At 38.1% G+C, this 288,358-nt stretch overlaps 2 protein-coding genes and 1 pseudogene across 2 annotated transcripts; 2 read left to right on the forward strand and 1 right to left on the reverse strand.

The window, feature by feature from the left end:
- Nucleotides 1-9,244: 9,244 nt before the first annotated feature.
- On the forward strand, nt 9,245-231,928 carry TNKS (tankyrase). The gene is made up of 27 exons (XM_063076600.1): nt 9,245-9,942; nt 39,316-39,540; nt 79,494-79,589; nt 130,000-130,036; nt 130,799-130,874; nt 145,499-145,593; nt 147,055-147,121; nt 147,605-147,791; nt 151,768-151,889; nt 153,325-153,416; nt 153,513-153,591; nt 167,202-167,373; nt 172,519-172,598; nt 176,716-176,861; nt 178,668-178,833; nt 180,268-180,487; nt 181,097-181,206; nt 188,188-188,376; nt 191,325-191,562; nt 192,287-192,369; nt 206,362-206,482; nt 207,461-207,558; nt 209,074-209,148; nt 210,791-210,896; nt 211,514-211,700; nt 216,733-216,889; nt 226,259-231,928. The coding sequence occupies exons 1-27, from the start codon at nt 9,270-9,272 to the stop codon at nt 226,343-226,345; spliced, it is 3,984 nt and encodes a 1,327-aa protein (XP_062932670.1). The 5' UTR covers nt 9,245-9,269; the 3' UTR covers nt 226,346-231,928.
- A 4,838-nt stretch (nt 231,929-236,766) lies between these two features.
- LOC134362332 (U2 spliceosomal RNA) lies at nt 236,767-236,864 on the forward strand (annotated as a pseudogene).
- A 28,471-nt stretch (nt 236,865-265,335) lies between these two features.
- DUSP4 (dual specificity phosphatase 4) lies at nt 265,336-279,039 on the reverse strand. The gene is made up of 4 exons (XM_063077090.1): nt 278,164-279,039; nt 268,928-269,073; nt 267,702-267,921; nt 265,336-267,117 (listed from the first exon to the last, which is right to left on the reverse strand). Exons 1-4 carry the CDS (start codon nt 278,594-278,596, stop codon nt 266,732-266,734), a joined length of 1,185 nt encoding a protein of 394 aa, XP_062933160.1. The 5' UTR covers nt 278,597-279,039; the 3' UTR covers nt 265,336-266,731.
- Nucleotides 279,040-288,358: the final 9,319 nt, after the last annotated feature.

Below are 288,358 nucleotides of genomic sequence, written 5' to 3' on the forward strand. Positions count from 1 at the left end.
TTTTCTTGCCTAATTTCTCTGGCTAGGACTTCCAGTAATATGTTGAAAAGAGTGGAGAGAGTGGGTGTCCTTATCTTATTTAAGTTTTCAGAGAAAGAGCTTTCAGCTTTTCCCCACTCATTATGGTATCAGCTGTTGTTTTGTAATATATGGCCTTTACTGTGTTGAAATATGTTCCTTCTATGCCTAATTCGTTGAGAGTTTTTGTCATGAAGGGATGTTGAATTTTATCAAATGCTTTTTATGTGTCAGTTGAGATGATCACATGGTTTTTGTCATTCATTCTGTTGATGTGATGTATCACATTTATTGTTTTGCATATGTTGAACCAACCTTGCATCTCTGGGATAAACCCCCCTTGATCATGTGAATGATCTTTTTAATATGCTATTGGATTTGGCTTGCTAGTATTTTGTTGAGGATTTCTGCATCAATGTTCATCAGAGATATTGGCCTATAGTTGTTTTTGTTTCATGCTTGTCTGGTTTTGGTATCAGGGTAATGCTGTCCTCACAGAATGTCAAATCACTTCTTTCACTGGTTTCCAGACTAAATTCTACTAGTTTTACTCTTATTCCATTGGCTGTTCCTTCTCAGCAGTGGAACTGGAATACCTCAAGGTTCAGTTCTTGGACCTCTTATCTAGCTATCATCATTCATTTGGAGATTTCATCTAGTTTTATGATTTTAAAAACTGTCCCTACGCTGATGACTCCCCAATTTATATCTTTACTTTGAACTCACCCTGAACTCCAGACTCATATATTCAACTGCCTACACTTGGCAGTCTAACAGTAATTTTAAACTTAGCAAGTCCAAAAACAAACTCCTCATTTCCCCCAAACTATTCCCCATCTAATAAATTGAAACTCTATCCAGTTACTCAGGTAATCTCTTGGAGTCATTCTTGATTCTTCTCTTTTCTTGCCATGTTCATCTTTTACATTTTAATAGTCTTTTCCTCCCTAGAGTTCAAAATTATTCATTGACTCCCAACTCACTCACAGTAGAGCTCTAGTGTGACTTTAAGGCCCTGCACGATCTGATCTTTGATTCTATCTTTACTCACCCTCATTCACTCTGCTCCAACCACATGAACTTTCTTGGTGTCCTTTTAATATGTCAGTATCTCCTGCCCCAGGGTTTTGTATTTGTTGTTCTCTCTCCCTGGAGTTGGCGCTCTCTTCAACCAAATAGACCCATGCTTGCTCCTTAACCTCATCCAGATCCTCACTCAGATGTTACCTTCTCAGCAAAACCTTTCCTGAACACCACATTTAAAATTATAGCCCTCATCTACCTTGTCCTGCTTTTCCTAGTTCTTATTTTTTTTCCATAGCATTTATCATCACCTGACAAACCATAGGTTTTACCTATTTGTTTATTGTCTATTTCCCCTAGATGGATATGTAAGTTTCATAAGAGCAGGAATTTTAATTGGTTTTGTTCATTGCTGTATCTCCAGAATACAGAATTGTTCCTGGCACATGGAATGCCTCCAATAAATATTTGATGAATAACTGGATGGATGGATAGATTACACGAAAGTTTGATTACCATGCACAGTGACGTATAACCTGCTTTGTTGGTTGAACTTGGTGGCTACTAAAACTGACCTGACTTACCCTAAATGCCTCAATAAAAAGCAACTATTTAACTAGTGTTATAAGAGTCATGGGTGTGAATGGAATCCCCCAGGAATTACATGTACCACCATTTGTTAGAAGCCATTTCCAGTATAAACACTGGGGCTGAGGGGAGTTACTTCACCCATAAAAGAATTAGTATCTCTGTGGTGCAGGGACAAACTGAAGCTTCAGAAGAGAGCTGGGCCTCACTGTGAGCACAGGCATTGATTCTACTCCTGGTATTCCAGCAAAGGGACTTGAGTTATTATAGAAGGTAGTATAGAGTAGGTGTTAAAAACTCAGATACAAGAGCCAAAATACCTGGGCTCAAATTGTGGCTCCAAACTTACTAGACATGTGGCCTTGGGCAAGTTAGGAGATTATGATGAAGATTAAAGTTATTACAAAGTTATTATGAAGATTAAAATTCATTATTAATTCATAATATAGACAAGGCACTGAGGACAGTGTATGATATTCAGCAAGTACCGTGTAAGTTATAGCCACTATTTGAAGATAGGGTCCTATTGTTAGAAACATGGAGGCATTGCCTGCTTGAATGCTTCCCCAAGGCTGGGCTGCATATTACTTTGTGTTCCCAAAGAGTACTCTGTGTGTATGAGGTTACTTCAAAAGTTTGTATCCTCACACCACTCTTGGAGCACTGACAATTGTGTTGATGTTATCTGATTTTTAATCTATTCCCCCCACTAGACCATAAACACTCAAAATCTAGGAGCAGATATAATTCATTTTGGTAATCTCTATGCCTGGTATGCCACCTGGCACATGGAAAACACTCCGTTGACTATAGGGGACAGGCCCTGAACTAAATAAAGCCAGCAAGATATAAAGCGTTTTTTGTTTGTTCGTTTGTTTTTGGTGGCTTGCCTGTACAGGGGATCCAAACCCATGACCTTGGCGTTATAAGACTACATTCTAACCAACTGAGCTAACCAGCCAACCAGCCAGCCAGAATATAAATTAACAATAAGAACGGGGGAGAATAGCTACCCTCTGGCAATACCAAGTGGCAGCAACTATGCAACTTTATCCTATTGTCATGTGTAAAAATAGGCTGGTAGCTTCATTTCATGTTATTTTCCAAAGAAGTCCTGTATTAGTTCCCTATTGCTACTGTAACAAATTATCATGAACTTAGTAGCTTAAAACAACACAAATCTATTTTACAGTTCCACGATCATAAACCCTGCATAGGTCTCACTGGCTAAAATCAAGGTGGTATCACGGTTGAATTACATTCTGGAGGCTCTAGGGGAAAATCTGTTTCTTTTCTTTTTCTTGTTTCTAGAGGCAGCCCACATTTCTTGGCTTGTGGCCCCTTCCTTCATCGTCAGAGCCAACAACAGTGGGTTGAGTCCTCACATTGCTTCACTCCAATCTCCTTTTCTTTCTCCCTTTTGCACCTTTAAGGACTCTTGGGATTACATTAGGCCCACCCACATAATCCAGAAAAATTTCCCTATTTAAGTCAGCTGATTAGCAAACTTAATTCCACCTGCAGCCTGAATGCAACTTTGCAATGTAAGGTAACATATTCACAGATTCCAGGGATTAGTACACAGACATCTTCAAGGTGCCATTATTCTGCCCACCACAAGCCTTAAATATGCATATAAAAATAAATTTTGCACTGCTCTATTATCTGTAGTCTTTGATTTGCTGGGTGTGCTGTTTTTCTCTAACACTATTGGCCCTTCTCACATATTTAGTGATTCATGGTCATAAGTTCATCTTCTGTGGGAGATGTTTCTTTTGCAAACATCCCGGACTGCAGGGAGTTCAGAACTATGGCTGTGCTGTGCTGGTTTCTCTTGAGGTGGTTTGGGAAGCTGTGGTGGTTTCCCACACAATAGCAACAGCGGTTTCTCAGCACTGTGAGGCCCAATCTCTTGAGAGAAACCTGCATTCTTCCAGGCTGAGGTACCTTCATTTGTGGTCTCCACCTCCCCCACATCCTGACTACGGCTAGAAGGGACTATTTGCATTTCCCCAAATATAAGAGGCTCTTTCCATTTCCAAGTGTTTTAGACCTTCCTTTAAGACATTGTAAAGCAAAAGAAGCAGCATGTATAAGAGGCCAAATGGCAACATTATTGGGTAAAATGGAACCAGTTTATCGTCGAGCAGGCGAAATTAGTCGTCTCCCAGATAGTCTTTTTATGTACCATACCAGAGGCCTTCCCCAGCTCTTGATTATAACAGCTGACACCAAGACAGCACTTATTATATACCAGAAACTATTTTTGGTTTATGATTCTGGGACATTCGCATCTGGCAGGGGCCTCAGGCTGCTTCTACTCATGGTGGAAAGTGGCAGGCAGCCGGCAGGTACAAACAACACGTGGCTAGAGGAAGCAAGAGAAAGAGAAGGAGGGGAGGTGTGAAAGTCCTTTAAACAACCAGCTCTCATGGGGACTAATAGAGCAAGAACTTACTCACTACCCCCACACCCTAGAGAGGGCATTAATCCATTCATGAAGGATCTGCCTCCATGACCCAAACTGCTCCCAACACTGCCAAGTTGCAGATGAAATTTTGAAATCAGCTTTGGGGGGACAACACATCCAAACTCGATCATCAAGCAACAACTGCAAGCAAGCAAGAGAAGATAGTGGGTGGAAGGCACACACCACCTGTTTGGGGATTGACTACTGCCTCTCATTTCCTCAGCTGCCACTCATTCCCAGCTAGGATTTCTGATGGTCCCTGCTGGCAGAGGTCTTTGCCCCAGTCTTTACCAGGGGGTAGGAGTTGCCTCATGGTAAGCAAGTGGTAGTCGCAAACCCTCAATATTCATCATGTTTTGGCAGGTGGTCACATGTTTTGATTGGGGAGGCTGAACAGTATAAGTGCACCTCATAATCTATTGATTTGCAGTTGCGTCAGTCCTATTCTGGTTGGCTATACCCAAAGTTACCTAAGCCACGAGATCATTATATATGTATTGTTGGCTAGTTATGTATCATTCCTTGTCAATGCATTCCAGAACTTTTGGAACTTTTCTAAACATGTTTATGACTTTGGGGGATAGCAGGTGTTTATCTCTTTTGAATGAGGTAGACATATGCTAATTCTTAATGGGATAAATGTTACAATTTTAATTACTTTAGGGAAATAATGCTTCCAAGGAAAGGAACATTTTTGGTGGGAATACTTGTTTACCAGTTTTTAAGCACAATAAATAGGTATATATTAATTCCTGTTAAAATGTAAGATGTGGCATCCTTTAATCACATACAGCTAGTTAGTGACAAAGTGGGATTCATATCCAAGCAGTCTACATGCCGAATCCACACTCTTTACTATATTATACTGCCCCTCTGTCTGGAACTAACACTTCACATTGAACTGACTACTGCCAAGTGTACAGATCATAGCAGGAGAAAACCCAAGTTATCAGAGGGCAGGCTACAGATGTCTTGGGAACAGCATCCAGAGTACTCTGGTTTGTCAGAGATATCTTATAAAGCAACTGAAAACTTCAGTGGAGGGGTAGGTTGCTGGGAAACTGATATATATATACATAAAGGGGATCTTTAAATTACTGTCATTTTCTGCTTGTAACAAGTTGTTTTGCTTTTTTTTTTTTTAATAAAACTTTCTCTGTGACAATGTGGTTAGTATGATTGCAGCTCTTGGATTTGCTGCCCATCTGTGGCACTGTAAGAAAAGATTCACCTGGGTTTCTGCATGAAACTTCAGCTAAGAGAATTTAATGATTTTGTAAGGAAATCTGAGCCCTTGGTACCACAGGAATTCCTGAGGTGAAAATAACTTCTTTCTCTAAGGCCAAGGTGAGGAAATGACACTGCCTCAGCCAAACTATAGCTTGTCTTGTGCTCAGAGATTTGCAGAGGAGACATTGCATGGGGTCTTCAAAGAATAACTGGATTTAGCAGATATAAAATTCTACCAGTCAACTTATTTCTGGGGCAGATCGATGGGAAGTATGTGGATGGAATAACCACACTGGGTCTAATTGAAATATAGAAACTGTGCAAGTTTATGATTGCGTAACTTTCAGAGAGGTCCATGTGACTGACACCGTGGGGAAAAAGAGCCAAACATCAGAACACAGCCCAGAGAAGAGCACCCTTTGAGTTGGTGGCCTTTTCTTTTGTGTCAACAACATGGTCTAAGAGAATGCTATGTGCTTAAATTTTTATAGTACTTAGATATGATTTTTGTGAAAACATTTTTGAAAATGATAAGATGCTGTACAACTTGTGATCGCTAACAACAGTTCTTGAAGATAGGGCTTATAAAGAATCCCAAAATATCATATTAAGAAAAAATTAAACCCAATCTTTCTTTGATTTACTGTTATGTGCAAAATGGTGGATATTTATTCCCAGTCCCTATCTTGTCATAAAGGAAGTTGTGAGGGAAAAGCGATCAATAGCGGCTGTGAGTTTGTGTTAACACATTATGTATACCATATAAAAGAATAGAACTAACGCTCAAGGAATGCTTACAAAACACCTAGTGTATTAGTCTGTTTCTGTTGCCTATAACAAAATACCTGGAACTGGATGATTTGTAAGAAAATGAAATTTATTACTTACAGATTTGGAAGTAATTTATTTGAAAACTTATTACTTACATTTGTAAGAAATGTATTACTTATTATTTATTTAATTGGTTATATTAATTTATTATTTAATAAGAATTTATTACTTATTATTTGTAAGAAAAAAAATTTATTTCTTACAGATATGGAAGTAATTTATTCGAAGTAATTTAAATGAAATTTATTACTTACAGATTTGGGAAGTTCAAAGCCTAGGGAACATGTCTGGTGAGCATCTTCTTTGGTGGTGGCTTTATAGCAAAGCAGGGGTCTCACATGGCAGAAGATGGCAGAGACATCTTGTAAAGCCCTCAGAACCACAGCCATGACCGCCATTATTAATCCATTCATTAGGGCATGGTCCTTACAGTCTAATCGCCTCTGTGAGGCCCCACCTTTCAATGATCATAATAGGATTTCCCACCCTCAACCGTTACAGTGGGGATTAAGCTTCAGTGACTTTGGGGGGCATTTAATCCACTAAACCTAGTTCTATTAATCCTCAGGATAGTGCTGCAATAAAATCAAAATTTTAGACTGACAGAACTGAAGCATATCTACCAACATTAGCCAACTAGTAGTCAATTGTCAGAGATGTGCTTCAAGCATGGGTTTGTTTGATTCCAAGCTTTCCTCTGTCCACTACGGTATAGTGCATCCCTCATGGAATTGTATTTAGCTACAGAAGATTAGGTAATGGTATCTGCCCTTTCATGTTGAGGGCTCAACATTAGTCCATATAAAGCTAAAGTTTATAAATACTTAATGTTAAGTACTTTTACTGTTCTCCACTGGAAGAGGTAAAAAGCCATTTCCAATTGATTGAATGCATTCCCAGACATGGTTTTCTAGCTTCAGGCAATTTAGTTTTTTAAAATCTTTATCCTGCAGATATTTTCTTATTTACTTTGTACTAATAAACAGACACAATAGATACATTTTGAATTAGCCTGAACATTACTGTTTCTTTCTGTGGTGTATGAGTAACTGGCCACTGAGGGACCAGAGGAGATATTCTTTATGCGTACCGTTTAGGGACCAGGCCTTCTCAAGTGAACACAAGGTGAGTTATGAACATCTAACGCATCATGTTGATTTACCCCCACTCCTCAAGGCTTTTCTGTGCTGTACATTAAGAAGTTAAGATTCAAAACCAGGAGAATATGTGTGTGGACTGATTTTAGTCGCACTGATGGAGTTTTCCTACACAGATACACTTTTTGTCCTGTGCCTACTGTGAACAATGGCACAAATTTATAAGACAAATGGATAAAATGTTAAATGTATAATCTGTAACCCTAGATTAGATGAAAATAAATATAATAAACATAACATTATATTCCAGACTTTACTGTATTTAGTGGGTAGCCCCAGATAAACCTCATCTATTTATTTAAATGGAAATATTAACATCACATGAACTATATTTAATAAGAAACACATGTAACAATTTATCACCTGGTTTAATGTTTTGTTTGATCCATCCAAATATTGTTTTCTCTTAGGACATAGAAACTCCATCTGTGTCCACTCTATTAGAATAATGCTGTTTGTGTATACTTCCACAGTGGCTGCCTTACTATTGAATAGTAGATATGAAACGCAGACCTCACTAAGATTATCTCATTCATGGATACATCTCTTTTGATGGCAGAGAGAAAAAAGTAGATAGAGGCAGGGGAAAGAGAAAAAGCAGTTGCTGAAAAATGGCATCTGCAGGTGAGTGGTAAACAGCAGTCAGGTTTTCATCTTAGTTTGGGAAGGAAGAAAGAAGTAGGGTGAGAGGAATGGAGCGAAGACAGGCTAAGCTAAACAAAATTCAAAAGAGAGGAACATATTCACAATTAGTTAAGCTTAGGGTAAAAAACAAAGGTACAGAGATAATAGGATAGGAAAAATCATAATTTTAATAGTTAATATTTTTTAAAAATTATCTTTAAAATTTATTTTTAATTTACATGTTTATGAGGTACAGTGTGTTGTTTCAATATATGCATTTATTGTACTTTGATTCACTTTGGGTAGATAGCATAGACATCAACTAAACATTTATCTTTTCTTCGTGGTGATTATGTTCACGATCTTCTTTTCTAGCTATTTAGAAGTATCCAATATAATGTTAGCTACAGTCAGCCGAGAACACCAGAATTTATTCTTCTTATCTATACGTAACTGTACCCGTTAATCCACCTCTTCCTCTCCCCGGTTTCCCGTCCCAGCCTCTGGTAACCATTATTCTACTCTGTATTTCTATGAGAACCACATTTTTTTAAATAGTTAACATTTATCGAACTATTGTCATTTCAATTTTACGAAGGGGAAACTGAGACACGGAGTGGATACTAACTAGTTCAAATAACCACAATAAATGGCAGAGCTGGAATTCCAATCCTGGCGATCTAAACCACTGTCTAAAAATGGGGGATTAACAAAGTATATAGAGTGAGAAAATTTACAGCGATGGGACAAGAGACCAAGGGGATACCTGGGAAAAAAAGACTAAATTTAAAAAATGACCAGGGGGCTAATTATAGTAATGTATTACTGACAGAGCTAAGTGTTAGCTCTTTTAATACCGCTCACAATTCTGGGAGGTAGGTACTGTCAGTTTCATTTTTCAGACGAGGACATTTGATTGATAAACGACACATTCTCTGCTTGTACTGAGTTACAGCTCAGTAGCTGGCTCTGGAGCAAGAGAAAGAAGGACCGAAGGAGACGTGGCAACAGAGCGAAGCCGGGCAAGGTAAGCAGGCCGAAAGCGAGAGGTGCAGGAAAGGCTTCCCAGTTAAGCAGAGGCTGGTTCTGGCGTTCAAATCTCTCCAGCCCGCCCGCCAAGGCGTCACAAGACCCGCCCCTTAGTCCCGAAGCCACGCCCCCTCCCGTGGTGATCCTCGGAGCTCCCAATACTTCCCTCCTCCTCTCTCACTCCTCCCACCCCGCCTGGCATCATTTCCTGTGCGCTGGATGCTGATTGGCCCAGCGGGCGGAAGTGAGGGCGGGCGGTGGGGCCGTTGCCGCAGTGACAGTGCTGGGGGAGTGCGAAGATGGCGGCGTCGCGTCGCTCTCAGCATCATCACCACCATCATCAGCAACAACTCCAGCCCGCCCCAGGGGCTTCGGCGCCGCCGCCGCCGCCTCCCCCACCACTCAGCCCCGGCCTGGCCCCGGGGACCACCCCAGCCTCTCCCACGGCCGGTGGCCTGGCCCCCTTCGCCTCCCCGCGGCACGGCCTAGCGCTGCCGGAGGGGGATGGCAGTCGGGATCCGCCCGACAGGCCCCGATCCCCGGACCCAGTTGACAGTACCGGCTGTTGCAGTACCACTAGCACAATCTGTACCGTCGCCGCCGCTACCGTGGTCCCCGCGGTTTCTGCTTCATCTGCCGTTGGGGTCGCTCCCAACCCAGCTGGCGGTGGCAGTAACAATTCACCGACGTCCTCTTCTTCCCCGACTTCTTCCTCATCTTCCTCTCCATCCTCCCCTGGATCCAGCTTGGCGGAGAGCCCCGAGGCGGCCGGAGTTAGCACCACAGCGACATTGGGGCCTGGGGCAGCGGGACCTGGGATAGGGGTCCCAGCAGTGAGCGGGGCCCTACGGGAATTGCTGGAGGCCTGTCGCAATGGGGACGTGTCCCGGGTAAAGAGGCTGGTGGACGCGGCAAACGTAAATGCAAAGGACATGGCCGGCCGGAAGTCTTCTCCCCTGCACTTCGCTGCAGGTCAGAGACTTTTGAATTTTGTTTTTTAAGGGTTTGGGAGTTGGGGCGGGGGTCCGGCTAAGAGAAGAAAACAGGTTATTGTGATGGGACAAAATGGGGGGCGTGGTTGTGGTTGTTCACCTCACCAGAAGACAAGAGGTGCCTTTCTTTTAGTGCTTGGGCGACGGGGGCTTGATGGGGGGCTGGTGAGATGTGTGAATTCATTCTTTAGTGTTTGCACCGTGACACTTGTATTTATTCCAAAACTTTCAGTGGTGGCAGTCTCTGGATATGGATATACTTAAGCTTTTTTCAGTTCTGACTGTGTAGGAGTGAAGTTAGGTTTGGACAGCTTTAGAATAGCTTGTCGTTTACGTGCGAGTTCATTTTTTTTTAAAACAAGGGTATGTCCCTGAGGACAGTCTAGATGAAAAGAAGTTTCGTGTAATAGTCTTAAGTAACCCAAAGAAAGACAAATGAAGTTTTTGAAACTTTTCCCCTTTTTCAAGGAGTTTACAATCTGGTTGGGGAGATCAAAATATGCCTATATAAAACAACGTGGAGAAGAATATTGCATGTAGTATGTGATGAGGGAAGAAATACAGGCTTTAAAGTTATGGATACCGCTGATAGTTGTCTAACAGACAATTTATCTCAGTTACCTCTTTTTTCATGGGCAAAAATGGAATACTGAGGTTTTGTGAGGGTTTAGCGGGAAGTATCTGGCACGTAAGTTCTCCAAAAATAGTATGAATTCCTAAACTGGGCCCCACACTTTCTTGCCATTTTTTTTTTTTTTAAGCAAATAGTTGACTATTTTCTTTTCAAAACACCTCATATATTTTTATAAAATACAGAGAAATGTAAAGCAAAAACAAAAGACCATAGTCTCATTGCCCAGACACCTACTATTGGTACTTTTAAAAATAAAAGTAAAGGTGTTATATAGAAACATTACATTAGGAATGTATACATTACGTATACATTATAAAATTCAAATAGGACAGAAAGATACAAAATGAAAAAGCACCACACACACACACACAAACACAAACACACACAAACAAGTAATAAAGATAACACACCGAAGATACACTCTGTTAAGTTTCTTCGTATATTTCTAATATATATCACTCCTTCCATTTGTTCTGTTAATAGTACAACATATGTTAAGAACTTACCGTATGTATTATTTAATTTTTTACTGAAACTTGTAAGATATTGTAATCCTCATTTTACAGATGATAAAAGTGAGTGAAGATGTAGTAGAACCTGAATTTGAATTTAGGCAGTTTGATTTTAGAACTTGTGAAATCAAGTTTAAACTATCATAATCTATACCTGGGTTAAGGTCAGTTTTCATTTTTATGTAATTGCAGTGCAGAGTTTCTAATTTTTGCAGTGTTTGGGGGGAAGAAATAATTGGGGGCTTATATGCAAGGGTAGCTTTCACATATTCTTTATTGCAGCCTGTACTTCGAAATACTTTTTACATTGTCACACACATGCAACTGAATCAAAAGTTTCTGGAAACAATACTTTCCCTCACTACATGTTTTGTATTCTGATATTACATTTCATTTTTAGCAAATGCTGTTTGTGATTAATGGGTTTGGTATGAGAAACACTGGAAATCATTATTAGGTCACTGTATCCATTCTTGATGTATAGACACTACTGTTAGGAATGTAGTGAACCGAATCATAAACAGGCTTTCATCTAGCTAGATACTCAAGGGTCTTCCTTGTTTTAAATGAAATAACATTTCTTTTTCTTTAAGTTAAATGGAAGGTATAAGTCTGATTTTATAAATCAATTGAGGTTGTTTGCTTTTGCATACTTTATTCCAAATTTGACTATTTTAACACATTATTTCACAAATCTTGTCATTTCTTACCATACCTCTTTATAAGTAATGGCTAAGAAATGATAATTATATTTATTTGTGTATAAATGTGCTTATTTAGGATTAATCAGAGATAAAACCGTTCTTGTCTTCCAAATCACGTCTTCTATTTACCCTGATAAGCTAGAATACAAACAATAAAACCGTCGTGTAGTTATGAGTAGTTATGAGAACCTAACCTTTAACTGGTTTTTTTTTAGAAAAAATTTTTTAGCTCAGTTGAGGAAAGCAAATGAAGCAATAACAAGAAAATTCTCCATCATATAAACATAACATCTTGTAGTCAGTTTACCACACTCTCATGTTTGTATGCATAACATAAAGCTTTGTTAAATCTAGTCTTCATCATATATAAACTGAGTTATTAAATGTAATTCTTAGTTGACTATTAGTTGGTTGTTATGATAGTCATTGAATTGTCCTGGAATAGCTGTTTTAAAGATGGAAAATTGGAATAATCCCTTGGATGGAAATGTTTAAAAATTATAATTTATTCCACAAATATTTTATTACTTATACATCAGATGTTAAATGCTGGCACAATTTTGAAGTGTTAGACATTCCTTACCCTTTTGGAGTTTGCAGTCTAGTGGAGAAACCTAAACAACAACAACTAAAACCCACAAAGTGTGTGATTTAGAGCCATAGGAAAAGTACATTATATTGTCTTTCAAAATGTGTAGTAGTGGCTCTTATCCTGGTTTTAGAGCAGTTAAGGATGTCTTTTTAGATGAAGAGATTTTTTCAAAAAGCAGGAATTTAAAGGATAAGCCCAAGCTCACCAAGCAAATGTTGGAAGAAAGAATGTTAACTAATGTCTTTATTCCTCTTTAAAAATAAATTTACAGTTCTGGGGAATGAAATGCAACCATTTTTAAAGATCTCAGAAGTAGTATGAAAACATATTTAAATCCTTATGACTTTATTTATATTACAGTAACAGTAAACATATTCTTTCCAGAAGTAGAATTAAGAAAGAGATTACATTATATTATCAAGGAAATCATTCTACCTACAATTAGAACATAGTTTTCAGTTTCTATCGTTAATATAGGTTCTCAAAATACTAATGATTTCTTAAGATGGCCATATCAAAATGATCCAGTCTTTTATTGTTGATTAGTTTATATGAGTCTTTCTCTTCTATGATGAGATCCTTGAACCCTGGTTTTTATTGTTCAAAATACATCAAAGAGCCTTATAAGTAGTACCAATAGAGAGTGACATCATTTCCTTAGTTCAGTTCCTAGTAGTGACACATTTTTGTTAAAGGATCAGTATATTCAGATGAGGATTCTCTTTGTAGAAAAATTCAGGTGAGGTCTTTTTTAAAAAAAGATTTTAATAAAGCATTAAATTCTGAGATTTCATAGTATTTACTTTAAAATGAAGAAATTTTAGAATAGGTTTCTTGGTAGTTAATTATACCAGTCTTGGAGTTTTATATGTAAATGAGGTATTTTAGTATTAAAACCAGCAGAATATGGATTCCAGTTTTATGTTTTCTGTGGATTTGGGTAGTATCTACTACAACACACATTAAACGGTACAGAGGTTGTTGTTCAACTTATTCATGACTCTTCTGATTTTTCAAGATGACCAATGCTTGTCTTTTTTTCTCACCAGTACACATGTAGTACCTAGTTAAAAAAAAAAAAAAACATTGTGTCCTCTAAACTGTTACTCATCAATGGGTGAGAAAATGAGTCAGAATGCTTTAGTCCTGGTGTGGGAATCTTTTTGTACTTTTCATTATCTGGCAAGGTTCTTGATTATACTTTCACACAAATGCCCTGCTTCAGGGCTTAAGAAGGGTCCAAGTTGGTGTTGGAAGAAAGGGAACTAGTTTCATAAATATCTTCCCAGACTTAAAATTGTTGATTACAAACTGAATTATCTTTTACTTAATGTTTTCTTAAATCCTTACACTTTCCTTAAAGTACCTCTTTTTTAAAAGTTCACAAAGAACTTTCAGTTAGAAAGGTGTGTGAAGTTCTTTCTCTTTTGCCTTAATGATAATCATTCTTAATGCTATCACTCTCTATCAACTGTTGAACAATAGAGGAATGCTTACATGAATTATAATACTGTATGATTTCTATTACATGTCTATCTGCTTACATATTCCTCAGCCCATCAATTTTATCTTTTTTTAAATGCACGTCAATGTAAATTGAAGGCATCTGTGCACCTTCCTTAAATACACCAATATGCATATCATTATCTAGAGTTCAGTATTTGTTGAGAGGTTTGTCTTTTAATGTAAAATCTGTACAAATCTTAATGTCTACATTCACTGAGTTTTGATAAATGCAAATAGCTATGTAACTCAAACCCTTACAGAAAATCATCATAACCTCAGATGGGTTATCTTTTTATTAATGAGTTAAGAGTGTATTTTCTGCATACTAGTCTTTTGTCAGATAAACGTGCTAATATTTTCTCTTGGTATAGATTGCTGATTCATTTTCTCAGTAGGGAGAGGGGATCTTTGTGAAGTTTTTAATTTAATATATATGTGTATTTTGTGTTTATTGGTTTCTGTGACCTATCACCTAGATAAAAACTTTCACCTATCCCCAAGTCATAAAGATATTCTCTCTCATATGTTTCCTATTAAAAGCATTAATGGTTTTAGCTTTTACATTTAGATTTGTGATCAATCTTTTGTTCATTTTTGTGTTATCGGTAAGCTTGGGTTGTTTATTTTTTTTTTCTTTATGGATATTCAGTTATTCTAGCACCATTTGTTTGGAGGTTCTATCAGGGGAACGCAGCTACTTGTATACCATTGACCAAAGAAGGGTCCTTTCCTCTATCGGGAAGATCATCCTCTCCCACTGAGCGCACACAGTTTCAGGAGGGATGCACGTGGAGCGGTGAGTGAGGGAAGAGGACTCTGCCTAGCCAGCCAGATCACCCAGATCAACCCTGGTGATCAGTGGGGTGGCAGATGTCGCAGCCAGGTAGCCCTCACATCCTCTAGCACCGTTTGTTGAAAGGACCTTCCTTTCTCTATTGCATTGCTTTTTCGACATTGTCAAAAATTAAATGTTTGTATAAGTGGAGGTTTATATGTGGACTTTTTCATTCCGTCTTCTTAATCTATTTGTCTGTTTTTATGTTGGTATTACACTGGCCTGATTACTGTAGTTTTGTAGTTAGTCTTGATGTTGAGTAGTGTAAGTACTTCCAACTTGCTTCATCATTTTCAAGATTGCTTTGGATATTCTAGATCTGCTACATTTTCATTGAAATTTTAGAATTAGATTGTCAGTTTATCCAACAGCATGCTGGAATTATGATTGGGATTGTGTTGAGTTGATAGGTCAATTTGGGGAAAATTGACATTTTAACAATATTGAGTCTTGTAATCCATGAACATTATTTAGGCCTTTTTGTTCTCTCAGCAAGTTTTGTAATTTTTAGTGTGGAGGTCTTTAATGACATTTGTAAATTTTATTACTAAAATTTAAAAATGTGTATTGATGCTATTATAATGGGTTTTTTAATTTTTTTCAATTGTTGGCAGCTAATATAATCAGTTTGTATGTTAGTCTTATATCTTGTGATCTAGAACTAAGTTATTTCTCGTAGCTGTTTTGCAGATTCCTTAGAATTTTCATTAAAGAATCATGTTATCTACAAATAGAGACAGTTATGCCTTGTATTTCTTTTTCTTGATAATGTTGAATAACAGTGGTGAGAGTAGACATCTTTATCTTGTTCTAACTCTTAGGTAGAAAATGTTCAATATTTAACCATTAAGTGTGATGCTAGCCTTAAGTTCTGCAGAGATGCCCTTTATCAGATTGAGAAAGTTCTCTTTTATTCCTCGATTGCTGAATGTTTTTATTATGAAATGGTGTTGAATTTTATTAGATGCTTTTTTTTGCATGCATTGAGACGACTATATGGGCTTTCTCCCTTATTTTAACATGGTGAATTGATTTTCGGAATGTTAAATCATTCTTGCATTTGTGGGATAAACCCTACTTAGTCTTTTTTTTTTTTTTTTTTTTTAAGAATACAATTTATTTATTTATTTATTTGTCTTTTTCGTGACTGGTACTCAGCCAGTGAGTGCACCGGCCATTCCCATATAGGATCCGAACCCGCGGCGGGAGCGACGCTGCGCTCCCAAGCGCTGCACTCTCCCGAGTGCGCCACGGGCTCGGCCCAACCCTACTTAGTCTTGATGGGTATTAGCCTTTCTATATCTTGCAATATTTGATTTGCTAATATGAAAGATTTTTGAATCTAAGTTTATGAGAAATAGTGTTGTGTAATTTTCCTTTTTTCGTAGTATCTTTGTCAGGTTTTGGCTTGAGGGTTATGTTGCCTCCATGAAGTGTGTTTGGAAATGTTCATCTTTTAAATTTTTTGAACGAGTTTTTGGAGAATTGGCATTACATAGATGCTGAATCCACAGGTACGGAGGGCCGACTGTATATGGTAGACAGTCTCCAAAGGTGGCTTCCATATGTCCCTCCCCTCCATGCATATATTTGCTACAACGTTCATCAAGAGGTGGAATCCATTTCCCTCTGCTTATATTTGAGTTGGTCTTGAGACTTGCTGGGATGAATGGAATGTGGCAGAAGTTAGATTATATAACATCTGAGACTTCAGGGATCTGAGATTTTCACTTTCATGCTTGGGAACTCACCCTCTTTCTACCAACCCACCAGGCTTTGAGAAAGATCAAGTAGAGGAGAAGTAAGACTGGTCAACAGTCCTCAGTGAAGTTCTCAGCCAGTACTCAACCTGCCAGCTGAGTGAGTGAGCCACCTTGGATATTCCAACCTCACCCAGCCTTCAGTGACAGCTTAGTTAACACACAGTATCACTAGAAATAATAAGTGGTTGTTGTTATTTTAAGCCACTACATTTTGGAATAATTTGTTATACAGCAATAGATACCTGAAATCATTATTTACAGCTATGTTTCTTTACCTGTTTCCTGTTTTAAATGCTCACTGCTAGTTCTTATATTGAGGTCTCTCTAGTTATTTTGGTGGTCTGTCACTTGTTCTCTGGAGTTTACTCAGGAAGCTGTCCTGGAAAAAGTACTCCCTGAAAAATTTTTTATGTTACTCACAGTTGTTGCCTTATTCTTGGAAGTCAGTTTGGCTGGATGTATAATCTTTGATTCTCATTTTCTTTGCTGAGTACTTAAAATATTATTCTGTTTTCTTCTGGTAAAAACTGTTAATGGTGAAGGTCTGATGATGATAAGCTGATTTTCTTTCCTTTGATCTTTTTTCCCTGGACATCCAAAGTATGTTTTTCCCTCTTTTATTGAAGTCCAGGAATTCTGCTAGAGTATGTCTTGTTAGTCCCTCCAGGTGGATTTTCTCAGGTACATGGTATGCCTTTTCTTTATATAGTTTCAGATCTTTTATTTCAAGAAAATTTTCTTAAATTATACCTTTTAGTATTTATTTTTTGCCTTTTGTGTATATTGAAATTTTGCCTGTCTTCTAAATTTGTCACTTGCTCTATTTTGTGTGTGTGTAAAATACATGTTAACATAAAATTTACCATTTTAACCATTTTTAAGTGTACAATTAAGTGGCATTAAGTACATTCGCCATGTTGTACAACCATCACCACTGTCCATTTCCCAGAACTTTTTCGTCATCCTAAACAGAAACTCTGTGCTCATTAAACTGTAACTGCCCATTCTGCCCTCCCCCCAACCCCTTACAACTGTCACTTTTTTCTTGAATCCTTTTTTAAAAAATATATCTTCATTTCTTTTTGATTTAAAAAATTTTTTTCTTATTTTCTCTTCTTTCTCTTAAGGTTGGAGTTGGGAAACCTTCTGTAAATGGCCAGTTAGTATTTTAGGCTTTGTGTGCTGTTTGGCCTTTGTCACAGCTACTCAGCTCTGCTTTTGTGTTATGAAAGTATCCATCGACAATACATAAATGAATGGATGTGGTTGTGTTCCAATAAAACTTTAGTTACAAGAACAGGTGCTGGGCCAGATTTGGCATGTTGCTGACCCCTGGCACAAGGCATTACCTGTGGTATTTTTCACTTTTGTATTCTAGCTTTTTAGTATTTTCTTCTTGAAATGATTTTTTAAAAAAATTATTTCCTGAGTGTTTTGTCTTATTTGTAATTCAGATATATGCAATTATTTCATATCTTGCATCATTTTCATATTGTTTTAGCTAATGTTAAAATAATCATCATTTTGTTTGTTTTGTGGGCACTTCTGATATATATTAATTGCCTGTAGGGATGTTATTCTGCTCAAATTCTTCTTATAAGAAGTTTGCATGGGATTTAACCTCAATTTTTTCCATTGGTCATTTTTATGGAAATTAATTGCTAAATAATTTCAAGGATAAAAATAAGTCTGAAATGTCAAGGGTAACTCCCTTTATCCTTTTTTCTCATGTTGGACATGCAACTCAGGCCTAGATTAGATGAGTTCTCTCAGTAAGGTTGCAGATCCTCTTTTACTGTAGTAGCATTTAAATTATGAAACGTCACCATTTTATACCTCAGTTTATATAGCCTATGTGATGTTTTTAGGGAGCCTTGACCTGAGACATTCTGCTAAGGCCATTTTATAGATAAGGTCTCTTCCTCTTACATAGAAATCTTGTTGATTTACATAGAAATCTTTTTGATAAGGTTAGACCCGTCTCCTGCCTTCATTTCTCTCTTATGGGCATCCCTTTCCCCCTAAAGAATTGAATAGATCATAGGCCAGGTGTTCCTTCAGAACTGAAGCGATTCTTTGACATTTAAGAGGCCAAAGAAATATATCTGGAGTATAGAAGGCATATCATCAAGGTCCAAGTTGTGAGCATAAATATGTTTTAAAATGTGATCCTAAGCTTAGAGCCCAGAAGAAGAAAAGTAATCAAGGAATGTAAATGATTCTGAGAAAATGTATTTTATTGTAGTGTTGGGTTTTGGAGAGGAATGAACATCATCATGAGCCCTCAGATGAACTGAGGGGGAAAACACTATAATGGTTTAGTCTTAAATGTATTTAATAGCCTCTTTTGGCTTCATAGACAAAGAAATCTTTTGGGTACTTAACTATAAAATATGCATAGATAAAATGGAAGAGACAGGTGCCTCTAAAATTCTTATTTTTCCCCTATGTCAGACTTCTTGAGGTAAATCTGCCCTATGTTTATTCTTCTGACAGATAAGCTCAGGAAGTTGGGATGTTGTCCTGATCTTGGCAGGGACCTAATGTTACCGGACTCAGGTCCAGCTGCCCGCCCCCTTGAAAAGGAAAGAAAAAACCTCAGAAGTCAAATGGTTGGTGTTAGAAAAGCAGATGTATTCAGCTGAAGGAGGTGGTAGGCTGTCCCATCTCAAAGATTTACATTTACTGAGGGGTTTTTAAAGGAAGCGCTGAGGGAATGGAATGTGGGAGGTGAAAAGCAGAAGAGCAGGAGATGTGAGTTACGAGGAGTCCATTTCTATGGGTCAGGTACAAGGTCTTGCCAAAGCCTCATCTGGTTTCTGTTCTCATCTTTGCTGTTATCTCAGGACCCTGCACGATTTTGACTTGCGCCAGTGTACTTCACTGGTGCCCAAGGTCAGCTTCAGTCATTTGGCCTTGATCATTTCTCAGAACTTTACAAGTCTCAAAGAAAGAACTGTTTGCTTTGCAGAGTGCTAATTAGCTTCTCGGCCTTCTTTTCTTACTTAGCGAGTGAGATAAGAAAGTCGTCGGGAGATGGGAAGAAATGGTGGAGAGAAAAAAACTGTCCTTTTAAAAATCCTCCTCCGCTCTGCAGCCCAGGCAGCTTTAGGTCCCACCATGGCTTCAGTCCTGCTCACTCCAGCACTAATACCATCTGTCATTAATGAAAGACTCCCGCAGTGGGTAGTCAGTCAGTTCAGGGAGACCCTCCCAAGGAACAGCGAGACCACGGCTTCGGATGCAAAAACAAGAGGTTTATTGAACACACAGGTACCCGGGCGACTCAGTCTTTCGAAAGACTGGCGCGCCGAGTAGAGCTCCTGGGTCCTTTTTATAGCAAAAAGCGCGGGTACAGAAGCGAGAAGCAAGGTAATTGGTTAGTTTAAATCAAGCCAGGGGTGAACTTCGGTCAAGTGGGAGTCCTTGAAACAGCTGAGGGGCACTCTTGAAACTTTAACTGACTTGTCTATTTCTGGGAACTATCCGCCCTTTGCCTCGGGCCGGGGCCCAGGTGCATAACCACAGATATCCTGTTTGACTCTGTTCCCCTTGTTTCTTAACTTGACTTTTTGGCTGTATTTTCCCTATACCCTTGTAAAAAGCACTTCCTTCATTCCCCCATTTCTCTTGTGGATCGCTCTAATCTTAGAGCGGAATTAAAAGTTATCTTCGCCATTTAAGGTTTGGTATTTTTGCCTAAGGACCAGAATCTTAACTGCACTTACCCTATCATTGATGAATTGGACTAGTCTATTGATGACGTAGGGCCCAAGGGTGAACAACAGAAGGAGGAGTAATAGGGGCCCGGCGATGGTTGACAGTAGGGTGGTCAACCAAGGGGAGTTATTTGATCTGGTTATAAGCATTTTCATAGTTTGAGTCAGGAGGCCTGACTCTTTTAGAGGCCGGTGCATCAATTTCTGGAATATCCCAAGCCTCGAGACCCGCCGCCAGGGCACATATATCAGGGGTAAGGGAGGGCCACCAAGTCCAAAGGGGGTGGACTTCTGTCTTGAACCAGACAACCTTTCCGGTTTGGGACAGTACCTGCCAGGTGAGGGTGTTGGGCTGGTTAGGGTTATTACTTGGTAGGCTTGCTCCGCCGCCGCCGAATGCGCAACTTAAGAGGATTATCAGTCCTCTCCAGCTCCCAGGATTCATCTGGTACGGAGGGTGGCGCAGGCTTGAGGTGAGAAGCATGTACCCAGGCTGCAATGCCATCAACTTTTACTGCGGTCGGGGTGGTCAGCAATACCAGATACGGGCCTTTCCACCGAGGCTCAAGGTTGCTGGGTCGATGGCGTCTGACCAGCACTTGGTCTCCGACCTGGAACGGATGAGGGATGGCCACGGCACCTGGCTCGTATACCTCCTTGATCTGGTCCCAGATCTGGGTTTTTACAACTTCTAAAGCCTTTAAGTGAGTAAATAAGACAGGAAGAAAGTTATCATCGGGACCCAGTGTTCCTCCCAACTCAAGTATGGGGGGGGGTCCCCCGTGGAGGATTTCATAAGGGGTCAGACCAAGCTGGCCAGGGGTATTCCTGGCTCTGAACAGCGCTAAGGGAAGGAGGGCCACCCAGTCTTTTCCACCGGTCTCTAAGGCCAATTTAGTTAAGGTCTCTTTGATGGTTCTATTCATTCTCTCTACTTGACCTGAGCTCTGGGGCCTATACGCACAATGTAATTTCCAATTTATTCCCAGTTGTGTGGCCAGTCCCTGGCTTACCTGAGCAACAAAGGCTGGGCCATTATCTGACCCGATCACCTTAGGGATCCCGAAACGGGGCAGGATTTCTTCTAGTATCTTTTTACATACAGTCAGGGCCGTTTCAGTTTTGGTAGGGAAAGCTTCTACCCATCCAGAGAAAGTATCTACAAATACTAGCAGATACCTGTTCCCATACCGGCCAGGCTTTACCTCTGTAAAGTCTACTTCCCAGTATACGCCGGGTCGATCTCCCCGTTGTCTTTTTCCGGTCTCTCGGTAGGTGGTAGTCGCATTAGTCATGGCACAAGCCGGACACCGATTGGCGACTTCTTGAACGGTGGACCGGAGATTCGGGATGGAGAGGCTGGTGCGGCTCGTTAGTTGAAGGAGCTTTTCTGGTCCTAAGTGTGTTAGCTGATGTAACCGCTGAATGAATTCTTTTCCCTGGTCAGGAGTGAGCTCTCTTGGCTTGGTCCTAGCTTGAGCAGGCTCGATTGGCTCTTGAAGCTTTATAGTTTCTGCTAGCACCCTGACCGACAGGGCGGCTTGTTTTGCAGCCTCGTCGGCCCTCCGGTTCCCGGCCGCCACAGGGTTATTTCCTCTCTGGTGGCCCGGGCAGTGGATAATGGCGACCTGCTGTCCGTGTAGATGTTGATGTTTTTTCCTTCGGCTAGGCGTAATGCCTGCGTCAAGGCGATTAGCTCGGCCTTCTGGGCTGATGTCCCTTCTGGCAGGCTGCTTGCCCATACCGTCCGTTTGCCATCTACGATGGCGGCCCCTGCTCTCCGCTTACCTTCCACAATGAAGCTGCTACCGTCTGTATACCAGGCAGGCACTCCGGGCAATGGCTGGTCCTTCAGGTCCCGTCGAGTCCCAGCTTCTTCAGCAAGGATTTCTGAGCATTGGTGTACTGGGGTGGATTCTGACTCGACTGGTAGTAGGGTAGCTGGGTTCAGGACAGCAGGGGGCGCGAAAGATATCCTTTCGTTTAGCAGCAAACTCTGGTAATGAGTCATTCTGGCATTGGTCATCCACCGATTGGGGGGCTGCCGCACAATACTTTCGAGGCTGTGGGAAGCAATCACAGTCACATTTTGCCCCAAGGTTAACTTATCAGCGTCTTTGAGGAGGAGTGCCACTGCAGCAACCGCTTTTAGGCAGGTTGGCCACCCACTGGCCACTGGATCCAGTTTTTTTGATAGATAAGCTACTGGCCGTCGCCATGGTCCTAGGGTCTGAGTAAGCACTCCTCGGGCTACACCGGCTCTTTCATCTACGTATAGAGTAAATGGTTTGGTGAGGTCTGGGAGAGCCAAGGCGGGGGCAGACAGCAAGGCTTTTTTTATGTGGTCAAAAGCCTTTTGATGCTCCTCAGTCCAGGTAAAAGGAATGTTTTCCCTTGTCAGGGGGTACAAGGGTGCAGCCAGGGAAGCAAACCCAGGAATCCAGAGCCTGCAGAATCCGGCAGTACCCAGAAATTCGCGGACCTGCCTGGGGGTTGTGGGAGTAGGGATCTTCATAACTGTAGCTTTCCGGGCCGGGGTCAGCCATCTTTTTCCCTCCTTGAGCAGGTACCCCAAATAGGTGACCTCTTTCTGGCATAACTGGGCCTTTTTAGCTGATACCCGGTACCCCAACTTACTCAGTTCCTGCAAGAGCTTTTGTGTCCCTCTTTTGCAGCCTTCATATGTGGGAGCTGCCACTAGGAGGTCGTCCACATATTGGAGTAATATGACCTGGGGGTTGAGAGCCCTAAAAGGAGTTAAATCCCGGTGAAGGGCCTCGTCGAAGAGAGTGGGTGAGTTCTTGAACCCCTGTGGCAGCCGTGTCCAGGTCAGCTGACCAGCGTTACCTTTTTCTGGGTCTCTCCACTCGAACGCGAACAGTGGCTGGCTGTTGGGGTGTAGTTTGAGGCAAAAAAAGGCATCCTTGAGATCCAAGACTGAGTACCAAGTGTGACTAGGCGGAAGGGAACTCAGGAGGCTGTATGGGTTTGGGACTGAGGGATGAATGTCTTGTACCCTTTTGTTAATTTCTCTCAAGTCTTGGACTGGCCGATAGTCATTGGTCCCTGGCTTTTTTACTGGTAGCAGAGGGGTGTTCCAGGGCGACTGGCAGGGCACTAAGACCCCTAGGTCTAAGAACCTTTGGATGTGGGGTCTGATGCCTTTCCCATACCTGTCTTTTCTGCCCATACGGTGGGAAAAAGTTGGAGCCAGGATGGGTCGATGGAGGGAGAGGCCGGCTTTTCATACAGCCGGTATTCTTCTTCTAGGTTTAGGACCAGGCACATGGTAGAGTGATCTCCCCATGTTACTTGTGGGCCCTCTGTAGAAAACTGGATTTGAGCTTTTAGTTTGGTCAGAATGTCCCGGCCCAACAGAGGAGCAGGGCACTCAGGTATGACCAAAAAGGAATGGGTCACTTGTTTATGTCCAACCTTTAAAAGTCTTTGTGTGGTCCAGGGGTAGACTTTGCTGCCGGTTGCTCCTACTACGACTGTCCGCCTGGACCCTACCTTCCCCATGGGTTGGGTCAACACCGAATGTTCAGCCCCGGTATCGACCAGAAACTCGATGGGGGTCCCCTCCACAGTCAGTGTTACCCTAGGTTCGGGGAGGGGGTCCGAACCCCGACTCCCCTAGTCATCTAGGGATAGAACCTTGGCTTCTCTGATGTTCTTTTTCCGGGGACATTCTCTTGCCCAGTGACCCTTCTCTTTACAGTACGCGCATTGGTCTTTGTCTAGAGGGGGTCTTCCATCCCTAGGTGTTTTCTTTGCCCGGTTGCTCAGGTTCCCTGTCTGCCTATCTCTAGACCCTCTTTCACCTACCACTGCGGCCAAAATCCTAGTCAAGTTTTTTTCTTGGCGCCTATCGCGCCGTCTCTCTCTCTCTTCTGTCTCTCTTTTTTCTCTTTCTTGTTTTTCCTCTTCTGTCTCTCTCTTGTGGTACACCTTTTCTGCCTCTCTCACTAAATCTTGTAAGGAATAATCTTGGAGCCCCTCTAGCCTCTGCAACTTTTTCTTGATATCTGGGGCTGCCTGTCCGATGAAGGCCATTGCAACTGCCGCCTGCTGTCCCTCAGAAGAGGGGTCAAACGGAGTGTATCTCCTATATGCCTCCATCAGGCGTTCCAAGAAAACCGAGGGGGGTTCTACCGGTCCCTGCAAGACCTCTCTTACCTTAGCCAAATTGGTGGGGCGCCGGGCTGCCCCTTTGAGACCTGCCACTAGAGTCCGGCGGTAGACCAGAAGACGCTCCCTACCTTCGGCCGTGTTGTAATCCCATTGAGGTCGATTGAGGGGGAAGGCCTCATTAATGAGGTTCTCGAGTTGTGTAGGGGCCCCGTTGTCCCCGAGAACGTTCTTGCGGGCCTCCAGAAGAATCCTTTCTCGCTCTTCAGTGGTGAAGAGGATCTGGAGTAGCTGTTGGCAATCGTCCCAAGTGGGCTGGTGAGAGAACATAAGGGACTCAAGAAGTCCCGTGAGTCCTGCTGGTTTTTCAGAAAAAGACGGGTGGTTAGACTTCCAATTGTAAAGATCTGCTGAGGAAAAAGGCCAATACTGTAGAGGGACCAAGCCATTAGGCTCAGCTGGGGGCCCTATGGCTCGGAGGGGCAAAGCTACGGTGGAGTCAGGACCGGAGCCGTCTCTCGGACTGCGAGGTTGGCGGCTCCTAGTCCCCGCAGCCGGTCCCTCAGGGCTAGGATCACCGGGCGCTCGGCCTGGTGCCGATCTGTTTCCCTGAGGGGCCAGAGGGGGCAGCGGAGCCGCCGGGTAAGGTGGGGTTTCAGAGAGAGAAAATAGGTCATCTGGTGTCGGGAGGACGGGGGGTTGGGGAGGGGCGGAAGGCTTCCTTGTAGGTGGCCTTTGAGTATTTTCTGATCCCGAAACAACAGCGACTTTGCTGGAGGGTGGCACCCAGGGAGGGGGATTCTGGGCGAGGTCTTGCCATACCACGACACAGGCAACCTGGTCCGGGTGTCCTCCGGTCTCCTGAAAAACAATCTTTTTAACTGCAAAAATGACAGTAAGATCAAAGGTTCCCTCTGGCGGCCAACCTACGCCGAATGTGGGCCACTCAGACGAACAGAAAGTCTGCCATTTTCCTTTTTTGATCTCCATGGACAGATTGTGAGCCCTGGCTTTGACATCTTTCCAATGATCTAGAGTAAGGGAGAGGGGCGTAAGGGCACTTTGCCCCATCTCGAAAATTTCCAATAGGGGAACGACGACGCAAAGACCTATCACAACTAAGACAAAAAGAAACCAGAAACGGCGACGAGACCGAGTGCCGTAGAAATAGAAGAAAGAGTCCGATGGCAGAGCGCGCCTCCCGAGACGCGGTGAGACCAAAACACAATAATCCTCTGCCAAGGGGTCCACCAGGCGTCCCTGGTCCTCCCCTGATCCTGGGACGTCTCCCAGGATTGCCGGGTGGCGAGCCCCCGAACACGTCTGTTCGCTACCCGCACTTCGCTCCCAGAGCGACTAACCCGGAACAAACTGAAACCAAAATGCGCGCGCTCAGAAAAGACAGTCGAAATCACTGAGTCAGACACAGAGACGAGACACAGAAACGAGACACAGAACGACTGCTGGCCAGCTTACCTCCCGTTGGTGGGTCGGTGGTCCCTGGGTGGGGGTCTCCGATCCCGGACGAGCCCCCAAATGAAAGACTCCCGCAGTGGGTAGTCAGTCAGTTCAGGGAGACCCTCCCAAGGAACAGCGAGACCACGGCTTCGGATGCAAAAACAAGAGGTTTATTGAACACACAGGTACCCGGGCGACTCAGTCTTTCGAAAGACTGGCGCGCCGAGTAGAGCTCCTGGGTCCTTTTTATAGCAAAAAGCGCGGGTACAGAAGCGAGAAGCAAGGTAATTGGTTAGTTTAAATCAAGCCAGGGGTGAACTTCGGTCAAGTGGGAGTCCTTGAAACAGCTGAGGGGCACTCTTGAAACTTTAACTGACTTGTCTATTTCTGGGAACTATCCGCCCTTTGCCTCGGGCCGGGGCCCAGGTGCATAACCACAGATATCCTGTTTGACTCTGTTCCCCTTGTTTCTTAACTTGACTTTTTGGCTGTATTTTCCCTATACCCTTGTAAAAAGCACTTCCTTCAGGGGAAAACACTATAATGGTTTAGTCTTAAATGTATTTAATAGCCTCTTTTGGCTTCATAGACAAAGAAATCTTTTGGGTACTTAACTATAAAATATGCATAGATAAAATGGAAGAGACAGGTGCCTCTAAAATTCTTATTTTTCCCCTATGTCAGACTTCTTGAGGTAAATCTGCCCTATGTTTATTCTTCTGACAGATAAGCTCAGGAAGTTGGGATGTTGTCCTGATCTTGGCAGGGACCTAATGTTACCGGACTCAGGTCCAGCTGCCCGCCCCCTTGAAAAGGAAAGAAAAAACCTCAGAAGTCAAATGGTTGGTGTTAGAAAAGCAGATGTATTCAGCTGAAGGAGGTGGTAGGCTGTCCCATCTCAAAGATTTACATTTACTGAGGGGTTTTTAAAGGAAGCGCTGAGGGAATGGAATGTGGGAGGTGAAAAGCAGAAGAGCAGGAGATGTGAGTTACGAGGAGTCCATTTCTATGGGTCAGGTACAAGGTCTTGCCAAAGCCTCATCTGGTTTCTGTTCTCATCTTTGCTGTTATCTCAGGACCCTGCACGATTTTGACTTGCGCCAGTGTACTTCACTGGTGCCCAAGGTCAGCTTCAGTCATTTGGCCTTGATCATTTCTCAGAACTTTACAAGTCTCAAAGAAAGAACTGTTTGCTTTGCAGAGTGCTAATTAGCTTCTCGGCCTTCTTTTCTTACTTAGCGAGTGAGATAAGAAAGTCGTCGGGAGATGGGAAGAAATGGTGGAGAGAAAAAAACTGTCCTTTTAAAAATCCTCCTCCGCTCTGCAGCCCAGGCAGCTTTAGGTCCCACCATGGCTTCAGTCCTGCTCACTCCAGCACTAATACCATCTGTCATTAATGTGGATTTGTAATAAGAAATGAGTAGGATCAGTCAAGATGAAGATGGATCAGAGTCTGAGGACAAGGTGAAGCCTTTCTTTATAGGGCTTAATCAAACAAATAAAACATGCAGGAGGAAGAAACATTTAGAAATGAACTTTTAGTTTATTGGTGAATAAAAAGCATAGTAAAGAATTGACTAGGGTAGATTTCTTAAGGATTGCTACAGGAAAGCCAGATGACTTTGGGACTCACTTTTTAAAAATCGTTTTGATTTTGAATGATTGAGGCAAGTTCTGAGTGTTCTGTTTTTATGTGCTCACTGCTTTTTTCTTTTAATGCTGCATCAGATATTCAAGATTTCTTTTTTACCACAGCTGAGTTATTTTGTGGAAACTTGTTTTGCATGTTTGTTCAGGTTTCTGTTTATATATAGAATTAAAGCAGCTTGACTAATATTTAAGAATTATTATTTATAATTTAAGAAATTATAAAATTTTTTTGGAGTTTGTAAGTTCCCCATTCAACTGGACACGTGATTTTTTTTTTTTTTTTTTTTTTTTAGTTGTGGGAAAAGTGGAAATATGTCCTAAAATTTCTTTTCCCTTTTGCCTTTTCTGTGTAACAAAGTGAACTAATGGTTGGTAGCAGATGTTGTTTGATTCTTTGTTTGAATTTACAATTTCCTCCCAGTGGTGGTAGATTAAAAAAAAAAAAAAGTGAGAAGCATAGCTAGCAGATGATTTCTGTTAATTACTAGTCCAAACTCAAAAAAGATTGTTTGAATTTACTGATTGACCAAAAACCCTTAAAGCCATATTATCAGCTACAGTTTAAAAATAAACTAAATCTCTCAATGCTTAGTTAATAATAATGCTTTTGAAAAGCTAGGGTATGTATTTGTATAAGTAGACACTGAAAAGATCAGATGCCCTCATTTCTGATATATTTACCAATTTGCCATTCTCATCTGTCTTGTTAATGAGATGTGCAGCTCCCCTTTTCCAAAAGCTCGGGTTGTTCTCATATTGACTATGGAAATTTGGCTTTTTGGAAAGAAATGACATCAGATTACAGTTAATGAATACATTTTAAGCATTATTTTCTAATGTCTTGAAAAGAGATGCCAAGTTATGCTTTTCTTCCTTGCAGGAACATATTCTCATTTGGGGAAAAACAAAAACAAAAACTTTTTAATTTGAAAAACTTAGAGCAAGCTATCAAAAACTTGGTTGCCCCTTAGTTACCCACCAATACCCACAAAAATTTAACAATAAAGTCTAAATGTTACCGTATTGGAATTTTATGGAAGCACATACATTTGGAGTATATAGTAAGAGAACTTTAGTATTTAATTCAGTGAATTGCTCATAGTAGGTGCTCTATAAATATTTGAACAAGTGAACTTTTTAGGTTAACACTTGTGATTTCTGATTTTCTTAAATTATAAATAATTCTCATATATTAGTCCAGTCCTTGGTTATTATTTGTTATGAAAGTCCAAGGTCACATCAATGTTAAGTGATGGAGCCAGATTTAAACCTACATTTTGTTGACCTGTAACCATTTGACCTGTGCTACTCAACTGCAAGGTTGGTAACAATGAGAAATAAAGTCTGTATTTTGAGTCACTTTATAAATTGACAGTTTTATTGCTTTCCCACACCATTTTTCTGTTAATAAAAGCAATTATAGAAATTTTAGAAAACTCAGTAAAAAGCCCATCATCTTAATATCCTGAGGCTGCTAATACAGTAATTTTGGCGTATTTCCCTCCAGCCCTTTTCCTAGGTGTTTAAAGTAAAGCTTTTTAGTAAGTAGGGAATTGGAACATTTACAATTATTAGAATATTGGAGTGTTTGATCTTTTTGTTTGATTGCTTTATGAACATAAAAAGTGTAATTGGAAGTAATCTTTGAAGACACTCATAACTAAATGGAAGGAAGATATTTTAGCAGCTTCTTTCTTTAAAAAAATACTTAAAATTGTTAGGAAATCTTGACAATAAATTTTGCCATATATTTTGACTCACAGAAGCAGTAAAGTTAAAAAAAGTTTTTTGAACAGTAAATAAAACATACAGGGAGTCACAACAATATGAAAGTACATAATGCCACTGAACGTGTTACTGAACTGAATGGAGTTTGTTTGCTGGTGAGCAACCGAAAGCCAAACCCTGAAGCACTGGTCTTTGTATCAGAGAAAAAGGTTTATTTGCAAGGTGGCCAGATGAGAAGATGGGAGAAATATATCTCAAATCCACCTTGTCTGCCTTGGGAAAGAAGAGATCTTTATGGGGAAGTAGCTAGGGGTGCTTCTAGGCAAGGGGGCGTCGTGATTGGTTAAAAGGACTTGAGTGTGTTCTTCAGCTGTCTGGCAGGTATGCCTCTGTGTGTTCAGAAAATGGTGGTGTTAGTAGGATCTGGAGGTGGATGTTTCAGCCCTCTGATGTTAAAAGGTCACCCATCAGACATCGCAGGCTCAGTAGAGAAATCTGCAGGCTCAATCAGTTTAGCCTGGCTTGTGTTGGGCCAAGATAACTCCATTGGTCCTACAAAACAACTTAGGCACAGTTCTGACTCCTGCACCAGAAACGTTGTCTTGAAAGATGGATAGGAAGAAGAAGGAGAGGTTACTTATGGAAATTTACTGAAAGAACAAGCAATTTAAGTGAATGGTTACAAACTCTGTACTTAAAAATGGTTACAGTGGTAAATTTTATGGTAAGTATATTTTACAATAAAATGTAAAACAAGTAAGGGTATCATAGTGAACATTTTGGTCTATTGCCTACAGAAAACTCATTTCTTAATATTACCAACATGAAATACAGAAAATAGTGTATTCAAGAGAGTTAATCTCAGTGATTTTGCTGAGGATACTCTTTCATCTCTTCTGTTAATTCACATTTCTGAGTGACTGTAGGCCTTCTCTGGCAGTGTGAAACTCAGCATTAATGAAGTGTTTATGGAAGTCAAAAGAACTTCATGCAACTTGCTTAATTAACAGTCTTTGGGACAATTCCATACTGCATTTTTCCTCCTTGGTTTGTTTCTCAGGGATCTAGCATGGGTAAGATTTTGTAGTAGATGGTAACAGCTCAATAAATAAGATTGCTATAAGGAGCAGAGATAATGAGAATGGCATTATTTCCCGACTTTGAGGAAGCTTATGTTCAAAATGCAGTGGTTCTTAAACTTTTTGTCTCAGGACTCTTACACGCTTAAAAATAATTGAAAGAACTTTTGTTTATGTAGATTATGGTGACATATTAGAAATTAAAACTAATAAATTTAAAAAATAAAAATAATAAAATCGATTATATGTTTGGGTAAATAACACTTTTAATGAAAAGAGTTTTCCAAAACAAACATTAATGAGAAACATTAATTTGCATTTTGCAATTCCCTTTAATGTCTGACTTAAAAGAAAACATCTGAATTCTCATCTGCATCTGTCTGCCATTTGTTATCATATGTTGATTGCTTTGATTGAAGTATATGGAGTAAATCCTGCTTCAAATCCTGCTTCCAAGATATGGTTGGAAAAAAAGGAATATTTTAATAGCATTTTCAGATAATCTTGGTCATTTTTTCTTTATACTTCATCTAAACTTAATAAATAGTAGTTTCCTAAAGGTAAGTTGCAATGTGGGATCTGAAACCGTGGATTTTTTATACTTCTGCTATGTTAAAATCCGTTGGTCTATTTTGCACAAATGGATCTTATACCTGTGCATGTTTTAGTCGTTTGGAAAATATTGGTTCACTAAGCTATGCATATCTTCCAAATGTTACTTTTTGCTTTATAACAAAGTAGTAAGTACATTGGTTAATACTGTATCACCACCAATCTCATCAGAAAAGTATTTAAGAACTGGGAAACTGTTAAGCTTATGGTGGCAGATATAAGTGTTACAAAATTCTAGTTTTTGCTTGAAAGTTCAAATTTTATCATTGGGAACAAATACTGTCATTTGTTTTCTGTGAAGTGACAGACTCAATTTGTTCATTCTTGAGAAAATGTCTGCCAAATACACAGGTCAAATTGAGCTCAAACAATTGTGTGTTATTCCTCAAGACAACCATCATACTTTGATGTGCACTAGAAGTGCTTAATGTGCATTTCTCATTTTTTCACAGTAACATTACGAGACATGTACTCAAGGGTTGGAATTTAATAAAATTAATAACATTTACATTTTCATGAAAGGCATTCTTAAGTCAAGCTTGCTAATCTTTTCTTAAACTGTGAGGGCCTGTTGGTGAAGAATACAATGCCTCATATAGTTTGGTTCCACTGTCTTGGTTCATGCCAAGGTGTCAGCGACTTTACCTACTATTGTGTGTGTATTATCAAGAGCACCATGAGTATGTTTTCCAAATAATCAACACATGATGTTACAAAATCATGCATGGTCTGTACGGTAAAAAAGCAAAATCATCATAGTATTATTTATTTATTTTGGGGGCTGCTGGCCAGTAAGGGGATCTGAACCCTTGATCATCTTAGTATTATTTTGTACATAGTTTTGACTTCTCTGTTCCCCAGAAAGGGTCTCAGGGACAACCAGGCATCCACAGATTGTACTTGGAAAGCTGCTGAGCTAACACAAGTGGTTCTTAATTTTATTTAACACTCTTTTGAGAATCTGATGAAAGCTATGGACATTCTCCCCAGAAAGATATACTTAAATACCAAATTTTACATGTAATTTTCAGGGGGATTATAAATTTCCAGAAGCACTAGAACCACGGTTCTCAAATTTTGCATTGGAATCACCTGGAGAGTTTGTTAAAATACAGATTGCTGGGCCACACACCCCAGAATTTCTCTTGAAATTGGTCTGGAGTGGAACCTGAGAATTTGAATTTTTAACAAGTCCCAGGTGATGCTGATACTCGAGCAATGATTCTTAACCCTGGACCAATTAAGTCAAATTGCTGGAGTAGGGGTAGAACTTTGTTTTTTTTTTAAGTCTCCTCTGTCAGGGTTGAGAATCATTGCTTGAAGTCGAAATGGAACCCAAATTAAGCCTCCCAAGTCCAGTGAGATTAAGAACATCTAATATTTGTACTACCTTTTATGATTTAAAAAGTGTTTTGGCAATCATTACGAATTTACTGTTAATAAGCCTGTAAGGTAGTTGTTATCTTTGAAGAAAAACTGGCTTGGTGTTCCTGAAATTGTAGAGTTATAAGAGCTCTGGGTTCTGAGTCTATGAAATGAACTAAAAGTGTAATTGCTGAAAGTTCTTAAGATACTGCTGTACATTTAATCCTAAAGAGCTTTTGCAGGTAGATATGTTACTAACCTTGCTTTCCTAAAAGATTCTAATTTATATTTCTGCTACCCCTTTGACAACACCATTATTATAGTTTCTTTTTGAAATATAACACACAAGTGTGCACAAATGGTAAGTATATAGTGAGGTGAATTTTCACAAAGTGAATACACCTGGGTAATTAGCACCCAGCTCAAGAATCAGAACATTATCAGCAATCCATAAGCCCCTATCTTGTGTCTGTTGTGTAACCCTTTCACCAGCCATAGGTTAGTTTTGTTTGTTTTTGAATTTGTTATAAATGTTTTTTTGTTGTTGTTGTAGCTGGATAGATGAAAAATTTTTGGGTAATGAGATATAGGTAAAAGTATCTGAAGAGGCTGTTCCTTCCTTAATAATAAAAAGGCTGAGAGAAAGCCTTTTGCTTGCTTTATCTTCTCTCCATTCCTGTCTAGGAACCTGAATATCAGGCTTGGAGATGCAGCACTCTTTTGTGACCATGAGGTGACAAGAAGGGAAAGAAAGCTTACATATGCTGAGGATACCAGAGTGGAAAGATTCTTAAGTAGCTCCTAATACCACTGCTGCTGTGTGAGCCCAGATTGCCTATGTCTAGACAAATAGTGTGAGACAAGTGAATTTTATGCCTCCACTAGTTAGATATCCTTTTATTTGCAACTGAGTATGTTCCTACTTGATATAAAGGCCCTACATAATCTAGCCTTTGCCTGTCTTTCTGATCTATGTTACAATTCCTACCGTTTACTGTGTTCTAGCCATGTTAGCTATCAGACAGATTGAGCTATGTGACAAAACTCTGCTCAAATCTAAACTCCTTAGTATAATTCAGGGGCTCCAAGTGTTCTAGCTCTGCTGACCTCTCCTGATGTACCGCTGCCCACTCTATCTGAATCTGAATAGCAACAAAAACCTTAAAATGCCCAGTAAACCTTGACAAATATGTGCAAGATATTACTGGAGAAAAACACAAAATAGGCCATAGAAACCTGAATTGGTAGAGATTTATAACATGTACATGGATTAGAAAACTCAATATTGTAAATTTGTCAGCTTTCTAGAATTAATTCTAACCAATGAGGGATTTTTAGAAAAAAAAAGTTCTAGCAAGTTTTTTCTTGAAACTTGAAGATACTTATATTGGACATCAAAAAGCAAGAGCCACGATAATTTTTTTAGAGGAACAAGGAGGGTCGACTCTGACCTGCTACATATCTAGACTTAAAGTTATACTAACAGACAAACTGACCAATCAGAGAAAAGATAAGGAAAAAATAAATTAGATCTCTAACTCATACCATATTTACAGGTAGATTAAAGATCTGAATGGGAAAGCAGAATTATAAAGGTATTCTAGAAGAAAATGTCACAACAGTGTAGGAGTGGGAAGGGATTTCTTGATGAGATATAAAGCACAAACCATGTAGGAAAAGATTAATACAGTTTATTTTGTTAAAATTTAAAACTTGTCTGAGATTGAACACACTGTAAATAGAGTTTAAAAATAAGCCATAAACAGAGAAAATATTTATAATGCATTTAACCAACACAAGATTAGTGTTCAGAATATTCAAAACAATAAGTAAAAGACAAACAACCCAACGGAAAATTAAAGACAATGAACTGACAGCTGACAAGAGATGGAACTTGAATTGTTAGTAAATGTATGAGCAGATGATTTTATCAGTGTGCATGGGCTCATCTACTAGTATTTCAAAACTTCAACCAACAGTGACTTAAAGTCTAAGGACATTTATTTCTTGCTTGACAAGAAATGTAGAGGTAGGAAGTTCAAGAGTTGGTTCACTATTCTATTAACATAGTAGGGATTCTTTGGCAGTATTTTCATAATTCTTTTGAATTTTCTAAAAGTTGTGAGGAAAGGGGAAAGGAAAAAAGAGGACTTCTTCCCCCCACACCTCTTTGTAGGGAGAAAAGTATTTCCAAAAGCTTCTAGATTTTCCCTTTTATATTGTTGCCATTCATTGGCCGAAAGGAATGAAATCACCTGATTGGCTTAGAGTAATTAGGATTCATTCCTTGGATTGAGGAAGGGATTGCCATCTCTTAGCATATTATTTTTCTGCCCAATTCCTGAGCAAAATTGAGTTTCTGTTGGCAGGAAGAAAAGGGAATAATTGTGATAATTATCAACTTCTCACAAAGGTTGAACTGTATGATATTGACAATAGTAATACGGGTATGTATAATATATTCTAATAACATGGAATATGAAATATATATAATATGAAATAAATATATAAATGTGTAAACACAATATATTTAACAGATTAGTATGTAAATAAATATATGAAAATATTAAAATTATATGATACAACAGACATTGAATATATGTAATGGTATCTCTGGGGAAGAAAGGAGAGGACTAGGACTGAGAGTTCAACTGTATTTATATATTTAATTTTTGAAAGTAAAACATCTGAACAAAAAAATAAAAATTCATAGTTTTGCTTCATTGTAAGGCTTATTACGAATAAAGTACATAGAATGGGGTGTTCTCAAGCATTTTGGTTGGAATTGAAAATTAACGGAATGAATTAGAGGACAGTTTGGCAACATATGGAATTTCAAAGGTGTATCCTTTGACTTAGCACTTCTACTTTGAGGCATTTATCTTAAATGAAGAATTGGACAAATATACAAAGATATATGTATAAGGAAATTCATTTTAACTTTTTATTTGTAATGGCAAAAATCTTTTTATAGTGGTGAAACCAGTCACTAAATAAATTATGACATATACATGTAATGAAATGCTAAGGATCCGTAAAAAATGGTATATAAATTTAAAATTTTTATCTGAAAAAAACATCTGTGATGTTTGAATAGTGAAAAGGCAAGAAAAAACACATTTAGAAACACACAAACTCACACACTTGCAAGAAAAGAAACCTGGAAGTTTAAACATCAAAATGTTCATGGTGGTTATCTGTGGGTGGTGACATCACAGATAATTTTCCTTCATAAAAGTTTTGTTTTTCATTTAAATACTTAATATTTCTGATATTTTCATAGTTGGAAAGACCTTTACATTTGTTTTGTTTTTGTGGATTGAAAACATAAAATGAAAAGCTGCTTACTTACTATTGTGGTCCAGTTACCATGGAGCAAGTAAATATTAGGTAGGCACTATTCTAGGTGATGGAGATACATGAGGGAACCAGGGTACCTGTCTTCATGGAACATCCTGAATTGGGGGATATGTAATAAACAGGTAAACAAATAAATGAGTAAGGCATTTTCAGGTAGTGATTAAGTACAGGAGGAAAGTAAAACTGGATGATGTTGGCAGTGACGGGAGGGGGTGTGTGTGCACATGGGTGGCTTTAAATTGGGTAGTTAGTGAAGGTCTCCCTGAGTTGCTTATCTTTGGGCTAAGGATTGGATGACAGAAGGAGCTAGACCTGTGAAGATTTGCGGCTGAGATCTTCAGGCAGAGCATACTGCAAGTGCAAAGTCCCCTAGCCCGAAAAGAGTTTGTCATATTTAGGGAACAAATAGTGAAAGATGGGGTCAGTAAAACTCAGTGAGATTGGAGAAGTGAAAGAGCTAGCTCACATAAAGCCCGGTAGGTCATAAGGAGTTTGTACTCATGTTGCATTGCATGTGTTAGGGGACCCATTGCAGGACTTTAAGCAGGAAAGCAACCTGCTGATTTATGCCTTGAAAAGATCATCTTGCCTCTTGTGTTCAGGATGAATTGTAGGACAGCAGATGTGACAGCAGAGAAATCAGGAAGAAGTCTAGACAAGAGACTATGAGACTTGAATCCGAGCTGGTAGCAGTGGGACGTAGACAGATTTGAGATGTATATTTGGAAGTACAGTTTGTGAACATCAGAACTGAGGGAAAGAACTTCTCAGCAATAAAGTAAGGCTCAGGGTGTCTCACAGGGTGTTATGGTGAGGCACTGATGCGTATCGAGCATTTGGCATGCTTCTTGACACATAGAAGAGCTCAATGAATGATAGCTACTTACCGGTATTATTGTTATTTTATTGTCAAGAATAGGGCATGTACCTTGAACAAAAAGAACTTTCCTGTAAGAGTTAAATTACACCTCTTATATAACTCTAATTGGGAGTCTTTTACAGTGCACACTGTGTGTTGGTAAAAAGTAGAGTATTATACTGTCTTAATTATTAGTGATCAGAGAGAGAAAAGATACATTGGTTTTCCTTGAGTACTTCACAATACTAAGCCATAAATATATGTATAAGTAGCAACATTATTCCTTTAAAAATTGTTACAGATATCTTTTTAGATGTGCTAGTATGATGTAATGGGACATTGAAAATCTTATCTGCAGTAGTTTCTATAATGCTTTCTTTCACTTAGGGAATATTTCCCTAAAGGGTGACATTACTTTCAAATTCTATGTGGTTCTCAGTTCTTCAAACTGACCCTAATTATTACTTTTATTTTGGTTCTTTAGATTCAAATAAGCAAGTCAAACTCAAATAAGCGAATAATTCTGACTACAGACCTTGGTTATGAAGGCTTTCTGTGTATAACCTTCACAGATAATGACTTCTTCCTATTTATGAAAAAATAATACATAAGCATTTAACATTGATAGAATGGGAAGTGACCAATTATGATTATAGTCACAGATAGAGTATATGTTTTCAGTGAACTTTATAGTTTCCTTAATTTCAGTAAATAGGGGACTAATTTGATTTGTGTATAATAAAATCTCTAATAGTGTATTTTAATAATTAAATACAGAATCATATTAGAAGAGATGACCTCATAATTGTCACCTAAAATATTTCTTCACTGATTTTGACTGTTCATCTCCTTTTATGAACATATATGTGTATACACACACACATACGTATATACAAATATGTATTTTATACAAAATTGTGTTTTATATGATAATTAAGAAAACAGAGAAAAACAAAAAGAAAATAAAAACTCCATAATCATACTACTTACTGATTTAGTATTTTTTCTGTCCATTTATATTTTAAATATATATATTTCCTCCTCTATTTTGTTTTGTATATTTTTAATCTAAAAGACTGATTAATCTAAAAACACCTTTCCATTATTATTTTTTCTTATATATATTGTTTTGCTGTTTCAGTTACTAATATAAAATTGACCACTTTTTACCCCAAATTTTCAGCCTACTTTGAAGGATATTATCTATGGAAATCTAATTCTGACTTTATGATAACATATCTGTGGAAACATATCATTTATTCATATTTTGGAGACTTTCTTAGAACCTGCATTCCTTGAATGAAAGAATTTCTAAGATGGCATGGAAGACATATCTTAAAATATATCTCTGGTTTTTTCCTTGCTATTTTCCACACGGTTCTTATATATTTAATGTAGGCATAAAATGGAGGAAGATATGACTCTTTTACTGCCTTTTAGTTCTATTTAAGATGCCATTTTCTAACAATATCACACAGAAAGTAATAGCAATAGCCAATATGACCTAATAACATTTAAAGTGAAAAAGAATCAATAAAAATACTAACTTGTAAAGATAAAAATGCTAATATTTGCAGTTTCCTTTTTTAATCCATTGCAGTGTATCTTGTAATTTTATCCCTGTACTAAAATTACTTTAAAATGACCAGTGGCTATTTTTTCCTTTTTCCATTGATCTCACTAAATCCTCAACATGCTGGACTTTATATAGTCTGGTTGCTCCTTCACTTCCATGATGTTATACTTTTGTGGTATTTCTTATCTTTTTAAGTGTTTGTCTACTCCTTACACTGCTTCAGATCCTATCTGGCTCTTTTTTTTTAATCCCTTTTCTCTGTGAAAACTGATTTTTTTTTTTACCAAAGTTCTGGTTCTGTATTCCCAAATGTCTGTATTCCCACTTGTTTGCCATTTTGTTTCCTCAAACTTAATAAATCCAAGCTTGAATTGTTTCACTTAACCACCCATTTTATATAGTTTGGCCACCAGTCCCAAGAATAGATATTTTGGCATCATCTTTAGTTCTTCCTTTTAAAATTCTTATAACCAGACTGTCACCACTTATTTCTGGTATGCATACATTCCTCTTCAATTACCCTAATATAATGTCGAGTGTTGTGATTTGTCTTAGATTCAGTGGTCAGCAATATTTAATAACCTTTCTTATCTTCAAATATAAAAATGAATTTTGTGCATATAATTTTGTCTTGTGAAGCATGAGTAGAAAGTGAGTGCCTTGGACAGGAGTCTTGTCTCATTCATTTTGTATTTCTAGCACAGTTGCCTAGCATATAATAAGTGTTTAAGAAAAGAGTTTTTTTAAAAAATTTAATTATTATTTTTTTAATTGAAAGATAATTTATTATACATATTTGTGGGGTACAAAGTTGACTATCAGTAGTTATGTACAATGTAAGATGGTCAAGTCAGGATAGTTAGCTTATTCATCATTACAGTATGTAATCATTCTTTGTGTCTGTTAACCAATTTCTCATTAACCTCCCTTCCTCTCCCACTCTCTTCCCCCTTTCCACCTCTAGTAACCACAGTTCTATTATCTCCTACTAAAGGATCAACATATTAATTGTGACTGTTGTTTCTTTATAAGAAAGGTTTTTTGAATGAGTTGCCCAAAGACTAAAGGAAGAATGTTCTTAGTTCTGTGAAATGACAGTCAGTTTGAATGGAGCTAATATTATTATTTGTCTATTTTTTATTTTACCCTTTTTATTATAAGAGTACAATACTTCAGTTGTTCATATTTCTTGATATTGTTAGAGGTATTCTAATGGTTCTTTTTACAAAACAGATTTAATGTATATGACATTTTTTTCCTTTCTTTTCAGGTTTTGGAAGGAAGGATGTTGTAGAACACTTACTACAGATGGGTGCTAATGTCCATGCTCGTGATGATGGTGGTCTCATCCCACTTCATAATGCCTGTTCTTTTGGCCATGCTGAGGTTGTGAGTCTGTTACTATGCCAAGGAGCCGATCCAAATGCCAGGGATAACTGGAACTATACTCCTCTGCATGAAGCTGCCATTAAAGGGAAAATCGATGTATGTATTGGTAAGTATTGTTTGTTTTTGTTTTGTTTTTTTATTTCCCCCAAATGGTAATTTTTTAAAATTTATTTGTTTTTAAAATTTATTAATTATATATATATTTTTACATTCTAAGATGTTGTGGAGCATTTGGTGGTGAGGGGAAGAGGTGAAAGGGGAGGGGTATAGGGTGGATGGGAGAGGAAGGAGGGAGGGGGTTGCGGTCGAGGCCCATGGCACCCCCTTCATTCCAGCAGGGTAGCCCCCGGGACTTCTGGCGGCAGCTTGGTTGTGTCTGGGCTGGATGTAGACTTTGGGGGGATGTGGCTGAGGCCCTTGGCCCCCCACACCCTGGCTTGGGAGGCTAGGGGGCTTCTTGTTCTTCTAGGTTTTATAGATGTTCTTTGGTGGTGTTAGACCTTTACGACCTTTACTGGTTAGTATCAGAACTTTGTCTCTGATCTGTAAGGTTTTTTCTTTCAGTTCTGCGTTGGATTATTCGCTAATCGTACCACTTAAACTCTGCATTGGAACTAATTTATTGTCCTTGGCTTACTTCTAAAATGGGGGAACTTCCTGTGGAAACCAGCACTTGAGTCCTGTGGTTGACCTAAATTGCTGCTTTGCTGCTGATTCCGTGGGGAAGGCTTTCTATGCATCTCAGGTTTTAATTGTTGACCTTTTAAGCACTTCTGGGTCTTGTGAGGGTCAGTAAACCTGGGTTGTGTGGAAACTCTGGTCTGGACCTCAGTCTTTGCAGTAAACTGCACCCACTGCAGTTCTGTATTCGTGATCAGTCTCCACTGAATGGGCCTGTGCTGATTGGGGGGCAGATCAGCTGTTCATGCTGCGCCCCAGTGTTCCCCTGCTGGGCCAGTCTCCCCCAACTCCTGCACTCCAAATACTTCAGTGACTTACCAGCCTCTGAGTGGCTCCTTTATTCAGTTGTCTGTGGCCCCTTGCTCCTATGTTGGTCTTGTTTTTTATTGTGGTACAAGTACTGTTCCCTCAGAATAGGTAAGGGTTTATTGTTTCTTCTAGAAACAGTTCTTTTCCATCAAAAGGGAAGTAGAGAGATTATAATTGAAAATTGATTAAGAACAAGATTCATACATTACCTCTCCAAATGCAAGTCAAATGCCAAGTGGTATGGAACTAAATTTGGTTTTTTTGTTTTGTTGTTTTTTAAAAATTTTGATGGATTGCTATTGTCAAATTTAGTTAACTTAAACAGTTTCTTTAAAAGACTGCAGATTTTCCATCCTTGCATCAATGAGAGCCATTATAAAGTACAAGATCTTCCCGAATTGGATAACACTTGAATACTTCACATTGATTCAAGGAAGGTCATCTAGTATTAAGGCAGAGGCTTTTTCTTTATGTTGCTGAAATTGAACACCAGCCAGTTTATTGGTACTGGAAAGTTTTAACTGAGTGTTTCAAATACAGTAGTTCAAAGCTTAATATTTTCAGCTTAATATCTTCAGCTTAATATTTTCAGTATGTACTGTGATCTAAAAGAAAAGCAATTCCAAACAAAATTGAGCTTTTCAACCATTTTAAGTATCTAGATATATGAAAGTGCATTATGTCATCATTTCTTTCTCATATGTATTTAGGTTTTGCTTTATTGTATAGAATTTTGTGTTTTGAAATTTAAAGCAAGAAAGCTTCTAGAGGACAAGCATTGTTTCTTCTGAGTGTATCATCTATTTCTTGATACTCAAGGTGGTGATACTCATGTTTGTTTAGTCCATGGCAGGTTGATTTAATAATTTTAATAATTCTTCCACATTTCGGTATAATAAATTTGTCATTTCTAAAGGTAGAGTGGTGGTACCATTATTAAGATTTTCTCTTAATAATGATTAAGATTATTCCCTCTTCATAGCCATCTATTCAACCTCCAATATATTTTTTAGTATTTCTCAAATTATTGCAATGCCTGACATATTTCTTTATTACATTCTCTGTTATTATCCTCTGTCACTTTATCATTCATTGACATGACCCTTTGGATATATTGTCCTTTTAGTTCCTTGACATCTTCTACTTTCTATTGATTATCTCATTTTCTCCTGAGTCTCTCACTGACACAGCCATATCTTGGACCAAATCATTACTAACTTGAAAAGCATGAACATATAACTTCCTCTCTCTGACCACAAAACCTCTTAAATTACTTGTTTTTGTATGTGATAACTATTATTGAACTTTCAGCTTCCCTGCCGTCACCCCTTCTTGCTTCACCTTGTTTATATCCATTGGATTTTTCTCAGTCATTAGCCATAGAATTTTATACTGTTTTCACCTTCTTAAAACATTCTCCTTTCTAGGCTTCAGCTTTCTATTTTCCTGCCTCTACTTTTCTGAATTTTTCATTCTATCAGTACTTTGAAGATCTTATTGAAATTAATATTCCTTTCCTCTTCTTAATCCTCCTCCCCAAAGTACATAATGAAAGTGTTCCTTTTGTCTAGTTTTGGCGAAATAACGGACTAGATGTAGGGCTTAAATTTTTAAAGAATGGATCTCTGCAGGCCCCAGCTCTCACAGTCCTCAACAGGCTTTGGCACATACTGTCTTCCTTCTGCTTGTGTCATATAAAAGTTGAGGGAAGGGGAAGTGCACCTTTGAAACTATAATCAGAATATAAATGGGGATATATAAATGATGCCACTTACTTAACCTCCATGTTTCATTATATGTGAAATGGGAATACTATCCTTACTTCACAGGGTTCTTGAGAGGATTAGCAAATTCATTACTTAGAGTACCTGGGATGGTGCACATTCAATAAATATTGTTATTACTGTGTCATTATTGTTGTTGCTAAGATCTCAACTTGAATTATGCTACTATGTTATATAGATTTCCTAGTTTCTTCCATTTGTCCTTTATTGATATTTCTTAAAAATGTCAATTTAAAAGTGTTTAACCCATGTGTTTCTATCATAGATGCTATTTAGCTACCATTGAAAAGAAGAAAATGTAGATTGAAGTTATTTAAAAAATCAACTTTAAATGCTTGTGTAATTAAACCAACTACTTGAGACAGACAGAGGGCATGGAGTTTATTAGAGGAATGTTGATGACATAGTATTTATATTATATATAACAAATCTAGTTTACTTAAGAAATGAACACACTTTCTGCCCTTAGAACTTATTCATTTCTCCCTACTTTTTCCTACCCACAGAATACAAAGTCTTCAAAAAATTATAGTTTTACTTTCTGAATATAGGCATACCTCATTTTATTGTGCTTCCCAGATAATGCATTTTTTACAGATTGAAGTTTGTGACAACTGTGTCAAGCAAGCCTGTTGGTGCCATTTTTCCAACAGCATGTGCTCACTTTGTGTCTCTATCTCACATTGTGGTAATTCTCACAATATTTCAGACTTTTTCATTATTGTATCTGTTATGTTGATCTGTGATCAATGATCTTTGATGTTACTGTTGTAATTGTTTTGCGGTGACGTGAACTGTGCCCATGTAAGCCTTAATAAATATTGTGTGTGTTCTGACTGCTCCACCGACCAGCCATTCCCCTGTCTCTTTCCCTCTCCTTGAGCCTCCCTAATCCCTGAGACACAGCAATTAGGACAATGAATAACCCTACAGTGCCCTCTAAGTGGTCAAGTGAAAGGAAGATTTGCATGTCTCTCACGTTAAATCAAAAGCGAGAAATGATTACGCTTAGTGAGGAAGGCATTTTGAAAGCCAAGGTAGGCTGAAAGCTAGGCCTCTTGTGCCGGTTAGGCAGGTTGTAAATTCAAAGGAAAAACTCTTGAAAGAAATTAAAAGTGCTATTCCGGTGAACAACCGAATGACAAGGAAGTAAAACAGTCTTATTGCAGATCTAGAAAAAGTTTTAGTGGTCTGGATAGAAGCTCAAACCAGCCACAACATTTCCTTAAGCCAAAGCCTAATTCAGAGCAAGGCCCTAACTCTCTTTAATTCTGTGAAGGCTGAGAGAGGTGACAAAGCTGCAGAAGAAAACTTTGAAGCTAGCAGAGGTTGGTTCATGAAGTTTAGGGAAAGAAGCCATCTCCATAACATGAAAGTGCAAGGTGAAGCAGCAGGTGCTGATGTAGAAGCTGCAGCGAGTGATCCAGAGGATCTATGCAAGATAAGTGATGAGGGTGGTGACACAAAACAACATATTTTCAATGTAGATGAAACAACCTTATATTGGAAGAAGATGCCTTCCAGGACTTTCATAACTAGAAAGGCTTCAAAGCTTCCAAGGACAGGCTGACTCTTATTAGGAGTTAATGCAGTTGGTAACTTTAAGTTGAAGGCAGTGCTCATTTACCATTCCAAAAATCCTATATCCCTTAAGAATTATGCTAAATCTGTTCTGCTTGTGCTCCAAAAATGGAACAACAAGGCTTGAGTGACAGACAGCACAGCTGTTTACAGCATGGGTTACTAAGTATTTTAAGACCACTGTTGAGACCTGTTGCTCAGAATGAACATGGTCACCCAAGAGCTCTGGCAGAGATGTACAAGGAGATTAATGTTGGTTTCATGCCTGCTAATCTCACATTCATTCTGCAGCCCATGGATCAAGGAGTCATTTTGACTTTTAAGTCTTATGATTTAAGAAATATATTTCATAAGGCTATAGCTGTCATTGATAATGATTCCTCTGATAGATCTGGGCACATTAAATTGAGAACCTTCTAGAAAGGATTCACCATTCTAGATGCTATTAAGAACATTCATGATTCATGGGAGGAAGTGAAAATATCAAAATTAACAGGTGTTTGGAAGAAGGTGATTTCAACCCACATGGATAATTTTGAGTGGTTCACTACTTCAGAAGTGGTAGAAATAGCAAGAGAAGTAGAATCAGAAGTGGAGCCTGAATATGTGACTGAATTTCTGCAACCTCATGATAAAACTAACAGAAGAGGAGTTGCCGCATATGGATGAGCAAAGAATGTGGTTTCTTGAGAAGGAATGCTACTCCTGGTGAAGAAGCTGTGAGCATTGTTGAAATGACAGCAAAGGATTTAGAATATTACATAAACTTAGTTGGTAAAGCAGCAGCAGTGTTGGAGAGGATTGACTCAAATTTTGAAAGAAGTTCTACTGTGAGTAAAATGCTATCAAACAGCATCCCATGCTGCAGATGAGTCTTTTGTGAAAGGAAGACTCAGTTGGTGTGATAGACTTCACTGTTGTCTTATTTTCAGCAGCTGGCACCCGATCTTCAGCAACCACCTCCTTGATTAGTCAGCAGCCATCAACAATGAGGCAAGACCCTCCACCAGTAAGATTACTACTCACTGAAAGCTCAGATGATTGTTAGCATTTTTTAGCAATAAAGTATTTTTAAATTAAGGTGTGTACATTTTTTTAGACATAACGTTTAGACATAATGTTGCACACTTGTGTAAATATAACTTTTATATGCATTGGGAAACCAAAAAAATTTGTGTGACTTGCTTTATTGTGATAGTTGTTTTACTGTGGTGGTCTAGATCCAGACCTGCAACATCTCAAAGTATGCATGTATATGCAATATGAAATTCCATTTTAAAAAAAGCAGATTGTAAGCATACATTTTGTGGAGTCAGCTGATACAAGATCTGGGAGCCATAAAGGACATTTGTCATTTTTTTTTCTTCCAGATTTTATTTTATTTTGTCAATATACAATGTGGTTGATAATTGTGGCCCATTACCGAAACCTCCCTCCTTCCTCCCTCTCCCCACTCCCTCCCAACAATGTCCATTCTGTTTGCTTGTTGTATCAACTTCAAGGAATTGTAATTGTTATGTCTTCTTCCCTCCCCCCTACCCCGGTTTTTTGTGTATTTATTTATTATTAGCTCCCACAAATAAGTGAAAACATGTGATATTTCCCTTTCTGTGACTGACTTGTTTCATTTAATATAATTCTCTCTAGGTCCATCCATGTTGTTGCAAATGGCAGTACTTCATTCTTTTTTATAGCAGAGTAGTATTCCATTGTGTAGATATACCACATTTTCCATATCCACTCATCAGATGATGGACATCTGGGCTGGTTCCAACTCTTGGCTATTGTAAAGAGTGCTGTGATGAGCATTGGGGAACAGGTATACCTTCGACTTGATGATTTCCATTCCTCTGGGTATATTCCCAGCAGTGGGATAGCTGGGTTATATGGTAGATCTATCTGCATTTGTTCGAGGAACCTCCATACCATTTTCCATAGAGGCTGCACAATTTTGCAGTCCCACCAACAATGTATGAAAGTTCCTTTTTCTCTGTAACCTCGCCAGCATTTACCATTCACAATCTTTTGGCTATTAGCCATCCTAACTGGGGTGAGATGGTACCTCAGTGTGGTTTTGATTTACATTTCCCAAATGCTGAGTGATGTTGAGCATTTTTTCATGTGTCTGCTGGCCATTCGTATATCTTCCTTAGAGAAATGCCTGTTTAGCTCTTTTGCCCGTTTTGAATTGGCTTGCTTGTTTTTTTCTTGTAAAGTTGTTTGAGTTCCTTGTATATTCTGGACATTAATCCTTTGTCAGATGTATATTTTGCAAATATTTTCTCCCACTCTGTTGGTTGTCTTTTAACTCTGTTAATTGTTTCTTTTGCTGTGCAGAAGCTTTCTAGTTTGATATAATCCCATTTGTTTATTTTTCCTTTGGTTGTCCATGCTTTTGGGGTCGTATTCATGAAGTCTGTGCCCACTCCTACTTCCTGAAGTGTTTCTCCTATGTTTCCTTTCAGAAGTTTTTTGTTTGAGGGTGTATATTTAATTCTTTAATACATTTTGAATTGATTTTAGTATACAGTGAGAGGTATGGGTCTAGTTTCATTCTCCTGCATATGGATATCCAGTTATCCCAGCACCATTTGCTGAAGAGGCAGTCTCTTCCGCAGTGTATAGGCTTGGTGCCTTTGTCAAAGATCAGATGGCTGTAGGTGTGTGGGTTGATATCTGGATTCTCTATTCTATTCCATCGATCAGTGTGTCTGTTTTTATGCCAGTACCATGCCGTTTTGGTTATTATAGCTTTATAGTATAGTTTAAAATCAGATAGTGTTATGCCTCCGGCTTATTTTTCTTTTGCTGAGAATTGCTTTGGCTATGCGTGGTCTTTTGTTATTCCATATAAATGTCTGGATAGTTTTTTCCATTTCTGAGAAAAATGTCATTGGAATTTTGATGGGGATAACATTGAATTTGTATATCACTTTGGATAGAATGGACATTTTCACAATGTTGATTCTTCCAATCCAAGAGCATGGGATATCTTTCCATCTTCTTGTGTCCTCTTTGATTTCTTTCAGCAATGGTTTGTAGTTCTCATTATAGAGATTTTTCACATCCTTGGTTAACTCAATTCCTAAGTATTTTATTTTTTTGGTGACTATTGTAAATGGTGAAGCTTTCTTGATTTCTCTTTCTGGATGTTCACTATTGGAGAATAGAAATGCTACTGATTTTCGTGTGTTGATTTTGTATCCTGCTACTTTGCTGAAATCATTGATCAATTTCAAGAGTTTTTTTGTAGAGGTTTTAGGCTTTTCGATATATAGGATCATGTCATCTGCAAGCAAGGACAGTTTGACTTCATCTTTTCCAATCTGGATGCCCTTTTTTTCCATCTCTTCTCTGATCACTCTGGCTAGTACTTCCAACACTGTGTTGACTAGGAGTGGTGAGATTGGGCATCCCTGTCTAGTTCCTGTTCTTAAAGGAAAAGCTTTCAGCTTTTCCCCATTCAGGATGATATTGGCAGTGGGTTTATCATATATGGCTTCAATTATGTTGAGATACTTTCCATCTATACCTAACATGTACAGAGTCTTTATCATGAACGAGTGTTGAATTTTATCAAATGCTTTTTCAGCATCTATAGAGATGATCATATGGTCCTTGTTTTTGATTGTATTGATATGGTGTATCACATTTATTGATTTGCATATGTTGAACCAACCTTGCATCCGTGGGATAATCCCACTTGATCATGGTGTATAATTTTGTGTATGCGTTGCTGTATTCTGTTAGCTAATATTTTATTGAGGATTTTTGCATCTTTATTCATCAAGGATATTGGCATGTAGTGTTCTTTTTTAGTTGTATCTCTACCTGGTTTTGGTATCAGGGTGATGTTTTCTTCACAGAAAAGCTTTGGGAGAATTGCCTCTGTTTCAATCTTTTTGAATAGTTTGTACAGAATTGGTGTCAATTCCTCTTTGAATGTTTGGTAGAATTCTGTTGTGAATCCATCTGGTCCTGGGCTTTTCTTTGTTGGGAGGCTTCTGATAACAGCTTCAATCTCTTTTATTGTTACTGGTCTGTTCAGATTTTCTATATTGTCTTGGCTCAGTTTTGGTAGTTTTTGTGTGTGTCCAGAAATTTATCCATTTCCTCCAGATTTTCAAATTTGTTGGCTTATAGTAGTCTCGAATGATTCCTTGTATTTCAGAGGTATCAGTTGTAATAGTACCTTTTTCATTTCTAATTTTTGTTATTTGGATCTTCTCTCTTTTTTTTTTAGTTAGCTGTGCTAATGGTTTGTCAATTTTGTTTATCTTTTCAAAAAACCAACTTTATGATACGTTGATCTTTTGTATCTTTTTTGGGTTTAAGTTTCATTAAGTTCTGCTCTGATCTTAATGATTTCTTTCCGTCTGCTAACTTTGGGTTTGGATTGTTCTTCTTTTTCTAGTTCTTTAAGGTGAAGTATTAGGTTGTTTACTTGCCATCTTTCCAGTATCCCACAGGTTTTGGTATGATGTATCATTGTTTTCATTAGTTTCAATAATTTTTTTGATTTCCTGTTTAATTTCTTCTTGGACCCATATGTCATTAAGTAGAATGCTGTTTAATTTCCATGTATTTGTATAGTTTCCATAATTTAGTTTGTTATTGATTTCTAATTTTAATCCATTGTTGTCTGAAAAAATACATGGGATAATTCGTTTTTTTGAATTTATTGAGACTTGATTTGTGACCTAACATGTTATCTATCCTGGAGAATGATCCATGTGCTGATGAGAAGAATGAATATTCTGAGGTTGTTGGATGGAATGTTCTGTAGATATCTGCCAAGTCCAATTGGTCTAGAGTGTTGTTTAGATCTTGTGTTTCTCTGCTGATTCTTTGTCTAGATGATCTGTCCAGTATTGACAGTGGGGTGTGCAGGTCCTCTGCTATTTTGGTATTAGTGTCTATTTCCTTCTTAGGTCTAATAGAGTTTGCTTTATAAATCTGGCTGCTCCAACATTGGGTGCATGTATATTTATGATTGTTATGGCTTCTTGATGGATCAATTCTTTTATCATTATGTAGTGGCCCTCATTGTCTCTTTTTATGGTTTTTAGTTTAAAGTCTATTTTATCAGATATAAGAATAGCTGCTGAAGGAAGTGCTTTTTACAAGGGTATAGGGAAAATACAGCCAAAAAGTCAAGTTAAGAAACAAGGGGAACAGAGTCAAACAGGATATCTGTGGTTATGCACCTGGGCCCCGGCCCGAGGCAAAGGGCGGATAGTTCCCAGAAATAGACAAGTCAGTTAAAGTTTCAAGAGTGCCCCTCAGCTGTTTCAAGGACTCCCACTTGACCGAAGTTCACCCCTGGCTTGATTTAAACTAACCAATTACCTTGCTTCTCGCTTCTGTACCCGCGCTTTTTGCTATAAAAAGGACCCAGGAGCTCTACTCGGCGCGCCAGTCTTTCGAAAGACTGAGTCGCCCGGGTACCTGTGTGTTCAATAAACCTCTTGTTTTTGCATCCGAAGCCGTGGTCTCGCTGTTCCTTGGGAGGGTCTCCCTGAACTGACTGACTACCCACTGCGGGAGTCTTTCATTTGGGGGCTCGTCCGGGATCGGAGACCCCCACCCAGGGACCACCGACCCACCAACGGGAGGTAAGCTGGCCAGCAGTCGTTCTGTGTCTCGTTTCTGTGTCTCGTCTCTGTGTCTGACTCAGTGATTTCGACTGTCTTTTCTGAGCGCGCGCATTTTGGTTTCAGTTTGTTCCGGGTTAGTCGCTCTGGGAGCGAAGTGCGGGTAGCGAACAGACGTGTTCGGGGGCTCGCCACCCGGCAATCCTGGGAGACGTCCCAGGATCAGGGGAGGACCAGGGACGCCTGGTGGACCCCTTGGCAGAGGATTATTGTGTTTTGGTCTCACCGCGTCTCGGGAGGCGCGCTCTGCCATCGGACTCTTTCTTCTATTTCTACGGCACTCGGTCTCGTCGCCGTTTCTGGTTTCTTTTTGTCTTAGTTGTGATAGGTCTTTGCGTCGTCGTTCCCCTATTGGAAATTTTCGAGATGGGGCAAAGTGCCCTTACGCCCCTCTCCCTTACTCTAGATCATTGGAAAGATGTCAAAGCCAGGGCTCACAATCTGTCCATGGAGATCAAAAAAGGAAAATGGCAGACTTTCTGTTCGTCTGAGTGGCCCACATTCGGCGTAGGTTGGCCGCCAGAGGGAACCTTTGATCTTACTGTCATTTTTGCAGTTAAAAAGATTGTTTTTCAGGAGACCGGAGGACACCCGGACCAGGTTGCCTATGTCGTGGTATGGCAAGACCTCGCCCAGAATCCCCCTCCCTGGGTGCCACCCTCCAGCAAAGTCGCTGTTGTTTCGGGATCAGAAAATACTCAAAGGCCACCTACAAGGAAGCCTTCCGCCCCTCCCCAACCCCCCGTCCTCCCGACACCAGACGACTCGCTCCTTCTCTCTGAGCCCCCGCCCTACCCGGCGGCCCTGCCGCCTCCTCTGGCCCCTCAGGCGATCGGACCGGTGCCGGGCCAGGCGCCCGATAGTTCCGATCCTGAGGGACCAGCCGCTAGGACCAGGAGTCGCCGTGCCCGCAGTCCGGCAGACGACTCAGGTCCTGACTCCACTGTGATTTTACCCCTCCGAGCCATAGGACCCCCAGCCGAGCCCAACGGCCTAGTTCCTCTACAATATTGGCCTTTTTCCTCAGCAGATCTTTATAATTGGAAATCTAACCATCCTTCTTTTTCTGAAAAACCAGCAGGACTCACGGGACTTCTTGAGTCCCTTATGTTCTCTCACCAGCCCACTTGGGACGATTGCCAACAGCTACTCCAGATCCTCTTCACCACTGAAGAGCGAGAAAGGATTCTTCTGGAGGCCCGCAAGAACGTTCTCGGGGACAACGGGGCCCCTACACAACTCGAGAACCTCATTAATGAGGCCTTCCCCCTCAATCGACCTCAATGGGATTACAACACGGCCGAAGGTAGGGAGCGTCTTCTGGTCTACCGCCGGACTCTAGTGGCAGGTCTCAAAGGGGCAGCCCGGCGCCCCACCAATTTGGCTAAGGTAAGAGAGGTCTTGCAGGGACCGGTAGAACCCCCCTCGGTTTTCTTGGAACGCCTGATGGAGGCATATAGGAGATACACTCCGTTTGACCCCTCTTCTGAGGGACAGCAGGCGGCAGTTGCAATGGCCTTCATCGGACAGGCAGCCCCAGATATCAAGAAAAAGTTGCAGAGGCTAGAGGGGCTCCAAGATTATTCCTTACAAGATTTAGTGAGAGAGGCAGAAAAGGTGTACCACAAGAGAGAGACAGAAGAGGAAAAACAAGAAAGAGAAAAAAGAGAGACAGAAGAGAGAGAGAGACGGCGCGATAGGCGCCAAGAAAAAAACTTGACTAGGATTTTGGCCGCAGTGGTAGGTGAAAGAGGGTCTAGAGATAGGCAGACAGGGAACCTGAGCAACCGGGCAAAGAAAACACCTAGGGATGGAAGACCCCCTCTAGACAAAGACCAATGCGCGTACTGTAAAGAGAAGGGTCACTGGGCAAGAGAATGTCCCCGGAAAAAGAACATCAGAGAAGCCAAGGTTCTATCCCTAGACGACTAGGGGAGTCAAGGTTCGGACCCCCTCCCCGAACCTAGGGTAACATTGACAGTGGAGGGGACCCCCATCGAGTTTCTGGTCGATACCGGGGCTGAACATTCGGTGTTGACCCAACCCATGGGGAAGGTAGGGTCCAGGCGGACAGTCGTAGTAGGAGCAACCGGCAGCAAAGTCTACCCCTGGACCACACAAAGACTTTTAAAGGTTGGACATAAACAAGTGACCCATTCCTTTTTGGTCATACCTGAGTGCCCTGCTCCTCTGTTGGGCCGGGACATTCTGACCAAACTAAAGGCCCAAATCCAGTTTTCTACAGAGGGCCCACAAGTAACATGGGGAGATCACTCTACCATGTGCTTGGTCCTAAACCTAGAAGAAGAATACCGGCTGTATGAAAAGCCGGCCTCTCCCTCCATCGACCCATCCTGGCTCCAACTTTTTCCCACCGTATGGGCAGAAAAGACAGGTATGGGACTGGCCAATAACGTCCCACCAGTAGTAGTAGAGCTGAAATCGGGTGCCTCACCGGTGGCCGTCCGACAGTATCCAATGACTAAAGAAGCCCGGGAAGGCATCAGACCCCACATCCAAAGGTTCTTAGACCTAGGGGTCTTAGTGCCCTGCCAGTCGCCCTGGAACACCCCTCTGCTACCAGTAAAAAAGCCAGGGACCAATGACTATCGGCCAGTCCAAGACTTGAGAGAAATTAACAAAAGGGTGCAAGACATTCATCCCTCAGTCCCAAACCCATACAGCCTCCTGAGTTCCCTTCCGCCTAGTCACACTTGGTACTCAGTCTTGGATCTCAAGGATGCCTTTTTTTGCCTCAAACTACACCCCAACAGCCAGCCACTGTTCGCGTTCGAGTGGAGAGACCCAGAAAAAGGTAACGCTGGTCAGCTGACCTGGACACGGCTGCCACAGGGGTTCAAGAACTCACCCACTCTCTTCGACGAGGCCCTCCACCGGGATTTAACTCCTTTTAGGGCTCTCAACCCCCAGGTCATATTACTCCAATATGTGGACGACCTCCTAGTGGCAGCTCCCACATATGAAGGCTGCAAAAGAGGGACACAAAAGCTCTTGCAGGGACTGAGTAAGTTGGGGTACCGGGTATCAGCTAAAAAGGCCCAGTTATGCCAGAAAGAGGTCACCTATTTGGGGTACCTGCTCAAGGAGGGAAAAAGATGGCTGACCCCGGCCCGGAAAGCTACAGTTATGAAGATCCCTACTCCCACAACCCCCAGGCAGGTCCGCGAATTTCTGGGTACTGCCGGATTCTGCAGGCTCTGGATTCCTGGGTTTGCTTCCCTGGCTGCACCCTTGTACCCCCTGACAAGGGAAAACATTCCTTTTACCTGGACTGAGGAGCATCAAAAGGCTTTTGACCACATAAAAAAAGCCTTGCTGTCTGCCCCCGCCTTGGCTCTCCCAGACCTCACCAAACCATTTACTCTATACGTAGATGAAAGAGCCGGTGTAGCCCGAGGAGTGCTTACTCAGACCCTAGGACCATGGCGACGGCCAGTAGCTTATCTATCAAAAAAACTGGATCCAGTGGCCAGTGGGTGGCCAACCTGCCTAAAAGCGGTTGCTGCAGTGGCACTCCTCCTCAAAGACGCTGATAAGTTAACCTTGGGGCAAAATGTGACTGTGATTGCTTCCCACAGCCTCGAAAGTATTGTGCGGCAGCCCCCCAATCGGTGGATGACCAATGCCAGAATGACTCATTACCAGAGTTTGCTGTTAAACGAAAGGATATCTTTCGCGCCCCCTGCTGTCCTGAACCCAGCTACCCTACTACCAGTCGAGTCAGAATCCACCCCAGTACACCAATGCTCAGAAATCCTTGCTGAAGAAGCTGGGACTCGACGGGACCTGAAGGACCAGCCATTGCCCGGAGTGCCTGCCTGGTATACAGACGGTAGCAGCTTCATTGTGGAAGGTAAGCGGAGAGCAGGGGCCGCCATCGTAGATGGCAAACGGACGGTATGGGCAAGCAGCCTGCCAGAAGGGACATCAGCCCAGAAGGCCGAGCTAATCGCCTTGACGCAGGCATTACGCCTAGCCGAAGGAAAAAACATCAACATCTACACGGACAGCAGGTCGCCATTATCCACTGCCCGGGCCACCAGAGAGGAAATAACCCTGTGGCGGCCGGGAACCGGAGGGCCGACGAGGCTGCAAAACAAGCCGCCCTGTCGGTCAGGGTGCTAGCAGAAACTATAAAGCTTCAAGAGCCAATCGAGCCTGCTCAAGCTAGGACCAAGCCAAGAGAGCTCACTCCTGACCAGGGAAAAGAATTCATTCAGCGGTTACATCAGCTAACACACTTAGGACCAGAAAAGCTCCTTCAACTAACGAGCCGCACCAGCCTCTCCATCCCGAATCTCCGGTCCACCGTTCAAGAAGTCGCCAATCGGTGTCCGGCTTGTGCCATGACTAATGCGACTACCACCTACCGAGAGACCGGAAAAAGACAACGGGGAGATCGACCCGGCGTATACTGGGAAGTAGACTTTACAGAGGTAAAGCCTGGCCGGTATGGGAACAGGTATCTGCTAGTATTTGTAGATACTTTCTCTGGATGGGTAGAAGCTTTCCCTACCAAAACTGAAACGGCCCTGACTGTATGTAAAAAGATACTAGAAGAAATCCTGCCCCGTTTCGGGATCCCTAAGGTGATCGGGTCAGATAATGGCCCAGCCTTTGTTGCTCAGGTAAGCCAGGGACTGGCCACACAACTGGGGATAAATTGGAAGTTACATTGTGCGTATAGGCCCCAGAGCTCAGGTCAAGTAGAGAGAATGAATAGAACCATCAAAGAGACCTTAACTAAATTGGCCTTAGAGACCGGTGGAAAAGACTGGGTGGCCCTCCTTCCCTTAGCGCTGTTCAGAGCCAGGAATACCCCTGGCCAGCTTGGTCTGACCCCTTATGAAATCCTCCACGGGGGACCCCCCCCCATACTTGAGTTGGGAGGAACACTGGGTCCCGATGATAACTTTCTTCCTGTCTTATTTACTCACTTAAAGGCTTTAGAAGTTGTAAAAACCCAGATCTGGGACCAGATCAAGGAGGTATACGAGCCAGGTGCCGTGGCCATCCCTCATCCGTTCCAGGTCGGAGACCAAGTGCTTGTTAGGCGCCATCGGACCGGCAGCCTTGAGCCTCGGTGGAAAGGCCCGTACCTGGTGCTACTGACCACACCAACAGCGGTAAAAGTAGACGGCATTGCAGCCTGGGTACATGCTTCTCACCTCAAGCCTGCGCCACCCTCCGTACCAGATGAATCCTGGGAGCTGGAGAGGACTGATAATCCTCTTAAGTTGCGCATTCGGCGGCGGCGGAGCAAGCCTACCAAGTAATAACCCTAACCAGCCCAACACCCTCACCTGGCAGGTACTGTCCCAAACTGGAAAGGTTGTCTGGTTCAAGACAGAAGTCCACCCCCTTTGGACTTGGTGGCCCTCCCTTACCCCTGATATATGTGCCCTGGCGGCGGGTCTCGAGGCTTGGGATATTCCAGAAATTGATGCACCGGCCTCTAAAAGAGTCAGGCCTCCTGACTCAAACTATGAAAATGCTTATAACCAGATCAAATAACTCCCCTTGGTTGACCACCCTACTGTCAACCATCGCCGGGCCCCTATTACTCCTCCTTCTGTTGTTCACCCTTGGGCCCTACGTCATCAATAGACTAGTCCAATTCATCAATGATAGGGTAAGTGCAGTTAAGATTCTGGTCCTTAGGCAAAAATACCAAACCTTAAATGGCGAAGATAACTTTTAATTCCGCTCTAAGATTAGAGCGATCCACAAGAGAAATGGGGGAATGAAGGAAGTGCTTTTTACAAGGGTATAGGGAAAATACAGCCAAAAAGTCAAGTTAAGAAACAAGGGGAACAGAGTCAAACAGGATATCTGTGGTTATGCACCTGGGCCCCGGCCCGAGGCAAAGGGCGGATAGTTCCCAGAAATAGACAAGTCAGTTAAAGTTTCAAGAGTGCCCCTCAGCTGTTTCAAGGACTCCCACTTGACCGAAGTTCACCCCTGGCTTGATTTAAACTAACCAATTACCTTGCTTCTCGCTTCTGTACCCGCGCTTTTTGCTATAAAAAGGACCCAGGAGCTCTACTCGGCGCGCCAGTCTTTCGAAAGACTGAGTCGCCCGGGTACCTGTGTGTTCAATAAACCTCTTGTTTTTGCATCCGAAGCCGTGGTCTCGCTGTTCCTTGGGAGGGTCTCCCTGAACTGACTGACTACCCACTGCGGGAGTCTTTCACTGCTACAGCTTGTTTTTCATTTCTGTTTGCATGGTAAATCTTTTTCCATCTTTTCACTTTTAGTCTATGTGCGTCTTTATAGGTGAGGTGGGTCTCTTGAAGGCAGCATATAGTTGGGTCCTCCTTTTTAATCCAGTCAGCCAGTCTGTGTTTTTTGATTGGGCTATTTAATCCTTTTACATTAAAAGTTGTTACTGAAAAGTGTTGATTTACTCCTAGCATTTTATTGATTTTTGTTTGGATGTCTTAAGTGTCTTTTCTTTCTTTCTTTCTGATTTCCTGTTTGTCTTCTGTATTTGTTGGTTCCTTGGGGTGTAGATGAGCTTTTTTTTTTTCTCTTCCTTGTTGGCATTTTTATTTTACTAGGGGTTTTGATTTTTCTTGGGTTTTTATGGCTGTGGTAGTTATTTTTCAGGTACCATCCGCAGTACTCCCTTGAAAACTTCTTGTAAGCATGGTCATGTGGTAGTGAACTCCCGCAGTTCTTGTTTGTCTGAGAAATATACTATTTCCCCTTCATTTTGGAAGGATAGCCTTGCGGGGCAGAGTATTCTTCGCTGGCAATCTCTGTCTTTTAGTATTTTGAATATATCATCCCATTCCTTTCTGGCTTTTAGGGTTTGTGATGAAAAGTCTGATGTTAGTCTGATTGGGGCTCCCCTATAGGAGATTTGACGCTTCTCTCTTGCAGCTTTTAAGATTCTCTCTTTGTCCTTGAGTTTTGCCAGTTTGACTATCACATTTCTTGGAGAAGACCTTTTTGGGTTAAATACTGTTGGGGTTCTTTGAGCTTCCTGAATCTGAAGATCTGTGTCTTTTCCTATACCTGGGAAGTTTTCTGTCCCTATTTTGTTGAATATATTTTCAGTGCAATTTCCTTTTTCCTCCCCTTCTGGAATATCCATGACTCATATATTTGAGCTCTTATGGTTGTCTGATATTTCTCTTAGATTTCTTCAGATTTTTAATTCTTTTTTCTTTCTTTTTTTTTTTGTCTGCCTGTGTTATTTCAAACAGCCCATCTTCAAGGTCAGAAGTTGTCTTTTCTGCTTCTGCAAGCCTGCTGATAAAACTCTCTGTTGTGTTTTTTATTTCCTTGAATGAATTCTTCAGCTCAGCAAGCTGTGCTACATTCTTTTTCAGGACATTGATTCCCTTGTACATTTCTCCTTTCAGGTCTTATATACTTTTCTTCATTTCATCGTGTTGTGTAGCTGAGTTTTCTTGTATCGCATTTAGTTTTCTTAGCATTATTACTGGAAATTCCGTGTGAGACATTTCAAGGGCTTCTTGTTCTATAGGATCTAGAGCTTGAGAATTATTACTCTTAGGTGGTGTACTTTCTTGATTTTTCATATTTCTGGTATCTTTCCTTTGACGTTTTATCATTGTGGCAGGGGATTTCACGGTACACTGGTTTGACACTACTGTCTGGCTAGGATGCTGCTGGAGTTGCCAATTTGGCACTTCGGGTGCGTGGTTGGCCTTGGGTCTTCGTCCTCTCCAGGGAGGTGCCTCTGTGGTCAGCACGCACTCGGCCAGGCTGGGGATGGAGTCTGGTGGCATTAAGACCTACCTGTTCGGTCGCGCCTGTTCGGTCGCGCGCTGGCACCACCGGGTGCATCGTCTCCATGGATCTTGGGCCTCTCCGATGGGGCGCCTGTGTGGTCGGACTGTGCAAGCTGTTTTGAAGCAAAGATCATTGATTACAGTGGCTTATTGCAGGTCATGGCATTTGTTTGTTGGTTGTATTGACTGTTGCTAGGACAGTGGCTTAGTTGGAAAGTTCTCTTGGGAAAGCCCTTTGTGGCAGTGCCTGTTACAGGTATTACCTGCATGAGCCGAGTTCCATTTTGTTAGTGTTTGACATAAGTGACTTCATTTTGTTACAGCTTTCATAAGTCATACGTTTATTTATTTGTTTTCCATTCCCAACTCCGTGCTTGTATATAAATGGAAGAACCTCATCTGCCTTATTTTACACTGTATCCCCATCTAATACACTTCTGTGACTACTCAGAATAAAATGCCTACTATGTGCCAGAACCACAGTGTGGTTTTAAATTTGCATTTCCCTGATGAGTGATGATGTTCAGCATCTTTTCATGTGCTTCTTGGCTATTTGTATTTATTCTGTGGAGAAATGTCTGTTCATATCTTTGTCCATTTTTTAATTGGGTTGTATATTATTGAGTTCCAAGAGTTTATATATATATATATTCTAGATACCGGTTTTTTGTTACAAAATGAGTTACATATATTTTCTCCCATCTTGTGTGTTGTCTTTTCACTTTCTTGAGAATGTTCTTTGAAATATGAATGTTTTAAATTTTGATGATTTGATTAATGGTGAACATTAAAAAGTCTGTTTTTTCTTTTGTTGCTCGTGCTTTGCTGTCATATTTGAGAATCTATTGCCAAATTGGAGGTCATGAACATTTAACCCTGTTTTCTTCTGTGAGTTTGAGAGGTTACACTTAAGTCTTTTGACTCATTTGGAAGTAATATTTGTATATGATTTGAGGTAAAGGGCCCCACTTCATTTCTTTTCATGTTGCTATCCGGTTTTCTCATTTAGTTGCTCATAATATTCCTTTGTAATCCTTTTCATTTCTGTAAGCTTGGTAGTAATGTACCCCTTTCATGTATGACTCTAGTTATTTGTGTCTTTTTCCTTTTTTTCTGGGTCCATTTAGCTAAATGTTTGTCAGTTTATATTATGCATGTGCATTCTTAATTCTTTTGTTTTGGTTGTTGTATGGTATTCCATTGTATGGATGTAACACAATTGATGACTGTTTAGGTTGTTTCCAGTTTGTGGCTGCCGTAAAGAGAAATTCTAGAAACATTGGTATATGTGTCTTTGTGTGGACATATTTTTTCATTTCTCTTGGATGGATCCCTATAAATGGGATTGCTGGGTGGAGTGATAAAAGTATGTTGGACTGTAAAAGAAGCTGCATTTCCCTAATAGCTAAACACGTTGAGCATATTTTCATGTACTTAAAAGTCATTTGTGTATATTCCTTCGTAAAGTATCTGTTCAGATCTTTTAACTGTTTTTGTTTGTTTTTTGGTACTCTTTTTATTGAGTTGTGAGAGTTCTTTTCATGTTATGGCTTTGGGTCTTTGTTGGATGTGTGTATTGTGATACTTTTTCCCAATCTGTGCTTTGCCTTTCATTTTCTTAATGGTGTCTTTAGACAAGCAAAGTTTTTAATTTTGGTGAAGTCCAATTTATCAATTAAAATAGAAAAAGTATTTGGTGTTTCACCAGCACTGGAGTAATAACATAAGATTTCCATTTGACAATTATAATTAGGTTAAAAAGCAGTTTGTAGTGAAATAAAATTATAGTTTTAATTATATTGCAAAAATGCAAGAAAGAAGTTTTTGGTTTGAGGGTGTCTGCTTAAAGTGCTTTCTTTATAACAGTGTTTAGGATACATTTTTAAAAATCAAAATGCAAGAATAACTATTCCATATCAAAAATTGAATATATTATGTGACTCATTTTTAAGATGTCAGGTGGACCTTGTTTAATTAGAAAATAATTATCTAAAATTATCTTTTGTGAATAGAAGACTCATTAATTCCTAATACTTAAAAATTTTTTGGTTTGTGCTTTCCATTAATGTGTTCTGTTAGCATTGTAAACATGATCTGATTTTCCAGTATCAAAAGACACATAGATATTCTTTAAGCTATTTCTTCTTAGAAATAGCTTTTGGTAGAATTCTCATAGCTTTCCATATTCTCACAATATTAAGAGACAGGAAATATGAACAGATTAAAGTATCAAAGACTGGTCTTTATACTTCTGGTATAACTTTCAGTTCTCTTTGGCATCTAGAAGTAGAGTAGTCCTCCGTCCACGGAATATATTTACTTTCTAATGCAACTGTAGGGCCAATCTCTTAAACTCAATCAGGTAAAATGTGAACTTAAGAATATTCTAAATTGGTTAGTGCCTTCTTAAATACTCTTGTAGTATTCTGCTGAGATCTTACTTGGCTCTTTTTGCCTGGTAGATTATTAGTTCTCTGTGGTAGGGAACTAATTATAATTGTCTTCTTCACTCTCATATTCTTATTGACTATCACTGGTATCTAAGTATTTACTCAAGAAATGTGTATGGAATGACAAAGCAATTCAGAAGATGGCTTTGTTCTGTCTGACTTTTTTATATTAGTCTGCATTATATGGATAAGGAAGCTGAGTAATTTTCTACTTCTTGATTATATGATATTTTGTAGTTCCTTTATTTTAAAGTAATGTGAATTTGCAGTATGCCAGAAACTCCCATATGCGTGTAAAATATAAAACACGTTTTTTAGTAAGATATAAATTATGTTTAGATTATCTGCCATTTATCAAATAACTGCTTATTTTTCATTACGATGGGTAGTTAAATTTTGATTCTAATTATGCATTGACTTTTGGTTATAATGGGTTTTCTATAAAGAATGGGGAGTTAAACATTTTTTTCTTGTTATTTATAGATTAAATCCATGAGTTGCCCCTCTCAGGAGCTGAGGAGTTGAGGTAGGGGGGGCGAAGAAAGAACAGTGGTAAAATTTACTAAAGTTTACTAAATTTTACTAAAATTTTTTTTACTAAAATTTGCTAAAAATTGCATACATAATTACTGTAGTAAAGGATTTTCTCTTGAGACAGCTTAACGTATTTTGCCAAGTAATTTCACCCACATTTATATCCTATGCACAAGGCAGATGATTCAGATTGCCTACCATTTTGCCAGTGAAGGAAGGAGAAAGTTGTTACTTTGCCACAGTCTGTAGAACGGATATAAAGTTGTCATAATAGAAATGTTGTCTTGATTGAGAACCAAAGTTTCTCTGTGCTTAGTGAGAATTTTTTAAGAATATATTTTAAGCATAAAAAATTAATTTCATTCTGTAAGCCTGCCAAATTAATTCTTTTTTTACTTTAGCTTTTTAAACCATCTAACACTTAGCAAATTTAAAGTAGAAAATAATCTTTGCCTAGCTTTACCAAAAACAAAAAAACTTAATCTTTCTACGTAACTTAAACCAGGATTTTATATAACTCACTCCTAAAGTAATTTCCATCTCATAATTTCCTATAACTCCCTTTTAAATATCTGCTGTCTAGAAAGATATATTTACTTTCTCTGTATAAACCCTGTTGTAGTTTAAATTACCTGATTGCTTCTATAGTTACCTGTCCTTTGCTGAAGTTAATGCCCTGGAACTTGGTGTGGCATGGAATTGGGGATGGGGGAGAGGATGGTGGAATCAGTGGTGGGCTGCCTCTGGTACATTTTTATCTACTGTTATTTTAAATACAGTATTTTGAAGGTTAACAACTTTCTGGGTTTTGTCTTTTTTTTTTTTTTTTTTTTTTTTTTGTCTTTTTCATGACCGGCACTCAGCCAGTGAGTGCACCGGCCATTCCTATACAGGATCCGAACCCGCGGCGGGAGCGTCGCTGCGCTCCCAGCCCCGCACTCTCCCGAGTGCGCCACGGGCTCGGCCCCTGGGTTTTTTCTTAATGGTATTATTAGAAGCAATAGATGTTCATTAAAGAAAAATTAGAAGATGCGCTGATAACAAATGTCATACCTTGTTTTCTGTTCTCTTTAGACCTATGCTGTTCAATATGGTAGCCATTAAAATTAATTACAGTTTTAAAAGTTAAACATTCAGTTCCTTGGTTGCACTCACCACATTTCAAATACTAATAAGCATATCTTGCTGTTGGTTATTGTATTAGAGAGTGCAGATACAGAATTTCCATTATTGTAGAAATTCCATTAGTGCTGTTAGAGCCAGTGAACCTGTGTACACCATCTTACATAAAAATAGGATTATTCCATGCATACTGTTTTTTCTCATTTTTCTTTTTATGTTATGTGTTGTTAACATATTTTATTGTCAGTGAATTTTTTTATATAATCTCATTTTAAAATGAGATAATTGTGTCTTTCGATAATTGTGTAGAAAAAAACTTTTTTTCAGTCGGCGTCCTTTTTTAGGCCATTTAGGCTATTTCTGATTATTTTTTTTATAAACAGTACTATAGAGAATATCCTCTTCATTAAATATATATATATATATAAACCTTAATTACTTTAGAGTCAACTCCTGGAAAACCACAGCTTCTTAATAAAGACCAAAGAAATTTTTGCTACTGTAGAACTCTACTAGGGCTCTTAATTTAGTCTGGTGAATTATCTATTCATATATCATCCATAAATGAGCTAGGTTGAGAAGAGTCATTTCCCCCACCTTCCTCACTCTTTGCAAAAGCTAGTTGAAAATTCTTTGACCGCTTGGGAATTTAATTCTCTTGGTTTTGTTTCATTATTGCCTTCTTTTCCTTTTCCTGCCAGAATACCTCCCTTCTGCATTTTTAACACCAGTTTTCTATATAAAAATTGAATTGGGATCTTTTAAATAAGTCTCAATGTAGCATTTTATAAAAAAGCATAAAATTTTATAAAATATAAAATTGAGGCAAAGTTCCATACTTGTATCCTTAAAAAGAAGAGCCAAGAATGATAGTGATTTTTCCTTCTGTAACAATCCCCACTGACACTGAGCACTGTTATCTTGATGACTTGAGTACTTAAGTTCAAACTGCTTTCAAGAATGTTAGACTATTTATACATGTATTTATATTAGTACAAATGTGGTACTACTTTAGTAGGCATTCTGGATAATGTTCGTAAATATACACATAATATATATATATGTGTGTGTGTGTATATATATATATATATATATAATTTTATGTTTGTTTATTGTGTTTTATTAGAATTCCTGGAAAAGCACCCATATGAATGGCTTTACTCTCCTAAGGCCTTAAGAAATATGTCAAAGATGCTTAAATTAGGAGGAAAAAAGGCAAAAAAAACAGGAACAAAAAACGCATACTTTTTAAAAAAGTGATACAAGGCTTTATTAATACTTAAGTCCTTCTATTAGAAGAATTATACATTTGCAGTTGCATTTTGATGGTTCAAAGCAATCTGTGGATTTCAGTGAGATATGTGGCTTAAGTTTGGGGTTGTATGAAAGTGGTATTTGAGACAAATGGCTCATGTAACCAGGCAGTTCTCACTTTTCATGGTTCTCATGTTATCTGAAAATCACATATATTATAACTGTGTCCTCGCTTTATAGACAGTTCTGTGGTAACCAAGGTTTCAGACACAGGACCAGATTGGAGATAAAAATTTAGAGAATCCTTCTCACGCCTCATTTGCAGTTAACCAAACTAGAAAACTGTTAAGTATCATAATTGTATTTACAGGCTTAACACAAAATATTGCTCTTATTTTAGTTCTTGAATTATGTAAATCTGCTAATTGTCTTTTTTAAATAGGGTAGGTGTTAGACTTTTCTTCTGTAAACAAAATCCGGGATTAAGAATATAAACCTTACTGTGATTTGTTTCATAGCTCCAGATATGACACTGTAAATAAGACTTACTAAGAAATTACACAATGTGTTCAAATATATGTTTATTTTGTGTCAGGCCTGAACATTTATAAATTTCCTGTTGTACAGATAATGATGGTTGGACACATAAGGCACATATTTTGTTTTGCCTGTTTGGGGCACAGTTTTGAGTGTCCGTCTTTTGAAAAAATATGCTTGAGTGTGTGGATTGAGAGAACAAGGACAGGAAATTTTCTAGAGGGTCCCCTGAAGTGAAACTGTGGCTGTCATGGGTGTTTTTCAAAATCATTATTTCAAGTGCTCCCACAGGGGGCTTCTTTGATGGGATTGTTAGGAAGAGGACATTGATTATAAGAGTAGTAGATAAGGTATTTTAGGACAAATGTGTAGATGTGCCCTTTAGAATTCATGTAAGGAGAAGAAAACTTGAGTTATAGTTCTGGGATGTTCTTAGCTTGTATTTGTATAGAATGGTAAGGTAGAAATTAAGTGCTTGGCTTTAGAATTATATGTGAATTCCAGTTTACCACTTAAAAACTGTGATATTTCAGAAATAATTTGCTTTTAGCCTCAATTTCTCGTTTATAAAATAGGCATCATATCTACTATGTAAGGTTGTTATGGGAAGTTAATTGAAAGTTAATTGAAGTTAATCTAAAGCAGGTGGGGTCTCAATAAATTCTTGTTTTCTTCCACTCTCTTTCCCCTTGTGTGGCAACAGTAAGGTGTTTTCATAGATCATTTTTGTATTCTGACACAGAGCGGACACTCAGTAAAAGCTTAATGCTGACTGGCAGTTAATATGCTGCTCTTTGTTACGATCAGTGTGAGTTAGTATTATGTCCTTTGTTTCATATCCTTTGTAATTTTGTAAACTTGAATTTTGATTTGATAAGAAGTGGAGTAAAATTTTTTTTTTTTCCATTGTGATTTAGGTCTTTTAACCTGATCAGTGGAGAAATTGCAAATAGGACTATGGAAAATTGTTAATGTAACTTAAACATATTCTTCACAAACATTTCAATAGCTGGAACATGAAGTTCCATTGGTTTGCTGTGTCCAAATATAAAGTGTATAAAAGCTTGATAAAATTGAAGAAGTATGAACAGTGGCTTATATTTTTTTAAACAAATTGCAAACTGCCAGAGGATATCATAGTTGCTAATTCTTAAAATTGTTACCGACTAGGAATGAAAGAAGGAAAAGGGCAGAGTAGCTAGAAAAAGGCCCTCTTTTCCTCTTCAACATGGAGGAAAGGCACTGAGGTGGGATATGAAATATGTGATTCAATACTATTATTAAAAACAATTGATAATAGAATAATATATTGAATCCAATAAAAAAACAAAGCTAAGTTTATTTTTTTAATTATTTGGTTTTAACCACATAATTTAACTATTTCCCAAAGAATGAAAACTCCTTAAGTTTTATTCTAAGTTTCCTCAGATTAAACATGCAATGGTATATTCAGGTTTCAGTCTGTTGAATCAGTTCTCAGAGGCATAGGAAAATAGTGGTAGTGATATGATTTGTTAAGAAACTAAAGTTCAGAGCAGAATCAGAATGTTATGGTACAGGTTTAATCCTGTTTTCCTTGGGGAATTGTGTTTAAATATGTAAATTTAAACCTTGTAACTAGTAATATTAAAACTGTTTTTAATGGTCTTAATATTATACACACATAGGAAGTTTGTCTGGAATACTAGTAAGTCGTTGAGGCCTGGAGAGAAAGGAGGTTGGGTTCTCAGTTTAGAGAAGGAATCAGAAAGGCAGGTGGAGAAGTGTGTCTAGGGTTTGCCCTTTCTTCTCCCAGAAACAGATTGGGAAGGAGCTTTTACATGTGGTCATTGTCCCTTAGCTGAAAAAATTCTGTAATCCTATTGCAAACTTTCATGGTAAGAGTATAAAGATACTTGTTTTATTCCTTAATGGATATTTCATTTAGCTGAATCCAGTCAAGTTTTAAAAAATTAATCTTCTCCTAAATAAAAGGAAGCACGAAACAACAATTGGTGTGGCACAGATGATTTCATTGTTTCTAGGGCTTTTGCCAGTTTGCCTCTATTTTAATCCAACAGATATTTATTAGCACTGTATATGCATGATTCTATTTTTGAAAGGCAGATGAAAAGATCCTTATTGGGATGAGACAGGGTGAGTTGAGTTCCTATAGTGTGCCAGGAACCAAGCTAGTTTTGTATATATTACCACATTCAATCACAACAGCAATTCTCTGAGTGAGGTAGTGTTTTATGAAAGAGGGAATTGATATTGACAGTGTGAAGTAACCTGGCCAAGGTCAGACAGTTACTAAGTACATAGGAGTATTCTAAAACTCAAGTTTGTCTGATTCCTGGGACAGTGCTTTCTTTCAGGCTTTACTTTCTAGAATTTCCAGGTAGAAAGAAATATGCTATTATAGTCACTCTTATATTTATTCCAGTGCCTGCCTTATCTTGTAATAAATTTTGGTTTGTGTAAGCAGATAATGCTGATTTCACGAATGTGTTATGGCCTGGCTTAACTCTATTCATTGCAAAAAGTAGATAATTGATCTTGGATATAAAAATCTGCTTTATATACATACAGAATATCTATATGTAAATTACTGCAGATGTAATGTGCCTTTTAAAAAAAAATCTTGATTTTCTATATTTAAAAGAAAACGACAAAAGCAAAATTTAATTGGAAGATTCTTTGTATTATAATATTTCATGCCCAAGTTTGACCATAAAGGTTAAAGGAGATACAATTAACTCCTTAAATCACAAATAGAAGAACTCTCCCATGTAAATTTAATAAAATTTTTTTCACTTGGATTAATTATTTGAGAGGGTAATTTAGTGTTTTTTAATGTCTATTTAAGAAATTGTTACATACATATGCTTATGATATCCAGGGCATTGTTTTAAGAACTCCTAGAATGTCTGTTTGTTTTGTTCTCCTAACAACCCTGTGAGATAAATACTATTATTATCTCCTGCATTGCAGATGAGGAAATGGAAGGACAGAGAGGTGAAGTAGCTTTGTAGGATCCCAGAACTAGATGGTAGCAGAACTGGGATTCTAAACTATGCAGTCTGGCTCCAGAGTTCAGGCTCTTAACCACAGCTGTGTTCTTACCCTAGCTATGGTATGTGGCCATTAGTAAACGAAGCAGACTTAGTAGAGAACTTGATTTTGACTTTTTAGCCTTTTTTTTTTTTTTTTTTTTTTTTTTAAGAGAACCGCAGTCTTATTTTTCCCAGTAAGGTACATGGAAAAAAAGTTATAAATGGGTATCTATGTAATGAGGCACATAAAGGCATATGGTTCACTGGGGTGTAATTAAGTAATTTATCACAAGTATGCTAGTCCTAGATGGTGGCAGAATTATGAATTTTTGGTCACTTTTATATGAGAAGCAAAGACTAAAAAATGTGTGACTAAAACCTTGGAATTCTGCAAAATAGAAAATCACTTCTTACTGTTTTCCTTAAAACTTGCTTCCACAGTCTCAGCATTATCACAGAATCTAAAATAATATACTTATTTTACATTAGTCTTATTTATCTAATGGTATCACCATATTTAACGTTACTCACTTGGCAGGAAGAATTATTCAACTTTTATTTCTCCATTGGTTACAAATTAATTACTTTAAACCATAGCTTTTAAAAAAGCATTGTTTTGACAAGCATACTTTGGTAGCACGTGTAAAGATAAATTTTGTCTGAAGAGAAATATCTCTGTCATTTTTATCTCATGAAAATAATTCATATTTGTAATAAACATGAAAACAATGTAGAAATGTGTAAAATAGATATTGAGCCAAACTGGACCAAATTCTCTTTAATGAGAATTTGGAATTAAGATTCTGATTACACAGATGTATGTTTGTATCTGAGGGGAATGGCTGGGAGACAGGGATAGACAGTAACACGGTAAATTTTTGGACATGTTTCTGCCTTTGCTTTTGATGGGATACTCTATTCTATTTTTTAGTAAATTTTCCTGTTGTTAAAGTAGCTAAAGCGGTTTTTTATACCTTGTAATAAAAAAAAACTATATGATAAAGTCAGTATTCAAAGATATATTCATAAACCATGGCATTTTAAATTTAGAAGGATCCTTAGAGATTATTTTTACTACTATTATTTACGATTATCTTTATTTATTTAGTATTTACTATTTTACTTTACTGACTTGCTATTTACTTATTTCTTATGTTTTTAAACCACAGAAGTATTTTTTCAAATGAAATACAGTGCTGTTGTCCAATATATAAAAGTGTTCAGAGGATGGAGGGAGCATAGATCTTCATGTATTACGCCTTGCAAGTGTGTGTGAGGGAGTGGGAGGGATCTTGAGAACCTGAAGGGCAAGGAATGATTTTGCCCCTTTGGGGGATATCAAGAAATGCCTAAGGACATTTTTGGTTGTCGCAACTGAGGGGCAGGGGGATGATACTGGCATCCACAGGGTAGAGGTCAGGGGTGCTGTTAAACATCATAGAAGGCACAGAACCGACCACTCCCACAGTTAAGGACACACAGTGAGACAAGCCAACACAAAAGCCAAAGCCTGTCTATTTCAATTGGTAAAGATGCAACAAGCCACTTTTAGATTTAGGTAGTTTATTACTTGCATAGGTAATAAAAAGGGTAAGCCAAAGGGGCCAGCTCCCCATGGGTCTTGTACCACATACCAAAAAGGATGACATTGAAAGAAAAAGACCAAATGACTGCATTGAGAGTTGTGGGATACCCTGTTGTTGAAGATCCAGTAGAGGGGGAAAGGCAGAAAGCCCCATACCTCTTCAGAAGTGGGAATTGATGAAACACTGTCTCATGACAGCTTCCCATCCTGTCTTGTTCACAAAGGATCACAAGGCATTGAGCCAACACTCAAATTAACTGCAGTTCATGTCTTTATCTGTGTGCCCTATGAGGATACTTGCAGAGTCTCCAGGCCATCGTGGTAGAGCCATTACTCTACACCTGCAGCAAAGAATTATCTGGTCCATAATGTCAATAGTTCCAAAGTTGAGAAACTCTGTTCTAGAGTAGCACTGTTTAATAGAAATATAATGCCAAACGCATATGTAATTTAAAATTTTCTAGTAGCCACATTAAAAAGAAACAGTTTATATCAATTTAATAAAATATTTTATTTAACCCAATGTATCCAAAGTATTATTTCAACATGTAATGTGTAATAAAACATTACTTATAAGATTTTCTACATTTTTTTAACTAGATTTTTGAAATCTTGTGTATATTTTATACTTAAAGCACATGTTAATTCAAGTAAAATTTTCATGAGTAATACTTCATCTGTATTTGGATTTCATAAAATTTCCAACTGAAAAACTAGATTCACATACCTGAAGCATTCCAAACATTAAATATTTCTCAGTAACTGAATCAACAACTATTAATTTTTAAATTAATAAGAATTCAGATCAGTCTCTCTAGCCACATTTCAAGGATGCACTACTTTGGGAATTACTAATCATCTTATTTTATGGCTAAAGAGACTAAGCTAAGCCTACACAACCATTACATCAAAACTGTTTTCCTGAAACCCAGCTCCGTTCCCTGTTTATTACATTAGAATACCTGTTCTTAAGTCTTCATTTTGGAAAAGCTTTGTAAGTAGGTTACATTAGGCCATGAATTATATAACGAAGTTCTCAGAGGTTCCTCCAAAGGATATTAAGATGAAAAAAGCATACTTCACTCAGTGAATGTCACTGCTTACTCATTGCAAAAGACACTATTGAGCATCAAAGACAATATGTTCTTATGTTCTCAAGAGAAACTAACTTATTAGCGTGAGTATGTTGAGAGAACAGAATTGATCACTTCTTTTGTGTCCCAAATTTAATTTGGTATACACAGTATTTATTTCCTATGAATGTTATAATTCAAAGAGTTAAATGAATAATTTACCCAGAGGTCAAAACTCTGCTTTAAAACAAAGTAGATCTTAATAACGTATAGGATTCTAAAGAAAAATGCAAAGAGGAAGTAAAATAATGCACTATTTTGCAAATGAGAATAATTATTACATTTATACTAAAGAATTTTGTTTTTGTTTTTGGTTCAGCTGACTAGACCTATACCTTGTATATCTTGGTTGCAGGGTAGTATTGTAGAAAACCTTTCAATGTATCTGCTTTAGAAAAACTTTAGACAAAGTAGACACACTGAAGGGTTTTCTACAATACTATTGCCATTTATTTAATATATTTTTTAAAGTATGACATAATTGATACCACCTAAATTAAATCCATCTCATGAATAGAAATATGCTGTTTTTACAACTACAAAATAATTCTTTTTTGAAATTATATGTGGAAACAGATTGTACTTAAATCTCTGCTGAATATGTACTATATAACATTTATATTAAGGTAGGCTCCCAAAAATTTATCTTCAATGTAGTTTATATACTATTAATTCATTAACTTGCACATTTTCTTTTGAGTTGTCAGCTACTTTCTTAGAGTTGTTGTTCCTAATTTATATGTGAGAAATTCTTTTTTCTACATGATTAGTAAGTTTATCCTGTTTGACTTTCTTGAACCTGTAGATTGGTGTCTTCTATTAGTTTTAGGAAAACCTCAGGCATTATCTCTTCAAATATGTACATATTTTTTTCCTTTTCTTCTAAGACTGATCACAGCATGTTAGACCTTCTAATTTCATCCTTTGTCCTCTACTCTCTCCTTTTCCTCTCCATGCCGCATTCTTGGAACTACCTATTGACATAGTTTTCAGTTCAATAATTTTCCGTTCAGCTGTTTCTAATCTGCATTTAATCCTCTACTGAGCTTTATAGAAATCAACTTTATTTAGTTATAACAGAAAATCAACTTTATTGTTTGAGGTAATGAAATAAAATGAGTCCATTTCGATGAGTTTTGTTGAATGTGTGTACTCATGTAATCACCACCACAATCAAAGATAATAGGACATTTTCATTACTCCTAGAAGTTCTCTGGTGCCCATTTGCAGTCCATTGCCCTTATCCTCCACCATCCCGAGTCAATAGTTTATCTCTTTTCTGGAACTATAGATTAATATTCTAGTCTAGAAATGTATTTTTTGGTTTCTAGCTTCTTATGCTCAGCATGCTTTGGAGATTTCTTCCTTGTTGTATGAAAAAAATAATTCATCTCTTTTTATTGCTGAGTGGCATTCTGTTATATGTATTTTGCTTATCTTTTCACCTGTTGGTAGATATTCAGATAGTTTTCAATTTTTTACTATTAGAAATAAACATGAACATTCATGTGCAAGTCTTTTGTATGGACACATGGGTTTATTTATTTCCGTTTGGGTAACTACCTAAGAGTAGGTTTGTATGCTGGAACATATGGTAGTGTAAATTTAACCTTATAAGGAACTGCCAAACTGATTTCCAAAGTGGTTAAACCATTTCTTAGGCTCACCAACAATGTATGAGAGTTTCCATTTACTACCTCCTCATTAACACCTGGTATTGCCAGTCTTTTTAATTTGTATTTCTTTGTTGATTAATAATGTTGAGCATCTTTTCATGTGCTTATTAGTAATATATGTATCTACTTTTGTGAAGTGTCCTAGTCTTTTGCCCATTTTTCAAATTGTATTGTTTGTCTTTTAATGATTGATTTGTAGGGGTTCTTTATGTAATCTTGAAGAGTTCTTTATCATGTATGTATGTTGTGAGTATTTCTTCTAGTTTTTGTCTTGCCTTTTCATGTTCTTAATGGTAACTTTGGAAAAGCAGAAGTTCTTGATTTCGATGAAGTACAACTTACCGGTAATTTTTTTTTTTAAGGTTCAGGCTCTTTTTTTTTTCCTAAGAAATCTTTGTATATACCAAGTTCATAAAGATTTTTTGTTTTAGCCTTTACATTTAAGTATGTGGTCCTCTGTGAGTTAATTTGTTTGTATGATGTGAGGTAAGAGTTGTTTCATGTTTTTTGACCCTGTGTAGATAACCAGTTGTTCCATCATGATTTGTTGAGTAGACTATTTTTCCACCATTGAGTAATTGTGCCTCCTTTGTCAAAAAATCAATTGACTTTATATGTGTTGATCTATTTCTGAGCTCTCTTGTTTCATTGATATGCATATCTATTCTTATTCCAGTACTACACTGTCTTGATTACTACAGCTTTATGATAATAACTCTTGAAATTAGGTTAGTGTGAGTCCTTTAAGTTTTTAGTTTTGCAGTTTCCTACTTGGTTCTGAGTGTATCTGTCCACTTCTAAAGGCCATTTTTTTTCTTTAACTCTTTGAATATATTTTCTTTTTTCTTTGAACTTATTTATAATTGCTGCTTTGAAGTCTTTGCAAACTAAGCCTAACATCTGAGCCATCTTGGGTATGGTTTCTAGTAATTGCTTTTTTTTTTCCTTGACTGGATCATATTTTCCTTTTTCTTTATATGTCTAATAACTTTTGATTCAATAGGGGGCATTGTAATAACTCCTCAATGTTTATTTGCATTTGTTATCTTCCTCTGAAGAATTTTTATTCTTGTTTTAGCAGATAGTTCAATTGCTGGCTCAAAATCATCCTGAATTTGTGGAGGTTTGGTTTTAAGTTTTGTTAGTACAGATCTGTGAAAAGCCCAAGGTGTATTCTATGTTTCTTTAATGTATAAGGCTTTATCTCCAGACTCTCCTCTGCAGACCTTGTTGGGGCTTGATTTTAGGTTTTATAGTATGTGTCTAAACTAGGGCTTATTCTAGGGCAGAAGTTCTCAAACATTTAGTTTCTTAGAGTTCTTAAAAATCATTGAGCATACCAAAGAGCTTTCGTTTATGTGGGTCATATATACTACATTAAAAATCAAAACTAAGAACTTAAAAAAGTTATTAATTTATTTAGCAAATAAACTCACTACATGTTAGCATGAATAACATTTTATGAAAAATGACTATTTTTTTTAAAAAATCGTGGCAAGAATGGAATTGTTTTATATTTATGCAAATCTTAATGTGTGACAATGGAAGAGAGTTGGGTTTTCATATCTGCTTCTGTGAGCACTCTATTCTGATATGTTTTTTGGGGTTGAAATACATGAAGAACATCTAAATTTATAGTTGGAAAAGGTAAAAATATATTAATAACCTTTTCAAATAATTGTGGATATTGTTCTTTGATACCATATTCAAACTTGACAAATGGTAGGTTCATAATGGTTAATTGCAATGTAGAATCTGAAACCGTATTAGAAAACTTTGTATCATAATCCATTGGCTGTCTTGCACTTTGAAAAGATCTTATATTCATGTATGATTTTATAATAATTTCCATTTGTCATTTCAAAAATATTGGTTCACTGAGTTAGGCAGATCAACTAACACACTGACACATTTTATTATACTATATCAAAAAAATTACATTTGTTATTTTCATCCCAATGTCAGCAGAAAAGTCGGTGAATTTGGAAGTTCAAACTCAGATAGGCAGGTAAAAATGTTACAGAATTCTAATTTTTGCTTGAAAGCTTACATTTTATTGGCATTTTAAAACATGTCTGCCAAATGCCTGAGTCTGAATAACATAGTTTTGGGGGGCAGTTGTCTTTTTAATTAAAAATGATACTTTGTGACAAAAAGTGGCTAGTTCAGCTTGCAACTCCAATAATCACAGGAGTCCTTTTCCTTGAAACAACCATTGTTGTTTGATATGCAGAAGTCTTTTATGTGTACTTTCTAATTCTTCACAGACAATATTTTAAAAATATGTATCTAAAAATCAAGATTTAATAAAATTAATTTTTACTGCTTCATCAAGGACATTTTTTTTCCTGTTTTTAAGATGTAACCTCTTTTGTTAAATTTTATTTATTAAGAATTTTCATGAGATACAAAGCTAATTGTCACCTCTCATGCCCATGATGTGAGGGCCAGATTCATACTGGGGGCATATCCATTACCAGAAATTACTTTTGTACCCGCTGTTCCCACCCAATTATCCTCCAACCTCCTTTCCCCTCCCCCTCTTGTAGCCTTAGGCATGTTCCTTCCTCTGTAAGACCACCGCACTACTGTGGTCTTTCCTTCTTCATCAAGGACATTCTAATGTGAAACTTCCCTTTTTTTCTTTTACTGCAAATGCATGGTGGTGAAGAATGTAGTGATCACTAGTACTTTTTGGTGGCATCTCCTTGATTTGTGCTGTTACCCTCAGTTTCATCCTCCATTACTTTTGCACCATCAGTGCAAATATTAATACAGTGAAACAAGGAATTAATGTCTTAATGTTATTATGAAAACCATTTTGACCTTGTGGACCCCAGCTCTCCACTCTAGGAAATGATGTTTATTCATAACCAAGGTGGCCTTTCTGTTTTCTCAGCTCTGACCCAGGTATGCTAAAGAGATGTTTTAGGTTCTCTTTATTCTTTCAAGGCCAGAATTCTAATTTCTCCTCAGCATTGCTCTCTCCTAGCACTTCTCAAACTCTACTAACTGTGTTGTGCTCTCGACCCATAGAAGTTACTCCTTGGTAAGCTTCAGGTGGTCTTGTCCTGCACATGTATAGCTCAATCTACAGCTGTGTTATCACAGGGGACCCCTACAAAGACATCTAGGGCCTGCTCTCTGCAAAGATCCCTCTTCATTACTTCCCCACCCAGCAGATTCCGTACAATTCTCCCCTGAATTTGGTTCTCTGTCTTCTCAGCTCAGCATGACCACCATGTTCTGTTTTGACTCCAGTTGTGTGCATGTGGTTGGCAAATTGTCTCATGCAGAGAGTTGGGCCATTATGGTAGCGAACTTGTGAGTTTCCCTTCTTTCAAGGATTACAGTTTAGCACTGCTGTTGACTACTTTCTGCAGTTAGTTACTTCATCTATTTGTCCAGTTTTATAAATGTTTACTTCAGTGAGGAAGGGCTAATCTGGTACTCCAGTGTGGCTGGAAGTCAAAGTCCTCATTTTTAATTTTAGTTATTGTATATTTATTTCTATAAGTTCTGTTTGGTTCTTTTATAAATTTGCTTTATCACTTTTTATAGTTTCCTTTTCTTTAGATCTTTCAGCTTGTCTTTTATTTTATTAAACATAATAAGCATAGTTCTTTTTATAATCTGTGACTAATGATTCTGATATCTGAAGTTTTGATGGGTCTGTTTTTATGTTGTCTGTTTCTGCTCGTTGTTGCTTCTGTATTTTAGATTACTTATATGCCTGGTCATCTTGGCTATGTGCTGGACATTTTACTACATATTTATTTATAGGAGTTACTGATGATCTGGGACCACCTTAAATCAAATTCAAGGCTTGAGGTAGCCTGGACACACAAAGTTTCCAACCAGAGCTATAATTCTGTGCTAGGACTAGTTCACATCCACTTTATCTTAGTCCTGAGGGATAGCCCTTATTATGTAGGGAGAGTCTTTTTTATTACAATCCTTACTTTTGGGGGGCTCTGGGTTTCTATTGTTTTTCCCTTGCTCCATGAGATGTTGAAAGGACAGTGTATATTTTTCTGGATCAATAATTGCCTTCAGAACACTGGCAGCTTCCATACATGTTTACTCTCTGGATTTCTTTTGCTCTTCAGTTTGTAGCTCATAATTCTTTAACTGTCTCATTAGCTCTTACATGATTTTAGAAAGTTGTATTTTTGTTTTTTGTTTTAAATCTAGTTCTGTTCGTTGTTTATAACCTAAGGGATGGTCCTAATAAGCTAGTCTGCTATTACTGAAAACAGAAAATTGTGTCATTTAAGTTCTAATTGAAATTCATTAAGCCGTACTACTATATAGGATAGCACTGGTTACTTGAAGTTTTATGTTTACTGTTAGTGGTAAATCAAGTCTTGGTAATTAAAGAAAACAAACAAACATTAGCTTGACTACTTTTATGCCATAATAAGTAAAGTATATCTTGAATGAAAATATAAATGAGTTTTTTAAAAAAAATCTATAGTATATAAATATGTACAGTATTATAACGGAATAACTTATGATGTTATATAGTTATTAAACCATTATAATATTGTACATATTTCTATAGAAGAGACTGACTGAATATGTATTAACTCCAGGATATATCATATATTTCAGTTAAAAAAAGTAATCTCTCAAAGCTTCTGTGTGTTGGTGAGACTCCTGTACATTAAAGGTTATAGTTAATATTTGGTCCTTTGCTGTTTTGCCATAAAATTAAAAATTTTGTTTGCTTAAGACAGTGTAAGGAATTTGGTTCTTTGTGATTCAACTTTTGAAACTCAATCTAATAAATTAATATCTCTGTATTCTTGAAGATTAAGGTGCTTATCATTTCTTGGAAAACATTTTAACATAAACTTTTAAAAAAAATTTTTGAGTGTCTGTTCGTTATGATGAACAATTTTAGACTCTTATTGTAGCTCTAAGTTCACTTAACCAACAGAATTTGCAGTATTTCAGTAGTGTGATAATTTACTTTAAAAGGCTTGCTACATGTTTAGCTTCACAAATTCACAGTGGTTTTATTTCTTCCTTCTTATTAAATCAGTTAATAGTGTCTAGTTAAATACAATATATTATGATAGTACTTTGAGTTTTCTAGGAATTTGACAGAATGAGGCTTAGAAATATTTTCTTTTTATTTTCAAGAATTAAAATGATGCAAATAGCTTAATAGTTTTGAGGAATGAAATGAGACAACATGGCTAAGGTCATGCTTCTTGAATCCGGCCCACTATAGCTGAATGATTGCACCAGAAATGAGACAATCACATGTCTTTCTTGCCATAGCTCATTTGAAAATGTCTTGAATATTGTGATCCTACCCTAGTTTTAATGTTGTTATGCTAGCTGCTGTATTTTCTCCATCCCTCTTACCTCAAAAGGAGATAAATGGAGTTAATATACATCAGTAGAACAACTAGAAACAACCATGTCTTTGGGATTTGAGGTTTGATGATGTCCCAGTTGGTTAAAAATAGTATTAGGGCATTTTGAATGCCATAGTTCTCTTGAATTTATGTACTGAATATTGTTCAGATTTTATTTTCTTTGTTTTCCTTTCAAACCTTTCTTTGTATATCATTTATATGTTTTGAGAACTTTGCTTCAGACATCTGTGCTACTTTTTAAAAAATCTATTTTATAATAGTGTGCCAATGCACGATTTTGCAAGATGAATTTCCAATTGTATTATCTATTAATAGTCACATTTTAGTATTCCCTTTGGTGGCTTAGAACTTTGAAAACAAAGTTTGAAGCATCCAGAATTGCAAGTCTTAGATGCCACCACTTCAAGTAGAGTCTGGAATTCTTGAAAGCTCTTGTTACCTTTGCTTCCTGTATGTGCCATTCTTTGGCATTAGAAAATAGTCCCATGCAAATCTCTATAGAGAACAGTGTGAAACACCAGATTTGAAGGCACTTTAGAATGAAGGTTGATTTGAGGAATTGCCTGGGGAGTAGTTTGGGACATTTTAGTAGGTACCAACAATTTTCAGTGATTATGGTCTCAACTTTTAGTTTTTTTTGTTGTTGTTGTTAAAGTGTTAGGATATAAATGAAAACCTTTTTTCTTTTTCTTTTTTCTTTTCTATTTTGATTTGGAGGGTGGAGGAGGAAGAGATTGTATTTGAAGCAACTTTTTTTTTTTTTTTTTTTTTTTTAAGATTTTAGATCTTAATGCTTTAGGTCTTTGGTTGTAACTATAAAAGCATTATCAGAGATTGGAGTCCTCACCCTAGATACCTAGGGATCACCTGTCTAGTCCAGCTTTTTTACTTTATAGGCCTGGGAACTGAGGCCCAGAGAATTTTATGTGGGCTCTGGCTCAGTGCTTCTCAAATTGTCTCTGGTAGAGGACCAGGGTTCTCCCCCCCCCCCCCATGCATGACAGACCAATAAATTTATAAAATACAAATAAAATGAAGCACTGGAAAAAGTAATTTTAAAATGTCAAACATAGTTCTAAATGCTTACCCTCAATTTCTGTGCTTATCTCAGTGTAGATGGATTATAAAGTTTTGGGACTAGAGCATTCCTTAGACCACACTTTGTATAGCACTGCCTAAGGTCAGGGGTCAGCAAATTATGGCCCATAGGGCAAATAGGGCAAACCCAGGCTCACTCCTGTATTTACCTGGCCTACAAGCTAAGAATTTTTATATTTTTAAATGTTTTTTTAAAAATCCAAAGAAGAATAATATTTTTTTAACACATGAAAATTAATAGAAATACAAATTTCAGTGTTTTTAAGTACGATTTTATTGGAACAGAGCCTTGCTCATTCATTTCAGTAATAAGTTTAGACCCCTGCTCATCTAATTGCAGATACTTGTACTTCTCCTAAAATTTTTAACTCTACTGAATTTTATTTTTAACTTAAAAAAAAAATTTTAATCTGGTGAATTAAAAATGGTTAAATATTTTCTAACATGGATTTTGTTGTCAGCATCTGGTTTAGAAAATTCAGCTGCTTCTTTCCTGATGCTGCATTACTCTACAGTGGATGTGTCTGTGTGTTTAGGTTCCATGAAAGAGGTAGTTATGACCCCAAAATGTTTTGAAAACATATATTTTAAGTAAAAAAATCACTCTTTTTAAAGTCACCTAAAACAAAACAAAACTGTAACTAAACTGTAATGGCGAATTTCTATTGCAAAATAGGAAAAGCAATAGGTAAAATATTGGTTACAACAAGAAAGATTGAGGTTTTAGGTGACTTTTGGAGGAGTAGTCAGGCTTTCAATATTTTGCCTCTTCCACTCATTGAAAGTTACAAAATGAAAGCTCGCATCATGTAATTGTCAAACTCTGTTAAATAAAAACATTCCTTCTTGTTTAAGGCAGGCTCTGAAGTTTCTGAAGTACGCAGTAAAAAACTACTTTTCATGGTAGCTGTTAATTTTGTTTTCCTACCCTTTGCATGGGATCACTTAGTAACTACATATAGAGATAGTTATTAGCTTTCATTTGATTCTTGAGTCTGTTTTATGATAAAGACCCTTGACAAGCCAAATTTTCACACTAGAATTTCTTCGTGGAATAAAAAATATGGTGCTGTGAAAGCTCTCTTCATTATATTGAAAGAGTGACTATAGTTTGATATTGTGGTACTTTCTACTTTGTTCTCCTTACTCTTCAGTTTATAAATATCTGGGAAATAATTATGATCATTGCTTACATTCAAGAATGAAATAATACAGAAAGACTTTGCAAGATCTCACTGCATCTTCTCAGCCATGGCCAGTTTTTATTGTCTCAAGTCTGAAACTACTCTAGGTCTACTAATGGAAGAGATGTAAATGCTCATCTTCCTAGTAACTGTGTCCTAATTCTGCTAAAAGCTATTGTTTGTCCTCTTTAACAAAGCCATTGACTTGATGGCTTTTGCATTAAAGGGAGAGGAAGAGCTTTATAAACAGCTGGACTTATAGCTTAATAATATATGAGGATCTCCTTCCTAACATTCCAAAGGAATTTATGTATTTTAGCATTGAACTGTTAATGAGTAAAGATTTGAGGCTCATCGACAGTAGTGGCTCGTAATTTGTAATTGGGTTGTATTTATTTGGACAACTTTTTAATATATTTATTAGTTTGATCATTGGTTGGGTAGCATTATGGCAACAACTCCCTGTGCCCAACATACACATACTCACTAGATGTGGCTGAGAAATGTTTAGGATTAATAAAATATTATATCTGGATTTTACCTAAGTTGGTTCTGTCTTTTGTAGGAGCCTTCGTATCTACGAATTCTCTGTAGCTACTTTCTACCCAATATAGCATGTGTTCCATTCATTCCTTAGCATATATGATAGTGATTGAGTTTCTGTTTCTAAAAATTTTTGGAGGAAAGAATTAGAAGGCAGTTCTTTTTTTCATCTCGATGCAGATAACCAGAGTTGTATGCATTACTATGTCTGTTAAACTTCTTGGAAGCAAGCCAGTATGTTATGGTGAATTTCATGTGTAAGCAGTGAACCACTAAAAAGCTTGCACAGTATTACAACTGTTTTGAGGAGAGGAAGCATTTGGAAATTCAGCAGTAAAGCAGCAGCAGCAGCAAGCAGCCACAGTGGTAGTAAAGATAGGGCAGGTTCACAGCATATTTCACAGTGTGAGTCAGTGAGCACATAGCTTCCCATACTGCTGCCTGAAGGAGGCAAACCAAAACTGTCTGTTGCAAGATTTTCCTAGTTTCATGTTTATGATGTTAAGCCATGTGATAATACTGTACCATAAGTTGTCAACTTCACTTTACTCTAGAGAGGATCCTTTGCTGCAGTGCTTTTTTTCTTTTCTTTCTTTTTTTCTTCCCTGAAAGAGAAAAATATTGTGCAATGTATGTTTATGCCTACACCATGCCGAGAGGACACTTACCAGTAAATAATCTCTGTATCCCAGAGGTAAAATACTGTTTCTGCTTTCCCTGCACAGTACTGCTGCAGCACGGAGCTGATCCGAACATTCGGAACACTGATGGGAAATCAGCCCTGGACCTGGCAGATCCTTCAGCAAAAGCTGTCCTTACAGGTAAGAAAACAGAGGGCTACCAAATGATTTTATCTGTGCAACTACTAGCTTGATTTGATAAAATCTTTACGAGTTGAATTTTTTTTCCACCAATGAAGCTAAACAAATATATATGCTATTATCTAGTACTTTATTATTAATTTGATATCTGTCTCATTAATTGCTATGCTGTCATAAGCATAAGCAGTAAGATTGCTTACTCTATTTAGAATTATAGCATTAAATCATAACATATATTAATCACTCATGTTTCAGTCATTTTTATGGCTTATATTATAATTTTTCTGTATATCATCCTCTCGGGTGTTTCTTTTTAAGACCTTCACTGTTGAGCAAGCAAGGGCATTTGTATTACTGTAAAAGTAGTTTGGGTTGGAAAGACAACCTGCCGCTTTATTACTCAGATCGATAGTTAGATAAAATATGCCACTGCTTCTCCCTTGCCATCTGTTTATATTTTCATCATGTTTTCACTTTTACCATGATAACTAAGTTATTTTTAACCGAGGCAATATCTTATCTTTTTTACTTCAGATAATGCAAATTTTTGGCTTAGGTATTAGTTTTATTAAAGCAAATGCCAAGAACCAGCAGACAGGAAATGCTAGGATAGAAAGGATTGCTCATAACATTATAGAAAATAATACTATAAACGACAATGATCTTGAGCAAATGTTTTCATTGATCTTCACTCTCAAATGCTGCATTGGATCTATTTTTGTTTTTATTCTTGGCATCTGAGTCCTGCTCCCTTTGCCCTCTTTTATTTAACTGACCTTTATAATTTGCAGCCTCTTTGTCACTGCAGTGCTAACAGTATTGTTTTAGGTTGTGTGAAAGTAAATGACTTTTTAACTACCTTTTAAATTTGCCCATGTTTGAATAAAATAAATCTTCTGTTCTCATTTAAGTTTAGAGTCCATGCCGTGCATTTTGAACAAAGATTCTGAGGTGAATGGAAAACGTTTTTGTACAGAAACCTTTGAAAATATATGGAATTTCGGTTAATTACTCTGCATGGAAAGACAACTTCCCACTGTGCTAAAATTAATATAATCACTGCAAAATCAGAATAATATGATTTTTTTCCTTACTAATAAAAGGTTAGGTGATTCAGTTGCTGCATCAAGGTAACATACACTAGAGGAATAAAGCTATTTAAATCAGTGTAGATAAGAAATTGGAATATAAATATACAATTTTAAATAAGGAAATTAAAATACATAACCTCAGGCCTGCTTAACTTCTGCAGCCTGTATGTCTCTTCTTTTAACAAAGCCCTGGGCTACAGTTACAGGTCTGGAGTGGCCTCTGACCAAAGGAGCAATATAGTTCATAGTAACAGAGGTACATTATAAATGAGGAGCACAACTGTCTCCATATCTAAGTGTCATCCCTCTGACCTTTTCTTCTCTCCAATTCTCACCAACTGCCTTGCCCATTTGTTAGATTCCTTTAATGCAATGCTGCTTTTAGATCCACTTTTAGTTTTTTAAAAGGCAATGTTTAAATATAAGTTAATATTAACAAGAAGCTATCTTCTCATTTGTAATGAATTTCAGGGAAGATTATATTAGTTGCTGTTAGTTTGGGAAAGAACTTTGATATAATGACTCATGGAGACTGAAGACTCATGGAGGACTGATACTCTATTAAAACTTGTTTGAAAACCATGTAGCGCTGTATTTTGCTCAGATAGAAAGATACTAAATTCTTCTTGCTCATAATACTGGTTTCATTAACTGTTCTCAAAAATATCTGCTTTTTTTGGAAATGCTAGACAACTTTTCAAATATGATTTAAAAGAAGAACATAGTCTAGTAATAGTAGTTAATTTTGTTGAAAATATAAGCTACTTCTGTTTACACATTCATGTTATATAATGCAGTGAAATAACACTTAGGTGAAATGTATTCCAAAATGTTTTTCTGCCCATACAGCTTCTCTACTAAGCAATTCTTTCCAGTTGAATTATGGTGGAAGTATTATTTTCAAAGCTAAAAGATTAGGTGTTAATAAGAAAGGTTATCTGTTGAAAGGAATGCCTTAATGTAAAATTAGAGATTATTCTGAGTGAGGTGTCTTTCTTTATTTATGTGCCAGATGTAATGTAGTATCATTATTTACCTGAGAGTGAAGTTTTTGTTCTTAAATATTTTCTCTTTGAGAATTTACTTGCTGAAAATCTCTTTCCAACACCTCATTTTTTATGTTACTACCTTTGTGCATTAGCCAAAACTGTGTACAAGTATGTATGTATCTTTCTTAAAGGAAATTAACAAAGTGAAAATCTCTTTTTATAGAACATTTAGAAATATTGTATATGACTGACTAATGAACTCTTATTCATAAAGAATGCATGGTTTTTTACAAAGCTTTACAAAGCAACAGTATACCCTGAGTTTTACAGGGAAGGGACTCCAGCATATAACCATTTGCTTTGGTTAGTGCACTTAGGAATTTAAAAGAAAATACTTAATTGGAGAGATTCATCAGACTCTGCTGAATTATTGCGTAAGTGAATGATATGCTTAGAAGAACTCTTAGGTTTTTTTCCTTTTTGGATTTTTTTTTTTTTTTTTTTTTGCTAATGACGAAATTCTAGGCAGTCAGCTGAAAGACTTGGAGTTTTGTGAGCTTTTTGGTTTTTTTGAAGAAACAAGGATATGAAAGTCTAAAACAGCATATGTAAATTTCATTGAAGAGTTTTAGTGTATTATGAATATTGATTTTTTTAACGTAATATATTTTGGCCTTTTTTTCTGGTTATAAAATAATACATTTATTCGGAAACTGAGGAAAATAGGAAAAGCACAAGAAGGAAAAAAATGTATTCATAATTCTACTACCTAGAGGTAACATTTTGGTGTATTTTATAACTTCTTTTCTGTGAGTACATACACCCTATAGTCTTCTTTCTCTCTATCAAATCAGCTTCACATATTAGACACTGCTTAATTATATATGTGTATATTTTTAATTTAGTTATGTGAATGTTCCCAGAAGGCATTAATGTATTCTTCTGCAGCATCAGTTTATAGTGAGTTCATCATATCCTTTGATGGATATGTTTTAGTTTTTTGAGTGCACACTTAGGTAGGTTACTTTCTGCCTTTATTCTTCTTCGTGAATTTAGAGTCATTTTATCAATTCCATTGGAATTATGCTTCTTTACCATAATCAATCTTAGCATCCACAAACATGGTAGATATCTCTATTCTTGACTTTGAAAAATGTGAGATTGGAGAATTAGAAACTTCCCTTTTAAAGGGCTGCACTGCATGTGTTATATTATGGGAGAGCAATATTTAAGTTAAAGATGTTTGACAAAAGTGATGTTCATATTAGAGGGTGAAGGTGTAGGATTTTATTAACCATATAAAGGAGATTCTGTGGCACACAGCGGAAGAATCAGAAAGATCACACAGCATGGGAAGCTGAGTCAGAAAAAGAGGTGAGAGCAGATTGAGACTGAGAGTGTGGGAAAGAATAGATGACCAAAGGAATGTTTATCATTGGCAGGATGATGGTCACAAGGTTTAAGATGCCAAGATAATTGGTCCTAATAGTTGCCTAGTAGATTTAGGGGTAAGGGAGTGGGGAAGAGGATATATTTGCACTAAGGTGTCTCAACCTGGATTCATTGCACTTCTGAGGACGTCCTGACCTCTGATTAATGAGCAGCCTCCCAGTCTCTCCAGAAGTAATCAGCTGTGACTCAGGCTAACAGGCAATATTGAGGATTCTGGTATGTTCTTGCTGAGACTGGTGTGGTAAATCAGCAAAATATCTGAAATCCTACCTCTTTTTTTCCTACTCCACTGCTTCCTACTGCTTTTCAGATAATACCAAAATTTTTAGTATGATCAGTGAAGACTTAAATGACCTGAATTTTGCCTACCTAGGTTTGACTACTAGATTTTGCTCAGGCCAAAATTTAGGATTACTTTCTTTTCTTCAAACTTTGTATCCAACCTGTTAGTAATTCACGTCTACCATACTTTCAGTCTCCCAGTCCAACCATTTCTTACCATCTTCTCTGCGTTAGCTGTGGTCCACACCTTCGTCATCTCTGTTTTTCATGACAGCAGTAGCCTCATAATGGGTCTGTCTGCCTCTACTTTAACCTCACTCAGTTCTCCTCACTGTATCTGGAGTGGTCTTTCCAAAGCATTAATCAATCCCATGATCCAAAAAAGTTTTAATATGTTCTGATTACCTCTGAATAAAATCCAAATTCTTTAACCATGGCCTGTCCTGATCTGGCTCCAGAATTGCATATCTCTGATCTTGTCTTCTGCAATATTCTCCCTTGATCTCTTTGCTTCCTGGGCGCTTGCTGTCCTTCAAACAGATGATGCCCTTTTCTGTGTCTGGGCTAACACATACTATTTACTCAAATTGGAACACTGCCCCAGAACCTCACATGGTTCGTCAGTCAAATCTGTGCTCAAATGTCTGTTCCGTAGAGTAGCCTTCTTGTCCTCAATTTTATTAGCTTACTTTATTTTCTTCATGGGTTTATTGATATCTAAAACTACATTTTTTGTTATTGTTTGTTTGCCCCAGTACAATGAAAGCTTCACAAGGGTTTGGACTTTTGTCCTTCTCATTCACTTTTTTGTCCCCAGGAATTAGAAGAGGAGATAAACTGATTGAATAATCAAATACATTTAAGGTCTGATTACTGGTAACTGAGAGCAGCATATTTTCTAGGTCCTACAAATACGGATTAACCATTAGTTATTTGACATCTCATGCTATGTTATAATAGTCTCAATAAACCTTCTACTTCCTAAAAAATTGTTTTGGACTGGTTATAATCATATACACCTCTTAAAACATAAGTGCATTTAACAAATTGGATGGCTCCTTTAATCTGGAACATTTCAGTTCTGGAAAGATCAGACTGTCTGTAGCTGTCACATCAGACTTTCAGATGTCAAACCAGGGCCTAATTTTTACTCTCTTCTTTGGGTCATTGTTATGTTAATATGCTGTTTTGCCCATTAGCTATACTACAGTGTGGCATATTGCATATTAGGTGTAGTACAGTTTTACTATCAGCCTACATGATTGAAGACAGCTTCTCGTGCCATTAATCTAAATTTTAGAAATTATTTATATCACTTACTAGGAAGTCTAATTGTACAACGTGCATACTAGAGAATAAACCATAGGAGAAAATAAACCTTACTTTATGATTCAAGAAAAGCTGTATGTTTATACGCCTGAGTTTTATTAAAGGAAAATTATTATTAAGATGGATTCCTGATTTTTAAAAAAATTACCTTTAGTATTATAGCAAAGAAAGTTAAAATTTGTTATTGTTGAAATAAAACAAAGTACTTATTTTAGAGATATGTTTAAAATGTTAATCATTTAACCAATTTTTAAGAAAATTTTATGAATAGTTTAATCTGTTTATAATTTTGGACATGAGTAGAAAAATTTAAGGTTTTGTTATTAAAAGTGGTTGGAACACTTTTAAAACATTAAAATATGAAAACAGTTTAGGAGAGGAATAAAACTAGTAACGTTTTAAAAAGACTATATCTGACATAGGACACATTGATTCAACTTTTAAAGATTACTTACAACTTGAACAAACAGTTCAAAGGCTTACCTGAAGCTAGTTAATTTCTTTTTATCACCTTTTGTTTAGTAGTTTATATTGAATTATTTTTAGGTTACTTGCAGCAAACCACACTTTCTTCTAAGATGTTAAATAGCTTTATGTAAAATATAATAACAATAATGATAGCTAACACCTCCTGAATACTTCTATGAGTGAGGCGCTGTTCTAATGATATTGAATCCTCACATTGAAACTATGAGGTAGATATTATCATTGTGCTCATTTTTATAGACGGAGAGGGTAAGTTATTTTTACAGGCATAAAGAGTCGTTAAGGGGAATTATTGGGATTTGAACTCAAGCAGTTTGGCTCCAGAGTCAGTACTCTTATAAATGAAGAATCATATTTTTTACCTATTTATTCATGTGGAAGGATATGGTCTGGCCCAAAATAAAATCAAGTCATACTGGCCCATAAACTCAGGGCTTAAATCCAATCTGTTAATATAATGTTTCTCTACTTATTTAGATTAAAGATTCTTCCATTTTTTAAAAAAGAAAATTTTCTTAATATTACTTTCATGAGGCATCATCATATTATAATAAAATGAATTGATTTGGTAATAAATTGATTTATTGAACTTTATAAATGCTCTACGCTCTCTAGTCAGTGGGCTCGATTAACATTCATTTAATACTTTAAGAAAAACAATACAAGGGTACTTCAAAAAGTTCATGAAAAAATGGAATTAAAAGACAGTATGAATCCTTCCATAGAAAAAAATGTTGTTTTCAACGTGTTTGAGCTATTCATAGGTAAGAGGTAGCAGAAATAATGTAAATAAGCCTTATATGAGTTACTGGGCAATTACAAACATATATGGAGTGGAGGGAATAGGTATTGTCTAACTTTTTGTTTAGATAACCTGGAACTCTAGCACTTCAAGCTCTATCCATCAACCTTTTTGTGTGATTAAAGCCATTAGGCTTACATCATTAAAACCAGCATAATCTTTCAACTCATCAAAAATGACATATTTGTGAAGCATAATAATTTGTTAGTATATACTCTGAGAGTAGCCGTCATTTTCCTTAGTCAACTGTAGCAATCGTATAGCATTTTCATTGCAATTTGGATTAGAGCTTCAACTACAACCAAACTGCTGCTGTTCTAAATGGTTCTTTTAAGTTTTATTATAATAAAGTTATTATTGTTAATATTTGCTTCTTAAAATAGCATGCGACATTAGAATTCATTAACGCTTTTGTATTATAGCAGTTACTAGCTCTATTCTTTGAAATTTTTATCTTATTTTGACATAATTGCAGATTCACACCAAATTTGTATGTAGAGTTGTTTGTAGTTTTCCTTTCTCTATTAGGCATTTGATCTCCGCAGGGTTTGTAGTGATATGTTTTATTTCTGATTTTGGTAATTTTCATGTTCTCTTTTTCTTTGTCAATTTTATTGAGCTTTTCAAAGAACTGATTCTTTATTTCATTGTTTTTTTTTTTTCTCTCTTTTTTCAGTTTTATTGATTTCCATTTTTATATTTATTATTTACTTCCTTCTGCTTATTTTGGGCTTATTTTGCTCTTTTTCTGGGTTGTTGAGGTGGGAGCTTAGAAAATTGACTTGAGTTTTTTTCTTCTTTTCTAATATGTACATTTAATATTATAAATTTCCTGGTATTCATTGTTTTTGCTGTGTCCCACACATTTTGATATGCTGTATTTTCATGTTAACTCAATTTGGTATATTATTTATTATTTCTCTTGAGACCTCCTCTTTAACCTATGGACTACTTAGAAGTACGTTGTTTGGATTCTAAGTGGAGATTTTTCTGTTGCCTTTTTAATATTGCTTTCTAGTTTGAATTCATTGTGCTTGAACAACACTCTGTATGGTTTCAATTCTTTTCATTTATTAAACTTTTTGTTTTATGGCCCAGGATGTGGTCTATTTTGGTATATGTTCCATGGGGATGTGAAAAGAATGAGTTTTCTGATGTTGAATAGAATGTTGTATAATTGTCTATTAGATTCTGTTGATTGATGGTGTTACTGTGTTATTCTACATCCTTGCTGATTTTGTCTAGTAGTTCTATCAGTTGTTGAGAGAGGAGTAGTGAAATTTCCAACTATAATTGTAGATTTGTTTCTTTCTCCCCTAATGTCTTTGTAGTTTGGTGCATAAATATTTAGAACTGTTATATCTTCTTGTAGAATTGACCATTTTTTCATCATGTAAAGACTATTTCTGATAATTTTCTTTGCTCTAAATTCTACTTTATCTGATATTAACATAGCCATTCCTGCCTTTTTTTAAAATTGATTTTTACATGGTATATATTTTATATCCTTTTAATTTCAGTCTGCCTCTATCATTATGTTTGAACTAAGTTCCTTTTAGACAGCATATAGTTAAGTCATGTTTTCTCATTCATGATGCCAAATTCTGTTTATCATTTGGGATATTTAGGCTCTGTGAGATCTGTGGCAGAGTTCTGACCTCCAGAACTGTAAGATAATAAATTTATCTTGTTTTAACATACTAAGTTTATGATAATTTGTTACAGTAGCGATTGAAAATGAATATAGTATCTGTTGGTTGTCTTTTTATTCAGTTTGAAATGTTCCTGGTTCTTGGTGTTTTATTGAAACCTGGACATTTTGAGTATTATGTTATGAGACTCAGGATCTTATTTAAACCTGTTTTAGCTGGATTAATTTGACACTGCTCTGGTAGAAGAACTGCAGGGGTTGGGGGAGGACATTGCTTCCTTATAGTTAGTTGTGGGTTGAAGACTAGGTTTCCCACCTCATCAACTTTTGACACCCAAGAGGGAGTTTTTCATTACCACTGGGGGTGGATGGCATTCCTGTCTCCTCACTATGCCTCCACTGATACCTTCCTTGGTAGGAGAGGTAGTAGTGCCTCATTACTCTCACCCACATGGCTTACAATGATATTATGGGGAGGGAGTAGGAAGTGGCCTTGTTACCATTGAGTTGTAGTGGGAGTCTTGATTTTCTACTAGTCCTCCTGTGACATCACCTTATTGGGAAGATCTTGCGGCATGTTGCTGTTGCTAGGTGGGGGAAGTCCATGGTCCCCACGTGGTCTCCACTGACAATGCAGGATGGAGAGGGACTAATTTTTACCTGGCTGGGATGAAAGTCCTGGCTCCTGGTTTTTCATTAAAGCATGGTAAGAGTACAAACTTAAGCTCATCATTGGGTCTTTGCTGGCATGAGTGGGGGTGAGCCACAGATTGTGTGTGTGTGTGTGTGTGTGTGTGTGTGTGTGTGTGTGTGTGTGTGTGTGTGTGTGTGTGTGTGTGTGTGTGTGTGTGTGTGTGAGAGAGAGAGAGAGAGAGAGAGAGTGGATGTGGTATTTGGCTGGAGTAGACTGGTTATTGTGTAAAGGTTTTCTTTCTTGCTAGACTCTGCCTTTCTAGGTCCTTTGATTAGAGAGAGCAGGCTTTTTTTTTTTTTTTTAAGGTCTTTATTATCTGTGCCAGTTGGCATTTCTGGGTTACCAGCTTCTTAAGCTCGTAAGTCTGGAATATATGGGGCAAATGTACTTGGGGACTCACCACTATATTATTCCTTGGAAACTGAGATCCCTAGTTGGTCTGCCTTCTTTTCTCCACCTTTTAGAGTCTTCTTATGTTTGTTTTATATGTAATGTCTAGGTATTTTAGGTGTACTTAGTGCAAGGAATAGGGAAAAATACATCTACTTTATTTTCCCAGAAGTCTTGAAATTATTTTTAATCAGTCATTACTATATGGAATTAGTCATTACTCTTAAGGACACTCTGAAAATTTAGCATTGAGTAAAACTGCATGAACAGTAGAAATTTTTGTGACATACCTGTTTTTTAAAATCTACCTGCCAGTCGGAAACCAAGCAACTCTGAGATATAAGGGGATAGTATTGGATCCTGATTACAGTTCACATAGTACTACAGAGAACAACAATTGTTTAATGCCTTAGCTTTTAAAACTGAACAAAAGGCAAGGTTTTGATTTCAGTGTTTATAATTAAAATTAATAATTGTGACTAAAAATGAAAGTTATCAAGCCTGCTGCTTTATCAGTTGGTAACTGAGAAGCCCATGGTCCCCCTGTTCATTGTCTTCTTTCTGTACTATTCATTAGTTCCATTTATTCTTTGGCTCAGCCCTGGGATTAGAATAGCACAGTAGCAAGTATTTCCCTAGTTTGTCTAATTTAGAAGAACTGTTTTTTGAAACTTTAAAAAGTCACTGAACATATGGCATGAGTTTTTTATTATTAAAAAATAGGAGCTGTTATTGAGTGGTGGAATCAGGGAATAAGAATAATTTAGGATTAAGGAGGCACCCATATTACAGTTAACTACCTTAGTGTTGGGGAATTTACTAGTGGAATTTTTATAGAATACCATCTTTTCCTTGTGTATACTAGCTTTGCTGAAAATAGTGTCAGTATCCCTGTCTTAAATTATTCATCCACAAGGCTGAGAAAACTGGAGTGGGACATGATGCCAAAAGACATAAATTGACCTAAAAGCAAAAACCTTCTTCGAAAAGGTACCTACTTTTATGCTTGATATTTCAAAGCAGAACTGTCCTTACACCTGCATTTAATACCCTCCAGCATTCTATTTCAGCAAATGTCAGTGAGGAACATAGTTCCTAGTGCTAGCTGCTAGGACGAGGCTAACTAGATTATACCCATTTGCTTACGGAGCAATTCACTGAAGCTTTGAAATAGGAAGGAGGGTTGTTGGTGACCCTGGAGGACACAGTTCTCTTCTCAATCCTTCTTCTGTTATACAGAAGAAAAGACATTGCTAGCAGCAGGTTTATAGCTAAACAAGGTAGTGGTTAAATTGATAAAAGAGGCAGTAATTGAGTTTAAAGGGGCATGGGTGTGTGTGTGTGTGTGTGTGTGTGTGTGTGTGTGTGTGTGTGTGTGTGTGTGTGTGTGTTTGTGAGTATGTGTATGTATATATAGTACTTGCTATTTTTCAGTCACTGTACTAGTGACTTTTTTTAGAGGCCACGTGAAATCTAATTTAGTCTTACGAAATGCATAGGCTAGCAATTCTTAAGCATTTACTTTATGCTGGGCACTGTGCTATGTGCTTTCCTAGACTGCTAGAAATAATCTTTTTCTTAAAGGTTTCTGAGTTTTGTGTGTTGAGTTTAGAAAGTGCTTAGGGTGCACCATAACTTATATAAAATTACTCTTTCTAGTATTTTACATTTGACTTTCTTATCCCCCAGAAGAGTATTTCGGAAGAAAATTACATCCCTATACTTATACTTATTTTTCTCTAGTTGTTATCCATTTATTGAATTATCTTGTTAACACTTATTTAAAATGCCACATTTATTATTTACTAAACTTACATAGCCTTAGGCCTATTTTGATCCATTGATCTGTTAATACTGTACCAGATTCATATCATTTTAATAATTTTATTATGTTTCAATTCCAAAAAGGCAGTTTTCTCTATTTTTTTTTTCTTCATGGCTCTGGTGTCTTTATTTTTTCAGGACAACTTCAGACTCATCTGGCGCTATGATAAAAGAGAGGTTACGTGGAGCATGCATTAAATTTTTAGATTTATTTGGAGATATCAACATCCTTCTAATTTGAGCCTACCCATCCAAATACAGGGTGTGTGTCTCCATTTATTTGCTTCTTAGGCTTCTAAGAATAATTCTTTACATATTTTTATTACAGGTTCTTCATAATTCCAGTTAGGTTCATTTCTAGATATTTTACATTTTTTCTTTTGATTGTAAGTGAACCTTAAGTCCTGTTTGTAAAATATATATTTTATATGTAAAATAAATAGGAAAACTTTATTTTTGTATATTAATTTATAACTAGCAACATTGCTGAACTCTTAATAGTACTCAAAACTGTTTTAGTTTATTCTTTGGATTTTCTAAGTAGATAAAATTTATGGTTATTGGCAGTTGACATAATGTTTTCTTTTCAACATTTTATGTTATTTTGGTGTTTATTTTGATTATTTTGATCAGTAATTCCAGAACATTATTAAATGTTAGTAGTGAGTGAGCATTCTTATCTTTCTCCTGATTTTAATGGAGATTTCTAGTGTCTCACTATCCAGAATGAGGCTTGATTTTTACTAGAGAGAGGGGATTTTGTTTGTTTTTAAATAATATTAAAGAACAATTCTTTCAATCCTAGAATTTTTAGGATTTTTTTTTTAAATCAGGAATAGAAATTGTATTAATGTATTTTTAGAATCTATTAGATGCTTTATTATGGTTTTGAAATGCTTTAACCATAAATACTACTGAAACTACTAACATCAGCAAGAATACCCAGTTACCAAATCAGAATACCTTAATTTTTCTTCAAGCAAAATAATTAAATTGACTTTTTAGTATTTTCTATTTGGAGAAGTCATTTGAAAACTTTTTTGATATTCATGTGAATGACATTAGTCATTGAGCTTTTGAAGTAGGAAATTTAATTTTAAGGAGATTTTTCTGTGCAATAAAAACAGTAAAGATATTTATGGAAACATTCATGTAATAAATGTATGAATATCTGTTCATATTTAGTATGCATATCTTGATGTTTCTATTGCAAAACACTGAGTAATTTAGAATTCTGCTATTGGCCTGCTTTGAATTAGTAAATAAATCACCTGTGGCAGGTAGAAGATGAGTTTTCATTACATTTATTGTCATGGTATGTGGAATAAATGAAAAGTTAAAATAAAAATCAATACATTTTCTCCTGGCCTGTTTTTCTTATTGCATTTGACTGTTGATTGGTTAGAAGCTCCAAACAACTATTTACTTCCAACATTCTTATTCTTACGGAAAATGTAAATATCATTTACCAGCACATATTCTACACTGTGCCAAACATTATTTTTCTGGGGCAAGGGAAGCAGGGGAAGATAGATGAAGAAGGTGAGGGATTTTGCCCCACTTTTAGGAGTTTATTAATTTAGTGGAACAACAAGAGGTTGATATGTAAAAATTGGGGCTAAAAGAAGTTTAGATTGCCATGGACTATCTTGTATGGTATTGAAGAGAACATGAGCAGATTGTGGACTGCAAATAATCAGAGAAAATTTCAAAGATGAAAGCATTCTTGGTCTTAAAGCAAAAAGATTTGAATTGAAACATAAAATTTCCAGCTATTTTGAAATAGGGAGTATATTAGTCCATGTTCTGTCACTTAGAATACTCAGAACGGGTAATTTATAAAGAAATGAAATTTATTTTTTTACAGTTTTGGAGGCTGGGAAGTCCAAGGTTAATGGGGTACATCTGGTGAGGGCTGCCTTCTTGGTAGGGGCTCTCTAGAGAGTCCCCTGGTGATGGAGGGTATCACATAGTGAGGGCTGAGCAAGAGCACATTAATATGCTCACTTGCTCTCCTTGTAAAGCCATCAGTCCTTACCCATGATAACCCACTTATCCATTAACCCATTAATCAAGGAATGGATTCATTTATTCATGGTCTTAAAGGCTGGCCTTTCAAATGCCATATTGAGTATTAAGCTCCAACATGAGCTTGGGGAGACTTTCAAACCATAGCAAGGAGTAGAGACAGGTTTTCAAATTTTATTTTTGGGCCAAGTTTGGATACTTGTGATATAAGGTGTAACTTATGAAATAACAGTTTTTATAGCATTTATGGTTCTGAAGTCAATTTTATTTTTAAAATGAATTGTCAGATAATTTGTTCATAAAATTTTCTAATACCCAGAGATGTGAAGGCATTTAAAACAACTGAGAAAAATTAGGAGGGTAAAGTAGAATTCTTTTCCTCTAGAATTTGTTAATTTTTTGCTCCAGGTTTTTATATGTCTAATGTAGACTGACAGAGAAAAGAGGTTTATTCTGTTGTGAGGAACAGGAAATGTTTGATAGTAGGGACAGCCAAAGGTCCATATCAGATATCATTGATCAATCATTTGATGTCTAAGATGTCATCCGACATCTTAAGATGTCAAACTTAAGAGTTTGAATAGGTTAAGTGAGACCAGTGAAGGTCTTATGTTTATACTCAATGAAGAGCTATTTTTAGTTTCTAAAAGGGAAATTCACTTGTGGGAGTGTTTTATTTCAGGAAAATGAAGTAGACATACATGTGTTACATATTAGTATAAGAAAAGATGGGAAACAAGAAAACTGCTTGGGAGAACACTAGTAATTCCAGGTTGAGGTGATAGGGGTGAGGACCTGGATGACTAGATTGTAGAATGAAGAGAAAGAGTTGAATCCAAAATTCAAGAAGGATAAAAGCACTGATTTAACATAACAACAGTATTTGTGTATCTACCTCTTGAATTTATTTGGGGCATTTGAAATGGACTAACTGGTTATTCAAATGTCTGTGAGCCAGAAAATGGTATGTTTAGAAAGAGCTTTACGTTCAGGAACAAGAGATGCAAGAGGCAATCTTAATCTTGTCTGCGCCTTATTTCCTTTGTGGCCTTTAGTAAGTCATTTTCTTCCATTTTGTCCTCCATAAAGTAAGAGTGGGAGAAGATGATCTACTAGCTTTAAAAATTCCTTGAGTTCTGATTTATTATAAGTTATATGGTGACCCGTTAATCACAGTGGCATCAGAAAAAACTTGTATAAACATGACTTACCTATAGTGCTACTACATTTCTGGAAAATCTACATTTTTGTTTATGTAACTGATTAATAAATTGATTCTAGGACATTGTATATATTTAGAATATCTTGGTAAGGTCCTTTCAGGCTATTTAAAAGCAGATTCAGCTGAAGATCAGAGGTTCATGGTGGGAAGTAAGATTCTGCATCCTTATAGTAGGCTGAGGCTCAAGGTTCCTTGGAAACTAACCATCTAAAACCAGTTTTGATTATATGCTATTTTATGCTTATTGATTTTTGTCTTAAAAGAATTTCACTAGTGCTTTTGTCTTTTTTATCATCCCAAGCCTTTTCCAAGAGATAAAACAGAACAATTGTATTACTCTAGGTATTACTGGAGTGACTGATAAAAAAGGCAAACAGCCTATATGCTAACCCCTTTTATGGCCTTGAAATCCCTAAATAACAATTATTTCATTGCTTTTTTTTGGATCCCATTAATTACTAAAATTGAGACATTATTTTAGTAACATGATTATATTGTTTCAACTCCCACATGGGTGACTACTTAACACCCTCACTTTTCCCTTCTCTGAACTGCATATGTAGACTGATTTTTCTTTCATCTTACTTTACCCACTCACACTCGTCTTCACCTTGTCTTCTTAATAACCGTAATACATCCAAACTCTTGATTTTTAAGTATTCAAAAATAGGACCCTTATGTCTTATCCTTCCATCTCTCTATTATTCTGTAAATTCTTGAATTTCACTGAGACCTCCAGTCAATAGACTGCTATCCTCTTTTTTAATGCTTTACCCACTCATGTCGTCACCTTCTTATCCAGCTTAGATTCCATTATCCACCATTGTCTTCCCTCCGTAGCAAAAATTGTTAACCATTGACTGACTTTCTTGTCCCTGTACTTTCTTGGAAACACTAAGCCCAACTATCTGCCTGTTGTGTTCCTGTATTTAGGAAATGAATGTGGCTGGAAAAAAGAAATATATATATAGATATATATAATTAGTTGTCTAATTTCATCTTATAACCATAACCATAAATCTCAAGTGGGTTTTTAATCCTTGCCTCAATCATTTCTCTCTTCAAATCGTTAGCACCCCTTTAATCCCTTCCTCTCGGATTATTTCTTTTTTCATATTTAATCGAAAAAAATAGATGTCATCAAACAGGAACTTACTGCTGTCACCAATTCCACCAACCGAGATGCAGCTGTGCTTGTGTACTCCGCCTTCCCTCTGACTTAGGTGGAAGAGAAGCATTCTGCTTCTAAGGCCAGCTGCCTTTTCCTTTTACTCTAGATCTTATCCCATCCCACCTACTCAAGCACTTGGCTCTTGCAGTTATGCTCTGCCTATTGACTGATATTCATCTGCATATATATGAATTCTAGTAGCTCCCATTTTTTAAAGTAGAAAAAAACAAAAAAAAATTCTTGATTCCCACATCACTCTCTAGTCACCCATTTTTCTGCTTCCCTTCGGGGTGTAAGTTGTCTGTGGTACTCTCTACTTTGTCACTTCTTATTCTCAACTAAATTGACCTGGTACTGTTTTTGTCCCTAACCACTATACTGAAACATCTTGAACTGTTTTTTTTTCTTTTTCTCCCTGAGTTTTCAACAGACTCTCTCTTGTGTATCTAGTGGTCACTGCCTTGCGCAGTCTCTCAGCAGCATTCAACAAAATTTATTACAACTTACTTTTTGAAACAGTCTTCTAATGGCTTCTGGGATACCATACCCTCCTGCTTTTTTTTCTTGTTTCATTGATGGATCCTTCTCATGCTGATTTTTTTTTTTTTTTTTTTTCTTTTCTGTTCCACATCTAACTATAGGAAGGGCCCAGGTTTAGTGCTAGGATTTTTACTCCTCTCTATATAACTTTCCAGTGATCTCATCCAGTCTGTTTACTTTAAATAGCATCAATATGCTAAAAACTTCTTTCTCAAACCCCCTGCTTCCCAATTTATAGCCCTAGTGTTGTCCTCTCCTCTGAGCTCCAGAAGTATGACATGGCCAGGACAGAATTCTTCATCTCTCTCTCCAACCCCATTGCTATGCCCATCGAACTTGAACTCCATTCTTTTCCATCTCAAAAGTGGCACCACCAGTCACTCTTTACACCACCCTATCAGTCATTGTCTGCAGTGATTTCATTTACTTATTTTTTTTGCATGTTTATTGCCTGATTCCCACCCCTGACTTCTCACAGTACTGGCTTCTTGAGAAGCAGGATTTTCTCTTGTTCATTGTTATGATCCCAGCACTCAATAAATATTTGCTACATGAATGATCATTCAGTAGATAGGTGCTTCATAGACTAGAACTATTTTATTATAACAGTGTAAAATGGTAAAATCAAAATAGCATACCAACAGTATAAAATGTACAAGAAATGATATATCAAGCTGGAATTGAAAATAAGATTTGAAAAGGTACCTTTGATAAGTCATCTAATCTAGTGGTATGTTTGTTGTGGTCTGTTGATCCAGAATCTGCAAGTTCCACTTTCAGCTGCTATTAAACTAACAAACTTGCTCTTTAGTTAATTAAATCAATTTTTTAAAAAAACAAATTCCCATCACATTAATGAGGAGGAAGTATTATGTATAAATTCAGGCTGTGTAAAATTTCCTATCATAGAGTTTACAATGTCTGGCCCATACCAGGACCCCAATAACAGCCTTTATAGTTGAAGAAAAATTGCAGATAATCAGTTGTATACAGACTGTATTCAGAATTGTTGTCACTGGGCTTCTGTAGTCCAGACAGAATCATAGATAAATGAAATAATCTAACAAGAAAGAGACTCTGAAACTTTTCTGTTAAATTGATGTTTATTGATTGCCTAATCTCTATATATACCCTCAAAATTTTTAAAAAATATTTTATAATTTTATCCAGAAATTCTTTACTGTATCTAATATAAAGCCTTCTTTTTACTGTATTGTTTTTCTTCATGATAAAGCACTGTATACTTCCCCATGAGCTTTTCTCAAATTTTCATTTATTTATATAAGACCGTTATAAATTTGATCTTATTTTTAAACAAAACACAAGTTTTGATTCTGTTGATTCTCATGAGGCTATTGTTATAAGCTAGATGTTCTTGGCCAAGTATTAGAAGCCTAATATCTATAAATGTGTTAATGTCAAATATTTTATTGAACAGTTAGCTAGTTCTTAAAGCAGTTTTTATAACATTATTAACACCTCAAATTTATACATAATTAGAATCCTCTTGTGCATGTAAAGGGTGTTGAAAGAGAAGTTCCATGGAAGACTTTCCACCACCTCCAGCCACGATATTTTCTCAATAATGAGCCATTTAAGGGTTTTTTAGGCTAGGCAGGAGGTTGAGAATCATCCAAGACAGAACAGTAGCACTCCATTGAGATATGATTTTTGTGAATATACTTTCACTTATTTGCATAGAGGTAATAAAATGTACCGATGAGAAAAAAACCATTGCTAATTATCTTATAAAATAAGTTGTTATCTAGTAATAGTAAAAGAAAATTTACTAAAAACTAAACTAATTTGGGGTTCTATTTGGGTAAACAACCTTTTTCCTTTCGTTTTTTGGTAGACTTAATTAGATATCACAATGAAAAGATAAATGTGTTCTGTTTTAAGGTATAAGTGGATCATCTGTCATTCATTCCAGTCTACACAGTTTGAAGTTTTATATTTGTGAGTCTTTTCTTGTTTATTTATTTACTTATTTATCTTTTACCTCTTTCTCTGTTTGATTTTTCATCTTAGTTCTTCAGTCACAAAAGACTTCCAAAATAGTGCTAACACAAAATCTGACATGGTTGGTTGTATATTTTTTAAAGAAAAAGTGACAAGTTTTTAAGAATTTTTAACATGAATCCATCTGTAGAATGCAGATATAGTTATGAAATGGCAGTGATGCATACTTCAGTGGTTTACTCATTTACAAACATTATAAAGAAAGGGGAGATCCACATTGGCTTGTATCTTAAAAAGTAAGCAAATTCTACATTAAAAATCTTTGACAAATCATTAGTGGCAGTTTTATCTATTATTGTTTTTAATCCTGAGGAAACTTAATGATATTATAAGCTGAAACTTGTAATTAGACCTTTATTAATTAGGAAGGTGTCAGACTTCATGTATTAAAATACAGTGAAATTATTACAGATTATACTGTGTAATTCAAATTCAATTGCCATTTTGCCTTGAACTTGTACTTCAAATATTGCAGTTGAGCTATTTGAATTGTATGAGTCATATGTTGTTGCTAATATCAAGCTTCTGTACTGCTATTTCCCTAAATTTTTATCATTTCTATTTTGAAAAACTTCCAACTTAACAGAAAAGTAAAGAAAAAAAAAAAGTGAAACAAATACCTTTATACTCGTCGTATAGGTTTACCAATTATTAACATTTTTCAGGTTTGTTTTATATCTTTTTCTTTCTGCACTTATTTTTTCTTTTTCTTCTCTGAACCATTTGAGAGTTACTTGCAGACATTGCTATGCTTCATGCCTGAATATTTTAGCATGTATTTCTTAAGAACAAGGGTATTCACCTATTTAACCAGAATATAATTATCACACTAGTGAAAGTAAGTGTTAGTACATTATACTACTATCTGATGTACAATTCATTTGCTTACTGTTTTATGAAAATATTTTTTGACCCTTCCCATAAATATCAGGTAACTCCATTTCTTTCAACAGCTTTTGAGCCCCTTGAGCTCTTTCATGGACACTTAGAAATTGTTATAGCATTTCACCTCTACTTAATTGTCACCTCTTTTCTACAGATGCTCTTAGAATCCACTGAAACATTTGCCTTTTTTCTTTCACTTCTTTTACTTTTCGTTTAATGATGTTTCTACTATCTCTGTGTTGTTCCTTACAGAGATAATTGGATGCAGGTAGTAATTATGGAATACAGTATATTACCACTTACATTAGGTTCTTAGGAAATGCATGAAACTGTTTTAAAAGTCAAATTAAGACTTTTAGTCTCTCTTCCAAAATGTACTACTGACCTCATCAAAGGAGTTTAATGCATTGGTGATCCAGACTGGATTTTTTAACAATTTATGATTTTTAACAATAAAAATATATAAGCAATGAATTATTTATTGTTTATAATGGCAAAATATTGGATCCTATCTAAATGCCCAAATATAGGAGATTGGTTGAATAACTTGTGGTACATACTACACAATAGAGTGTTTTATATCTATAAAATGATGTTTTCTATGAACTACTGATGTTTGCCTGCTAAGATACATTGTTTAGTGAAACAAAGTACAGAAGAGTGCTTGAAATATGCCATTCTTCTGGTAAGAAACAATATGTGGTAACTAGCCTCCCAGAAGGTCTGACTCAGCCTGTCTTCTGGTATTCACACCTTTGTGGTTTTCTTCTTGGGCTCTGTCTTCCTCATTCTCTTGGATCACTTGTTCTGGAGGAAGCAAAATGCCAGGTTGTGAGGTGCCTATAGAGAAGCCCTTGTGGGAAGGTAATGAAGGGTATGGCCCACAGCTAGTGAAAAACTGAGGCCAGCCAGCAATCACATGAGAATGCCTAGAAGCAGATTTTTCACCTTTGGTTCAGTCTTGAGATAAGGTAGCCCCAGCCTGCAGCTTGGCTGTAAACTTGTGAAAGATGCCAAGTCAGAATCATCCATCCATCTAGCCAACCACTCCCTGAGTCCTGACCCTCAGAAACTACAGGAGATAATATTTATTCTTTAAAGCACCAGGTCTTCAGGTAATTTGTTAGGCAGAAATAGATTACTAACACACAGTGGAATTTTTTTTTTTTAAAGACTCATTTAACTGCCAACTTTTTTGCAAAGTGAAATATAAGAAGGATAAACCAGAAAACGTTGAAATTGGTTACGTACAAGGAGATGGGGACTCCAGAAAGGAAAGGGGGTGGGGAAGGTTTAACATGTCTTACAGTATACCATTTTGGTATAATTTTAATTTCTGGAAGCATGTTAATGTTCTACATATTAAAATAATAAAATTAAGGATGGGAAAACAACAAACCTAAAATTTGAATGCAAACAAACAAATGAACCTTTTGTATTTCATATAAATAAACACACTGAAGGAAGTAAATGAAGACCTAATCCACGTAACTTTTGAACATAGTACTTTGACTTTATACCCTCAGTGTAAGAAGAAGGAAGGGAATTTTAAACAAACCCTGAATTCTTTTTATTAGGGTTTTTTTTTTTTTTTTTTTTGCAGTGTGTGGTATAGTAATTCTGAAACTATTTTATGTATACCGTTGGACTGAGCAAATGAATAAATGTATCGGGAGCTAAGACTCTTGCAGTGGAAGAAGAAATATACAAATGTAGAATGGGGGAAGTCAGAGGAGAAACTTGTGGAATTGTATTGAAGTTGTAGGTACCAGAATCACTGGGTGATTTAAAAAATCCTAGTTCTGCGGAAAAGACCTCGAAGCAGCGAGCCTGCAGCAGCGATGGAGCACACCTACTTCCCAGATATTGGGTTCTACAGGCTGTTGCCTTACATGCTCTTAAGAGGCACCAGAACTCATTGGGGAAAAAAAAAAAATCACTGATTTCAGGGCTAGGATAGGGAAGGTATAAAATGAGCCTGGAACATCTTGTGCTAAACGTTAGAAAGTGTTCAAAACAATAATGGTGGCATGTCAAAAGAACACAGGAGCCATCTTGAAGGGGCTCCCACTGACCAAATCTGGGACAATTTGACCATCAAAATAAATATTGATAGTAATGAATTATATAACCCATTGGATAAAATAGGAATAGATGTGCTTATACAGTGATAGTAAATGAACATATGTATGAATGAATGGATGGATGAAAGAATGAATGAATGGAGGAGAGCTCTTTCTATTCATCCAGTAATCAATATGGAGATACTCTTGGAGTTGGAAAATCACCATTTGCAACCATCATAGTAAAGACTGGTTAGGACAAGAATCATTATTTGTTGCTAAATCTTAGGGGCTATGATTAATGAGCAGCAGTATATTTGCATGGTTCTTAGCACGTCCATAAATTGATTATTCCTTGGAAAAAACAACTATACAGTGGAGAAATCTGGCAATATCTTTATTGGGTAATCAAAATTAACATTACCAATGGCAGCCAAACAAACCTGTGTGTTTCCAGATGTGATACCTGAGAAGGACACAACATCTCTTATGTTGTGTTGTATTCTAGTCAGGGATGCATAACTAAATCTCATGAGGGAACATTAGACAAACACAAATTTAGGCATTCTACAAAGTAATTATCCTGTATTTTTTAAAAATGTCGATGTCTTACAAGACAAAGGCTGAGGAATTATTCCAAATTAAAGAGCTAAACAGATATGACAACTAAATGCAAAATACATGATCCTGGACTAGAGAGTTCACCCTGGTAAAGGGTATTATTGGAACAATTGACAAAATTGAAATATGTACTCTATATTAGATAAAAGTGTTGTACCAGTGTTACCTAAATGTAATTACTGTACTGTGGTTACATAAAAATAATCTTGTTTTTAGGAAATAGGCACTGGATTATTAAAGGCAAATTGAAATGATGTATAACAGCCTTCTCAAATGGTTCAGAAAAATTAATTGTTACATATACATAGGTACATACATACATAGAGCAGATATCAAGTACATGGGCAAAATATTAAAAGTTGGTGAATCTGGGCAATGGGTATACAAGAGCTCTCTGTACTAACTGCAAATTTCGTGTTTGAAATTACTTTAAATAAAAAGTTTTTTTTTTGTCTTTTTTGTGACCGGCACTAGGCCAGTGAGTGCACGGGGGCCATTCCTATATAGGATCCGAACCCGCAGTGGAAGAGTCGCCGCGCTCCCAGCGCAGCACTCTCCCTAGTGCGCCACGGGCTCGGCCCGCTAAATAAAAAGTTTTTAAAAGTTATCAATCTGGGCAAAAAAAGAGGGGGTGGGACGTGGTTTGGTTAGTTAATGATATGGTCACTTTATAATAGTTTTTCTGCTTTTCAACTTCAAATAGCCTCTTTTTTGAATTATTAGTGTTTAGGAAAAGCTCAGCCTTTTTTTCTTTTCTTTTCTTTCTTTTTTTTTTTTTTTTACATCTTACTTCTAACTGCATTAATGGTCTTTTCTATTTATTATTGTTCCAAAATTAAATGATTGGTTTTTTCCCCATTAATAAAGTTAAAAGTTCCCTCGTCTCATTTTAGATCAGAACATTTTATGAGTGTTGTTATTATTGTTAATTCTTCTTGTTTTCTATCTTGTTCTGAAGAAAACTCTTGGGCAATAAAGTTGTTTTGAAGCAAATGATATCTGTCCCCTTGTGTTTTGTCTTTTCCACAAGACCATAATAGACTCAATGTTCGTAATTGGGCAAGAATCCATTCACTTCATTCTTTGAGGTTACATTACCTTAGTTGGACGCTAGATGTGTTCTAACTAGTTTCCGGGAAGCTTTTTAACCAAATTAACCTTCATAGCTTTGTGCACTAACTGTGATATGTAGGTGAGCAATATTTTCTCTTTTCAGGCAAAGAATCAGGGCTACTTAGAATGTCAGTAATTTAGAGTATCTTAAAATAGTATATATTTGATCATCAGCCTCTGACAGTTTTATAACTGCTAGACTTTTTTTGATGTGGACATTGGAAGTCATCCAAATTGACCACCTGACTGGGCGTGGAGAGCAATACAGTGAATCCTATGCTCAAGTCTTTTTGAATAAAAGTAGAAAAATGTATAATTGTCTGAAAAGTCTATCATTTTATGTATGAGAATTTCTTTTAAGAGAAGTAATATTTAGAAAATTAATTAGACAGGAAATCAGTCCTAGGTAAGGAATACGTTACAAGTATAGACTGCCCATTGATTTGTGGATTGTCAGAACCTTGTCATCTCTTGTTGGTAATCTTATTGCTTTTCTTTCTGAAGAGAAGTAAAGTTCTGTATACCAGTTTTTGTCTATGTTCTTTCCCTCAGGTTTTTTCTTTGTGGGGAAAAATTTATTGCTCTTTATAATTCTGGTTGTATGTATTTGGCTTCAGTGTTTGGAAATGGGCCCCAGGTGAGTGAAAAAGAATCTTTTTTCTCTGTTGATGTTCTAATCTTTCCATATGTTGTTTTTCTATTATTCTGTTACTCTCCATTGTGCTGAGAGAAATGATGCATTGCTTATGGCAGCACATAAAAATGACTCTTGTTTTTAAGAAGTTATTAGAATACTAGCAGCAATAACAAACAAGGGAAAGTATTCTTTTCTACAGAACGGCAACACGTTTTGTGAATTTGTTTGCAAAATGTCTTCTTTTCATTTTAAACACCTAATAAGAGAGAATAAAATAATCACTTGTCTATACTCTTTGTAAAAGAAAAATAAAACATAACAAGTAGAAATATTAATGATGATTTATAGAAGAGAAAGCCAGCCAGGAATAGAGAAGGGAAAAGAAACTCAAGAATGGAAGCAATATTTAAACCACTTCATACTTAGTACCATTATAGCAGAAGTTTGTGATTTTTATTCATTCCTTTCTCTTAAGGCTATATCCTCAATATTTAAATTCTTAATTAGGGAACATTTAACAGCTTAAAGACTAGCGTTTTGTAGAAAGTTCTCAGATCCTTTTTTATTCCCCTGTGTTTACCTTAATCATGGCTCTCACGTTAATGTTATTTACTCTCTCAGTAACTTAAAGTACACATTTTATATTGAAATGTTGTAGGTGATCCTTTGAATTATGGCAGGTTTTGGACATATAGATCTTCTAATATCCTGGAGAAGAAAGCAGCCTTGATCATGCAGCCACATTATATATTCCTACATTTTACAAGATATCTTTTCTAAAGATAATGTTATTGAAAATAGTTTTGTGTTTCTCTTGAAACAAAAGAATGAAAAGGATTATTCTAAATATTTTTCACTTTAGATCCTTTGAGATACTTTTCAGAGAAAAATGGTTAGACAAAAGTTGAGATGATATTTTTAAACATGATTTCACCAAAGAGTGGAAGTAAAGATAGTTTCCCCTAAGAAATATTTGAATATGTGAAATAGAAAATTCTTTTAAATGTATTGAAAGCCATAAGAGCTGAAAGGAGATTGGCATATTATTAATAATGGAAAAAATAGGATGAGGATATACAGAAAGCTCTACAAGACAAATGAGTGTATGTACATTATAAAAATTGGTGCCCAAAGCACAGGGTGAAAGAGCACTTCAAAGAATGAATGGTTGGACGAACTTTCTATAAGCTTAATTAAAAAGAGATGGGAGTGAGGATGGGGGTGTTCTGAAAATTTACAAGAACAAGGTGAATGAGGTACATCCTTAGGAAGCTACATAGACTGCAAGAAGATTTAAATTTACAAAATGGCTGCCTTCCAGCAGAGTTTTTCCTCAAAACAAATTGTTGTATTAATTACTTCTATTATTAAATTAACTTTCTTCCTGTGAGCCTGAGTTGAAAAGTATTACTAGACTTTTATCATCATACTTTGCCAATAGATTTGCTATTGTCCAACAGTGTGATATTATTAAGTCTGAATGTTCTCCATGTTGTCATTTAGAGCAAATCAGAGTGCTACCTTATAGATTCTTTAAAGTTAAAAATTCAGGAAAACTAGTTTATTTTTAAAAATAGACCTGTCTTTAATTGGCATGAAAACCAGTTAAGCTTTCAAGGAACCTACATTTAGTAACTGTAAGTTGTTTAAATATAAGAACAACTTATGAGGAATTTTTGTTACTGCGATGTGAGAGTAGCTTTCTTTTATTTTACCAGTTATTTCTCTGTGGGCTAAAGTTTAAACTAATGTTTTTGATTGGAATGATGAAGTCCTGGTATATGGTCACTTTAAAATATATTACATAGTTGATTTTTTTTTCTTTTATTATTTTATCTTGTTTATCTAAGCCCCCACCCCCCACGTTTGGCTTTCTGATTTTTCCTAAGTGTTTTTTAGCCTTACATCTATTCATCATGTAGGAGACTATACATATATTTACCACATTTTATGTATTTGTTGCAGCTCAGTAATTTTTATATTTATCTCTAATTTAATTAAATGAAATTAATTAACCACTGAGGCTACTCCTCAGAAGCTATGATGAGTTTTTGGTGTCTTAGAGGATTTTGGTTTGTGTTATAAGTGTTTTGGGGTGAGGGGGGAGTTAAAGAGTACAGGGAAGCAAAAGGGCTTCTTTGAGTACTTACAGTCCCTGTACTTAGAGTCTTTCATTTATTTTTCCTTAAGACACGCATTTATACAATTATCTTACAGTAAATTGTGTAAAGTTTGATGTTTCAAAAGACCAATCAGTAAATTTCAAGAGCAATAAGGAGGTATGCTTTTTACTTACTCGACAAAGGACAGTTGTAGAAAAGCATCATGGACCTCTATAAATCTATCCCACTATATGTGAACTCTTAGCTGAAAAGTTCCTATACAGGGAATATATATCAGAGGTCTCTCTGCTAATTTTGATATTCTTATATCTTGATCATACCAAGGTTATGTGTATTCTTAAATAAGGTGTCCTAGTTTGTTTTCTGTTGCTATAACAGAATACCACAGACTGGATAATTTATAAAGAAAATAAATTTATTTCTCACAGTTCTGGGGCCTGGGAAGTCCAATATCAAGGTGCTAGGATTGGCGAGGGCCTTCTTGCTGTGTCCTCCTATGGCAGAAGGTGAGAGGAGAGAGAGAGAGAGAGAGTGAAGGAGAAAAGGAGAGGACAAATTCATTATTTTATAAGGAATTAAATTCCGTGATAACTAACCCACACCTGCAATAATGGCATTAATCCATTCATGGGGGCACAGCACTCATGACCTAGTCACAATTATCTTTAAAGGTCCCACCTCTCAACACTGTTGCTTTGGGGATTAAGTTTTCAACACATGCACTTTGGGGAACACATTCAAACCATAGCATAAGGTAAATCACAATCTGACTAGACTCACTGAATTCAAGAATCTGTCTTCAATTCTGTGGATGATAATGATTGACATAATAAGAGTGCTCTGAAGACAGTTTCACCATTTAATATTTAAATTTGTGTTCAGCTAATTGGTAGAAATAGTTTTCTTCCATTATCAATTAAATATTTCTTTTGAGAAAGAACATAGTACCTCATATATGGGAACTGGCCTGACACACCTAGGCCATGTTGTTTTCCTGTTGGACCTGTACAATTTCATAGAACACTGACAACAGACCAGGTCACTCAAGACCATGATTAAGTAACACAAAACAAGATCACTTCATAATTTTGTCTAAGCACAGACAAAAACAGGGTCACTGTGTAATCCACAACATGCCAAACATCCATCTCACCTGGCTACTATGAACTTTTTTACCCAAAGAATTGTTCCCATTTCGTAATACGGTTCGATCTGGAGAAACTTCTCCTTCCTTAGACTCTCTCCCCAAATCTCCCAACCAAAGCCTAAATGCTATAATAGAATCTCTCTAACATCCTCTTACTGAGATGCCTCACTATTCCCCATGGTGTGTGTTCTTCCTTACTGCAGTAAGTAATGAGCCCAATTTGTTCAGCTACAAGTGTGTTTCTATTGATTTTTGGCTGGAAGGCACTGACACTTTCCTTAAAGATATTTTTTAAATGCACATTATTTTCCCAACATTTAGGAGTTCAATGCTTCATTAACTTTTTATGTATATGTATATTTAATTCAGTGCTTGTTAACTCTTGAATGTCAGTCATTTTGATAGTTGTTAAGTATATGAAGATAAAAAAGGCACTGTCCCTTCCCTCTAGGAAATTTCAAACTGGGCAGTTGATATATTTTTATGTAATAATAAAAGTGAGTCTGATTTATTTCTAAATCCCTTTCCTTTATAAACTTGTACTCATTTTTACCATATTTTAACAAAAGACATAGAGAATGCTTGAAATTTTGTTAATTTGTGTAGGGTATGGAATTCTAGTTACCTTTGCCTAATACCTTGACTAGACCTAAGCTTTTGGAATTTATTCAAAAAAACTCAAATGCCACAGAGTTTTCCTATCATCATCATGATCCAGATCATCATCATCATCATCATCATTATTTTGGCTGGCCAGTACGCGGATCTGAACCATTAACCTTGGTGTTACAAGGCTGTGCTCTAACCAAATGAGCTAACCACCCAGCCCTTCCTAACATTATTAAAAAACAAAGTGAAACCCATTTCTGAGAATTCATTTTTTTGTGTGTATGTGTGACAGAGAAAGAGAGGCACAAGAGAGACATTTACTTTACAGTTCAGTCATATGATTTACACTGAACCACCTGATGGCCAGCTATGATGATATACTATGTGCTTTTCCTAAAAGAACTTCTGGAATTGTTGTTCCATCATCTGCCATATTATATACCTATCTCCACAAGTCGTTTTCTGTAAGATGTGAAAGATACTCAGTTCTGACTGTGTCATAAAAACTATAGCTCTAACACAGAGCAGAGAATGAATCTGAAGTGTTTCCTTGTTTTGCTTTTCAGCAAATAACCTTACCAAGCCTTATATTCTAAGGCACATCACTAGACTCCTGGGATTTAAAATTTTTATTTTCAAATAGTTACAGGTAATTCTTTACAAGCTTGAGATAGAAGTGTTTGACTTAAATCTTTTAAGGTTATCAAGATGGGAAAACATTAGGCTGTCAAGAATCCGAACACAGCCTGCTGAAATTTGATACCAACTGCAAACCTCTTAAATAGTCTTTGTTGCCATTCCTAGATAATTATTTGCAGAAGCCTTTATATAAATGGCTGATTCTGTAAGTTAAGCCACGTTTATATCTCTTTTGCTAGCATAGAATGAGATATTATGCAAAGAGAGAATAGTTTTTAGTATTTGAACAGTGCTAGTTTCCCTTAATTATAGCATTTTCTGAAATGTATGACTATTATTATATAATCAGAAATTAGATATGTGAATTTATTTGAGACAATTTTCTTTTGTCATACTAGAATTTCCACAAACACAATTTAAATTTTGTTTGTGTCTAAATTCTATGTGGATTGGGAGTAAATAATTTGAGATCTTATAAGATGAACCGGGATGATGTCATCCTTCATAAACATGATCAGCCATGAACTATCTAGCTATTTAATTTGTCAGACTGTTTTTCAAATGAGTAAAATAAATCTTTTAATGTTTTTCTTGTAATAAGATTTCAGTTTAATACGATTCAATTTAGAATATTGAACACCATTTTTTTCTTTCATTTTTTTAGCCCTAATTTCTCCTCATGTCTTTTCTGGAGATATTTTAATTCTCTACTTAAAATGAATAATAGTACCTTTAGTAATAATGTGTCACCTCTTTGTGGCATATAAACCTTGATTTCTATTGCAAATAAAATATTATTAAATAAATGTATATATTTTAGTATCTTATAAAAGTTCATGTAAACTCAAATCAAAACATAGAAAATTATTTTATCTCTGTTGGAGGACTGATATAACAACCTGAATAAAAGTATATAAGTACTATATTTCTTTATACCCTGTTGTCATGAGGTAGCTGATTATATGAGTTTCCTCCCATAATAGGAAGGAAAAATTAATATTTTATCTAACATTTATGTAAATTTTTTGAGTCAGAGCCGTGTTGTAACACCAAGGTGAATGAAGGCTTTGAATCCCCATACTGGCCCGCTGCCAAAACAAATAAATAAATTTTTTAAGTCAGTGAAAGGAAACTCTTTTCTTTGTATGGAGATGCCTCAAAAAATTAAAAATAGAATTCTGATATGATCCAACAGCTTCACTTTTGGGTATATACTTGAAAGAATTGAAAGCAGGGACTCGAAGAGATATTTGTGTATTCATGTTCATAGCAGCATTAATGGCAGTAGCCAAAAGGCTGAAGCAACACATGTGTCTGAGAGATGAATGGATAAACAAAATGTGGTATGAAATACAATGGAATATTAGTCAGCCTTAAAAAGGAAGGAATTCTGACACACATTATAGCATGGATGAACCTTGAGCACATTATGCTAAGTGAAATAAGGCAGTCACAAAAGGACAAATAATGTATAGTTCTACTTATGTGAGTTACTTAAAGTTGTCAAACTCATAGAGACAGAAAAAGAGACTGGTGGTTGCCAGGGAGAGGGGGGAATAGGGAGTTAATGTTTGATAGGTACAGAGTTTCCATTTTGCAAGATCAAAAGAGTTCTGTGGATGGATGATGGTGATGGTAGCACAACAGTGAGAGTATACTTAATGCCACTGTACACTTAAAATGATTAAGATGATAAATTTCATGTTATATGTATTTTAACACAATTAAAATTTAAGAAAAAATTTGGTGGTGCAGTATATGCCTGTATTAAAACAACACACTTTACCCCACAAAAATAAATATAAATAAAATCGAAAAAAAAATTGGAGTCAGGTTCTGGTAATGAGCTGAGGGGATGCCGTAATATATGAAATGAACATTTTTTTTTCATCCCTCTGGTTAAATTCTTTTATTCTGTTGGGTGAAGTAGTAATTCGCTCTTTCCAAGATAGCATTTGAATAGTTTAGTAATAGATTATAGTTATATCCATAGTAATAGAAATAGTTATGTCCATTTGATATTTGCATGTGCTGTTTGCTTGAACCCACATTGTTGGTACTTGATTGGTCAAATATCTGAAAGAAAAGTTTTAAATTCTCCCGTTATAACTCTTTCTTACCAAGTTCTTGTATTTCTCGGAGTTTTTACTGAATGTACTTGGCTTCTGTGTTATTTGGAACCTGTATTATCTTCCAGTGGGTGGCATAATTTCCAAAAACTGGGGGGGGGGGGGCATGTCTTTTTAGAGATCACCATTCAACCCACAACAGTACTTAAAAAGAAGCAGTTTTCTTCATGCATTGTTCCTTTTAACAAGTAATATGAAATTTTATATATATATATATATAAAAGCCTGAGTTTGAATCGTGGCCCTGCCAGTTACTAGTTTATATTGACAAGCTGCTTAAACTCTCTGTGCATCAGTTTCTGCATCTATAAAAAGGGGATAATAATAGTGCCTTCCATGTAGGACCGCTATAAGGATTAAAATAAGTTAATATTTGTAAAGCACTTAAAACAATGCTTTACCCTTAGTAAATACTATGTGAGAGTCTGCCAAATAATAATAATAGCCCTCATTATCTTATTTAATGTTTTTGGCTTTGATTTTATCTGATTAATATTGCCATGCTTTCTTTTTGTTTGCATTTGCGTAGTGTTTTTTCTCTCATACCCTCCACGTTTCAGACGCATTTTTGTAATCAGACATGGCAGCTGCATTTGTTTAAACCCATTTTTATAAAAGTCCTTTTTGGTTTTGACAGGGAAATTTAATCTGTTCATATTCCCCCTATTAGAACATTAGCTTTGCGAGGCAAGGGTTTTGTGTATTTTGTTTACTGCTATGTTCCCTGCACCTAGAATGATGCTTACTATGTTGTAGGTGCTTAGAATATATTTGAACTGTTTAATAAATAGTGATAAATTATGTACTTGATCTTATTCCTGTCATCTTATTTTAACTTTATTCTTTACTATTCTTGTTGTACTTTTTTTTAAAAGTTGCTTTGATGGCTTAAACAAGTTTCTAGACTTTCCTCTTCCTGAAAGTTTTTTTGAAAGTTCAGGTCTGTTTTACTCATAGTTATCTTCTTTTCTTTAACAGCCACATTTAAATCCACAGTTTTACATTGATTTTGCAAAATGTAGTAACCAAGTACTCAAGACATTTACTTGCTTATTCAATAACTCCCATATCCCTAACCTCAACCCCACCTTCCATGTTGCGCTTTCTCTTAATTTAGGATTTTAGTTCTAGATTAGTAGTCTCATCAATTTAGAAATTCCTGCTTATAACATAATTTTCTGCATCATTATTATTATCCACTTAGGCTTATTTATATATTGCAGAATTTATTAGTTACTTACTTTTTTTGTTTTTGATCTTCTCTTGCCTTGAGACTTTATTTTTATTTAATTTTTTTGGCTGTAGTATTTCTTAAGGTTTTGTTTTTGGTTTTTGGTTTTGGTTTTGGTTTTTTTCACATAGAATATATATGTGTTATTTTTTTCCCTGAGATTTTTTTACATGTCTTCCTTTGGCCTCTGTATGAATGATGTCTTACCTGCAATACATACTTTTTAAATTGGAGTCATTTTCCTCTTCTTTCAGAGAGAGGTCTAGAGATGTTATTCCTTGTTTTCTAATTTCTATTATTGCAAATAGAAATCTGTTTCTAATCATTTCTTTCTCCTTTATAGTTTGTTTTTTCTCTTTCTAAATTTTTGATAGTATCTCATTTCCATACAAAAGTGTCTGATTTTTATGAAGTAACATTGTATGGTTAGTGACTTCTCTAACCTCATAAAATGTTCCCTTTTAAATAGAATCAAAATGGTAAATGAAATGTATTGAGGTTTATTATCACAAACTCATGGGATCTTGGGGTTAAATGGGACCTTAAAGATTGTTTATTCCAAATAATCATCCTGTGCTTGGACATTGTAATCATTCCATTAACAAATAATTCTCAAGCTCATGCTTAAATAAGTTTCTTACTTTCATAGTCAATTTATTCTATCATTCCAGGTTTTGATACTTTGTAAGGTCTTCTTTTACTTTGAACTGAAATCCTGCATCTTGTAACTTTTTCATTAATCCTGATTTTATCTTTTGGAATCCTATGAGTAAACCTAATCCTTTTGTACTCTGGCAGTTATTCAAGTATTTGAGTAATTTTATTTACATTTATTTACTTATTTTACATTCTAAGATATTGTTGTCGAGCAGTTGGGGTTGGGGGAGAGAGGAAAAGGGAAAGGGATAGGGTGGGAAGACGAGGAAGTGGGGAGAGGGGCATGGTTGAGGCTTGTGGGACCCCCCCCTTATTCCAGTAGAGGAGCCCAAGGAGCTTCCAGCGGTGGCCTGGCTCGGTCATGGCTGGGCTAGATATGGATGTCAGGGGGATGTGGCTGAGGCCCTTTGCCCCCCCACCCCCCATTGTCTTAGCTTGGAAGCCCAGGGTGCTTCCAGCAGTGGCCTGGTGGTTACTGCTGGGCTGGATGCAGATGTCTGGGGGTGTCACTGAGGCCCTAAGCCCCCCACCTCCCCAGCTCAGGAGCCTAGGGCGCTTCCAGTGACAGACCGGTGGTTGTGGCTGGGCTGGATGCAGACGTTGAGGAGGGCGTGGCTGGGGCCCTTGACCCCCACACTGCCCTGGCTCGGGAATCCAGGGTTCTTCTAGCAACCGCCTGGTGGTTGTCACTGGGCTGGATGTGAATGTTGGGAGAGGGTGTGTGGCTGAGGCCCTTGGCCCCCTTTAATTTAATTTGAGTAATTTTAAAATACTTTTCCAGCTCTCCCCACAAAACAGAAAAATGAATATGTTTTTAGTGTTTATGCTATACAGGACAAAAACTGAGTTTTTGTCTTGTATTCTAGGTACTATACATATCCTTGTTGCTTAGGTTATTTCTGTTCATTATTACACATGTTATCCATATTTTTACCTTAATAAAGGTCAACAGATTTGGAGTTTTACAGAGATGCTTGTGTGGTGCAACATGGGCATAGGTTTCTTTTACCTCCCAGTTTTTTACTCTGGAATAGGAAAATAAAAGTATTTTTAACTTAGGAAAGAGGGACTGGTGTGTGTGAAATTGTATATATCCTCCAGTAGGTAATGGCAGGAAGATAGCAGAGCAAAGATGTTTAAACTACAGCATGAATCTGACTCAGAAAACTTAATTTCCTCAACTACCAAGCGGCAAGACAGTAATTAATATCTTAGGAAAATTTTAAATAGGGACACTTTTGGAACTCAAGTTAAACAAGTTACTTACTACCTGTTCCCATCTTCAGGAAAATGTTCCAATGTTATACAAGTTATAACTTCAAAAAACAATAATCAGCAAACCAGCATGCATATAAAGTCACACACACACACACACAGGCACATACACCTCTACCCTCATTCTAGACAGTAATTTCCTTTGTTCATGTTTCGCATAATGATTCTGATCACTTGCTGCCTCTTGATGGGCACAGAAGAGAGTGCTATTTGGTAGAATGATACTGTTGTTGCTGAGAACAAGCTAAAGGAGAGTTGTATTTCTTTTCCCTTTTGCTTAGTTTATCTGTTGCATTTATTTCATACTGAGCTGTTAGATGACCCAGAGTAACTGGAGAGTGAAATTGAATAAGATCATTTGGGTTTAGTCTAGGCCAAATTCTTTTGACACTATTGAGCAAATGTGTGGAAAAATAAAATATTCTAAACGGAAGAATACACAAAAATATTAGAAAATACTAAGCTTTATAAGGGGATAGAGAGTGACCCAGGTGCTGTAATTTAGCTCAAGTAATCTCTGCAAAGAGCCAATTGCTCCTTTCCCTGTGTTCCATAACACCCTAGACATTGTATAAAAAATCATTTGTGGGTCTGTCTTCTTGACTAAATTGAGCTCCTTGAAGTCAGGGACCATATCTTACATTCATTCTTGTATCTCCAGGAACACTCAGTGCATTTTATTAAATAAAGAGGAATACTTGTCTGTCACTTTCCCATCCTTGAAGTCACTTATGTTACCTAAGGGAAAATTCCATTGCAACAACAGGGGAGTCTATTGTATCTAGGCTTAGAACTAAGAAACTATCACAAGATTGCATAGGAAATTTCTGGGAAAAAACTATAGGATAGAATTAAGATATAGATTTAGAAAATAGTATCATAGATAAAACAGGATAAACACAGAATTTCATGTGGTGATTTGAAATTGCTGAACAAAAAATGTTATGCTTTTAATTCATTGAAAAAAAAATTATTATAACCATATACATGTAAATGTACTTTCCAGTACAAAGTCTGGCTTGCTATAACTTGTGAACTTGTTAAAACCTATCTCTTACCCCCGATAGTAAGGCAAATATTTTTCAGGACAGAGATATTTGTGTTACCTTGGGAGGAGCCGAGGGTGGCTCCCTCCTCCCGGAAGCAGGCAAAAGCACATCCAGGATCCTCGGCAGGAGCTGAAGACAGCATCCCCCAGCCTGGAAGCAGGCAAGGAGAATGCCAAAAATACCACTTCTCTGTGGGTAGCTCACCACAGCCACAGCTGCCACAAAAGCAGCTCGATGCCACAGCAGTAGCCACAGCCACCATGCAGGTGGTTCACCAGATACTTGACTGCATTGACACTAGGAGAGTCACCAGTGGTGACCAGAAAAAGGAGATGTCTCTCTCCTCAAAGCCAATTCCAGAGTAATAGAAGAAGCTACTGCTCTACCAGATGGCCAGACGTCAGCATAGAGATACTAGAAATACAAAAACCCCAAAATATATGACACCACTAAAAGAATACAGTAATTCTCAAATACCAGACTCTATAGAGCAGGAAACTCTTGAAATAACTGAAAAGGAATTCCAAGCAACAGTCTTAAGGAGACTCAGTGAGATAAGAGAAGACTCAGTTAGACAACATAATGAAATGAAATGGAAAAAAAAAAAAAAAATCCAGGTTTAAAAGGAGGAAATTTATAAAGAGATTAATACCTTAAAAAAGAATGTAGCGGAACTCATGTAACTGAAAGATTCAGTCAATGAAATAAACACAACTGAGAGCTTAAGCAGCAGACTAGAATAAGCAGAAGAATCTCTGATCTTGAAGATAGTCTTTTTGAAATAATCCAGGTGGACAAAAAAAAAAGGAAAAAAGAATTTTTAAAAAATGAAGAAAATCTAAGAGAGCTAGTGGATAACCGTAAGTGCATAAATGTTAGAATCATGGGTGTTCCAGAAGGGTACACCATTTGTGAATTTTCTAAATTTCCTTCTGTTATTATGTTCAGGGAATATATTTTCTATAATCTTAGTCTTTTTAAACATATCAAGACTTGTTTTATGGCCAAAAAATTTTTTTTTAATATATTAAAAAAAGAATTACCTTGTTTAGAAGAAAAAATTTTAATAGCAATCAATAAACTAGTCAAAATGAGGCCATTTATGTTATTCAGAGAACTTATTTTCATCTTCTGTTTTTCCAGAGAATACTGGACAAATTTTAAGTGGTGAATAAGATATAAAGTTGGGATTTTTTATGTTTTTAGAATTCATATAAAGATTATTTTATACACTTCACCAATAGAATAGAAAATAAGGTATACTGAAGAAATGAGTAATCAATAATTGTCTTTTATTTGGAGTAGTGCAGAATTTCAAATAAGAAAAATAAATGCAGGCAGGCCTCCATCCCATTTATTTATTTATTTATTTATTTTGGAGTAAAATATGATACAGAAGCCAAAGTTGAATGTTCACATATTTACCTAGTATGCAGACTTTTATTTTAATATAAGGATAGAAAATATAGCAAAGTGATTGTTGTGTGCATATTGGTATGCATATTTTTTGTTAAATATCATCAGTCAAAGACTACCAGGAATAAACCTGTAGTCAACAAAATTAGTATTTATTTTTCTTGTTGCCTGAAGGGGAGGACATGTGGCAGAAGAGCTTTGAAAATAATTTAGGGGAGTTAAGAAGGGCTTTTTATGCTTCTTGTACCAGATGTTCCCAAAAAGGGATCAGGGAAACTGAGATCAGCTCTGGATTGGACACTGTCAAGAGACAGGGCAATTCAGTTCAGAAGCGTTTGTTCAGGAGGAAGGAAAAATGAAGTCAGGCTGGTGATATCATTATTAAGAAAGCAAGTCACTCAGAAGAAAGGATTGTGGGTCGCTTTTCTAGTTGTGGTATGACCTCGCATAGATACATTGTTTTATGTGGCCTTGTTCATGTCCGGTTGGAAACAGTCATTATCAGCAGGGCAGATTTGCACTTCCTTAATATTTAACATAGTGCTAATCCTAGATTAATTTTATTTTTAATTTTTTCCCAAACTTCATGCTTTGAAATACTGATCAATGTGCATATTAATTTTCAGTCAAGTTTCATAAGGATTTTTACATTGCAGGGTTAGTGCATTTCTGTGGTAGATAAAAATATGGCAAAATTGATATGCATTTTATGAAATCATTATATGTATTTAAAAGTAAAAATAAAGTTTAAAATTAAAAATATGTATGTATGAAATATGGAAACAAATCTGTTTTCGTTATGGCTTATCATTACTGACACATGAATATACTTTCAGGTGTTCAAAATCAGTAGGTCACCAACTAGAATACTAAGAACCATTAGATATCTGTATGGCAAGAATTTATTACCAATACATACTTCTTTCTTTTGGAATAAGGTTTTCTCTCTAATGAGGAAGTAGACATTTACTCTTGGTAAGGTTCTGTCAATCTCAATAAAGTTCTATCTTGTTTTGATGTGGAGGAGAAGGGAAAGTTGGTCTGCATGGTTTTTCTAATTATCTTCCTCTGTATAACTTTTACCTTTTCTTGGAAATTATTTTAAACCTTCTATTTTTTTATTATTTTATTAATGTGGTATTTCAGTTTCTGTAGTTTTCTTCTATTGTGATTATAACTTTCTAATGACTCAGCAAAATTTTCAGGACAGTAAGAGAAATGCCTCTTCCCTTTTTCGTTTAAATAAAAGCCACTTTATTATAGAGAAAGGAAGTGGTGTATGGATAAATCTATTTTCTCAGATTCTTTAAATATTACTTATTTTAATCAAAAAATTTTCACTGGCATTGATGAAGAGGAGATCGTGTCTCCCCGGTGATTCACAGGGAGAAATAAGAAACAACTGTTAGTAAATCAAATGCTTTAAAATTTGAATCACATTGTCGTCATCATCATCATCATCATTATTATCATTATATTATCTTGGGTTGAGGGTTTTCTGAGTCAAGCACTATAGAGTGTTTTATTTGTATTATCCTTGACCTTCACAGCCACTCCATAAGATAAATATTATTTTTCTCTTTTTAAAAAGGAGAAACATGAAGCTCAGTGGAAGGTTAAAAGATTTGGTCAAACTCAGGTGGATAGATAATAGCAGATCCAGGATGCATTCAAAATGTCTGACCCTAAAAGAGATGCCCTTTGTTAAGAACTCACCAGTAATTCCCAAGCTACGCCCAGGTCATGCCCCCTCCAAGGGACATGAGGAAGAGGGTTTCATGCAGTTTCCATGGACATGTACACATACCACCCCCATCTTTATGAAGAAAGTCATAAAGTTAGGAGGAAAAAAAAAGATTGAAGACTGTGATAAGAGTGAGGTAGAAAGAAGTTAAAGGCAAGGGAACAAATTAAACATTCATGAATCAAATTACTGTTATTTATGCTGACAACATTTGTTGGTTAAGGGAGCTAACCACATAAAGGCAAAAGTAGTTTGACTTCAGAATTCAGGGTCTGGTGTCTCCAGGAACTCAAGATGTATTGTGCATCTGACTGTCATGTTGTTCATGTCATGCTCACCATCAATTGCCAGAGGTTCATCATGCTGTATCCTAAGCTCAGGTTCCTCAAGACCAGATTTTGTTTTTCTATTATCTAGATAGCCAGTTGTTCTTTTTTTTTTCTTTTCATATTTCCATTTCTTTTTTTTTTAGTTAGCAGGAAGGAAGAAATGATGAATTTACCAATTTCTTTAGTCCCTTGCCTAGGACTTCATAGTCACTAGGAATGGTCTGTACTCATATTTCTTTTGGTACAGTTGTTCATCTCTACAAGATGCATTAAAAAGTGATTACTTAATACCTGTGAATTCTCATCATTATTGCAGGCATCTTTAAAAGCCCTAGATTAACTACAAAGAAAAGCCTCATGTTTGCATTATTCTAGTCAGACCTCTTAGTCTCTAGCCTTCTCAGAGGCTGTCTACCTCAAGAACTTTTTTATTGGATTTTTTTCCTCTCTCTCACCTTATTTCTACCTCTTCTGATACTACTCTCCTTTTTCTCTCATCCTTCTCCCATCTTCTTCCTCTCTTACCTTTTTCTTCTCTCTCCTACTCATAACTTCACCCACACCAAATAAATGTCTTGAAGTCATGCTTTGAATCTCTAAAGTTCCTTATACCTGGGAGAGCTCTTATTATCTCAGAGCAAATTTGCTTCTACTACAGTAACAGATTTTACTGTTTACTGATTACAACTGTTTTACTATTGTAGTCTTCCAGCTCATGATAGTTTTAGATGTGCAGTGGCCACTAGTCACACCTGGTTATTGAACATGAGAAATGTGCCTAATGCCATGTGTTGAAATGGTAATATTTTGGATATAAAGGTTAAATAAAATGTTATTAAAATTAATTTCTCCTGTTTCTTTACTTTTTTTTTTTAACGTGACTACTAGAAAGTTTAAAATTACATATGTGGCTTCCATTATATTTCTAATGGACAGCATTTTTTAGACACTGTAAATTAAAAGGAAATATGTAAAGAGATGGATTTACACATAGGAAAGGAGAAAAGTAAATTATACATTAAATAATAAAATGCATAGCATTCTGGAGCTATTTTTGATAGATAGATCTCAGTAGACTGAGATGCAGTCTGGTTAAAGTTCATATAATTGGCCCTAAATTGTCAAGAAAAGTTAAATTACATTTGGAATGATCCATTTTTTAATGCCTAGAATTATATAATATATTTGAGAAAGAAATTCCATGAAGGACAGAGAAATTAAAATGGTAAAGTAGTAGTTAACTGAAAGCTTGGCTGTGTGGAATGATTTAGTCCTTGAGTGGTTCAAGAGAGTTAATTTTTATGGTAGCAGTTTTTCAGTAAGGCTAAGTGATCATTTTTTATTTGAGTGTAGCTGATAAATTCATGAGAGGAAAATAATAGAAATACCAAAATAGGAAAAGAATAGATGTACCAAAATACTCAAAAGTACTTTTTCTTCACAGATTTTAATACTTGCATTATTTTTATGTGAAGTATTGTATTTATATTAAAATAATTATTTCAAAAAGAATTCATTTTTGTTTAAACCAGAATGCAAATTTGATCTCTTCATTTAAGAAACTATCTTGTATGTACTACCTATAATCTCAGAGGTCTGAAGTTATATGAACGAAGCGTATTGTGATTTATAGGAACCATACAGTTATCTGTGAAAACAAAATTACTTTCCTGCAGTCCTTGCTCTTATCAGGATACTTGGCTCCTTGATCCGTCAGCCTACTGAGGGCCTAGAGTTTTGTGAACCATTTATTAGGGGATTGTCAGATCTCTGCTTTTTATAACAAGTAAAGTTCTAAGAATTTGCAGGCTAATGCAGAAGTATATGTGACAACTTTTTGAAGGATCTAAGAACTATTTGTCTTTGTTGTGATTATTATGTATGATTGCATTTTATTCTTTGTGTATTTTGTCCTTGATTTACAGAATGTCTCAAGAGATGTAATGACAATTTTGTAATTACAATTTTGGTTTTCATAAGAAGCATCAATTGTGATTGATATTTTCAGCTATACATGCTTTATTTATTTGTTTTTTCTTATGTTTTCCCCAGAATATCACCAGATCTCCTATTCAGGGTTAGGGGTAACTGGCTTTAGTGAAGTCTGATTGATGGTATAATCTTTCTCATTTAAGCCCTTATTGTTTTAATTCCATTCATTGATTAGTTCTTTTTTGAATTACCTCATTTATTTATTCATTTAACAAATATACATTCACTGGCTATAATATGCCAAGCAAAATAGAGCAGTAGTACCATAAATCTTGACTCAGTAGGAAAAAAGGTAATGGAATAAGAGCTAGCACTCCAAGAATGGTACCAAACCCACAGAGTATCTTATTTAGCAGGCTGCAGTGCAAAGCTGTTGCAGATAGAAATATATCACCCATGTCAACATCATCTGTCAGGTATATTGAGGAAAAATGCTTGAGAACTATTTTTAGGAGATAACAGAGTTAAGCATTATGTTCTTAAAGCTTTTAGGGATTTACCATTGTTGGGTGGGGGGCAGCTATGTGTGTCTGTATATGGCTGTGTAAATAAAAGATTTAGATCAGAGAAATGATAGTTCCTAACCTTTTTTGGATCATGGATGACTAAGAAGCAACAAAAGTATCTTTAGACCCATTCCCTAGGGAGAAGATACTTTGCATATTTGAACATATACTTAATTTTTGCTTACAGTTATAGAATGTTTACAGACTCATTGAATTTTATGAAATTACCAGAGGTTAAGAACTTCTGACTTAACACTCACTGGTTTTAAATATAGTCTTAGAACAGTCTTGCCAAGATAAACTAGTTTGATATCCTTATTTTATACATGATTGAGTTAAGACTCAGAACAGGCAAATAACTGGCCTAAAATTATAAAACTATGTAGTGGCAAAACCAGGACTGGAATCTATTCCCTTTGACAGTATTTTTGATGGGAATGATATGGAGTGATTTTATGAAGGAAGTCATTTATAAGCTTGGACATACATTTTGGGGCAGGATTTTAATAAGTGGGGATGGACTGGAAGTTAGATAATTATCAACATGAGCAAAGGAGTTCAGGGAAATTCAAGGTGTGTATTTGAGGAAATGTGAGAGATGTAGAGTTTATAATATGTGTTGGGAAGGTGAGGTGGAATGGGGAACATTAAATAATAAATTTTTAAAAATATTCCATCCATATTTTTAAAGGATTTTGAATGTCAGGCTGTGGAATTGGACATTATTTTGTAGGCATAGGAACGGGGAGTCATATATTTTATTCTATTCTGATTATTATTTCGAGCAGGGAGCAAGCTAATTAGAATAAAAATGAATGTGGTAACTCTGAATTAAGAGCTAGAGACATTAGGGTTTAGTTATGGGACTGTTGTAGGGGGATGATGAGAGGAAAATGTTCATAAATAAATGGTGACAGTAAGAATTCAAAGAATTCCAAGTAGAGAGAAGGCATTAATTGTATCACAGTGTAACAGTGCTTGTAATTTGATATGTTAGCTTAATGTGTGACTGGCGATATCATGTTACATAGCTATAAATTAATGGTAAAATTGAAAATATTACACTAATATTTAGCTTAATACTTTGTTCAACACTGCTCACTAACTTTATTTAGTTAAAATTGAACTGCCAGTTTTAACATCTTTTTACTTTGATCTACTTTCTATATGTTGTTTAGTTGAGAAAGATGTATTGAGGGTGTTTATTATGATTTCAGAAAAATATGGAGGAAAGATTTATAGGTTGATGAAATGAAGGGAGCATTTTTTTTTTTTTTGAAAAATTATTTTGTGAACAGTTTTGCTTTAGGAAATTGTTTAAAGTCTAAGTCAGGAGAACATTTTTATTTGAAGTAGCAAACAGGAGAAATGGAAGGAGGATGTGTTCAATTTCGGATAATCTTAAAATTATCTTATTGGGATGCATTTACCCATATAGAGAGCACAAAGCAACATATCAGTTGTACATTTTAATTTTCTTATCGGGAATATATTTAACCTCATCCATTAGTATCAATTTTATTGTGTAGTTCCTTTTTACTTTAAATACCTAGCAAAAAGGACAGCAACATTTTTATCTGAAACGTGTATAAGGCAATCTTATATTAATAATAAATTTTAGTCATCCCTCTTGTCTTTGTGTGTGCCGATATAAATTTATTTGCCTATTTACCACTTCTGAGAGTATAGAAATTAGATTTATGTAATTTTCAATGCTTGGTATTTTTGGTGGATGATAATTCAGAACTTCCTTATTCCTCTTATTTTTTAGAAAGCTGCTTATATTAACCTATGATATATATCACTTCATGCACTCACTCACTATCCCCTCCCCCAGGGAGAGCATTAATCCATTCATGAGGGATCTGCCCCCATGACTCAAACAGCTCTCAACACTGCCGTACTAGGGATCACATTTCCACACGAGTTCTGGGAGGGCACCACATCCAAACTCCATCAGAATATTTGTAGTATCTTTGTTCATAATCACCAAAAGCTAGAAACAACTCATATGTCTATCAACTGGTGAATGGATAAGCAAGTCGAGGTATATCCATATAATGGAATATTACTTAACAATAGAAAGGAACAAACTGCTGATATGTCCAGCAATGTGGATGAACCTCAAAAACATTTATAAATGTACTAAGTAAAAGAAGGTAGGCTCAAAATTTTATATATTCTATGATTCTATTTATGTAACATTCTACAAAATAAAACTATAGGGACAGAAATCAGATCAGTGGTCGCCATGGAATGGGTTTGGGGTAGGAGATTAATTTCAGAAGGGCCCTTGGAAACTTTTTGGGGTGATAGAAATGTTCTCTATCTTGAGGTAGTGGTCACACAATACACTTCTACACTGTATAATTTTGTCAAAATTCACAGAACCATACATCTAGAAAGGGTGAATTTAACTATATATAAATTATACCTCAATAAATAAAAGACAGTACATCTACCATATATAACAAAACATACTTAGTGGAGTCTGGGACTGTACTCTGTAGCATTAAGATTTTTGTAATGAAATATATAATAGCTATGTACACTGAGTGGGTCAAGTTTTGCAGCCAAATGACTTTTTAGAGCTTTTAGGATTTTGGATTTGCAAATAAGGGAGTGTGGATTGACGGTGATGAAAAAAGGACCACTGATGTAGAACAAAATATAAAACTATTGCTGAACTGTTTTGGGTCAAATAGGGAATTCACTTTTCCAAACCTTTTTTTTTTGGCAGCTGGCCTGTAGGGTATCTGAACCCAAGCCACTTTTTTGAAGCAAACATTGTGATAGTAAAAAATTTAATGTCCTGCTTTTCCCAGCTGCCATCCTCCATTAGCACAGGTAGTGCATGGCTTAAGTAACAGTGGGGGTTCTGAGCTCCCAGACTCGGTACATGGCACTGTAATCTGCCCTTCTTGTAATGAGTTCCCTTCTTCCTTCCTTCTTCCCTCCCTTCTTGTCTTCCTTTTAATGTATCGAAAGATTTTTTACTCTGCAGTGTGGTCTAAAAAGGTTGTTTTATTTTAAAGTACAGGCACACTTTGCAGAATGTCTCATTGCTTAACAACTTCCTAGAGAAACACCTCTCTTGGCTTTTAATATCCAACTTTAAAGAATGTATATTTCTAGTATAAAAACTTTTTTTGGCTGGTGTGTATTTATATTTATGTCCCAAATTTTGATACATTTTTAACAACAAAAATATTTTAGAGAAAAGTCTTGAGTTTCATTTCAAATATAATTGACAGCATGTCAGAAACAGGTATGAATGATTTGAAACCCTACTAAGTATCAGTAAATACTTTATTTATCTTAGATGTTGCTGGGACTAAGAGAGGTTATATTACTGCATATGAAGTAACTGGATGTTAACAACGATATTTATTGATTGCATTATAAGTTTTTGCAGAACCTTTATTATTTGTGAGCATTATTTTGTATTTTCGAAGTGTTTTAGGACATTGGTTAAGGTTTTTGTGTTGACATGTGTAATATTGTGAAAATACATATTTGGTCTTCATCCCTGTCTCCTGACATACGACTCCTGAAATCCTTAGAATCTCCAAAATGATGTGGTGAGTCTTTTTGTGTGCTAATGATGGCTGGCAGCCCCTGGGTAGCTTCAGGATGGATGCTGATCACAGGAAAGACCAAGACGGGACTAAACTTCCCCCAGCCTCCAGGGAGAGGACAGGGGATGAAAGTTAAGTTGGTCACCAGTGGCCAATGATTTAATCAGTCATGCCTATGTAATGAAACCTCCATAAAAACCCAAGAGCACAGGGTTTGGAGAGCTTCTGGATGGCTGGACATGTGGAGGTTCCTGGAGGGTGGTGCACCTGGAGAGGGCATGGGAGCTCCATGCCCCTTCCCCCATCCTCACCCTATGCATGTCTTCATAAGTATATGTTTCCCTGAGTTCTGTGGACTGCTTAAGCAAATTAATCGAACCCAAGGAGGGAACCCCAATTTATAGCCAGTAGGTCAGAAGTTCCAGAGGCCTGGACTTGGAAGTGACATCTAAAGTGGGGGGCAGTCTTGCAGACTGAGCCCTCAACCTGTGGGATCTGACATTATCTTCAGGTAGATTGTGTCTGAAATGAATTAGAGGACACCTAGCTGGTGTTTGCTGTAAAATTGCTTTCTTGCTTGCTGGTGGGGAGAAGTCCTCACACATTTGGTCACAGAAATCATAAGATGGTTTTCTGTGTCGTTGATTGTTGTGTTGAGCAAGAGTATAGGAAACACACTAAACTGTTTTTCCCACTCCTCACAACATATAATACATTACATTTTTTATGATTTAAGTATTTTGATACAGGATAAATATAGTTGTATTTGGGAGCCTTTTTTACTTTTGAAAATTTGTTCTCAGCTGTCCTGTAGTGGGTGGGGCATCTGCATTTTCCTAAAGAATTGGAGAACTCTTCTCAAATAATAATCCTCTCGGTTTATATCTAGTTACATACTTAAGTCAACTTTTTGTCTTTTTTTAAAAAAAAGATCTTACAATGAAATAGAAATGTGTATAATTAAAGATCAGAATTTTTAAAAAATTATTTTCTTCTGAAAGAGCTGGTTTTCATTTTAAAGCATTACCAAAAGTTTAGAATTGTTAATAGAGTTGACAGTGCAGGTTGGGTAAAATCTCTTTACTGTTTACTCAACAATTCCTAGGTACCACTTTTTATAGCAGGTTAGTAGGGAATTGTGTTTTTCCTTAAAGCCTGTTTAGAGCAACATTCACACCATCTTAGAAAAACTTCTAACCAATGTTGAGACTAATATTCAGGATAAGAATTTCAGAGCTGAACATTTAGAAATCATTTAACCCCCTCATTTTACAGATAATGATAAAATGAAAGTTCCCTGCAGGGGATTTAGCCAGGATCATATAAATAGATCAATAGTTGAGCTAGAACTTAGTCCAGATCTTTTATCATTCATTCAGTCCAGTATTTTTCCATGTACTTCATGGTGATGAAGTAGTTGTTTGGTATTCAGGAGGGGAAAGAAAAAAAGCTTGTCATAGAGTTTTGGCAATAACAATTTAAAGAATAAGAAGAATATAGAAAGTAGCTTATTAGGGTAAAATTAAATAGTCATTAAAAATACATTAAAAAGTTGCATGGTCCACTGAAAGTTTCAACTGTTTTAATGTTCTTTCTGTACCCTCCAGTATGGTAGGCACTAGCTACCTGTGCCTATTGAATGCCTGAAATATGACTAATGCTACTGAGGAACAGAATTTTTAATTTTGTTATTTTAATTTATTTAAATATAAGTAACCATGTGGGAGGTGGGTGGCTACTGTATTGGACAGCGTAGCTTAGAGATTACATTGGTTATAAGCACACTTGATGTCTAATGTTAGGTAGTTAACAAGGTCAAAATTGTAGGATACAATAGAAAGAAAGGATCTCTACCAGGAAAATACTCTATTCAAGTCTAGAATTGGAAGGTCCCAAATTACTGTGTGTTTAAAATGGAAGTGCGGTGTTTAGTTTGACCATGATTCTAGACTTAACTGTTGGAATAGACTTTGAAGCCAGTATCAGAATGATTGGAAAGATTTGAAAGGATTCAAAAGTAGGAGAAGGCATTGAGAGCTCTGATAACGTCATAATTTTTCTCATTTACCTGAAAATATTAATGAAAGGTCCTAGAGAGAAAAAAATAATTTAAGTATTCCTGGGGCCCATGTTTATATATTGTAGAATGTCAGCCTGTCTGAAAATTGCTTTTGGTGGAAGACCTAACTATAACTTCTTGAGATTAGACTATTTCTTGGTGTTTTAGCTAAATTCTTTACATAAACACATAATAGGATTTTCAAATCTATTAGTGAAACCACGATGGAATATGTCAGTTAAATTAATATTTTATTCCCTACGTAAGCTCAGGTTAGCTACAGCAATCAGTTTGTTTCTTATTTTGCTGATATCTTGATGAGAAAAATATATCAGAATTATCAATTCATGGTACTACTTAGCACTCAGGAACATGAGTCCCTACATTTACCTGATAATTGAGATTCTTGACTGAAGTTTTTACATAGTTCTTCCTTTGAAGAACTAATAAGATACCTAATAAGTTCAGGAATTGAAGTATGCATGCTAGGGGAAATGCAAAGTACATTGATCATTTGAATAGATCTGGAATGAATTTTCTTTCTGTTCCCTGAGCCCATAGAGCCATGTTTACAAGCTCATTTGAAAGTTCAGATTCTTTGAAAAGTAGTTTCAGTGGAAAATTTTGGCTTGTTATATTAATTATGTTTAACCTGTTTAAAGCTAGTAATTGTCATTGTTTTTAAAATTGTTTTATTGCTATTATTATTTTGTTTCTCTTCTCTTTTGCTTATATCACTTCTTCTGAAGTTCAGATCTGGCTAGTTTGTGCTCACATATTAGACTAGTTCAGGGCCTGACACACAGTGGATAATGCTCTCAGCGATACCTTAGACATTCCATTTAACTGCTTTAGCACCAGTTTTATTAACTATAAATGAATATGTTGCAGGCAGTCCCTTAGGAGAGCAATTCTGAAATTGGGGGTGAGGTGATGCAGAGAAGGGTTACTTTCAAATGACATCCTCCTCATTTTATTGATAGGTATATATTATGCATGGTTTGAAAGTAGAGAAAAGAGATAGCAGAGTTCTTTTTTAGTCCCTTATTGCTTTGTAATCTTTCCATCTCCACAAAACCAAATGACTCATTTTTACAAAACTAAGTCTACTTTTATCTTGTCAGTTGCTGAAAAAAGGGGCAAAAGCCCCATAAAATGTTGAAATTGAGATAAGTCAACAATCATGACTTCTATTTATTGATGTAAGTTTTTTAAATTTTTATTCAAAAAGTAATTTTGCCTTTAAGTGAAAGAGAAGTTGTTTCTGACTACCTCAGAGAAAGAGAAAGAGGAGTTTTATTTTTAACTTTTATTCTGATAATAAAGCTCTTTAACATACTAACTTTGTGTGTGTGCGTGTGCACATGTGTGCATGTGTATCTTTACATATATCATTATTAGTTATTTGACTAATAAAAACGGTTCAGATTTTGGAGAGTAAACTTTGTGGTTTGCTAATTTTTTTATTCCACTTACTTTATTCTAATAAAAAAAATATTTTAACCTGTCTGTTTTCTCCATCTCTGGCTGCTATTATCTTGACTATAATTGATTAGTTTCCTTTCTGGCTGATTTATTGCTACTTTTTATTTGGATACTATAAAAGAATATGAATGCTCCATTAGAGTACCACAGTCTCAGCCAGATTATTTTCAGATTCTCAGCTAAAGTGAAACAACTGGTGGTTTGGCTAAGTAGCTCAGATTTGTTGTCAGAGTGTGTGAGTGGCTCGAAATTCATTATGTTAGTTGTTCCTGGGAGGTAACATTTGAAAAATAGCTTCAACTGTTTATGGATTGTGGTCCTTGGGCACCAGATAGTGGATGCTGGAATGTATTGCAGAAAAGCTGATTAAACTACTAGAATCTCTAAAAGTAAGTGTAGAAAGTCATTTATAATATCCGTGTCTGACTCTGTTGGATGCACTTTATATCTCCCTTTGAAAGCTTTGGTTTATTATCAGCTTATCCAGGAAGGAATAACGTTTTTGCAAAAATGTGCCTTTTGGTGAAAGCATCAATAAGCTATGCTTGATGAGAAGTTTATATAGGTAGACTGAATTGAACTTTGAGGATCTCAAATACTTTGCAGTTTTATCACCTAGCTTATTGGAATCATGTTTCACTCTGACTTAAATTTCAGTAGTAGCTACTTTCGGTTCACAATTTTAATGGTCTTTACCATATGTAAGGGAATTTATACTTATTCTAAAATATAAGTTGAATTTATATTTTATATTTCAGAATTTAGTTTTTGTTTTTTCTTCTCTCTCTCTCTCTCTCTCTTCATTTTTGACCATTTTCTTTCCCAACAAAAGTTTACTAGAGTGTGGAAATTTTTTATGTAATCACAAAACTCAGAGATCTTTAAACATACTTTGCACTTTCCTTGTTAAAATATTTCAGTATTTTCTCATTGCTTTCAAAATAAAACTCAAACTTCTCAGCTTGGAAAGTCATTTGTGTTCTTTTATTTCTTCTCTGCCTTATCCTTACCCATTCTCCTGCGAGTGTCCTTTGTTTCGGGTTTATAGAGCTATCATTTCCCTTATCATTTCTTTTACTGTGGCTGCTTCCTTCTCTCCCACCTGTCTCCTCCTAGACTCACCTGTTCTTCTTTCAAAACTCTGCTCAAGTTTCCCCTCCTCCAAGAGGGCTTCTTTGAACCACAGCTATGCTGCCTTTTATTAATCCCATTTAGACTTGCCAGTAAGTAAGCTCATTATAGCATTTTATAAGATTTTTTTCCTACTTTACTGTAATCATTTGTTTACTTGTCTGTCTCCTTTAATAGAGTTGATATTCCTTGATGTCAGAATCTGGCATATAGGCCTTTCTAACAAACGTTTGGTGACTGACTGACTTAATAACTTTAATAAATATATTCCATAATTTGATTTACTTTGATCTTGGTTCTTCAGACATTTGAGGGTATGTATGGGTTATGCCGTTTTTCTCACAAGGAGCTTTTAAAATTGGCCCTCTAATTACCCTATTGCTACCTAAAATGTTTAATGAAGGTAAGCCATTGGCTTTGGGAAGACAAGAGCTTTATTGGCTAGACGATGTAATAATATGACTTTTACCCTGTCAATTAGTTAAAGAATCTTGAAGACAGATTATGGGAAATACCAACTCTGTGATCATGAAATTATGCATTCTAGCTTATTAATGTGTATTGTTGAACCTATGACTTTATTGGTGAACAGAATTTTCTTAGGAGAGAATAAATATTTAACAACTTTTTCTTTATTTGAAATATCTCGTTACAGTTTTTAGATTTTAACCTGATCTTAATTCAAAAGACAAGACAAAGTTAAAGCTAAAGAATGGGTTATAGAATTTAAATATGCTTGGTAGTCCTGAGGTGTCTTTATAATATTTATGTCAATATTCTGCTTTTGTAGCAAAATACTCATAGAAGCAAAATGTAAATAAGTCTGTATTTACAAATAAGATTTTTAAAAATAAATTTATTTTATAATAGAATTATAAGTTTCATTTAATCCAAAATTTTATTTCTTCTTATGTGTATACTTAATATTTGCTTTCATAATTAATTGCTAAGACACTTTGTATAATTATTTCTTTAGTGATATGCTAAATTGAATCAGTATATTACACTGAATCATAGTCTTGGCTGATCTTTTTATTTATTGAATGAACAAACGCTGTATTATTAAAATTCCTTTTCCTTTCATTGAGCTTCCAAGAGAAACTTGTTTGTTAGATCTCGAATATCCTAAGAAATTTATTATGGAAGGTTTTAAATTATATTTCTACTTCAGTCTTTGACAACATTAAAAAATCCATTGTGAAAAAATAGAATAGGGAAAATTTACCCATTTTGCTATATAGTTGGATAACTGCTCATTCTCAGAGACCCCCAACCTCCTTTAAAAATATATTTTTAAGATTTATTGTTTGTTAAAATTTGGTATTGAATTTGTGTAAAGTATAAACATTACAGCATATTAGAATATTATTGCCATTTAAGAATGCATTCACTGTTTTGGTTTTGGGAGCGCTGCCTCAAGAGGTTCATAGCATTTGGTACGTAGTTCACGTATTTCTAGTCTACAGACCTTCCCTATCAAGGCAAAGGCTTCGTGGTTCTGATATTTGCATTTTCTACTGCTATAAAGCTCTACAATGGTAATTAATGTTTTTAAAAAAACTTTCCATGTTATTACAAATAAAACTGAGCTTTTTGATGACTAGTAATTTGTACCTTTAAAGAGCCACATTATTTTGCTTTTGTTTCAGAATGTATTATGTGCTTCACAAGTATACTGTGACAGTCTGAATAGAAAAGGGGGGAGGGGACATTGTCTTCAGCTGGCATGCTTATCAGAGGGAATGTGTTTCTGGACACAAGATTTAGCATTCATTGGTTGTCTGAAGAAAGCTATTTCATCTGAGGATTGGACAAGAAGCTGCGTCAATTTGCTGCCCGTCTCCAAGGCACTGGCGATGCTGCCTTCACAGGCTGGCTAACGTCACGGCTCCATCACCCAGCGGGGTGTGGACTCTCTTTTTCTGTTCTTCTCTGTTTAATTCTCTATTTGCTGCCTACTGCATTTCTTAATCTGTGTTCTGCCAAATGCTAACAGCATGATATTTTGCAATCATCTAGGTGAATACAAGAAAGACGAACTCCTAGAAGCTGCTAGGTAAGTGATTTCATTCATTTAAGTGAGTATAATGCATTTAAGGGAGAAAGGGGGAGGCCAGGTGGAGGGCTATAAAAATTATAACATGTTATTGTCTTGTTTGGATTTTATGCAATAATGCAGATAAGACCTTATACTAAATCTTTGTATACTTTATTTTACATGGTTAATGCATATAATGATACAGTCTTTCAATATGGTGAGGATTATAAGGTTAATTTTATTTGGAACATTTCTTAAGGTGCCTGCAAACCTTAGTTACTCAGCTTTTCAAATGATGTTCTTGGAGAATTTAAATGCCTATATTTTAATTTTCTTCTAAAGATTTTTCTAGCAAAGCTTGAATAAGAGGCATAAAGTAAATGTTAAGATCCTATATCCTTTTTTGTTGTTTTTCTTGGTCATTTATAATTTAATCGATTAGCTCTTTACAGCATTTTGTGTGTATTTTTTAACTCCAGTGTGTTAGATTATTTATCACACTAAAGTTTGTTTGTAATTAAGAAGATGACTTTATGCAGATAAATAAAACAAAAATGTAGAAAGCTGCATTATCCAAATATACCACTCTTTAATGATTAACAAGACTTAATTAGAAATATATTAATTGAATTGAATATTACTAAAAAGATTTATTATGATCCATATTAAAGAAACAAAAGCAAACATATATTATTTTCCAGTCTCTTGTGAAAAAATATCTATAAATATTCATAAGAAGCTCTATAATTTTATTGGAATTGACTTACTACCTTTTTATAGGAGTGGTAATGAAGAAAAACTAATGGCTTTACTGACTCCTCTAAATGTGAATTGCCATGCAAGTGATGGGCGAAAGGTAAGTTATTTAAAATACAATCCCTTTCAATAATTTCTTTTTGCTTTTGCAACAAAATTTTTTCAAGTTGGCACATATATATGTGTGTGTGTGTATATGTATATATATATATCTCACATGTATATCCATACATATTTTTACTGGCATCTTTTCCCTGTAAAATGAAATGCTACTATATATCTGTTATTGGCAGTTGTGATATATTCATAGAGCTGGTGAAGCATGGTTCTTAAGTAAGGCTTTTCTCTTAAATGTCAGGCACTGAAAGTTGTTTGTTACATGGAACTGCAGCTTTGTCAGTGATTAAAATTATAACATTGTATATTATTTTCTGTGTATGATAATGGAAATTAGAAATATTTGTCCTATTTACCCATCTTTATTAGGACATTTGCATTTCTGATTTCTTATTTTGCAAAAGAAGATTTGTTTGCCAAGTACCAACGCTTTCTCCATTAAAGCTGAGAAAACGCTGTTAATGAGTTTTTTTAGTTCTGTGTAACAGCCCTACTAATTTATTATTATTTTTATTGGCTAAGTTTTAATTGTGGTATATTGAAAGGAAATACATTAAAACAGAAATATTCTGCTTTAATATACAGTTGTCATAAATTTAATATATAAAATGTATAATTAGCAGCTTCATTATCTGCTTTGTGTTCTTGCTGAATACAGATTGAAATGTAATCCTTTATAGCCTTTGGTAATTGACTGCAAAGTTTTGCAGTGATTTACCTAATGGACATTGAAAAATAAAGCACCGTCTACTGTAAAGTTTTTTTTTAAATGACACTTAATTTTTATGTTAAAGGATGGCTTTTATATTTTAAAAATCTAAAATATTTTCAAAGATACACCACAAATATTGAGGAAAATTATACTGTGCCTAATATTTAAAGAATGAATTCCTTTGAAATTATTTATAATGAAATGGCAGATATCAGGATGGATGGTACCTCTTAGCAATAAAAAAACTGTTTTTGCTTTTTAAAAAATCCCTTTGCTGCATATGATAATTTTATAGACCGAAATTACTCAGTTTTCCTTGAGTGCCTCCCATTTTTTCACCATTCTAATGAAATCTAATAATGCAAGGAATTGAATCTCTCAAAATATATGTTATTTGTTATTGTAGATGGCTCATATATTATGTCACATAGCCCAATGAATGTTCAGTTTCTCTGGATAATTTGGGTAGAGACTTTCATGGTAGGTTAAATTATGTATATCAAGCTATAAACTAGCAAAGATTTATTCAGTACTATTACTTACTTTTGGGGAATGTTTTTAAATGGCAACTGTTCATTTTTTCCTCAGTTATGAAGTTGCTTTGGGGATTTTAACATACTTATGTTTGCTTTGAGTTCCAGATTTTATTTGGATCCTCTCAGTAGGTAAAGTGACTTCTATCACTGTGTAGAAAAGAGGCTTCTTATCTGTCCTCAGAGTAGCTATGTTTTCAGACAGAGCTCGTTTTGAGCCCAGCCTCCTTCACTGTTCCATAGCCATTTTAATACTAAAGAATTGATGTGATATTACTATAGTAGGCATCAGTTTTCATCCCAGCCTCATTCTTTCATTCTTACCCTTATACCTTGACAGCCCCATTTCTAGTGCAGTAAATCTTAGTAGTTAAGGAGCATAATCACTTATACTCAACAAATTATCTCTTCTTTCCTTCTTCATCCCCACTCCAATGTATAGAACTCCTTTATTTTTCCTCCTCCCAAAAGGAGGTATTTATTTCCTTTCAGCTGGAACCAATATATTCCTCATCCAAATTCCTGTGGCTCCTTTTCTGTTTTACTCTATGACATTTACCCCATAGTTCCTTAAATTGTAGTTATTCATACATATCTTTTTCTTCTACTCCTCTGTTAGCTCTCTTTGTATTTTACACAGGACCAAGCCTGGCACTTTGCACGTAGCAAAAGCGTAGGATACAACTCTGTTGTTCCCTGATAAACGTAATTTTATCCTCTGAATGAGAAAATCATCTGCACTCTTTGCCATTTAGAAAATTAAATCAAAAGAATATAAACAGGAGATTTTATATTTTCTGTTATTATTATTATTATTACTATTATTGTTCTATTAATTTATTTTTGGATAATTATTACATGAAGGATAACTTTATATTTTAATATGTAGAACATTTTTAAGAACATACATCAAGTATTATTATGCCGAAGAATTTCTAACATATAAATAGTGCAATAATTTTCCAAAATGTGCTCTTACTTTTAGATTACCAGTTTTTTTCAAATTAAATTAAATAGAAAAAGAAAATTAGACTTAAGCATGTATTAGATTTTAGTGCTATGCATATAACATAGGAAATCGTTCACAATTGTCCATCTATATGCAAAATGCGAGTAATATTTTGTGATACAAATTGAATAATGTTTTATTTAGGAATTATCCTCATTTATGGCACAGGGTAATTCTTATAAATGTACCAGTTGCAGTAAAGCAACAAAACAGTAAATGTTCTGGGTGTTAGTGGAGATTGAGAAAACATCCCTTGATTATGACAAAATATCCCTTTTGTTTTCTTGCTGTTAGTATTAAGAAAATGTGTAAGCAAATCTAGCACCTATACTGTGTGTCTCTGTCTTACATACTTTTTTCCCGAGAACATTTGCAGGTGTTTATCTAGAACTGGAAGTCAGATTGTCTCTTAAGAAGAGGATAAGGTACTTTTTCATATACAGTGAGTTAGTCAGGTATATGAAGTTTTATTTCTTGAGTTCCATTTTAGAACACAGTGCAGAATCAAATCCTTTTTTAGAGGTTTCCTAAATGACTATATTAGTGTTTAACTGGGCTCTTTCCTGTCTTAGTTTTTACTGTGATTCTTGGTTTGTAAATTTTAAAAGCCTATGGAAATGTTAATTTTGTAATGTTTTTGGAAAAGAAATGTTTTTTATATGGTACTTAATAGGTAGAGAATTTGCCTAGAGATATGTGGAAGATTGAGGCTTTAGTATTTCTTTTTAATGTTTATGTGGAAATATACAATAATAGTGTAAATTTTAAATAGTCTCTTAATTCTGTACTACAACATGATGATTATCTAATTAGGTAATATGTGAGCGGTTAATATTTTTATTTCCCATAGACATTTGTTTTTCTGTAAAATTCTGAAAGTAGTGAAGTATCAGTAAGGTTTTACACAATTTATATTATGTTATGCTTTTATTTTATATGTAAATCAAAATGGCAGCTTGGCTACTATAGAAATTTTGATCTTTTTTTATTTCTTATTTTTTTCCTAAAAATCAAAGGCAGAAAATTTTTTGTAATATTTTTTCTAAAATACTACTTTGAAATAATTACATACATGTTCTAATGATAGCCATGTTAGAAACATGGGGGCATAAATATAATTACTCTTCTTCTATCTCCTACCCATTATGATTAGCCATAACGTTCCACAGTTCATTCTTGCAGTGAAGTGCAACCAGAACTTTAAAACAAATTATTCCCTTTTATAATTCTTTATTCCTTTGTTTTCAGACTTATATTTCTTGACCTTTAATCTCCCTTTACAATATTTTCTATCAGTATCACATGTTTCATTAGCAATTATCTAGGTGTTTGATATCTTAATTTAAGGAGATAGTATTCTCTTGTTTTTCAGTACTAATTTTAATGACACCTTTTTACAAGAAATGAAAACAAGTATTTGAATACATCTCAAATTATTGTAACACTCAACCCTCTTGAAAGTTCTTTTTGGTCCCTCTGTGCCATTTCTTTTTTCTGGCTGTCGTTATGCCCTTCCAAAACAAATGTCCTAAGTGTATCTACTTCTCAGAATAGGTTAGGGTTACTAATTACTGTATATATAAGAGTATTTCAGAAAGTTCATGTAAAGACACATATTATCTTTTAAGTCTATTTTTCCACAAACTTTTTGAAGTATCTTTATATTCCTAAATAGGAATAATATGTATCTTTGCATACATCTACTATGCCTACTATTGTTATGATTATACGTCACCAAATATTAAAAGTAACTAATATTTGGTTGAGCTTTTTAAATAAAGTATTCAGTGTCATTTCTGGTATTTCAAGTTTCTTTCTACTCCTTTTATTCATTCATTCAACCAACCAATGATCAGTTCCTACCATGTATAGGTCACTGGGCTAAGTGTCATAGAAGATGAACATATGGCTTATAGTACTTGTTCACGAGGAGCTCAAAAAATGATGGAATGATTAAGACATTATCCAGGACATTGGAGCTAACGAGCTAAAAAGATATAATACTCCTTTTACTGTGATACAGTTATAAAGTGTAGATTTAAGGTGAGATTTTTTTTTCCCCTGGCCCTTTTATTTTGGAAGAATTATTAGGATTTAAACACGTATGTTCTTCTGTAAGAAGCCACAAATTTAGATGAACAGACAATTGGAGGAGCATGATTTAAATTCAGGTAAATTACCCGAAGTGCTTCTTTAAATGTCAGATTTCTACTGTGTAAATGTTTGCTTCCATAAAATAGTTAATAATGAATAAAACTCTGGAAACAGAAAAAAGTGTTTAAAAACTATTTTCAAATGAGATCAATCAGAAATAATGTGGAATTTAAATACGAAGACACCATGAAAGAACTGTTATATACTTGAAAGAGCAAATAAGCTGTAAGATTAGAGAGATTCTTGGCTCTTCCACTTTCTAAGTGTGTGACTGTGGCTCTAGAGTTTTCAATTTATTCATTCATAAATGGGGATAATCATACCCATTTCACAAGGCATATGAGAGGATTAAGTGAAGTGATGCTGTCAGTGTGCCTCGTAGTTTGCAGCACATAGTAAAACCACAGTAAATTAGATCCCTACTCCTTCGATAAAAGTTTTGAAGCTTTTGAACATATTTAAAATAGACACATACATACTTTTGAGTACTCCGACATTCCCTACCTTCCCACTTAAAGTTGTCCTTATGATTCAAGCTCAATCCCGGGTGGCATTTTGATAGAATAAACTGTGTTTTACCACATAATCTACAAAGCATATAATTGAATTAAATCTTTTGAAGCTTGGTTTTCCTTTTCCTCATCCAACATCACATTTAACAAATAAATTTGTTTCGACTAGCAGCTTATAAATTCAGAAATGTGTTCCTGAGATATCATACCCATTTTAAAACACTTATTTATTAATTTCAAGCTGAAAATAAAACTACAGTATTTTTTTGAATTCTATAGAGCACATCCAGTGAAGCACACGGAAGAGAGAGGATTAGTGTAATTTTTTTGTTTCTGTAGTTAAGTTTTAGGGTTCTATACATACGTGATATTGTAGTGTAAGTAGAATTTCTCATTATTCTTGGTCAACAGTCCCCTCCCTTAAAATAATTCTTCTCCAAATATCATGTTTGACCAGGATTTTAGCAATCTTTATGTGGTAGATTGTTAATTTGAAGACTCTTCAATGAACTGTGCCTCTTATTATTCATGCCTTTGTCTAATTCCCTCCCACATTGATTCTAAGCTTAGCCTGGGACTGCTTTGATGATTAAAATAATGCAGAAGTTATGTTGTATCCATTCCAAGACGAGCCCTGAATTGGCCTGGCAGTTACTAGTTTCTTGCTTTTGGAATGCTCCTTCTTGGAACCCAGCTGTCATGCCATGAGGCAGCCAAGCAGCCATGTGGAGAGGTCCACAAGGCAAAGAACTGAGGCCTCTAGCCAGCAGACCTGCCTGAGCTCCCAGTTAAGCCTGTAAATGATTCTGTCTAGGCATCCCAGACATTCCAGCTCCACCTGAGTTCCCAGTCAAACCTCCAGGTGACAGCAGCCATTCTAGCACCCTAGTTCATACCACGTAGAACAGAAGAACTGCCCAGGTAACTCACCATTGTTGGGGTGGTTTGTTATGTAGTAATAAATAACTGAAATACCCAACTATAAGAAAATATAACTCAGTGCTTATTATCTATTGGGCAAGAAAGATTGCATCTTTTTTCAGATGGATTAATGAAAATGGTTCTTTGATAGTTACTTGGAAGAATAAGTGAGGATTTCTAAATATCCCCCCAAATATATTTACTCCTTTAGATATGCTCAGTTATTTTGAATTTGTTTCTTACAATTTTAGGGTTTTTTCCCACCTAGAATGAAAAAAATAATTTCATATGCATCTTTTGGGGTCATAGTATTATGGGAAAAAATAGGAACTTGAAGCTAGAAGACCAAGTTTTAATTTATAACTGTTATTAGCTATGTGATCATAACAAGTTTTATTATCTCTCCGAGTTCTCAATTTTTTTTGCCTAAGAAAATGAGAGGTTTGGGTCTTGTGAGCTCTAAAGTACCTTTCAACTCTAACATTCCAAGATTGTAATATATTTGGTCATTTTTTTTTTTTTTTTTTTTTTTTTTTTGCAGAATTATTAATTGCCACTAGTACATAGTTGGATTGCGTAAGAGTCTGTAGTGTCACATCGGATAGAACACTCACAATATCTGGAATAAAGTTTATGTAGAGCACTCTTCCCCTTTAAGAAAGTGTTAGCGTTACCTGAAGGCACATGTCTGACTCCCCCTGGCATAGAGTGCCCTTTATCATTCTTCTCTGTTCTTGCCAAATGTTCGTAGATAAAAGGTCATACCATTTTTTAATTTCCATATTTTATGGATCATAGTTTAGATATTACTTGGGATTACCAGAAGGTCAAAATGTAGTAAGTCTACATCAGGGAGCTCTTCAAGTACTTTAGGTTTAATTATATATCTAATCAAATCACTTCTTTAGAGTATTTCTTGCTGAGCAGTGCATGTCTTACTATAATGCAGAAATCCCTTAGAGCAAGTTTTTTTGCCTACTTATGTTGGGATATATTGTATAAAATTTTTATGCTTGTGTGTATTCACTTTGTAACAATAAGGGCTTGAAAATGTATTTTATTTTTCATTAGGGAATTGCTACAACTAAAACAATCTCTATTTTGTCAAGCATGACATTTCTACTGGTGAGGGTAATTAGTACCCATGCCAACTGTGCTATTTCTCTCTCTGAGAAATGAATTTCTAGTAGAGGGAAACCGCAGTGTTAAAAAGTAGGTGGTAAAACCTAGTTCTCCATTTTACCTCTATTTAGCCACCCTCCTCCTAGCTTTGGATTCTCCTGCACTCATATCCAGAAGCACAAGTTTTCTGTAGTTTTCCACATTAGACTACTCGAGGGATAGAAAGGGAGTGAGTATTAAATGATTTGGCAATGATTCATTATTAAAATTTTATTTAGAAGCCAGATTACAAAAGTGACACTTCAACATCTGAATTTAAAATTGTTAGAATCTAAGTTGAAAGTGTTTTTTTCTGCCTCTACAAGTAAACCAAATTTTATATCAGTTGGGTAGATTACAACTGCAGCAGTAGGTGGAAAAACATCCATCTGGCAGTGTAGAAAGGGAAACAGAGCAGGAAGAAACACACAAGGTAGCCTCAATCGTATTGCTGATGTCGGAGTTCTTCAGTTGAATGGGGGGTTTGGGTGGTGGTATTTTAGTATTACGCTTTATAAATTACACATTTCTTTGTATCAAATATTAAGTGATAAAGATATTTTAAAACACCCCTGTAATGATTATGATTACTCTCTCTGACATGAACCAACTGTTAAGCTGATATAATATAAAAGTAGAATATTTTGCAAATAGTTTTTAAATCCTTTAAGTAGGGTGAATATTACTGTTGTAAGAAGGCTTGCTTAAGTTTGAAGAGAAATCTGATTCCAGGAAACTGATGAGAAGCAGGGAAAAGAAAGTGAAGAGTTAATTACAGATTTAAGAATTCTGAAATTTTCTGTAGCTTTGAATTAGCATTATTAAAATAGTTAGCTACAGTATAAAGCCAGTACAATCTATTAATGTCTTAATTCATTGTGTACCAGCTGCCTGCTGTCTTAGCTTGGACTGCCATGTCATTGACAGGGTGGCTTAAACAACAGGAATTTATTTCTCACAGTTCTGGAGGCTGGGAGGTCTAAGATCAAGGTGCTAGCATGGTTGGTTTCTGATGTGGGCTGTCTTCCTGGCTGCTTTCATGCTGTTTTCACACATAGTGGAAAGGAACAGAAAGCAACCATCTTGTGGCTCTTATTGTAAGGGCAATAATAATTCCATCATGAGTTCCCCACCCTGATGACCTCATCTAAACCTTATTACCTCCAAATACCATCACTGGGAGTTAGTACTTCAACATATGAATTTGGAGGGGACCGAAACATTCAGTCAGTAATACCTGGTTATTTTTGTATCACTACCTTTTTTTTTCTTTTATTAAAAAGAAAATAATCACTGAAGAAGCCTATTTCTTTCTCTTTCTCATATATATTCATCTATTCATTTATTTTATTAAATTAGAATTATGAAAGGAAATTTCTAAAAGTATCAGAAATCTTCATAATATACCTTTTAAAAAGAATGTTTTCGGTGACTAATAAGAAACATTTTTCTCTACTAAGAATGGCATCAGTAGTAAAACTTAGAACCACACTATAATTACCATGCATAATCACTTGAAATGCATATTTGGGTAGCCAAACTAGTTAATTTGGAAACAGAGTAATTCTAAATAGAAAATGTTTCATATTTTGATTTTCTTTTCGTAAAGATGCTTTAATTTTTTTAATAGTAACGTGATAATACTCTTAAGTAGCATAAAATGCTCATTAAAATAATCTTGTTTCAGAGAGGGTTTAATACCTATTAGAATTGGGAGAGAAGGTTGTGGCTGGAGAACAGAACTGGAGGTCTCTGCTCCTAGCTGCCATTGACTACCATGTTCATATATGCAAACTGCCTACCCAGAAATAACAAGGACACTATCACTGAAGGACCCTGAGATGGCAGTGTATCTCCAAAGTCCTAGAGCTCTTAACCACATTAAAATCAGCTAAAGGAATTTGTTAGTCTTCTAGTTTACAATTAAAATGACTATCTAATGATCTAAGGCAGAACAATTTTCTCGTAAGTAATTTTTAAATGCTGATCAGTGCAACTTGTCTCCTCTTTCAAGAACAAGTCAATGATCTATTGTACATTACTTAGAATCTTTGATACTTACATATGAAAACCTAAGATTTAAAATGTTGATTAGGCTGGCCAGATAGCTAAGTTGGTTAGCCCGGGCTGTTATAATACCAAGGTCAAGGGAGGGTTCGGATCCCTGTACCAGCCAGCTGCAAAAAAAATAATAATAATAATAAGTGAACACACCTTTAAAAATATATAGAGAGAGATACATATACATCTATATATATATATATATATATAAATTATAAAAATGGGTTCATGTGAGATTTGGGTATATGAAAATTTTGTCCTTAAAGTATAAAACAGGTTACTGTCAGACCAAGAAACCTGATTTCCAGAAAGTCTACCAGCTGTTTTGTTGGGCCTTGAGAATCCTAAGCATTCCTTTCTTTTTCCCCCTTGCAGGCCTTCTGAGAGGATGCTAGAAACTCATTTTCATGCATACATTGTAACTGTTTTGCTGATTCTGAGGCTGGAAAAGGGAAAACACAAATTGCTCTCTGTTGAAGAATCCCCTTGAAGTTTCCACAATGATAATGTTAAGTTAAAATTGAATTAAGTTGGCATTCAGAGTTTTATTGTCACAGAGATTACTCTATGTATTTCCCCTCTCACTGTCTTCCTAATACATATACTTAAAGTAAAAATTCTCCTTTCTGTTTCTACTTTAAGAATAAATTTTTACTATTTAAGGCAGTTGAAATGCAGAAACCTTACTTTATATTTCAGAAGTTTCATAATTTTTCAAATGCCTTATGTTTCTTCCGAAAGATGAGTACAGATGTTACTTTGGAAGAACATCCTCTCTGAGGCTATAAAATATCAATTGTTATTCTGTCTGTTAATGTAGTCCATCTAGAATTCAGTCTTATTTGGAAGAGTCTTGAAATGGCAATGAATCCAACCTCCCAATGCAGTGTTGGAACCTTCACTATGATAACTCTGACAAGTTCTGCTTAAAGACATTATTTAAAAAAGAAAGAGAGCTCACTGTTGTAGATCAGACTGTATGTGGATTTAATGCCCAATTTAGGGTGTTACACCTTAAGAAGGGATATTGATAACCAGAGGGTGACCAGGAAGGCAATCAGGAAATTATTCTATAAGAAGCAGTTGAAACAACTAGTTCAATAAGAGACCAAATGACTATCTATCTGTTTGAGATATCTAGAAAAATCCTGTACTGGGAAGGAGGTAGAATAAATTATCTTCTGCATCCACAGCTTTGTAACAGGCTTGTCAATGTCACTATTTTAGCTATGCTATGCGTGCATGCATAGGATAAGGTAAAGCTGCCTTAAATGCTTTATACTGCTGTGCAAATCCATGTCATAAGCAGCAAAGGTAGATACATTTGTTTGTATTTTTCTTGTAGCCTGAATCCAAGAAACTTTGAATTATGGGCCTTCTTTAAATAAAGACTTTTTCCTGTAAACACTTTATAATGTGAAAATATTAGTAATAACATTTCTCTTACAGCAGAATAACATTTAGATAGAGTTTTTGTATTTGCAGTTGTTCCACACATTACCATTTGTAGGGAAAGTGAAGGAAAATGGTCAGGGCCCCTCAGATGTTCAGAATCTTGCTGAGCATTTGGTGTAAATATGCATGTGTGCCCAGGTCTTCCTTGGCTATTGCCTAATGTAATTGCATATGTGTGCCCAGGTATCCTGGGTTATGGACTTAAGTATAAAGGATGAGTGGCTCTGATGCACGGCCCCTGCCCCCGGGGGGACCATGGGGAGGCTGCTACTGCTGTTGGAGGCTATTGCTGCCAGTGCTCCCAGCATGCCCCAAGACGCCACTGCCCTTGCTGCTGCTGCTGCTGCTGCTGCTGCTGCTGCTACTGCTACTGCTGCTACTGCTGCTACTGCTGTGGCTCCCGGGATCTTTCCCAATTACCTAGCGTGGACCTGCGTTTGAGGGGTCTGGTGACCCAGCCTGGCATTTGAGGGATCTGGTGACCCAGTCTGTACAATGGGTTTGAAGGGTCTGAGCCCTAGCCCTGACAATACAGATGGAAAACCTAGTGTAACTAAAATAATGAAAAGTTTTGGCTTCAGTTATGAATTGCTTTAGCCATACAATTAGCGTAGCTATTGCCTCAACCTGACAACTGGCGTAGTCGTGTAGCAATACACATTTCTGTATGTTTGTCTTTTAAAATGTTCCCAACAAAAACATCTGTTTTTAGAATATTTCTGAGTTGTACAAACGCAGTGATTGCCGTCCTGTGTATATGTTTTAAATGTTTGATTCTTGTATTTACTAGTTTACAACCACCATCAAATTATCTAGTAACATGTAAGTATTTTACAAATGGGTCTGCTTTATTTATCCAAAACCAAAATTACACTCTGTTAATTATCCTAGCAATTAGAAAATTACTTTTATCATTGCTTTGCCATTTGGCAATTTTGGCACTATGTGGTAAACATTCATTAAGTTTAGTCCTAGGATACAGGATTTTAATTGCTTTGCATCAGAAGACAGCATTTGGTAAATAACAGTTGTATACTTTTCTTCTAGTGTTTGAAAAGCCTCTGGGCGCTTAGTGGTGTCAGCTTGTTCAAATCATCCTTTGTTCTCAATTTTTCTGTACTTTTGCTCTTTCCATTTTGTCATTTTCTCAAATTTATTGCATGCATTTTAGTGATTTTTATGTGCCTTCTAGTAATACTATATAGACTGCATGATTAGCACCCACATTAGGGTGATTGCTGGGAAAGTCTCATCCAGATGGTTTCATACTCTTCCTGTGAATTCATCCACTCCTAGAGCTCAGCTGCCCCTTCTTAGCTGCTGCTACCACTTTCCTAACTGATACTGTCATTATTTTTCTCCTGGACAATCCTGTAGCAGCACTTTTGTTCAGGTCTTCCTCCCATAAGGTTTGCTCCCTCGCTTCGATTTTATTCTCCATATTTAACTAAAGTGATCTTTCCAAAACTCTAACCTTAAGTAATTTTCTGTGTCAGGTCCATCAGTGGTTTCCCATTCTTCTTAGGGTCTCCCCCAGTCTCATACACTGCACTTAACCACTGGGTTCTTTTTTAGTTTCTCAATTATACCATGTCCACTGCGTATTATTAACGTGCTCTTCATAAAGTTCCTCATCCTTTTGCCTCAGTGATTTCTATTTATCCTCAAGTCTCAGCTCAGAAAGCAGTTCTTCTGAGAATCTACCTTGACCCTACACCCTTCTTGTGTGCCTCTGGTGGTTTAGGTATTAATCCTCTAGACTTTCACAGCATCCTGAACTTCCCTTACTACCGTATTTGTCATACTCAGTTGTATTGTCTGCTTTCTCTTGCTACTTGAACTCTTTAGAAACTAGAGTTTTGTTTTCTCATCTTTCGTCCTTCTGAATAAACAATTAGTTCATACACATTTCATTTAGGGACTCTGTTTTTTAGGAAGAAGAATCCATAAGGGCAAAGTATTGAGCTTTTCTTGTTTGCAGTGTTATCCCTAGCACTTAACATGGTGTCAGATACATGGTAGATGCTAAATTAAGTGAATGCCAGTGATGACCAGATTTGTTTTTAGCCTTAACCTCTCCTGAATTCTAGTGCTATATTTATAACTCTCTCTCTGATGTTACCATTAGAGTATCATATACACCCAAAAGGATTAGAGGTAACAATCCTAGGAACTCACAGAAAATCTGTAATAATTTCTGTTGCCACCAGCCAGAGTAGAAAATCCTCATAATTCACTGGATATCATAGAGACTCAGAAGGGCAATGCCTCCATAGTAAGGGAAAATTAGTCCTACACTTAAAGCTCTTCTGGTCCTATTATTTGATGAAATAGTAGGTGAAAGTTTTCCAAATTTGGTGAAAACTATACAGGTCTAAGAAGCTCAGCAAGCCCTAAGCAGTCACACACAAATAACCTGAAGGAAACTATATCCTAAGGTACATCATAATCAAATTGCTTAAAGTTAATGATAAAGAGAAAATATTAAAGTATCCAGAGGAAAAAACCACTTGTACCAAGGAACAAAAATAAGGATGATGGCAGATTTCTAGTCTTGAAACAATGCAAGCCAGAAGACAGTGGGACAACATCTATAAAATATTAAAGGAAGGGGGAAAAGTTAACCTAAACTTCATTATTCAGCAAAAGTATCTTTCTAGAATGAGGGTAAAATTAGAGTCCTGAAAATAACTTGCTACTCGCTGAAGCTGTCATTTGCAATAACATTTGACATGTATCTGAAAGCAGAAACTTGGCTGGGCATGTTCAATGAAAATTTTAATTGTCTATTTTTATATAGCATTTAACATTTTAAAAGTGTTTATACATGGGAGAAAACTTTATTTGCACAAGTTTTTGAGATAGCTAGGGATTTTTTCCCTGTTTTACATATGAAGAAGCTGAGACACATGAGTAATATGACTTACACAGGGTTTCATAAAATCTGGGAATATAATCAACTCTCCTGAGTTCCTATTCAGGACTTTCTTCTAATCTACCTTGTCTTATTAATAACCATGTTTTCCTCAAAATATTTTCCAAACTTAGAGATAGCCAGAATATATAAAACTATGGAGTGTCTTAAAAGCAGTAATAGATAGTATAGTATAAAGTAAATCTCTTGTATCTTGACATTTGGAATATGTGAAGAAAATAAATTGAAAATCTTATTAAGTCATGGGACCCCAAATAGAAGACAGGAAAAATGAGAGTACATTAAAGCATATTAGAGCCTGTGCGAAAACCTGTTACGGTGTTAAACTTTAAATGAGCAAAGGTGGAATATTGCTGTGGTTACAGAGAAGTTTTTAATTAAAATGAAGTTATTTCTGATTTTTTTAAAAAGGTGAGGTTTGATTATTTTAATTACCATACTAAATTTTAGCAGAGAACCTTTAAATAACTTCATTCAAATTAAAATTAAGCAGAACTATATTTTTCTCTTATATTTATACTGTATATGTGTTATATAAAATAAAAGAATTAAATACTTTGTTGGCATATTTCATTGAATCCTGTGTAGCAAATTAGTTTTGACTATTACTAGCAGTCATACAGAATGAATAGAGTCCATTGTCCTTTATGTTTCCACTAAAGTTACTTTAAATAGTTCTTCAGGGATGCTTTTCAATCTTTCCCATTAAAGAAATTTTGAGAGATAGATCTTTAGATAAGGTGTTGTGGTAGAATTGGGATTTAAAAATTGGAACTTAAAAGGAGGACAGAATTTAAGTAAGATATGGAAGAATGTTTCTAGCTATGGGGAATACGTCTTCTCAGAACAGTGAGAATGGTTCGTGTTGGAAAGAAATAATAATGTAGGGTAAATAGGATAGGATTTGATTACCAAAGGCCTTGAGAAACACGTAAGAGAAGTAGATGGATGGCACTGAAGTTAGAATTTGCTCCTGAGAGAGTGACTGGCTCTCATCCAGTTATGAAATGTGAATTTTTGGCATTTCAACCCAGTATTTTTTTGTGTTAACTTTCAATGTGTTTAAATCTGAATACTGATTAAATGGCAAAGCAAGAATTTTTTTTTTTTTTTTTTACCTGAGGTGAGGATGTGTTTTTCCTTCTCTTTTCTAGTCTACTCCTTTACACCTAGCAGCGGGCTACAACAGAGTTCGAATAGTCCAACTTCTTCTTCAGCATGGTGCTGATGTTCATGCAAAAGACAAAGGGTAGGTGTATCAGTTTCCTTCTTTTTAATGGTTTCATTCATGGATTGTTATGCTATGTTTTCATCATCTGATACTCCAAAGTTTTTAAGCACTAGACAAAGTCATATATCCTATTTATTACAGCTTATGTAGCATTTTAAGAATGTTCACAACTTTGATATTAAACTTTATTTTTATATACCTACTTATTAAAGGCTATGTCTTATAATTTTCTAAATCAATTTAATTTTATTGCAATTCTATTATTTGAAGTTAAAATTTGTTTCTTGATTGCAATCATTGCTTTTCACCTCTTAAGTTGCATTTTAAAAAGATAAAACAAATTGAAAATTGTGATAATCCAGTAATATAACTATCATATTCATCAGGTGTTAAAGGATCATCTCTTATTAATTTAACACCAAAATTTTAAGTATGTACTATTCTAATTTGTGTGGTTTTTTCCTCTGATGAAATCTTGGACTTCTAATCTGAGGAAACCTAGAAGGTCCTTATGAAGGTTGATGTTGAAGAGGGAGGCTTGGGAACCAAGAAAGCAGTCATATCATTTATTTTAGGAATAGGTGAATTGTGAAAGACTTTGTACCAGTTTCCTATCTAATCTCCAGGGATATAGGAACACTGGGTCTGCTATCCTTTGTGTTGGGCTAACATTTCTCATTATCTCACCTTAAGATCTTAAAGATAATTGGCTGTACTACCCAGCTGAGGTAGATTATATTATATTGTGATTGGCAGCATAAAGAAGAGATACCCTGGAGGGGGTTTCTTTCACTTTGCCCCTTTCCATGTCAAGAAACATAGAAATGAACTCAGTACTAGAGACAGTTGTCAGAAGGAGAATCTATCCACTTCATATATGCTCTTTTCGGTGCTCTGTTTCTCTCTTGCCTGCACCAGGTTTTGTGCCTTATGTGAATGGTGTCCTAATAGGATAGGGGCATAAATGCCTGATGTTCTTGTACATGTCTGAAAACAGATGGGTGTACAATAGGTGAGTCATCAAGAGAAGTACACCACAAAAAGGTTTTTCTTTGACTCATTCAGAATACTTTGATGTGCAACATATAGTAGTTTGGATATTTAATTCTTATGGTGGAAATTACCATGAAAGTGAATTAAAATAATAGGAATATTTCAATTCACTACTGATTAATATTTATTTCCTTTAAATACTTGGTTTATAAAGCATGCAATTTTTCAATTAGTGCATGATCTTCCTTTTACCTAAATGTTCTTCTAATTGGTATTTTTGTCATTATGTTTAAGGATTATATACAAGAAAACAAGATACATATAAAAGTGTGAACATAAGCTATTCTTTGAATTCTCTTATTAAATAGTTAAAAATATTTTTAATATAACTATTGGGATTTATTAGATTTTGATTATTAACACTTCATGGATAAATGACAATAAGTTGTTTAAAATCAAATATTTTAATTTGCCTTTTTTCATTAGTGGACTTGTGCCTCTTCATAATGCATGTTCGTATGGACATTATGAAGTCACAGAACTGCTATTAAAGGTAAGAGAAATTCAAAATATTGAGTATTATTTGCTTTTTTTAAAAAAATTATCATAACTTTTCATGTGTTTTTGGCCAATAAGATTATGAGAATGACATGATTTTTAAAATATTACCATTGCCTTAATTTTTTTTTTTTTTTTTGACCGGTAAGGGGATCACAACCCTTGGCTTGGTGTTGTCAGCACCACGCTCAGCCAGTAAGCACACCAGCCATCCCTATATAGGATCTGAACCCGCGGCCTCGGCGCTACCAGCGCCGTACTCTCCCGAGTGAACCACGGGGCCAGCCCTGCCTTAATATTTTTAAAACAACATTCAACTTAATTTAAACTGTTTTTAAAATCTGAAATTAAAGAAATTAAAATGCTTATTTATATTTTAAAAAGTAATAACTGAAATTTACAGTGAAGTAAATGTCTTCTGAGTTTTATTTGATCCAGTGAAATGATTACTGACCTAAAACTTTTTTTCTCAATTCAGCATGGTGCTTGTGTTAATGCTATGGATCTCTGGCAATTTACTCCACTACATGAGGCTGCTTCCAAGAATCGTGTGGAAGTCTGCTCTTTGTTACTCAGCCATGGTGCTGATCCTACATTAGTCAACTGCCATGGCAAAAGTGCTGTGGATATGGCTCCAACACCTGAGCTCCGGGAGAGGTTGACTTGTATGTATTTATATCCTAAAATCAATATCACTTTTTATAAATTGGAATATCACATTTCTGTTTAGGTATTAGGGCTAGTGTTCTCTCTAACTTCCTTCTTTTCTTACAAGTGCAGTAGTTTATAATCTTCATTACTAATTATATACTTTTTCTTTACGATCCCATAGGAATCTTTATATACACACACTGTATATATATTATGTAAGCTTAATTCTAATTCATACATTGAGGCTCCTTTTTTTTCTTAAAGCTAATGAGGATTAGTCAATCAACAACCATTTATTGAATACTTACTATGTGCCATGCAATAGGAATACAGTGTACAGACCAGGAAAAAAAAATCTCTGAGCCCTTAGAGCTTATATTCTTGTGCCATTGGTAATAGATGATAACTAACATTATTGAGTGCTCACTAAGATTCATATTATCTTTTAATACTATTTTTCCTCGAACGTTTTGAAGTACCCTCATATTCCCCAGACCCTACAAAGTTACACAATCATGTTTTTATTATGTGTTATGGCCAAAGTATAATCACTTGCTCAGATTTGTGAGATATTTTTTATGATGTGGTGGAGGTAATCTTCTCAAATACTGATACATATTACTTATATATGTACGCATATTTTTAAAATAAACTTTGTGTTTTAGAATAGTTTTAGATACACAGAAAATTGATGAAGTTAATAAAGAGAGATTTCTTATGCCTTATACCCAGTTTCTCCTGTTAACTTTTTCCATTAGTATGGTACGTTTAATTACTAAGCCAATATTGTTACATTATTAACTAAAGTTCATAGTCTATTCAGATTTCCTTAGTTTTTGCCTAATGTCCTTTTCTTGTTCCAGGTTTTTGTTCAGGATACCACATTACATATAATTCTCATATCAAATTCTGATATATATTTAATTCTACATGTGGGCATTTCAGGTTTATATCAAGTTATGTGACACCTACCTAATTTTTAACTTGTCCCATGGTCTGTATTCTTTTAAATTTAGGATCCTAAGCATCAGATAACACCTAAGAAAATCTTTGCTAAGTGATAACTTAAGGAAAAGTCATAGTCAAAATAATGGTAACACCATTTATGTGTAAACAGGTTTTAAACAAGTTTATGTTAAAACAGGAAGAATTACCTGCAATTTTGATCATGTTTAAGTGGAAATTTATTTTGGTATTCAAACAAGTGACATGTACTAGATTACAGGCCAAAGCAAACCAGATTATAACTGGGCAAATGTCTTTGTAATGAATCCTTTTAAAAGTTCATTTGTTCAGTCCTACCCAAATGACTCTTGCCATGTGTTATCTTGCGTTATATAGTTCAGTTTTCTATATGTATATTCTATCTTCCTAATGAAATTTAAATTCTTAGGGAGAAAAACCTTCAGTTTCATTTTTTTTGTCTTTACATCTATGCAGTTCCTTGTTAAGGTAATAAAAATTTGTGATGGTATTTGTGTTGGGGACTACATCACTACCTATCCTCAGCATAATACAGTGCATTGTGTATACAATGTGCTCAGTAAGTTTATTGAATCAAATTCGACTCAACTCAAAACTTTTTATCTATTTTATCTTTTTCTAATTTCTTTTTTTTAGTTTATTCACTGGCTTGGCTTTATTCCTATGTCATAAATTTGACTTTTTTTCAACTATTTTGCAAAGTTCGAGTATTATGTTTTTACATTGTATTTTATAGACATTAAAATTTAACCTAAATTTGTATAGTTTTATAAAATAAGTAGTTCCCTGATTAGAGAACTTGTCAACCTTGTCAGTATCTCCTTCATTTTATTAAATAAGATTGTACCAAGGAATTATCTAAAGAAAAGGATTTAACAAAACTGAACCTTCTCTAACTGCAGTTTTCATCATCATGTCCACTGCTTTATACTAGACATTCACAATAATAGAATTCTTTTAAAAGAAATTATATCACAAACAAGAAAAACAATGTTTTGAACATGATCAGGGTTGCATTTTCATTACTCACATTTTTTTTCCCTGCTTCTTCTTGTCTGTCTTTGTATTTGTTGTTTTTATGAAGCCAAATGAACAAGATATTGTGCATTTCATTCTTGTTTGAAAGTGTGTTTAGAAAGAAAAACTTATGTATTTTATAAATACGAAGTTTTCAGGGTAAGTTTGAGTAATTTGCAGTTCATCGTGTTCTTTTTAACTACTTAACTTCCTTGAAGTTTTAAAAACAAACCTCTGTATATAACCTTTGCATTTAGAAATTTAGGATAATTATGTCATTGATAGATTTTTCATTCTGTGGTTTGTTTTTGTTTTTTTTTAATATTAAGTATTCCTCAAAATATTTTTAATTTGAAAATCAATTTGAGCAGAAATCTTTACTTTTTTTCTAAAGAACAAAGGTAAGAATGTTTTTCTTATTATTTTTTGAGAAAATATCATACTATTTAATTGCATTATTGCATCATAATTTCTTAATTTTCTTAGTAATGCAGTTTTATTGTTTGCGTTTTTCAAAAATTCGTTCACCTTTCCTGAACATAAAGGAGTAACTGAAACGGTAGAACTGCTGTTATCACTTTGATATTCATAGAATATTTGTCATTAGAGAAAAAGCCAGTATGATTTTTATTCAGCTTAGATTTTTCTGGACTGATGACCTCAGCAAAACTGTGCTTTCTTCTCAACATCAATCCATCACTTTCTTTTGAATCCTGCTCCTTATTTTTAGGAGTTTATAATTCTCTCACTTCATTTGTCCCTAATTTTGTCATTAAAATTGAAATCTAGAATTTTGTTATTTAAATTTACTGATGTATTTTTTTCATTTGACCTTGGTTTTTTACTTCCAAAGTTTCAAAGTCCAACTTTGAGGAATTTAGCAATGATGAATAACTACTAAATAAGAGTTTATGTAAAAGATTTTTTTTACTGAACCTGCCATGACTTATTTTGTAAGTATTCAGCGTTCATGTAACAAGTATTTATTGAGTACCTACTATATGCCAAGCACTGTGGTAGGTACTGAGACTACCATAGCAAATACGACAGCGTGATACTCATCACTAGAGTAATAAGTCTAAATGCAAGTGCTGTGGACCTCATGAGCAGTTCTAACTCAATAGTGGGGAAGATCAACAAGACCGATCCAGAGTATTTAAACTGAGATCTTGAACGATGAATAGTAGTTAATAAGGCATGTATGTATATGCACATGTGTCTGTGTGTTTGTTTCTCTTTGTCTTCTGAGGGAGAGAGGGGACCCTCAGAAAAGAAGAGAAAGGAAAAGAGAAAGAATACAGTACCATGCACATGTAAAGGCCTGAACCTGAGAGGATCTGAAGGTGTTACATAATATTTTAGGTCATATATCACTTGCATCTTTCTAGAATGATTTCAGCTTTTTGTTAATAAGTGGCTATATCAAAATGCCAATCAAATTTGTAATATAAAAAGTAAGACTACATGTTTTTAATAAATAATAATATTGGATTCTTATTTATGTAATTCATTTAGATACAGTTATTTAAAAGAATCTCTTACTGGCTTATAAAAATAATAAATAAAATATTAATTGTTCTTTGAAAAATTTTGAAACTTTGGAACTTCTCCCATATTTCAGTTCTTTCCTTCTCTGTGTTGATATAGCTATAAAGTATTACAGTGTACGAGTTCCCAAATAATTTAACTGGTCTCCTTTTGATGGACATTTAGGTTGTCTGTTTTAAAACTTTGCTGCAGTAAGTATCTTTGTATGTGATCTTTATGAACTCTGAGTACATGAAACAGTCTTATTTCAGAGCATATGTATTTTAAAATCTTTTATTACTCTACACCCTCTTCATTTGCATTTTTATCATATTGTCATTGCCTCTTGCTAAAAAAGAGAAATATATAAAATTTAATAATTTTCCTACTTATTTATAATCATGCTGAAGATTTTTAATAAATTCTGAGCCTTTTTTATGTCAACCATTATTTCATTGACAGATGAATTTAAAGGTCATTCTTTACTACAAGCAGCCAGAGAAGCAGACCTAGCCAAAGTTAAAAAAACACTTGCTTTGGAAATTATTAATTTCAAACAGCCACAGTCTCATGAAACAGCACTGGTAAGATTTTATTGTTAATCCATTCCTTGGGTTTATAATGATAGTATAAGGACAAAATATGATTTTTATCAGAAGCCTTAAAGTATCTGAAATGCCAAAATTTTTCACTTTGCTGTTGGTTGCACTGATTTTTAAATTTGGTCCAGGGGATGATTTTTTTCATGGATGAGAAAGTATACATTTGCTTAACCTTGACTTGAGGATTATTTTACCTTTGTCTTTACCCACCCTTATTATAGCACATCTGTTTGTGACTAGTGCTTTCATAAAATACAAGATGTGATTTTCCCAATAGAATCTTCTTTTTCCTGTGTTTGCTAGATAAACCCTATATTTCTTTTCTGTAGAAGATTAAAGTGTTTTCAAAGATACTTACATCATCCTTTTGAGCAATTGTATTTAAAGAACTGATTACATTTATGCCAGAAAAATGGTTAGGATTATGAATTTTTTGTTCTATACTGCACAAATTGTCCTCAAAACTATTCATGTTTTTTCTTCTAATGCACTTTCAGAAAGATTAGTTTATTTCCTTTGTCACTCAGCACATTAAGGCTCAGGTATAGAGCTGGTTGGTGTTTGCTCCTGAATTCAGAATTTAAGCATATGTGATGCCTGTATCACAGACTCTAAATATGCTTCAGTTAACAATTTTACACATACCTTCCACAAAAAGGTCAAATTTTAGTCAATATCTGCTGAAAATAAGATTAAAAGATTCACCAAACTGAAATGAGCCAATTGTACCTGCACTTAAGTTATGTGTCTCAAACTAGGATTCAGATACATTCAAGCTACATGGCATTATGCTAGGAAATACTCAAAGCCACAAATAAAACTGACCTGCTCTTTTGGAGTATTTGTTTTCTTCCGTTGTTAGTAGTCTTTGTCTTTTAAATTTTAATACAAGCTTTAATATAAAATGGAACAGAATACAAAAGTTGTATAAATATTAAAATAAAATTTCTGAGTATTTTTTTCTCTAAACTGCTTTAATTCTATCACTATCTTGCCTAGGCATATAAGCTTATTCTCCTTTAGTACCTCTGTGGAAGAGTCTGAGAAATATTGACTTGTGGCTGATAGCCGATTGAAGGATTGAATAATTTAGAGATTTCTATAGCCTTGAAAGGGTGGTATTCTGATACTTCAATGGAATATATACAAAATAATTATTTATCAGCTAAATGAAAAGAAATGAGTTCTCATTTTATGCTTCACCAAGAACATAATTTCACCTTGATTTAAAGGCTTATGTTTTGTACTTCCATTGTATTTAGAAGCAATATTGATTATCTGCATAATGTAAAATAAATAAGTATATTCTGATACTCTTTGAGATAATGTTCTAAATAGTCAGCAAATGCTATTTAACTCAGAAATCTATTTTTAAATAGAAGTTTATTTTATTAACTTAGTTTTGTTTACTTTATAGCACTGTGCTGTGGCATCCCTGCATCCCAAACGAAAACAAGTGACAGAATTGTTACTTAGAAAAGGAGCAAATGTCAATGAAAAAAATAAAGAGTAAGTGTAATTGCAGAAGAAGTTGTTCAATTCTTAAAGAGAAAATGCCATAAAAGTTAGAGAGGAAATTACCTTTTCCTTTTCTCCTTTCCATAGTTTCATGACTCCCCTGCACGTTGCAGCAGAAAGAGCTCATAATGATGTCATGGAAGTTCTGCATAAGCATGGAGCAAAGGTACAGTACACCTGAAATAAAGTGCCAAACTCAGCATTGAGCATTGAACTTATTTTTCTGAGGAAATTAATTTTATAAAGAACTGTTAGCATGTATTTCTATTCATAGATTCTCCTTTAAAGCTGATTTAAATCTTATTTCTAATAAAAATAATTACCTGTATTTAGGACATAAAGCAATAAATGTTGCTATAGTCATTTGAAATAGATTTCAACTTTATATTATTTTAAGTTAATACTATATTGATATATTTTGATAGTTAACATTTCAATGATAGTTTATCAGAAAGTAATTTATGTAAATGACAGTCAAAATAGCTCTACTTATTTTAAAGAAATTGTACATTTCTTTGAATTGGCAATGATAATTTTCTCAAATAATCTGCACACTAAAAAAATATGAAGTTTTTAATAGCTGTTTTTATTGTCATTATCTGAATGGCATAATCTGAAATTCTAAATCACTTCAGAGAGGAAGGAACCAAAGTGGTTGTTTTTCAGAGGTGACTTGGCCTTGCAAATTTTTAAATCCTCAAGCATGTATATTTTAAAGCAGTAGTCTCCAAAGTAGGGTGCAGACACCTTGTCCCGCATATAATTTGAATGTCATTGGATACAGGAAAAATTTTAGAATTTTAATTCATAATCTTTTCCCTTAAGAATAAGAGAATTAAGATTTACTAATATTTAATGCATAGATTGGTGCTGGCACCCTCATTAGGTTCCATGTGTCATCCAATTTCAGTCATATCAGATAGTAAGCTTTCCTGAGAAAGAACTGGACTTTCGTCATAGGAAAGGGTTTACAGTGGCAAACTCACCCAGCTGTTCACTTTCAGCATGTTGTGACAGTGTACTTGACATGCGTCCAAATGAGTGGATTTATGGATATTATCCACAATGGTAGAACTTTTTATAAATATCACACTTGATGATCAGAGGGAGTGACTATGACAATCCTTTATAGCATAAAGTGGTTATCTAGCTATTTCATGAAATAATATTTTAAGGAGTTAACATACTTAGTAGTTGTGCTTTTTTTTTTTTTTAATTGAAAATACGAGTTCAAAATTTGCTGCTAGTTCTGTTATAACAAATGACTATTATTTGGATGTAGGTAATTTTTTAAAAAGAAACACAATCAGACCCTTAAAGGTAAAAGTTACTTTTTTGGGGAGGGCAGCTGGTCAGTATGGGGATTTGAGCCCTTGACCTTGGTGTTACAAAAAAGCTACCTGTTTTAGAGTGAAGGAGAAAGTAATTGCTTCTCAAAAGAAACTTTAAAAATAAAGAGAACATTTTAAAAATAGGTTTTTTAGAAAATGTTCATTGTTCTGTGATTTTGCTGAAAAATAACCATAAATGTATCACCTAGCCATCATATCTACATAATTTTAAAAAGTGAGAACAGAATTTTCTAACCTGTTTAACAGTCCTTCTTAATTTGTGTTTAGAAACATTAAACACAACATTTTAAAACATTAAATGCAGCACCTCCTAATAACTTTTCAAAAACATCAGAAAAGATGGAATTTTACTAGAAGAATTTCAATTAAAACTTTAACATAATTAATAAATCACATTAAAAATAATTATTGTGATTTAGTAGGCATGTTTATCAATGAATTTATTCTATTGGCTTTGCATATTGGTGTGAAATCTTTACAGCTAATACAGCTGTTAGAACCAGTGATCAAAAATGAACTTATAATCAGACCCAAAAATCCCTACTTCACAATTCTTATAAGATTTTTTTTAATGTTTAAGTTAGAGCTAAAGATATTTTGTACCATTAGTAATTAAAATATTTTTTTAATTTTAATTATTTTGTCTCGTTCCCATCCTTTGTAATTTCTCTCTGTTTGTATGTTTTATGTATATTTTAACATATTGGTATAGCACCACTTGGTTATAATTTACAAATGAACATGTAAACATTTGAGAGGGTTCTCAAAACAGTTTTTTACTCATAAGATACATGATCCAAAAATTTGGATATCACTGCTTTAAAAAGGATGTTTGATGTTTTTAATTAAAAAATCAAGATGAGCTGGAATAAAAGAGAACAGAGTTCTTGAAAAATTATGAATAATGTCCTTAATTTTGGGAAAATAATATCTATTTATTGTCTCCCATGAGTCATTGTATTTCATAAAGTTTCAATGAAAAATAACATTACCTTATAATCTGTCCTAGTCAGCATTACTTTAGTTCTGTGGTTCTCAGTCTTTATCTGCCCTTCATGAGCACAATACATTCTCATTAATAAAGTCTTAGTTTACAGTAGGGCATGTATAATTGTAAACACCATGCCAGTGATGTGGAATGACTTCTAGACTACTGTATCCTCCCTAGTCTCTCTACTGTAGTTCAATTAAATTGAGAACTCTTGTTTTTAGGCACTTTAAAAGAGGAGAAAATTATATTTAATCATTTATGAACCAATAGATATCATTTACCATCAATAAATATCAAATGCCACATCAACTCCCATTCACTCATTTCCTGGTTCCACGGCAGAATGCTATTCCTCCCTTCAGGATCTGATGCTTAATGTGTCACTAAAACCTCCCTGTAAAAAACCCACTTAGCTGCTACTGTTGGACCCCAGTTTTTGCCTGCTTATCATTTTCTTTCTTGGGAACTCAAGGTTTCTATTTGATATTCGGGCAACTCATGGTCTCCGTTTGATTCTAGAAGCACCTTCTGAACAAGCAGCACCACCCCTTAATTAGGATTCAGCCCTCTTACACTGCTTCCACCACCCTCCTGCCTTACCCTCCTCTTGATGAGTCAATTTCTCTGGCTAAGGTAGAAAAATCTGGGAGGGAGACCTAATTACCATTAACTAATTTGTCTTACTTAGACAGATAGAACTTAGTGATGTTTTTATGTCAAAACATTCTTTTGCCCAAAGCTTGGTGAAAAATACAAAGTTCAGGTTTGTTGTGCGTGTTAAACTAAATACACTGCCTGTGTAAACCAGACAGGCATGCTTTTGAGTTTAGAATCCTTTCCTTTCTAGTTTTGTGCCCTTGGACTGTATTTCCCTGAGCCTCATATGACTCATCAGTGAAAAAAACCTCCCCTACACTTTGGGGGGCTTTTATATTTTGTAAATAATCAAATGAGCTAATGTATATAAGTATGTAGCACACAAACAGTGCTTTGATTACTAGTGAGTATGAGCATTTTTTCCACATTTATCTTTTCAAGCACACATGTGTTCATATTGTGTATTTCTCTTTCATTATCTAAATTTTTGCATAAGACTTGTATATCTAATCCCTTTATAATTAGTTGTGATTCACTAACTCAACAAATATCGACATGCTAAATGATCAACTCTGTGTGCTAGATACTGTGGAAGATACCAGTTTGGAAGTTAATGCAGTTACCAAACTTGAATCTAATCCTGAATCAGTTTAGTGGCCTAGCAACAAAGGAAGAGAAAGATGAAAGCCACTTATGAAGGAATGATTGCATTTCTTGGAAATGTATTAGGTGTTAGAATGAACTTAGAAAATGAAAGTACAATTAATGGAAGATGAACGTACAATTAATGGAAATAAGAAACTAGAGAGAAATACTGGATTCCTGTGCCTTGATAATGATTTTATACTTGGACTTGATATTATAGAGGGACACTTAGGTAAAAGCAGCAGTTGGAAATGTAGCACTAGAGTATGAAAGATTGTTTTGGATTAGAAAAGTCTGCTGGGGAGCCACTGACATAGGGATCATACATTGTGGAAGTGGTAGGGTCCCTGGTAGAGAAAGCATAGACAGATAAGTTGAGGGTTAAAGCTAAACACCTTTCAGGATTACCTGTGCTTACAGAGCAGTAGTGGGAAGAGAAAACTGAGAGGTCGCTCACAGTGTCTCCCAAGTGCAGTGGGACTATGAGGAAGGAGCAGCAGGTAATCAGTGTCACAGAGAGAAATCAAGGCAAACAAAGGCATTTAACTTGGCAATTATTATTGAGAAGTTTGCTAGATTTTGAGAGAGACCTTCTAGAGAGATAAAGTAGACGTTTGTATCAGGGTCTTGGCAATAAATAGCACACTAAAAGTAGGTAATTTGATGAAATTTTAATAAAGGAATATATACATATAAAGGTGTGGACAAGGTTTAAGGAAATCGGTAAGGAATGAGGTAGTACTGGCAGTAAGGGGGAGATATTATCTTTGTCCTCGAGGGGTGTGGGAACGGGTAGAGGGTAGCTGTGGAGAAGGTCACCTGACAGCAATTTGTAGCCTTCCATAGAGGGATATGTCTTATCTATAGTCTCCACTTCCCCACTGCCCACCATCTCCCAGTGCCTCCTACTGCCAAATCCAACAAAATGCTGAAGACCAAGTGAGCCTGTTGATATGGTCCACAAGTGATTTTCCCAGTACACAGAGCAGGGTCGAGGATGGATATGGATCTTGAGGGGCAAACAGGCAATATTCAGTAAAAGGTTAGAATACAGATTGCTGTTAAGGAAAACAGGATTATAAGAAAATGGAGGTATTAAAACAACTCATTTGAAAAATCCGCTTCTACTAGGTACTTCTGTACCTTAAAAAAGTTAATAATTCTATTTGCCTTCCCCCTGCTTTCCAAGATTACTATAAAGCCTAAATAGGAAAGACATGAAGATTTTATCCTTTATGCAGCAGGGCTTTTCTCCTTTATTATTATTAGTCTACCCTGGCATTCTGCATTCTATCACTAATAAATTGTCTGCTGTCATTATTAAGGAGAACTTATGCCCCAACTGCATATGGTATTATTATTACTTAAAAACAAGAAGCTTAATTCAAAAGGGCTTTTTTTCATATATAAAACACTGCTATTTAGTCATTAGTGCACATCTGTTAAATGTGTGGATCATGAAGGAATGTCTTGGTCATATGTCTTAATTTGACAGATTTATTTATATTGTAAGAAGATACTGAGACAATAGTAACTGATATCAAATGGGTTTACTTCTCACATTGAGAAATGATCACAAGTCTTTGCTTATTTGGGGGGAATGTATTAACTCATTATAAGAGTTTTATTAATGCAATTCTAGAGGTAGATTGGTAAGTAGATTCTGTTAGCTCAAAGGTATTAAAGTGCTTTTAAAGATATTGTAGAACCTAAGTGTCTTTTACAGTGCAAGTAATATCTGAGGTTTGATCATATCAAAATAAAGTCCAAAGGGGCCGTGTCTCAAGAGACATTTTAGTGACCAGTAACAAACCAACTGAATCTATATTAAGCACAAATGGAAATCTATCTTATACTTTTATAAAAGTGTGTTTATTACTTGTGTGAGTAACTGTGGTTATCCCCCAGGAATAATCTGTAGAATAGCTGAGATTTGCAAAAGACCAGAACAAGGAATTTGGAACTATTAGGTACCTTGGCTGCCATTCTCTCTGTCTCACCTCCACCCACCCCTCACTTGATGTTTCTCTCTTTCAGAGGTTGCATGATTTCTTTTTTCTCTGCTAGTCTTTGTTCATCTGCTGTATCCTTCTTTCTATAGACTAGATTATTCTGTTTTATTTCTCTATGGCCTAAGTAAGCAACCCCTACTTGATTATTTTTTTTCTTTGTATATATTTTTTTGTATCTTTTTAAATTATTATTAATTTTTTTCATAGCCCCTACTTTATATGTCCTTGACTTAGAAGTATACCACATGCAGCTGACACTCTCTTCCAAGTCTTGGGGATGAGAAAGGGAGACTATGAATCAGACTTACACTTGTTCAGCATGGCCACTGGATTGGCACCCTCTAGTCTAATCAGCTATGCTCAGTTTGTTATTTCTCGGGGCATGTGAGCAAGGTTAGTGCAAGAAATAAAGCCAGGAAACTATACCATTATAATATTTGTATATACCTCTTTTCATGGAACTTAGTAATTTCTTTTAATATTCCATATGAATTTTGAAGGCTTACAAATAATACATTCAAGTTCAGCTATTAAACAAATCAAGTTCCATTCTCTGTAGCGAGCTCACAACACATTAAAGGATTAAAAACCTTTTAAAGTAAAATATTGATTAGTGTATCAGAATTCTAATTAAGAATTAAATTTGTGGTCATTTATCTCTTTCATTTCTCATAGTGTTTAATTATATATGCACCACTGAGGATAAGGATGACCTACAAATACCTATAAAAACTTTAGAATCAGATAAAATGAATTGATCATTTTCAATATTAAGCAATTCTATAAACACTGGCATTTTTTTTCAAATTTCCAGGGAAAGAGGAATGCTAGATATTGGTTAAGTAGAGAATATTTTCATAGTCCCTAATGTTTATTCAATATACAGAATAGTATGTTGCAAATAGTAGTATTCTTTATCACTAGAATTTAATAATTTGCTGCTCTTGTGAGTCATTCACTTACCAACCATTTTTGAACATCCACATGTATAAGGCATCATGTCCATACTATCGAGATATATAAAGTTTGAATTTGGCCAAGATCCTTTTCTTAAGGAACTTAAGTAGGATTTCAGGTAGGAATACCCAGGGACTCTGTATATAAAAATGGGCAAAATGCAAAGTACATATTTTAAATAAGGACTGAGAATTAGGAAAAGAGTTTGTTAAAGAGTCAGAAGTTATGATTAGTCCAAAAGGTACATAAAAGGTAAATAATAAAAACCTGAGAAGATATGTTAGAGCAAGGTCTTGGTATTCTCAATTAGATAATTTAAACTTTGGTGTCATAACACTTGGAGGGATGTTGGAGATTTTTTTAATAGGCCAGGTGTATGAGCAGAATTCAGCATTAGGTAGAAAGATACTTCCTAGGAAATTACTTAACCACTTACAGAAATGTAGACTCAAAGTATATGTATAGTAGCTGGTATAATCATTTAGCAATAGTCAACAAAATTAGCTATTTAAAGTTTTTGTAAAGAGAATTGACATTGAGATAATGTTTCTTACCTTCAAGCTGAAACACTTTTAATCTGCCTGCTAACTGTTCCCTAGATTATAGTCTCTGTCCACCAGGACATGAACCTGTTTCAGGTTCCTATCTTTTGTTCTCTGTTATAGATTGCTCGTACTTGCTAATATTTTTTTTTATTGTTCACCTTCACTTTCAGTGTCCTGGTTTGAGGGAAAAAAATACAGTGTCACTCTAAAGGAATACAGACTGTTTTCAACTTTTAAGTTTTCAGTTGAGGCATATACACGTTCACAGTTAAAATAATAATGTGAGTTATCAGTAAGTGCCTAAGTACATATGTCACAGAACAGTTTGTGATTAATTATCAAAGGAGTGATATGAACAATGATAGCTTTAAGTCCAGGAGAGGGAGATGAACGCAGCTTCAAGGTTAGCTGTCTGAGACCAAGCTATTCATCTTGATTAGAATTTGAAGGATTTCCCTCAGCCATTTCCTTGTGGTCTGCTTGCTGGTTTCTAAAACTCTTTTGGCATTTTTGAATCATAATTTTTTTTTTTTTTTTTTGTGACTAGTAAGGGGATCATAACCCTTGGCGTGGTGTCGCCCGCACTGCACTCAGCCAGTGAGCAAACCGGCCATCCCTATATAGGATCTGAACCCGCGGCCTCCGCACTCTCAGCGACACTGCGCTCCCAGCGCCACACTCTCCCGAGTGAGCCACGGGGTCGGCCCTGAATCATAATTTTATGTCTTATACACTTCAGTCTAGATGTCATTTGTGCTTTTATATCATTTTAATCAATTATCCATCTTTAGGGAAGTCATTTTTGCTACTCTGAAATAGGGCTGGCCCGTGGCTCACTCGGGAGAGTGTGGTGCTGATAGCACCAAGGCCAAGGGTTTGGATCCCTATATAGGCGTGGACGGTTAGATCACTTGGGAGAGCGTGGTGCTGACAACACTAAGTCAAGGGTTAAGATCCCTTTACCGGTCATCTTTTAAAAAAAAAAAAAAAGAGAGAGAGAGAGATAAAGATACATACTTAAGATTGCAATCTCCAGATACAAGAAAAAGGGGAAATATGTGTTGTCTCCAAAACTGCCAGACATCTGTTACTCTTCTCACACCTTCTTAATGTATAGCTGAAGCCAGTCCTAACTGTTTAATTACCACAGCTGAGGTGTCACATTAATTGTAGCATTTTTCTTATTTGAGGCAGTTTCTGTACCTTAGTGAAAATAATCTCTTTAGTGCTGAATGTTAAGCATTTTTGGTGATATCCTTTATCATATCCTTGTGGTGGAGATTGTGATAAATGGGAATAGAGAGAAATGGGTCCAAAAAGGACTTGATCAGAAGAATTGATTTAACACTCCCAAATTTCTTTGATAAATAGTATGTTGTTGGTTCCATATAATGCATATTAAGAATTAAAGTTGTGTCTCTTTAAAATATGGGGAACAAATCAATGCTGGTGTATATAAAATATAGTCTATCTTAGGTTGAAAACTCAAAAAGGACTTTTAGACAGCAATATACTCATATATATATACCTATTTAATTTAAAAGTTTTTAGAAGAATTCTTGTGAGTGACAATCTTATTTATTTGGTTAGTTCAGCTTGATTAACCATTTTGGCACTTAGTTATATGTATAATACTAGATGAAATTTTCTAGTTTGTTCATTCGTTTAAGAGTTTGACTTTTTTTTAATTCATTTTTTAAAACTGACACATTAATTGTATGTCTTTACGGGGTACAGAGTTATATTTCAATATATGTATACAGTGTGTGATGGTCAAATCAGGGTAATTGGCATATGTATTATCCCAAAACCTTATCATTTCTTTGTGATGAGACGATTTGAGCTCCTCTCTTCTGGCTGGTTGAGAACATACAAAAAGTTATTGTTAATTGTAAATGCATAGCAGTACTACAGACCACTAGCACTTATTTTTTTTCCTGTCTAGCTGTGATTTTGTATCCATTAACTAACCTCTCTTTATCCACCCCCTATTCCCAGTCTTTAGTAACTACAACTCTACTAAAAGTTTGATTCTTATACATAGAGTATTTCGAATATTGTCAAGTCTAAGTTTTTTGCCCAAGTGAAAGGTTATCAATGTGTGAGATCAGAATTGTCAATGCCAAGGGTACAGAAAAGTGTCATTTCAGAGGCATGATCTTCTAGCTCATGATCATATTCTGTACTTTCAGTTTGGCCTTTCTTTTCGGTGTTTCCAGTATTGACATTGTGGATAACACACACAGGTCATTTAATCTCCTCCTCTATTTTCCCGTCAATAGCGTGTGTAAATATTATTTGCCATTTAGGTAACTTATAAAATAGTAGAAATTAGTGTAATAAATACAAACTTATGAGAACCTCCTTTAAATAATTACATCATCCCCCAAATACCACACTTCACTGTGAATCCGAATTAAAGCAATAATACAAATCCTGCCAGTTGACCTGTTAAATAAAGTGGGGGAGGCAGGGCAGTGATCTATAGTCATATGATAGCTTCTGCTGCTGCTTATAAATATATGTATATATAATTTACTTTAGAAGGCAAGCACATGTTTGCACTTCTGTGCTTTGAACCACTTCAGAATATATGGAGAAAAACATTAGGTTGACCACTTTTCAGAGAGCTCTGATTATATCCCATGACTGATCAAAGAATAAGTAAAGGTTGAACATTAAGGGTGTTGATAAAGCTAAATATATGAGGAAATTAAGGACTTTAATTGTTTATTTGTTTCAGTTTTGAAGCAATGTTTTAAAGGTCTTTAATGTCTCAAGCAGAGAGTTGATTTCCCATACAGTAATCATTTTCCCCCTTCTTCTTTGCTACAGAACAGGGGTCAGCAAACGTTTTCTTAGAAAGCCAGGTAACAAATATTCTAGGCTTTGTGAGCCAGAAGACAAAATTAAGGACTTTATATAGGTACTTATGCAGCCATTTAAAGTATAATTATTTAAAATGTAAAATCATTCTTAGCTCACAGGCAGTAAGAAACAGACAGCTTGTTGGAACAAGTCAGAGCCCTCCAACTTATTCTGTAGAACTCTGTCTCGTTCAGGTATGGGAGACCATTTGCTTCAGGGGAGGCTGGCTCTGGTAATCTCCAAATTCTCCTTGCTAGAGACTGATGTAAGCATAGGTTCAGGAAATATTTCTGGCCCCAGACATAAGGGGAAGTTTGTTGGGAAAGGTTTCTTCTCTTTTAAAATAAATGTGTGAAACTTCCCCTTTGGCCTTGATTGTGTGGAAGTGATGCCCAGAGCCGCTGCAGTTGTCTTTGGACCACAGAGGGATAAGCCTGGAGTCCTAAGATTGGGGGATCTGAGGAATAATCCTTCCTCACAAAAACCCTTACAGAATGTCTGCTTAATATTTTCCCTGTTTTCCATTGTTGTCCTTTCTGAGTGGGTTGAACAGAGTATCACCAAATTGTTGTGGTTTTGTTATTCTATTAATTTCTGTGGAATGAGTGCTTTTATTACATTATTCACTGATACTTGTCTACGACTTCTTGTAGTGCTCCAGCTTTGTTGTCTGATAAAGCACTCCACAGAGAGTTTGAAGGAAGAATTAGTGTTCTTTCACAATAAAAAAAATATGCATTTACTGAAACAAGGAATTTTGTGTTACACTGATCTGTCTTATACCTTATTTAAGAGTTTTTGTTTTCTGAAATAGAAGAGCACAGTACTGCATACAGGAATGAGTACGTGCCTTATGTGTACGAACTATAGGGATGAAAACTTAAAGCTTCAGTATACAGTCAGGGTTTTACATTTCTAGAGTTGTCAATCAGTCCTCATCAGATGTTTGGAATTTTTTTCACCTAAATATAAAAAATTCCTTTTGTAAATTAATTCTAATAATTATTTATACATTATTCTGTTTCTCATTCCTTCAGAAGACATTTACGACACTCCAGCTATATCCTAGACATTTTTGTTTCTTGGGAGTAGGGGTCAAGGAAAGAGCAACATTTAAGACCATGTCATGGTCATTGCTCTTAAGTAGCTTACAATTTACAGATAGCATCTAGCACAGAACCTCATATTAGTAAGTATTCAGCAAATGTTAGTTGCATTTCTTCCTTATGGGACTTCTCAGGAGGTGAACAACTTCGTTCTAAATTTGGCAGGTATATTCTAGGGGAACGGATGTGAAGCTGAGAGAATACCATAATAAAGAAGTGAAAATGCAGAGCGTAGAATGGAGCTTTACTCAGGACTACACCCTCCAAAATGGAGAGGGAGAGATGAACAAGAAAAGTTAATTTAAATAGTATCAGTGAGAGGCAAGTTTTGCCCACTGTTTCATTCAGTCTTTGAGTACGTGCTCCAGAGTGAGTAAGAGATGGGAGAAATGAATGTGCTGTTTTCTATATTTCACTCAGTTTCACCATACATATTTATGAAGAGAATCTCTTCTGACAGAGTGTGTTTTTGTGAGTTTTCTCCGCCCCCCCCCCTTTTTTTTGCGACTGGTACAGGGATCTGAACCCTTAACCTTGGTGTTATAACACTGTGCTCTAACCAACTGAGCTAACCAGTCAGCCCACATAGTTTGTTTCTAATGTTTAAGGACACTGTATGTACTTTATCTGGTATTTTTTTTTTTAGACACTGGAGGTAAAATTGGCTAGTGTTGGATTTACTGAGAAACTTTGTTTCTACCATAACATTTGGCTAATGTGTTTTCAAGGATAATCTTAACAAAAGGCAAATTGTACCTTTTTTTTTTTTTTTTTTTTTTTGTGACCGGTAAGGGAATTGTAACCCTTGGCTTGGTGTCGTCCGCACCGCGCTCAGCCAGTGAGCGCACCAGCCATCCCTATATAGGATCCGAACCCGCGGCCTCAGCGCTCCCAGCGCCACACTCTCCCGAGTGAGCCACAGGGTCGGCCCCAAATTGTACCTTTTGCAATGACGTTAGAAACTAACACCTTTATGAAATAGGGTTCCAATGTAGTCTAATAAAGCTAGAGCATAGCGGGCTTATCAGATTGTGATGGAAAATGATGGTAGAAAGGAAAGTGGCATAGGAGTAAATTATGGTTGGTTTTAAATGATATGCTGAGGGATTTGAAGACACTGAAGAGTCATTAATTTGAGCTGAGTAATTACTTGGTAATATCTGTATTTTCGAGGAATAATTCTCAAACCATTTTCCCATGATTTAATAAGTTAGATTGGGGGTTTCCGTTACTATAATTGAATAATTTAGCATGTTTCTTACCTAATTTCCAGAAAAATGTTAGAATTAGATTTGAATGTTTGCAATTTTAGGTTTTTCTTCTATGATAGACGAAGTAACAAGGAAATATTTGTAGAAAAACTCAAGAAGTTTAGTTTTGGTCACTTATATTTTTCATTGATAAATGCTCATGGCTGTGCTTTTATGTTGTTATATATAAGCAGTCATTTTTCTGCTGACAAATGTGATAGAATTAAATATGTTGGTATTTCATAGTGAGTTTTGTGAAAGAACATTAAGAATTTACATGAACCCTTACCTGAACAGGTGTGATAGCCTTCCTGGTAATGATGAAAGACTGGAGACAGGAAGATCAATTGTTTTAAGTCCTTTCTTTTCTTAACCTAGTATTTGGTAGGTGTGCACAAATATTTTGAATAACCAAGCAGCATATATTTTCGAATTTACTATATGCCCTTAGCGGGAGCTTTCTAGAAAACTCAGAAAAGCTACACAAGTATAATGCAGTTCATATTCTCAACAACCTTATTTCAACTTGATAAACAAAAACTATTCCAATGTTTTAATTTATAAGATAGTTAAGTGCTAAATTGACATAGGTGTTTAGAAAGGACGTAGTCATTGAGGCTTCAAGTAATCAGGGAGATTTCTTAGAGAAGAGGAGACTTGCACTGGAGCTCATAATCCAGAAAGGCAGAAAGAAGGTTTTCTCTGAAAGAAGCAGCATGTACAATGAACATGGACTTTGGTCTGACTGGAGTAGAGGGTGTTTATTGGGACATCATAGAAGATAGGCTAAGGTCAATTAGGTTTGCCCATATTATGTACATGATCCCAAAGTTTAATGTTGTAAGCAGTCTTAAAACTAGCTGCATTATTCTTCTTCCTGTATAACTCTTCAAGGTTTTAGAAATGGAACATTTGAACCCTCAGTCATTTTTTTTCAGTTAAATGTGTTTGTAATTCGATTAGAATATCTCTCATAATTAGGTATTTCCTAAAATTAGACAGGAAATATAATCAACTACTTTGACAGTCTTTGCTTATATATTCTGTTGTCTTTATATTCCAAAGACAAATTTGGTAAAACCCATCCATTTAAAAGTATTTGTGATGAGCATCTTTGGTGTGGCAAGCAGTGAATACCAGATGAGAATTCCTGCCCTCACAGACCTTACATTCTAGTTGTCGAGGGGAGTGGCAGGGAGTGGAGAGTGGTGGGCAGGAAGATGGTCATTCAGGGAAGTGGGGGGTATGTTGTAATTTTCAGTAAGGTGGTCAAAGAAGGGTAAGTAAGAAGATATTTCTTTACAGCTAGTGAGCAAAAGTTAATAAAGAATACCTCTGGCATTTTTCTAAAAGCTTTGAGGACTGATATTTCTCATAAGACTTTATTTGCTATGGCCTAAAAGGGAACAAAAATAGATGTTCAATTCCATGTGCCCACCTAATGATTTTTCAGATGAATGCACTGGACACCCTTGGTCAAACTGCTTTGCATAGAGCTGCACTAGCAGGTCACCTGCAGACCTGCCGCCTCCTGCTGAGTTATGGCTCTGATCCCTCCATCATCTCCTTACAAGGCTTTACAGCAGCGCAAATGGGAAATGAAGCAGTGCAGCAGATTCTGAGTGGTGAGTTAATAGATAAACAGCGCATTTTACGCTTTCTCTTGCATTTCTACTGAAATACACATTCAAACTTTGCACCATTTTTTTCAGGTAGCTCTTTGGAATGTCTGGTTTGCCTGAATTTTTTTTCATGCCTTTCCTTGCTTACAGTTTGGCCTGTGGCCTTCCCAGCCTCCTTTTCATGGTAGGTGAGGTAGGTGTCATAAGAAGGAGGCAAATACACATTTTAGGGTTTTTTAGTTTTAAATTGAAAATCTGACTCATAGGTGTAATGATTAAAGGAGAAAATTACAAATCATTCATATGGTAATGACCTTTAATTAATTGTTCTTATATGTGTAATATACTGACCTGCTTTCTGTAATTCTTAACTTCATTGCACTGTTATGTGCAAATTATCTTGTCTTTTCTTGGTTTAAATATAATTATAAAATATCGCTGAATGTTACACTATCTGCTTAGTGCTGTGTTAGATATTTTAACTATTTAGTTTATTGAGAGAGATCAAATATAAAACTAACATGAAAATATTCTATCTTCCTAAGTATCAAAATTAGAGGAAATAGTGTACTTACTGAAAAGTGATGCTGTAGATAAAAAAGAAATTTAGTATAATTGGCTCCTTCCCCATCCTTTCAATTTTGTCTGTGAATTATATCTGCTATAGAGTGACATAACAAACTGGAAGAGTAAAATGTAGAAAGCTACAGACTAGGAGTCAGAAGTCCTGGTTACTTTTTCCTACCTGTAGTCCAGTAGTCCTTAACTCTGTCAGGCACAGTGCCTCCTTTTTATAATGGATATTTTATGACATCCCCTTTACTATCCAGAAATGAAATTCATAAATAATATGACCTAATTATACAGATACATTTTTAAAAATCTATATAAAATACTGTAACTGTAATATAAAGGGAAAATGGCAGTAATTTACAATAAAATAATTTATAATTATTAGCTTGGGCTTGGGCATGACTACACTAGAAGACAAAAATTGACCCCACAAATTTCTAAGGTGTCCCCAAGAAGTATAGTCCAGTTGAGAATCACTGCTGTACACTGACACAGGGAACCTTCCAAAGCTAATAAGAGATCGTGATATGTGTGTAGCGTTAGACCTGTATCAGACCTAAACAGCCTCTTAAAACTAATTGTGCAACACTCTGAAAACTATTGATTAGGATTTATTTTCCTCATGCTAGTTCATCCTTAGATGATCCTTAGATACTTCCTAATATCATTTTACTTCAGTCTTAGGTGGTGATCTTTAGACAGTGCAGGAAAACTTTTCTATCTTGGGCACATTCACTATCAAAATGAATAAGATCTTTCTGAAGGGATAAAATTTCCTATTGTAGGATTTCAAGCTTGAACTATTAAAAACATCACTTTTACTTCCTGTTTCTACAGAGTAGTGGAACATTTGCTTAAAGAAGACATTACTCCTTGATTAGGAAGTAAAATTCCAATAATTTCTAGAAGTCATGATTTTTGTTAAAACATTTTAGGTTTTTTTCTTAAATTTTTACTAAGAATCATTTTATACTGAATTTTAAGTTAGTTTCTATAAGTTGTAAGCGTAAATCAGACAAACATATAGCTGTTACATCAAAATTTCTAGTAATACTATACATAATTTTTATAGATAATTAACAAAATGGGGAAGAAAGGATTAAATAAATCAAGCAAATTAGATTCATATAATGCTTTTAAAATGTGTTCTAAATGAGTGCAGTTGGAATATATAACTTCTGTTGAAAGATAAAATTTAATACTGTTTCATAAAAAATATTTTTCAGTTATTTTGGTAATTCTGCTTTAACAATTGATTGTAAAACAAGACATTACATAGGTAATTAAATACATAATTTAGAACATGGCAGAGCTTTTTTGTTTACTTCCTCATATTCTTTATCAATCTGAAAAGATAAGTAAAGATAGAAATATATTGTAAAGTCTTGGCCTTCCAAAGTTGTGTTGTTTTTTTTTTTTAAATGGGATATGATTTTAAAACTAACATTTCTACCAGGAACTGTGTCTCTAATATGGTAGCCGCTAACCACCTGTGACTGCTGAGTACCTGAAATGTAGCTAGTGAGACTGATGACAAATTTTCAGTGCACTCGCTGAACTTTTCAATTACACCTACATTTATTAATCCAATTCCAGGGTAGATCTATAATGACTCCTGAAAGAATGCATAATTTATATAGGGTGTATTGTAATATAGTAAGTTATTGGGATTCTTTTCTGGATAACATTTTAAAGATTCGTTTAAGTATACCTGTTAATACCAGGTTTGAGATTCACTTTACAAACCTGCACTTTTAGCTCCCAAGTCTGTAGTTGCCAGAAGTTTACATTAATGAAGTTTTCATTGTAAACTGCTGGCAATATTTATATCAAAATTAATGTCAGAGTAAAGAAAACAAAATAAGCAGCTTTTTATGAATCAGCATTTTAAAACATCATTTCAGAAGATTTCACTTCTTTCTCTAGATCTGCTTTCTTTAGACCTACTCTGTCCAATATGGTAGCCACTAGCGACGTGGCTACATTTAAATTAATTAAAACTAAATAAAATTGAAAATTTGTCATTAGTCTTACTAGCCACATTTCTGGTACTTAATAGTTACAGGTGGCTACTGGCTATCATATTAGCACAGATAAGGTATATTTCCAGCACTGCAGACAGTTCTTTTGGACAGTGCTTTTAGTCTAGATCTTGACCTGAATTCTTCTGATTGTATATCTCAGTGTGGGATAAACGTTATTTTGATCTAATCATTTACACAAGTAAGCATGTATGGGCTTATGACAGCTAAATTAAACATCGAAATCCCAATTTATGGTGGCACATTGAAATTAGCCAAGACCTGTTGCCAGTTCAGTAGTCTAATACTAACCAAAGAACTGGTCTATAAGAGATTTTTTTAAAAACAGCAAATTACCTTTAAGCCTTTAAAACTTTAGTGTTTTTTATTTTTGTCTTTTAAAATTCTAGTGAGCCAGAATGAGATTGGAGAAAAAATTAGAAGCCCATCTCCAGTCTTTTCCCTTTCTTAATTCCATTTTTTATATTCTTTCTTTTAATTATGCATTACTTTGTACAAAGTTCCTGGGATATATATATATATACATCCTTTCAGCTAATACTTTGTTCATATTGTTTCTGTTGTAGTCTATTCTAAATCTTTTTAAAATTGATATTAGATGCAGAACCCTACAATTTGTGTAGTAATTAATCATTATCTTTAACTTCTTTACTTTGTACCCTTTCACCAGAATTAAGAATTCCTTTCTCATATTTCTCAGAGCATTCTAATATTTTCATAAAACTTTTTGCTTGATTGGAAAATTATACCCTTTATTAGTCAGTCTGGTTCAAGTTAGGTGTGCCAGTTTCAAATAGTTCTTAGAATTTAAAAATTCAGCCTTATTAATTATAACCCTCAAATGCTAGAATCTAAAATTATCCGGAGTTCTACATACATAAACAATTGTCCTTTTATTTTGTCGAAATGATAAACTAAAAATACTGCCTAGAGATATCCACAGGATGTTTCAGTGAGTTTTATCAACTGCCAGATCACTGTCACAGAGACATAATGTACACGCAGTGACCTTCTCACCTGTAAATGCAGTAATGTACACGTATGGTTAGAGTGGAGACAAATGAGACATAAAAGAACAGAATAACGGCAGCCAAAGGAAGAGCTAAGATTTGACATACACATTGACCCCAATATAAAGTGGCATGGAAATCAACTCAGTATGTGCTTTTTGAGTATTCTCTATATGAAAAGGAATATAGAGATGAGTAAGATCTGGTGCCTTTCTTCAACAGTTCCACAAACTAACAAATGTAATATAACTCTTCCTTTTAAAAAAGAATAATTAAAAAATGTGCTTCATTATATGAAACACTCTCTTCTTTCCTCCTTTAATCTTAGTATTTTTATCTATGAAGTATTATTATGATCAAATAAATAATTTATCTTCCATTGAAGAATTCTCATAACTTACTCTGTAGAAGCCACTCTCCTGAACAAAGCGCCTTAAGAAGAACTGAAATAATTTTTCTGAAATCTAAAACCTTTTCATAGCATCTATGAAATTTTCATTGATCTTTCCACTTGGACAGTGGACTCAAAAAAAGATATTTCTGATCATAAGATAATGCAATCTTTAATTTGAAAGAGACTTTGAGGGAAACCTGCTCTCACTTTGTAAGTGCAAAGATGAAGCTATTAAGTGATCGGTCTGAAGTTACAGCCCAGTCTAAAATCCAGTTCTCCTGAAGCTTAATCCTTTTCTGTTGCTTGTGTATGCTCATTATAAAAGCCACTCTTAATGTCCATGAACATGCCTTAGGTGATGTATTATAAATTGTTTTCTTCAAAAACCTATTTTATTTAGGCCAATATGAAATGAATTTTTGATTTGTTTATCCTGGATTAATCAAAATACTTCATTTGTTAGCCTCTAGACTTAATAGCCAATTTAATTATATTTTATTTAGCATTGCTACCCTACCTTCCAATAATACAGACACGTTAAATCGTATTTCCCTGAAGCCATTCAATAAATGTGAATTAAACAAATGTCTGTATTTAAAATAGTATGCCTTTTTGGTTCACTAATTATACTTTTTAATATCATCCTGATTTCAGGAGTAGTACTTCTGTTTTATATTGAGGACATTGAGGCTGAAAATAAAAATTAAACATTAACTACTGAAAGTTGAGTGGCTTCTCCAGGTTTATATAACCAATCTACAGCAAAGCTTTGCTACAGCACTTCGTAAACTTAATGCATCATAGAGATGTTTTTCATCTCCCGGTCTTAGGTTTTCTAACTCACTTTTGCAAAATTTTTGACTAGAAAATTGGAGAAGCAGTGTAGTAGAGATGAAAGAGGATTTGTGTATATTAGGATTTATTTATATTTGACTTAGGATGAAATGGATATAGACTGAAGTAAGAAAATACTTATTTCTTATCTAAAAACAGATTAGGAAATACCTTATATTAGATCTCAGAAATTTCCAATCCCGTAATCTCTTTTCACTCATCAAATATTTTTCACTCCTTAATTACTCTGTAATTCCTCAAGAACCAACAGGAACCTTTCTTTTCTTTTACACAGAGAATACACCTATACGCACTTCTGATGTTGACTATCGACTCTTAGAGGCATCTAAAGCTGGAGACTTGGAAACTGTGAAGGTAAGCCAGTGCTCTTAATGTCAGGGGCAGTGTTGTTGAACTTTGCTAACCAACACATTTTTAAGCTTCTAAGTAAAATTACTCAAATCCAAGCTATAAAAAGTCTGGGCAGAGTAGATCCATAGACAGGAGAAATCTTTACTACTAAGTGTTTCCCAGTATGTGCCTAATATCCATTAAACCACTAAAAAAAATACATATGTGTGTGTGTGTGTACACACACACACACACACACACACACACACACATGCTTTTTAGTCATTTTCCTTCAGGTTACATGAAAGCTCTTTTATTTTCACTTATGTTAATTAAAGTGTTATTATTTTGGGCCACATTCATAAATATGTAAACTAGTTTAAGCCCAGATATTAGTAGGATAACATTTGAAACAGTGTTTCTTGATCTTTTCCTAGAAATTCTCACATTTATTCTAGGAAAGCATTCTTCTTTTTCCTCAGCCATTTGGGATTATTTCTATATAGAGGATAGATTTTTTTCTACATAACTCTACTTGCTAAGAAAATTCTATGTCTTTATTTGTGGTACAGAAACAATGGTGTAGATTTCATGTTTTTTTCAAATATAAAACTATTTTCTAATATTGAATATACTTTTTTAAAAATACACACACTTCCCATCTATAATCATTCATTTAGGTATGAAGTTAGCAAAAAGGGGTATGGTTTTCGTGTTTTTTTAGGAATTGGTCTTTTATTTTTATTTCATTTTATTTATTTTTAAAGAAATGCTAATTGCAAAATTGATATTGACGTCATGCTCCTTTTTACAAACTAAACTTTGTCACCTTTTACTATGCAAACTCAGTGATTCTTAGCAAACTGATTTTAGCATTCCTGATGATATATACTGGTTGAAAATGACAGTATAAACACTTTCTCAGCTCTGTTACCTAGAAATTTTATTTCTCTTCAATACGTGGGTACTTCCAGGATCTCTTTCTTCTTTCAATAGCATGTAAAGTATGTAAAGAAAAGTGGTAAATTTTAGTTGACGTTCTCTTAGATCTAAAACTATATAATATTTTTTCTTAAAAATACTTTATCATTTGAAATGTGTCCTAATAAAAGAAAATCCTTAAATATAAAAGTGATTATGATTCCTTTTCATTATCACCGCATGATCATCTACGTACTGGAATTGCTACATGTGCTCATTATATTTAAATTGATATATAGTTAATTTTAAAAATATATAGTTTTTAATTCCATGCGTTTTGTATGTAATAGGCAAATATATAATATAGCTTTTAGATTTCCTAAAGAATCCATTCACAGTGAAGTCCAAATTTATTTTTAATCAATAGAATGGAAGTGGCAAAAGAAAACAAAGTGACACAAATTAAGTGAGAATTAAGTCTGGTAAATTTATTTCCCATGAAGGCATCAGAAAATGCTAGAAGTTAAATATTAGAGGAAAAGGCTATTTGCTCAGTGAAGTATTTGAAATTATGAAAAGTAGGTAAGAAGGATATAAAGTTGCTTCAGCATTAAAAAGAAAATGAAATAGAATAGAGAATAAAGAACTTATGAATATTAAAAAGCAAATATTTAATAATCAGGATGGGCTTCTATTTTTGTAACCTCACAAAATAAGTTGCATTTCATTCCCTGCCTCATCCCTATTTTGCCAATAATTTCTGCAAAAATAATAATGAAATTAATTTAGATTGTAAGAACCAGGGGAAAAAAGCAGCATCAGGAAGCAGCCTTGATCAAGTGAGACTCTGTAAAGACATTTACAACCAATTTTTGCAGCCTTTCTTTTCAGTTTATATATTAATTTTTTATTTAATTATACTTATTGATTCTGTTATTTATGTATTAATGTAGCCACAGACTCGCTTGTCATGAAAAGATAAGATGTTTGACCTGGCCAGATGACATAGCTCTTCAAGTTTCAGAGTCTGGTGCTTTTACATATAGAGTTGATGAGATTGTGGGCTTTCCCTGACTGCCTGGACTTTGTCCAGTCATGTAAAATTTGTGCCACCTGAGAATCTCTTGTTTTTATCCTACCAGTGTGAAAACTCCTTGTCTTAGTCCATTTGTGCTGCTATAACAAAATACCAAAGACTGGGCAATTTATAAACAATAGAAATTTATTTTCCATGGTTCTAGAGGCTAGGAAGTTCAAGATCCAGGCTCTGGCAGGTGTCTGGTGGGGTCCCAGTCTCTCTGCTTCCAACATGGTACCTTGTTGCTGTGTCCTCTGAAAGGGGTCAAACACTGTATCTTCAAAAGGCAGAGGGCAAAAAGGGAGGCCTAAAGCTGTGTGAAGCCTCTTTTATAAGAGCCTTAATCTCATTTATGAGGAAGGAGCCTTCATGACCTAATCACCTTCTAATGGCCCCACCTCTTAATACTACTGTATTGGAGATTAAATTTCAACATGAATTTCAAAGAGACACAAACATTCCAGCCATAGCACCTGTATCAGTCCGTTTTGTGTTGCTATAACAGAAATATCTGAGACTGGGTAATTTATAAGGAAAAGAGTTTTATTTGGCTTATGATTCTGGGACAGCTGCATCTGGCATGGGCCTCAGGCTGCTTCTACTCATGGAAAGGTGGCAGGCAGCTGGGGGGTACAGGCAGATCACATGGCAAGAGGAAGCAAGAGAGAGAGGGCAGGTGCCAGGGTCTTTTAAACAACCAGCTCTCACAGGAACTAATAGAGCGAGAACTCACTCATTAATCCCCCCCCCCCAAGGAAGAGCATTAATCCATTCATGAGGGATCCACTCCCATGACTCAATCAGTTTCCAACACTGCCACATTGGAGATCAAATTTCCACATGAGTTTTGGAGGGGACAACACATCCGAACTCCATCAGCACCCCTACTCAGTATATCAATAGAAACAGATCTTTTAGGTTCTTAGTTTTTATAATAGCTCATTACAGTGGCAGGAGCAGCAGCAAGATTGGCAAGTGCCAGGGAAGCCCATGCTGTCATACTTTGCAGCCTATAAAATGCCACTGTTTTCTCTGCTGTATTTGCCTTTTCTTCTTTTCATTACCTTTTTTCTTATCCCTTCCCTGAAGTTGGGTAATTAAGAAAGTGAGCAGTGGTACATGATGTAGCAAAAAGATCAAAAGATTAAAAATCAGTGAAACGGGGTTTGAGTCTTTATTCTACCCCTTACCAACTGTTAAAAAGGATGAGTCACTTAACCTCTCTGAGCCTTGGTTTATCTATCTGTGAAATGGAGATAATGATCAGCTTCATAGATAGATAATAATTTCCTCACTGAAAGGATATGATGTACTTTACAAACTATAAATTACTATACAAATATTATTATTATTGTAATTCCCCTATCACCACTAGTGATACAGCCTTTCATTCCTTACTTTGCTTCCTTAGCAAACATAATTGAGCTTGTAATTTAGATTGTGCTGAAATGGTAGCATTCAAAGAGAGAAAAGGAGATAGACAAGAGATTTGGAGAACATCTCTGAAGGAGATGGAAGTAAAGGCCAAAAACTAGAGTGTGGTTAAAGTCAGTTTGACTTGCAGAGTTATACAAATATGCCCCCAAAATCAAGTGAAGTATTATTGACTGCATGGCTTTGATATAGTGGATCAAAGGACCAAGTAATTGGCCCAAGCAGAGAAATAATTTTTCCAGAGCCTTTTTGCTTGCTTTTTTGCATTAGATGAGACAGGAACTCTGTAGTTCTGTGGTCAGCCAGAGAACTAATTTGAGCAAAGAATTACTGAAAACATGCTAATACATGCAGATATGCTATGACAAGCAGTGTCAGAGAGAAAAGATTTATAAAGATGAAAAGGCAAGGTATCATTTTCTTTGAAAATGCTTGCTTCATTGTGTAGGTTTTTCTATTTGATTAGGATTTTGGCCAGGAACTGTTGAAAAAGATTAAATTGCTCTGTACATAGTTAAGAGTATTCACAGTAATTGTAAAGTCAAGCATAGTGCTGATTTTTAAACACCATTTGTGTTATCTAATCTTTGAAAATGTATATTCATTAGAAGATTACAATTTATCCAAGATTCTGCACTATTTTGGGGCAAAATCTTTGAATAAATATTAATGTTCTTTTTGTGTTTCCCTCTGTGTTTACCATAAAAGCAACTTTGCAGCCCTCAAAATGTGAATTGCAGAGATTTAGAGGGCCGGCATTCTACACCCTTACACTTTGCGGCAGGCTATAATCGTGTGTCTGTTGTGGAGTACCTTCTACACCATGGTGCCGATGTCCATGCCAAAGACAAAGGGTATGTGTTAGAATTTGGCTGTTCGGGATTCGTTCTCTTCATACTTAAAAAAAAAATTTTTTTTTTAAATATTTTTGAAGTCTTAGGGTTTTTCCCCCCATTAAAGAAGTTTTGGGTTAATGCGTTAAATTAAAACATTTTACAAATGTACAGTATAGAAAGTGAAAATTCCCTGTCAGCCCACCCGTTAGAGATATAACATTAAAATTTTGTATGTAATCCTCCAGATATTTTTTTCTGCATATATTTTGAATGCAAATACCAGTTTGTGTGCTGTGATGATAGTGGTGGTGGTTTTTAACACAAACGATGATGCCATTCTATACAGTCTACTTTGCAATTTACTCTTTTTACCCAATAGTATATCTTGAATGTCTTTCCATATCAGTACTTAATAGTGCATCTCAACCTTTTAATGCCTGTATATAGTAATTTATTGCATTATATGAATGTTTTATAGTTTGTAATTTGTTTATCCCTCTTTTTTTGCTATTAAAAATGTGTAATCTCTTCCAAAAAGAAGCCATTCATCCCAAAGTCACCAGTACTAATAGAAACGTAATTTTATTTTTATTGATTCAAATGTTCTATACTTTTATATTATTTTGCTAAATTATTTGAATTCATCTAGACAAAAGTTAAAGCAGCCATGGAAGTTAGCTAAAAATGTGAGAAGGAACTTTTTTAACTAAAATAAGTTTCCATATTCTTAATTATTTTTTATTATCTCAAAATAAGCTGGCACCTTTCTCTACAGTTACATAGCAGAGTGCTGTAGAATTAAACTACTAATTTAGGATTTAATTAACCACTATGTATTTATTTATCTTTTTTAGAGAGATTCATCAGACATAAGTATTCGGTAACAATCTCACTAGCTCTTTCAGAGTGTTTCTGTTGACCATTTTAACACAGTATATTTCACTGCAAAATGCTTTTTAAAAAGGCACTTATCTCTCTAAACAAAAAGGTACTTGATACTTTGTTTTTGCCTTGTCTTAAGTGCAACTTAAACTTATCCTTGTAATGCATCCTTTCTTATGGAGGCATCTTTTTGTCCTTTTAGCATGTCACTGCCTTCAGATAAGAACTTAGAGTCATCTCAGAATAGTTTGCTCATAAATTGAGTCAACTAGATTTTCTTATCTGACTAGAACTTATAACTGGTGTCATCATTTGCCTTACTGAATACTTTCCTGAATCACTTAGATTGTGAGTTTTCATTGCTTGGCACTTCAATACTTAAACCTAAGCACAGAAACCACCACTGGAATCATTATGAATTAAAAAATGAAAAAGAAAAACAAAAGGTAGTACTTGCCTAAATAAATAAGTTGAATTGCATTGTGTATTTTATAAGCAAGCCTACAATTTTTATTAGTAAAACCCAGATGGAAGAAAGTTTGAGAGATGATAAAACCAGATTGTTGATTAGTTATTCCTGAAATAATCTTGTAGTGGTGGTGTTTACATTGGCAGAGTGAAAATCTGAATTAAAAGTACTCTCATGAAACCTTATTCTATAGGTATATTTCTATATGTATTTTAAGGATAAGGGTTACTATGACATGTATCCATCCCCAAGAAAGTGAGGAAAAGTCCTTACATTGGAAGGAATTTTTTTTAATTATTAATCCTTACTTAGAAATGTATGACTATATCTTAACGACCAGCGGGGAATTATTTCTTTTTGAGTGGGTGTTCAGTATAGTCAGTGCCATAGAAGAATGATATTATTCTTACCATAAGAATCATTTAAACTTAAAGATTTGTTTTATGACTTTAAAATAATTTTCTTTTGTTTAGTGGTTTGGTGCCCCTGCATAATGCCTGTTCATATGGACACTATGAGGTAGCCGAGCTTTTAGTAAGGCATGGCGCTTCTGTCAATGTGGCGGACTTGTGGAAATTTACCCCTCTACATGAAGCAGCAGCCAAAGGAAAATATGAAATCTGCAAGCTCCTTTTGAAAGTATGTAGTTTTAAAAGTTACAAAATGTGAAGTAATTGTATTTTTTTTGGTTATTACTTAAGATTAACTTGGAGTGTTCTGTAAAGGACAATAAGTGCTATAGGGACTACTTCCATTTTCAGTTTTACAGAGGAATGTTTAAGTGTAATGATACTTACATAGCTTTGAGTAGTGCCTGAAGTGTCTTTCTGCACTGATTTGATTAAGTTCAGTTAATCAAAATTCATCAAAGTAGGTTTTGGGAAGAGTTGAATTAGTTTGCACTGTTTATCTGATGCAGTATAAATATCAGAAAAGAAATTATACAGGGAGAAACAAGTTTTTCAATCAAGTTGATTTTTTTTTTCTTGCTGTCTATTTTATTATTAATTAACTCATTCCTCATAATTAAACCTTATTTAAACATATGGTAATAACTTATTTTAATATCAGATTTTTATTAAAATATAAGGTAATCTCTAAACAAAGTTGTTTATACAGATTTGGGGGATATATGTGAAATAGCAGAAACTAGTAGTTATATGAAATTAACAATTATTTTGTGTTCTTTTTAAGTTAAGTGATGTAAAAAATGACCAGACATGTATTTATGTGGTTTTCTTTTTTCTTTTTAACTAGAGAAGAATTGTTCTAGTTAGATATAAAGTTCTTCTTCCACCACTTTCATGGTTTCAAATGTGTTCTTATCTATCATGAGAAAATCACTATATTTGTTGCTCACTTTTTAAATCACTGGTTGGTAAGAAATAACTTCCAGGTCATTGCAAATTTATTACCTAGCTTAGCTTATTCCTAATTTCCACAGTGGGCCAATAACAGTCTATCTCAGGCCCTTAATAAAAATTCTTGAGTTTCATTTACTTTATTTCACAGATACAGGTGATTAAACTTTTTAAATCAAGGTAATTTTTAATACTTTTATACCTAATTTCATGTTAAGACTTTCAATGAAGATATAAAAAATATTACTAAACTTTGCCTACTGGTGGCATTTAGAACTAAGCATTTTTTTCTACCTGTGTGTCTTCCTCTTCTCTCTTTTATATGATACTCCCTGAGTATCTTTATGTAATTGGAATCTGGTCAAAATTAACATCCAGGCCATTCTTGAAAGTAAAAGAGATTTCCAAAGACAACTTGGAGTCTGAGAAAAAGTATATTATGTGAAGAGTAGAGTAAAGGACACTCATCACCCTCATCAGTTCACCATCACCATTGACCCTGAGGCTTTGACTGAGCAGTAGTTAGAAAGCTGATCCAATATATTATCGCTAAGCAGGGACTTTGCAAAATAAAATAGGATATTTCCTGTGGTTTTCAAAATGCATATAGAATGGATACCTTTCCTCAGATGAGCAAAGTTAAATAAATAAGTAAATACATCTGTGCATACCTGTCTACCTGCCCACCTACTCTGGCTTTTTTTCTTTGTAGCATGGAGCAGATCCAACTAAAAAGAACAGAGATGGAAATACACCTCTAGATTTGGTAAAAGAAGGAGACACAGATATTCAGGACCTACTGAGAGGGGATGCTGCCTTGTTGGATGCTGCCAAGAAGGGCTGTCTGGCAAGAGTACAGAAGCTCTGTACCCCAGAGAATATCAACTGCAGAGACACCCAGGGCAGAAATTCAACTCCTCTGCACCTAGCAGGTAAGCATCACCTTTGCTCTCAAATCTTATTTTTCTTTCTTGGATACCTAACATAGTTTACCAAAAGATAAAAGAAATGCTGAGCATAAAAGGGACTACTTAGTAAAATGCTTTGATTGACATAATTTTGTGTAATTTCTCATTGTGAAGGCCCTCAATTATGTGATGAAAGAATTAGCTTTTGATGCAAAAGATATTCAAACCTTAACATTTTCTGGTCCTTAGAATTTACAGTTGGACTTCCATATACGTGGGTTCTGCATCTGAGGATTCAACCAACCACAGATTAAAAATATTCTGGGGAAAAAAGTATTGGTACAACAGTAAAGAATAATACAAATAAAAATAATACAGTATAACAACTATTTACATAGCATTTACATTGTATTAGGTATTATAAGTTATCTAGAGATGATTTAAAGTATACAGAAGGATGTGTATAAGGTTATATGCAAAAATTACACCACTTTATATCAGGAACTTGTGCATCTCCAGATTTGGCATCCCCCAGGGTCATGAAATCACTCTTCGGTGGCTACCAAAGGATGACCATATATACATTTTTTTTTTCTTTTAAGCTGACATGTTTGCCTCTTTTCATTCTAATAGCAGGCTACAATAACCTCGAAGTAGCTGAATATCTACTAGAGCATGGAGCAGATGTTAATGCCCAGGACAAAGGTGGTTTAATTCCTCTTCATAATGCAGCGTCTTATGGGGTAAGCTAGCTAAAGTTTAAAGTATTTGAAATTCCCCTTACATTTACTACTTTATTAAATGTTATTATGCATTAAGTAGATATCTAACCAGTAGCATAATTTAGCAAAATTTTATTTTATTTTATTTTATTTTTTTTTTTTTTTTTGTCGTTTTTTCGTGACCAGCACTCAGCCAGTGAGTGCACCGGTCAGTCCTATATAGGATCCGAACCCGCGGCGGGAGCGTCGCCGCGCTCCCAGCGCAGCACTCTACCAAGTGCGCCACGGGCTCGGCCCTAATTTAGCAAAATTTTAGTCTTTTATTATTTGCCTTCCCAATTAAGCTTAATTATCAACATGGCAAGAACCATGCTTTTTATAGCTTTTTGGTCTCTTACATGATCTAGCACAGTAATAGGTGTGTAATAGGTGCCCAGTGAATATTTATTGATATAGATCATATATCTTAACTACCTCAAGTAGATTTCAGAAACTGTAAAAGCCCGGATGCTCCTGTATAGGCATGGAAATTATAGCAGCTTATGTTTATCATCAGCATCTTAAAAATGCTCAAGTAAAGTGGCTGAACAATTGGTGTATATGGTTTTATAGAGTTCAGATGACTAGCTAAAACTCCACGGTAAAAGTTCACAGTCATCCTTTCCAGCACTGTAACTGTGATCATCAGCTGTAAGAGGAAGAAGAATGTACAGGTATTACAGTGCCTTGATGCCATGTGTCCGAACTGACTGACTGGAAATAACCAAGGTCCACTCAGGCCTGATGAGTCACTGCAGTAGAAATAAGATGAATGCTCATGTGCTTGTCTGTTCATCCACTTTATCCCTATTTCACCGTAATCCACGGATGCCAGCTTGTACATACCAGGTGTTCTCACAGTTGGAATCACTGTTGATGAAGATAGTTTCTAAATTTGCAAAAGCCTGATGAGCTATAAATAAAAACCAAGCTAACCACCTTGATCTCCAGATTCTCCTTTCCTTCCGTCTTTTCCTTTGTCTGTCATAATGAGAATATCATCATCTTCTCAGGCCCCTTCTGCAAAGACCAGTATTTTAGAGAGATGACAAATCTAAGTGGGAATGTGTTTAAGGATAGCAAACAGTCCACTTTTGAGTTGGACAAACAGAAAAAAAAGTTATTCTTCCAAGTATGATATAAATTAATTGAAAGTTATCATTTTTAATAAATACATTTTTGGAACTGAATTTCCTCTTGAAACTACAGTATTTAAAAGTTATCTTTCTAAAGATGATTAATCTTTTATTAAAATTGTTTGAATTCTCTTTTAACATTCCTTTACAGAGGATTCTCAATTTCACTGTATAAGAGCTATTTCTACTGAAGACCTGGCATGCTAAATACTTGCTGTGCTAACATACTACATATACATTTGTATATAATCCTTTTACCATTAAGTTATAACTGTATATGTACATAATTTGGAATCTAGTTTTCAGCACTTCTTAGCATGATTCTTCTGTCCATATTGTATTCTACTAATCCCTTTGCTAAGCATCAGTTAAAAATTTATGAAGCTGATGGGATCAGTAGAACTTAAATCAGAGTCTCTTATCTTTGGCATAAATCTACTAATGAGTAAGGATAGGTGGCTGCAATAGAATCATAGTTCTTGACCTAGTCCAGTAAAGCCTGTGTTATATTATGAACTGTGTAGACTACAAATTGATCTTATAGATTGTGGATGTAGGGAAGTTCTATCCCATCAGTCTTCTCCTTTCATAGTCTTCATAGCTGTCACACAGGGTAAAGAAAGTAAAACTTAATTTATAAAGTAAGTACTTTACCTTTTGATCCCCAAAAAGTGTTTTCTTGATGGGAATAGTTGAGATGTAACTTACTCTATATGTGTGTCATTTGATGACCACTGTGAATGGCATAGAATTTACAGTGGTTCTCTTTAATGGCTTAAGAGTAATGTAGCATGCAGGTCAACTTTTTCTTATTCATGTTCTCTTGAAAGCAGTCTTGCCAAGTCTTGCCACTAGCTGAAGAGAGTTGTAATGCAATCAGTCTTCTGACCAGAGGCTACTGTTCCATTTTTATAAACTTATTCACCATTAGCCACAACTCATGTTGTTCTTCTCTAACTCCAAGTGAGAAAAAAAACCCATTTTTTTTCACAATCTTTTTTTATGTTATTCTGTTTGTTATCAAATCCCTTCTTTGTAAATGAAGGTAACTTACTGAGGTAAAAAGGAACAGAAAGTTTTCCGGGCTGAATAGAGGGCATTTGATGGAGGTTTTGATCAACCTGGTTCATCTCTTTCCTTATTCTGAAGAATGCAAATGAGCTAGATAATGTGTTCGTTGCACGTATTTTTACTTCATTGTGTGAGTGGATTATTTGAGTCACTCTAAAAATCTTTCATGTAATAAACTGGTAAATTCAAAAATCAGCTGTCTGTGAGTTAATGACTATGGACTGTCACTCACTAAAACCTTTACTTTGGTAGTTTCTTGACCTTTTAAAATTATTATTATTGCCATGTTTTTCACCAGTGCAACCATTCTCCTCAGTAATCTTTCTCATGACACACAGTGATTCACTTAAAATGAGGACAAATGTTAGCATTAATATAAGAATTAAGAAAGCTACTTTTTCTTTAACTAAAGGGTAGATATAACTGCTTTTTAAATTATGTGTAGATATATAAATCAATATATCTTTCAAAGGCTCCTTCTTATTTATGCTACACATATGCCTTGGCTGGATATTTTAATGAAATTATAGGGCCCTAGGCCACATTTCTCTGTTAGGATGGCAAAACACTGGTATCATATTGTATTATCCCAATGACACTTGGACTGGCCTGGCTGAATAGTGTGTGTGATGCACTTGCCCTAAAATAATCATTTTGTGGAGTAGATTTTTTTTGTGGCACTTCATCTGGAATAGAGGCTTCTATACGAAAAATAAAAACTTCTAGAGCAGTTTTAGATATACTGTTACCCAATGATCTCTACTTAAATGGTTTCTCCTTATTATCATACTCTCTCCCATTTTCACCTTGTCAGGAAAATGGCTCTTGTGTATTAGTCTAGCAGGACTCTACAGGTATCTTGTGTTGTAATGGCAAGACCTGAACTTGGAATCTGAGCATCCGGGATTTACTCTTTACTCTTCTACTCAATAAATAACCCAGTAGTGTTCAGCAAGTGCCTTAATCTTTCTAATCTTCAATTTTCTCACTAGTAAAAATTGGATGCTAAGACCTTCTTTATAGGGTTATCATAATGATTACATGAGGTCGTGCATGTGGAACATGCATTCGCTAACCTAAAGCACTATAAAAATGCATGGTAATATTATTATCATAGAACAGTATGCTACCTGTAGTTTATGTACTAAGCCGTCCATATAAGGGCCGCATGTCACTCCTACATCTCACAGCCTTAGGAATAGTCTATATATTTAACCAGCTCAGTATCAGTATTAAATAGACACAGATTAATTGACTGGACTGGGGATAAAATAATAATGAGGTATCTTTGAAGTTACATAAAGTTATGTACTTATACCGTTATTTGTTAGTCTGTAATCCTCGATTTACTTGCTGTCCTCTAGAGAGCTCATTATCATGCTCTGTGTGTATCTTTGGGCCCTTTTTGTATAAAAAGGACTTGCCACTTCAGTTTCTCTAAATGGAAGAACACATAGTTTACAAAGCTTAAGTAGAAGTTACAAGTTTCATGAAGAGTTTAATGTTAATGCTAATGTGCCTTATTCTGTTTAGAGTTCTTTGTATTATAATGCCTTCTATTATTTTTGCACGTACATTTTCACAGAACATGTTTTCTGCTATCCAATAAATGTAAAGCACTGATATTTATTTATTACCAAAAAGCGTGTAATTTTCTGTTATCTCAAACAGTAAAGCAATTGGCTGATTTTTTTCCTTTCTCAAATTTTCTGTTTTTCAGTGTTTTCTCTAAAATATATATTTTAGGGAAATCATGACATCATTATAATAAAGCCTCTGTGCAATTAAATGGCTGTAGCTGGAGCACAAGCACATTTTTCTTCCCCCTACTTCCCACCTTTCTAAAATTGAATTTCAGCCTTCCCAGTCTTTTTATGTTGTATTTGTTATTTAAAGCAATTTGTGTTGCAGCTGGATTTTGAAACCATATTAAATTGGCTCTTTCTTTTGGAAACATTCCAAGAGTTCAGTTCCTTTTGTAGACCTTCCAATTCAATACTTTGCTCTTATATGTTAAATAGAACTGAGCTGCAGCTTATTTATTGCATTTGTCAGCTTTAAATTTCAGTTACTATTTTTGCCCTAGTGGTATAGCTTTTTAAAAGAATTAAACAGATTAAGAATTGTGTTTTTAGTCTGCTTGGGTAGTAATATCCTCCTTTCTGTTCATTGCTCTTTCAGATGTTTGTCAGTAAGTTTAACAAACGTGTAATTGGTTTCTCCAAGCATAAACTATAAATTCAATATAAAGAAAGTTTCTAACATACCACATATATAATTTATTTTATGCACACACACAAATATGTAATTTACCTTGGACTGTCTAATTTTGCAAGTCTGTGCAAATTAGTCTACCAAGTTATATTATTCTCCCAGTAAGCATGGGAGTACAGTAAAATTAATCATCAGAAACAGTTTAAATGCCTTACTACCTTACTGGGGCAAAGTTTGAAATTATTCCATGCTTTTGAGTTAACTGAACAAAAATTTGCTATCTTTTTTCAACATATTTTTTGAATAAGGGTGATGAACTATTGTATTTTGTTTCAAGTGATTTTGATGATAACTGTTTTTATCTTTTGTGTTAGAGAGTCTAAAAATAATTAAACTATTGAATTAATTTTATAATGGTAACATAATCACAAAACATAGTCTGTTTTCAGAAGCCCTAGTCTGATTATGCTGCCCTTTTTTTTTAAGCTTTATATTGTCATAGCAAATGAAGTTTTTCTTAGGAGTTGACTGATCTGTACTTTTCTTTTAAGATTAATTTTCTTTACTTTTCTTTCTGAAATTACTATTTTTAAAATTAATAGATATTTGTATTATATTAAAAAAAAAACTTTAATGCTTCCTCAGAAAAAAATCCTGTTCTTTTTGAAGTGTCTTCAAAAGAGCAGACTAAATCTTTTTTTTTTTTTTTTTGGCAGCTGGCCAGTACAGAGATCGAATCCTAAACCTTAGTGTTAACAGCACCATGCAGACTATATCTTAAGGATAATATGAAGTCATATGTTTTAAGTCCTATCTTGGGATCTTTACCTTTCTTTATTTTCCCCATCTCTTCCCATTCTCGTAAGCATTAGCTTCAGAACACTCACCATATTGCAGTTGAGCAACAGCGTGAGTTGGAAATGTATTCTCAGAAGATAATGTACTTCCGAGTTCATTATCTAAGGAAACCAAGTTATGCCAGGACATGTATCCAGAAGGGACACAAATGTGCCAGTTGCACAAAGCTATAGAACGTTGGAGTCAAAATGGATTTCAGAAATGCCTTGGTGGTAACCAGCCTAGCATCCCTAAATGTGTTTATAAAAATATACACGTTATTTTTTATATTCTTTAAAGCCTAATTGTTGAATCAATATTATCTATAGGTAATAGATTGTCTTAAACTTTCTAAGACTTTGGGGAAGAAACTGAAACGTTTTGCTATATAGAGCTCTTATTATTTGAGAGAATTTGCTTTTCTTTGAACTCTCTCCTAATTTAATAGCCCTACCCCTTTAAAGTTCTTCTGCAGCTTTTATTTTCCCTTTTGTTTCCTCTGAGGACTCTTTCCACTCTCCTTTTCCAAAATATTTTTGTTCTCAAGGCTTTATTCCTCTTGTAATTATCTTTCTGTATTTCTTTCCTTAGCTCATTTATCAAGTAGCTACAGCTGTTAATTCAGTATTCCATTTTGTAATTTCACTAGAGTTCCTGACCCCAATGCCAGGCCCTCGTAGGTATTCAGCACATGTTTGGTGGGCGGTGAGTGGGTAGGAGAGAATAAATGAGTGCATAAATGATGCCCTCTTCTCTTCCTATCTTTTCTGTCAGACCATTTATAGGACATTATTACTTTGATGTTTTCCTTCAAAAGCTACATACCCCAAGTGAACCTTAAACTTTTGCTGCTCAATTTTTGTTAACAGTTCCACCTTTGTTTTTTTAATCTTCTAGACAGCTCCCCCAAAAAACTGTAGTCATCTTTAACTTTTCTTTCTCTTCTTCTGTAGTGAATTCGCCTTTCTAAATCCAACTTTTTTACCCTTCAAAATTTCTCAAACTTAGCCCTTCTTTTCCATTCTTCTATTACCGTCCCAGGTCAGAGTCTCATCACCCCATGCTCAGGTTATTAGTGTGTCTGCTGCTAACATGTCTTCCACCCCTCAGTCATTTTGGACATAACAGACTGATTTTTGTAAAATGTTGTTTTGTTATGTCACTTTCCCAAAGGTTGAACAAAGAACATTGAGAATCTTTGAGTTGAGTATTTCAGTAAATAGATGAGATTGCAGCAGGTTAGAAGAGAAATGAGAAGATAAGAAGAGAAGTAGTGGGTATAGAATGCTTGTTTGAAAAGTTTGGCAGATAGGAGGCTTGGGGTCAGGTACTAGTTTTATTTCATGTACTTGTTTTTTAAAATAGACTTGAACATGTTAGAGGGCTAAATTTAAAAAATAAAATAAAATAAAAGGCATAAAGCCCATGAAGGTAAAAGAATCGAGTAAGAGAATAGAATAAGAAAAGAACAGAGTAAAAGAGTACTTGTGGAATTGAGACTCTGGAGGAGGCAAGCAAAGATGGAGTACAAAATACAGATGTAGGTATGAAATATTTTTTCAGAAGAAGAAACTTTTATGAAGGATAAGAATATAGATATAGAGAGAATGAATTTTTAAATAACTAAATAACAACAAATGTATCAGATGGAGTTGTACCAGATGATCTCATTCCTACCTCTTTGCATCCTTTTGTTCTTCTTCAGCATGTTGACATAGCAGCATTACTGATAAAATACAACACGTGTGTAAATGCAACGGATAAGTGGGCATTTACTCCTCTTCATGAAGCAGCCCAGAAAGGAAGGACACAGTTATGTGCCCTACTCCTAGCACATGGTGCAGATCCAACTATGAAGAACCAAGAAGGTCAGACACCTTTAGATCTGGCAACAGTAAGTCCTCATTTCAAATATTCAGTATTGTTCATTGTACTTTCGGAGATGACATTAAATTCTAGGGCTCAGCAGGTTTACCATTAGTAGTGCTTATTTCACATAGAATGAAAATAGATTTTTTTCTGAAACTTTCTGATGTTCAGACTTTTTATATTAAAATATAATTTAAAACTCTGTTAAGGCAAACTAAGCAGTAAGTTAATTTAATTTTTTGGAGATACTTAGCCTGGGGAGAAAACATGAATCATAGGAAAACACATTTCTAGAGTATATCCTCAAAAAATTACATTTAGTAAAATATTTTGCACCTTTTATATTTGGCATTTTATTGTAGAGCAACTGATATACCTGACGATATGCCTGTCTGTGAGACAGTCAAAGGAAAATTAACTCTGGGTAGTGTATTATTTCGAAGATGAAAAAGTAAACTAATATACTGTAGAAATATTTTTGAGGTTAAGTATTATTAAACTGCAAAATTAAACAGTGCATCACCATCCCTAAACTTTTGAAAATCAGTAAGTTACTGTATAGTGACAATAATTTATAATTTTTTAAGCCAGAAATATTTTTCCAAGTTATGTTGTTTTATTTATCTTTTGCTGAGTAATGCACTATTTCAAAAGATTTCATGGCTTAAAATAATAGAAATATATTTCTCATGATTGTATACATTGACTGGGAGGTTTTATGCTGGCTTCAGCAGGGGTCACTTGTACAGCTGAATATAGCTAAGATGGTTTCACTCATCTGCCTGGGGCTTTGGCAGAGATGGGAAGAAAGATGCAACCTCCTTATCTGTCCCAACATTGTGTTTCATCATTAAGTAGTCTTGCTAAATTTTTTATAGGATGATTGCGTCTCAAAAGGGATAAAGCAGAAGTTGACGTTTCTCTTTAAGGCTAAGCCTGGAACTGATCTGCTATCACTTCTACTACATTCTCCTGTACAAAGCAAGTCATGAGGTTAGCACAGATCCAAAGGATAGGGAAATAGACTCCACTTTCTTTGAAGAGAGAAGCAAAGATTTTGTGGCCATCTTTAATCTACCATAGTCCTCCCCGTGGCCACAAATTATTTATATTTCTCCCACATTCAAACTAATATTCATGCCTGTCCCAAGAAGGGCAGATAGCTATCACTGGTCCATAGCAGTTCTGAAATTTAGCCAAACACATGTTATGAGGGCCATCTGTTCTGTTCTCAGGGAGTGGTTCTATCTAGCTCTTCTATGTCTTCTGAATCATCCTTCTCTTTCCATAAGAAATGACCCATATTTACAGATAAATGGCTTTCTCAACCTGCTACCTGCTCTAAGAAATTTAGGAATCTTGAGCCTTTTTTCATTTTGTTCTATCTGTCCCTTTTAGTACAAACTGTTATAACTTCTTTATCAACTTTTGGGTTTCTCATCAAGTTATACAGCACTCCATCAGACAGAAGCCACACTCACAAATCTCTTCAAGACAGTCCCTCTATAATTTGGATTGCAAGTCAAGGTGCTGTGGAACTATGCCCTTAAGATTCTTAGAACCTCTTTCACCTAGCTGAGAGAGTTCACAAGGTACTTTAAAGGTCCTTTTAAGACATTTAGGTAATATGTCTATACCTCTAAATCAAGTTTTACTATAAGGCTATGTTTTACTTGTCAGCATCCTGGATTTGATCTTTGGCCTGAGGCTATTTCTTTAAGAAACTTTTGCTGGTGGAGAGGCTGGAGATGATGAATAATTTTATTTTCCAACCTAGCAAATCCTGGGTAAATATTTCCTTAATGAGAATTAAACAGTTCCTTTCTTAGTTCATTTCTCTCTTCCTATACTTTATCTTGGGCAGATAAAACAAGCCAGTCTCACTGGCAGAAACAACATTCTTTTTGGAAATCTCCTTAGCCAAATCCACAAGTTCATTATGTTCATTTTCTACCTTCCTTAATATCTTGTGTGCCAGTAATGCCATTCTGCCATGCAACATCAGTCCCACTTTCTCTAGCAGCACCCCACTTTCAGATATCAATTTTCATATCATTTCTCTATTGCTGCATAACAAACCATCCCAAAACCTAGCAAGTGGCTTAACATGATGTATTATTTCTCATAGTTCTGTGGGTTGATTGGGCTCAGCTAGACAGTTCTGCTGTTTGTACAGCTACCTTTAGCTGAAAACTTGGCCTTTCTTCCTGCAGAGCCTCTCTCTACCTAGTGGCTCATCACTCAGTAGTCTAGCCCAAACTTCCTTCCGGCATAGCGAGCAGCTGCTAAGAGAGTAAAAGTATATGCTGCCAGTCCTCTTTAAGCCTGACTCAAAATCCTCAGAACATCACTTCTTTCATATTCTGTTGTTTAAAGCAACTCACAGTCAAATCAGATTCAAGGGGAGAGAAATTGATGCCACCCGTTAATGAGAAGAGTAGCAGGCATGATGGGAAGGAATTGATGGCTGGCTGTCTTTCGAGACTAACTCACACATACTGTAACAGCAGTTACAACTACTACTTACGAACTGTAAAATTCATGAATAAAGTGGCCAAATTTAAAGTTGCATCTCTTTAAAATTTCACAAGATGTTAATTATACCTTAGGTATGCACTAAAAACCAAAGCTTATTGTAGTATAAACAAAACATAGTAAATGTGGAAACTCTCTTCTAAAGAAGAATGAGAATCAATCCTCTGAAAGTGCTGTTTTGTTTTTTAACGGAAGAAGCAAAATTTTTTTAGTTACATAGTTTTTCCAGTTCTATCTACTGAAACTACTGAGACTCTGGAGTTGCAGTTAGAAGGAACGAGGAATAAATGGTCCAAAATCAATAGGGCAAAATGAACCATTCATTAAAGAAAAAATTCACAAAACATTTGGTCCTTAGTGAAAAACTTAACATTTTAAATTATAGTAATTTTTCTCTGTGTGTATGTGTGTGTGTGTTTTTTTTTAAATTATTTTTAGGCTGACGATATCAGAGCTTTGCTGATAGATGCCATGCCCCCAGAGGCATTACCTACTTGTTTTAAACCTCAGGCTACTGTAGTGAGCGCCTCTTTGATCTCACCAGCATCCACCCCCTCCTGCCTCTCCGCTGCTAGCAGCATAGATAACCTCACTGGCCCTTTAGCGGAGTTGGCAGTAGGAGGAGCCTCCAATGCAGGGGATGGTGCAGCTGGTACAGAGAGGAAGGAAGCAGAAGGTGAGTACGCCTTGTGAATGCATATTTGTTTATACTTTTTAAAAAATGGAACAGATTCACTTTTTTCTGTTGGTAATTATTAAATACCTCACTAAGAGTTATCTGTCTGTAAATTTTTATACACACAACATCTTACAAGAAATACTTATTCATAGAAGGCTGCTGAGTTCCTTGGCCTCTACAGTGTTCTTCTTTATGTATATATTAGTACATCCATTTCTAAACACAGTATCATATCGAGCCACCGAGTATGTCTTATTACTGATACTATATCAGAAAACACCGAGAGGTCATTTAAGGAATAAAAACTGAAACAATAGTTGGTACATTTGGATTTTTTTAATTCTCTAAAAGCATTAGATTATTCTTTATAAAATAGTATTTTATAGTATTAGAATATATTAGAATTAATACTATACTAATCATATTCTCCATTAATTATTATATATTAATTATAATCTATAATTCTACATTCTAACTATTATATTACAATTGTTATAAATACTACTAATTTGATAAAGTTAAAGCACTCTTTTATTTCTCAACCAAATTCAGAGAAAACTTGAACTATCTGAATTAAATTAATGTATTCTGGATTATTTTATGCTATGTAAAATCATCTGCACAGCCAAGGGTGTCAGAGAGCCATGGCTTTAAATAGATACTGAAACTTTTTTTGGATTAGTAAGATTCTCTCTGAGAAACTAATCTGTTTCTGTTTTAGTTGCGGGTCTTGACATGAATATCAGCCAGTTCCTAAAAAGCCTTGGCCTAGAACACCTTCGGGATATCTTTGAAACAGAACAGGTAAACTTTCTTATATATTTCAATCTTTTAATTAAATGTTGAGTTATTAATTGCCACCCATTGTTTCTTTTTTGCTTCTTAATGGCTATTTTATAAAACATAGCACATTTCTATAAAATCCAGGGGAGCCTAGTATTTTACACTTCTCCATGAAATTGACTAACAGGTGGGAGTCTTTAGTTATTATTTTGTTTTATCTTTATGAGCAGTCTGGCTCTATATGTTTTATTTCATGTCAAAACTTAGACCATGAAACCACCTCAAACAAAATTGTCTTTGTTTATCTTGTTTCCAAAAAGTGTTGGCATTTATACATCTCATTTTATTACTGATGTGACTGGCTCCACTTGACACCAGTAAGAAATTCTTATATTAATTATTTAGCAAAGTCTTGATAAAGCAATTGCCCATTAAACTTAAAAGCAAAGTAATACTTAGACAAGTGTACCTTTTTCAAAACTGCTCTTCTGTGAAGTTTCTGTTGTCCATTAGGAGTTTAAAATTATGTTGGACCAGAAGTTGGCCATAAACTCAAATAGACCCATCCTGTTTTTGGATACATCTTAAATGTCTATGAAGGTCTAAGTATGGAGTCATCATTAGGGTGTTTATGAATTGAGATCCTTGTGTTTGTCATGCTGTTTTTATACAGTATGATGAATTTTTAACTTAATGTTGTATGGTTTTATTACCATGGTGTAAAGCTACTCTACCACGCCAGTTGTCAGGCTCTTTTACCTGCTGGTAATGCTGTACCGACTGGGCCGATTGTCGAGCTGGGGCTGGGTCTGGAGCTCCCAGACCCCTCAAGCCTGTTCACAGACTGAGCCACAAACCCTTCATATGCCAGGCTGGATCACCACACCCCTTCACACAGGTCTATGAGCTAGGTAACTGGCCAAAAGGTCCTTGGAAGCCATAGGTTTGGAAAAGCATGGTTTTGCTGATGTCGGCTGCCCCAGGCAGTAGATACCAGCCAAAGTGGCAGCACTGTGCAGGCACGCTAACTCCATGCTCCCCCCACCCCCCCCCACCCCCCCCCACAGTTTACTGAACTACCCCCAACCGGCCCTGAGGCAAGGGGAGCCTGATTAAATTATTCTGTTTTCCCAACAATCCACCCCTTCAAGGTCCCTCACCGTACAATCTACACATTCAGAATCTTCCGCGATGTCCCCTTAGCAAGGATAAATGACCCTTACATTTACATAACTTGTTGTCCATTCAGTATGCCTTAAGGCTTGCAGTTCCGTCCTTTTATCTGTTAGCTGCATATGTCCGGTTAGTAATCACCATTGGTGTGATCCTCCATGCAAATACTGTAGTCATATTGATGGGCAGTTCAATGCATATTCAGCAGGCCGACACACTGATCACACAACTCTGGTGCAGTGCCTGCAGCCAGAACACTATGGACGAAAAGACAGAAGAGTTATTGGTACCAATAGGGGAAGTTCTCACCCCTCTGGTAAGATACATGCCAGTTTGCCATCCTCAGAGAGGATGGTTGCAGGAGTAGGTATCTTACCTGGCTTATGATACTACATTTTATTTGCTAACACTGTTGGATCTGTAGGTTCTACATGTAACAGTATAGGGGAACTCATAATTGGCCATAATGATAATACAAATGTGCCCTTTGGAATAGAGCACTCATCTGTTCCAAGCCATGTCACCTTTACTCGAGGAGGCCAGGTACTTGTCACCCAAGGTGAAACTTGCAAGCCTTCCTCTAATCCTTTTCCCCAAGGACCTATTAAACCTAACCTGCATATATAGGGGGCTTTTATTCTCCAAGGCCATTCCCATTGTACTGTCTGTACCTGTTGCAAATAGGTTGGGGCTGGTAAGAGAATATTTCCATTCTTGCCATATCCAGGCTTCAAAAGCTTATCTTTAGTAGTGATTTGCAGCTGTATAGGTGCTGCAGCCCTATGCAACAGAGCTTCCACTGGAGAGGGCCCGACCTTGTGGGGTCTTTCATTTAGAATTCTGACTGTCAGCCATAATTGCCATGCCCACCCCTTCAGGGATGGGGGTTGGGCAGAAAGCCTTAGTCCCTTTTTTAAAAGGCCATTGTACCGTTCAGTCATTCCTGCCGCCTGGGGATGATATGGCACATGTAACTTCCACTGAATGGACAACTGGGAGGCCCACCTCTGAACCCCATGTACCATAAAGTGGGTTCCATTATCACCTTCTATAACTACAGGCCGACCATACTGTTTAACTGGTCTGGGGCCTTACAGGACCATACAAACAGGAGACCAGTAGCCATATTAACAGCTGTGAAGATGTATCTGAAATTCTCTGACCTTGGCAGTGGTCCGACAAAGTCCACTTGCCATCGAGTCAGGGGCACCCTTCCTCGAGTTATTTGCCCATCTGTATGGGGCACTTGCCGGGGGTGTGGACTCTCTTGAGCACACACCAGACAAACATGACAGGCATTCGCTACATCTTCTCATTTTATAGGCAGGGCCCATCTTTGAGCTGCCATCTGCATGGTTTTACTGCCAACATGCTGCATTCGTTGATGTAACCACTGGGCTACGTCAGTAGCTGGGGCTCTCTCCAGCCATCTTACCTTAGCCAAGACATTGGCTTCATTTCCTGAACTGGCTAAGGGGAAGTGTCCTGTGACATGGAAAAGAGTTACTCTTTCTCATGCCCCAATTCCCATAACTCTTGCCACATAGCTTGTCCCCACAGGGGTCGGTGGCCTACCATCCACCGTTGATACTTCCAAGTAGAAATCCAAAGGGTTAAACCTTTGTACACAGCCCAGCTGTCAGTACAGATGGTTAATGGCTCAGGCTCATTTTTTATCACCATCCATAATGCTCTCAATTCAACCCATTGACTGCTTTGCCCTGTACCGTTTTCATATCACATGGTATCTGTTAAGGGCTGGACAGCAGTCTCTGTCCCTGATGCTGAAGGTCCCATGCTAGAGCCATCTGTATACCAAGCTTGCTCCGTGATAGGTCCCTGTCCCTCATGGAAAGCCTCCACCTCCATGGGTAACAGTTGTGTCAAAGTTTCCTCCACAGCATCTCCTGGGCCTAGCACAGCTTGCAACTCTTTGGACAGAGGACTTGTTGACACAGTGCTCCTTTGTTCTATGTATGCTCCTCATTTAGACAAAGTGGGAGTCTGAGCTACACCCGTTTTAGGGCTGGTTGCCCCTGTGCACAGCCAACCTATTATGGGGTATGTCGTCCTTACTAGTACTTTGGCAGTTCCTGTAATAGCTTCAGTGACTATCAAGGCAGAATACACAACTGCTAACTGCTTTTCTGTTAGGGTGTAGCGCACTTCAGTGCCCTTCCAGAGCTGAGACCAGAATCCTACAGGTGTGCGGAATCGGTCTGCCACAAACCCCATCCTAAACCCTCCTGGGTTATATGTACATCTAATTCAAATGGCTTAGTGGGGTTGGCCACTTGTAAAGCTTGTATCTCCTGTATTGCCCTTTTCGTAGCCCGATAAGCTTGTTCTACTTCCTCAGTCCAATCCCAGAGGGCTCCTTTCTTTGTCAGTACATATAGTGTGCATGCCATTTGGGCCATATGGGGTACAAAAGCTCTCCAATACCCTAAAAGTCGCAAATATGTCTGTAGCTGAGCTACCGTTGTGGGTCAAGGGTATGCCTGTATCTTATCTATAATAGCTTCTGGGATGACCCTCGTCTTAGCTGACCAGAACACTCCCAGGAATTTGACTGACCGCCCAGGTTCTTGCACTTTGGCTGTGTTCACGGCCCACCCACATTGTTCCAAATGACTTAGCAGCGTTGGAGCTGCCTGGGTTAAATCTGCAAGAGAATCAGAGGTTAGTAACACATCATCAATGTAGTGAAACATTGTAACCGTGCTGGGCCTAGTCCACTTGGCTAGGTCCCCAGCCACCAAACCATGACAGATGGTTGGGCTATGCAGATAACCATGGGGCAGTACTTGAAAGGTCCACTGTCTTCCTTCCCACGTGAAGGCGAACTGATCTTGGCTATCAGCCGAGATTGGAATGGAGAAAAAGCATTTGCAAGGTCCAGTACACAATGATAAGTCCCCAGCTGAGTCATCAGCTGATCCATCAAGTTGTGAACTGAAGGCACAGCTGCATGTAAAGGAGGCACTACTTTGTTCAGTTCTCGAAATGTACAGTCATTCTCCAGGTACCATCAGGCTTTTTCACTGGCCATAGCAAAGCATTCAGTGGGCTCTGAGCCAGATGAATAATGCCAACTTCCTCTAATTCCAATATAGTAGCATTTATCTCCGCATGTCCTCCTGGTAGACGATACTGCTTTACATTAACTACACATCTTGGCTTGGGTAACACCTGGGTCGTGTTTAGCATATCCTCGTAACATAGGCTTTACTATCTATATTCTCAGCCAAAACTCTCCAACTGTTGTTTGCAGGTGCAAACCATAAAATACATCCATACCCAAGATGTATTCAGCTACAGGGGGATATATATACAGTATATACACTAGGAGGTAATCTTCCTATGCCCGGTGGCAATGACACAGCTTTGACCTCAGTGGTGTGTCCTCCATAGCCATCTGTACAAACCGTGGCCTCTGGAAACTTATCTGGGTTGCCATATATCAGGCTACATTCTGCACCTATATCTATCAATGCCAAAACACTCCACATTGCACATTCATCCTCAACCAATATATTGCCAATTCAACATGAGGCCTCCAGTCCTCACCTGCCCCCAAATGACAAGTACCTTGGCCTGTTCCCTAATCGAAATGGAACAGTTCATCCACCTCCTCAAAAGCAACCAAAAAATCCTTTAAATCCACTGAGCATACCTTGCTACCTGTTTCCCGACGTTTGGTGAAACGCTGTTCAAGGCGCAATTGCTGCCACAAGGTAAACAGAACTGCATTTGGCTGCTGGTCAATTTTCTTTTTATCAACCCCTGCTGCAAGCAAGTCAAGCCACATCTGCTTACGGCTAGTCTTGCTTGGTCCCTTTGGGATAAAATCCCGAGCATTTCTTGGGGGTTTGGTCTTAGCCACCTTTCAGACCCCTTTTGCTTGTCTTCTGTCCTCTACTTCACCCAAGCTGGCTATCACGGTCATTACCTCATGTATAGGATGACCAATGTATGGGGCCCGTATGGCCATCAGTGACGCAAAGGACGTTGACAGGGCATTTTGCAGCACTATGTCTCTCATGCTGCCTGTAAAGTTTTCATCATCTGGGCCACGATGTTCACATTAAACATGGACTGCCACATCCCCAGCTCTCAAATGATTTGGACCAGCTCTGCATACGTTTGCCATTTACTAACAGTCTTGGGCAGTTCTCCAGCATTTGCCCACACAATTCAGGCAGCTGCATTCACCGAGTCCATCAAGGAGTGATAACCTCACCCTGGTGCATATCTGCAGCTATTCTTCAGCCACTGCCTCAGGGACAGGTGCATGGTGATGGAGGCCAATTTTTCCATCTCCTCACCAGAGCAAATCACACTATCTATCCCTAGATCCCATAACCACAACAGCCAAGCAGCTAGGGTCTCCCCCTGTTTCTGCCAAAACTGTCTCCCCAAGTCAACTAAGTCAACCTGGGTATACGGGACATAGGTGGTAAATTGGGCCACCTGTGGAGTGCCCACTGGTTGCCCACCCAGTCCCATCGGCTACTCGTGCTTCATTTTCTGATGCACAACAGGTCGTATCTGGGGATGCATGGTCTCCCCCCAACTCACCCTTGCGTCCGTCGTCTTCCTTGGTGTGAGAAGCTGGAGTGGCCAGTTGCTACATGTCATCTGTGCTTCCAACAACTCTGCTTTTCTCTTGGAATCTTGATCAACTTGCAGCAGAGTGAGCAGCAGAAAAGAGCTCCGGTCAGCAGAAATGTGGCTGCTGGGCACCACACACTAAAGGACAGCCACATTTCCTCCCCCTCTGATGGAGTTTGGATGTGTTGTCTCCCGCAAAACTCATGTGGGAATTTGATCTCCAATGTGGCAGTGTTGGAAACTGATTGAGTCATGGGGGTGAATCCTTCATAAATGGATTAATGCTCTCCCTAGGGGAGGAGGGGTAGTGAGTGAGTTTTCGCTCTATTAGTTTCCGCGAGAGCTTGTTGTTTATAAGACCCTGGCACCTCCTCTCTGGCTCTCTTGCTTTGTCTCGCCATGTGATCTGCTCATACCCACCGGCAGCCTGCCACTTTCCGCCATGAGTGGAAGCAGCCTGAGGCCTGTGCCAGATGCAACTGTCCCAGAATCGTAAGCCAAATAAACGTCTCTTCTTTATAAATTACCCAGTCTCAGGTGTTCTGTTATAGCAACACAAAACTGGCTAAAACACCCTCCCAGGGCGCTTTCCACTGTAGTGCCTGGTCTATGCTGACTTGCAATACAGTGAGCAGCAACCACATCCTGGTCAACAGGAAAGTGGCCACAGGGCACAACATGTTCAAAAGTACCACATTTCCTCCTTCTCCAAAGGCTTCTTGCCTCCTCTCCCTGCTCAGAATCCTGCCAACTATGCCAATTGTAAAGCTACTCAACCACGCCAGTTGTCAAGCTCTTTTACCTGCTGGTAATCCTGTACCAACTGGGCCGATTGTCAAGCTAGGGCTGGGTATGGAGCTCCCAGACCCCTCAAGCCTGTTCACAGACTGGGCCACAAACCCTTCATATGCCAGGCCAGGTCACCACACCCCTTCATGCAGGTCTGTGAGTTAGGTAACCGGCCAAAAGGTCCTTGGAAGCCGTAGGTTTGGAAAAGCATGGTTGTGTTGACAGCGGCTGCCTAGGCAGTAAACACCAGCCAAAGTGGCAGCGCTGCACAGGCACGCTAACTCCACTCCCCATACATACTGTTTACTGAACCACCCCCAGCCGGCCCTGAGGCGAGGGGAGCCTGATTCAGTTATTCTCTATTTTCCCAACACAAGGTCATCATTAAATATTGAGTGATAATAAGTTCTTGCATTTAAACTGGCTATTACTGATATACATGGAATCTTAGAATGAAAAGGGTGTTCAGAGATTAAGTCATTCTCCCAGGTGAAGGAATCAACTTTTTAACATCCATGTCAGTCCTCCAGCCAGGGAAGATAACTTGTTACAATTTGGGGCGGGTGTAATAGAAAGCTTGTAACTTCTAAAGTGTGCTAAAATCTGCCCCCGATACAAATCATTTGTTTAAGGTTCCTGTTTACCCTGTTTTGCACAGAAATCTAATCCCTAGTTTACATATGTATTAAGTTTCATAGCGCTGCCATAACAAATTACCACAAATTTGGTGGCTTAACAGAGATGTCTGCTCTCACAGTTCTGAAGTCTGAAATCAACGTGTCAGCAGGGCTGCGCTCCCTACCAGGCTCTAGGAAAAGCCTATCCCATGCCCCTTCTGACTTCTGATGGTTGGCTGCTTCTGTGGCTTATGGCCACATTACTCCAGTCTCTGCTTCCATCTTCACACTACCCTCTCCTGTCTATCTTCTCCTCTGTGTGTCTCTTCTAAGGACACTTGCATTGAATTTAGGGCCTATGCATAAATCATGGATGATCTCCTTATCTCAAGATTCTTAATTATATCTGCAAATGCCCTTTTGCCAAATAAGGTAACATTCACAGGTTCTGGGGGTTAGAACATGTGCATAGGTTTTTGAGGGCCACCATTCAGCCTACTACAACTATAATTCAGCTCACTATAACATATCTCTTCATATCTTTTTAAGATCTAGTCAAGTTGTCATAGACTACCCTTCCAACCACCCCCTTCTACAAACACTTCTCTACTTTAGGATAAATAAAACTATTCTTTCAGTTAGTCTTTGTATGACATAGTTTCCAAATTCTTCACAGGCCCTTTGCCCCGTTCTGGTGTTTTTTGTAGGGTTATATAGTCAATTTGGAGTTCATTAAAAATACCAGGTCTTTTTTCTTTTTCTATCAGTTGTACTGTTAAGATTTTCTTCTTTTTCTTATATTTTTAGCTAAATAAGTTTCTTAATATTGTTTGTTAAGTAGATAGCATTGGACTAAAAGACCTTGACTCTATTTTCTTCCTCTTAATAGCTATGTAAAATTGGGTTAAAAGACATTTAACCTATCCTTACCTGTAAAATATAACCTTCCCTTACCTGTAAAATAGAATACCTGAAAATATCCAGGTAGTTAAAATTCCGTGTTATAATTTACTTCTGTGCCAGTTTATAAAATATGCTTTAATGAAGCAATCAAACATGTCTTCTGTTTGGTGGTAAGGACTTTTGTAGAATGCTGTAATAATTTTCTTTTCTTACTGTTTATTCATCCTCTGGTTTGGAGATTTCTTGCAAGAATATCTTAAACCGTAGGAATTTGTTTCCCTTATTTACTCCCCAAAGGTATTGAAGCTCTTTTAAAAGCGTCATCCTCTGTTACAGCCCTATTACAGCCATATCCTTTCTTCCTGAATTATATCCACAGTAATTGTGGAATTCCAAACATCATAAACCAAAGATCCTAATTCAAATAAATAACTTCAATTGACTATTGAAAGTTTTTCAAAGAACTTCAGTTTCCATGCTTTCTGTTTGGCAGCTGGCTGGTATGGGGATCCAAACCCTTGACCTTGTTGTTACGAGGCAGCACTCTAACCCATAGTTTCCACACTTTCAGTCAGTTTGCACTCTAAGTTTATGTCATTTTTTTACTTCATATTATATATTCTCTTTGTCAGTAACTGACTTCCTGTGGCATGTTTCTCATTTTATTGATTTAAATAGTTTAGAAGTTTAGTCTCCCAGTCAGTCCTTCTGGCAGCTTATCCTGGTATCATCAGTTTCATTTTTCTCGCTTTCACTCAGTTTTGTTCTGAGTGAACGGTTTCATTGATTTTATTTTGATTTTATTTTATTGATTTTATTTTGGCCAGAATAATTTCTGTATCCTTTTCTTGACCAGTACACTGACTTTTGCATTTAATGTATATTACCTAGCACAGTTCCTTTTCTCCAGACAAATGGTATTACTTTTCTTCGTGTTGAACTGTGTTTACCTGTCTTCTTGGCCCAGTCATCAAACAATCAAATTTATTTTTATTTCAATTGCAAGTATTATTTATCTGCCTTCAGTTATAAAATAATAAATTTGATAATCCTTTCCATAACTTACCCTTGGAATTTTCTCCCATTAACATTCTGTGTCAGGCCAGTAATATGTGATGATCGTGAAGATATTTGCGTAGTGGGGGAGGAGTAAGGGTACGCACTGGACCCATTTAATTCATGTCTGATTAGCTTAAGCCAGAGAGCCATTCTGTTTTCTGAGACACTTTGATGTATAATGTCGTATTGCCTCTATTCCTACTCATGGATACTTATCCTCCAGTGGAGTGGGGAATATTGTTATTTTCTTCCTGGTCCCAGGAGAACCTACCTCAGAGCCTCCTAGCCTCACGTCTTATCTTCACAGTTGTTCACTCGGAAGTCTTTGAACTAAATTGTCTTATTTCACATTGATACCTTGTCAAGTTCTATATTAAATAATATTTGCCTATGTCTTTTACAGTTAATTAAACATAGTACCAGTGTGACTTGGGCCCTTCCTTTATAATGTAGCTTCCTACCTAAAACACGTTTTTCTATGGGAAAGATAGATTTGATTTACACAGCAATTTCTGGAACATCTATGACTTGGAAGACCGCTTGTGGACTTATTTATGACCAACCGTGAAAAGGAGCCGTATAAATTTTGACTTAAGATTCTTGAAAACAAAGGCATGGACTCAAGTAAATTCATTATGAACGTGATTATAAAGTTAGTTCTTACTACTGCTACTCCAGCCTGCAACGTTTTATGTCCAAGTAAAAAAAAAAAAAGACTTTTTCATCAAAACTCTAATTTTCTCTCTCCACCCGAAATAAAATAAACAAATATTAGAAGCAAGATTTGAAGTGACAGCCCTTCTTGAAGTGACATTTGCTTCATATGCAAGATGATTTTAGTTATGGGGATAATCTTTATTTTAAAGGTTATGATTTTATTTTAATGTGTGCTAGATATAAATAACTAGCCCAACAAATTTGTGATTTCCTGAATATAACTAAGTCAAGGTTTTCTTTAAAAAGTGCGTTACTTTAAAGGTGATGTTCAGAAAAATATTTCTAGTAGCTTATAGGGATATAGGAGTCCTGAATCTTTGAGTAACATGTCTAAAATCCAACTATCCTGCTTTCCTTCCAGATATTTCCACTTATTTTATTGATAGTCACACAGCTTTAGAATTTTGGAATAATCTTTAATTACTCCCATTCCTTTTTGTTTGCTTATTTTCTACAAAAAAGCAACTCAGAATATGGAACTTTTCCTGACCTCCTCATTCCTTCCTTCTCAGCCCAACTTGCAGCCCTGACCAAGTAGGAAACTTGCATAAGAGTTCCATAGGGATTCCCCCCAAAACATTTACCAATCTTTACCATATTTTTTGTTTACTTGTTACCTTAAATAAATAGCATGAACTTTAGTGTAGTACTCTATTCATTTCATGGCCCCACTCTTTTACTACCAATTATTTGAAGCGGTTATTTAATTTTCTGAACTATAGTGGGTTGTTTCAGAATTAAATGAAATATTTAGTTACATTTTTTAGAAATATCTAGCATATAAACGTACTCATTAAAAATTTTGTGCGTGAATGAGTGAACATAAGCCGAAATTCCTTAGCTTGTTATTTAAGGTTTTCAGTGGCCACTGCCTGCTAAATATGGGGACCAATTGGGCACCGTGTAACTCAAAGCCACTAAATTTAATGTTTAGTTATTTTAGCTTTCTTGTTATCCCTTTTAAGAAATATAAGCAGGGGAAAGACAGGTATGGCTATACATCTCAGCTCTTCTGTATACTATTTTTATGACTTCTCTAAGCCTTAGTTTCCTTATAAGGACATTAAGAGTACTTCAGTGGGTTACTGTAAGGATTAAATGAGATAATAATGTAAATAAAGTGCTTTGAACTGTGCTTGATATGCTCATATAGCAAGTAGACAACAAATACTGGTCTGGACAGGTGATGAGTGAATGGATTGGTGGCATTGCAAGATAATACAAATACATATTTATATTCGGCCATAGGTACATAAAATTGTACCTTTCCCTTTTTGCTTTTCATATTCCAAATATTAGTATTTTTTAATCCCTTCTATCCTTTAGTATTATCTAATAAATATTTTCTTTGGTTATTTTCATATTTATTCTTTCTTTGTCACTATTAGCATCAAATCGGATAAATGCCAAGTGAGCACAGGTATACTAGTTATCTGACAAATTACCCCAAAACTTGATGGCTTAAAATAGCAAACATGCATTATCTCACAGTTGCTGTGGGTCAAGAATCCAAGCATGGCATAGTTGAGTTACCTCTGGCTCCAGGTCTCTCATGAAGTTACATTCAAGCTGCTAGCCAGGTCTTCAGTCCTATCTGGAGACTCAGTTGGCAAGGGTGAGGATCCACTCTGAAGCTCTCTCACATTGCGTTGACTGGCCTTGATATCTCATCCTATGGGCCTCTCCACTGGGTGACCTTATGACATGTGTATTACTTATTTGTTGCTGCTTGACAAATTACCACAAATTTAGCAGCTTAAAACACACATTTCGGGGTCAAGAGTCTGTGCCTGGCTTCGTTGTGTCATTTGCTTCAGCATCTCTCACAAGGCTGCAGTCAAGGTGTCAGCCAGGGCTGGTATCTCATCTAAAGGTTCAGCTGTGGAAAGATCCCCTTCCAAGCTCACATGGTTATTGGCGGGATTCAGTTCCTTTTGGCCTGTTGGACTGAAGGCCTCAGTTCCTTGCCATTTGGGCCCCTCTACCATGGCATCTTGCTTCATCAAAGCCAGCAGGGGAGAGAGAGGGTGTGCTAGTCAACATCCCATCACCATTGCTGTATTTTCTTAGTTAGAAGCAAGTCACTAGGCAAGCCCACACTCCAGGGGAGGGGATTACACAAGGGTGTGAATATAAGGAGGTAAGAATAGTTGAATCTGTCTGCTATAGCATGGTAGCTTGCTTCACAGGGTCAGCAGTCCAGCAGAGTGAGTGCCCAAGATGGAGCCACAATCTTTTTATAACCTAATGTAAAAAGTAATATCCCTTCACTTCTGCTGTATTATATTTGTTAGAACTGAGTCAGTAAGTCTAACCCACACTCAAGGGTAGGGAATTACAATCAGGATACAAACACCAGGAGGTAGGGATCATTGGGGGCATCTTAAAGATGCTTTCCAAAATAAGTGTGGGACCTACTTTCAACCCTTCCTTCTGAACTAAACGACTGGGTATCGTTCTGTCAGTGGTTTTTGTTGGTTTGGTTTGGGCTTTTTGTATTCATTTTGATTGGAGTTATAAAATGAACAAATATATGAAACCTTCTCTATTATTTTTCCAGAAAATTATAGAGAATACTGTGTTTTGCTGGCCTGGTTCCTGCTTCCTCCAGATATGCAGTATACATATCATTTCAGAAAAGTTTGAGGGTTCTTTGAGTTGAAGTTACCACATAGATTGGAGATCCTGTTTTTATTTCCACCTTATTTAAACTTGAAGATTAGAATATTTAGAAGAAAAACATGGTTATCAATAACATGATTCCCACATTACATTAAAATTATATCCAGCTAAAAGTGTAAAGGCTATTATTTTGTGAACTATTCTGTCTCAATGTGTATTTCAGAACTGTTGCTTTTTAAAAGCTCAGCTGAAAACTTCCTCTGGGTGATTGGAAGTGAATTGCCCATTTTGTGCAATGGAGCAATTATTTCTAAATAGACACTTAGAAGCAATACAGTAAATTATTTCCAAAGAATGAGTGGTGTATGCTTACTGTACTGAGAAGATCAGAGTCTTACAATGTTTCATTCTGACAATTAGAATCAGCAGAGCTCCAGGCCTAATTTGTCAGTTTTAAGTAAGTATAAAGGTGGAAAAAAGCTATGAATAGATAAAAATATCTCATTTGAGTTGGAAAGGTGGTGTCTATAAAAGGGTTTCTCAGTTTTCCAAGGAAAGAGAAAATCAAAGCTAATCTTATAGACTCGTATTTGGATTGTCAAAGAGCTGGGTTGTTCTGGGCTGGAAAATTGCATGTTCAGTCCTCAAGAAATGTGGTTGCCCAGGATTTCATACTGTGTGTTCAGAACACTGCCACTGGGTGGAAGTAGAGTTACAGTTACTTTAGTCCACAAAGAAATTAGGAAATGTTGAGCCAACTAATCATCTCCATCTACAGGTATGAATAATTTTAAAATGTAAAACCACTATTTTCTACAAAAATAGAATGTAAGGCAGCAGGGATTGTTAAATCTGAGAATTTATAAAAGAGCTTTGAAACCATCTACTCTCTCTTTTCTTGTCCAAATAGGAATTTTTTATGTAGTTTCACTATAAAATGGTCTGTAATCTAACTAAACACTTGAGATATAAATCTCAGTACTTTCTAAGGCAGCCTGTTCTATGCTTGAATATTTCTTAGCACTGGAAAGTTCTTTCTTAACTAAGTCTAAAATCTCCTTGCCTAAAATCGCTTAATTTTTTTGCCACATTCTGTTTAATTGTGCAAACCACTTCTTCCTTTCCCCTACCATTCATTTCTACTACCTACTGGACACTGGGATCCAGTATTTCCCCATTTTAAAGCTACTCATCTCTCCTAAATTTTGAAGTAAACAGAACATGGTAGAATTAAATAATCAAAAGGAAATGTGGCAATGATCATCTTGTATTTCCTTAGTATTATTTCTCCCTTTTTAATTCTCCACTGACTAAAAGCAAGTTAAGGAGTATTTCAAGTGAGCAAAACTGATAAGATCATCAAGGCAACTTTAAGAAGATTATATGTCCATGCTTATACAGGAAATAAAAGAATTTTCTTAATTTGAATAATAATTATAGCATTATAGAAAAATGGGAGAGCTTTTGTCCTCAGAGGAACTGTGAAAGATTTAGCAACTAATTTTGTTTCATTTTTCAGATTACACTCGATGTACTGGCTGATATGGGTCATGAAGAGTTGAAAGAAATAGGCATCAATGCTTATGGACACCGCCACAAATTAATCAAAGGAGTAGAAAGACTTTTAGGTGGACAACAAGGTAAACTATTCAGAAAGAAATAAGTTTCAGAAATTAGTGGTAAAAGATAATGTCAGGGCTGGCATTTGAACTCAGGTGGTGTGACCACAGAACGGTGCTCTTAATGTTGTCGTACCTCCTGCCTTTCCCATCCCAGGCACTGGCATCATGCTCCCTCTTGCTGGAAAAATCTGAGTCGTTCTTCCCTCTCTCCCCACACTTTATCTCCTAAATTTCTTTGAAATTTCTATATCACTGTCGTTTCCCACTGTTGTCACCTAATCTTAGCTACTATCATTTCTCTCCTGGACTGTCACAACCACCTTTCAGCTTATTTCCAACCTTCACCTTTGCCTCCCTCCAGTACCTTCTCCACACTAACTAGGAGACTCTTTTCAAAATGAATGTATGATCATATCACTTTGTTGCTTAAAACCCTCCAATAGAATCCTGTTGCTTTCATGATAAAATTGGATATTTATAACATGGCTTTTCATAATCTAACCTTTCTTTCTTGCTGTAGAGCTAGGGCTAGGGTCTGGAGCTCACAGACCCCTCGAGCTCATTCGCAAACACTTCACATGCAGGTCTATGAGCTAGATAACCGGCAAAAAGGTCCTTGGAGCCTTGGTTGAAGAAGAAATAGTCTTTATTCAGCACACACAACACTATGAGCTAGGTAGTACAAAGGAAAAACTCAGAAACTCAACTGCTACCATCAAAGTCCACAGAAAAACTGAGCAGCTGCCACCAGAGTAAACATGCTCTATTTTTAGATGTGAGCTCTGCAGGCCAGCTCTGCTTCACAAACTGAAGAACACACAATAGCAATTAACTAGAAATATGCACATGCGCACTGACTCCACCCACACACAACTTGTTTATAAGAAATGTGCTGCTGGACCCCAACCAGACCTGAGTTGAGGGAGCCTGACTAAATTATCCTATTTTCCCCACATGTGGACTTTTGTTTTATATGTTAATTTTTCTCCCCTACAGGCACCAATCCTTATTTGACTTTTCACTGTGTTAATCAGGGAACTATTTTGCTCGATCTTGCTCCAGAAGATAAAGAATATCAGTCAGTAGAAGAAGAGGTAATGTACATCAAAATTTTTTAGTCTTCTTTTTCTGAAACCTGTGGTTAAACTATTTTTCCAAGAGAGGTAAGTTCATCTTAAATTGCCTTCTGGTCACTTGCCTATTTACTGTTGTCTCTCTTAGCCATTGTGGTGGAATTAGAACCATGCCACATAAGCCTAGAATTTCCAGTGGGTAGGACAAATGTGTCTTTTTGTTCCAGAGACTTTCTTGAAACTCATACAAGTAAGGATCCTATTAGAACTATTTTCTTCTATGGTTAGAATGCTTCCTAAGAATGATATGGGTGAGAACTTTGCCTCATAGATAGCAAATATCTTCTAATCTTTATTTTTATGCAGTTATAGAATGTCATTATAAAGTAATATGCCTAGTTTTTATGTACGCTTCTGAAGCCTGCCTTGTAATTCTGCATTACGTTCTATTTCTCCACTCACAATTATTTTAAAGCACCATAGTAAGGCTGTTTTTATGAATCTCCAGCTGCCTTAGAGATTCGCTTTCTACTGATGGCTTATGCCTCACTTGTAACCCATAATAAACAAAGGGCTCAGTTTTGTTATTATAAGTAAGCTATCTCATTTCATTATTTTGTAAGTTCCTAGGCAGAAGAAGGTATGCTTACATTTTGTTTTTTTGGTTTTTGTTTTTTTAATTAATGTTCATGTTATTCACTTTCCCATGCTAGGAAATGACATTAGGGAACTCAGCACCATGACTCCAGGTTTGTACTTCAGCTCATACTTGCCAGCGTATCAGGAAGACACCATGTCTTCTAGTGTGTTACTGCCTGATTTTTCTCCAAGGAGTTAGTAAATTCTGATAATATCAAAAAGGTGGTGACTCCTCACAAATGAAGCAGTGAGGTAGGGAATTCATTCTGTGAGTCAATTCTGAGAAACTTAGGTTTTTAAAACGTTCTTTCTCATAATAATTATTTTTAACTTGGAGCAAAGAAGGAGGAAGGTTAGTGGTCAAAAGAAAATTGTTTCATGGTACATTATGTTCAACTTCCCCTTGTCTGTATAGATACACTTAAAGGCTATTGAAATAATATGGAATATTTCATCTAGAAAACAAAATTTTATTGATTTTTAAAAATTATTTGTTTTTCACATTCGTACCATGGGATATTGATTGAATATGAGGAGTTTTTGTTTGACTTAATCAGTGTTGCTTCTTAGTCTCAATAACATAAAATAGTAATTGTAGATGATTTAATTCGATATTCTTTCTATATATTTCCTTATTGTGTTTACAGAAAAATCTTTCACACCTTCTATTAAAAAATAGAAAATGCATAAATTTAATATTTATGTTTGTGACTATTTTCTCACTAGAAATACTTCCACTAAACTTGTCCAATTTTTGGCGAACTTCTATGTATTTATTAGTGCTTTGTTTTTTCAGTGAAACAATATAATAGAATTGAAATATTGAAAACAATGGGAGGAATGTCTTGACAATTATCCAGTCATGTATTTTCAAACTTATTTTATTTTGTTCTATAGATGCAAAGTACTATTAGAGAACACAGAGATGGTGGTAATGCTGGTGGCATCTTCAACAGATACAATGTTATTCGAGTAAGTTTAAAAAATTTCGTGGTGAGATTGGATTGAAAAGCTTGCCTGAAAGTCAAATCTAGGCATTGAAAAAAAGAATTTAAGTCATATTTCCAAATTATCAAATATAATCAATCACCTGTTGCCCCGAAATCAAATGTCACTCTTTTCATTACATTATAATCCCTAATCTCTCAAGACCATACTTCACCAGTGTTAAAAGAAATACTTTAGATAAATTAAGTTTAACTGAGAGTATCTGAGTAAAGAATTCATGAACAAGGCAGCCCCCAGAACCAGAATAGGTTCAGAGTGATGCCAGGGCTGCCACCTGGGCAGGTAACATTTATGGACAGAAAAAGGAAAGTAACGGAGAAGTGAGGTACAGAAACAGCTGGGTTGGTTACAGTTTGGCGCTCGCCTTATTTGAACCTGGTTTGAACAGTTGGCTACCTGTGGTTGGCTGAATTTTGGCTGCTGTGATTGGCTGAGGCTCAGCTACTGGTTACAAGAGTAGGTTACAATCTGTTCACATATCAAGTTACGTTACAGTTCTCTATGTCCAGAGAAACCTTAGGCCAAAAAATTGAACACTTTCTCCCTTCATGTATTGACATCACTCTCTGTCACCATCATAAATGGACCTATTGGATGTAAATCCCACTAGGAAATACAGGAACAGTGAGTTTTATAAAGGAGGAACGAAGAAACAACAGAAAAAAAGTTATTAGCATCAGGTTATTTTTTATAAGAGTTAGAGCAGAGAGAACTTCCTTATTATGTTGGAATCTCCTGTTTTCAGCAGAAAAAAAAAACTAACCTGTTTTGGGATCTATCTGCTTTCTTAAAGTTTCAGTTTGATTATGTGGCACTTAGAATAAGTGACTCCATTTTGGTTTGGTTTCATCTGTTGGGGCCCAGTGCAGGAACTCAGTACAAAACAATGGCTTCCCATAATTTTGTTTAATACTAGAAATAGAGATACCCTGAAAACACCAAAGCCACAAACATAAAGCTAAACCACCTTGTATTGGTGATACGTATATGGGTGTGGGTCTCCCAGATTATCCACAAACGCAGACCATAGCTGACAGCAAGTTTTCTTATCATTTGAAAGTAGCATTAAAGGCCTGGATTTTCAATCTAATCGTGGTAGTGATTATACCAGAATGCCTATATCTCTTAATCTTATTATCTTAATTTATATGCTTTTTTCAAAGGATTGTCATAAAGTTGAATAAAATCTGCTGAGAACTGGTTTATCATTTTTGGGTTAACAGACCTGTGGAAGTTACCCTGGTGCACATCAGAATTACTCGAGGAGCTTTTATAAAAAATACATCTCCTAAAATTCGTTAGGTCTGGGGAGGAGCCTAAGAATAATCTTTTAAAACAAACAAACAAAAGGAAACAAAAAAAAAACTCCTGAGGTATTTTTGAGGTACAATAAGATCGGGTACAGAATAACAAAAGCCATAGCTGAAAATATGTCACCAAACACTAGACTGTTAACTGAATTACATTGACATGGCAACTTTATCATTTTAATATAATGTCTTAGGCAAACAAAACAAATTAAGCCTTCCTAAAGGAAAACTGTTCATTTTAAATCATTGACATATATTTCACTGACAATTAGCTTCTTTCTTCTTCATCTTTAAAGATTCAAAAAGTTGTCAACAAGAAGTTGAGGGAGCGATTCTGTCACAGACAAAAGGAAGTGTCTGAGGAGAATCACAACCATCACAATGAGCGCATGTTATTTCACGGTGAGAAGCACGGCAGTTATCGTAGACACCTCTCAGCTTTTGCAAAGTTCAGTAAAGTGAGAAATATATGTTATTGATTATAATAGGGTTGTTTTAAAAATGGCTTGTTATGTTGTTTTTTTCTAAAATAGTTACTTGTTGATACCAGCTTTCTAATGCATTACATGTTAGTACAGGCTTTCCAGGACATGTACAATAAAAATCATTTATCTGAAGTTGTTTCAGAACTTAAATTGCAAGGTGGCTACCTAGTGAAGTATTTTGGTTGTAATTTAGTGTAATTGTTTTAGTTTATCCTATTATCTATGCTTGCTTAAGTAAGATTGTGTGTAAAATAGTCTGTATTTTCGAAGCCAGTTTGTACTTTGCTATCTAAAACCTCATGCCATCTGCAAAATCCATATAGCGTCCTTGCTTGGCAAACACTTTGGGTCACTGATAAGATTCTAGTACATTACAGTAATTTATGTGTGAGTATAATAGACCATCTTAGAAAATAAACTTTTCATTTGTGCATTATTAATTCTTAGTGTTTATCTGCCCAGTGCTAATAGTATGCAGCTATGAGACTCTAGAAAAGCATTCAAAAACTAATCTTTCTGTCTTTGTATTTTTAGGTTCTCCTTTCATTAATGCCATTATTCATAAAGGGTTTGATGAACGACATGCATATATAGGAGGAATGTTTGGAGCTGGGATTTATTTTGCTGAAAACTCATCAAAAAGCAACCAGTATGTTTATGGAATTGGAGGAGGAACAGGCTGCCCCACACACAAAGATAGGTCATGTTATATATGTCACAGGTGAGTGTCTTGCCTTTGGTGTAATGCTTGTCACCCTCATGGATCAAATAAGGTTCTCGAGATCTGCAGAAGTCACAGGTCATACTCAATTTTACTTCCTAATAAGTCGGGCAGGCTTGGGGGTTGGATTAGGAACAGCTTATCAGCCTCTGCCCTAATAGAAACAATGACAGCAGAGCTAAAACCAGTGGTAAAAACCAGATACATGTCCACCAGTGATAGGTTATAATGAAACTCCTTGCATCGTCGCTTTCTCCCTGGGCTTCAATTTCCTTGCTTCAGAATCAGAACGAGAAAAGGCCGAGAATGATCACTGTAGAACAAAGAACCTCTTACTCTAGTCACATTTGAACTAAGACACGTAACTTCTATAAAGAAGTAGACTTTTTAATTTGCTTCTGATATTGCTAGTAATGTTTCTTGTCTTAAAGTGAGATATATAATTATCCTTGAAAAGTCCAACTTCAAAATATCAACTTTGGACTAGTAGCAAACAAATGAATCTCGGCTTTTTAAATAGGATTTTAAAACTCAGAAATTAAAGTGAATAATAGTACACTCTGAAATCAGTGGGGGATAAACTACAAAAGAATTATACTTTACAAAGATTGGTATTTATTACATTTCTTTTTAATCAGCTGCATTAATTTTGAAAGTCAAGTTAATAAAATAATTTGATTCAGTTACAACCTTAAAAAGATCCATATAACCTTGAAATTCATTGCAGTTACTGACCTGAAAACTTATCTCTCACAGTTATGTTATGAAAAAAAATTATAGTCTTTAGCAGTTCAAAGATAGATACCATATGTCCGGAAGGAAACTTCTTTCCATTAAGACTTCTGTGGTTTACCAAAACCAGGTAAAGATACAACCAAAAAAGAAAACTACAGGCTGATGTCTTTGATGAATATAGATGCAAAAATCCTCACTAAAATACCAGCAAACAGAATACAGCAACACATACGTAAAATTATTCACCACGATCAAGTGGGATTTATCCCAGGGATGCAAGGTTGGTTCAACATATGCAAATCAATCAATGTGATACACCATATTAATAAAATCAAACACAAGGACCATATGGTCATCTCTATAGATGCTGAAAAAGCATTTGATAAAATTCAACATTCATTCATGACAAAGACCCTCTATAAGTTAGGAAATTATAGATGGAAATTATCTCAAAATAATTAAAGCCATATATGATAAACCCACTGCCAGTATCATCCTGAATGGGGAAAAGCTGAAAGCTTTTCCTTTAAGAACAGGAACTAGACAAGGATGACCACTCTCACCACTCCTATTCAACATAGTGTTGGAAGTACTAGCCAGAGCAATCAGAGAAGAGAAGGAAATAAAGGGCATCCAAATTGGAAAAGATAAAGTCAAACTGTCCCTGTTTGCAGATGACATGATCCTATATATCGAACAGCCTAAAGCCTGTACAAAAAAACTCTTGGAGTTGATCAATGATTTCAGCAAAGTAGCAGGATACAAAATCAACACACAAAAATCAGTAGCATTTCTATTCTCCAATAGTGAACATCCAGAAAGAGAAATCAAGAAAGCTTCACCATTTACAATAGCCACCAAGAAAATAAAATACTTAGGAATTGAGTTAACGAAGGATGTGAAAAATCTCTATAATGAGAACTACAAACCACTGCTGAGAGAAATTAGAGAGGATACAAGAAGATGGAAAGATATCCCATGCTCTTGGATTGGAAGAATCAACATAGTGAAAATTTCCATACTACCCAAAGTGATAATACAAATTCAATGCAATCACCATCAAAATTCCAATGACATTTTTCTCAGAAATGGAAAAAACTATCCAGACATTTATATGTAGTAACAAAAGACCACGCATAGCAAAAAAAAATAAAGCTGGAGGCATAACACTACCTGACTTTAAGCTATACTACAAAGCTATAATAACCAAAACAGTATGGTACTGGCATAAAAACAGACACACTGATCAACAGAATAGAATAGAGAATCCAGCAATCAACCCACACACCTACAGCCATCTGATCTTTGACAAAGGCACCAAGCCTATACACTGGGGAAGAGACTGCCTCTTCAGCAAATGGTGCTGGGAGAATTGGATATCAGTATGCAGGAGAATGAAACTAGACCCATACCTTTCACCATACACTAAAGTCAATTCAAAATGGATTAAATAATTAAACATACACCCTGAAACTATAAGACTTCTGAAAGGAAACATAGGAGAAACACTTCAGGAAGGAGGACTGGACACAGACTTCATGAATATGATCCCAAAAGCACGAGCAACCGAAGGAAAAATAAACAAATGGGATTATATCAAACTAAAAAGCTTCTGCACAGCGTAAGAAACAATCAACAGAGTTAAAAGACAACCAACAGAGTGGGAGAAAATATTTGCAAAATATACATCTGACAAAGAATTAATATCCAGAATATACAAGGAACAGAAACAACTTGACAAGAAAAAAACAAGCAACCCAATTAAAAAATGGGCGAAAGAGAGCTAAATAGGCATTTCTCTAAGGAAGATATACGAATGGCCAACAGACATATGAAAAAATGCTCAACATCACTCAGCATTCGGGAAATGCAAATCAAAACCACACTGAGATACCATCTCACCCCAGTTAGGATGGCTAAAATCCAAAAGACTCTGAACGATAAATGCTGGCGAGGTTGCGGAGGATACATTTCCGGTGGGACTGCAAAATGGTGCAGCCTCTATGGAAAATGGTATGGAGGTTCCTCAAACAATTGCAGATAGATCTACCATATGACCTAGCTATCCCACTGCTGGGAATATACCCAGAGGAATGGAAATCATCAATCGAAGGTATACCTGTTCCCCAATGTTCATTGCAGCACTATTTACAATAGCTAAGAGTTGGAACCAGCCCTAATGTCCATCATCAGATGAGTGGATATGGAAAATGTGGTATATCTGCGCAATGGATTACTACTCAGCTATAAAAAAGAATGAAATACTGCCATTTGCAATGACATGGATGGACCTAGAGAGAATTAAGTGAAACAAGTCAGGCACAGAAAGAGAAATATCACATGTTCTCACTTATTTGTGGGAGCTAAAAATAAATAAATAAACACACACACACACACACACACACACACACAAAAAAAAAAAAAACGGCGGGGGGGAGAAGACATAACAATTGCAATTCCTTGAAATTGATATGACAAGCATACAGAAAGGACATTGTTGGGAGAGAGGAGGTAGAGGGAGGAGGGAGGGAGGTTTTGGTAATTGGCCACAGTAATCAACCACAAAAAAAAAAAAAAAAAAAAAAAAAAGACTTCTGTGGTTAACACACAGAAATTCCCAAGGATAGATAACATGCAAAAGTTTCTTTTTGTTGCTTCAGAGCTAATGCCTGTGGAGACAAAATGAACCTAAATAAGCAATAAAAGTGAACCTAGATGAGGAATAACAGTCACTCACTAAAATTAGACACACAAATTTATATCTTAGCCAAGATTCCTAGAAAACAGTCTGAAGGAAAAGCACGTGACTAGCACTTTATTGGCAAGGAAGCAGGAATGAGGGCACAAGAAGAAGTGAGGTGGAGAAGGAGGTAGAGCAAATACATTGAGGTGTGTTAGTGAGCTTGCCACAGTTTCCTAACAAGTGCAGTTGATAGTTCAGTCCATGACACATCGGAGAGGTTGTGTGAACTACTGTGTCTCAGAATAGTAGTATATCAAGGGAAAAAGAGATGGTCTTTTGGTCTTGCATTGGTCAAAATTTGCCCCCCATGGTATTGGTACTCCTACATTTTTGGCTGCTGCATCTGCATAATGTACCACAATGCATAAGGCAAGCCAGTGAGCAGGCATGAGCCAGGGCTCTCCACCTGCCCATCTGTAGCCTCATGGGCTGGCTGGGCAGGTCCTGCATTTTGTCCTGTCTCAGCAGCAACAGTGAAGCCCAGGGCAGGAAGCAGAAGGCAGGAGGCCAGGGCCTGTGAGGTCATGCTTTATGTGACATAATAGACTGGGGGTCCGCAGAATCATGGCAATTTACCACTGCCACAATGTAGAGATAGAGTTCAAAATGCCTCTCTAATGTAGAGCAAAGCATTTTCCTCTGGGACCTGCCAGAGAATATGGTTGATACAAGCCAACATCTGAGAGGATCATCAGTAGCATCGAACTTAAAAAGCCAGTCCAGGCAGGACCCAGTTATGTATGCACGGTCCCCCACAAATCTCAGCTGACTAAAAATAATAGCTCTGATTGGTTAGAACACAAAGATCATACTCCATAACTAAAAACAAACTGTTTGAATAATCACTGTTTACGTTCAATAGCATGACCAATTGTACTGATCACTTAAAATGTTTATTGCTTATCTAAAGGGTTTACAAACCCCTTTTTAAAGGGCTAAATAATAATTATTTTAAGCTCTGCAGGCCCTACAATCCCTGTCACAATGACTCAGCTCTGTCCTTGTAGTGCAAAAGTAGCTATAGACTATATCTAAATGAATGTGCAGATTTGTTCTAATAAAATTTTATTTACAAAACAGGTGACAGGCTGGATTGAACCCATGGGCTATGTTTGTCAACCCCCAGTTCATATTATGCACTTTCTTCCTAGTGAACCTTTCTTACCTCTATCATATTTAACATTTGCTCCAATTCATGTTTCACCAGCTGCTGTGATTTAAGCTATTTTTTTGTTCATGATCCACTTTTATTATTACTGTTGATCTCATCCCAAGTTTTACTTTTTCCTCATACTGTAGTAAACCCAATCTTAATTTCAAGTGCTGTTTCTCTCTGCTTATTTTCTCTGTGCTCCACCCATCCATTTATGCAAGAACTCAGTTTTCTCTAGTATTTTCCTTTTTCTACTAGGCAAAACTTACTGCCAGATATTTTCTATGATTGATTCCTTAGCCATACCAAAACTACTTTAAACTTTGAGTAGTATAAACCTAGCAATGTTATTCTAAGTTTTAAAGCTCCCTTCAAAGCATTGCTTTCTTTTTTTCCTTTAGACAAATGCTTTTCTGTAGAGTGACCCTTGGAAAATCTTTTCTGCAATTCAGCACAATGAAAATGGCTCATGCCCCTCCAGGACATCACTCAGTTATTGGTAGACCAAGTGTTAATGGGCTGGCATATGCTGAATATGTCATCTACAGAGGAGAGCAGGTATGTTACTCGTCAAGTAAACATACCCAAATTACTAAACATGTCAGAACGGAATATGTAGACATGTAATATTTAAGAAAACCTTTTAATGAAATATCTATCACATAGTGTGGTAGCATTAGTCACTTTGGGTACAAAATGAAGATATCAAAATGATTTTCAACCTCAACTTCACACAAGTTGATCTCATGCTTTTCTTGAGGCCTGTTATTCAGAATTAATGCTTTGTATTGCTTCATGCCTCAGCATGGCAGTGGGGAGCTATGAGCAGCTGCCATTTAATGGATCTTCTTTGTGGATGTACTTGCCACAGGATGGTCACAGTGACTGAATCTCTATAATGCTGATCATCGTACTTATATCATATATACAGAGAAATATGTACGTATAGAAAGTTTTTGCCAGTTTGTCTGAACTTAATTAGATTTCAAGTGTGTACTATTACTATACTGAAGAAGAGAAAAAATAAAGAAAATAACTAAATATATGTAACTGATGAAAAGAGTATTTTACTTTATGCCATCAGATTTGGGCAGGGTAGGATGTGGAAGGATAGGGGGGAAAATTGCAAAGAAATCCTGAACTCCTTGTAGTAAGCCTGATAATTGTGGTAGTATGGGCAGAACAGTGAAACTCTTTTAGGTATATTATAGGATGGAACAAATGAGTAAATGTGTTGCTGTATTGATTTTGGGAGCCCTGGTTCTCATTGTAGAAGAAGGGATATACAAATATGGAATGCAGAGTAGAGATCCTGTAGGGAGAGGCTGAAATTGTAAGTATTAATATGAACTCGTGGTTTCTAATATATATGTGAGTATGTGTGCTCATGTAGATATATGTATGTATGGGTATATGTGTGAGTATAAATGTAAGCATGTGAATGTACACCAATAAATGTACATATATTTCCTAGCTCTGTCTGCTGAAAGCAAAGAAGCCCCAATAGCAATGAGCAAAACAAGAGCCCAGGTTTTGGTCTCTAATACCATTCCCCACTAAAAGGAACCAGGGTTTCTTTTACCATCTTCTTATACCAGAAAGTAGTAAAGTGCTCAAAAGAAAAAACATGGACATGTCACAAGGACACAGAAGCCAGCTTGAAGGGGCTCCCATTGGCCAAATCTGGGATAATCTGAACACCAAAATAAGTACAGTAATGAATTTTAAACCTCTGGAAAATAGGAATTCATTATTCTATACTGATGATAAATAGATAAATACATTTAAAAAGGAAAAAGGAGGTCTCCTGGTTACAGTAGAATGCCCAGGTAAGGTGGATGGATGTGGAAGGGAGTACTGGAGTTGGAAAAATTATCATCTTGCAGCCATGGTGGAAAAGATTAGATTAGGCAAGAGTAGGCAATAGATGCTAAATATCGGGGGTAATTTCAATAAGGAGAAGAATATTTGCATGGTTTTCTTATCGCAGAGTTACAAAGAAGGGGGGGAAATAGTAATTATACATCAGAGAAAGGGGGCAATGCCTTGACCAAATAATCAAAATTTATATCACCAGTGAAGGACAGATGGGCATATAGAGTGCCTCCAGATGGGTATTCTGAGAAGGGTACGACATCTGTGCAGTGGTCTGGCCAGGAATACATAAGTCTAATCAAAATAAGGAATATTCTGGGTTTTTTTTAATGTAGGAAGATTGTATTCTTCAAAAATGTCGGTATTATAAAAAGAGAAAATCTGTGAAAACTTTCCAGATTAAACGAAGCCAAGAGCATGAAAACTGAATTAAGTTCCTACCCCCAAACTACATCCAGTACCAGAAGAGAAAGGGCATTATTAGATCAACTGACAGGATTGGAATATGGAGAGTAGATAGACAAAAATGTATTAATGTAAAGTTATGAGGTTGATATTGTACTTCTGTCAGAGAATATCTCTATTCTCAGGAAATATATGCTGGCATGTTTAGGGATAAAGGACCATGATGATGTACGTAACTTACTCTTAAATGTTTCAGGAAAAAAGTGTTGGGGGGGGTGATTGAGCGTATGTGTGTGTGTGTCTAGTATACAGAGGTAGGTGAGAAGTGCAAATGATAAAGCAAATGTAATAGATAAAACCTTACCGATGGGTGGATCTGGGTAAAGTGGCTGCCACTTTAATTTTTACAATTTATTATAAGTTTGCAGTTGTTTCCAAATAAAAAGTTCAATTTATTCTTTGCTTTTTTTCTTTTTATCAAGTTTTTCTGTTTAAATCATAAACTTCAGACTTCTAGAGAAGATGCTTTTACTTTGTGTAGTGGATTGAACCATGTCCCCCCAAAACTTACTGAAACTTGAATTGTGTCTCCCAAGTTTTATGTATTAGAAACTTGGGCCCCACTGTGACAGTTAAGAGGGTAGGAAATCCTATTATGGTAACTGAAAGGTGGGGCCTTGAAGAGGTGATTAGATTGTAGGACCATGCTGCAGTGAATGGATTAACAATGGTGGTCAGGGGCAGGGTTCTGAGAGCTTTAAAAGAAGAGGAGAGTCTGTCTTGCTCTGTCTCTGCTCTTTCTGCTTCCACCATCTTGCAATGTGAGACACCTGGGTTGCTATCACCATCACCGGATGGACTCTGGGCTTCCCAGCCACAGAAACTATAAGAAAGAAATGTCGTTTTTCTTCATAAATCACCCAGTTCCAGGTATTCTGTTATAGCAACAAAAATGGACTAATACACTTTGATTTGGTAATTATACTTTTAGGAATTTGCATTAGATATAATCAGTTATGATCACACACAAAATACACATATATATGGAGATTAATTACTGTCATGATTATCATAATGAAAAATTTAACCTAAATATTCAATAAAGTAGAATGCTTAAGTCAATTACAGTATATTCATATGCCTGTTATTTTAGAAATATTTAAATCATATATATACTGAACATAGTATCTACCAAAACATAAGAGTAGTTATCACTGGTGTAGAGATTATAGGTGATACCAGTTTTCCTTAGCGTAGATTTTTTAACATATTGTAAGTTACCTATAGTAAATATTTCTTTCATAGTTGGATGGAAAGAAATAACATAGACTAGAAAATAAGTATAAGTTTACTTTTCTCAAGTTTAATGATCATTCACCCATGTCCCAAGTAAAATTTGACTTGATAACTTGTTCAAGGAATTTTAGAGATTGGTGCAGTGCAAATCTCATTTGAAGGAAAACATGCCTTGAAAAATGAAATGCACTTAGTATTTGTTTTATTTCAGGGGGTACTGGTTCTTCCATATCTAGGTATACTTGTCCACATGGATAGTGTTAACAACTATAGTGTCTATTAATTGAGTAGTGTCCTATAAGTAATTTTTCCTGATTTTATGGGGAAGTTTTCCTTTGCTAACTTTTGTATCATTCTCCTTAGTGTTACCCTAAATTATCCTTCATTAATGCTTTCAAGAACACACAAATGTTTTATTCAGAGGGTTGATTTGGGGAGATTTGTTATTGATGGGATTGTTTCTCTCTTTAGGATTGAAAAGATATGTTGAAAGTTAACTGAACTATGCTTGAAAAGGAAAATGGCTCTGTTAATAGTGGACTTAAATATCAGGAGTATTTTTATGTGTTATACTTTAAGCTTCACATTAGATATAAAGGAGAGGTATTCTCTGGTCATTGGTTGCTACAGAGATTTCGCTTATTTTACTGAACTGGTGTGAACAATGCAGAATTGTTTAACCTGGAAAAGAAAAGACCATAGTATGGTTTATAGAATGGTTTTCGGATATACGAAATTATGCAAGAGAGCATGACAATTTCTTCTTCATCTCTATGGAAAATAAGTGAGAGTGTTTAAGTTTAAATTTAGCATTAGGAATTTTGGTTAAAAAGAGTTTCCTGAAAATGGGTTATCAAAGGTGGTTGTTGAATCTTTTCTTACAGGAACTTTAAAAAAAATTCATTCTATGCTTTTATAACCAGTACGGATTTAAAGTGACTAGACAGGAAATAATGTCTTTTGGTCCATCCTTGGCCCTTCTAGTCCTGCAATTTAATAATTCCCTTGCCTTAAATCCCTTTGGATTTTGATGTGATTAATCGGTATCTTAAACTGTACATAGAAACAATTCAGTAGCCTAATCAGTAGAAAGCAGGAGCACTCAGATAAGGACCTTTAAGTAATTCATGCCATTAGAATCTTAGAATCTGCCTAACTAAAACCTACATGTGTCAAGGATCATCTTAAATAGTGTGATTAAATACCAAAATTCAAATACTGTCATTATTGACCCCTTTGCCTAAGTAACTTTCCTGCAAGTAGAAAGAATGTGTCATACAATATATCATAGATATTAAACTTCACTGGCTCAAAAGGAAGCAGGAGTGGGCTTCCCACTCATTTTCAACAGGTAGCACATGCCAGTTTGTGTTATTTTTTAATTCCTTCTTTTCTTTATCTGGCTTATCCTCTCAAACTAGATGGTAAGCTCCTTGACAGTAGGGTCCATATCTCACACCACAGTGTTTTGTACATGGTAGATGCTCAGTACTTGTATACTGGTGATGAATAAATAATTTTTCTTGACCATTAAACCATCTGGTTGACTAATCAGTATTTCCATTATTTCACCAGTTTTTGAGCTTTGCTAGATTCTTTACACCCAACTCTAGAATTAGCAATAGGTATCTGACTAGCTTGTTTTAGTAACTAGAAATTAAAATGCCACCTTAAAACCATTTCAAGAATTAAGCAGGGTACAAATTATAATAAAATAAAATCGCAAGCTATTCAGTTATTGAGGCTTCAAACTGGAAAGTCAGGAGAGATTGAACCAGCTTTATTCCAACTAGATGTACTAAAGATGGAAACCATTGCTGTTTTTAGCTCAAACCAGAGCAGTCTGGAATTTTGGAAAAGTATATTACGAATAATAGTGGTTGCTTACATGTATGTAGACAGTGTAAGCTTTTAAAACACATTTGTGTTTTTTGTTCTCTTTAAATTCTTTCTGAGGCCTCTTAAGAGGGACTGCTCTCGAATGAATGATAATAATAATGGCAATAACAACATTAATAGTAATAACTAACGTGTATTGAATTCCTACTGTTGCTATTCATGTATGAGGAAAGCTGAGGCACAGATGTGTAACAGTTTCTGCTTCCTAAGATCAAGGTATACAGTTATAAAAAAAAAAAAATTCAGTAGCTGTATCACATGGTTACGTCTTCATTTTATTTATTTATTTATTTGTTTGTTTATTTAGTGGCTGGCTGGTTTGGGGGTCTGAACCCTTGACCTTGGTGTTATATAGCACTGCGCTCTAACCAACTGAGCTAACCAGCCAGCCTATGTCTTTATTTTAACAATTAAACAGTCCAGTTTTTTTGTTGTTGTTGTTGTTTTAATTTTATTTTGTCGATATACATTGTAGCTGATTATTGCTCCCCATCACCAAAACCTCCCTCCCCCCCTTCCCCCCAACAATGTACTTTCTGTTTGCTTGCCGTATCAACTTCAAATAATTGTGGTTGTTATATCTTCTTCCCCCCCCCCCCGGTTTTGTGTGTGTGTGTGTGTGTGTGTGTGTGTGTGTGTGAATTTATATATTAATTTTTAGCTCCCACCAATAAGTGAGAACATGTGGTATTTCTCTTTCTGTGCCTGACTTATTTCACTTAATATAATTCTCTCAAGGTCCATCCATGTTGTTGCAAATGGCAGTATTTCATTCGTTTTTATAGCTGAGTAGTATTCCATTGTGTAGATGTACCACATTTTCCGTATCCACTCATCTGATGATGGGCATTTGGGCTGGTTCCAACTCTTGGCTATTGTAAAGAGTGCTGCGATAAACATTGGGAAACAGGTATACCTTCGACTTGATGATTTCCATTCCTCTGGGTATATTCCCAACAGTGGGATAGCTGGGTCGTATGGTAGATCTATCTGCAATTGTTTGAGGAACCTCCATACCATTTTCCATAGAGGCTGCACCATTTTGCAGTCCCACCAACAATGTATGAGAGTTCCTTTTTCTCCGCAGCCTCGCCAGCATTTATCGTTCAGAGTCTTTTGGATTTTAGCCATCCTAACTGGGGTTAGATGGTATCTCAATGTGGTTTTTGATTTGCATTTCCCGGATGCTGAGTGATGTTGAGCATTTTTTCATATGTCTGTTGGCCATTTGTATATCTTCCTTAGAGAAATGCCTACTTAGCTCTTTTGCCCATTTTTTAATTGGGTTGCTTGTTTTCTTCTTGTAAAGTTGTTTGAGTTCCTTATATATTCTGGATATTAATCCTTTGTCAGATGTATATTTTGCAAATATTTTCTCCCACTCTGCTGGTTGTCTTTTAACTCTTTTAATTGTTTCTTTTGCTGTGCAGAAGCTTTTTAGTTTGATATAATCCCATTTGTTTATTTTTCCTTTGGTTGCCCGTGCTTTTGGGGTCGTATTCATGAAGTCTGTGCCCAGTCCTATTTCCTGAAGTGTTTCTCCTATGTTTTCTTTAAGAAGTTTTATTGTTTCAGGGTGTATATTTAAATCCTTAATCCATTTTGAGTTGATTTTAGTATACGGTGAGAAGTATGGATCTAGTTTCATTCTCCTGCATATGGATATCCAGTTATCCCAGCACCATTTGCTGAAGAGGCAGTCCCTTCCCCAGTGAATAGGCTTGGTGCCTTTGTCAAAGATCAGATGGCAGTAAGTGTGTGGGTTGATTTCTGGATTCTGTATTCTATTCCATTGATCAGTGTGTCTGTTTTTATGCCAGTACCATACTGTTTTGGTTATTATAGCTTTGTAGTATAGCTTAAAGTCAGGTAGTGTTATGCCTCCAGCTTTATTTTTTTTTTGCTCAGCATTGCTTTGGCTACGCCTGGTCTTTTATTATTCCATATAAATGTCTGGATAGTTCTTTCCATTTCTGAGAAAAATGTCTTTGGAATTTTGATGGGGATTGCATTGAATTTGTATATCACTTTGGGTAGTATGGACATTTTCACTATGTTGATTCTTCCAATCCAAGAGCATGGGATATCTTTCCATCTTCTTGTATCCTCTCTAATTTCTCTCAGCAGTGGTTTGTAGTTCTCATTATAGAGATTTTTCACATCCTTGGTTAACTCAATTTTTAAGTATGTTATTTTTTTGGTGGCTATTGTAAATGGGCAGGCTTTCTTGATTTCTTGTTCTGCATGTTCACTATTGGAGAAAAGAAATGCTACTGATTTTTGTGTGTTGATTTTGTATCCTGCTACTGTACTGAAATCATTTATCAATTCCAAGAGTTTTTTTGTAGAGGTTTTAGGCTGTTCGATATATAGGATCATGTCATCTGCAAAGAGGGACAGTTTGACTTCATCTTTTCCAATCTGGATGCCCTTTATTTCCTTCTCTTCTCTGATTGCTCTGGCTAGTACTTCCAACACTATGTTGAATAGGAGTGGTGAGAGTGGGCATCCTTGTCTAGTTCCTGTTCTTAAAGGAAAAGCTTTCAGCTTTTGCCCATTCAGGATGATATTGGCAGTGGGTTTGGCATATATGGCTTTAATTATGTTGAGATATTTTCCCTCTATACCTAACTTATAGAGGGTCTTTGTCATGAATGAGTGCTGAACTTTATCAAATGCTTTTTCAGCATCTATAGAGATGATCATATGGTCCTTGTGTTTGAGTTTATTAATATGGTGTATCACATTTATTGATTTGCGTATGTTGAACCAACCTTGCATCCCTGGGATGAATCCCACTTGATCGTGGTGAATAATTTTTCGTATGTGTTGCTGTATTCTGTTTGCTAGTATTTTAGTGAGGATTTTTGCATCTATATTCATCAAGGATATCGGCCTGTAGTTTTCTTTTTTGGTTATATCTTTACCTGGTTTTGGTATCAGGATGATGTTTGCTTCATAGAATGAGTTTGGGAGATTTGCGTCCGTTTCAATCTTTTGGAATAGTTTGTAAAGAATCGGTGTCAATTCCTCTTTGAATGTTTGGTAAAATTCTGCTGTGAATCCATCTGGTCCTGGGCTTTTCTTTGTTGGGAGCCTTCTGATAACAGCTTCAATCTCCTTTATTGTTATTGGTCTGTTCAAATTTTCTACGTCTTCATGGTTCAGTTTTGGGAGCTTGTGTGTGTCCAGAAATTTATCCATTTCCTCCAGATTTTCCAATTTGTTGGCGTATAGTTGTTTATAGTAGTCTCGAATGATTCCTTGTATTTCAGATGAATCAGTTGTAATATCGCCTTTTTCATTTCTAATTTTTGTTATTTGAGTCTTCTCTCTTCTTTTTTTTGTTAGCCATGCTAATGGTTTGTCAATTTTATTTATCTTTTCAAAAAACCAACTTTTTGATTCGTTGATCTTTTGAATTGTTTTTTGGTTTTCAATTTCATTCAGTTCTGCTCTGATCTTAATGATTTCTTTCCGTTTTTTATCCTTCATTTCTTTTATTATCTTCTTCCATATCTGTATGCAAATAATTCGTGGATTAGCATTCAACAAATTATTTTTAGGAAAATAGTTTGCTTACCAAGGAGTATTATTTTTCATCCACAGACCACTCTGAGATAGTCTAATTTTATCATCATGTTATGTTTAGGAGTGAAGAATTCATATGTAGTACACAGACTAAGGGTTTTTTTTGCCCCCCTCCTTCCAATTGTTGTCTTCAGAGTGATTCCCAGTTAAGGTTTATAACAGCTTCCCCTGGCCAGCCTTCCTTTTCCTACTCCCATCAAGAAGTACTCTTCCCATTCCAGATAGCTTCCTAGTTTACTAACCACATAAAAGAAGAGACTACGAGAAATAGAGAGTAGTGGGGGGACAAGTCTAAATCTGAGCTATTATCTTTCTTGTAAAAGATGCTTTTAATTAGTCAGTTTTTAAAAATTATCACCAGATTGTTGCTTCTAGGTTATTAATGACTCACCATATCTTGTCCTTATGCCTTCCAGCTCAGTGGGTCACATCATTTTCTATGATTAATTTGAACTCAATTCAGTGAAATTACTCTTTCATTTACTAAACTTTTATTGAACACATGTCGTGACAGCACTATGCTATGTGACATGAAAAAGAAAGATACTCGTGCTGCCTGGTGCCTTAGTTTTCCTGTTTATGGCACATGGCTCTCCAATAAGGGATGAATGGAGTATAACTAATTTACACTATGCAAAGTAGAAATAACAATCAGTTTCCTAGATTATAAGATTGATACAAGTTTATATACACGTAAGTAAGTGGACCCCCTCATTGTTCAGGCACTGGGTGTCACAGGCTCTTGGGTCTGTGTAGAATATTAGGATCAAAAAAAGCCTCTGAGGCTTCCACATTAAGTAAGGCTTTATTTAATACTGTACCTACCAGAAGGTGACTTATTTTTCTTCTTACCCTTTCCAGGCATACCCAGAGTATCTCATCACATACCAGATCATGAAGCCAGAAGCTCCTTCACAGACTGCAACAGCCGCAGAGCAGAAGACCTAGTGAATGTCCACTGATAAAGGCCAGATTGGATTTAAACCTGGGACTAGCTTGTTTCCAACAAAAAGAATCAATATTCTGTAAATCCCTGACAGCCTAGACACGAGCTGCTTGTGTTTTATAGAGCATTGCTGTAGTGATGAATATGGTGTGAGTAACTGACACATACTCAACTGCTGCTGTTCCCTTGAGGGAATGTTTACAGGGGCGGCCTTTCAACATATCTCAGGCTCATTTTCATTGCAGTTATCCATACCTAAACAAGGTTTCTAGATTTAGAAATGGAAAAGAAAAAACGAACCAGTACTGTTCTAAGTGTCCACAATTCACACACCACCTTTGCTTTGTTGTGTATGGCATGTGTGTGTAACAAACACGCACATATGACAGGCTTGTTCTTTATTTTTTCCAAACATCATGCAGCCTTGGTGCTTTTTTTTTTTTTTTTTTAATGGTTACTTTGAAAATGAGCCAGAGTCGTCTTGAGGATATTTTGCACAAAGTCACACTGACTAAAATCATTTGCGGTGCAACACATGCTTCTGGCTGAGCAAGATTTTTTCCACTTTTTTTTTTTTAAACTTTCATTTGTTTTATTTTATATCCGTGCTTCCCATTAACGTAAATTGAGATGAAAAGAAAAAATATCAAATTTCAGTTTCCTTTTATGAATTGGCCCCAAAATCATCCTGACTTGGGAGCTCCCAAGTTCAGAGAAGTCAAGCTGGTGAGAGCTGCTTGCTCTTTCCAATACAAGCCTGCTGCAGAGGCGTTTCGGACAGTGCTGGAGATCCACGGAGAGCACAGCCAGAGAAATGTTTGCAGTGAGGCTGCTGTGACATTCCATGCTGGGGTGAAACAGCTAGGGAGACTGTGAAGGAGGAGCAGCATTAAGAAGGGGAGGAGCCTGTGCTTCTAGCTCATTGCACCCCAAAAGAATCGAGGGGACTCCTCAAAGAATAAATGATTCCCTTCATTAAGTCTATACCACCAGAATTGTCGCCCCCAAAACTAGCTGCCTTATTTCCAAAGTCAGTGGAATTATCGTACTCAGAGTCACAAAAATATTACTTTCCTGTTTCTTTAGTTTAGAAAGCTAGGATTCAAATCCTGTTTAGCAGATGGATATACACAAATGCAAGAACTTTTTTGTTTACTTGAGATTTGGGGTTTATTTTGAGTGGCATGCTTCAAATAGTTTATAAAGATCCCTGCACTAAATTTTTGAACTATTTCTTCAAACTTCTTAATATATTTAGACAAGGAGAATAAAGATTGAAACCAAAGCCCTTTCGGTTATTTTTTTAAATGAAGGTAATAGAGAAATACCATATTGTTTTATTTGTGAAATTACTGCTTATTTTAATCATTTGCCAAGTGCACATTGACACTTAATTTGCCCATTACAGTTCTTAAACTTTCCCTTTTCACCTTAACTGAATATTGAATTGAGTGCATTAGTCTATTTACTTGATATGCTCTGCATTTACTCAGCTTTGAAGCAAAAGTAGTAAAACATGGCAGAAAAATAGGGAAAAATAGTGTGACACAAACTTGCCATTTCAATTTAAAGCCCTGAAAACTAAAGTTGGGGGAGATTTGTTTTTGAATGCAGGCTGATTAAGCTGTGACCTCCTCTAATATTCTGAAGTGAAATAAAGTGGTTACATGCAAAAATTCTAGAAATAAGCTCTTAAAATATACATTTTGCTTTCTTTTTGGCTTGAGTCCAATGCCAGAACTAGGCATTCAAACAGTTTAAATTTTGTAGCTGAATCTTGCATGGATTCTCAACATAAAAATCAGGAATTGGCCCAAGTTGTTGCTTCTATTGAAGTTTCACCAGCCCAACCTGGGTGTTTGTGTCTCAGCTACTTGTTTCATAGCACTAGAATTCCATATGAAGCTTTGAAATTTGATATTCATTGAGGGCTTTTTCCCCCCTACTTTCCTTCTGTTTTGCTGTGTGTAACAAAGGATTGAAGAAATTACCATCTGTGTAGTTTTCAGTAGCTGTGAAGTGTGTATTACCTGCCCCTCCCCCCTGCCTTAGACATAGTTTTAAATGGTAAACACAGCTGTGATTTTTAGTTAAGTAAAAGAGTTAATATGGTATAGATATGGAAAGCTTTATAGCTTCATTAAAAAGATAAACCACTACCTGACTATGGTTGTATGTCGTTTCCATCATACTAACTAGATTAATGGATGTGCCAGTTTTAAATGTGGGTTTTACACTTGAGAAGTTGAACTGTGGTTCAATATTTAAACTGCCATTATTATATGTTTGATGTTCTGTGGGCCGAGTAAAGGTACCGTGTAAGGAACACATTTGCAGTGCTTCTTGTCTTGTACTGATTCAAGTATGTAGTTCTTGAAAGAATGTACGTATATTATTCAGCTGCTAAAGTGAGAAGCAGGTTAATGGATATATCACAGGAGCCAAATACATTTTTTCAGAACTTTAAAAGTCATAATGAGTGCACTCAAAAGTTAGCAAAAGTTTATTATATTTGGGATTTTCATCTATAGCAACGTAAAGAACCCTTTGGAATATAAAAGCATGCCATTAAATTAGACCAAAGTCTATTTAATTTCTTGTATATGCACTGAATAGAAACACTAGCAAGTTAGAGACTTCCAATATGGCCTCTCCTGAAATGGCCTTTCTGTTTCCCAAACCATATGGAAGAGAGAATCTGAACATCTTCACCAGTTTTTCCAGAGTTCTAAAATCAAAGGGCTTCTGTAGACCTGATGGTTCCAGTTTACCAGGTATTGGCCAACTGGGTACTTAACTCAGGCATAATTATGTGTCCTAGACTAGACACTGTCTCTTTATACTTGACCTGCTTCCCTTTTCCCCAGGTTGCTAGTCTGGAATTAAATTAGGTGTAACAGTTTTCTTTGACCCCACTCATTTTCCTCCTTTCTTCATCTTGGTTCTTATAGAAGAGACTAAGTACTCTCCAACCAGAGATGGGTCATTAGGCCTCCTGTGCTCTGCTCAGAAGATTCTGCCACTTTGTTAACAAATGACAGCATGGAACCCAGAGTTTTAATTCTATGCAAAATAATAGCAGTACAATTAGGATTTTTACTTACCTTTTCCTTCCTTTGCAGTTTGGAATTTCTAGCTTTTCAAGCAACATACATAAAATAAACAATATTAGGATGTTTTTGTGAAATAGCATCCTGCACTACTTTGAGCTTGATGTTAGTGGCTAGACTAGTTCCTTTCCTCTCAAAATAGCAAAGTGCATTGAAATACAGAGAAATGCCTGAATATGGCAAGCAAATAAAGTAATATAAATTAACGTTCTATAAGTATAGACGTTATACAAAAAATAACATTTTGGTTTATGCTGGAAAACAACATTAGAAATGCAGTAAGTTGTCTAGGTTTTTCTCTATCTTGGTATATCTCCCAGTTGCACAGAGGGTTATTGGACATTGCTCCCCCTCCTTTTTAAACATGTGCACTATCTTGATTCCTGCAAATGGCCTTGCAAATAGAAATGGTGTGTATTTTTAAGCACCTTTCCCCCATTGTGTCCCAATCCCATGTGTGTGATACTGTGATAAACAGTCTTTTTGCTGCATTCTCTGTTGGGCTGATTATCTTGTGTATAGCTATAGACTTTGGTCATTCAGCAAATATACAAAACAGGTATTAAGACAGGATTTTATGTGTTGGAAGTTTATTTAAAGACAAGTTAAATTTTATGTCAAATGACAGAGAAATGAAAAGAGTGTAATTGTGGAAGTAATATTTTAGCTATTATTGGACACATCTAGCCTGTGAAAAGGAAGTACATTCAAAAAATACCACCCTATAAAGTGAGGCTTCATCAGGCAATTTGTGCATTCTACAATTTATAGACAACTAAATTGTTCGTAAGAAAGCCTTATACGGCAGAAACTTTTTAACCTTTTAGTAAACAAAACATTATAATGCCGTTTCTTAGTGTTTGAAAGATAGTCAGGCATGTCTCCATGTATTTCATACCTGTTACGCTTATTTATGAGGGTGTATTTCATAAGTGATACTCCCCTACGTGCAATGGAGCTGATACAAGCACTCTATTCCAATTTCTGCAAATCTGAAATTTCTCAGCTACCAGATCTTCTGGTCTGGAGAAATGCTAGAAAGATTTCAAAACCTATTAAGTTGTGTATGTGGAGATATAGCAACAACTGTGATACCGCGTGGAATTTGAGTGATGTGCAAGCTGTTTTTTAATCATTTTAAAATATAAACTATAGTGATATTAAGGTGAAAACCTGTAGGAAGCTAAAGATATTATATATTCCAAATATGGTTGTGGTGCAACTAGTTTTATACATCTGCCAGAGAATTCTGTCTCCTTTGAAATAACATTCACACTGAAGAGCTGACTGCATTCTGACACTTCGTTCTTTCACATTCTCTTTTCTGCTCTACAATGATCTCCACACGGACCCTACCACCCATCCTTTCAAAGAGATTGCTCTCCTGCTCCAAAATTCAGATTGTTTCATTTTTTAATCTGTCCACCCATTTCTGCAGGCAGCCCTGAAAGCCCTTTGTTGATTCAGAGCTTTTACAGAGAAATGCAGTTAAACCCTGGTAGTGAAGTGTCCCTCACACATCCCCATGCCTCTCCCAAAGTTCAGGATTAAAAGCTAGAAAACACAACAGTAAGTGAAAGTTGGAAAGGAACAGAAATCTTTGAGACTAATAACTTAGACCTAGAAGATGACCTTGGGTATATAACCATTGTATTCATCACACAAACACTTAAGCTCTTCTTGTGCATATAGTACCTGCTTCTACTCCCCATGTTTCAAGCTCATCTTATCTCTGTGGTAGTAATGTTTGTCTTTGATACCTACAGACTAAAAAGGTACTTTTATAGACAAGTTTTCTCAAAATCATTTACAAAACCAGCTTTGAGGAAACCTGGACTGTTTCCAGGGACAGCATTTGGCGTAGTAATTGTATTTTCTCATTGTGATGTTGGTCTGTGTAAGTAACCAATGTAGTGACTCTTTGGTTCATTACTGATGTTTTATTTGTAGTCTCTGTGTGACCCACGAGTGCAGGGGGTTCCAACCCCTCTCCTTTCTTGTTTGCATCTGTCTATTTGTAGGATTGTCAGATAAAATATAGGATGCTCAGTTTAATTTGAATTTCAGATAAGTAATTTCTTTAGCGTATGTTTCATGTAATATTTGGCATATACTTAAAGTAAAAAAAGTATTCATTATCTGAAGTTCAAGTTTAACTGAGCATCCTGGTTTTTTGCTTTGTTTTATTTTGTCTTTCTAAATCGGACAGCCCTGCCGATTTGATCATGGAAAATCGCTTATAGCATGGAAATGCCTCTAGTCTTCTTTTCTTTGACCTGGAATAGAAGACCTTCTTTCCCTCACCCTCTAGTTATTTCCAAAAGAGGGCATCAGGGAACTTAACCTGCCTCCATGGTGGGTTTCTATTTAAGAAATCTTTGTGATTATATTTAATCTGTAATTGTGCTTTGGCTTAACATCTAACTTACAGTACTTGTAATTGATTATATTCAATAAAAACATTTTTAAAGTACACTGTGTGTGGATAGCAGTTAGCTCTTAAGTATTTCCATTTTGCCCTGTCTGTTCATTTCAGCCTGACCAACCTTAAAGCAACTGACCTAAAACTGTCAGCATACAAATAACAGCTCTCCCTCACCATCTTCCTAGTGAGATCTGGGTTTGAAGTGCCTTATCCTCACCTTTAAGCCCACATGGGAGTCACTGAATTACAGCAATATAGCAGGAGAAACACAGGTTCCTTTTAGAAATATCTCTTAAAGGGGCATGGGCTTTGGAGTCAGACCTTGCACCAGTTCCAAGGACAGCTCAGAGGCCCTGCATGACTTGATTGCTCAGACCTAGTCTCTCCACTTCTCATACCGGAGGAGCGGGAGGAGGAAGAATACCGACCTCATGCCTAGCTCGGTGCCTGGTGCAGAGGACCACGGGACTTTTCCATTTCTTCTCTTCTAGTGATCCATAGATGGCAAATTTGAAGCTAGAAGTTTATCTGTAACTTCTTTGCCAGAGAGATTGTCAGAGTCATGAGGAGACATAAATTAAGTACTCAGAAGCACTCCAGTCATCCTGCAAATAACAATAGCTATCATTGAGCTCATATGATGAACTTTGTATACATTGTCATTAATAATTCCAACAATCCTGTAAAATCATTCTTTTAGTCCCCACTTTCCAGATGAAGAAACTGAGACTCAAAGTGGTAGAATAATTTATTTCCCAGAATACTTTGCACTATAAGACTAAGTACCAGTTGCTATATACCAACCCCTGACTATATAAGGAGTTTCACTGTTTAAGCAGGATTAAAACAGAGTTGACTGTACTGCACAATTTTATGTCATCAGTGTCTTATGAGAAGATCAGATTCTGAATGCCATTAGACTCAAGTGCTCCCCTTTGGTTATTGTTGTGTTAGAAAATAGAAATTATCTGAATTGTGCTCAAAAAACAAGAGGAATATAAAATAACAGACAACTTAGAATTTCAACAACTTGATTTGGTTTATGATATAGAAGTATTTCAAAGGCCTGCTTTTATACCTTGAACCACACTGTGCATTGGGGGTTCAGGAAAGTGGGGAAAGGGGAGGGACTATAAATCACTTGCTGTACTGGATTTATTTTTAAAAGGAAATTACTTGCTGGAAAATAAATCCTATTAATATAAAGGGAAATATGTTTCTTGGGCAGCAAATTTTGAAGAACTTTTTGAATAACGTCAACACTGAGTGCCTTGGTTGTTGTGACCCGGTGTCTTAGATTAGAGGCAGCGTGCCCTATTTATACACTTGTAAACCTTTATCATTTGGCTCAGTTTACTTTTCCTCATTTTATAATAGTAAGACAGTACAATAGGCCTCTGAGCTGAACAAGCCTCTGACAGTATAATGAAAATAATAAAAGAGGTTGTTCCCATTAAGTTGGGACCTAACTGCCAGGTTTTCTGCTTGGCATCTGCTCCGAAGACCTGGACATAGAAAAAGCAGAAGTGTTAGAAAGGCAGTGTGTATGTCTTCATTTTGACCAATTCCCACCTGTCCTCTGGGTCTCACATTCATTAAGTATGCCTAGGAGTTCAAGAAGGAAACTGTCTAAAATGTGATGAAAGTAACCACACCTTTTTTTTTTTTTTTTTTTTTTTTTTTTGACCAGGAAGGGGATCATAACCCCTGGCTTGGTGTTGTCTGCACCACGCTCAGCCAGTGAGCGCACGGGCCATCCCTATATAGGATCCAAACGCACGGCCTCGGCACTACCAGCGCCACACTCTCCCGAGTGAGACACGGGGCCGGCCCAAGTAACCACACCTTTGATTATGGAAAGCCATGGCCAGCTGAACATTTTCCAAAAGTTTGGCAAGAAACCTTAAAGGAAAAAGCAAAGAGATAGATCTGAGGTTTCCTAGACATAGCAAGATAGCAACAAGCTTGGCTGCCACTTCAGTTGACTTGAGCCTGACCTTATTATCACCATCTAGTAGCATTTCTCATGGCCATAGCCATGAGTGAGGGAAAGGCAAAGGTTTATTCAACAATTTTTGTTAATTGAATTTTGTTCCATATCAGTTAGTCATGAATTTCATTTTTGTTGTCCTTGATTATTGTTGTTCAGCTATCTGTGCTTCTGACCTGTCTCTCTGATCAGGTAGTTCTTTTTTTCATGACAGTGACAATTGGGTCTCCAATAATACCTAACACAGTTCCCTGAACATAGAACACTGCTTCTATTTCTGAGGTGCACTTGAATAGGCTGTCACATTGGCAGCATGATCTTTAAAACAGCATGAGTCCTGTTAAAATGCCCTGGGTCACATGTCATAGAATAAGGATATAGTGCAAAATAGAATTTCATAGACTCTGAGAACTAGAATGCGTCTTTAGAGATCATCTGGTCCACATGTGTTATTTTGTTGATGAAGAATTTGTCAAAGGCCACATAGCTAGACTGAGGCAGGGCAGACACCAGAATCCTGACTTCATGTGGACTTTGAAATAGCATTCCCATCTTCTGACCACTAATTCTTACAATACAGCCATCTTTAATTCTTCCCACTCTTTCCTTTCTCCTAAACTTCTACACACAGCTACTAAGTCTTATAGAAATATTTCACCCATGCAATCTCACATTCATCCCTGGACAAGACCTTCACACCTGGACTGACATAATAATTGCTCACCCCCCATTACCAAAACCTTACTAAGGACAATTCTGATTACAGTACTATGTCATGTGGGAAATTACCTTGGTAGCCTCCACAGACACTACTAGGCAAGCAATCTCAGAGTTCATAGAGCAAAAGGGTTCAGACCCAGCTAAGATGCTCGAATAACTTTTAATTAAATTATTTATTTTAATGAATTAATCAATTTATTAAGTAAATGAAACTGTATAGCAAGAAGAAAGAAGAAATAGGTTAGCACACTTGATAAGGGTGCAAGACTACACTCCTGAATCTTGAGTTATGCAGCATTTATAATTCCTTCCTTCCTCCCTCTCCACTTCTCTTCCTCCTCTGTCATATCATCCTTCCTGCTGATGGCATAGTTTCAAGGACCAGTGTGTGAGACTTCAAGGTACTTAGGGAACCTTCTAGAAAAGGGAAAGGTGGCAATGCAAAGTTAATGCAAAATAATTGGGATAAGACTTCGTCACTCAGTCCCAGCTCATATATCTCCCCAGCAAAGCCATTCCTGGCCTACCTGGAGCCAGGTAACCACTGGGCCCTTTGTTTCAAACCTGTGCCAAGTAGGTAAACCTGCATCGCCATCATCCACGTATTTGTATGTCTCCACCACCAAAGTGAGCAGCTTTGACCAGGACCATGTGTCACTGTCATGGTCTTCCTTGGGCCCAGCCAAGCACCTACTGTTAAATTGAACTGATCCTGTGATAGGAATATGCATCTTGTACTTTGGACTAAAGAGAAGGGCAGAATCCAGGAAATTCTCAAAGGAAGGGAGAATAGAGCTTGAGCTTTAGGACTGGCCTTGCAGGCCAAGGAAAGGCATGTACAAAGGAAGTGAGTTTGAGAGAAAAAAAGCATGTTCAAGAAACTGGAAGCAGTTGGTCATAGCTGGGCACAGCTGTGCGATGATGGTACAGAGGTGAGAGTGTAGACCAAAAGAGAGAATCAGGGTTTTATATGTTCCCAGAAGTTTAAATTCTATCATGTAGTTCAGTGGTGTACCAATGAGGATTTCCAGCAATTTACACTGATACCAGAACCCTCAGTAAAAATTACAGTTTAGTGAGCATAACTGCATAAGTAAACTGCAGCACTCTTTTCATAAAAATATTCTAGAACACTCTTCCATATGGTTTTCCTCTCCCACCACCCCCACCGAGATCTTTCTTCCATTAATATTATACTAAATTGTTTGACATAATGAAGGGAGGCGAAAAATGAACCTCCCTCATATCCATGAGCAAATCGTATTGAAGTCCTACTTCATTGTCTCCAAAACCCTGTCTCAGAAAGAGTCAGGGGGAGTAGCTTGTTAGAATTGCCTTGTCTACCAAGTTCACCTTAAAAATACTACATGCATCACTTTCTTTCTCCTGGTTTTCCCCCAGTGGCATCAATTGTGAACTCAGCTGGTCTCCAGTAGTCTCAGAAGTGAAGGAGGATTATGCATTGACATAAAGCATCTGATGAAAATATGATTTCATTTTATCATAAAAGTTCATATAAGAGGCATATTTTAATATTTGAACATTGCATTAAATTTTGGTACAAAGTGTGGGCTTCATTACACTGCAACTAACCTTTGTCACAAATGACATTTCTGACAATTCCGTTTCATGTAGTTTTTGAGTTTCCAGACTATCATAAAGATATGTCTCCTATCCCCAACCTTTCCCTTCCCAATTTAAAAAAAAAAAAAAGCTTGCATTGTGTTTCAATTGTTTTAAAGTAAAATTTGCTAAACTTGAAAATAGATCAGTAGAAATTATCTAGTCTTAAGAATAGAGAGAAAAAGTTTGAAAGAAATGAACAGAAACTCAGAGACCTGTGGAACAAGTATCAAATGGTCTAATGTACATGAAATTTAGAGTCCCAGAAGGAGGAGAGAGAAAGAATGGAACAGAAAAAATACTTGAAGAAATGAATGAAAAAATTCTCAACTTTGGTGAAAGACATAAATTTTCCAGTTCGTGGAGCTCAGCGAAGTTTATTCCAATTAGGTACTGATGGGCCAAGACTCAGAACATGAGTTCTGAGTTCCAGCTACAAAGGGGTTCCATCTACAGCATCCACCTGAGAGTTCTCTTCCATGCTTGTACCACAAGGCACCATCACCCTGGCCACATATGGTTTAACAAGAAGTGGACTCTGATGTAATAGGAGAGATAACTTCTCGGCCTTTTGGCTAAGATCAAGTGTAATATCTGTTCTTATTGGCTTAATTGATGTAACAAAGTGAGGCAATTTAGTATGAAAACTCTGTAGGAACAACATTGACTGGTTTGTTTAATCAAGTGTTCATTCTCAGAAATCTGAACTCAAGACATAAAGTGGTAAGCAGCTGGTAGAAAGAGAAAAAGCTTGAAGGCTCCATTAATCACCTTAATTGCTGAAAGGACTCAAACAGTTTGTATTCATGAAACAGCTGTATTGCTGGCAAAGGATACAGTTCAGCAATAGCAGGAGAAAGATATGCATTGAAAGAGGCCCAGAGATCTCAGGCACAGGCTTTGACTTCCCACCACTAGATTGGGTTTTACAGTATGTGCAGGTCTCCAAGTCTTGGCCATTATCAGCATTTCTGTGAAACACCTTGATATGAACAAGCCCAAACTCTGCTCCTGGTGAGGGTTCATATATTGAACTAGTCACATAGGTACATTCTACCTAAGTAACCCACCCCACAGTCTCCAAAACCAGGTACAAATCATAAATCCAATTATTATTACTAAACAATGCTGACAGACATCCTGACATCCTGCTCCAAAGCAGTTCACAGACCCATGATTATAGAACATCCTTTCTATTTAGTAAATTTTACAGCATTGTCCAAGAGTCAGTATCTCTGGAGATAAGCATGTAGTCAATCCAGACCAGCTGAGATGAACCCATGCTATGCAAAGACACACACACACACACACACACACACACACACACACACACACACACACACACACACACACACACACACACACACACACACACACAAACAAGAACAGGAGATTGGCTGACTGCAGACAATGGTGACTAAGGGACTAAAGTATAAACAGCTTCTGAGGAGGCTATGATAATAACCCACTAAAGCTGCATTGGATCCAAAGTGGCCTCAGTTGCTACAGATGTTCTAGCCATCTGAATAGCATTTCCATGTTTCTGTGGTCAATCTTAAGAGGTCAAGATTTCTTTCATATTCCCCATATATCTTTACAATAAATCCCATTACTTCAGGCCACTGAGCAAGTCAAACACACTTTTCTGAAGGCTTAAAAATGGCACCATTGGACTGGATAACCACTCAGGTTCCTGTATGCAGTGGTATTTTATATTGTTGCCTTTATTCAAACTGCCACAACTTGTAAATTTTGGAAATATGCTATTGATGTGCATAATGTTTTTTAGCCTTTCATTTGGCAGGATTCATGTTTATTATAGTTAAAACTATTTTCTTCCACCTTCCCATCCTCACTTTTTTGCGTATTTTGTTACTTTTATCCTCTGTGTAACCTGAGAGACTAAGGTGGAGGTAGAAGCCTCAGGTACAGCCTGGAGAAATCAAACACTGGCAACAAGAAAAACCTCTAAGGCATCAGGTGAATGGTCACAAATTATAGTTGCTCTCTTCCCTTATTATGCTTTTTAAAAAGTTGTTAATTCAGGGCTTTGGAAAAGTAAACTATAAGCAAAAACTGTGACTTTCCTGATTACTTCCATTGCAAGATGTACTGCCTCCAAGAATTATGCCAGTACATGGGGAGCAGATGAACATACCTGCCCAGAAACTCACAGAGGAAAAAACAAACCTTACTAAAAATTTACAATAATCACAGCAGTGTGGTATTGTCATAAGAATCAATGCAATAGGATTGAGAATCCAGAAATAAACCCTAACATTTATGGCAAATTGCTTTTCAGGATGATAACACAATTCTATAGGGGAAAATGTTTTTTTCAATAAGTGGTATTATGACAACTGGATATCCATATGCAAAAGAATGTACGTTGACCCCTACCTCACACCATATATAGAAAAATTAACTGAAAATAGGTGATAGGCCTACATGAAAGAGCTGAAACTATAAAACTCTTAGAAGAAAACATAGAAGTAAGTCTTTGTAACCTTGGATTAGGTAATGTTTCCTTAGATACAACACCAAAAGCACAAGCAACAAAAGAAAAAAAAGTTGGACTATATCAAAATTTAAACTTAAAGCACTGTGGTTTAAAAGACATCATAAAGAAAAAACCCACAGAATAGGAGAAAATATTTTCAAAGCGTATGTATGATAAGGGATTAATATACAGAATGTGTAAAAAAAAACTTTTACAACTCAATAAAAAGATAGAATCCAATTAAAAATGGCAAAAATTTGAAGACATTTCTGTAAAAAAGATATATAAATGGCAGATAAGCACATGAAAAGATGCTCAATATCATCAGTCATTAGGGAAACGCAAATCAAAACCAAAATGAGACAACTCTCCACACCTACTACAATGTCTAAAAAAAGACAGATGATAGCAAGTATTGATGAGGATGTGATGAAATTGGAACTCTCATACATTGCTGGTTGCATTGTAAAACTGGATGTACACTTTGGAAAGCAGTTTGGCAGTTCCTCAAGATATTTGACATAGAGTTATTCTATGACCCCCCAATTCAACTTTTAGGTATGTATCCAAGAAAAATGAAAATCTACTTGCACACAAAAACTTATACATGAATGTTCATAGCAGGGACATCGGGACAACCCAATGATGAAAGGAAAAAGAAAATGTGAACTATCCACACAATGAAAAAGTATTCAGCCATAAAAAAGGAATGAAGTATCGACACATGCTATAACATGTATAAACCTAGAAAACAGAAACATTAGGCTAAGTGAAAGAAGCCAGTCACAAAAGAGGACATATTGTATGTATTACATGAAATGCCCAGAACAGGCAAATCTATAGAGACAGAAAGATTAGTGGTTTCCAAGGGACCATAGAGAGGAGGAAATGAGAGTGACCATTAATGGGTACAGGGTTTCTTTGGGGAATGATGAAAATGTTCTAAATTGAGATAGTGATAATTGCATGACTCAGTAAATATACTAAAAATTACTTCATTGTATACTTTAACTGGGTGAATTTTATGGCATGTGAGTTATATTTAAATAAAACAATTTTTTTGTTGTTTAAAAGGACAAAGCATTAGCAGTGAACAATCTGAAAAGTAAATTACCAGAGCCATTATGTTAATAGCATCAAAACAAATAAAATACTCAGGGGTAAAAGTAACCAAGGAGGTAAAAGACTTATACATTGAAAACTATAAAACGTTGCTGAAAGAAATGAAAGAAGAAACCAATGGAAAGACATCCCATGTCCATGAATTGGAAGAGTGAATATTGTTAGTACTACCCAAACAGATCTACAGATTCAATGCAATCACTATCAAAATCTCACTGACTTTTTAGAAACAATCCTGGGGGGAAAAAAAGCAAACTTGGAGGTCTTATACTTCCTGATTTCAAAATTTACTATAAAGCTACATACAGTAATCAAAACAGTGTGGTACTGGCATAAAGACAGATATATAGACCAATGTAATAAAATAGAGAGCCCAGAAATAAATCCTTGCATATATGACCAAATGGTTTTCAACAAGGGTACCAAGACTATTCAACTGGGAAAGGACAGTCTTTCAACAAATGGTATTGGGAAAAATGGATATTCACATGCTGAGTTAGACCTTTACCTTATGTACCATTTGCAAGAGTTAACATGGATCAAAGACCTAATGTAAAAGATAAAATTAAAAATATCTCTTAGGAAAAAGCTTTGTGGCATTAGATTTGTCAATGATTTCTTGGCTATGACACCAAAAGCACAGACAACAAAAGAAAAAATAGATAAATTAGAATACATCAAAATGTAAAACTTCTGTTGTGCATCAAAGAACACAAGCAACAGACTGAAAAGGCAACCCATGGAAAGAACCCATGGAAATATATAAAGAACTCCTACAACTCAACAACAACAAAACCTGATTTGAAAATGGACGAAAGACTTGAATAGACATTTCTACAAAGAAGATAAACAAATCGACAGTAAGCATATGAAAAGATGTTTAACATCATTAATCATTAGGAAAATGCAAATCAAAACTACAGTGAAATACCACCTCATACCCATTAGGATGGATACTATGGAAACAAAACAAAACAAAACAAACAAACAAAAAAACAAAATAAAATAACAAGTGTAGGCAAGGATATGAAGAAATTAGAGCCTTTGTGCACTGTTGGTGGGAAATTATGCAGTTGCTATGGAAAATAGTATGGAGGTTCCTCAAAAAATTTAACATAGAATTACCATATTATACAGCAATTCCACCTCTGGGTATATACCCAAAAGAATTGAAAGCAGGAACTCAGACAGATATTTTTACGCCCATATTCATAGCAGTGTTATTCACAATCGTCAAAAGGTAGAAGCAACCCAAGTGTCCATTGATGAATGAATGGATAAGCAAAATGTGGTATATACAAGGGGTCTTCAAAAAGTTCATGGAAAGATTCATATTATCTCTTATTCTATTTTTCACAAACTTTTTGAAGTATGCTTGTATGTACAATGGAATATTATTCAGCCTTAAAAAGGAATGACATCCTGACACATAATGCAACATGGATGAACCTTGAGGACATTGTGCTAAGTGAACCAAGCCAGTCACAAAAGGACAAATACTGTATGATTCCATTTCTATGAGGCAAATTCATAGAGACAGAAAGTAGGATGGTGGTTGCCAGGAGCTGGTGGAGGGGGAATAAAGAGTTGTTGTTAATGAGTATAGAGTTTTGCTTTTGCAAGATGAAAAGAGTTCTTGAGATTGTGCAATTTGAATGTTTTTAACAATACTGAACTGTACACTTAAAAACTGGTTAAGATGGTAAATTTTATAGATATTTTACCACTATTAAAATTTTTTTTAACTATTCATTTAAGAAAAAAAAAAGTAAAGGTTTAACTCTCACACAACATATCTATGCCAGGTGTCTGGGTCCTCTGCTTGCACATTGTAGTCCTCATGTAAGATCTAAGCTGGGGAAACAGCTGCTGCCTGGAATTTTGCTGGTAACTGGCAGAGAGAAAAAAGTGCAACCAAGCACACATAAGCTCTTAGAGTTTCTACCAGGAACCAACACACATCACTTCTGTTCACATTTAATTAGCGAAACAAGGCACATGGTCATGTCTAAATTCAAGAGAGAGGAAAAGTCTAATTCTCCCTTAAGCAGGGCTCCTGGGTGTTGGTGAAGAGTAACATAATTCACCCTAATTGTTGATAATGTAGCTTTAGCATTTAATGCAATCACTATTTAGAATTTCATAAATTAGAAGAGGTACAATGAGAAAAAAACTAATAGAATTTGCAACAAATATTCAAGAATATAAGAAAAACAACCTAAACAAAGTAGTGACAGAAGTGTCTGTGGGGATGGTGTGGCCTGCAAAAGGGCAAGAAGGAGCCCTGCTAGAGTACTGGAAATGTTCCATATCTTGTTCTGCATGATAGTTATGTGACATGGGTGTACACATATAGAAAATTCATTGAGCTCTACTGTATGAGCCCATTTTTGTGTTGCTATACCTGAGACAGGGTAATTTATGAAGAAAAGAGGTTTATTTGGCTCACAATTCTGGGACAGCTGCATCTGGTGTGAGCCTCAAGCTGCTTCTACTCATGGCAGAAAATGGCAGGCAGCCGATTGGTACAAGCAGATCACATGGTGAGAGAGGAAGCAAGAGGGCAAGGGGAGGTGCCAGGGTCTTTGCAACAACCAACTCTCATGGCAATAGAGAGCTAGACCTCACTACCCTCACCCCCCCAGGCAAGAGCATTAATCCATTCATGAGGGATCTGCCACCATGGCTCAAACAGTTCCCAACACTGCAACATTGGGGATCAGATTTCCACATGAGTTTTGAAAGGAGAACACCTCCAAACTCCATCATTCTGTATTAGTCCGTTTCTGTTGCTTATAACAAAACACATGGAACTGGCTAATTTGTAAGAAAATAAAATTTATTGCTTACAGTTTCTGAGGCTGAGAAGTCCAGAGTCCATCTGGTGGTAGCAACAGTGACTCATTGCAAGGTGGTAGGAGCAGAGCTCATTCACTCTCTTTTCAAAGCCCTCAGAACCACACCCCTGACCACCATTTTTAATCTGTTCCCTATGGCACAGTCCTACAATCTAATCACCTCTTCAAGGTACCACTTTTCAATTACCGTAATAGGATCTCCCACCCTCTTAACAGTCACAGTGGGAGCCAAGTTTCTAATACATAAAACTTGGGGGACACAATTCAAGCTTCATTGAGTTTGGGGGAGACATAATTCAATCCACTACATCTACCATTAGGATTTGTGCACTTTATACTTCAATTTTTAAAAAATAAAAAAATGAAGGGTAGGGAACTAAATGATTGGAAGCTCTAAATGTGTGGGTGAGGGGCTTCCAAGCCAAGGTGGGGAGAGGGCCAAGGGCTTCGGCCATGCCCAGCCAGTGTCCACATCCAGCCCAGCAATGATGACCAGCCCACTGCCAAAAGCACCCCAGGCTCCCGAGCCAGAATGAAGGGGCCGAGGGCCTCAGCCACTACCCCCCCAACATCCACATCCAGCCCAGCAACAGCCACCAGACTGCTGGCCGAAGTGCTGCAGGCTTCTTGCAGGGGGCGCTGAGAGCCTCATCCATGCCCACACCATGTCCACATCCAGCCCAGCCATGACCAAGCCACTGCCGGAAGCCCCCTGGGCTCCTCTGCTGGAATGAGGGGGTGCCGTGGGCCTCGACCATGCCCCCCTCCCTCTTCCCCTCTCTGCCTCCACCCCAGCTGCTCCACAACATCTTAGAATGTAAATAATAGTAATAATAATTAATAAACAAATTTTAAAATAAAGTGTGTGGGTGGGCAACAGCTTTGATCTAGGTGGGCTGTTCAAGGGGTGATGTACTTTAGTAAAGTATATGGGCAAGTTATCGTGTGGATATTGACAAACTGATCCTAAAGTTTACGTGGAGAGACAAAAAGACCCAAAATAACCAATACAATGCTGAAGGAGAAGAGCAAAGCGGGGAGGGCTGGCACTACCCGACTTCACATCTTACTGTAAACCTACAGTGATCCAGACAGTGTGGTGTTGGTGGAAGAACAGTCAAACAGATCAGTGGAACAGAATAGAGAGCCCAAACATAGGCCCAAGTTAACACAATCATCTCACCTTTGGCAAAGGAGCAAACACAATACAATACAGAGTCTTTTTTATAACAAACAGTGCTGCAAAACAGGATATTCACATGCAAAAAAAAAAAAAAATGAATCTAGATGCAGACCTAACACACTAAACAAAAATTAACTCAGAATGGATGATAGATCTATATGTAAAACAAAAACTGCAACTCCTAGTGTTGCAGTGGGTTACTGTGAAGGCTGAGCCCCAAATGCAGTGGGCTGTTATTTTCATATCATAGCATTTCCGGGTTTTTGTAACTGGGCAAGAGGGGTGATATTATGATTTTATGTGGTTATGACTTTATCTCAGGGTGGAAAATTACAGCAGGGGAGAAGCAGGGCGGAAAATTCTGTTACAGCAGTGTGTGACAACTTCAGTGTGAGACAAGGCGAGGCTGCAGCTGCAGCTGGGTCTGTATGATATCCAGGTGAGGGTCTTGGTTCCAGCATAGTGGGGCATAGCATGGATGCCTAATGGCCACAGCGGAGTGGGACACAGCTGGGAAGGACACAGCTGGGTAAGTACGAGTGCCTCACCCCCCCCCCCCTTTGATGCATGACCAAGGCCTTAGATGGTCTGGTCAAACAGCATCACCTTTAGCTGGCTTTTGGTCTAGGGGCTGGTACTGTCATAGTGAGAACATCTTGGCTGTGGTCTTTTTGTTCTATTATGGCCACCAGGGAGGATGTGACTGTGTGTATTACCAGAGGCAGTAGGCAAGGGAGGGTGAGACAGGTGCTCATTAAGAAAAGAACCATAATAATAACGGTTTTAAACCCCCCGAACATGTTATACCAGCCTCCAAAGAGGCTTTTTGGGTTCCAGCCTGACCACTTTTGTAGTGGGACATGAGTTAGTTTTTTATTTCCTGTCTGGGGCTTCCACCATGCATGGACTAGTCAACCCTTGGAGTGACTAGAGCAGGGCTGTTGTTATCCAGGGTCTCCATGGTGGTTTCTGGTCCTCTTTTTTGGAGAGTTAACTTGCAGGGTGAGGTGGGGTGAGGAATGCAGTCCCAAGAGGTTGTGGCTGGTTTGAGTCTCCTGTGGTGATTCACAGAGTGACCTCAGCTACTTTGACTGCAGTAGGGGTAGACAACAGGACAGTAAAAGGTCCCCTCCACAGGGGGTTGAGGGGCTGTACATTCCATTTTTTTATCCAGAGGTACCTGGCTTGTACGGGTGTACGGGGAGGTTAAGACTAACTGGGAGTTGTTCTAAGAGACTCCCACTGGTGAATGGCATGCATGTTTTTTCCTAGAGCCAGGAGTCGTTGTTGCAAAGTTACATGTCCGACCTCCGTCAGATCATCTTGAACAGCCGTAATGAGAGGGGGAGGGCTTTCATGCAGGATTTTGAAAGGAGAGAAGCCCATGTGCTTGGTGGGTGAAAATCAGATCTGGAACAAACCATGGGGAGGATTTTGTTCCAGTGGAGGTAGTTTTTGTTTTTTGTTTTGTTTTATTTTGTTTTGATTTTTTTTTGCCTCAGAATTAACTTGTCCATTTCCGCTACCAGAAGTGCTGTAGCTACTGCTGCTTGGAGACAGGGTGACCTCGGCTGTTTTGAAAGATATGTCACTGGGCAGTGCCAGGACCCCAGAAGCTGCGTTAGAACTCCCACCACAATGCCCTGTCTCTCATGGACATATGGCAAGAAGAGCTTTTCTAAGTCAGGCAGTCCCAGGCCTGGGGCACTCATAAGCACCCTTTTTATGTCCGTGAAGGCCTTTTGTCGAGTTGTTTCCCAGATCAGTGGTTCCCCCCCGAACCCCCTTAATTGTTTTATATAAGGGTTTGGCCAGCACTGTAAAGTTAGGGATCCAGATCTTGCAGAAACCGATTGCTCCCAGGGACTCATGAATTTGTTTTGGGGTGTTGGGGTTGGAATGGAACAGACAGCCTGTTGGTGCTCTGGTCCCAGTTGGTGTTGTCCTTGGGAGATATAGAACCCCAGAGAGTTGACTTTTTTGTGGCATATTTGGGCCTCTTTTTAAAAGATACCTTGTATCCCTTTTCCCAAAGTAGGTCGAGAAGTAGTTCAGTCCCTTTTATATATTTTTGGTGGGTTCTTTCAGCCAGCAACAGGTCATCAACATACTGAAGCAGAGTACATCCACTTTGTTTAACTGGAAAAACCTATCGGTTGAAAGCCAGGCTTGTGCCAAAAATGGTTGGGGAGTTCTTGAATCCCTGAGGCCAAGTTAATGGTCCTTGAGTCCCCTTGGGACTGTCCCATTGGAAAGCAAAACTGGGTTGACTCTGGGGAACCAGTCTGATGCAGAAGAAGACATCTTTAAGGTTCAGACAGATGAAGTAAGTGGTGTCAGCAGGGATTAGGCTCAGAAGCAGGTATGGATCAGGAATGGCAGGGTGCAGGGTGATGGTTGCTTGGTTGACTGCCCTGGGGTTTGGTACCAGTCAGTTGTGTTTTAGTGTCCCCTGTGTTTTAGTCCATTTTGTGTTGCTATAGCAGAATACCTAAGATTGGGTAATTTATAAGGAAAAGAGGTTTATTTGGCTTACGATTCTGAGACAGCTGCCTCTGGCACGGGCCTCAGGCTGCTTCTACTCATGGTGGAAAGTGGCAGCAGCCGGCGGGTACAAGCAGATCACATGGCGAGAGGAAGCAAGAGAGAGAGAAGGTGCCAGGGTCTTTTTAAGCAAGGAGCTCTCGCGGGAGCTAACAGAGCGAGAACTCACTCATTAATCCCCACTCCCCAGGGAGAACATTAATCCATTCATGAGGGATCCACCCCCATGACTCAATCAGTTTCCGACACTGCCACATTGGAGATCAAATTTCCACATGAGTTTTGGAGGAGACAATACATCCGAACTCCATCACCCGGCTTCTGAACTGGCAGTAGAGGTGTGTTCCACGGGGACTGGCATGGCCTTAGAAGTCCATATTTGAGGAGTCTGTCCAGATGTTTTTGTATCCCCAGTTGAGCCCATCGGGGGATATAATATTGCTTTTGTTGGACCAGCGTTGCCCCTGGTTTCAGTTCCACTAGGACTGGGGGAATGTCCTGGGCCAGACCTGGTGGGTTGTCTTCAGCCCAGGCTCTAGGCACCTGGAAGGGAAGCTTCAGCAATGGTAGTGTCGTGGCCTCTAGGCTAAACAACTGCCGTTCTTTCCCCTGGGGAGTGGTCAGGAACAGGATCTGAGCCTCTGAATCTCCCAGAGTTAGGGACATCTCTCCAGTCTTTAAGAAAGTTATTTGGGCCTATAACTTACTCTGTAGATCTCATTCAAGTAGGGGTATTGGACAGTCTGGCAGGCAGAGAAACTCAGGAATGGCCTCTCTTTTCCCTCTGTCGCATCTTCTGGGCAGTAAGAAGGTGTTTCTGTCGGCTCCCTGTGCCTCCAACTATGGAATTTATCTTTGAGATAAAGGTCCAAGAGGCTGTGTGACTACTGAATGTTCAGCTCCAGTGTCCACCATGAAGTTTGTAGGTTGGCCCCCTACCATCATTTGGACCAAGGGCTCCTGGGGGCCCAGGGAAGGAAAGGGAGCCCGGTTGGTCTTATTTATTTTCATATTGTTTAAGTTCAGCCAAGCCAATGAAATCTCGCTGGGGTGCCTTGGTAGCTCGTTTGCCTGGGTTACAGTTTCCTCGGGAGGCTTGTCCCTTTCTCAGGGGCTGAGATTTGTCCTTAGTGGCAGCTGGGAGTTGGGGACATTTACTTTTTTAATGACCATTTTTATGACAGAAGGCATATTTGTTGGGTCTTGGGTGGTCTGGAATGAGGTGCGTCCTGTGGCTGTCCTTTGGTTGGCTTTTGGCCTCGGCCCCAGGGCCCTTTTGGAGGACCTGACTTCTCAGCCAGTGCAGCGGCCAAGAGGTCCACCTTCTTCTTTATTTTCTTGTCTGTCTCGAGGTGGGTGGGCCCCCAGGTCCCTGGTTGATGGACACTTTGGTTGCAATTTCTAGGTGTTGGGTAATATTCATGCCAGCAACCCCTTCTAGCTTTTGCAGCTTGTGGCAGATATCCCCCTGTGCTTGTCTCACAAAAGTGGCGTGTAAAGGCAGAATACCTTGTAGAGCCTTTCATAGGACTGGCTGGGATTTTCATCTGGCTTGTGGAGTACTTCAGAGATTTTACTTATGTTGGCTGGCTTTTTCCCTCCTGCCTTTAAGTTTCCTAAGAGAGTCTCTTGGTATCATTCCAGCATCCATAGGCCCTGATCTGTGTTAGAGTCTCAGTGTGGCTCCTCATCGGGAAAATGCATCTGGGCATACATTTGGGCATTCAGTGTCCTTGCTGGGGCATGGTCTTGGAGCCTCTTTAGAACCACCCAGCTGATGGGGCATCTCCCTTCTGTATTGAAGAGAGTCACTAGGAGCTGCCTGCAGTCTATCCAGGTGGGCCAGTGAGTCTGGACTATGCACTGGACCAGATCAAACATAGCCTCAGGCTTTTCAGTATATGTGGGCGTATGATGTTTCTAATTCAGAATGTCAGTCGTTGTGAGTGGCTGATAGATGAAAGTGGGGTGTCCTCCTTGCAGGTGCCCATCCTGATCATAATATAAGGGACCCTGAGTCTCTCAGAGTGGCATCTGCAGAGCCATTCCCCATGGTGACTCAGTTGAAGGCTGGTCCGGCTTGGATCATATGGGGTCAGGGTAGGTGTTGGTGGGGTCTATGGAGATGTGGAAGCTGAAGTGGTTCCTTCTGATGGGCCAGGAGGAGATGTAGGAGTCATTGCTGGAGTAGGAGGCAGCAACGGGGGCTCTGGGGGTGGCAGAGCAGCTGGCTCAGTCAAGTAGGGAAGTGGCAGATCTCTGGATCTGAGGGCAGGATGGCAGGCTTGAGGGCCACATGTAGCAGTCACCTCTGGGCATGAGTCTGACCTGGGACTGACATTTCTCAGGCCAGGAGAATTTGGCAGTGTTTTCCATGCAGGCCTTTAACCAGGAGGATGGAGAATGAACCAAGTCTTTCCAAGAATCAATATGGGGTACTGGTCTGGGTGGTCCTGAGGGTCTTTTCTACGGTGGCCAGTAATGACCCTCTTGACCCCTCAGAGGGCCCTCCTACATTGAAAGATGGCCAATCCATCTTACAGAATGCCCTGAGTTTATCAGGAGATAGTTGGACATCATAGTCACCAGAAAAGCCCTTTTAAAATTCCTCAACATACAGGCAAGGACAGTTCGTTTGCTCGATTTTGCTCCCATGTTTTCCACCTGTGATTGGTGTCTCAACAGACATCCTATTCCAATCGCTTCATCTGTCTCTGGCTGTTCATCTTGCGGTGACATTTCAGGCACGTCTCGGCTTCAGTGAGACGGTATAACCCCCCGTCAGGACCTCTCTTGCAAGAGTCACCCTTAGCCGTATGAGGTCGCAACAGAACTGCAGACCGGGACTCCTGACTTGCTTCATATCTGGGATGCGTCTTAGCCACACACATTCACACATTTTTATTCACCACCCGAAAGTTCCAAAAATCCTGACCTGACCGGGGAGTGGTTTCCTCCATGAGATGGAGTAGTAAAGCATTCGTCCCCTGGGAGTTGATCAGGCTCCCCTTCTACTCTCACAGGAGCAGGAACCTAGTGGGACCCGGCCTTGTCTAGTCCAGAGGGCAGAGCTCCCCGGTCTGTTTCCTGCACCTCTCTGGGTTCCATTGTGCTCAGCTTTGTCCTCTGGGTCCAGCTGGTGAGGTCTTTCCCACTCACAGAAAACTCCATTGGTGACCGAGTGTGGTCTGCATCGTCAGGTGTCCCAGGGGCCAAGACCGAGAGACAAGGGAGGCAGTCAGGCCGCCATCACCATCCTGGATGAACGCCCAAGAAATGCTGCAGTGAGTTACTGCAAACTCATAGGGAAAGGCAGGAAACACAGAGGCCTAAAACAGGAAGCAGAGTTTACTGATGCCAGCACCAGCTCAGGGGACTCCAGTCACGAAGGCTGAGCCCCAAATGCAGCAGGCTGTTGTTTTTATATCATAGCATTTCCAGGTTTTCGTAAGAGGGCAAGAGGGGTGATTTTATGATTTTATGTGGTTATGACTCTATCTCAGGGTGGAAAATTACAGCAGGGGAGAAGCAGGGTGGAATATTCTGTTACAGCAGTGGGTGGCAACTGCAGTGTGAGACAAGGCGGAGCTGTAGCTGCAGCTGGGTCTGTATGACATCCGGGCGGGGGTCTTGGTTACAGCATAGCGGGGCACAGCATGGGTGCCTAATGGCCGCAGCCAGGTAGGACACAGCCGGGTAAGTACGAGTGTCTCACTAGAAGGTAACATAGAAGAAAACCTAGATGACCTTGGTTATGGCAATGACTTTTTAGATACAACACCAAAGTCACAATCCATGAAACAAATAATTGATAAGCTAAACTTCAATAAAATTAAAAATTCCTGCTCTGTGAAAGACACTGTCAAGAGAATGAGACGACAAGCCACAGACTGGAAGAAAGTATTTGCAAAAGACACATCTGATAAAGGACTGTTATCCAACATACACAGAAAAAGTGCCGCCCAGTGAACTCAGCTGGTTAGAGCACAGTGTTCTAACACCAAAGACAAGGGTTCAGATCCCCAGATCCCCAGATTCACTGGCTGGCCACCAAAAACAAACAAACGAAACACTTACTTTGGGCAGGCCAGTGAACTCAGCTGGTTAGAGTTCAGTGTTAACACCAAAGTCAAGGGTTCAGATCACCAAGGTCAAGTGTACCAGACAGCCACCAAAAAAAAAAAAAAAAAAAAAAAAAGCAGAAAACTTGTAAAATTCAGCAATAAGAAAACAAACAACCTGAGTGAAACATGGACAAAAACCCTGAGCAGACACTTCAGCAAAGAAGACATACAGCTGGCAAATAAGCGTGCGAAAAGATGTCAACATCATATGTCCTCAGGGAAATGCAAGTTAAGACAACAACGAGACACCACCACATGCCTATCAGAATGGCCAGAATCCAAAACAACAGCAAGTGCTGGCAGGGGTGTGGAGCAACGGCATCTCTCATTCATTGCCAGTGGGAATGTACAGCTGCTTTGGAAGACAGTTTGGCAGTTTCTTACAAAACTAAACATAGTCTTAACCACGTGATCCAGCAATTGTGCTCCTTGGTACTTATACAAATGAGATGAAAACTTATGTCCACACAAAACCTGCACATGGATGTTTATTGCAGCTTTATTCATAGGTGCCCAAACTTGGAAGCCACAAAGATGCCCTGAAATAAAAGAATGGATAAACTGTGTTACTTCCAGACAATGGAGTATTATTCTGCACTAAAAAGAAATGAGCTATCAAGCTCTGAAAAGACACAGGGGAACATTGAATGCATATTACCAAGTGAAAGAAACTAATCTGAAAGGCTGCACACACTATATGATTCCAACTATGTGACATTCTGGAAAAGGCAAACCATGAAAACAGTAAAAAGTTCAGTGTTTGGCGGGGGTTGGGGGGGAAAGAGGGATGAACAGGTGGAGCCCAGAGGATGTTTAGGGCAGTGAAGCTACTCTGTATGACACTGGAACAGTAGATGCATGTCATTACCCACTTGTCAAAACCAACACCAAGAGTTAATCCTCACATAAACTATGGATTTGGGGTGATTATGATGTAGGTTCATCAACTGTAACTGTACAGTACTCTGGTGGGGGGTGATGGGATGGCTGCGGGTGTGTGGAGAGGGGTTGTTCACAAGGCGTATATCAGGAATTTCTGCACTTTCTGCTCAACTTTGCTGTGAACCTAAAACTGCTCTAAACAACAAAGTCTACTTTTTAAAAAAGAGAGAGAGAAAGATAAGAACAGAAAAATATGTACAAGCCAAGTATACACATAACACCTTCTCTTTGTTTAGAGAGGAGACAAAGAAACGAACGTAGAGAAATAAATAAATAGTCGATTAATTTTAACTTAATATCTCCTCTTTTGACTTCAAGGAAGTGAACAGTGTAAACTATTCACTTATATACATTACAGTATGCTGATATTTTAAATCTGAAATGGGGGAAAGCAGAGAGAGAAAACAGTATTCTTCATGTTTGCTCCACTTTGGACTCAGAGCCTGATTTTGGACACCAGTGCTCCAAAGTTTAGACTCGGGAGAATGACGACAGAAAGAGAACAGTGACCGGCCAGCTCTTCTCCGATGCAGTCATTACATGGATTGCCTGTAAGTAGAACTGATTTGCCTTTGCACAGAAGTGGGGGCCGAGCCACAGGGGAGCAGCTTTCTTCCCTGTCTAAATATTTTTTAAAGTAGGGCAGGATAGTAGATTCCCCCAAGAACTGAAAGCAGAGACTTGAACAGATATTTGTTGAAAAACAAAACCTGTCTTGTAAAGTCAAAAGACAAATGACCAACTGGGGAAAACGTTGCAAATGTTTGCAATAGACAAGGAGCTAATCTCCTTAATATGGAAAGAGTCCCTACAAATCTACAAGATAAAAAAAGGAAATCAGGTGAAAGTCATGAACACACAGTTCACAGAAAAAATGCAAATTGTTCTTAAAAATATATAAAATGCTCAGCCTCCTCATAAGAGAAATGCAAGTTAAAACAATAAGTTAATAATGCAAGTTATACCTATTAGATTGGTAAAAGAACAAAAACCAGGAAGGGGTTTATTTTGTTGTTTTTTGTTTGTTTTGTTTTTGTTTTTGCTTTTTTGCTGCTGAAACCCTGGAAACAGGAAGAAACAATGTGTTAATGGGTGTTTGGTTAGAAAAGCAGTACGAAGGGGGAGAAATTACATATACGTAGCTACACACGCCTTCATGTACTCACTCGTATATGCTTAGAGTATCTTCTGGGTGGATACGTGAAAATCTGGTCACACTGGTAAACATGGGTAAACTGGATGCCAAGGCCAACATGGTTGAGAGGGGATGTTCTGTGCCTTCTAAATTTTGATGTATATGAAAAAATTATCTATTTAAATAACTAAAAATTAAGAGCAAATTAGACCATTTGTCATTTAGCTTGGAGGGATTTCCACAATATATTGAGGGAAGCAAGATGCAGAAAACTGCATACTATATGAGTATGATTTTGTTTTTATAAAGCAAACTATACCGAATAAAATATATGTACTGATGCATATAGAAAATGGTATATGTACATTATACCATTATATTATACAATACATTCTATTGCATATAATTCTATGAGCATGGAGAAAGATACGGAAGGACACATAATTGTTAACAGTGGTGGTTTGCAGGGTACGGGTGGAGGGAGAGAGGAAAGCCAGAAAATAGGATTCTTTCACAACATGTCTGACATATTTGTAAAAGAAATACCATATGTATGTGTGTTTACACAAATATATACAGTCATGCATTGCTTAACGATGGGGATACCTTCTAAGAAATACATCATTAGGTGATTTTGACGTGTGAAATCACAGAATGCACTTACACAAGCCTAGATGGTACAGAGCCTACTGTGCACCTGGGCTCTATAGTATAGCCTACAGCTCCTACGTGAGTGATGTGTTTATGCTACGGTGGCGTTACAACTGCTACAACATTGTCACTAGGGGTGTAAGGAAAGTAGAAAAAGTTTAGCCAGGCTCTCTTGCCTCACATCTGTTACAAAAGGGCAAGATTCAGCACATTCACTAGAAACAAGTTAGAAAAGTAGTGTAACTGCGCGTGTGTGCCCATTTACTGATTCAGCATGATTGTTGTGATTATGTGATGCTTGGCTTGTGGCCGCGATTGTGTACGGAGAGTATAAAAGTAACTTTTCTGAACTGCTGGTCAGCAGAGCACAGAGGGGAGCAGAGCATGGAGGGTCAGTGGAGTAGAGCCTGAGCTTGTCTTGGAGGAATAAAGCATGTCTGTGAAGCTCACACCTGAAGAATAAAGTATGTCTACCTTGCATAAAGCTGCCAGGGTCTTCCTTCAATTACCTGACTCATGACCTGCACTGGAAGGGGGTGAAGGATCTGAGATTCCTGCCCGACAAGGGGATAGAAATTTTTCAGCTCAATCTTATGGGATCAACGTCCTCTATGCAGTGCCTTGTTGACCAAAACATCATTAAGCAGCATTTGACTGTGCATACACATTTGCATGTATCTATCTAAAACACGGAACAAAGGGAGAATGTCACCTACAAACCACAAGAAAATATGACAATAATGACATCAAGGCATATATATGTATGTGTGTGTGTCTGTGCATGCGTGTGTGTGTGTGTGTGTCTGTGCATGCATGTGTGTGTATGTCTGTGCATGCATGTGTGTGTGTATGTGCATGCATGTGTGTGTGTGTGTGTGTGTCTGTGCATGCGTGTGTGTGTGTGTGTAAAATGGTTATAGAAGGAATGTTGAGGGTGGTCGTTTCAGAGATACGAGATTTCGAGGGATTTTGCTTTCTAATATTTTGATGTGTTTGAATTTTTCAATAAAGCTATTTTACTGGGAGAAGGAAAAAATTGAAAAAATAATTTTTTTAAAACCATGTGGTTCAGTCATCAAGGCCTCTAAAGTTAGTGTCTGATTTCCTGGTGAATTGCTGTAATCTGTTTGGAAACTGAAATCAGGAGCAATTATCTTAGAAATGAAGAAGCAGCCACAGTGACGAAGACAGAGCTGTAAACATGCAGTTCTGCTAGTGCCGCGGAGACAGCCGCCTATTTCCCAGGACGTGGGAAGAGAATCTTTTCAGCTGGAAAGTAGAAATGCAGAGGATGGGGGAAACGTCTCGCTTTGCTGTCTCTTGCTATATCAACTCAAAGCAATGGATTATATATTAAATGCAGTTAAACAAATAACCAGAATCAATATTTGGCCCAATTACCAAATTCAACTTATAAATCTATAGTCATATTTCCATTTGTTAAATCAAACTAAAATTGGCCCAAGGAGGCCTCCCCACGAGTTCCTAACTGAAACCTAACTCAGTAGTAAACACACTGAAGAGCTGACTTAGGCACATATAGCTGAGCCTCTGCCACTCACAGGTGGCCAAGTGTTCAAACCATGTTCAAATAAGTCAGAAGCAAGCCGTAACCAATTGGGCGGTCTCTGCACCTCACTTCCGTTTTCTGTGCAGCACTTCCTTTTCTCTGGCTGTAAATATAACCTGCACGTGGTGGGGAGAGCATTCTGAGCCATCTTTGGTCCAAACTGCTGCCCAATTCTAGAATGGCAAATAAAAGCTAATTAAGATCTACAGAACTAGATTTGTTGTAATATTGCCTTACAACAATTACTGGTCAAGTTATCTCAAGATTTAAAGATAAATCCCCAACTGTTACTTAAAATGAAAAGAAAGAGATATATAAGGAAACACCAGGCAAGTGGTAATTAAAAGAATGTAGAAATAGTATTATTGATACCAAAGTTTAGTAGAATATCACATGGAACAAAGACAGAAACATCCCCTACATGCCACAAAAACACATACTAATCATGACTCTTTGTGAATGAAACACAACATCCAAACAGATAAAGCAAAAACTGTTAAAAATCTTGCACTGTGATTATGATGTTATCAAATTCTCCTTATATTTTTAATACATTCCTCTAGGAAACTAAGACAAAGAAGACCAAAATAAATAGGAATCAGTGTTAAATAGTGTATTTAACTAACCAGATTTTAATAAATAACATAAAACCTTTTACCCCGAAACAGAGAATGTACCTTCTTTTTAGATGTCTTTGAAACATTATCTTGTAGTCAACCACAGTGAGACCTCAAATTCCAGAAAGTAACATCAGACATGACACATTCTTTGACCACAGTGCAATAAAACTATAATAATCATGTAGAATAAAACAAAACAAAAACCTAGGCACTTGGAAGTTAAATAACACTTCTATATCATTCTTGAGCTAAAAAAGGAATAAAAAGTAAAATTATATGTTATTTAAAAGTAAAGGGCTGACCAGTTGGTGCAGTTGGTTAGAGCACAGCCTTGTAGGACCAAGGTCAAGGCTTCAGATCCCTGTACTGGCCCATTTATGATGGTAGCCCCCAAAATAAAATACCTAGGAATCAGTTTAACCAAGGAGGTGAAATATCTCTATGATGAGAACTACAAAACACTTCTGAAAGAAATTAAAGAGGACACAGAAAGGTGGAAAGACATACCATGCTCTTGGATGGGAAGAATTAACATCATGAAAATGTCCATTCTACCCAAAGCCATCTACAGATTCAATGTAATCCCCATCAAAATACCAATTACATTCTTCACAGAAATAGAAAAAGCAATCCTAACATTCACACAGAATAACAAAAGATCCAGAACAGCCAAAGCAATCCTGAGCAAAAAAAAAATAAAGCCGGAGACAACACTACCTTATTTCAAATTTATTACAAAGCTATTGTAACCAAAACAGCATGGTACTGGCATAAAAACAGACACTCAGACCAATGGAACAGAATAGAAAACTCAGGAATCAACCCACATACTTACAGCCAACTCATGTTTGACAAAGGAAAGGCAACAAGGGGAAAAGACTGCCTCTTCAATAAGTGGTGCTGGGAAAATTAGACCTCCATATGCAGAAGAATGAACTGGACCTGTACCTCTCACCATATACCAAAATCAACTCAAAATAGATTAAAGGCCTGAATATAAGACCCCAAACCATAAAAATACTAAAGGAAAACATAGGGGAAACACTTCAGGAAGTAGGACTGGGCAAAGACTTTATGAGTAAGACCCCAAACGCACAAGCAGCAAAAGAAAAAATAAACAAATGGGATTATATCAAACTAAAAATCTTCTGCACAGCAGAGGAAACAATCAACAGAGTGGAAAGACAACCTACAGAATGGGAGAAAATATTTGCAAACTATACATCTGACAAGAGTTTAATATCCAGAATATACAAGGAATTCAAACAACTATACAGTAAAAAAAAAAAAAAATCCAATTTAAAAATGAGCAAAGAAGATGAATAGACATCTTTCAAAGGAAGACATACTAATGACCAACAGGTGCATGAAAAAATGCTTAATATCACTAGTCATCAGAGAAATGCAAATCAAAACCATATTGAGATATCACCTCACCTCAGTTAGACTGGCCGTTATTAAAAAGACCAAGAATAACAAATGCTGGTGAGGAAGTGGGGAAAGGGGAACTCTTCTACACTATCGGTGGGAATGTAAATTAGCACAGCCACTGTGGAAAGTAGTATGGAGGTTTCTCAAACAACTATAGGTAGAATTACCATATGATCCAGCAATTGCACTACTGGGTATATATCCAAAGGAATGGAAATCATCATGTTGAAGGGATACCTGCACTCTCATGTTCATTGTAGCTCTATTTACAATTGCCAAGATATGGAACCAACCTAAGTGTCCTTCAACAGATGACTGGATAAAGAAAATGTGGTATACATACATAATGGAATACTACTCAGCCAAAAAAAAAAAAAAAAGATGAAATTCTGCCATTTGCAGCAGCATGGACAAGACGAGAAAATTATGTTAAGTGAAATAAGCAAGACAAAGAAACAGTAATACTGCATGTTCTCACTCATAGCTGGATGCTAAGAAAGAAGGAAAGATAGACAAAGCCAGAAGGACAGACAGAAAGAGAGAGAGAGAAAAGACCACAACAGTTCATTGAACTTTCAGAAGGAGAGAACAAGGGAGGGAGGGGGTTGGGGGAGGGATAGGTTGGGTAAGCGTGTAAAGAAAAATCATAATTTGTAATAATGAATATGCTAATAAGAAAGTAAAGAATTTGTTGATATTATAAAACATTATGCAGCTATTAAAAAGGCTGAAGCGGAAGTGTCTATATGGATGTGGGAAATCTCCAGGGTGTGTTGTTAAATGCAGAAACAAGCTGTGGAGTAATATGTACACAGCATGATCCCCTATGGCAAGAGTGTCTGACTCTGGCGAACCACATATTTTCCCAATTCTATTGCTTTATGTCTTTGAAACTCAAAAGACAAGAATGTGATTCTTGGGGGTCTACCCAGGGTCCTGAGGTATGGAGCTGGGGGTCAACCCCTCTCCCCACCACCAGGCAAGGAGCACACCACAAACACGACTTCCATGTGGATGGCCCACCACAGCACTGCAATAGCCACAGCTGCCACAAAAGCGGCCAGATGCCACAACAGTAGCTACAGCCACCATGCAGGTGGCCCGCCAGCCACTTGACTGCATTGACACAAGGAGAGTCACCAGTGGAGATCAAAAAAAGAAGAGGACGTCTCTCTCCACAAAGCCTCCTCCAGAGTGATAGAAGAAGCACCTCCGCTACGATAATAGTGGGGGACCTGAACACCCCTCTCTCGGTACTGGGCAGATCACCTAGGCAACAAATCAACAGAGTAACCGATACTCTTTCAGAAGGAGAGAAGAAATCTAGGGTCATCAGAGATGGGAGAGGGGAGAGAGAGGGGGAGGGGGAGAGACTGGATAAGGAGCATAAAGAATAAGTATGATTTGTAATAATGTATAGGCTAATAATATTGATTTGGTCAACATACATTGTACACAGATGATGGTAGTCAACAATGTACCCCCAAAATATGTATAATCAATTATGCTTCAATAAAAAAAGAAAAGAAAGAACGTGATTCTTTAGTTCCTGTATTTTTTGCTGCCATCCCTAACCTGGGACAACAGGCGTAAATGGCTGGCTGATCAAGTCGGGTGGGGGGCAGTAGGAGTAACAGGGAACAAAAGACCCTGGCTAACAGCTCAAACACTGTCCTGCCACGCATGCAAATCCATAAAAACCTGTAAGTAAAAGTCTGGCACTAATTACACCAAATTGCTAATTTTGGTTACTGAAAGTGAAAGGAGCGAGATGCAGGGTGAAGATACAGAGGAGGGACTTTCACTTTGTACTCTTACGTATTGGTGTTACTTGAATTTTTCAGTAGTGAGCATATTTTTGTATATTCATCATTTAACAGCTTTATTGGGCTATAATTTAAATAATTTAAATGTACAATTAGTACAAGTGATTTTAGCAAATTTACAGAATTGTACAACACTACCGCAAACCAGTTTTAGAACATTTCTATGACCCCAGAAATATCCCTCCTGCCTCTTTGTCAATCCCTATTTCCACTTTCATGTCCCAAGCAACTATCAATCCACTTTGAGTTTCATCTGCATTGCAACAAATCAACAGTTTGTTTCTTTTTACTCTAGAATAGTATTCCATTGTACAGATATACCACATTTTATTTATCCATTCACCAGCTGATGGACATTTAGGTTGTTTCCTAAATAGTTTGGGACTATTGTGATTACTGCTGCTGTGAACGTTCACTTACAAGCTTTTGTGTGGTTATGTTTCCTTTCTCTTAGAGTGGAAATGGATGCATTGGCTCAGAGACTGGAGAGTTCAGACTTCAGGCAAGGCTGGATCCAGCAGCACAAAGAGTATCTCCATTTCTGGCTTTACTCCCTCCATGTTGGCTCCATTCTCTGCAGAATTCTCTCCTGTGGTTTCAAGATGGCCCCAGTACCCCCTAAGATGACAGGCTGCATGTGCAGATGTGGAGAAGAACTCTTCCCAACCACCTAGTAGAAGCCAGGGCTTCAGTCTGATGCAGAGTTTAGCTCAGCTGCTCTTCCCTGAACCTCGCCTTGTGGCTAAGTGGGTGGAATTAGGCTATTTAAGTTAATCCTGAGCCACAGGCCTCAGCCCTAAGTTTGAGAGAGTCAGCTTCCCTTGAAGCATATGGGGGGATGGATAGATCTGTGAATAAAACTGTGGTGCTGTTACTGAAGTTGAGAATTGATCTTTGCTGAGCAGCAACGTCAGCGCAGGAACACTACGAGAGGCCACCCTCAATCCTAAGTTCAGCAGCTTCCCGCTGAACTTCCTTGTGACAGCTAGCGGGGAGCCAGTTCCCTGACTGTTCTGATGAGAACAGATGCCCTGCCTTCGCCAGAGACCCAGCTCTGTCCTCAGAAGGTCATGGCTCCCTCTTCTTCCGTCTGTGCATCAGCAGTGAGCTTCCTGGAGCTCAGATGTGACCTTCACTAATTCCTGTAAGATAAGAGCACACCACTTAGACACACGGATCCTGGAGCTGGACAAAACCTTTAGAAGGCAAACAGTTACAAAACCCTCAGTGTCAGGGTTGATAGACAACTTTTCTCTAAAGGCCTCTCCTTCTGAAGGGACTTGTTGGGGAAACAGACCTTTTTGTCTTGTTTCTGACCCTTTCCTGTGCCTTTGCCTGTCCTTTTATCCCCTCACCAACAACCCTCTCTCCCGGGGAAGAGAAGGGCCCATCCACCTGGTCACAGCCCAGGACACCCAGTGGACCATTGAGTGAGGTCCCTGTGCCTCATGATTAGCACTTTCCTCTGGTTCTTCCTCCTTCCACAGACAGTCTTCATCTGCAGCTAGGAAGATAACTCGGCATGGGACCTATTGTGGGCTCACAGGTAAGAAGTTGGAGGTCTAAGCTGGCTGCCCAACTCGGTTCTTATCTAAGAGCCCACTGCTGGGACGTAGCAGATATGTGCCCATTTGATATATGCTACTTGTTTCCATCCTTGGATGGAAATCCCAGTCCTAACCTCCCCATCCTCATGGTGCTACGTGTGACCCGAGAGCCAGGGGAAGGCGTTCTAGCAGGGGATCATGGAAACGTGTCTTACCCAGAGGCCTGGGGGCACCCCTTGTCTGCTTGTCCCAATCTGGCTGGCAGATACAGGGTTTCAGTAGCTCCGTGTTCCGGTCTTGGAGGATCCAGTACACATTTTTCTAGCTAATCATTCTCCATGTCACACACTCGGTTGGTCTCTGTGCCACTTGCTGTGCAGTAGGAAAGACAGCTTGGGTGGATATAGACGTAAAAAGGGTTCAGACAGAGCAGACTTGAGGTAAGCGCTAATGGGGGAGGGGTGTCTGAAATGAGTGGGAACTTCAAACCCTTATCACCTCCATTTCCTCCTTAGACTGTGCTTTTGCAGCTTTCTACTTTCCAGCATTTCTTTATCTGTGGATAGGTTTCCCTTGGGATGTCTTATAGGTCAGATGGGGCTGGTATCCAATAAGCAGGCAGCAGGCACGGTGGTTGAAAGCTTGGGTTCAAATCCTGACTCCACCAAGTACCTGTGATCTTGGCCAAGTTACTTAATCTCCCTGTGCCTCACTGTCCTCACTGTCCTGTTAGGACCTGCATCTCATTAGACTGTTGTGAGGATTAAATGAGTTTATGGAAGGGACTTAGAATGGCCCTCAATAAATGTTAGCTATTGTTTGTTATGACCTTTCAGGCCAATCCCAAGGAAGTGGTGATGGCCTAGAGTGCCCTGTCAAGGCTTGGTGACATATCCAGGCTCAGGAGAAGATAACGTTGTAGCTGATTAGCACTGTCTGTTATGGGAGCAGGAGTGATCAGCAGCAGTGTCGACACCGATGTGCCCTGATACAGAGGGTCAGGGCTGAATCCTTCTGATCCCCTCAGTCTGACGCACTTCAGCTGGACTACAGGAAGGCTGCGAGCAAGAACCTTGGTGCCAGCCTGTAGCCCACGTCCATCTGGGAACTTTTAAGTAATGACATTCTGCGTCCCAAGGTGCCAAAACCCCACCAGGAGTTTTGATTCTTGGATAAGATCCCTAATGACTGATGTCTCTGGATTAGGGGTAAAACATACATTTTCAGGTTTTCTAGATAACTGTTTATTGAAGTGGTGGTTTTTAAAAATGGCTAAAAAGTGTCTTTGACATTCTTTCCATCGAGGCAGGGTCTGTCTCCCCTCCCTTGAATCCAGGCAGGCTTGAAACTCTTCAACCAATACAGTAGAGAGGAAGTGATGTGCTGTGACTTCTGAGACTAGACCATAAAAGGAGGTGGCCCCTACTTTGCTTGCTAGAACACTCATGCCCTGATCTGTCATGTGAGAAATCTGGCTACTCTGAGACCGCCATGCTGCAGAGGGCACGTATACTCCTGAGCTGGCTGGTAAATCAAATGTCTTGTGGGAGTTTGTAGAGTCTCTGACTCAGGAAGTCTCAGGTGGGCCCAAGAATGTCTATTTTTAAAATAATCTGTAAAAAAATGTTGAACTATTTTTAATCACAATAGTGACAGATGCACACTACAAAAGGACATAAAGCCCTCTGCTCCACCTCATGATTCCCACTCCTCTGTTATTTAATCAGCATTTTCATGCATATTTATTTCTCCAGGTGAAATTCCTAATTATTTTGCCATGCTCCTCCCAAAATCTTGTGGGTGTTTTGATTGAGATCCCATTTCATGTGTGGGTTAATTTGCAGAGAAATCGTATCTTTTCAATACTGGGTCTTATGCAAGAACACAGTGTGTCCTTCTGCCTTTCCACATGTCCTTCTATGTCCATTGGCAGGGTTGTATACCTTGTCCGTCATATCCATGTATCTATTTCTGATAAATTTTACTGTGGTTATTTTCAGTTGCTATTGTAAATAGGGTCTTCTACTACTAGTTTATTTTTAAGTGATATTTTCGTATAAGAAAGCTATTGATTTTTCATATTAATTTTATAGCCAACCACTTACTGAATTCTCTTATTTCTGGTAGTCTTTCGGTGATTCCCTCTTATTCTCCAGACACACATAACCTGCAAATAATTTGGCCTCCCACTTTCCAAATTGTATGCCTCACTTCTTTCACTTGCTCATTGCATGGGCTGGTGCTTCCAAAATAATGTTAAATCATGATGATACAGTGCAAATGCATGTTTATTAATGGCTTTGGTTTTCAATTTGGGAAATTCCTACCAATGGAATCTGATCCAAGCATTGCACACATCAGCTTTGGGGAACCACTAACTTATATAACTTTCATCAGCTTCTCTCTTCAATGTGGCGTTAAAACATATTGCTTATTTCTATGACCCTAAAAGAGTATGAGGTCAGTAAAATTTCCTGAGACTCTGTGAGCCAGGCTGGACCTCCTTGTTATCAATGGGGAGGGGGGTCCCAGTAGTGTGATTCCTTATGCGTTCTTCTGTGACAGCCCTGATCTCTTGTGCTTAGGCTCTTTAAGATTGCCCTCTGCACTGGGGAGCCATCATTATCTCTATATCCTGTGCTTGGCACATAGCGGATTATCACATCGACACTCCCTGTCTCTTACTGTTCAACTCTCCCCTATCTGCTACTGGAGAACAGCAGCCTGGAGAAATCAGGCTCTGAGAGATCAGTATCAACCCTCTCTCACCTGACTTGAATAATGTTCAGGCAGCAAGAATGGGCTTGCTGATTTTAGCAGCCAGTCTCCACTGCAGATGCTACTAAGTGGGTAAGATTATTAAATGACCCAGGTCTGCTTTTCTTCCCTTCCAAGTCACAGTAGCAGGACAGTTTTCAAGGAAAGGTTAAACCAAGTCAGAGGTGGTTGAAAATGTATTTATTTTTCTTCAAATGATCATTTTCAAGCAATAAATAAAAACAGACATGTTGACTTTTCTAAAAAACTAAATCAAACAAAAATCCCCTAAACTATATACACTACAGAAATACAGGCATATCAAATGTAGAAATGACATCACTCTGAAAGATGGGGCTATTTACACAAGTCACACGTATTGCATTATCGTCTTCAAGAAGTCTCTTCCATGAATGACTCATGAACCCTAAGGAAGGGCAGGGTACTGGGGGGAAGGGAAACCTTCCAAGGGGAGACAATGTCCATCTTTCTTGATGGACAAGAAACTTTCAAGGAGAAACATCGACATCCAGACATTGTTTTGAGACCCCTAGCAATGCTCCACAGATCAGCTGGCTTTCCAGCATGAAAGGATGTATCTTGTCCCTCTGCTGGACTGGGGGTGGCAAAGACCATGCCAAAGCCAGTGACACACCCGAGACAAGCTAGCTCTATCAAAACCTGGCCTCTAACAGCACCTCGCCATCCAGAAAGCAAGGAGTTTCCCAACCTTGGCTGCACATGGAAAGCACCTGAGGAGCTTTGAAACATACTGATGCCTGGGGCCCACCCACAGAAGTTCTGGTTTAATAGTCTAGGACAGCCTAGCTACCAGGGTCTTAAAAGCTCCCCGAGGGATTCTAATGGGCAGCCGCAGTGACCACCGTTTTAACTACTGTAGGCCTGGTGGCCAACTCCCAGTCTCTAGCGCCTTCCCCTCACATCCCAATCAACCCTCCTACCTAACCTCTCGCCACCTTCCCGAGGATTTTCAAATTTTTCTCATGCCTTCCCAACCTTGTTGAAAACTCTGAAGTCCAGTTGGGATGAGCACCTGAGCAACATGGCTTCAGGCAGAAATGACCACAGCTGGGACTGACTGGCCACCTGCTCACTGGCATTTCAGCCTAACACTGCTCTGTGGGAAAGTTTGGTCCATTTCCCCTAGGGCTCCTCCACAAACACCTCAGACAAGATTCCAGGGGGGAACCTGCAGCATTCCTCATTCTCTACAGAATATCCAATGAGCCTACTGCCCTTTGGGGCCAACAGCAAAGCTGCCCATCAGTGAGAGGCGCAACGCTTTCTGGCCATTACAGAAGTTTCCTGTCACCAGAAGTCACTTCGTGGGAGGGAGGGAGGGATGCCTATTAAAGCCCATCGACCCTCTGGATTGACCCTTCATCAGAGCTATTCCAAGTCATCAAAGAAGCTTCTGATGGGAGAACAACAGAAGAGTCCCCTTTGCCAATCAAGCCAATGCCCTATTTTCTTCCTAAGAGTTTTTAGACTCATTCTGTTATCAAGTGCAAAGAGATGGCTTTATAAATAGCTGTTTGACACTGTCACAGAAGACTTGAATTGGGAAGCAGGGAAAAGACATCTGGAGCTAGTCCTGAGTTCCGACTGTCCGTGTGAAATCCAGTCTGGAAAAGCAGGATAGTTTTTGGCACATGTACACTCATTCTATAAAAAGTGAATCTCTTCGGCAGGCTGCCCACCTTGCCCGCTCACGCAGCCCCTGCCCACGCCTGCCTGCTGTTGGGACCCATGGCTTTTCAGCTACAGAACCCACTCGACCTCATTCTTCACCAGGCATGAAGCGACTTCCAGGAGTCAAGGAAAAAGTGGGAATGTCCAACTGTGCTGTCTCTAAATGGGTCCATTGTTCGGGAACCCCATCCCCTCCCTCCGTGCCTTACCCTTCACTCTTCAACCAAGCAGCTCCCAGGGGAGGCAGGGAGCCTCTCTGGCTTTCCTAAAAACAGGAAGCAGGAACTCCAGCCTCACCCACACGGCTTGATAAATGCAGAACCACTGATGCCAACACAGATTCAGGGTTCATGGAAGGAAATGGAACGAATCTGGTCCTGCCTGCGGTGCCAGACGAGAAACTCGGGATTTATGGGTGAGGAAGAATGTTCACTTAGATTTAGACTCTCAAAAGAGCTGAAAAAGCATGCTCTCACTCTAGACAAGTTTGCATTCACCTCTAACCTGGCACTCCAGAACAACAGCTCCACAATACTACAAATGAAATGACGTGTATGTTCCCTCCCCCCACCCCCCATCCCTCCCCGCAGAAAACGTATCCTCCTTCCTCCAAAGCCACTCCTCCGTTTGGAAAGTCCCCTTAAAATGGCATTATTCCAAGTAAGGATTCAGAATAGCTCCCAAGCCCCATGATGCACATTTTACTGGGGCCACCCTCCAAGCCGAGTCTGCCCCGACCCCACCTCAACCCCACCTTGCTGATGCTGTTGCCCTTAAAGGACTTCAAGGAGACCTGAAATGTGGTGTCCACTCCCCTTTTGATTCAAGAGGGCCTTTGAAAATACTCACCTAACCAGGAACTTTCAGAATGCAAGAATTCATTGGCATACTTCAAGTAAAACCCCTAAAATTAAAACCTTTGAATTATGCAAAAGAGAAAAGATGGTGCTTCATCTTACAAAAGGATTCATTTCAGGTATGTCTCTAGTTATCTGGTTTCCCCAATGGCTTTGCCAAATGATTCACTGTAGGAAAATCTGAATTGCACCCAATTTTCTAGGAGCACCTTATGTCATATGGCATTTATTACAGATGATACATAGGTCTATGAGAAAAATGCTCCAACCACCATATTCATCAGCAGAGAGAAAAGGTTGTATTGTTGGGGTCTAAAATTGCTTCAGTGGCCTGTGTACCCAGGAACCAGCTTCAAAAGTAACTGAGAAGTCGTCCTTTCCTTCCTCCTCCCACCTGCCTGCTTCTCAATGGCAATAGATGCAGGCTGTCGTCATGCCAGCTCGTATGTACCCACAAGATACCGTTTACTTCCCACTGCTGACGACTGCACGCTGTCGTCCTCCACTGCTGACATCAACATAAACGTCCTAAACCCACTGTCACCAGACTCCTTGTACTTACATACTCTGAGGAATTCTTCATAAATACTTCTATTTATTACTAAGCATAATTATTCACCTGGTGGTGACCTAGAAATGAATACCTGTACTAGAAGATTTCCCTTAAAAAACAAAATTCCTGGAACTACAACGACGACAACAAGGAGACAGCACACAGGACCAGGCACTTCTGGCAAACTTTCCTTCTTGTCTCTTCCCTTTCCCTCCCCCCTACTCCCCACTTCATAAAACTCGTTGGGCACATTTGCCAGGATCTGTGGGTTTCATAACTTCAAGCCTTACTGCTTAAAAAAATGAGGTAAGAAATTTCTATCTGAAAAGCAAAACTGACACATAAACCAGACCAAGGTCTTCCCTGGCTGCAGAGACAGCCGTTATTGCTCTAAGTTGGAGTATTTTGTTTGTTTGCTTTTAACATGTATTCAAAGTCCTTATTGCCATTCTAGCTGGGCCCGTGGCTGGCCGAGAAGGAATGGATGTGGAAGGAGCTTGGTCACCTGCCCCCAGCTGGTGAGTCCCGACTTGCTGCCCACCCCCTTGCTGAGAGCCACCTCTGGCACTGGGGTCCCCAGCGTGGCTCTAGCAGCTGGGGGAAGTGGTGATGGGGCTGTGCAGGTAGGGCAGGCTGCTGGGGGTCGAGTGCACGCCCACCGAGACCGGGAAACTGAAGACAAACTGGGACGTGGGCGTGGGGGTGGCCTTGCCCCGCTCGCGCAGGGGGCCTGACGGGCTGGCGGCCTCTGCAGCACAGGACGTGGCCAGCACCTGGGACTCGAACTGCAGCAGCTGCCCCATGAAGCTGAAGTTGGGAGAGATGACGCTCCGGCGCTGCTTGACGAACTCAAAGGCCTCCTCCAGCCTCACCCGCTTCTTCATCATCAGGTAGGCCAGGCAGATGGTGGCCGAGCGCGAGATGCCCGCCTGGCAGTGCACCAGCACGCGCCCGCGGCAGTCCTTCACTGCATCTGGGGCACAGAACAGGCAGCGTTAGTGCCGCAAGTGGCAGGTGCATGTGGCAAAAGTCGGGATGTGAGGCTGGGGGGACAACTTGACAAGTGTTGGAGGACAGGGCACTCGCACTGGAGGAAGAGCCATGCTAGACTGGGGAGGAAGAGGGAAGGAAACCCCACGTGGGAAGGACCCTAGAATTCCACCCATGCCAGGGTGAACTGCGACCTGACCAGACAAAAGCACTACGCTTGGGAAGGCGCGTGCTGGCCAGCTAAATCCTCTCACACCTTCAAGGATTTCCACCTGCAGGACCAAAACAATGGCCCAGCTCTCCCTGTCTTCCTCCGCATCCAAGAGTCCTCACCGTCTAGACGTCTGGACCCAGGCAAGGAGGAGGCGTGTGGCTCTCTAACTAAGCACGTGTGCAGGAGTTCATCTTCCCACTCCCACCCACCACAGCATCCAATGGGCAAGCCTTCCTACTGAGGAAGAGGGGAGCTGGGGACACCCTGCAGACGATGCCTACGTCCCACCGCCCACATGCAGGTGACAAGCGGCTCCCTCTCATCCTCCCCGACCGAGGCCAGGGCCAGCCTACCGATATACTCGATGGCTTCCATGAACCAGGAGCTGATGTCGGCCTTGTGGTTGTCTTCCACTGGGATGCACTTGTACTGATAGTGCCCTTCAAAGTGGTTGGGGCAGTCCGAGGAAACATTCAGCAGGGCCGTGATCCCCAGGGCATCCAGCATGTCTCTCCGGGCAGCATGGTAGGCACTGCCGAGGTAGAGGAAGGGAAGGATCTCCACAGGACCCCCCTGCACCAGAGACGGGAAACAAAGGCCCCCCACCATGAGTGGAAGGCAACCAGGAGAAGGGCTGAGACGGCTGGGGTGGGGAGAAGTCTGTCGGAGGTGGGCTTCCCAGGTCCTGGGGAGATATCCACTGGACACAGCCCAACCATTCCCCCTTATCCTCTTGGAGCTCCTGGAGGGGGTGGATGGGCCCCATGGGCCTTCACGCTCTGCTCGTGGGCAGAGAGGCCAGGCCAGGTAAAGCCTCGTGGGCCCCTGCTGGCTGAAGCTGCCCCTCCCCCACGACAAATGCAGCGGCAGGCACAAGGCTGGCCCTGCCACACTGTCAAGAGCCTCCACCTGCTAACTGGCGAGCTAGCTGTTGTGTGGTTCAGGTACAGATGCATCTTGGCCTCCTGGTCAAGAGGAGGTATCCTGGGAAAATGAGGCAATACTGTCTTAAATTTATGACAAGGGATTTGGGGGACAGAGTGGCTGGATCCAGTAACTTCACTGCCTGCCCTTCTAACTAAAAGGGCTGGAGGGGTGGGCTCGTGAGAAACGGAGCGGCTTGAGCCCCTCTCCTTAGAGGGAGGGTGGTTGACCACTTATGTCCAATTGTCATTTACAATTGGCTGGTACATGGGGGACAGCCTGGTTACTGGGGACTGGGGATACGGTCCATGGCCCACTCCCTCAAAGAGGGGTGTCCTCTCAGCTTCTTATACAGCAGGTCACACGCGTCTTCCAGCAAGCCTCCTCACTTGTCCGCACACAATTCTAGAGGCTAAGCCAGGACAAAGCGTCTTTATGTTTTTCTTAAGTGAGGGTGATGAGAGGGGAGGGGAGGAATTCCGAGGAATAAACGCACACTACCTAACACCCCACCCCAATACTCAGTGTTCCCCACATTCTCCCCAAATTGAGAAGTTGCATTCGAAGCCCTTAAAAAAAAAAAATCAGAACTCTGGAAAGTGTGTCTCTACATTGCCCCAGCCCCTCACTCCCAGGCTCTGTGTCCCCAGTCTACCTGGTCGTGCAGTGGGGTCCCGCAGGAGCTGCAGCCCAGGTCCAGGGACTCCGTGGTGCTGGGGGGTACTGGGGGTGGGATGGCTGCCAGGGCCTTGGTTTTGGAACAGAATTCTGGGTATTCGGAGGAAAACCTCTCGTAGCCACCTGTAAAGAAGAAAGAAGTTTAGGTTAACGGGGTCCCTAAGCCAGCAGGACATCAGAAAGAACTTGAATCCTACCAGACAGACTAAGGAGAGAAGTTGGGAAGCTGGGGGCTAGTTGGGTCTGTATTTGCCACTGGGCGGCGCTGTGGGCCTAGCGATAAGGCTATAGAGACTTTTCCAGAGCCTACATTCAGCCAAGACTGCATCTGAGGGCTGGAAGGTTGCTGGGGACTCCAGGACTGCTTTATGCACAAAAGTTCTGTTTGGAAAAAAGATATACAATAGAAGATGTGCAGAAGAGACTCCTTCCGGAGGGAATGGCCACCGTGGGCTTCCATGAGCACTGAGGCAGCTGTGCCCGGGGCCTGTAAGGATGCCTGTCACCCACCGACTCCAGCTCTGCATTTGCAGAGGTTCTCCGACGTGGGTAAGAAGAAAAAAAATTACCATGGCACCAGCCTTTCTGGATCTCAGCAATTGAGCAGACACCAATCACCCTTGCCCGGCTTTATGAACAGCTGTTTCATCGACAAGGGCCAAAACAAGAGGAAATGGGCTTAAATCTAAATAATCCCTCTTGCTACATACAGGTTAGGGGCAAGGGAGGATTTCCTGACCTGAGAGTTGATAAGCCCCAGGATGGTTATCTGTGGGATCAACTTCCGGAGAAGGGAGGTCTTTTAAATTAAAAAAAAAAAAAAAGATAAACAGCCAACTTATCTGGGACAGCGTGAATGCCAACCAGAGAAGGCCCTGAGAGGGTGGAGGTGGGCAGGGACACACTCCCAGGAGAAGACAGACACTCGAGCCTGTACCTCTGATTTTCTTGGGCTCTCTGGGACTTTGCTTTGCTGACAACTTCCAATCTCCTGTCAATGTTTGGCCCTGCTGCTATTTTTATTTTGCAGTTCCCATAGGACCAGAAATGAACTATATTAATTCAGTAGGGCCTGCATATTGTGGAACAGCCACGAACAGACCCATTCAACTACACGTTGGCTGAGGGTCCCGTGTGCAGCTGGCACCTGTCAGTCTTGATGACTGTGACACAGGGCCACTCTTCCCTACAGCCATGCAGTCACCTTCCAATGTGCAGACATGTGATGGTTACTCAATCACTTGTCCCGAATCCCAGCCCCAGAGACGGCTTCCTACTGCTTCTGAGAGGGAGGAAAGTGACTCTTTGACACATCACACGCTTACAGAAACAGGGCACACGGACGTCTTCTCCTCCCACCGGAGGCTGCTCTCTTCCCCTCTGCTCCCTGCCTCAGGATATAAATGGGTCTCTTTTGGTCACAGGCTCTCGTTCCTGCTGAGTCATAGTGACCAACCTTCCCGGACGGAAACCAGTGCTCCAGCTTTGGACATGCAAGTGGCCTTGGTGGCCATCTCATCAAAGGAGCACCCTTCCCTGACAGTAGAACCCAAGTCCCCTTTCCTCATAAGGGATGACAGTGTGGCGGGAGAAGGAGCCAACAAACACGTGCAGCTGAAGCCCCTCGGATGGGGAGCTTCAGTCAGCACGCTGCCCTTCGGAGGAAACAGGAGGGGAGACAGAGGGACGGACACACGAGACTGAACACCTACAGCAAAGCCGCCCCTTGTTACTCTATGTACTTCTACAGGACTTGACGGTTTTTTAACAAAATGATCCTTGTGTCTATTACATAATTTGAGCTATCAAAACACATTTTTTTAAAAAAAAGAAACGTAAGACACAAGTGGTGCCCTGCAAAAGCTCACCACCTAGACATGCACACAAACTGCCCCCATCTGAAAGCAATGGCTGGCCTTGGCACTGCCCAGGGCAAGTTCAAGGTCACAGAATGGGAGCAGAAGCGGGAGGAGCCTCAGACTGCCTGAACGTCCTTCCCATTGCTGAGGAGTTACAGAGCAGGGCCGAGACTGCAGCTCCAGGAAAGAGCACAGGCTTTGCAGTCAGGCCGCATCCCAGCCCTGTGAATCCCAGCTGTGCTGCCGGGCCTGGCGTGTAACCTCTCTGAGCCTCCTCCTCGGCTGTAAAAGGTGGTGAACTGTCCCCTCACAGAGCCCTTCCAGGACTGACTCCAACAGCCAGTGCCTGGAACCCGGCATCGGGGAGACGCATAAGGAAGGTTTCCTTTCCTGGCACCTAATCTGAGGGGCGCCCACAGTGGAGATCCTCGAAGACCACAGAGGAACAAGGGAGCTGCGTGATGCTGGCAACTTCCCGGACTGTGGACAGCCCTCCTCCCCTGGCTTTATTGTTTTTTTTCCAGTCGGGTCTTGAGACCTGGGAGATAAGACGGAGGAAGGGCAGGGGTACCGCACTTCCCGAGCCCTACATTCCCTTCCCAAGGGTGAGCATCGGCTGCTGGCTCAGCAGAAGCTGCGGAGGGCCTGGGGCCAGCTGCTGACCAGGGCGGCGGGGGAGGCGGGGACAGGCAGTTGAGTGGGCAGGACCCAGGTGACCCAGAGAGTGGGGGAAAAGCCAGATCAGGCCTCAGGGGGGCTGTTTGTCGTCTCTCCCAGGCCCAGGCTGATCCTAAGAGGACAGAGAGCAATTGGCCTGGAAAAGACACCACTGGAACTCAGCAGAAAAGTGACTACTGAAAAGTCGTCATTCTCTCTGGGAGATTTTCAAAGAACAAGCAAAAAGGAAGTGAAGAAGCAAATTAGCCCCAGGGACAGGAGCCCTGGGAGGTTCTCGTCCCTGACAGTGGCAGCCCCTGGAGGGTTTTTACCTCCTGACTGCTGCTAGCTTGGCATCTGTGGCTGATTGTCATAGGGTGCAACAGTAAAAGGAGCTCCTTCTGGTGGGGCTGCAGGCTGTGGTCAAGCTCATGCAGAAGGTTGAGTGCAAGTTAGCATCTACCCACAGGACGGAAGAAATCACTCAAGTCCGCACCCCACAGGGTCACACCCTAGTAAGTTGTCTCTGGATATCAGATCCATGTTAATAAAAATTATAGCCACAATTAAGAGGGATTGCTTACTACGTGCAGGCTCTTGTGGCAGGCATGACGAGTCTCAATTTCACAGAATAGGAAGCCAAGGTGCAGGGCAGCCAAGGCAGTGGCCTGGGCTCCCCACACAGGTAAGGGTGGCCTCAAAGCTAGACTTTTGGGGGCTGGCCAGAGAGCCCAGTTGGTTAAAGCACAGCCTTGTAACACCAAGGTCAAGGGTTCAGATCCTGTGCTAGCCAGCCGCCAAAAAAAACCAGCTAGACTTTGAACCTTTCCATCAGGAGCCCACCCTGCTACTCAGCCATCTCTGCCTGCCACCTCTTCCTTTAGGTGGCCCTTCTCTCGGGGGCACTACCTGATGGTTCCATATAGTGAAGACACAGACCTTGCATGCAAAACAGAGCAGATCCAAACAGGGCACTGCTGACATTTACCAAGTTCTGCTTCTAGCCAGAGGTTTAACTACACAGGCTGTTATCAAGGAGTTATGCCCAGCCTTTTTTTCCAATGGAATACAATATAATAGGAATTAGTAGAATGCATCGCATCTAAAGAGGGTATCATTTCATGGAACTTTTGTTTCAGGTGTGCATGTGTCCCTCTACTGGGTCATGACACAAATTAAAATGTATTTCTTACTGAGGGTGAGGTCAAAAAAGACTGTTTTAAGACTTCTTCCCCTCAGTACCTCTGACCCATGTCCAAATCTGTGCAAGTATCACAGCCACAGCCCTTTTGGCAAGAGCTAGATTTAGATAGCCAAGTTTTAACCAAAACTCCTGAAAGGGAACGCTTATTCCCATCATATACAAAGGGACTGGGCTGTACGCCAGCAGGTGTGCGGGAAGAACGAGCAGAGACAGACCTGGGCTGGACCCAGCTCTAGTTGTGGGAACTTGGGCAAGCACATTCCCTCCCACACCATACTTTTCCCCACCCTCAAAATGTAAGTAAGGGCTTAGGACTGTATAATGATCTCTAAGTTCCAACACTCAGTGATTCTAAACGTCCAGGATCTACTTACTCATTGGCCAGTTTTGCTGGCTCCAAAGCAGCAGGTGCCTGAAATCTACATTTCTATCTTTTGAATAAAATTTCTCAACAGATATGCCAATGAATTTTGACCTATCTTTTTCTACGGCCTATTGAATGTAATTCCTTAACAGATTTCCTATTAATTTTGACCTGTTTTTCCCACATCCTTATTTAAGAATAAACTTCCTGACTCTTATACCTCTCAGGCTGGCTGGTTAGCTCAGTTGGTGAGGGCGTGATGCTGATAACACAAGGTCAAGAGTTCAGGTCCCTGCCAGCCAGCCCTCTCATTTTCTCATCTTAATTTTAAAATTTGAAAGCCTAAAAAAAAAGGAGTATGATTTTCACCCGGATTACCTGAGGAATAACTAAAGTCCAAGTGCTTCCCTTGTTCTCACAAGCAAGGCAATTTTCAGTTTAGTGAAAATGACCCCCTGGCCGCAAGTCGTCCACAGCTGCCGCCCTGCCCTGCAGGCAGAGGAGATAACGTATGTAAAAGCGCTTTACAAAGGGCAGAAAATTCACCATGATAGGACTCTTACTGGGATCCATGACGGGAAGACTCTTCTGGTGATGACTATGGTCACGAATCTTAACGGAGCTGCCACTTTCTTCCCAGTACCCTGTCAACTCTCAGAATACCGCCTGTTCCCATACAGGGCTCATGGCCTTACTCTTGCCCAGCAAGCATGTCTGGGCCTGTCTGAAGGTCATTTGCCTTTGAGAGCGTCACTTTATGTGAGTGCTGACTTAGTAAGTGTCCATGTGAACGCCACGCAGTATTTCAAATTGACCTAAGTGGGCGTCTCACCTTGAGACTGCACACAGGGACGGGGACCTCCTCGGCCAGCTAGCCAACACCTACCGGGGTGCGGGGGGCTCCACCTGGTCTGCAGTCCCTCCCAGTCCCTCGGTGCTATCTGCTATGTTCAGCAAACTGGCTTCCGTTGGAGAGTAAACTTTTCTTCCTGTCATGCTTCCTCTCTGTGAGCTGAGAACTGCCTCCCAGTAAGGAAATCAGCTATCTGGTTTCACATGTTATTTTTTAAAGGAATTTCTTGGCTCTTTGAAACGGCCACCCTTTCTCTCTTTCTCAGTTTCCGGCGCAGCCCATCTTGGTGGGTGCAGCCCACTTCTCCTATTACTACCCAGAACAAGCCCGGGGAAGCTGTGGTGGTCTGCATAGGGATTTTTTTTCAAGTTTGTGCTCTCAGTGGATACCTTTGCCCTGTTCTTTAGCTACTTTTGCTGGTTGGAAACTTCCCATTCAAATGCCACAAGTAGTGAGTCTGCTTCATTCATTGTAATTATTTAATCAATTACAACAGGGGTTGGAAATTATCTCTAAGGCCTATCGTTTAATAATTCTAACATTCCCAATCCTTGGCTGTCATGAGCACTGTGTTACGTCTCCCTGGAGGGAAAGAAAGGTATGCAGCCTCAGTATGCCACCGATCTCCTGGGGCACTAGAGAGAAAGGTATGCAGCCTCAGTATGCCACCGATCTCCTGGGGCACTAGAGAGAAAGGTATGCAGCCTCAGTATGCCACCGATCTCCTGGGGCACTAGAAAGAAAGGTATGCAGCCTCAGTATGCCACCGATCTCCTATAAAGCACAGAGATAGAGAGAGCAAAGACAGAAGACAGTCACCAGAGCTGCCAGGGCTGCTGGTTGTGCCCCCACTGCCCCCGTGCATTGTTGGCTTTATGGCTGTTTTCTACAAGAGGGTAATACCCGAGGCCGTGAGGTCAGGCCCAGGGACTAGCAGATACTAGAGGATACAGGACTTCCAACCTAGAGGGAGAGACTGGACCATCTACTTGTTCTTCCCAATTTCTCAAAACGGCTCCAGGCCAGCTTTCAAATCAGGACTTGAAAAAGAACTGACAAAGGTCATGAGCTGAGGTGAAATTTTAGACAGGAGGAAAGACCACGTTTCTATACCTGAAGTGTTTTTTTGCATAATAGACTAATTTGTGATTTGGAGATAACAGAGGTAAAGAATGACTTCTGTTAGGGTAGTAAGAAAATGATCTTTTTGTCTTTCTCTAATGATCAGGGGAGTCTGAAGTTCCAATCCAAGGATTTATGAAGGAAAGAGAGAAAGGGATTTCAAAGGAGATGTATACGATGATAAAACGTGAAAAACTGAAATTTCTAAACTGTCTCAAGAATGCCTTACAGGATTTCAAGTTAAATGAGCTTAGAAAAACTATCCCAGTGGGAACCTTTTACTAGAAAAAAGACAGAAAATGTAGGATTTTAGTTATAGATTTTAGCAAAACTTGGATATATTAGAAAATGTAAAGGCAGCGTTTTATTAATATTAACTAAATATTACTCCTGTCTCTATAACTCTTGCTTGCACAATCAGTTATTAACTACCTGCAACCAGTAATCCACTGCCCTTCAAAGTGGCAGAAACAGGAAAACTGGATTTTTACATGCAATTAATTAGTAGGATTAGATTGCTTTGGCAGGAAGGATTTTCCTTTCTGAAAACATCCCGTTGTTTTTACTGCCCTCCCCTCCCCCCAAGGATGGCAGACCCCAGCTCTCAAGTCTTCCCCTTGTTTCACCTGCACACTTTTACTCCACGTCCTCCAGCACGGGCTAAGTGAGATATACATAAAAGGCCCTCTCTTCCTAGCTATAAAATAAAATGAAAACCCCAGTGGGAACCAATTAATCAATTGCAAAACCAAACACAGTATGGCCTAGTAACCTCGCAGATGTTTTACAACCTCTACAAACGAGCTGGAAGATTCCCCCACTTCTGTGAATTTTAGGCGCGTCTTTCCAAGGGCAGGCTCCCTTTGCAGTTGAACTTCTGGCTACTCCTGGGGGACCTGTTTCTGAAGAGACAGAAGCTAAACCTGCGGCCCAGACACCCTCCATTTCGGAGGAGGTCGACTTTGAGACGCAGAGGGTGGTCCTCTCTGCCCGCATCGGTGCAGAGAGGAAGCAGCACAGGCCGCGGGAGGAAATTCTTCTTTTCCTTAGGCCAGGCACCTTGCCACCCACCACGGGACTGTCATTGTGCCCACAGGCTGCCTGTCCTTCCCAGTCTTTACGTCAGCATTAGCCTCGCCCTGGCTACAGCGCTGAGCGGCTCTCAGATCTGGCTCTCGGTCTCCGGAAGGGATTCGGGACGGGGACAGGGAGGTGCCGCCAGCTCTGGGGATAAACCTTAAAAACATGCCTCCCTGCCCGGAAGGGGGCCTAAGCATCTGCGCCCCCAGAAGCTCAAGGACCGAGGTCCAGGAGCCGCCTCTCCAGGGCGGTCCCCTCCGGATTTCCTCCAGGAAGAAAAACAAAACAAAACAAGTCCAGACTCCACGTGGTGCTAGAGCCGGGCCCCAGCCCTGCCGCGCTCCGGTGGCCCTGAGTTCAGAGGCCCGCGAAGGCAGCACGCGCTCGGGCTCTAAGTCTCGGAGAACGCCCTGGCCAGCCCCGGCCACTGGAAGGGACTCGCGTCCCCGAGCATTTTCTCTCCTTTCTCCCATCAGCGCCGGGGCGTTCAAACAATAGCGCAGACGCCCACCCCATGGTCTACGCGGTACCCGGGGCCGAGGGGGCGCGCTGCACGTGCGCCCGCGCGGGGCTCCCGGGCACGGCTCGACGCCCAGGACGGCGAGGCCGGCCCGCCCCAGCGCCCCAGCGCCCCGCTCGGCAGCTGGGCCTTCCGGGGCGAGCCCTCACCTGGCACCTTCTCTGAAAGCGCTTGGGGAGAAGGGAGGGGGCTGGGCTCCACTGGAGGTGCCAAAGACGGCCCTCACGGAAAAAGAAAGAGAAATCCGCAAAATCGCCTTAAGCGGTTCAACCAAAGGTCAACAGCAGCATTTCCCACCAGCTGACAGGTCAAATGGTCAGGAAACAAGTGCTGAGAACAAAGCCCCCCGCTGTTCAGCGGGGCAAAGCCGGCCGTGGCACTGAGCAGTTCTGTTGTGCTTTCTGGAGCGGGCGGTGGGACGAGGTCCCCCCACCTCCTTCCCTCCGGGGTGAACAGGGCCGGAGAGGAAAGGAAAGGACGGGCGGGCGCGGGGCGCCTGCAGCGAGAGGGTGGCTCTTTGGTGGCAGGGGTCTGAAGCGCCTCTCCGGCTCGGAAGCCAAGAGCCGACCCTGACGAAAGAATGCGCGGAATGCGGCGGCGGGGAAGGGGCGCAGCGCGGCAGGGGGCGCCCCCAGCCCACACGCCCTGCCCGCGCCCCAGCCCCAGGGCGGCGGACAGACCCGGCCCAGCAGGTGCCGCGGGCGGGCGCACGGCCCCTCCAGTGACTCGGGATAGCACGCGGTCCTGGCGAGGCTTCGGGCTGCAAACGGGATGAGGCACCCCCTCCCCCTCCCCGTCCCCCACCGCCACCGAGAGCTTCGCCAGGGTTCACTTCAATCAGGCACGCGTCGCCCACAGATAGTGGAGAATTGTGTCTGAACAAAAGGTCGTAGTTCGTCGCCGCCCGGCTCTGCAGGGGGTGGAGGCACCGTTCCGCCCGGCGTCCCCCAGCCTCCCGCTCCCGGAGCCCGGGTCTAGACCCCGGCGGGGGCGTCAGCCACCTTCCAGGCGGAGGTCGGAGCTGGGCAGCGGGGGACGAGGCACAGAGCGCTCCCCACACTGTCTGCAGCCCAGTCCGCGTTGCTGCGTTCACCAAGGGCCGGTCTCCAGTCGAAGCGGCGGGGCCGATCCCACCTCCGAGCTCATCCTGCTTCACTCCCTTCCCCACCTCTCGAGTTCTCGAGGATGGACTCGGCGCAGGGCCCCGGCAGGCCAAACCAGCAGGCCTGTCTCGTCCTCGTCCTGGGCGCACTTCCCGGGACTGAAGAACCGTTTTATCGAGTGTAAATAAACGCGGCGTCGCCAGAACGGGGGCGGAATTGTAGGTGACCGGGAAGACGCGCCCGCGCCGTCCCCGAGGACTTGGAGCTCGCACTCGCACAGAAACGCACAAAAACCTTGCCCACCCGCGCACATCGACACGCACAAAGGAATGTGCGGGGACCCGCGCAGTCACGAGTCACCCCGGGCACGCCTCCCCACGTCCCGCGAGGCGCAAGCAGCTAAGCGCCCGTGCACCGACCCGCCACCTCGCGCCCCGGCGCCCGCCTTTACCTTTGAGCAGGCAGATGTCTGTGCGCTCGGCGTTGCGGCGCAGCGCCTGCACGACCAGCGACACGGTGCTGTCCTCGCGGAGGCTCTCGGCGCGCGGGCTGCGCTCGTCGTAGACGATGACGGCCGAGTAGAGGCCGGAGCGCAGGCGGGCGCGCACCTCCTCCTCGGCGGGCAGGATCTGCTCCAGGCTCACGGAGCCCTTGGCCCGCCGCCGCACGATGGTGTTGCAGCGCACGTTAACCGAGCCTCGGATGTAGCCCGCGCTGTGCGCCAGGAACGGTCTGCAGTCCAGCAGCAGGCACTTGCCGCCGCTCAGCAGCCCCAAGGCGCCGGGGCTGCCGCTGCCGCCCGCGCCGCCGCCGTTCTCGTCCCGGTTCATCAGCCGTTTGAGCACACTGCAGTCCATCTCCCGCAGCTCGTCCATCGTCACCATGGTCTCCGGCGAAATGAGGCCGCTAGGCGCGCGAGGAAGCCAAGGGCACACCCGGGCCAGGCAGGCTGCGGGAAGGGGCCGGCGAGGGCTAGGAGGGGGCGCCTGCAGAAGTGGCCGAAAACTTGGTCCCCGGAGGCTCTCCCAGTCCCCGGCCTCCCGCAGCCTCGCGCTCACATCGCAGTCGCAGCACTCTCGGGGGCCGAGCAGGACGGCGCGCGGCGCGGAGGGAGAGGTGGCGGTGGACGGCGGTGTGTCCCCTCTGGTGTTGCCTGTCGTGTGTGCTGCGGTTGAGCCGCGCCTGCCGCCGCCGGCGCCGGGGCTCCCCACGCACCGCCGGAGCTCCGCGCACTGCCCCAGCCAGAGTTTCCTCCTCGGCTTATAGATTCATTAACGCTCCCCGCTCTCCCGGCGGGGGGGACGCATTACTCGCCCGCGAGGCTCCGCCTCTTTCCATTCTGAGCCTGGCGCCCTCCCCCCGCCCCTCCCCGGCGCGTGAATGGAGCGCCGGCCGCTGGCGCTGGTCACGGGGACGCGACGTCACAAAGAGCGGAGTAAACAGGGCGCTCGGCGCTCGCCGCCAGGCCCATTCATAAAACTGAGCCCGAGAGGAAGAGGGAGGCGGCCTCCGACCCGCCGGCTCGCGGCGCGCCCGGGCTTTGTGAATGGAGCGCGGCGGCCCCTCCGGGCCTCCGCCCGCGCTTCCTGCGCCCGCGGGCCGCCCCGCAGCCTCCCCACGCCGGTCGGCGGTCGGCGCAGAGAAAGTGGCCAGCGAGAGGCCTGCCTGACGGAGCCCAGGGCTCGGGCGCGAGCTTTCGCCCCCTTTGTACCCCCGCGCCTTCCCGGGGGCCGTCTCGCAGGCCTCGCCCCCGTGCCCGGTGGAGAGGGGGACGCTGCACCGCCCCCCGGCCCGCCGGTTTTCTTAGTGCGACTCCAAAGCTTATGCATGAGCGTGATCGATTTTCATCCTAAGCCACTAAATCAGCTTCAGAGCTTGGCCTGGAACGTGGGCAAACCTCAGCTTAGGCGATGAAGGACAACGTCCTCCCGGCGCGAGTCCAGCCGTGGGGGCGAGGTGTGGGGGTTGTCGCTTTACAGCCCAGAGGGCGTGCTGGGAGAGCGGGCTGCGACCCCGTCCACGCCTCCTGAAGGACGTGTGTTTAACCCGGGCGGAGGGAGGCCGGCGTCTTCGGCTTTGGGGACAGCCCTTGCTCCATCTTGTGAATTATCTCTCCGGGCATGGCCACTGGGGCCCACACTTGGCGCGCAGCTAGACCCCGAGAACGGGACCCGCAGAGGAGGACCCTGTGAGCGGACTCAATCAGCTCTGGGGCCCCTTCTGGCTTCTCCGCATCCGCCTTTCCGGGTCGCGTCGCATCCCCGTCTTACTTATGCATGTCAGTTCCCAGCGGCTGCTTCTGGCAGGGGGTCTGTGCGCGCACGCGGTGGGGACCTTACAGAAGCCAAAAGTCGTTGTCCCGACATCTTGCCAAGGCTTGTGAGGGACAATCGATCAGCGAGCGGGGGAGTTACAGGGCTCGCCCGCGGCCTCGGTGGCAGCGGGGTCGCGCGTGCAGTCCCGACCCACGCCGCGAGGGTCCCTCCCGCCCCAGCTCCGCCCTTTGTTCCGGGAGCGGCTCTCCCGAGCGCTCCCCTGCGGCGCCCGGGGCCACCCCTCCACTCCCCAGCCGGGGCTCGGCGGGGCCCCCGCCTCCGAGGCCTTCGATCCGCGCTCGCCCCGCACTGCGCCCCGCGTGCGCAGACGTCCGGCCTTTGGTCGGGTGGACTGGGAGGGGCGCTGCTTGTCCCGGGGGAGTCTTCCCTTTGGCCCGAGGCTTCAAAAGGCACTGCATCGATCCAGTCTCTTTAGAACTTAATAATTCTCTCATCGTGGGTTTTTTTGCATTAATTTTTTTTTAGGGAAAAGCATTACATTAAGATATTTATTTTAACAGAGTTTTGCGCTCCCCCCCGCCCGCAAGACGCGTGCTCACCCTAACCCCGGGCCTGGAAGGGGCCACAGCTGCGGACTGACCGGGTTGCCGGGTGGCAGGACCCGGGCAGCGGGGCACTTGGGGTGGGAGGTCGGCGGTCAGAGGCTGACTCGATGTCGCTAACACACCAGGAGTGCGCAGCTCAGAAATCCGGCCCCTGCCGGGCACCGGGGCTGGGAGCTCCTTTACAAAGGCTTTGACCGGACATTTCTTGAAAGAGCCTCAGTCGGAGGCAGGTCTGGGCCAATTTCACACGTGTCGTCGCCGGAGCTGGGGAGACGTCCCTGGGCCGCACTGGCCACGCTCTGCCAGCCTTTGTCTCCCTGCGCGATGGGTGCCTCCCCGCGCGCCCGACCCGCGCCCAGCGCTCACGTGGCGGGCAAAGAACCGTCAAACCCAGGGGGCGGAAAATGCCCCGAACAAAGAGTTGCTTTCTGCACCTGACAGTAATCCGTGATGGCGAAGCCCGTCAATCCCGCAGGCTGTTCACACGGAAGGGGGCGTGGGAGTGCGCGCGCGTGTGTCCCCGTGTGCCTGCCCGCGCCTGCCCCGTAACGGGACCAGCGGCCTCGGACTTAGGCCAAGAGCCGCTTCAATTGAGAACGCGAAGCCCTGATTTTTGAAAGAGACTAGTAAAAAAAAGTCCTCTAACCCCAACCCAGGCATCAGCCTTCAATTGTGTGAATTTCAGCAAATGAGATTTAAATTATCCTATTGTATTTATCCGGATACTATGTATAAGCGCCCTAGATAATTTTTTTTTTAATTGTAAGTGTGTGGGCCATTTGATCCACAGTTAAATGATTACAATATCCAATACACGCGACAGAGAAGGTGATAAAACGTCTCCAACTGGTCTGCAAGCTGGGGGTGGGAAACAATTTACAGAGGAGCCTTGTGACACAGCTTATCAATAAGCAGATCTTGGAGAAAACAAGGCATTTGGAAAGAAGGCATTGTTTAAATGTCATTTCAAAGTTAATTTAATTAAGGCATTTCTGCATTTGCCCAAGGAGAGGCATTTTATTTACATTCAGCCACAAACCTTGGGGTGACAATACTTTTAAAAATTCACTGTGACGTGTAAATCCAGCTTCTCTTTAATCAGGCAGTCCTTAGACCGACCTTATTAGTCATTGTCAGGCTCCGGCAAAAACCTTGCTCTGGTTGAAGATTTCTTTCCAATTAAGAAGTGGTGTGATCTGGAAATGTAAAGCCCAGAGCAGAATCCCCAGAGAAGACTATGGCTTCTATTCCGGTTTTGATGCCAACCTCTGACTCACTACCCTGTCCCAAAGTGCCTGAATAAAATTTGTCTGAAATATCATTAATGAATTAATCAAGGAGGTGATAAAAAAGAAAGTCCTGTGGATTCCCCTTTCCTGAACAAAGAGGGAGCCTTGTTTATTAATCTGAATTAGAATAGGAATGATCTATTTTACATGGACCTGTGAAGGCATGATCGAAAGAACCAGGAGACCATCTCATGCTCCTCAAAGCAGAGAAGTCTGTGTCTACACCATGTGTTGTTAGGCAGCACGTATAAATGGAATTGAGAAATGTCTGTCCTTCCCTGCCCCCCTCTGCCCATCAAGTCAGGACTCAAATCAGGAAGGAGTCTTCAACATTTAGAGTGAACATCACCAAAAAAACCTCAGAAATATAGCCCGAAGGGTTTTTTTTAGTCCTGGCTTTGTCACAGATCTGTTCAGCAGCTTCCATTTATTTTCTGTGTGTGATACTGTAGCACTTGCTAGTGATTTAAAAAGCTACGTTTCTAACCCAGAGTCTCTCCAGAAAGGTTTTAATGCATTGCTTCATTTACTACTTTATTTGAAAACTATTCAATCTAGGCTATGCCACCAACTAGCTTAGTGGCCTTGGACAAGACAATCTCCCTTGGCCTCAGTCTCTTAACCTGCAAAATAAAGAGTTTGGACAGGATGGTTTCTCAGGTCTGGTCCATTTCCAACCCAGTCTGATAATGAGCAGGAGAGCTGGTTGATGTCAACCCCAAGCCCAAGCTTTACTAACCTTCTCATCTGGTCCTCCCCAAAGCCAAGCACACTGAAATGCCACAAAGTAAAGGCCAATCTCTAGCTCCTGTCTCTCCTTCCTTTAGAATATAAACTAATGGAGACCAAAGTTCATAGTTTTTATTTATCTGTTTAGTCAAGTGTTAGTCTCAAACATTTTGATAAAACTTCAGTTTTTCAAAAACAAATTTCAGAAACATTTCTCCAAACAGGAGATAAAACTGGGCTCAGCCATTTGCGGTCACTCTAGTCATGCATGTTTCCATAATCATTCACTCTTTCATTCAATAAACATGCTAAACTCAGTGAGGAAAGCGAATGTGTTTAAAACACTGACTATGCCCTCAAAAAGTGGATAATCTGGTGGGTCTAGTTGGAGTGTGAGGGCCACTGTATGTTGCTGTAAAGCGGGATCTAATAAATGTCACCAGAAAAGAACAAAGTGCCAGGGAGACTGAGAAGAGATAGAGATCGAACTGTGTTGTGGGATTAGGGAAACAGAAGAAAAAGGCTATCATGAATCAAGTGTATTTCGTCAACTAAATGTGATCCTTGAAATGTCCTTGACTTCTCTTATGGGCCATTTTTTTTAACTGTAATCTCACCTCTGACATTCATTCTGTCCTTGTACCTATTCTTTTCCTTTCATTTGTAAGCATCTCTCTTCCTCATGGGTTTGCCTGCTAAAAGTAGAAGAGCAATTGGTCTGAAGCTACAAGGGAGCCGAGATGATGCAGAGGTTGTGTGGAAAACCTATGCCACGGACAGAGAACCACCTGGCTATGGGCCGGACTCTAACCTTCATGGTCATCTTAAGCAAGTCAGTTTCATGCCTTAATTTTGCCATCTGTAAAACTAGGAAAAAATAATGGAATAGTGGAATTATTATTTACTTTTTTCTAGGGCAACAAATTGTCTATATCATTTTCCAAGGACCTGGTGGTGAACATATTTTCCAAACAAAATGCTAGAGTGTAGAGTAATGTGGTCAGAAAATATTTCTTTTGGACTTGTAAAATAATTTTTATAAAAATTCTTACCAAGAAGCAAATATAAAATCATATTTATTTATGTGTTTACTAAATCTTCTTTCGTTGAAAACAACGAAATAACCTGAAATCAAATCTATCAGAGAAAATCTAGGATAGGACTTAATAAAAATAATTTTAAAAATAAATTAAAAAAAATTTTTTTTTTTTTGTCCTTTTCGTGACTGGCACTCAGCCAGTGAGTGCACCGGCCATTCCCATATAGGATCCGAACCCGCGGTGGGAGCGTCGCCACGCTCCCAGCGCCGCACTCTCCCGAGTGCGTCACGGGCTCGGCCCTAAATAAAAAATTTTTTAAAAATCTAAGACTTTGGTGCATTATTTCTTCACTGGGGAAACAATAAAGGAAATGGTTCCAGAAAACCTCTGTTGCAGCGCCCGTCTGCTATCACAGCTTCAGGCCTCATTGTCCGCTGGTATCTTTGCATTATTCTGCAGAGGGTCCTGGACACAGTCTTTCCTGCCCAGGGATCATGGGGAGTGTGTGTCCTGCCGTTCAGGTGTTTAGCTGTTCTTGGTCTTGTTGTGTAATGGTCAGTGAATTCCCACTGTAACCACATCACAGCTTGACCAGGTGCTGGGCAGTGCGAGAGAGCTGTCAGAGCTCTCAGCTTGACCTTTGGCTGGATAATGAGCAGGTCTCATCCAGTTAATCAGTGGCTTTAGAGACCCTGTGGTCCTTGAGAAACCCTAAAATCTTTACTTCTGAGTTTTCAGGTAGATGGAAGGAAGGAGCCAAGAACCAATAATTTCTAAATGAAAAAAAAATCCACCTGTAATGGATTATCCTAGTAAAAAGCAAAAGGCCTCTGACACTCTGGGACTGATCGACTCACTTAGTGGAAGTACTGGTTTTCTGAAGTCAGGGTGTGAACAGCCTCTCCCAGCTGGGTGGGCTACTCAGATTGCCAGCCCAAGAAAGGAACAAAAGGACAGGCGGAGGGGAGGAGCAAAGGGACCCCCACCCCACCCCAAGCTTCTCAGTGGGCTGCCATTCTGAGATGACTCCTGTAGAGCCCCAGCGTCACGTGCCCAGACACCCGCCACACACACGCATCTCCTGCAGAACCATGGCCCCCACCTGCCCAGACACCCCTCCCGCACAACACACAGCTGCCTTGATGATCCTGCACCCAGAGCTGCTCCTCTCACAGCTTGTTTCTCCTCTAGAAAAACTAATCATCTACACAATCCAGTGTTTACTTTAAGAGAATTATTTGGGGGTGTCCAAAATCAGTATAGAAAAGGAATGCAGCAAAATGTCCTGTATTCTTTTGCGAAAAGAATTGCACTCGTCTCTACATTTTCAGTTAGTTGTAATAGGCATAACCATCCACAGGGGTTTACCCACTGAGGGAAACACTTAGGGTCCCCTTTAAGCAGGGGGTAATCATATCCTGCTATTTATCCCGTTTATTAGAGGTTAACTAATTAGCACCCAGCCAACTCCATTTTTGACCTAATATATTTCCCCATCTTCTCCCCAAGACTCACACTGCTGTGTGTCCTGTCTATGGCAGTCCTGAGCCTCCCCACCGAGAAACCAAGTGACAAGGTCTATCTTCCCGGTGGCCAAGATCCCTTTTACAAGGACCATCTGGATGCCCCTGCTTTGAATATAAGCTGTATCTTCTCCAGACCTGAGTTTAGTTTGGCACATTGAAAGAGGACACAGGCTTTGCTGTCAAACAGATGTGGGTTTGATGCCAGAGTGGCCATTTAGCAGCTGGAGAACTTTGAATAAGTTCTGACCTTCATTTTCCATATCTTTTCAGTGGGAATATTTCTGACACATTATTTATCAGGGGCATTATTCAATAAACCTTATTGCCTTTCTCCTAGGCAATTTTTTTAAAAAAGCTAAAAGATAACAACAAGGCAGCACTCTGATTTATACATTATTCTCTCCATGGAGGTGCAGTTGGCAAAACTCCAGGTGCACTGGAAAGCACAGGTAGGTTCTTGTAATGTCAGGCTGAGCTGTTCAGCTGGCCCAGCTGTTAGTCCAGGTGTTTGTCCATCGGTCAACGTAACATGAAAGGGTTCTGGATTCTTTCTGGTGCTTCCTAGCATCCTCATTCTTCCAGTCCCCTTGATTTATCTCCATGGCCACCCCTGTTTATCCAAGTACAAATCACACTGACTCAGTGATACCTGTGTCTACTCCAGCAGGAAAGGCATTCCTCTCGTCCAGTTTTCTCTAACCCTTACTGCCTTTCACGTTTATTTCTTACTGTCTCCTGCACAGTGCTTGTCTTTTCTCCAGCCCCGTGGGAGGAATTTCCTCGATGCAGTGTTAGCCTCCAGTTATGTTACTGGACAAGCTATCCCAGAGATCACGGACCAGAGAGGCTCTCGGACCAAACTAAAATGCTCTAATCACATGGTTTATTGAATCAGTTGAAAAAGCCCAGTGTTTTCATGGAGAAAGACGTGAGGTAGGTTAACACACTCAGGTTAGAGTGCAAGCGAGTGGAAGGGCCACACCACCTGCACCTCGTTGTTCATGTGACCTGTGTTCTCTGCCACAGCAGCCTGCCCTGCTTATGGAGTAGTTACGCTGCTGGCTTGGAGCTCTGAACAAGGAGGCTCTGCAGGGAAAAGTGCCTGAAGCCAAAAAAACAGTCTTGCTCTGCCAGAGAGACGAAGGGACAAGTATGGCCGGCCAATAAACAGCTTGCTGGACAGCCATTGGTTTTCTCTGTGTTTCTAGGCAAAGCACATGTGGGGCTAGATGGGATCAACATGGTGTTACCAATGGTGACTGATTTAGGGATAACGTAGCTGTTATCCTAGAGGTAGCATAATCCACACCTTACGACTTGGTCTTTCCATCCTTTTCTGTCTATAAGCAGCATTATTTGTTTTATCCTTTTCAAAAAATTGTGATAAAATATACATAACAAAATTTACCGTTTTAACCATTTTTTAAGTATAATTTGGTGACAATAAGTGCATTCACAGTATTGTGCAACCACCACCACTATCCGTTTCCAGAGCTTTTTCACCATTCCAATGGAGACTCTGTATGCACTAAATTCTATGTCCCCTTACCCGCTCCCCCCAGCGCCTGGCAACCTCTCCTCTGCTTTCTGTGTCTATGTATTTGCCTATTCTAGGCTGGCTGGTTAGCTCAGCTGGTTAGAGCACAGCCTTATAACCTCAAGGTCGCAGGTTCAGATCCCCCTACCAGCCAGCCCCTCCCAAAATTAAATATATTTATATATAAACATCTCATATAAGTGGAATCATAGTATTTATCCTTTTGTGTCTCACTTTTTTCACTCAGCATAATGTTTCCAAGGTTTACCCATTTTGTAGCATGTATCAGAATTTCATTCCTTTATAAGGCGGAACAATGTTCCATTGTTTGTATGTATCACTTTTATTATTATTATTTATTATTATTATTCACTCATACACTGATGAAGATTTGGGTTGTCTCCGTCATTTGGCCATTGTGAACAATGCTGCTATGAACATTCGTGTACAAGCATCTGAGTCCCTGCTTTCAATTCTTTGGGGTGCGTACCTCGTATTATTATTATTTATTATTATTATTCACTCATACACTGATGAAAATTTGGGTTGTCTCCGTCATTTGGCCATTGTGAACAATGCTGCTATGAACATTCGTGTACAAGCATCTGAATCCCTGCTTTCAATTCTTTGGGGTGCATACCTAGAAGTGGAATTGCTGGATTATATGGTATGTTTAACTTTTTGAGAAACTGCCTGGTTCATCCTTTGTGTTCACCCTTTTTAAAAATCTATATTCAATACTCATATGCTCTATTTATTTTTCTATGATTCACATTAGTTTTTTAAAATTTTCTATAGCAGAATTAAATATTCTTAAATATTGCAGACCATCCACATTACGACCCTGACCATATTATCTTGGATGTCGACAAAACTCCTACAATCCTGGGCCAGAGCTATGTGCAGAATGCTTGGAGCAGAGGTCTGTCAGCTTATTAATTACTATGACCTTGTGCTCAAGGAAAATGTCCAGAACCCTTCCCTCCCACCTTCCCCACCCTGCCAGTCTCTCTGCCCCGTTTGCACCCCTGCCATTCTTTCAAACTCTGTAGGGTTCACCTGCTCTACCTCAAACACCATCACTGTTGCAGGCCACCACCCCCTGCTCCTTTTATATGGCTTTGCTGTTTGCCACCGGCATACCAGGGCCACAGCTCTCTCTCTGGAGATACCCAGCCAGACCCTCATCCTTATCCTTTACTGAGTACACCCTGGCCAACTGCCCTGGGCTCCCTCCACTCAACCAACAGTCTAAAAGCTTCAGGCTCTTTTCCATCCTGCCCCAAATGGGCAGGTTTAATCCTCTCAAGGGCTTTGCGGGAGCTTCTGACCAAACCTGCTGCTTCTGCTCAACCGAGGTGCACAAGGCGGTCACACTGAAAGGCGCTTATGTGTGCAGATGCTGTTCAGAGCAGAACCAAGAGAGAGGATATACTTCCTGGCCTGAGGCATAAACACCACATATAGTCATTTCCCTTTCAGAAGGGATATTTTTCATGCTTATAATAAGTGTGGTCAGAACATATTCTCTTCTAGAATATTAGGTCAGGCAGAGAATTTTTTTTTTTTCCTTTTTCCATGTTACACATGTGAATCAAGATGGAATAAACAAAGCATGCTGTTAAATGTTTTGCACACATGTCA

The sequence above is a fragment of the Cynocephalus volans genome, chromosome 13 (genome assembly GCF_027409185.1).
Source record: "Cynocephalus volans isolate mCynVol1 chromosome 13, mCynVol1.pri, whole genome shotgun sequence".
Lineage (NCBI taxonomy): Eukaryota > Metazoa > Chordata > Mammalia > Dermoptera > Cynocephalidae > Cynocephalus > Cynocephalus volans.

Excerpts from the sequence above, each read along its gene's own strand:
- TNKS (XM_063076600.1), top strand. The coding sequence starts at position 9,270 with ATGGCGGCGTCGCGTCGCTCTCAGCATCATCACCACCATCATCAGCAA. Across the intron at positions 191,563-192,286 it reads AGAGAGGAAGGAAGCAGAAG|TTGCGGGTCTTGACATGAAT; the intron begins GTGAGTACGCCT and ends TTTCTGTTTTAG. Across the intron at positions 192,370-206,361 it reads ATATCTTTGAAACAGAACAG|ATTACACTCGATGTACTGGC; the intron begins GTAAACTTTCTT and ends TTCATTTTTCAG.
- DUSP4 (XM_063077090.1), bottom strand. The coding sequence starts at position 278,596 with ATGGTGACGATGGACGAGCTGCGGGAGATGGACTGCAGTGTGCTCAAA. Across the intron at positions 269,074-278,163 it reads AGACATCTGCCTGCTCAAAG|GTGGCTACGAGAGGTTTTCC; the intron begins GTAAAGGCGGGC and ends TCTTCTTTACAG. Across the intron at positions 267,118-267,701 it reads GGAAGCCATCGAGTATATCG|ATGCAGTGAAGGACTGCCGC; the intron begins GTAGGCTGGCCC and ends TCTGTGCCCCAG.